The sequence below is a fragment of the Archocentrus centrarchus genome, chromosome 4, assembly GCF_007364275.1.
Source record: "Archocentrus centrarchus isolate MPI-CPG fArcCen1 chromosome 4, fArcCen1, whole genome shotgun sequence".
NCBI lineage: Eukaryota > Metazoa > Chordata > Actinopteri > Cichliformes > Cichlidae > Archocentrus > Archocentrus centrarchus.
In genome coordinates, this window is record NC_044349.1 from 21843919 (window position 1) to 22090471 (window position 246553).

The window sequence follows — 246553 nt, forward strand, 5'->3', positions numbered from 1 at the left end:
TTATTTTTTAAAAATCTGAGTCATTTCCACCTCTGAGTCATGTATGTGTGTGATCTCTAGTTTGCAGGCTGTTCAAAGCTCTGGCATGCCTCCCCTCTGACCTTTTAAGCCGCAGGGCTTGTGCTGCTCCAGACAGGGAAGTTATCTGCCATTCACACTCCCTTGTGCCTTCCCTCAGTCAAAGCAAACCCCAACCAGACATACAAACAAAGAAAAGGTGATATAAGGAGTCAGTCAGGCCCTCCCTGCTTTTAAGTCAGGTGGTGATATTGTGCAAATAGTGTCCTCCTGATGGAACAACTTATTTATAGCGGCACCTGTCATATTCAATGTTCGGGGTGTGAGTGAGGAAGGTAAGATCCAACAGCTGAACTAAGGAATGGCATGTAGATCAGAACCCCACAAACGTCCTCTACCGACTGCCACACAGCCTTCATCATACAAGTACGTGCTACTAGTGGCACAGATGCATTAGGAAACAGCTAGCTGAGCCCACTGCTGCTCGTGAAATCTAATGTACTGTACTTAACAAACCTATGCAGTGCTTGAACTTACTTAATATGCAGTGCTTTAAGCGTGGCAGTAAAGCTGAGCTTTGCAGCATGACCTGAACTCCAGCTTGAGTCTCACAAGCCAGCTGCGTGTCTTCGGTTAGAGCCGGACATGCGTAGCTGTATCTGTCTTTGTGTCTGTGGTTAGTGATTCTAACTCAAGAGTAGCACAAGTCTCCAGAGTTGCATTGTTCACTACCCTTCACAGAGCCCACCCCCTGCTGGTGGCTGCGTGCACTGGCATATTTCTTTGTGCTGCCATTTTGACTCACCGGTGTCAATGAATCCTGTTACCTCAAAGGAAAATTGGGTGGCAGCTTGATGCAGGAGGTGATTCAGAAGAATAAAACTGGAGATTTTATTTATTTTTTATTTTTTTGGATGGGGGTGTCTTGTTTTCAGTCTGCTGTACACTGTCGGACCCTCTTCTAACTGCCAAGAGTGCTCTGTTACACCCCCATTACCACCACCCAGCAGTATTTCCAATGAAACCCTGACTGTAATCGTGTTTCCGTTGTGTTTGAATACTTGCTTTTTTTTTTTTTTTTTTTTTTAAGATGTGCTGAAATGTGTGGCGAAGAAGTGCAAAATGGGAATGTACTGGGATAGGGTTTACCTTTTTAAGCATGAACAGGAGAATGTGGTTCTTCACTAGCATGTTGTTATGATGTGTTTGTGGTTTTAGACCTGCTATAAGGGTTGGGTTAATGTCCAAGGAAAAAGGTCCTTTTAACTCAGTTTTATCTAAAAGTGTTGCATTGTGATTAGGCTGAATGGGCTTCATTTTTGTGGGGGTGGGGGTGGGGTCTGTTTTCAGGTTATATCTTGATTTTTAAATTTGTGGTATAGGCTGCGATGTTTTCTATCTTACATGTATTGACTCGTTAAAGGCCCTCTGTTGTTCATTGAAGAATAGATAAAAATATGAACCAGTTATACAAATGTCAAACAGAAAAGTTAAACGAAGCCAAACTGACTCGGCACACCATTCAGTGATCATGACCTAGTCTTGTTTATCAATACTTTATAACTGATCAGAATTGATTATGTGGGTTATGAAAGATCCCCAGCCTCTCTGTTGCAATGATTTGTGAGAATGGGGTCCTTTTTTTTTTTTTTTTTTTTTCTTCTCCCTGTTGTCAAACTACTGTTTTTGTCTTCCCTCCCCACTTTCTAAGCTCTGGTTGGTGGCAGCCTCACTGAGGGGAAACCCAGCAGTTAACAAAACAAGAACCTCAGGAAAAAAAACAAACAAAACAACCACCAACAAACAAATCCTTTTCCGACAGAGTGACCCTGGGCACTCACTTTTGGCTTCAAAGGACTGTTTACAATCGCTACCTTGATATGCACATGTGGATATTTTGTTTTTATTTTCTTTTCTTTTTTTTCTTATGGTTTGTAAATCTATTTAAAATCTGAATAAAGCTCTTTATTAGATATTGGCTGACTTTTATTGATTGATTTAGTTTTGTTTTTCCTTTTGTGTGTGTGTGTGTGTCTGTCTTGGGGATTTTAAAGTTCTCATTGGGTTCTGTGTTTTCTGTGTTCTTTTGCAGACATTAAAATGATGCGAGTGAGTACCATTTGAAGGAAACTCAAGCTTACCTTAGAGGTAAGACATGTTTCCTTACAATAGTTCACAGTGAACTTCTATTTGCGTTGTAAGTATGAGGAAAGCTCGTGATGAGACGTGTACCCTGTAGTCACCCTGCTGCATGCAGGGTGGTGGAGACTTAAAGGATTTCCTGATGCTTTCTGTCTTTAATGTTACAAATGCAGGTTTGGGCTACATATTTTCTAAGTGGCGATATTTTCTTTTTATGTCTCCTTCTGTTTAGGACCTTTAAATCTTGGTCTAACTGAGGTAAGGGGCCATCAGTGTGCTCTGTGAATTCTGTTTTAATTTAGCTTTGTGTTGCATGAAATATTGAGACTGGATTTAAAGTTGAATACATTACATACGGGCAGGGATGGCAAAAGTATAGACAATCAGTAAAAATTGAAGTACTGATGCAACTTCTGAGTACATGCTCTGAAATGTACTCAGTGGATCAATACACATTCAACTTTATACATTTAAAAAAAAAAAAATCAAAGGAGCTACAATTATGTCTGAGGAGGAATGGACATTGATATGGATATTTCAGTGTTAATGCATCAACTCATAGAATTGGAGGGAGTTTAGTTGGAAGAATTTGATATTTGATTATTACATCCCTCAGAAATATTGCTACAATCTTGCGTCCACATTTTCTTCAGCAGACAGGGGTCTGTAGCACATGATTTCAGATGCAACATTTCACACAGCTCAAATGCAGTAATATCAGCAAAGACACAAACTATTTCTGACAGTTTGGCGCGTTATGTGTCTGTTAACCTTCGGGTAGCGATCAAGCACATCTGTAAAGAAAAGGTGATCTGTCCACCAGTGGTGAGTGATTAGAGCTTTTAAAAATTTTTTTTTTTTTTTTTTTTTTGCTATTAACAAGGAAACCCGACTCAGAAAACCACATGTACTCATTCACATAGATGGGAAGACACACATGCATGGCCCCATCTGCAAATTGACCATGATGTTCTAGGTATGGGTTCACATGTACAGGACGGACAACCGCACAAAAAGAGTGTGTGTATTGTATCTGTGTTAGAAATAATAACAACCACAACATATTTTTACAGACAACACCCCATGCATTGTGGAGTTACCTGAATCTCCCCCTTCCTACCCGTCCTCCATCTCCACATCCATGTGACTTGAAGACCTCATCAGGATCGTCAGAACTCTTGGTGGAGGGTGTGAGCAACATTAAAATTGCCACCCTCCATCTCCACTCACTATGATGAGCTAATGAAAGAATTGTGGACGGATCCCTGCTAGCCGTCTCTTTTTGTGGTCCTGCAGCCTGGGAGGGAGGCTTGCTCTGAATTCAGCTGTGCTGTAGATACTACTCTTTGTGAATGTAAACCATCATTAAACACTGCAAAAGCCATCGACGCGGCGTTCGTCTCCCTGCTAGATGACAGTGATTATGAGGTTGAACCAGCACTGCTTCACATGATTGAAATAAAATAAAAAGCTGTGTTAACACGTACAGCCTGCTCATTTGTGTCTCACTGTGATTATAGAAAACATATTGTGTAAAATATAAGGAGTCGTCAGGTGAGGGACGTGGATCCGTAAAACTTCAGGCAGAGGAACTGGCTTCTATAACTCCAAAGTCTGATGGTTCAGTATAATATCACACATTTCTCAACATCAAGCAAGATCAAGGCAGGGGTTGTTGAACGTTTTAACAGAAGTTTGAAGAGCCATATGTGAAAATACTTAACATCTGTTAACTCACAAAGCTATGTAAACGTTAAGTCTCATCATAGATCTGTCAAAATGGCTACCGCTGATATGAACAGAGATAATGAGAAATGTCTTTAACACACTGTACAAGGTGAGACCCTAGAAGATGATGGGTTTTTAAATTTAATGGGGATACGGTGAGAATAACAAAACTGCAAGGAATATTTAGAAAAGGGTATGAGCAGACTTATATAGATGAGATTTTTCACCATAAAACAAAGTCTAGGAAGAGACCCTTGTGTATACAGACTACACTGTAAAAAAAAACAAACAGAAAATGTCCTGGTAATTTTCTGGCAGGATATTTTCTGGGGTTTTTTTGTTTGTTTTTTTTTACAGAAAGTTTATGGAATTTTCCTTAAATGGTAAAATGGAAAATTCCAACAGGATTTTCCCAATTTACTATCAACGGACACTGTCAAAAGCAAATGGACAAGTAAGAACCAGGAATAAGAAATGCTAAAATCAATATAAACTAATGAGAATACTGTCACTCTCTGTGATTGGAATTATTATGGTAAGAACTATACTTGGGCATTCCCTTTTGACCATAGCGGTTATACTAATATTCTACTCAACTTGATAACATGCTAGCTTTTATGTTATTTGCCATGGAAATAATATTGAAAGCTGAGTTACTACAGTGACACATTTTATCCTTCCCAGAAGGGTTGTTTGTAAGTGAAACACCTTTTTGATGTGTTCTTTTTGTTTGTTTTTTACAGGGTGGTCATAAAATGAAAAGACAAATTACTAGTATATTAGCTGTGTGATATTCTACCTAAAACATGCTGCATGGTCTTCATCACCAAAGAATATTGAAGAAATGTTTTCAGGTTGAAAAACAATGAAGGTTCTTGGCATATGGGAGGCAACGTACAGTATATGATCAGTCTGTGTGCAATAACTGACACCGTGGTGCTTTATGGACTTTAAATCACCAGTGATATTGTGTGTGTTACTGTTTCTTTAATATTTTTTGTCAGGTGTTCAAGATTTTATCTATAAACTGTATGTTTATGTTTATTAGTGCATGTATGAACATACAAATTTACTATATTATCAAAAGTATCCACTCACTCATCCAAATCATTGAATTCAGGTGTTCCAATCACTTCCATGGCCACAGGTGTATAAACCAAGCACCTAGGCACGCAGACTGCTTCTACAAACATTTGTGAAAGAATGGGTCTCTCTCAGGAGCTCAGTGAATTCCAGCGTGTGATAGGATGCCACCTGTGCAACAAATCCAGTCGTGAAATTTCCACATTACTAAATATTCCAGTCAACTGTTAGTGGTATTATAACAAAGTGGAAGCAACCGAAAACAACAGCAACTCAACTAAGAAGCGGGCCGTGTAAAATGATAGAGCGGGGTCAGCAGATCCTGTGGTGGATAGTGTGTAGAGGTCTCCAACTTTCTCCAGAGTCAATTGCTACAGACCTCCACACTTCATGTGGCCTTCAGATCAAGTCAAGAACAGTGTGTAGAGAGCTTCATGGAATGGGTCTCCATGCTGATCCAAGCTTTACATCATCAAGCACAATACAAAGCGTCGGATACAGTGATGTAGAGCACGCTGCCACTGCACTCTAGAGCAGTGGAGACATGTTTTCTAGCGTGATGAATCATGCTTGTCCATCTGGCAATCCAATGGATGACTCTGGGTTTGGTGCTAACCAGGAGAAGAGTACTTGTCTGACTGCATTGTGCCAGGTGTGAAGTTTGGTGTCGGGTTGTTTTTCAGGATTTGGGCTTGGCCCCTTAGTTCCAGTGAAATGAACTCTTGATGCTTCAGCATATCGAGACATTTTGGACAAGTTCATGCTTCCACGAGCAAGTTCGGTGTGGAAGAACTTGATTGGCCTGCACAGAGTCCTGACCTCAACCCACCAGAACACCTTTGGGATGAATTAGGTTCAACATTTGTCTGACATCACAAATGCATTTCTGCGAGAATGGTCAAAAATTCCCATAAACACATTTCCAAACCTTTTTCAAAGCCTTTCCAGAAGAGTTGAAGCTGTTATAGCAAAGGGCAATTTGACATCATAGTAAACCCTGTGGATTAAGACTGGGATGTTACTCAAGTTCATGTGTGTGTGAAAGCTTTTGGTGTTTCAGACACCCTGGTCATAATTTTTTATTTGCAACTAAGTAACCTTCACAATCACTTGAAAACCCAGATTTTACACGTTGTGGCAGTCACAAATGAAGTCTATATGAAGGCTCTCTTAATCACAATGTATTCTTACCTGCATTTTCCTAACAGTATACATGACCAAATAGTGATTATACTTCATTACCTGTTATTTGTCAAAGGTCTATTCAAACACATCAACTCTCCTTATTTGTAATTGATAACAAATAATAGAAAAATAATGAAACATTTAAATCTATGCTCTGTCTAGACTCCAAACTGCAGCAATATTGACAGAACATTTCAGGCCATGTTCATGTAAAAGGCAAAAAAAAAAAAAAAAAAAATCATAAATTAAATCATAAGCGTGGACCACCCTTTAACACTTCTGCTATTAAATTGTACCCTGGCCTGAAAATCCAAACACTTACAGCAATCTGACAGCAGAAGGGTTTTTTTTTTTTTTTATCATTATGAAAATTCACTAAATGCAAATTGGGAAAAAGCTTTGAGTGTCATTTTGCCAAAAGACTGAAACAGTGGTGCTGTTATAGCTACATATTATACTGAGGCAGTGAGAAACCTTAAAAATAAAAAATGCATGAATTATATCAAGGTTGCCAAATTCCAAAGTGTCAGTAGATGCAGTGAATTTGTCAGTATGAGAAACCTATGATATCCTTACTGAGTAAATACACCTATGGCACAGTGACCTCCTTCTTGCATCTTGCATTCACAAGATGTTCAGTAAACTTGAGCTCTGACTTTGAGGTCAAGGTTGCTGAGATTCAAACTCAGCCGAGCTTTTTAGTAGCTGCACCTGTGGTATCAGTTTGAAAATCCTGCGTCGCCTCGTTCTTGAGTTATCGCCTTCACAACAATGGGCGTCTGATAATACCCCATCAGCCTTTTCAGGCTGAGGGGTAAAACGTTGTCAGAAAAATAAATACTCAATTACAGTACAGATAACCGAAAGTTCTACTTAGAGTAGTGAAGTATTTGTACTTCGTTATATCCCACCTCTGCATACAGGACTACACAAAATGAAAGCCTTACAACTAGTACAAAATACATTGTTTGATATTTTCTGATATCGAGCAAATGTGGCTTTTTTTGTTGTTGTTTATCTTCATTATTGGGAACATTTCTGTAATAGGTAGGACTTCTCTAGACACAACAAAAACTACTGATCACAGAAATTGTCTAATAACTATAAACTGATTCCATACTGTACTGGCAATCTTATGGCCCATATTGCTGAAAGTTGGCAGATTAATGGGGGGGACTTGTGTGTGCCGTCTCAACCAGTACTAGAGGAGCTTTGACATCATTTGTCAATTATGGTAGGTTTATAAGACGAGGACAGTTGAGCATATGAAAAAGCTGAAACTGACAGGATCAAAGTGAATTACAAATCAGACAGGAGATTTCACTTATAACAAAGGTTCATGTTTTTCTGGGGTTTCCTGTTCTAAAGTGCCTCATCTGCTCCCTTTTCACTTCTGATAATCCACGTCAGGTTATATAGATTATACATATTTTAGACTGATATTTTTTTCTGTGTGAAGATCAGTATAAAAGGCCAATAAATATTTAACAGCCAAAAATGTTTGCTGCATCTGTCTTTTTTTTTTTTTTTTAACAAAGACTTATTCAGTTTTAAGTTTATGCATCTTCCTATTTTTTTATGTTCCATTTTTTGTTTTTATTTGTTCTCTGTGCACACAGGGAAATGGGCTTCAGCACACTTCAATAAACCTTGAATGTTAGAACTCTTTGTCTCCTGCCTCCGTCTGCGGAGCTTCACAGAAGACAGAAAACGAGCTCTTGTGTGTTTCTGTGATACCAATGTTATTTGAAAACACAACAGTTTGACAGAAAATTGATAAAAATTCATCTCAGTGTGTGGGGGGGCTTTTTTTTTTTGCCTTGTGAGTGGATGAATGACCAATGAATTTGTTCTTGCAAGAAGCCTGACTCCATTGGTTTTCTGTCTTAGTTGCACATGTTCAAACTGAGTGAGGAGGATACAGAGTTGCACTTTCATCTGAACAAAACAAATTCAATTGGTTTCTCTTTCATACCTCTAGGGGGCAGCATCAGCTCGTTTCTTGGACACTTTGAGCCGTTTCAGTGGTCTGCACAAACCTGAGAAAGATAGTTTGTTTTTAAATAGTTGATTTTCTTTTCTCACATTTGTGTGACACGTGTTCTATCTTTGTTCAGAGCACTGTCCTATCCTAGCCTTGGAAGTAACCTTGTGTGATATTCACTATTTCATCCTCTTTATCAAAGTGTACATGCATCCTTTGGTCATTTTCACTTTTCTCATCACCCACTGCGCCTCTAGAAATGGACTGTATATCTGACATGCCTGTATAGCTGATGTACTCTACCCTTACATGCAGTTCCTGCACATAAGTTATGTGGTTTATTATCTCCATGTTATGCTTTCTGCTAGAGTTGACCCATCTTTGGCTGTCTGTAATCTGCTGCTTGAAAATGAAAATCATTAATCTGTGAAATGCTATGAGGGCTGACAAAAATGTAGATCAGTATCCAGTAGGGCACACTGGAGTCCAATTCTCATTCAGTGATGATTTTTTTTTTTGTTCCCTTTGATTTGTTAATGCTCTCCCATGCTCCTAGGTCATCCGGGTGTCCTCTGACGGCGATGTACCATCTTTTCTGCGGAGACCATCAGATTCGTTTCCTGTCGTGACGGGTATGACCTTTTACCCCGTGTGTGTCCAATCCAAATGCCAGTTCAGTGGACCAGAAAAAGCAAGACACTCAAATGTTCCTGGCATTTGCAGAATTGCTTCTCACTCTGTGGTTTCCTTCATGCTCTGGACATAACTTTGGTCTCAAAGGATTGCGCTGTGCTTAAACTGCAGTGCATAAAACCCGACTGCTGAACGGGAGCTGGATGTTATGAACAGTGGCACCGGTTTCACGCTGTGACTGTGAGCCACATCCGCGTTACTCAGTCCCTCTGCTCCAACTGGCAGGCATCTGAGATCAAGCCTTCTGTGACCTGCAGAAAGATGGACCAACTGGAGGAGGTGAAGAAATGTGAGATGACAGGAAGAGGAGCTGGTTATTGAGATGCATATGCCAGTGCAAAAGGCAGCAGAAGTTGTGTGTAGGGTGGGAAGAGGCTGGCAGGAGGGAAGAAAGATGGATGACGACAATAAAGAGTGGGCTGTTTAATCATATTTGTTATACAAGAGAGACCTGCGACCAGGAACAGTCACAAGAACGTAATATGCAGGAGGAAGAGCACAATAAATAAAGAATTATTAAAATCAATAAAAGGGATCATGAAAACAAGATCTTCAAGTGGAATGAATGACTCTGGAGTTTGGAGTTTAGTCTGAGTAGTGCACAGTATCTGAAAGTAGTTCTGCCAAGGTTAGCGCATGTTAAGAATCTGCTGGATGCAAATTTTAAGTTAAACGGTTTTCATGGGTTGAGTGATGTGAGGTGGCGCGGAAGCTTTAATAGTAGAGCTTTGTGAATGAATAGTATGACGCAACTTTCTGTGTACCAGCTCCAACTTCTACTTGCAGCCTTTCCAGTAAGTCAGCTGGGCATCAGCAGAGAGGATGTATCACAGTGTTGAAACACACACTTGGGTTTGTCCTTTAGTCAGTGCCTCTGCAGTGGTACATCTTACTATCCGCTGAAAGAACAAGCAAACGCAGCCACACTGACTCAGCTCTGTATCATTCAGTGAGGCAGGCCACTTTAGTACAATCAGGTTTGTAATAGCTTCAGTGTTCCTCACGTTTTCTGACAGACAGAGTTGTAGAGTTCAGCCCCTTAATGAGAGCAGAACAGACACATTAACCTTTTCTCAGCAGATTCTCCACCACTGGTGTATTGATCTCATTATTTTGTAGAGGAAGCTGTTCGCAGTGCGAGGCTGGAGTTGTTCACAGAGTAGTGCCACATTCAAATATTCACCAGAAGATGTAGTTTCAATTTTAATGAACTTTCATTTATATCAGATTTTTAAGGTAATATATTCACTCTTTAATTTATACTGTGGTGTCCAAACCTTGGTTGCCAGATTAGTCTGTGGACAGAAACTGTGATAATAGGTCAATCATTTAAGTAAACCCTGAAGCCAGATGGCTCAGACACCCACTGATTTTAGGTTCTTTGTGCATGTGCATGTGTGTGTGTGTTTCTCCATGTAGTTTGGTTTCTAAACAGACATGAAAGTTTAAATCAGGACAGTTTAAGGCACTGACGCATGAAAGTAATTGTCCCTTGCACACCTACGAAACTGATAGCCTTTCTCTATAAAGCATGCTTTGCTTAAAGAGTTTAAGAGGTCAAGTGTCTCTATGGTGATAAGTGAGCTCTGGCAGGCAGTGGATGAGGGTTCAGATGTGTCTCTGCAATCTATATGCTAAGTGGCCCCCCCCTTTTTTTTTTTTTTCACAGATTACATCAGTCATTGGCCCCTGGCTGGACTGCAGAAGACGAGATGTATAATTATGCCCACTCCGCTCCAGCGGATGGTTTATGAGCCACGGCCTTAAATGACATCATGTGGCAGGAAATCCTCCTTTGTGGCTTCACTTGCTCATGTGTAAACAGACGTCAACGGGTTTGCATGTGGTGAATAAATATATGGTATATACTCACACCTTATGTTGGAGCATCATGATTAGCACTACAAACTGCAAATACACTTTGCAGTGTGAATGCATTTATCCATTGCTGTATGCTCATCTTTATTATAATCCCTGTAAACGCTCTCTTCCCAAACATGCTCAATTTAACCCCCCCATGATTCCACATGAACACAGATTTCCAAAGCTGGGAAAGTCTGGTGGATCTCACCTGTGTTCTTGTATTAGCTTTAGTGAAGACGGACGGGCTCAGGTAGAAAAGGTTATATCTGCACAACCCTCTTTACATAAGTTTGATGAGTTTTTGAATGCTCACACAGAGATTAATGTACATCATCCACTACTCCACAACTATTTAATGTAACTGATGATGCCCTCCTGCTTTTCATCAGGTGCCAGCCAAAGGTTGCTTTTTTAAATTATTAGTATATTCAGTACTTTACTAAATTAATGATTCTCCGTCACTTTCAACCTACCTTTGCTATTTAAACCAGTAAAACATTACCTGAAATCTGAAGAAGAGCTCTGACAGGTAATTGGAGCCTTTTTTTTTATAAATATCTGCTAAACATTGGTTGCAAAGCCTTTATTGTCGTGTCGTCAGTGTCACCGTGTACTTGCTGATGTTTGGCTGCTTTTCCTCAGTACAACCAGAACAGACACGAGAAGAGATGTTTTTTTCTGAGTTTGTTATGGAGAAATAATTTATCTTTGACAGGCTACTAAGAGCTTTTTATGCGGTTTAACAGAGGGTAGAGTTCAAAATGGAGTTAAATATAGCCGCTTGTTTACTGTAGAGCGCCTGTTTTCCTCTGCCAGCTCCCAATTAGCTGCGACAAGAAGGGCACCACGACCCACAACAATCAAGCTCATTTTCCATCTGCGTGAGGCAGAGACAGGCAGCGATGCTGACACCTATTCAAAGTCTGCGCGCAATAAATGGTTGGTTAATCACCTGTTTGTAAAGCCGTTGTCACAGTCAACAGACACGGACACTCTCATCTGTACGTTTCTAAGTTGTCGAGTCAATGTAGTGCTGCTGCCGCTTCTTTACTGATCTCTGATAAAGCAGCGGCAACCCGTAGCACTCTCAGTCCTCGGGCTGCATGGCACTTGACTCAAAACCAGGCAATCTGGACAAATAAAGTGCCTTTTGTGCTGCAGATCAATGAAGTCAGTCCTATTTTAGACAAATGTATTTGTTGCCATAGCAAAGTTTCCACGGAGACCAATAGGTCCGGTTAAACTCGGAGAGAGACAGACAAAAAAGATGATTTAAAAAAAGGTCAGTCTGTAAAGTTAATTGGACGGCACAGCATACAGGTGCATATGCCCCAGGTTGCATTGTCTGTCTGTGCTTTTTTCTGGTCAAATAGCACCACTTGTATACATAGAGAGAACGATTTATTGGAGCACAAAAGCTCGGTGCTGTGCGCAAAAGTTAAAAATAAAAAAAAAGGCCCTCTTAATGGTTGCTGAGCTGACGAACAAATGTCACGACTCGGATTGAAAGGATGCTCAAGTTCTTTAAAAAAGAGAGAGTGTGTGTCACACTGGGTGATCAGGAGACATCAGAGTGGAAAATAAAACCACGTTTTATTGTGCTGAAATAAAAGAAATCAAGTAAAACTGCAGTGCCTTCATTTTATATCAGTTTTATATGGCAAAATACATTCTAGGCGTATTAAAAACGCCTGCAGTGACTCCCGGGGACTTATGTGAAGCCAACCTGTAAGATTCATTTTCCTCACAGAAGCAACCCGTGTGTTTCTAGCTGGTTCTGCTGTTAAACACGGAAAAGCACAGTTTGATCTTATTGGTCAGCAGCATCTGTGTGCCATCTATAAAACGCACCACAGGCGCTCCGGAGCCGAGACCGTCTGAGGGCGCAGAGCAGCGCCGCGGAGCGCACAGACTTACCCGAGGAGGAAAAAAAACGCACACCTGTTACTGAAGGAGCGAACGAAAAGTGCAAAAAGAGGACTGCTTCCTTCTCTGTAGTGCTGTAAGTATCATGAATTTATTACATAGCACTGATATCAGCAGTGTGCTGTGCCATATTTTAAAGCGACCTTAAATTTTTGAGATTTTGGCTGCAGACTGGTGCGTAATGGGAGGATGCATTCAGGCACCTGTTGAACTGTCTTTTCATTTCTAACTTTTTCGCTAAAAAAAAAAAATATATATATATATATATATATATATATATATATATATATATATATATATATATATATATATATATATATATATATATATATATATATATTAACGCGCTCTGTAAAGGTAGCAATATATGAAATATCTAGATATAGGGACATTGTTAATGCATTTGGCAAAAATAAGTGATCATTTCTGATCTTAAAATAGTCACCATCGCGCAGCCTTCCTGAAACTGAAAGTGAATTAGTTTAAAGCATAAATGGAAATCAAAAGTTTTCAATTATATCAAGGGATAAAGTTGCGCATATAAATAGCGCACTTTTAAAATTTTCTCATCAAAACACGACTGGATGATCGGAAATAAAGACGTAGACCCTTTGTTGTTGATATGTCCACAGACTGAACTGTGTGAGTCGGTAAAACCACCTTGTTATCTAAAAACAACAGGGATTTTATTTCATTTGTTGTAGATTTAATGTAGTTGAATTTTGCATTTGCAAATTCAAAGGGTTGTCTCCTATTGTTTGTAAGCCTGGTATGAGCTGTAGCTGAGATGTAGTTTTTTGAGAGGGTCTTCCTCTCTATATTCTGGACTAAACAGCTCTGAAAGTTAAGCTCAGGTTCAGTGTGATAGCGCTGTAATATTTCCTGTTTATTCAGTCTTAATCCTGTAAATGCTTGCGGTCTAATCACAGCGTTTCAGCGCTACAGCACTCAGGTGGTATTTTTATCCCTCTTCTCCCCTGTGGAGCGACGCTCTGATCATTTTAACCCCCGCCACCCCTCCCCTGCCCACCAATGTGTGTTTTTAATTGCAGACACACCTGACTGCACCTACTCCATACATCCCACTTTCCGGTGGGGACCATGTGGGTTCTGGATAAGATCCGCGGGTCGGTGGAGAGTGGCGTGCTGCGACAGGGGGAGAATGGGGACAAGAAAGGTGGCACCCCGGCCTACAGCAACGTCCTCACTCCCGACAAGATCCCAGATTTTTTCATTCCTCCGAAGTTGGTGAGCTGCCCCCCAGAGCCCGAAATTCCCGCTGTAAAGCCCAAAGAAGGCCTGCACCTGTCCGCTTCTGAGCACACCATCGGTAGTGGGAAGATCAGCAGCCCAAGAAGCCCACGTCTGGTAACGAAGATTGCAGGAGACACCAAGAACTTGCTGAGGGCAGCAAACCGCCACATTATACAGATAGAGAGTGCTGATGATATGGTGGCTGGAGATACAAACGCAGACCCCCAATCGCAGACAGCAATGTCTCTACCTTATGTCCCCAAGACTCAGACATCTTACGGCTTTGCAACCTTGAAGGAAAGCCCCCACACGCGCCGTAAAGAGTCGCTGTTCCACTGCGAGCTCACCAGTCCCATCACCTCCCCAAACACGCAGAGGAGGACTCCGGGCAGAAGCAGCGATGCAGGAAACCATCTGAATCCAGCCGACTTTAACACCTCTCACATGAATCCTTATCGATACTTCAGCGGCGGAGAGAGTGACACCTGCTCCTCAGCCGAGTCCTCCCCCTTCAGCTCCCCTCTGCTCTCCCGCTCCGCGTCCCTGCTCAAGATCTTCACTCATGAGACGCAGGCCAAAGTTGTGAAAGCCAAGCGGACTTTCGCCCGCCATAGCTCTCTCTCCACCGACGAGTGCAGCTCGGCCGAGCCCAGCCCCAACGTCCAGCGACGGCTCCACGTCCCCTCCTTTCACGGCGGCGCTGGGGCTTCAGACCACGGCCTCCACCAGGAGCACACCATCAACCTACACAAGGGTGGGACGGTGAGGATCAGCGTTAACTACGACTCCAGCACCTCCCGTCTTCTCATCCGCGTCCTGGCGGCGGAGAGTCTTTACGACAAGCACTGTGACATCAAAAGCATCAACTGCTGCGTGTCTGTCTACCTAAACCCCGGCAAGCTGCAGAAGCAAAGGAGCAACATCATCAAGAACAGCCGCAACCCGGTCTTCAACGAGGACTTCTTCTTCGACTCCATAAGCTCGACTCAGGTGAAGAGCCTCTCTGTGAAGTTCAAGGTGGTGAACAAAGGCACCAGCCTCAAGAGGGACACATTGCTGGGAGAGCGAGAGGTGCCTCTGGCTAAGTTGCTCTCAGGGGTTTAAAGGCCAGGAACTGGAGGTCAAAGGGGGGCAAAGAGCAAGGATACTGATTAAATTTAAACGAGATGTTTGCACTGGTTTCTATGTTCTACTTATCCTGACAGTGACCATAAAGATAAAGGGAGAAGACAGTGAAGGATTTCCAAGAAGGTAAAACAGTCCCAGAAAGAAGATAATCTTTAATTGGATCTGAATACACACTAAGGCCACAAAGAAAAAAGAAAAAAAGGATTTACTGTGGTTACCCTTTGCCTAGCTCCCTCTCCCAATTAATGAACACTAATTAAACCAACTGGGCTGAGCAGCAACAGCTGAATTTGACACATGAAAGGTTTTCTCTCTGGACATGTCTCCTAGCCAACTTCCTCAGCCAGCTCTGGTTCAAAGGTTGGAGGACACCTGTGCTTCACTGTCCTTCACTGTGCTCACGGTTTTATTATTATTGTAATGTGACAGAAATCCACAGCAGCACTGGATGCGATTCTCCGTCACACCACAGGCTGCACGGGCACAGAGATGCTTTTGTGAAACGGTGGGAGCTTTGAAGTGGCACTACATCCTGATGTGCAAATGACCCTTTGATCCCAGTTGCCAGAGCAGCCACATTTAAATGTGCATCAAGAAGTACGATTATAACGTGACTGATATTGTAAGAAAGACTGAAGTCTATGCTATAGTAATATAATTAAAGATAACTGAACACTACAGAATCTTTATATATGTGTGGAGAAAAAATGTCTGTAGAGCAACAAACCGAGTTCATCATCAGCTGTGTTAATCCTTGAGTTTTAGCCTACATTTTTAAGGCATTTACTACATCGTCAAACATTTTTAGAAAGCATTCTTCACCGCTGTCTTTTTGACACATTATTTAGTAGAACTGCGCAAAACCACCTGCATTCTCACAAGCATGCAAAATATAAAAAAACAGCATAGAGCCACTCGTGCAAACATTGCTCTATAACACTGGTAGAGCACAATCCACAGGCTACCTTTAAATTCTATTCAGACAATAAAAAAATCTGGAAAGTACAAATATTTGAAAGCAATGAAATCTTTTGTCATCCGTATTGATTGCAGAGGAACATTCAGACATTATCCAACTGAAAGTCCTCATGTTAGAAGCAGATTTATTCACTTTAAAATGTTCCTGGAGCTTCATTATAGACAGAAAATACTTGTTAAGATGAGATTGTCATTAGTGAGCAGTATGTTTTGGATTTTAATATCTTCAATAGCCCTCAGTGATGTCTGTAACAGCATAAAATGTAGCTCTGAGTGAATGAAAGTGGAGCAACAAGGAGAAACTGTTTGCAGTGCATTTGATATACAGATTTACTTGGTTGATGAAATCCCTGCACTGTAATGAAAGAGCAGCGTGGACACTCCAATTAATAACAGCCTGTCAACATGTAGTCAAGTCCAGTGTGAGCAACTTGATTAAATCCTGTGTAATTAAGCAACAGGCTCTCATTAGAGATCTGCATTACGACCTGTTGGTAAAACCTTATTCTGAAATACAAGATTGTAATGCAGGCGAATTCTCAAATGATCTTTTCTTCATTTAAAATTTCATTCCAATTTGCTTCACTCAGAGCCTCTGTTATTTACCAGGGGTGGCAGTGGCGCAGTGGGCAGGTGCTCACCTTGCAACTGGAGGGTTGCTGGTTTGAGTCACTGTCTGGGTGCTTGCTGTCATTGTGTCCCTGGGCAAGACACTTAACCCAAATTGCCTAAGTGTGAATGTGTTTGGTGGTGGTCGGAGGGGCCAAAGGTGCAAATTGGCAGCCATGCCTCCGTCAGACATTAGTAGCTTACCACCACCAGGTATGATTGAAGTGTGAATGAATAGTGCATGAAATTGTAAAGCATCTTTGAGTGTATAGAAAAGCGCTATATAAGACTAATGCATTATTATTTATTACCCCACATCTCACCAGATATGAAAAAAGTAAACATTTTAGATGTAGCAGCACCTAAAGGACATTTTATAGTCTCATTAAAACAAGTGAAGTGAGGTTCACACTGGACAAAGTGCTGATTAACTGTGCTTTCAGCAGGACAAGAAAGAAGGATTTTAAAAGTCACACCTTTTACCTTTTAGTTTAACAATTTATGCAACCACACAGTACCGTGCAAAGGTCACTCCACATTAATTTAGATTTTGCTAGAAAAATTGGAACTAGGTGCAATGATTTATTGAAACATGTGCAAACATACATGGAAAACACTATATAAGACAAAAAAAAAAAAAAGATTCTGCAGATGTGCAATTCTCATGAGCTTGAAAATGAATATTTAGTTTGGCAACCTTTATTTTACAACACAGCCTGAACTCTCTTGGGTAAGCTTTCTTGTAATTTCTTTCAGTGCTCTTCGTGAACAGTTCTACAGGTTTATAGAAGGACGTTCAAAGCTCTTCTTTGGATCTTGGCTTTCTTTTGTTCCATTCTCTCTAAACCTGACTTTTCGTTCATCAGCTGTAGATAGGTTTTGTTAATCTGTCACTGTCACTGTTAATCTGTAATTTTGTCCTCCGCTTGTCCAGTTTCTTCAGATTTTTTAAGGACACAGCTAACAGCTCTTTGGGAATCACCTTGTTGGTGCAAAAACCCTACAAAACCTTTCCTCTGAAAATGGTCAGGTTGAAGGACTGGACTCAAAATGAGTGAAAAAGCTGCCAATGTCCAAAGAAAAACTTTGAAAAACATTCAGAAAATCTGGAGAACTGTTGCTCAAGTCCACTTTAAGAAATTACAAGAAACCCTGACTCCTTGGAAGCAAAATGTAAAGAGATGAGGGGTGGCTCAAGACTTTTGCACTGTACTGTATATTTGCCTTACTGGCAGCAGAAAAACTATCATTGTGCATGTAAATTTATTAAGTGTCTCAAATGAGCAGATTAGAGCACTGGTGTCACAGCAAGTACCAGTTGCATGACGTGCTCAAAGATTTATGAAACCCTAAAGCCTTACTATGTATTTGTGTTTTGAGTAGACTGGTTTATTTTTTATTTATTTTTTGTGCAGAGTTGTTAATTTTCTAGGTAGTATTTTGTAAAATGAATGTTCTGAAATTACTCTTAGATGTATGTTGGATTTGTATTGTATATACAGTATAATTCAATTTGTCAGTGAAATGCTAATTATGCACCAGCGAGTGAGAAGTGCTGATCAGAGACAGTTCAGTTATGCTGCTTCAACTTTAATGAAGTCCAGGGGGAGGAAGCGGCAGCCACGTCAAGAAAGAAATACGGAAAACAAGAAACAGCAAGAAAACAATATTGTGTGCTTCAACATGAACAGCGGCCCTGTCTTCTGTCGGGCCTCTCTGCAGTCCTTCTGAAGAATTAGAAGAAATTGGAAGTGACTGCAGCCTCGAGTGCTCAGCAGAGGAGAGCGACTTCACAGAGACAATAAGTCAGAGACATCAGAGTGATGCAAACTGCTGAGGGTTCCTTACACGTCCACCCAAAGCTTCATTTAATTCTGTGAGGACTGCTCTCACCTGGTGTTTGTAGCTCACTTGTAGCACCATTATTGATGTGCTTTATATACAGTGACTCTGTTGGGTGGTTTGTTATGGCGTGAAAGTCTGTGATCTGCGATTCCTGCTGCATACTTGTGTGCAACATACAGTGCCTGCTTGTAGACTTTGTTGTGTTTTTTTACTCAAACTCCCAAATTGTTTGATTGTTGATGTTTCTTTTGCATGACTAAAATGTTCCAGTAGTTTCAGTATTAAATTTCAGTGGATTCTTGTTGTGTGGTTGTGGGTCTCCTTCTGCTATGGATGAGGATTTCCTGCAGACACTAATGTTTTCAAAAATGGGCCTAATATATGGGAGATGTGCTCTGCAGAGTGTTTGAGTGTGTCTTGTTTTCAGGTGGCTTATCTTTTAATAGAGTTGAAAACAATGCATTTATCTGACTATTTCTGCTTGGATGCTGTTCTCTGTTGATCTGGAATCGCATCACAGGTTCATATTCTGCAAATTGTGAAATAGACCCTCATCAGTACATATCTCTTGAGGCTGAGAGAAATTCTTGCAGTTAGTTTTTTTTTTTATCTTAATGAACATATACCAAAGTACAAAATGGAGTTTTAAAAGTTTTTCTTTAAGTTTGAGTACAATGACACAAATCCTTAAATAGTCACATCTTACTTGCTATATTTCTTTATCACCTTTTGAAGATACAAGGACTAGAGGAAGTGAAGGAGTGAAGAGGTAGTGAAAGTGGATGAGTTTAAATATCTGGGGTCAATCATCCAAAGTAATGGACAGTGCCAGAGGTGGCAGAGCTGAAGATTTTCATTAGGAGTGACCAGAATAGACAAGATTATAAATGAGTGTGTCAGAAGGACAGCATGGGTTGAGCGGTTTGGAGACAAAGTCAGAAACAATGGATGTTGACCTCAGAGAAGATACATGGATGTAGTGAAGGAAGACATGCAGAGGTGTTGGTGTGACAGAGGAGGATGCTAGGGATAGGGTGAGATGGAGGCAGATGATCTGCGGTGGTGGCCCCTAAAGGGAGCAGCCCAAAGAAGAGGATTATGAGCTGAGATTCAGCAGTTAGTTGCAGCTGAGGACTCCAGATATTCATTTTAATTTTAACATCCTGAAAAGTTAAAATGTCAAACATTTCTTTAAATTGTTCCTTGATATCATAACTTAGCTGTTAACCATGTGGAAAGATTTATCTGTTGGTGGGGCTTGATAAAATAATAGTAATAAGAAGTCATCCTCTTGGGTCCTTGAAAATACAATATGTACAGCTGTTATAACAGTTTAGCCAGCAACTGTGAGGGTATGCCACTACTGAACCTCTAGAGTCACTGCGCCTGTGCAGCTAACCTTTATTACATCAGCAGAGGAATTACCAGAATCAACTTGCTACAATTAACTTTCCCATTATCCAGCCTGCTCTTGTGGTGGAAATCAGTCTGTATATTTCAGCACTCAATAGCTGTTTAATTAGACACAGGCCAGATAGGCTTGACTGATGACATTTAAAATGAGAATTGAGAAAATTGTCAATACCTGTGTGTGTGTGTGTGTGTGTGTGTGTGTGTGTGTGAGAGAGAGAGAGAGAGAGAGAGAGTGAGAGAAAGAGATCATTGAATATTGTGCTAACAATGGCTTTAGTCACATTTCTTGCTAAGATTTGTTTTAAAATATACTATATATATATATATATATATATATATATATATATATATATATATATATATATATATATATATATACTGTGTTTCTCAAGTCTTCCTGTCTTGACAGGTTTGCTATGAAAATGCAGCAACAAAGTGCCGGTCCGTTACTTGATATCACATTCCTCCTTTTCTCTCCAGATAAACAGTGGAAGCTGGTTTCATGTGCTGTTACTGTTCTTGTGTTTCTGGACATGTGCAAGTATAAATTTTTATACTGTGACGCTTCAACCACTCACAGATGTTCTCCAGTTACTGTGTTAATGGGTGTGAAATACATGAATTAAAGGCAAAATTCAGTGAAATCTCATTCTTGTCTTGTTATTAATTTGATTTTAATGAGTGCTCTGATTTCAGGTGATATTTGACCATGGGCTGAGGATCTTGATCGATATATATAAATATACATTTATACAGATATATACATTTATTTGCAAGATGCACATGAGTGAGAGAATAAAAATATCCACCTGGTCCTGAAGTCTTCTTTCAGAGTAAATTCTTTGTCAGAAGGGCATGTTCCCAATTACCACACGCTCCCGTCTTTCCTCATTCTGGCTGCTCAGTAATGTACTCTTATTTACTTAAACTAACCTCAAGTTTTGTTATTATAATCCCATATCTCTGAATTCAAGCCTCCTTATTCGCAAGTCCCTGCCCCCTTTGCCTCTTCTGAATGATTCAGAATGAGAGACATATGTAGTATATATATATATATATATATATATATACAGAGAGAGAAAGAGAGAGAGACATTAAATCGCTTGTCTCTGACGTGTTGTCTGAAATTGGCAGGACAAAAATACTGCACAATCTTACCATCTTCATTATTCTCAGGGAGGCTTTGTCTGTTTGGAGAGGAAGTGCGTGGGAAGCACTGGGAGACATGAGCTGTTACATACGCCGATAATAAGTGATGCTAATGTCACATTTATATTCCTCTGCATGCATAGTCATTGCTTGTTGTGATGAACCCAAAGTGAAAGAGTCAACACACAAATCTGCAACTCCCCTCGGCTCCACAAACAGGATTTCCGGCATTTTTTTTTTTTTTTTTTTTTTGTGGGACAGTTTCAAAGCTTTGGTTCATCCCAACTGCTCTGATCCACAGCAGCGAGAAAGCGGCAAAAGTAAAGCAAAGGTTAAATTTTATGTGATGGAAAAAAGTGATGCCAGATCGAGGACATTTCATCAAAAATGCACCGAGAAGCTGGAGGAAAAGTCAGAGGATCACTAAAATGTGTGGGATTCATCCTCTGAGGACCATGAATGCTTGTACAAAATGTTCACGGTAATTCATTAAATAGTTTCAGAGATATTTCAGCAATAAGAATAATTATTCTAAACCAAAGTCACTGAAGGAAAGGGCACAGGTCATCTTTTACTACGGAGCGGTGAGAGCATGATTACTATAATGAAAAGTTTAAATTTAGTTCACTAAACTTAAATGATTTTAATAATGATGATCATTACTCAATTAATTTTATTGTCAAATAAAACGGTATTTCTGAGCATTTGTAAAGCGTGAATGAATGAATGAATCATTAAATAAATAGCTCAAGTATAAGGTAAACTGCCCAACATGGCAACCCTATGACACAATGACACTGGAATGGGGCTTAGGGGTAACATTGGCCAAGGCAACCTGCAAACAGTACAGGGTGGAGAAAAGTCACTAAAGGATTTTTTTTTTACAGTTAAATTCCTAATAATTGTAGGTGGTCATGCATTATAGAAATGCAATGACCTGCAGGATGGTTACCCATCCACCTCAGCCCAATTCATATTGGATGAGGGCAGAGATTACCTGCTGTTTGGTGAGGCAGATCATTTATTATTCTGAGATGCTGTGCTGCCATTAAAGGCAGGGCTCATCAGTGTTGGTGCTCAGTATCCTGTGATGGTCTTTTGTCATTGTTAACATGTTTGTGAAAAAAAAAAAAAAAAGCATTTCCAAAGCAAGTGTGCAAGATGAAAAAAAAGAAAAGAAAAAATCAAAAACGTATCCTTGGCCTTAGCTCTGAAATGCGCAGGCATCTCAGTTTTTTTCCAGGCTCTATTTTGAGCTGTTTGCCTACCTACCAAGGTGACACTATAGCTGTGGTTTGGTTGAAAAGTGTAACTTGACACTGGAGGTGGCAAGCAAATATTGTCATTTGAGGTGTTACCGCTGCACAGACAAATAAACTAAAGTTTGAATTATGGCAGCTATCTGCTTTCTAATATGTGGGCACAGTAGATGAAAATTTGCTTATCATCATTAGCTCTTTTTTTCTACCAAAATAAAGTATGTGACTGAAGTTCTCAAGTTTTTTCTCTGCTTTTAATTACTCTGGTAATACTGAAACTCCCACTCAGGTCACAGACCATACTGCTACAGCAGTTTGCTGTATCATTACAGGTCTGGACCACATATACTATAAAAGATTGATGTGGCCTATGTGACATCACCCATTGCTTACCAGCTTCTGCTGGTCATTAAAAAGATGCAGGTTTTTAAGGTGCATTTCTGCTTCACTTTTCAGACCCAGATGCTATTTCCCTCTTTTATACGTTTAATTGTTTGGACCAACTGACAACCTCCAAAAAAAATAAAGTCAACAGGAAACTGCTAAAAACTGAAGTTTCTCTGGTGGCCACTTGAGCCTGGCTCTGAAAGGAAGTCGATCGAAAACATAATGGTTCCAGTACGTGAAGTAATTAACAAAATATTAATAATAACAATTAAATTAGTAATGCTGCTGATAACTGAAGATTTACTTCTTATACTGATCTAGTATTAATAACATATATGGGCAATAAACATTATTAATAAAGTACGGCTTGCCTTAAGTTATTCCTATTTGCCTACACGGTTTTGGGTCCTCTCTCCTCCACGGTTGCATCCACAGACCATGACAAATGGATTAATTTATGCATGACTAACGGCCAGGTTTGTTTAAATTTCAATAGCTGTTCAACTGTTTCTTGCTAAGTATGTATGTATGTGTGTAATTATATTCGTGCATTTTTATGTTTGAATGTATCCATGCATGTCTGCGACCAGATATTCTTTTGCAATATTATTATATCATTACTCATTATTGTAGTATTATAATACTATTAAAACACAAGTTCCAATACAGTAACCATAATTGCTATTATAATATCACCCACCATAAGATTATATAGGCTCATAGCAGTGTAACACTAACTTAGCAAAGCACTGTTGATACATTTTTAATAATGGTTAGTAACTAAGTGATGTGTATATAATAAACAGGGTCTGGGGGTTGTTATTGGTGGTGGTCATGATCTGAGTCAGCTTCCTTCTGGGGACAGCTCAGAGCTGCCAGTCTTAAAAATAAACTGATGCCAAGCAATGATAATCTATAAAAACTTGGGAAGGCTTTAACTGATTTACATAAACCAGCGTAAATGCTGATGTATTTCGTTACCTTTCACGCTGCCCTGGAGTCTTCTGGGGCCATCACTCCACTTTTCCTTTTTTCTCACATTTGAAAATTTTCTCACCCATCCATTTACTTTATATACTTAAACATTTATGTAAATATATACATATAAATGTGTATTTATCTACTTTATATAATGTTTTGTATACTGTATTTGTGTAAGTGTATGTGTATGTATGTACATATGTTTCTATAGGAGGATGATGATTATTGTTATTTATTTTCCTTCTTCCTTATCTCATTTGACCACGATCAGGAGATGTTAAACACACTCATGCAGCTTTGAATGCAGCACACACCACACTTGGCAACCACAGTCACACATTTATCTAAGCTTATTGCTAAAAACTCACCATCATCTTCAACCGGGCTACCACTTCAGCAGTTGTTTCCACGGACCAGCTTCTAGACATATCTGGCAATCATATTACAGTATGAGTTCATATTTTTGACATATAAGTGCCAACAGTGTTTCACTACTTTACAAAAATATAAAGACCAATCAGCACTTCACCCTGTCATCCATATAAGGTGACTTCTGACCTCAAAAACAAACATGGTGGTGTCCAAAGTGCAAATGAATGATCTCATGGTGGCTACATCTATCTTTTATACTATGGCCAATCCCTTTATGGTTTGTACTGACAAACCATATAGGGTGTGGTGTTCATGTAACAGTGTGGCAGCACGTCTCAGTGGTCACAGGTGTGATTCTCTGAGACAGAAACCTCGCCTCACTCCTGAACTTGTTCAGCTTTTGAATGTTTGTTCATGATCTCAGATTCACAGGAGCCACAGCACACCAAGCACACATACAGATATCCACTCATGGAAGCTGGTGTCAGTGTGACTGATGGAGAATCACAAGTGTTAGCACTTTTTGTATCCTCTTCTCCACCACCACCTCATTCGGCAATTGAGTTATTGCAAACAGCTCTGCCAGCTATGACTGCACATTTCCACTATTTATTATTCAGAAATCCACACAAGCAGCAGACTCACGCTAACCCTTCTTCTCTCCTTATTATTCCCATCCTTCTCCTAATTCATTGCTCGTGCACACGCAAAAATACTATTAGGTTTCCCTTTGCCAGCTGCACACGAGATGGTAACATTGCATTCACCCGCAGACAGAGAGGGGAAAGAAAATGCTTTCCAATATGCTTCATCTGCCATTGTTCATTTCCATCGTCTGCCCAATGTCTCTCACAGCTTGTAAATTGATTTATAATGCTGTCCTCTCCTGAATAAGGAGGGGATGATGGCAGAGACACAGTGCGGGCCGAAGGTCTGGGAATGGGTGCAGGGTTCTGGGTGTGGCATGGCGTCAGAAATGAGAATCGCACTCTTGGGCACATTTGATTGGGGCAATTGTCATTTCTAGCTTTCTTCACTGGAAGCAGGAAAGAGTTAGGGCTGTTATTGGCTTTGGGATTACTATGGCAACCACAGAGGAGAGCGCTCTTCGAGTGAAGGAATGAGACGAAAAAGAGAGAGAGAGAGAGACGGGGGGGGGGGGGGGGGGTGTCTGGAGCTTTGCTGTTTTTCATTTCCGCATTAAAATGAATGATTTAGTGAAGCCTTAAATTTGTGATGCTGTGTGTTTGGTCACTTTTTTGTAGTTAGGGGTGCAATAACTTCGTTTAATACCGTGTTGTTGTCTTTTCAAAACAATGCTATTAGCTTTTTGGCATTTAGAAGATTGAAGTTTATTCATGTTTGCTCTTTTTTTTATTATTATTATTATATTTCTGTCATTCTGGATACAAACCAAATAGTAGAATTTATTTTGTAATAAATTCCCCCACATGCCACTATGACCTGTTTGCAAAATGTTTTAGTCTTTCTGCCAAACACAGTGAAACAGTGTCCCTTTTAGCTCCTATGCATTTGACCCTTTGTTAGACACTGGTTGGACCCCCTATTCTTAATTCTTCGTGGCATAGATTCAACAAGGTGCTGGAAACATTCCTCAGACATTTTGGCTCACGTTGACATGATAGCATCACACAGCACTGCAGATTTGTTGGCTGAACATCCATGATCAGAATCTCCTGTTATACCACATCCCAAAGGTGCTCTGCAAACATATTTGTCCCTCTGCTTTTTTCACTTCGTTCATTCCTTCACGTCTATTCAGATAGTTTCAGCAGTCTCCCTCCAGGAATTTGCTGACATTTGTGAGTCCTTCTATTGATGCTTACATTGCTATTCCTGATTGTTATTCTCTCATTGATAGATTTAAAAACTGTGGCAAAAAATAGCTGGAAATGCACAAAAGGACTCGACAGTGCTGAACAGCACAATCGCAGTCATTCTGGGCTGTGTGGACCCAACGTGTTGTTACATTTCTCGAGGGGTGCACATCAGGTTACGTCGTAAGTTCAGAGTTTCCGCAGCACATCACCTAAGTCAGTCCTACCTAGTGGGTCTGACTAATCTCACAGGTTCATCAATAAACTGTGTCTGAGCTGTTTCTCCATAGTTTATCTTCATTTTCTGTCACTTTCATTTTCTGTCCCTGCTGAATGATTGGATTAAAAAATCAAATGTAAAATTAGGATTCCAGCATCATTTAATGAACATTTAAGTTGGGTAAATGACAACCAGAGACAGTATAAAAATATTTTATATAGAAGTCTTATACCGCCTATGATGATGAGAGAGTGGACCAAATTGATTTAAATGACTCGTTTTTCCACTCCTGTTTTTTAAGATAAATGTTATGAGCACACACTCATATTCCTCAGTCCATTGGATTAACATGGAGGCTCTGCTCTTTATTTACCTGTTGCCATGGTGAATTGTGGTATTGGAGCACCACTGATGATGGCTTCAGCTCAGGGTGACTGTACTCAGAGCTGATTGAACTAACTCTGATTAGCCTTTCTGGAACCAAAAATTCAGACTCGCTCATTTCAGAGTTATTCCTCTCAGAGTTTAATGGTTAGAATTTGTTGAACCTGCTTGCTGGCTGGTCCCTGTTTGAGAGCCTGTATTTTCCCAGCATCACTTGTGCTCCATGTGTTTATTTTTGATCACTGTTTTGTGTTTCTTCTTTTGCTTTTTTATATTTGGATTTCTGAATTAGCCAAAATGAAAGGATAATTTTGTTTGTGTCCTCACTCCGACGACTCTGAATTACATACATTTTGCTATTAGAGGCTGAACATGAGGCTCGCTGATGAAATGCCCTCAGATTCTTGACACAGCAGCTATGTGCACCTCTTCCAGGCAGATTACAGTTAAACTTGAAAAAAGTATCATGGGAATGACAACTTGTCCTTGGTGTATAATCTTGTCCTGTGAATTTGTGATGTATGCAGATAAAATGACTCCTTTTTCATTCAGTTTCCAGCTGTAAAGTAAGATTTCAGTGGATATTCAGATCTCTGTGCAAGTCTACAAAAGTTACAAGAAACAGAACTACAAGAAATATAAAACTAAAGGCCACATAGCCGATGCTGTTGGCACTATATAACTACTGCTACTACTGGGGCGTGCAGGTCGGATCACAGCCGACCACTCTCACCCTGGGCACAGACTTTTTGACCCTCTCCCCTCAGGCAGGAGGCTACGGTCCATTCGGACCAGAACCTCCCGCCATAAGAACAGTTTCTTCCCCTCTGCTGTTGGACTCATGAGCAATAACCCTAAGACTGTTACCACCACCCTCCACAAAGGCCGATGACCCTATGTTTATGCACCTGTCTGTTTGCACTGATGTACATATTATAAAACTAGACTATAGTTTACATTCTTTTATCTTTTAATTATTCTCTGCACTGTATATTTTGTAATATTGTGTTATAGTTATAGTTCTAATACCTCTGTATATTTGTAATTTGTATTTTTGCAACATTGTCTTATAGTTTTTATACTTATTGTTTTTTATGTAAGCATGAAGTACCGCAGCAATTTCCTAATGCTGTGAACCTGTTCACCCATATGGCAATAAAACCTTCTGATTCTGATTCTGATTCTACTGCTATTTGAAGTGCTTTCTGAAGCTGCCGTGTTTGCTGTTAGAGATGTAATTTCATCAGTGAAGTAACAATAAGGTTAGAGTGTTTCCCTGAGAGCGTTTTAAAACATTTAGTTTGATTATTTTATTCTGCACAAAAGAAAATAGGCAGGTTTATGTCTTCTTCTGCCTTTGAACTGAAGTGAGGATTAAAACAATTAACACTTGTTTGGAAACCTTGTTGCAGGCTGACAAGTTGTCATCAACTAGCTTCCTGTTTCTGCTCTGTTACTGCTCCATGCTCTATGCAGCAGAACTCTAAGAATATGACCATATGCACAAATATGGGCAAAATGCATTAAGGGCTCTCAGTGCTCTGTGCTATTTATCTGATGGGGGGAAGTGTACGTTGGAAGTCAGGTAATAGCAATAGTCCACCACATCATGACTGGGGTCCAGGTAAAGAGGAAGAATTTTTTTTGAGAATTTGAGAAAGGCAGAAGAGAAATCAACTTTTTTTCTTTGTTTTTTTTTTTACTATTTTTTTCACCTCACACAAGTCTATAGTACTTAAGTGAGGTAAAGTGATCCATCCATCCATCCATTCGCTTATTCGACTTATCCTGTTCAGGGTCACGGGGGGGCTAGGCAGCAAAATTTGCAACTCATATTTTATGCAAAACCTGTCAATCAAGCACATATTCGAGGCTTTCCAAAAAGCTGCAGGGTTGCAGTATGGTCAAATTCTGATGTAGGAAAACACTGAGTTATTATCTCAATTGAGGGGGCATAAACCAATGCAGAATTTTCTGTTATTGTATAATTAAAGAGTAGAGGTTGAACAGGCTTAATAATACTGCCCTCAAAAATAGATAGATAGATAAATCCAGAAGGTCTTTGAGTTCCTGGGTGCAGCAGAGATGTCTACACCTCACTGTTCTCAGCTAATGCCTCCAGCTGCTTCTAGGAGTGATACGTGGGCAGTCCAAGTCCAGCTGAGAAGCCAATAAAGATAAACTTTTAAGAGAATAAATGCAGCAAAGCTTTAATAAAGGCTATGATTTACTGTGCACTTTTATAGCACGAGTCAAGTGCTGCCAGGATCCTAACACACTGGTAGGCAATTTAGTTTTTTCAGGGAAAGTTCTACAGAATGTTCCACACAGTTTTTCTGTTTTTTCACTACACATCCTATATTGTCTTATTCTTCTGATGCCTGTCATAAATGGTCATTGGGCAATGGTCAACAAAATATTGCAGACAGATTTTCGATGATTGATTTTTTAAAAAATATGTTCACAAATGTTCAAAATTTGTTTAAACAAGATGTACATTGGTGTTTAATGTCAGTCACTATGTGGTTATTTATTGGCAAATTCTGATGAAACTTGGTATGAGTATTTATTGGGCAAAGGCCTACAGAATGTTGCAGACAGAATTTCACTTTTTTATTTATTTATTTGTTTTACAAATTTTCAACATTTGGAAACAACAAAAAATTAAGTATCAGTTCAATGATGGTTGACCTAAAGCCAAATTAGTTTCCATGTAAATATATCAAATATTGTACAAGTAAAACATTTCACAGCTGAGCTTTATACTGTAGGCCAACAGTTCTTTTGTATACTATATGAAATCGTGCCGTGGCAGGAAGTCATCCCTCAGTCCATTTATCTCGTCACAGTTTACAAGGATTACTCCTCCTCCTACAGTATTCTCCAGAATTTAATTAAAGTTATGCATAATGATCATCTAGTGCTCAAGTTCAATGTTACAGGCACTTTCCTGTTTGTGCAGCACAACCTTCATATACACAACTTACAATTTAACCAAATTCTTTCTCCTAATGCACTGAGCAGCATTCAGTTCCAACCAGTTCGTTAACATGTGATTCTTAATGTTGATAAATTTTTCACGCACAAAATGATGAGGAAAGAACTCTGTGAAATACCAAATGATGTGATAGCTTGAAATATCACCTTGCCAAACATGTTGAATACCACTTATCCTGTTAGATGGTGCTGATCACAATCTTATTGACTGCAATGATGGAAAGAGTCATCCTGTTGCTTGACTCCAATATTAGAAAGGCATGTGACCCACTGCCACTGGGACACAAACTTCAATATAAGAGCAGGAAATTTAGGTCATAGTAAGAAGAAGAAGAAGAAAGAGCTTTATTTGTCACATACATATACATGCAGTGAAATTCATTCTCTGCATTTAACCCATCACACACATGGAGTATGTAGTACACACAGCACAGCATGGAGCAGGGGGCAGCCAAAGGGCGCCCGGGGAGCAACCTGGGGGGGGGGGTTTCTCAGGGACCCACAGTGATGCCAGCCCGAGGATTTGAACCAGGGTCCTCTCAGTGATGAACCCTCTTCTTCTCCCCTAGGCCACCACTCCAGAGTAATAAGTGTAATAAGTAATAAGTAATAAGCAATATCACAAACTAACCACCTCCTATTACCACTTTCAATTCACTTTTTATATAAATAAATACATTTATATAAATATATAACTATGAGTAATTTCAAATTGAATTTCTGTTATTACTGCGGCCTTCCTGCAGTACCTTCGCGGCCCACCAAGGGGCCACGGCCAACACTTTGGGAACCACTGCGCTACACTTTTGACTGTTTTGTACTTTTAATATACAGTCATGGCCAAAAGTTTTGCGAATGACAGGAGTATTGGTTTTCGTAAAGTTTGCTGTTTCAATTGTTAGGATGTCAATTTACATAAACTCCAGAATATTATGAAAAGTCATCAGATAAATTGCAAAGTCCCTCTTTGCCATAAAAATGAACTGAATCCCAAAAAATTAATTTCCACTGCATTTCAGCCCTGCCACAAAAGGACCTGCTAACATTATTTCAGTGATACTCTCGTTAACACAGGTGAGAGTTTTGATGAGGGTAAGGCTGGAGATTACTCTGTCATGCTGATTGAATTAGAATAGCAGACTGGATGCTTTAAAAGGAGGATAGTGCTTGAAATTATTGTTCCTTTCTCTGTTAACCATGGTTACCTGCAAGGAAATACATGCAGTCATCATTGCTTTGCAGAAAAAGGGCTTCACAGGCAACAATATTGCCACTACTAAGATTGCACCTAAATCAATCATTTATCAAATCATCAGAAACTTCAAGGAGAGAAGTTCAGTTGTTGTGAAGAAGGCTTCATGGCACCCAAAAAAAGTCCAGCAAGTACCAGGACTGTTTCCTAATGGTGGTTCAGCTGGGAGATTTGGGCACCACCAGGGCAGAGCTTGATCAGGAATGGCAGCAGGCAGGTGTGAGTACATCAGTACATGCAGTGATGAGAAGACTTTTTCAAGGATGGCCTGGTGTCAAGATGGGCAGCAAAGAAGCCACTTCTCTCCAGGAAAAGCATCAAGGACATAGTGATATTCTGCAAAAGGTTCAGGGATTGGACTGCTGAGGACTGGGGTAAAGTCATTTTTTCTGATGAAGCCCCTTTCCGATTGTTTGAGGCATCTGGAAAAAATTCTTGTCTGGAGAAGAAAAGCTGAATGCTACCATCAGTTCTCTGTCAAGCCAACAGTAAAGTATCCTGAGACCATTCACATGTGGGGTTGCTTCTAATCCAAGGGCGTGAGCTCACTCACAATTTTGCCTAAGAACAAAGCCACAAATGGTACCAAAGCAAGTTCGCCTAATCATTCAAGAAAGGTTTGGTGAAGAACAATGCCTTTTCTAGCATGATGGCGCACACTTGGGGCTGTAGGCTTTATGGTGATTACTTTGCTGCAACCTCTGTCTTCTTGTTTTCTAATTTTAGCAGGACCAATGGATGTTTTAAAAAAAAAAAAATTATTTATTGATTTGCATTTCTTACATATTCTTACATATTTGACCGCCATGTTGATCTACATTTCACTATAGTAGTAACCCCTCTTGAGGACTAGAATTAGTTTGTGGAATATAGCCAGCCAGTGACAAGAAAACATCTTGCTTTTTTTTCTCTACTTCATACATTAAAGTAATCTGTGAATTGTGGTGGATCGTGAGTTGGATGTTATGTAACATGTTCTGGTTTGGAAAAGCAAAAGTCAAAAACAACAGCCCACGTATGCAATTATAGCAATTTTAATAATGAAAAACATTATATTACTCTGGTGATTTTCTGCAGAATGTCAGTCTTGTTAAATTTCTGTATGGTTTCCCATTGCTGTGTCCTATTTTAAAATATTCAGAGTATAATTTAGTTCTCATTTCCTGTAAAATGCCCATTCATGTCTCAGCTGTTCCGAAAACCCTTCTTTTTTCACTATGTGTCAGGGGAGAGTTTACTTAACTCATCATGCTATAAAACTGCACCGTAAGTCACAGGCTTTATAAAGTCTTACTGACTGCTGCCCTGATTCTTTTAAAAGTTTACTTGATTGGGCTGTGTCTGAGCAGCTGCTGGCTACTGTATACACAATAAATCTGTCAAGTCCTGCTGCTAATGGCCTTAATGTTGCTCCTTTATTGTCTCTTAACCTGCTTAAATTCTTGGAAGCAAACACACCTCTAATCAACACAACCCAGACTTTTATTACAGAGCTACCAACACTACTGTAGGTGGAGCTGTAATAAAAGTCTGGGTTGTGTTGATTAGTTGCTTTCTTTCTAGGTGTGTGTGTGCACAGTTTTACTGATTCAAAGTAGATTTAAAAGACCAGTACAGCTACTGGCCAGTCACAGGCCTATGTGGTGCCAGGTCCTGCCAATCAAATGCAGTAATCATCAGCAAGTGTGACCATCGCTGTAACAGCAGACATTTTCTCAGTTTGACCAAAAAACTGACAACGTGCTCTTTGCTCAAAGAAAATTGAAGGAATAATTTTTAATCAGAGTTTAGCATCAAACCAGTTAAACTTTGAGGATATTAAACTGGCCAGTAAAGTAGCAGAGGGGGTTGTTAATCAGTTTCAGCTGCTTTGGTGTTACTGAAATTAACAGGTGCACTAGAGAGGCAACCCCTAAAATAGGAATGGTTTTACAGGTGGAGGCCACTGGCATTTTTTCACTCGTTTTACATTTGGCTAGGGTCAGTCTCATTAGCATGAGGCAATACCTGGACCCTAAAGAGGTTGCTCAAGTAGTCCAAGTCCTCCAGGATGGTACATGAATACGTGCTACATGCATTGCCAGAAGGTTTGCTGTGTCTCCCAGCACGGTCTCAAGAGCAAGGAGACAGGCAGCTACTCTAGGAGAGCTGGACAGGGTTGGACAAGGTCCTTAACTCATCAACAGGACCAGTATCTGCTCCTTTGTGCAAAGAGGAACCGAATGAGCACTGCCAGGGCCCTACAGAATGACCTCCAACAGGCCACTGGTGTGAATATCTCTGACCAAAAAACCAGAAACAAACTTCATGAAGGTGGCCTGAGGGCCTGACATCCTCTAGTGGACCCTGTGGTCATGGCCCGACACTATAGAGCCTGAATGGAATTTGCCACAGAATATCCGAGTTGGAAGGTCCCCCACTGGTGCCCTGTGCTTTTCACAGATGAGAGCAGGTTCACCGTGATCACATGTGACAGACATGAAAGGATCTGGAGAAGCCGTGGAACACAATATGCAGCCTGTAACATTGTTTGGCATGACTGTGGTGGGTCAGTGATGGTCTGGGGAGGCATAGTCATGGACAGATGCACTATAGGCCCGGCAACGACGCCTTCACTGCCATTAGGTATCGGCATGAAATCCTTGGAGCCATTGTCTGACTCTACACTGATGCAGTGGGTCCTGGATTCCTCCTGGTGCACAACAATTCCTGACCTCGTGTTGCGAGAGCATGCAGGCAGTTCCTGGAAGATGAAGGAATTGATACCACTGACTGGCCCCCATGCTCACCTGACCTAAATCCAATAGAGCACCTCTGGGACATTATGTTTCAGTTCATGTGACGCTGCCAGGTTGCATCTCACACTGTCCAGGAGCTCAGTGATGCCCTGATCCAGATCTGGGATGAAATCCTCCAGGACACCATCCGTTGTGTCATTAGGAACATGCCCCAACATTGTCAAGCATACATACAAGCACGTGGGGAACATACAAACTATTGAGTGCCAGTTTTAAATTTTAGTTGCTGCAATGAAAGTGTATGAAGTCAAAGGCAGAGTGTCCACGATGGGCGTTCTTGCTGTGTGTATCACCAAGCAGCCAGCAGCTTTAGTGATCAGCTGCAGCTCCTTTGTCGGAGTGGCCTCTGCTGACCTTGTCGGTGTACGTTCTCTGAACCAAACCAATGAGATGGAGTAGCCCGAACCAGCAGTGCTGTGGCTCAGCAGCTGTGAACTCAAGAGGCACTTTAGCTCGACACTCTGTTAGGGTGAAAACTGGAGAAAATGTGCTGTCAAACCATACCTACCGTGTCACTGTTTCCCCAGCAACACAGGGAGCATTTGTCACAGGTGAGGGGGAAATGAAGTTTTTTTTTTAAAAAACAAAACAAAAAAAAAAAACCCATCATGCGATCAGTGTTACAGAGCCACAAAGTCTGGATTGATTGAAACAAACAGGTTTGTGAGTAATTAGTTTGTAGCAGCAGGTTTGCATGTGGTAGCACAATGTGGCATCTACAAAAACAAGAATAAATCAGAATGATTAATAATCATTAAAATGGAAAAATGTCCATTACAAGTAATTAAAAATGAAAATATTGATGCTTGAGAAGCTGGAGACAATGAATTTGAACAATTTTTAAAAAAAATTTTAATGTTGATATTTAGATGCAGTCTCATAAAATTATGAAACTTAATAAGGTGCATGTTTGAAGTACAAAGACTGAAAAAGATGAGGCAGAGGGCCACGGCTTTTGACAAAGCACAATCAATATTCATTGTGTTACTCCTACACCCATCCCACTCCCGTATTTGCCAGCATCACTGTAGGGATAAGAGTGGCGCACTGATGAAAAAGAGTGTTTGCATTTGTCTTCTTTTATTTGTCATAAAAGACAGGAAATGCCCACCTCTTTGACAGACCATGCTGATTTTTATTAAGGAAACAAAATTGCCATAGCTTCCCTTTTCACTAAGAAAACACAATGAACTGGATTGAAGGAAATGAAGGCAGTTACATTAACTAGTCATCAACACCCTGTAGACAAGGCGAGGGCTATTTTCCTCCTTAATCTCTCATCATATTAGGATGATATCAAGGGAAGTACTGTAGCATTTGTTCACCCACAAAGCAGCACATGATTCATTTCTTCCCGACATGTCCGTATAAACAAAAGCACATGACACGGTTTCATCTGTGCCACCCTTGTTTCCCTGCCTCCATCTTTTACAACACGCCCTTATTGAAACCTCCATTTCTTCTCAGCACGGCTCTAGAACAACAGCTTTCTGATTAACACTTTGAGTCTGGACCAAAAGCTGAGATGAAAGAGGCTCTTCTTGCACATTTGATTACACAGAATATTCAAAGACAAAAGCTGCTGCACAGACAAAATTGTGCAATCCACATGTACGTTAGTTTTGTTGTTTTGTTTTGTTTTGTTTTTTTAATTTGTGTGATGGAGTCAGCAGGAGACCATCTGCTTGTTAAATCTGATGTAAAAGCTGTTGCTGGGTCCAAATGCTCCTTCAGACAGCAAGAGTTAACCCTGGCAGCACTGATGGTTAAAGATGCAGTGATTAGTTTAGCTTTTCTCCCCAGGTGTTATAAAAAAGCATAGCTTCTAGTAATCCAGGGAGGTTTTGTAGGGTTACTAAAGAACAGTTGACATAAAGTGACCTGCCTTCCTACGATTCACTGCAGGGATAATGTTGGGCAAACACAGCCAAGAAATATTTACCTTTGGATACACCCATTTCTTACCGCCACGGCTAGCTGAATTGGCCTCTCACGGCCTCTGTGCTGTTTATTTCCTCCTGTACGGATGTCCCTTAACCATCAAAGTACATATTAAAAAGCTTTAATTTCAAGCTGACGAAACAATATCAGTAGAGGCAGGCACGTTAAACACTGGAATAAATCTAGACAAAGCCCAAGAAAGGAAGTATTAATGATACTGAAAAAAGCCAGATAGTGAGGGCATGTAGGACACAGATAAAGCACAAAGTGGAGATGATGATCGGAGGGGAAACACGCAGAATAATATCTGGGTCACACCACCTACCTCTGTGTGTGTGTGTGTGTGTGTGTGTGTGTGTGTGTGTGGGGTGGTTAACCTGCTGAACTGCTGCATGCTTTTTTTTGTAGTGTCTGCACAGACAGTGTTGCTGCTGCAGAGGTTATACAGTTAGACCAGAGAAGATGGGAGCACAGAAAAATACTGCCCTTTGCTATGGACGAGAATTGATAAGATTTTCTTGATTCAGGTGTAGGTATAATTCTGCTTTTTGGTCCCTTTTTATATGGATTACTGATCAGTTTTCTTTATGGAAAAAACATGTCGAGAAATGCCAAGTTTTCAGCAAATAACATACTATTTTATGCCTGTAAAATTGTGTTTGGTATTTTTTGTAGATTCGGCTAAAGAAATGGGAACAAATTATGTGTTTTTGTGACAGGCTGCTAGTAACAATATGCCATTTAAAATAGTTTTTTTTTTTAATTGTCTGTTGAAATGGTGCAAGGACTGGATTGAAAATGAGTGAAAAAGCAGCCAATGTCCAAAGAAAAACTTTCTGACCTTCAGAAAACCTGGAGAACTTTTGCTCAAGACCACTTTAAAAATACCACAAAAGTCTGGCTCCTTGGAAGCAAAATATAAAGAAATGAAGGGTGGCTTAAGACTTTTGCACAGTACTGTATACACATTACTTCTGATCCATCTTTTTTTTTTTTTTTTGCTTAAAACCACTAGATTGGGACAGCAAATTGCAAACAATGCCCAACCCAGAAACAGCTATCGACTGCTGCAGACAGACTCCAAATCTCTCCAAGCATCTGCAAAGACAGTCTGCTGGGAATGCACACAAACACAAACAAGAGGAGATATGGGGAAGAGGTTAACACTAAACCCTGTTCACACAGGACTACTCTTATCTGTGGATCTCTAGTCCTTTAACACTTCACTTCTGTGATCTTAATCCCATGCCATCCTGGCATGTCTGTAATTTGTAAAGTTAAAATTCCACCATCAGTCATAGTTTGCCAAGTACAAAAGTCTTGTAATAATAATGTGATAATGGCAATGAGCAACCTTTGACTCTAACTCCACAAAATATAGCACGGTGGAACTTGTGGAGCACGTGGATAAATGTAGGTTTCTGTCTTATTGGTTTAAAATGTAAAATTTCATACTAAACCAAAATGCTCTGTCTGTGCCAAATGCTACAGACTGAGCTCATGTGCTGTTTCTCTCCCAGATGTAACAATATGCAGATATGCAGGAAACTTATTAATGAGACTGAGCACAGAGGGAAAGTAGAGCTGTTATAAAACACTGCAGACTATTGAGTGATGAAAGAGAGGGGCTGGTGTTTTGAGATGAACTGCAGACATGCAGTGAATGAACCCTGAATTCCTTTGAAGGTGCTAACATTGATCTGCCATCAGCAGGTTTTTAAGCTGCCTGTTCTGAGACTCTTAATGTTGATCTGCTGTTCGTGGCCTGAGTAAACATCCAGGAGAGTTAGGCAGCTGAGAGGCTTTACTGCTCTTTCAAGAACAAATCTTTATGGTTCATTTGCCATCCAGAATGCACTTTAAGATCTGACTTTTAACAGACAGCCTCAGTTTCCTGTTCTGGAGAAATCAGCAGCAGGTTGCCCACGCCGCCGCGAACATTGTTTGCTGTCTAGATTAATCAGTTCTGATAAGAGGTGGAGAATAAAACGATGCGTGTGTGTGTGTGTGTGTGTGTGTGTGTGTGTGTGTGTGTGTGTGTGTGTGTGTGTGTGTGTGTGTGTGTGTGTGTGTGTGTGTGTGTGTGTGTTACGGATTAGGCGGCATACTTTGAAGTTGCCATGGTGACTGGCAGGCAGCAGACACCTGTGAATTAACATTAGTGCTGCAGCACCAGGATCTTAATTAGAGACGCAGGGAAAGAGCAGGATGGCCGAGCGTTATCCCGGCGCTTTATCAACACGCTGCTTCCATAAAATCAAAGAGAATTAGCTTTCAAATGAACAGGTGTCAGGCACTGGAAGAGAGGGATGAGTGAGGGCGGATTTTTACATTTACAAAAAACTCTGATCAATTTAAACGTAATCTGGTCCTCGGGACATTCTATGTAGACGGGGAGGGTGAGGAGCTGCGAAACCAAATCGGATTTATTCATGTGTTTGAGTGAAAACGAGTGATGCCGGCGGAAAGCACCATGAGATGACTGTTCAGCTATAAAAGTCATATAAAAATATAAATAAAGATAAAGATAAATGCGCTCTTGCAGTGACTGCTGAAGACATTTGAATTTGTTATTGACACACCAGTTGCCTCATCCTTACTAATTACATTCATACTGAATTGGAATAAAAACGACAAAAGTATTTTAAGTTAAGATTTAAAAACATCTACATGGCACAGTCTGTGCAATAATAACCGAATAAAAATTTTGGCAAAGCTATGACATCACCACAGTGTGACTGGTTCATAGCAATGGAACACCAACATATCGATATGAGGTGCACCATTTCAGTGCACTGCTTTCAGGAAGTGTCATTTTCTTGTTAAAATAATAATCGTCTACTAGTTCTGTTTCCCCTGAACCTGGTCTTGACTTGCTTTTGTGATTATGATAATTTCAGATGATTTAATAATGTCTCATTTAATTGACTTGACTCCTGAGTAAAAGCATGTAGGGACAAAAAATGGAAAACAGGAACTGAAAATGTCTCATTTGTATCCATTTCATTCAGTTTTTGCACAGTGCCATTTTGTGAAATTTGTTTGGTTGTTTATCGTTCCCGTTTTCACTTATGACTCATGTCACGAGTAGCGGTTTTATTCATTTACTTCACGGTCTTGTTGATCCCTTTGTTGATCGCACAGCTTCACAAATTGTTCACACTCATCACTCTTACAAAAGCTCTCAATCTCTCAGAGAAAAAAAACAAGGCAAGTTACGATTGTCTCCTGTTTCTGTTATTTATTTATTTTTTTTTAACAACATTCAACACGAATGTGTCATCTCCCCTCGATAAAATAGCATTTAATGATCCTCATGACCTTCCTATCAGGTGGATTTGCCAGAGCATAACATCCTCTGAATCAGCGTTAGCTGGTCAGGTGAGCGATGTTGGCAGACAGAGTTGTTAAATCCTTAAACCCTCACTGCGCCTTCACTTAATGCAGATAAAGAATAAGAGCTAAAAGCAGTGAGAATGAAGCGAGCTACTGGAACCACTAATTGTCTTACACTTTTTCCATCATTTCCTTATTAATTACTTGTGATGCAGGAAATGTCATATTGGTGCCCCCTATTCTGCCTGTCACCTCTTTTAATGAGCCAGTAAGTTAGGGTTTTTAAATTGACATGAAAGCTCCCGCAGAGGGGGTTTTCATGGAAACTCAGAAGGGTGCTTATTAAGACACTCTGTTCTCCAGACAAAGTAGATAGCCTTGTTTTCCAAACAGGAAGATACAGGGGAATGTGTTCGTCTCTAAAATACTTTTGATTATAGCACTTTTTAAAGATATGCTTACAGTGTTTTTCTAGGAATCACTCACATAGTAGTGGTTTTCACAAAGCCCGGAAACTTTCTTTATGTGGTCTCTGCCTGTCGGTCTGTGTGTCATCTTGATGTATCATGATAAAGGTGCGTGAGTGCATCAGAAACACTTAATATACAAACCTTTTGTACTATAATCATCTTTTACTCAGGCAGGCCTATGAATCTCTGTAATTAGTGCACCTAAAATAGAAAATAACATTGCAATTATGTGGATTGTGTGAACAGAAATCCGCTGAATCAAAACTTTATTTGCCCCTCCCTTTATGTCAGTGTGTACTTACCAGTTCAATGATGTACATTCAAAGTGAGCAATCAAAGTAGAGAATGTAACCTTTTTTAAAGTAGACAAATAAAAATACAGACATCAGTTTTAGATGTTTTCACTTTACCCGTTAAAGTCACCTGTTATAAACAAGTAGCTATAGGTGCAGCATCCCTGTGCCAAAGAACATTTCATCAGTCTCATACTCAGTGCAGTGCACATCTAGTTTTCCGTCACATGCACAATTCGAATACAGCATCATGTTTGTCCTTTGTACGATATTCATTATTAGACTGCACAATCTATTTTCCCATTCCACAGTCGTCTGTCCACATACACTTCTGGGAAGCGCGCTATTGTTGATTTACTGTGTTTGCGTTAACTGTTCTGTGTGGTTGGCATGGCAGTGCAGGTTAGTGATGTTATCAGAGCTCAAATAAGGATAGGGACTATAGACACAAGCTAGTGGACAACAGGTAATCTGTTCACAGAGCAAAAATAAGAGACACAAAGCTTTGTGCATTTTGTGGATTGTGCTGCACGTACTGTAGAATTTAAATAACAGTGTTTAAAGAGAAGCGGCAGTCATGACTCACACTCAGTCGGTTTTCAAATGCATTAAATGCATTACTTTAGAAGGTAAGTCACAATGTGTGCTTTTAACCCCTAAAGACGCGCTCACTTATTGTCACCCTAAGCTGTTTCTATCACATTCAGTTAAGTTCACTACAGGTAAGATTGCAGAAAATCTGCTATGTTGCCATCAGCTGCAAATGATACACAGTGATACTCAGTGGTTAGCACTGCTCCTGCACAGTGACAGGATCCTGAGTTCAGGTAGGGCCCTTCTGCGTGTGGTTTCTCTCACCATTGGAAAAATGTGCAAGGTCATTGTTGCCTATGTCAGCTCAGGACACTCTCACAAGAGATTCTTAATCCCAAGAGTTTTACTTTTTAAATGTAAGGCTGCAGTCTATTATTTATGCTTGCATTGCCTGCTGGTGATGTCATCAATTGTTTTAATAAGCAAGTAATATTGGGCACATACACTGTATATAAAAGATGGACATAGCTTTTGAGTCTGAAAAGTACCTGAAAAGTGAATCTGCTGGTTGGAAAGAAATATCTGTATAGAAAACTATGGGAAAATGACCCTTCTCACCTGATGACGATGACATCAGTAAACATTTTAATGAGGCTATGGTCTGAGTTGCTAGTTTGACGTCTTACTGAATGTACCAGGATGCTCATTTTTAAAGAATTTTCAAATGTAGAGAAAAAGAGAGAATGAAGCAGGGCATGGTTTAGGTTGTGTCCAGTTTCCTCAGTTTCTCAGCTTTGCCCCTCCCACATGGCGTCTGGCTTAAACAAATCAAGATGGTGACAGCTAAAATGCTCTATTGGAGGCTTCGAAAGTTGTGACCCCCCACCCCCACCCCCCCAAAAAAAAAAAAACGTGATGGGAGACAGAAGCATGCTGAAAAGGATAAAGACGTGTTGTAACTAAATGAGGGTGAGTGATGATAAAGCTAAGCCCAGATGTCACGAGAGTGATTACCACAACAAAAATTACCATGACCCTAATGGAGGAGACAACACTGAACAGATTATTCAGAAAATCTGTGATAACACCATTGGCATAAATTATACACATGATGTATGACATAAACACAGGCATGTGGCATAGGCGGGTGCTGTAAACACACTAGGGGACAGAGTAAGGTGTTTAGTGGTAAAATTGTTTGCATTTTTTGTCCCACCCAGCATGACAGAAGCAAAGAGTGAACAAACCAGTTGAGACTCATTGTCAACCATTTCCTGGATGCTATGCATCACAAGCCTCCTCCCCCCTCATTGCATGTCATCTCTGAGCTGTTATAAGAAGGATGTAGACATCATCAGCTTAAACACACACCCACTTGTCTATTGACAGATGGGAGTTCCTTCCAAATGAAATTATCTCCATCAGGAGGACAGGTGGTTCAGTGTAACGCTAACATATTTACCTCCAGTGACAGTGAGCGTGGTATTGTTTTTACCTCCTGAATGTGTGTGTGTGATATCTTGGAAAGATGGTCTTCCTTACCGCTGACTACAACAACTGTCCATCTCTGCCAGCACTTCGCAGTAGTTGTTGCTACGTGCTACTCATGTAACTTCTTAAATTCTAAAGTAGCTCATGTCCCATAGTACAGGTTACCCACAAGGCCGCATTCCTTAAAGGCAACTAAGTAACAAGAGTATCACTCATCAGATTTCAGCTTCTCAGTCAACTATGAGCACAATGCTTGTGTAGCCCAGTCCATAAATGACTATGGCAAGTGAGTTTAAATTTTAGCTTAAAATTTTGTTTCTATGGACTTCAGAGTATTGTGCATGGTTCACTGAGTGTCAGACTGTCAGTTTTGACTTTTGCTTATGTGTATCGGTTGTCAGTGTATTTTTTGGATCAATCAAGGGATTGGAAGGGCGAGATGTGAAGCTGACCTCGTAGAGAGAAGCATGAGATGTAGAGTAGGGGTGTAAACTTGGTTCACTTTATGGACTCGGGTTAATCTGAGTCACTCAGTAATGTCATCCGGTTCACTTCAGTCACTTGAGTCATCAGCCCCCCCCCCCCCCCCCCCCCCCCCCCCCCCTACTACTACTACTACTAATAATAATAGTAATAATAATGACAAAAGCATGTGCATAAAACATAGCAAACGCCAATTTAAGTAAGTACTTACAGTATTTATTGGAATATTTAACTTATTATTTGCTTAAATCACTGGTTGGTGTGAAATCAACCAGTGCAGACTTACTTCCGGGGTGAACACTGGGGCGTTTTGGCTGCCGCTATCCTGGCTGCAATCTTTTTATGTTTTTATGTTTTGATCTTGTGTTCTGATCTCTGAACTCTCAACAATGTGGCTCAACAAGTCGTCTTTTTGGATTGTACTTTTCTGGATTATTCTTTCCCTGTTTTGGAAATCAGTGGCTCTGGAAATCCAATACTCGGCTGACGAACTCCTACAACTCCGGCTCCAGCTTGCGATGCCGCTTCCATCTGCACTGTATCTCCACCCGGAAATTATCTGGCATCCCCGCAGAAGGTATACTCTCCGAGGCTCTCGTCGCAAATACAGCGTTGATGACACCAAGCCGATCCGTACTTTGTGGTCGGTCTCTCCGTGACCTTCAAAGAAACCCGGACGGATTACGGACCGCAGTGCCCTAACTCCACTAGCCAGATCGGCTAATGCTGCCCCGATGACAAGCACCATCACCCTCGGCCTCCTGAATATTCACTCTCTCACCAATAAGGGACTTTTGCTGTTTGAATACATCCACGACAGTAAGTTCGACTTTATGTGTCTGACCGAGACATGGCAGCAAAATAATGACTTTTCCCAGTTAAATCAAGCTACGCCTCCTGGGTTTGTTTGCATGTCTCAGTCACGTGACACCGGTAGTGGTGGCGGTCTTGTGATTTTCTACCAGGAGAAATTGAAAGTTACATCTATCCCTGTACCTCATTTTCGCCTCCTTTGAATGTATCGCCCTACAGATAAAAGGAGCTATGCCCACGGTTTTAGCAGTTCTGTATCGCCCACCTAAAAGAAGCCCGGATTTTATAAATGAACTCTCTGCATGTCTGTCTTCGCTATGGACTATGTCACCATATTTTATCTTGCTGGGCGACTTCAATGTTCATATTGATAATCCTGCTGATCCTCTCACCAGGGACCTTATATCCTGCTTGGACAGTTTTGGTTTGCAGCAATGTGTTGCCTCTCCTACACATGTTAAAGGTCACATATTGGACTTGGTTTGCTGTTGCGGAATAACTCCCTTCAACTGCACTCTATCATATCTGACCATAAACTGGTATCCTTTAACCCCTTAACTGGCAGCAAAAAAATCACCTGACAAAAACTACATAACGCCTTCTGGTCATTATTGGCTCTGAACAACCCATTTCATAGCCTATTAATCGGCTGCGTCTGGTCCGCGGGCCGAATGAAGTGCATTTATATGGCAGGCTAGACCCGCCCATTTTGACTGACACCTCATTCGGCCAATCATGTTAAGAAATGGGTTTCCCAGAGCCAATAATACTCAGAGGGCGTCACGTAGCTTTGTCAGGTGATTTGGTGCAGCCAGTTACATGATTGGCCGAATGACGTGTCAATAAAAATGGGAGGGTCTAGCCTGCCATATAAAAGAGACTACAAACGGCCCGTCACCGGGCCCTTGCCAGTTAAGGGGTTAATATCAATATGCCGGTCACGAATATTAATTTACCTCACTCTATTTCCTTTAGAAATGTAAAAAATATTGATCATCTGACTTTGCTTGATAAACTTCATCTTCCAACTTTGGTTTCAGTCATACCTCTCCGGACGCACCCAATACGTTCAGCTCAAAACTACCAAGTCATCCATCACCCCAGTCTCCTCTGGTGTTCCTCAGGGCTCTGTCCACGGTTCTCTTCTCTTTGTTATCTACTTACTACCATTAGGACATATTTTTTAGGAAATACGGCATCCATTTTCATTGTTATGCTGATGACACCCAGCTCTATGTCTCTTTGAAACCAAATGCTCTTCTCCCCCCGTCCTCCCTTTCTGACTGTCTTTCTGAAATAAAATCATGGTTTTCTGACAATCTTCTCAAATTGAATAATGATAAAACAGAAATCCTGCTGATTGGTGCCAAATCTACCCTTGCAAAATCCAGTCACTTCACACTCACCATTGATAATTTCACTGTCCCCATTTCCTCCCGAGTTAAGAGTCTGGGTGTCATCCTCGATAGCACTCTTTCTTTTGAGGCTCATGTCAAAAACCTAACTCGGTCTGCTTATTTTCACTTACACAACATTAATCGTCTCCGTCCCTCTCTTACACCTGCCAGTACTGCAACTCTTGTCCACACTCTTGTCACTTCTTGTTTGGATTACTGCAATTCACTTCTTGCTGGTCTACCACTCAAACTTCTCCGTAAACTCCAGATGGTTCAAAACTCTGCTGCACGTATCATTACCCGAACCTCCTCTACTCAACACATTACTCCCATCCTTCAGGACCTACACTGGCTTCCAATAGACTACCGTATCAAATACAAGATTCTTCTTCTCACCTTCAAATCTCTCCATAACCTTGCTCCCCCCTACATTGCTGCTCTAATCCATTCCTATACTCCCTCACGCCCACTTCGTTCTTCTTCGTCACTGCTCCTCATTATACCTTCTGTCCGCTTAGCAACTATGGGGTCTAGAGCCTTTTGTCATACAGCACCCCATCTCTGGAACGCTCTACCGCAACCCCTAAAGGTCATAAATAGCTTACCTCTTTTTAAATCCCGTTTAAAAACCCATCTGTTCAAACAAGCTTTTGGCCTGTAACTGTGTGGGTTCTAGGATTTTACCTTGGTCTTAACTAGTTTGTTTTTTGTTTTGTTTTGTTTATTGTGTAATTGTGCTTTCTCTTTTGCTGTTTCCTCTTTGATTGTTTTTTACCTGTAAGGCGACCTTGAGTGCCCTGAAAGGCGCCCATAAATAAAATGTATTATTATTAATCATTTACCTAGTTCAGGTGAATCACTTGAATCAGCGATGTTTTCAGTAAGTCCACTACTCCGCTGTCCACTCTCACTCACTCACCTTTTGTACTTAGCAACAGGAGCTAGTTAGAGGACTTATATGATCCATGTTAATGGAGAACTCGGATTTGTGATTCATGATTCAACTCACTGACCCAGATGACCAGCCAGCACTAGTAGAGAGAAAGATCCAACAGACATGCAGCAAACCTTTAGGGTGACCACTGTTATGAATACTGAAGAAAAGGTGTGTAGTACTTTAGTGAATGAAGAATTTGCAACTCGATTAAGGACTTTGAAGGTACCTGGAGGCAAATACTTCTGTGAGATTTGTTTAAACTGTTTCTATCAGATTCGGTATGTCAAACTGCAGATCCTAATTGTGGATAGAATATTATCCTGCTAGCAATGTTAGCACATGTACAATGTTGTAGCTGTGTAAGTTACTATATTTAGTTAACTTACAATTTAGTTGTAAGTTACTAGACTTAAATGACAACATCTGTGTGATGTCATTTAAATCTGAATTGAAGTGATTAGTAGGCTTATAAAATGGACTAAGAGATGCTCACTAAAGTATGGGACCGAAGGGTTATCCTTTGACTTTTTGGTGGAGCATAGAGGAACCCACATGTCAGCTATCTCTCAGAGGGTATTCTGGAGGCTGCCAGCTGTGGCAGCCCCCCCAAATCATTCCCTGCATTTCTAGCTCACAATTGTTGTAAAATCCTGACTGGCAGGTAAACCCTTAAGCACATTGATGCTATTAAAACTGGACCTCCTCGTGTTACACCTGTACCATAAACAGCACTCCCACACTCATAAGGCAATAAGCTGTTTTCAGTCTGTATCCTAAAGTAAAGCCATCAGGGATTACCTGAACTGCTATTGTAACCTCACCTTATTTTTTTTTTCCTAAAGAGGAGCATGTGATCATCTCAGAGATCTGTGAGATGGTTTTCTGTGCATATGTGCTTATTTAAGAGCTTTGCCCTTTAGCTGTCAGCTCTTAAAACAACATAGGTGTAAAGTCCATGACGTCACCCAAAGATTTCCAAAGGGACTTTTTTAAGCTCCTCGCTCCTTTCAAGTTGAACAATGGGTACCTGTCAAGAGGATGAAAGAAAAAAAATTCCTCCTCCATATTCATCGTTGTTTCAGCCAGTAGGAGTCAATTACAATCACTGCTATGTGGGTGTTCCAGAGGTGTACATGTCATGGTAACTTCACAGGAAGCAGAGGAAGCTTCATCTTTTTCTTTGATACTACACAGCTTGAGCCGGATCCAGCAGCTAATAATCAGTGGTTGCTCAGAGAGTGAGATAGACTGTTCTGTATTGATCCATCCTAAAAGTTACATAACAGTGGACACTGAGGACACCTTTTTGTCTGGTTTATGCATGTTTTCAGCTCATTTCTCTGTGCTTTTGTTTTGAATAAACAAAAGCACAGAGAAATTAGAAATCTGGCTCCATAAAATGTAGCGTTTGACCTGTCTCTCTGTTGTTGTGTATATGAGAGACAAATACATGTGTAAAATTAGATTAATTGTGATTTGGTGCTTTCCTGCTTGTATTAGTTTTTCTTCATACATGAAATGAGAAATAAATTTTCCAGTTATCAGCAAAACTGTGTCTGCACAGAAAGCCCAATGGCAAGGCTCTTATCATTATGAAAATATAAATATATAATGCACTCTCATACAGGTATGCACGGAGGTCTAGATATCCAATTTAATTATCACTCTGAACACAAACACGGAAAAGACTGAAAGTCATTAATTATTTACTGAAAAAAGTACAAATACAAAGTTTAATTTCTGGCTTTGGCAAATTAGATAATGACATCTTTTATTAAGAGGAGAATCTATTAATGGGAAATTCTGGGCTGACTTTCAATCTTTTCCAATTTAAAAGAACATTTTGCCACTGATCTTTTGTTTATTTTGTTTATATGTTTCCCCCTTTGTGCAAAGAAAACAAAGAAATCATCCTAAAAATTTAAATGTCTTTGAGCACAGATTTGCTTGTACAAACCTTTGGTATAACCTTCTTTCTATTCTGTTTCAAAAACATGTCTATTTTAGCCTGCTATACAAGAAACAATGCAAAATGTTGCCAGTCAGAAATCAGTGTGACACAGCAGAAAAACATCAACCAATCCAAACAGTGAATCAACTTATTTGCTGACAGGCTTAAACCCTTTCAACTGCTCGTTAACACAAATATCTAATCTGCCAATCACGTGGCAACAACTCAGCGCATCTAGGCATGTAGACATGGTCAAGACGACCTGCTGAAGTTCAAATCGAGCATCAGAGTGGGGAAGAAAGTTGATTTAGGTGACTTTGAACATGGCATGGTTGTTGGTGACAGACAGGCTGGTCTGATTATTTTAGAAACTGTTGATTTGCTTGGATTTTCCCCATACAGCCATCTCTGGGGTTTACAGAGAATGGTATGAAAAAGAGAAAGTATCCAGTGAGCAGCAGTTCTCAGGGTGATGACAGAGGTCAAAGGAGAATGGCCAGACAGCTTTGAGGCAACAGTAACTCAAATAACCACTTGTTACAATCAAAGGCTGCAAAAGAGCATCTCTGAATGCACACATGTCTGACTTTGAACAGGTGGGCAGCAGCAGCAGAAGACCACACAATCCCATTTCTGTCAGCAATAAACAGGAAACTAAGGCTACATTTGAAATTGGCTCATCAAAATTGGACAACAGAAGATTAGAAAAATGTTGCCTGGTCTGATGAGTTTTGACTTCTGCTGAGTCATTTCCAGGCCAGAGAGAGAGAGAGAGAGACATAATCTCTCCTGTGTGTCCTGAGTTTGCCCAGGGGTCTCTTCCTGGTTGGAAATGCATGAAACACATGACCTGGGAGGTATCTACATAAAAGTCCAGGTAACATGGAGTGGATGGTTGTGAAAGGTGGAGGCGCTGGCAGTTCAATCCGTGGTTACTCAAACTAGATGAAATCAAATTCAGTGTTGTGTTTATAGTTGTTTATGTTCAGATCTAAAAATATTCTTTTTATTCTTCATCTTAAGTAGCATGTAGCTTAGAGTCCCCGTAATGAGCTGGGTCCCAGTAGACAGAGACAGATGGCTCCACCCTGTCTACCTCCAGCTGGGGCAATTTCATGACTTTCATCAGGAAAACAAGTAGCTGTCTTGCTCTGAGTATATTTGTTCATTCACATCGGGCTGAAGGCAGAGGAGCTTATATGTATTGATTGGTCACAGAGCTGTGAGAGGCACAGATAGGAATCAGACCTCCAGCTGCTTCTGGGGGTTGAATGTGATGGAGATGATAGTGAATGTCGCAAGCTCCCTGTTTCTAATTTCTCTCTTTTGATTACAATAGCATGACACTTTTTTATGTATTTTGATAAACTGCGTCTATTTTTATGATGCGCTCGCAGTCTGAGTCCAAGGTCTTTCCCTGCCTGTCCTCCATCAAGTAAATCACTTCACAGATGAATCACTGTTACTATTTCAGGTTTAGGATGTTTATTTCAGGCTTCAGTGGGTATTCTCTGGTCTAATTGTCTGTTATTGTTAGTATGTCATTTGCCTACATCACACTGGGCACTATAAAATTAACCTGAAGGAGAAAAGGAAGCACAGACACAAAGAATAGTTGGAAACTTTATACTCCCCTCAATGGCAAGTAAAAGACATAATTTGGTGCAGAACTAAAAAAGGAGAGGATTTTAATGTCCCCCAAAATTATGAACACATGCAGAGACAAATGGCTTCATATTCTGGGTTCATCTGTCAGATCAGACAAGTGTTCATCTGTGCCTGAAGAATGCCACAGTTGGTTTAGAAAGTGTTTTATTTATACAGTATATTGATTAGAGTGATATGGGAAGTTTATCCACTTGTGAGCAGCAAACTAAATGGGAGTGGAAGCAACATACAACTGGATGATGCTGGTCTTGTTAAGGATCTTTACCGTCAAGCACAATAATATGAAACACAAGATGACATACAAACAAATGAGATAAACTATAGACACAACAGGACCTGTGAGTGTTGTAAAATCAAAGAAAGGAACAAAACCAATGGTCTGTAGGATAACGCCTCAGTCACACAGGACTAGAGACCAGTTGGACACCCTCTGGTAACCATCTGTTGCTTGGGAAAAATGTACACTGCTCAAAAAAATAAAGGGAACACTTAAACAACACAATATAACTCCAAGTAAATCAAACTTCTGTGAAATCAAACTGTCCACTTAGGAAGCAACACTGATTGACAATCAATTTCACATGCTGTTGCGCAAATGGAATAGACAACAGGTGGAAATTATTGGCAATTAGCAAGACACACTCAATAAAGGAGTGGTTCTGCAGGTGGGGACCACAGACCACTTCTCAGTACCTATGCTTTCTGGCTGATGTTTTGGTCACTTTTGAATGATGGTGGTGTTTTCACACTCGAGGTAGCATGAGACAGACTCTACGACCCACACAAGTGGCTCAGGTAGTGCAGCTCATCCAGGATGGCACATCAATGCGAGCTGTGGCAAGAAGGTTTGCTGTGTCTGTCAGCGTAGTGTCCAGAGGCTGGAGGCGCTACCAGGAGACAGGCCAGTACACCAGCAGACGTGGAGGAGGCCGTAGAAGGGCAACAACCCAGCAGCAGGACCGCTACCTCCGCCTTTGTGCAAGTAGGAACAGGAGGAGCACTGCCAGAGCCCTGCAAAATGACCTCCAGCAGGCCACAAATGTTCATGTGTCTGCACAAACGGTTAGAAACCGACTCCATGAGGATGGTATGAGGGCCCGGCGTCCACAGATGGGGATTGTGTTCACAGCCCAACACCGGGCAGGACGCTTGGCATTTGCCAGAGAACACCAGGATTGGCAAATTCGCCACTGGCGCCCTGTGCTCTTCACAGATAAAAGCAGGCTCACACTGAGCACATGTGACAGACGTGACAGAGTCTGGAGACACCGTGGAGAGCAATCTGCTGCCTGCAACATCCTTCAGCATGACCAGTTTGGCAGTGGGTCAGTAATGGTGTGGAGTGGCATTTCTTTGGAGGGCCGCACAGCCCTCCATGTGCTCGCCAGAAGTAGCATGACTGCCATTAGGTACCGAGATGAGATCCTCAGACCCCTTGTGAGACCATATGCTGGTGCAGTTGGCCCTGGGTTCCTCCTAATGCAGGACAATGCTAGACCTCATGTGGCTGGAATGTGTCAGCAGTTCCTGCAAGATGAAGGTATTGAAGCTATGGACTGGCCCGCCCGTTCCCCAGACCTGAATCCGATTGAGCACATCTGGGACATCATGTCTCGCTCCATCCACCAACGTCACGTTGCACCACAGACCGTCCAGGAGTTGGTGGATGCTTTGGTCCAGGTCTGGAAGGAGATCCCTCAGAAGACCATCAGCCACCTCATCAGGAGCATGCCCAGACGTTGTAGGGAGGTCATACAGGCATGTGGAGGCTGCACACAATACTGAGCCTCATTTTGACTTGTTTTAAGGACATTACATCAAAGTTGGATCAGCCTGTAGTGTGTTTTTCCACTTTAATTTTGTGTGTGACTCCAAATCCAGGCCTCCGTTGGTTAATAAATTTGATTTCCATTGATGATTTTTGTGTGATTTTGTTGTCAGCACATTCAACTTTGTACAGAACAAAGTATGTATGTATGGAGGATGCTTACTTATCTGCAAAGACTTGCCAACTACCCAACCAGTGGTATAGAAACTGAAAAGTGCAATGCAGACCAGAAATGGAGACAGTTCAACCTTCAAAGTAAAAGTGTTGCCTTTTGAAACTTGTTGTTTCCAGTGGTAATGTACTTTAAACATTTACTTCGAAGGCAAACTTTCTCTGTTTCCAGTTGAACTTTTTCAAGTTTCACAACTGCTCAGTTTTTAGTTAGTGAGTGTTTGCAGGCAAGATGCCATCTTCCATGCAAACTGAGCATGACCGCATCAATCACAAGGAGGTTTTTCATGCAGTACCCTCTTTGTGACCAATTTCAGAGTGACAGTCAGCAACCTCCAACAACCCCTCACAACCATTTTTCTCTAGAGACTGGAGGTTGCCAGGGGATCACCAACTGGTCTCTAGACCCTAAATGTGCTGTAACCGCAAGCCTTTCTGAACGCTACGCTGTAAACTGATGCGCATTTCCCTAGAAGTGTAACAATAAATTGCAGTTAACGACACACAAATGTTGCTGGTAACAAACAATAGGTTTCTGATGGATGTCTGACATCAAAAAAGGAGATAAAGGCGTACACCTTGCAAAACAAAACAAAATCTTTGTTTTCCTTGTCCACACATAAATGCAAAAACCAAGTTTCTTTTGCTTATTTTTCTTTCTTTGTTTTAATGCATGCAATGTGCAAAGGTATAGAAATTATTATTTTTTACTGGAAGTTATGCATAAGGGTATTGCTTGGTAAAGTGTTCTGTCTTTTTGCTATGTTAAGTTATAAAAAAATGAGAGCAGCGTCAATCTTATCAAGCTTTCACTCTAGAAAGGGAAGTAATCTGTTAAAGCTAACATTTTGAGACCTATAAACAGACACCAGCACTTTCACGATGATATTACCTGCTGCACCCCCATTTTTTTGTCAACTCATCTCTACCCCACCTTTTCCATTACCTCCACATTTTTCTTCCTTTCCTCATTCCCCTCCCGTCCTCACCCTCTCTCCTCCAGCTGCGTCTGGTCATGGTCTCTGGGTGCAGATTTACCAGATTGATGAGAGGATTACCTTTAGATTTAGTTTGCTTCTACCCTGCAGGGCTGAGGGCCATGCGCTCCTATGAAGCCGACAGACGGAGGAGTACAGATTTCTTTTGCAACCTGGCTTAATAAATCTGCCACTTTTGCTCTGAATTAGCAGCCACACTACACCTAGCTACAGCAACTGTTTCAAATGCCTAAAGGTGATGCATAATCTCCAAGACAGTGCTGTGAAGCCACATTTAAAGGAAAAACAAAAACAGAAAACAATTTGCAGATCATTTAAAGCCGATATTTATTTAAAATTGTACAAAGACAACCAGACAATCAGATGCTGAAACTGAATATTGTTTTTAAAATAATATGTGCTCATGAAATTGATGCTAGCAACATACAAAAGTTGAGTGGTTCAATAAGAAAAAAATGTATGATTTAAAAAAAACCCACACAAATTATATAACTAGGACGTTTAATTAATAACATGATTGAGTGTAAAAAAGAGCATCCAAGAAAGGCTTTTTCTGCTATGGAGTTGAGTGGATCCTCATAAGCCCTGAAAAAGTGTGAGTTCATAGAGAGTTATTTAACACTGGAATTTAGAAACATAGCATTTACCTATGAGAACAAACTACATACAGTACAGAGCCTAATGGGTCAAAGCTAAGCCTGCAGTTTACTGTTAGCCTACCTTCTTACTCTCATGTCCATGTGTTTGCCACACTAATGATGATGCTGTTTATGTTAGTGCAGAATATTTGGGGGACAAATTTGGCCCACTTTGTAGACTAGGTGACCCAGTGGCCTTTCAATTCAGCCCCTGGCTCCTCTAGTCTGCATGCTGGACCATCCTCGGGGTGAAATACTGAATCTTCTTGTTGTGTTTTAATCCCTGAATATATTACCGCACTGTGTCTTAGCGTTTCAGATCAGTACTCCCTCAAAAAGCCAACTTTACACTCCTGCCTTAAATATTAATGAAACTTAATCACTTTATACAATCATATCAGTTTTCTAAAATGCCAAACTGAGGAAATATCAAATTGATACTTTACTATTGATATCTTTTTGGTCAATAGAGTAAGAACTTCATTTTTAATACCTCTGGGTTTTAGTTGCTTGACATTTCAGATAATGTCATCACATAACCTTTATGGACATAAACCTCTAGTCACATTGAAGTACAATGGTGACTGCACAATTTTAGATATCTGTGCACACTTTTTCTGCCATTTGCTCATCTTTCTGTTCCAGTTTACAAACAATTTTAATATAAGTACTGGCTTATTCTTAGGAAAAGTTAGGAGCCATCATAAAGACTCCTATTTCAGACCTGCTCATGTTGTGGCTGCGTTTTAGAAAGTATAGTGAACCATGTTGATGACCAGGTACTTTGAGCTGGTCCCTTATTTTTCAAGGAATCACCAGAGTGGATGGATTAACCTGTTTGATTTGACACAGATTTTTACATCAGATGCCCTTCCTGACACAATCCTCACATTTATCCAGGCTTGGGATCACCACTAGGAGTATACTAGCTTGTGAGTTGTGGGCTCAAAATGGGGAGTTTTGCCAGTAAGGCAAATTTGTTAACCTCTACACCATGGAGCCACTAGGGAAACGGATTGGTGATGGCAGATGATAATAATTGAGATAAGCATTCTATTAACATTATAGACGGTATTTTTCTTTATCTTGTGTGCAATATGGCAGTCCACAGTGGGAACGCACTACTACATGACACTCTTTGACAAAAGTACTTGATGAATATGCTGAATTTCTCCCACAAAAATGACCACAAATGCAACTTTCTCTACCCTCTCCCTGTTTCTGTGTTCCCTGCTTGTGTTGTTGCTTCTCTCTATCCTCTCACTCCCTAACTGATCAGAGCAGATGTGCCGACCCCCTTCCTGTTTCTCTCAGCTTTTTCTCCGCATGTGTGTCAGGCTCCTGATGGGCGAGGCAGGGCTGGTCAGGGCCCTGTGTTCTCAGACTATAAGGCTATTGCTGGCGCTTCATTCTGCCCTTTGCTCTTCTACCTGCCTGCCAGTGTGCTGTGCATCTCTTCAGTTTCTCTTTGGTTTCTCTGTGTTGTTTTCTGCACTTACAGCATTCACACACATCTCCACACTCATGAACACCCTACACCACTCATTCTAATGCTTCTTCAAGCACTCAAAGTCTCTTCTTTTAAAGGGAAGTTCTTCCTCCCCACTATTGCAAAGTGTTTGCTCACAGGGGATTCTCTAATGATTTGGGTTCTCTCTAATATTATAGGGTCTTCACTTCACAATATAAAGCATCTTGAGGGGACTGGACTTATATAAATAAATTGAATTGAATTACCTTAACCTCTAGCTTGGCTAGTGTGCTTTTTTCTGCTTGTGCTTCAACTGATGAGAAACACTGAGGTGATAATTTGTTGGTCCAAGTATTTGCGTCGAAGCTGAATGCCCATGCACCCTCGGTAAGACAGCTGATTTCATGTGGCGATGAATGAGAATCTCATACACAGAAGGCAGCAACACCCCCGTGTTATCACCAGCTAACGACCAGTCATCAATGCACTGCAGGGGGTAAGAGCTTTGTTTTTTGCGGGCCATGGGTCATTTCTGTTTATTTTGCTAGACTGATTACCATCTCACAGCTTCAGCAAACTCCCTGAACTGCACTCTCTTTGGTCTTCAGTTGTTTTCTGAAGCTGTTTTTCACTCCCTGTGATTCTCTTGAAAAATCTACCTCCTGCTGACATTTCTTCTTGTTTGGGTGTGTAACAGGGGTATTGTGTCAGACGTTCTGTGATAATGAGTGCAAGTGCATGAACAGCATGAACAACACTGGACTATTATCAGTGCATCACTGGCCAGTAGTGTGAATATTTGCTTGTAGCTGGACATGATTGCATCCCGTGGGAACAGGCTAAATAAATATAATAGCAAAGATCTTCTAAAAATGAGAACAAATAAATACAAAAATAAAATACAATTTCCTCTATGTATTTTTAGAACAGCCCTAGTCTCAGTTATTAAAGGTAGAAAAAAAGGGTGAACATACTTCACTCCTTGTTTACTGTCTGTCAAAGATAATAAAGGCCTTACTCAATATATTTGTGACCTCCATGGTATGTTTGATGCTCTATCTGCAGCACCAAATGAGAAACTCCCAGAACAAACAAGAACAAATAACACACCTGGGTGAGCTCATCACATGTCAAATGTAAAAAAAAAAAAAAAAAAAATCTTGGGCAAGAGTAGAAAAATTTACTTCAAAGGCAAATGTTGTCTCTCACACACACACAGGCACACACAATATTGTTGAACAGTGTTTAGTTCACAAATTTTGTCTATTTTTTCATCAAAGCAGAGTGCTACTCGCTTCCCCTCCACGTGGATTATGTGGATATAGGTTTGTGGTCTCTCTCATGTTCCTTTTTTTTTCTTTTATGCCTCTCTGTGTCTACTTCTGTTTGTGTGTCCATATCCTCTCTATTCAGTTCTTTCTTGTCTTATTTTGAAAGTTATTTTTCTTGTGAATCCTGTTTTGTTTCCAGCCTGCATCTTGTTTTCTAATGAACACTTCATGTATTTGTAGATATTTATAGTTTTGAGTGTTTTTGCTTTCCTTTATTGATTTTGCCTATTTAGCCTGTTTTTTTTTTTTTGTTTATTTAGGTTTTTTTTTGTAGTCTAAAAAAATGTTTAGACTGTTTTTCGCTGTGTTCCCCAGCCATCTTTGGTTATATTGAATTTTTTCCAGCCATTTTCTGTTACCTGCTAATATTGGTTAACTTCATTTGTTCATAGTGAAGCTTTAACTGCTCCTCGAACACACGTCACATAGGCAGTGTGGTCACTTTAACCTATTATCATGGGTGTCAAAATGAAAAGAGGTTTCTCACAGTGCTGTCCCACCTTATGACGCAGTCACACTAGAGTAAAAACAGGATGGCAACCCGTTGCGACTAAGAAAAATTGGTAGTTGCCCAGTGATTGCATTGACTTTATTATCTTTTTTTTTTTTTTTCACTGTTGGAGACTGATTGCTGGTAGTTGCAGTGACCTACTGCTCACCCAGAGATTGAGCGTGCAACACCCTCAACCTCAGGGTGACCACTTTTGATCATGAGGCAACTGCACACGTCACCTGCTGGGAGACAATCTGTCTCCAAACAATCGCTGTCTGACTTGGACTGACCCCAGTGACATCACACAGGCACAGACTGGCAAAGGTTTGTGGATAATTGCCATCTACTATATAAATGTAGACAGACTGCCAACACATTACAATCAGCTGGAGACACTCAGTGCTGATGATTGCAACCCATCTGCGACGCATCTCTTTGCAATAGGAGACTCAAGTATATATATGTATATTTAATGTGAATTTGGAACAGATGGCAACAGATTGTAATTGTAATTTTTGCTGTATTATCAGAAACAGATTGCATTACCAATTTGACCCTATTCAGTCCCAAACTGATAGTAGATTGTCTCCTTCTTGTTGCCATCTTGATGCACCAAAGTTGCTTTGAAGACAGTAACTGACTGCGATTGGTCACAGACCTGGATCCCGTTTCTCAAATAGCCATTTCAAAGGCAACAAGATTGCAAGTTCATTGCACACAGTTGCAGTCATTTTGGTCATGCTGCAGTCAACGCTGTTCTCCAAAGTGTGACTGCAACGTAAGATATACCTGTTGGCTGCTCCTATAAGCAGGTTTTCTATTCAACAGTTATTTCTGTAACACTTCATAATACGGCCCGCGACTAATTACATGTATTTTACAGGAATGTACCATGTAAGTAAATTTAAGTTCTGCATAATTTTCGGGGCTAAGGCCAAAAATACCATGCAATTATGTGTAAGTACACATATTTTAAAGGGGTATAACCTGTAAGTGAATTTAAGTTCTGTGTAATTTCCAGGTTATCTACCCAAAAACACATCAATGTTTCTATGATTGTACATCATAAGAACACTGTACTTTTCAGGGTGTAGTGGCTTACCCTAACTTATAGGGATAAGTTCTGTGCAATTTCTGTGAATCAGTTGTTTTGTCCCATGTGAAAAGGCCAAATCCAGCTCGTGCTTTAGTGTCAGTGGACTTCGTGTTGATCTTTGTTGACTTTAATTGGGAGTGAACCCAGAGAATGGGACCTCCAACTCCACAATAGAATTGCACTCTGCAGTCAAGAGGTTTTCATCACCTCAGACTGACCCCAACTAAACCATTGTGGGATAGAGAGAGAAGTAATTCAGCACAATTAGCAAAATAATGTGAGCCAAGGATGCTTCCCCCCCGCACACACACAACACACACACTTTATGACAAAGCCTGGGAAGGGTTGAAAAAAGACAAATAACAATAGTAATTGCAATATAGAACATTATGAATCATAAATAGGAAAGATGAACAAAAACATAGTAAAATATACTGAATGAAACACTGTGCCGTTAAATATACTGAATCGAAAAGGTAAAGCAGACCGCAAAATGTGCTATACAAGTGTAGGTATACAATAGCAAACACCAGGCTTCAGATTCAATTACAGGTCAACCCCATGTCCTAATAATTACATTCATATAGTACAAAATGTTTTCCCAGTGGCAGTGTAATTGTTTCCTGAATTACATTCAGAGGCAACATGTTTTCAAATGAAGTGCTACATTCATGTAAAGCAACAGGGAGGTACGAGGTAAACAGTCGACGTACATAAAGTTAGTGATGAAAGAAATGTTGTAGTTTGTTGCAAAACTTTTTACTGATCTGAATTCTAACTATAATGTTTACCAAGTAGCCTGGTGATTAATGAAAAGTAGGGCTGGGTTCTTAATTAAAAATAATCAGGATAAAATAATTATTCTTTTGCATTCATTTTTGCTATGAAGCTCTCTCTTTTTTCCAATTAAAAAAATCAAGTGCCTCCTTTTTCTTTACAGTTTTCTTTAGTGCAGCTCAAGGAACCATGAATAAAAGAGTCTGTGGTCAACAAGTTCTGTCTGAACAAAGTAAAACTTACAAGGTTTCACTAGGTGAACCTGTGGAAGGGTTATTAACAGCTCCCTGCAGCTGTTAGTGCTGGTAACTGTTCAGCTCGGCATTGCTTGCCCTGTGGCTACTGTGCAGGTCTAACAAGGCACAAGAGTCTGCTGCGCCCACAGAGTTGCCACAGGTGGAGAGAGGCAGGCAGGGACCGGTGGCAGGCCATGCAAGATAAGCTTTATTATAAAAAAACAGCCCTCAGGCAGTGTCTAACTCCCTATTGGACAATCCTTCATCCCCCACCACACTCATCTAATTTTTTTCTTTTTAAAATTTTTTTTCATGCATCAATCCATTCTTTCAGTTTTTAATGCTTATTCGGGTCAAGAAAGTGGGGCCAACGGGGAGTTACCGAAGCGCTCACCACCATACCTAGGAGATGTCCAGGAGGCATCCTACTCAGATGCCTGAACCACCTCCACCGGCTCCTTTCAGTGTGGAGATGCAGTGTCTACTCTCAGTCCCTCCTGAATGACTGAAAGATGCCATTCTTTGGGTCAGTACCCATAGACCAATGAACCGATAATCATACTGAGAAGTTATGGACCAATAAGTTCAGAGCTTCTTTTTTTTTTTCATGCTCAGCTTTCTCTTCTCTACAACAGACTGGTACAACATCAGCATCACTTCAGATGACGCATGAATTTGTTTGCCTTGCAGTTGGCCCACCTCCTGCAGGAGGTTCGGTGCTTTGTCAGGGGTGAAGCCCCAAGCAGTTATTTTATTTTTCGGTTGAATTATATTTAAAGTTGAAGGAAGTTTACAATATTGACAGAAATAAACAGAATTTTGAATTTTGCTATAATTTTGCTGAGCAGCCTTAATTGAAACATGTTCTTCTATATATAGTCTAACAGCAGCTTTAGTTTTATTACTTCAAATTCATTAGATTACCACAAAGTGCCTTACCTGCTCCACTGCAGGTGTTGTAAAAGGGTACTAACACACATTAATGGAACCCAACATTTAACATGACAGGTAGCTTATGCCTCAAATACACCAGTTTTGATCTTGCTTGAGAAATGATATTCCTACAGACACTTTGAATACCTGGAGGCGGATTTTTCATTAGAATCTAATACTCGTCGCTCCGCTAACTCGCTCCGCTAACTCGCTCCGCTGACTCGCTCTGCCTCTTTCCTCCACAGGTAGCTTTATCTGTCTGCTTTCTCAACCTTATCCTTCCTTTCCTTTTTTTTATTATTCTTCCCTATCACTCCATCTCTTCTTCCAATCTCCTTTTTAATTTCACCTGTAATCTGCTCTCACACACACACACACACACACACACACACACACACACACACACACACACACACACACACACACACACACACACACACACACACAGTATCTCCATCTCCTCGACAGGTAATGGCCGGAGGTTATCTGTATTATACTGAAATGACATCATACCTTCATTTGCCCACTGTTGACTGTTTCCATGGCAACATTGTGTTAAGCTTATAGCTAAACATAGTAACACCCCCTTTTTTTTTCACCCAAATCAAATCTGTTTAATAAAACATGAAGACCCATCCATCCATCCATTCTCTTCCACTGATCCTGTTCAGGGTTGCGGGCCCCGGAGCCTCTCCCAGTTAACATAGAGCGAGAGGCATGAAGATCTCGCCACAATAAAATAAAAGAAACTCTTGTTGATGGATTGGAGGGGAAACAAAGTAAAGAATATAAAGATGAAATTAACTTTGCTACATTTGTGCCACTTTATATCTTATAATTTTTGTCAGCATTACTAAATTTACTTTGGAACATCCATTTAAGACAACATGGATTCTGACTTAGCAACATGGGTCAATATTGTTTTGCAGTACAATCGCTGTCCTGCAGTCACTGCATAGCTATTATATTTCTGAATTTCTGTTTCAAATCTGAATGTCTTTTTCAGTCTCTGAATGTTAGTGTCATGCTTGGCAGTGTGCGGCAGGCAGAGTAGGACCAAAATACAGGTCTCAGGAGACTGACGTAAACTCAAAACACAACTTTATTGCTGGCAAATAAAGCAAACAAACCAAAACTTATGCAGAACAGAGCTGGCCAAAACAGCGACAGAGGATACAGCAAAAGACAAGAGACTAGCAAAACAAAACAGGAAACACGACAGAAACTCAAACTTGGCATGGAGTGCACGGAAACAAGGAATTCAAGCTTTCTTGTAATTTCTTTAAGTACTCTTCAGAAATAATTATCTAGGTTTCTTAAAGTACATTCAAAGCTCTGTGGATGTTGGCTGCCTTTTGTTGTGTTCTCTGTCAAGATGATCCCACACTGCTTCAATAATGTTGAGGTCTGGGCTCTGGAGGCCAGTCCATGACTACTAGTGTTTCATTGTGTGTTTTTCTATCCAGGTATGCTTTTACTGCATTGGCAGCACCTTTTGGATTATTGTCATGCTGAAAACGTCTGGCTTTTTGGAAGCAAAATATAAAGAAATTAAGGGTTGGCTTAAGACATTTGCACAGTATTGTCTATTACAAGTGTTGTTGCAAAAGCATATTTGACTTAAAGACCTGAGGTTCCTTATTTAACTCTTGTTATGAGATAATCTTGACGGTAGTGTTGTCTCACAGCGATGTGCGTCTGAAGTCTGTCCTTCACATTGATAACCTGAAATTGGCAAGACTTCTGAACTGTGATGATTGTTCATTTGCTCTGATTGTAGAGGTTTAATTAATGTATTTTAAATGTCTTCTGGCACATGAACAAGTTGTTGTTTAATTATGCAAAGTGCTGTGACCGCTTTCATCCACCAAGAGCAGTGATGATATTCAGCAAATGAGGCCCATCTTTATACAGAATCATCACGATGATGAGATTCATTTCCTCCAACTGAGCATGACTATTTCCTCCTTCACAGTAGGGCAGGTTGATAATATCTCTTTTTGGTTTCACCAACAGGTTGCAAAATTTAGTTTTACTCCATTATAGAAACTAGCAGCCAGAGGTATTCCTTCTCAGCTGCAGTGTCCATCCTTAGATCTTATGTAAATATTCATTATTACAGTCTGAAACCCTTAATTCTGTCATCCTCAGCTCTGTAGTCTCTTAAGTCTAGGTTTCCTACATTTCATGGCCTGAGCTCCTGTGCTGTTGACAAGCAGTGAAGCTTCCCCATGCTTCACTGCTTGTCTGATCAGTGAGAGGGAAAGTTAAACTGGCTGAGCCAGGGAGGACCAGAGAGGTAGAAAAAAGATGAGTGTAGGAGGAGAGACATTTTAAAGGAAAACAAAAGAGGAATACAGGGAGAATGGACAAGTCAAGCTGTCAGTGCCATTTAATGGGGGGGGTGGGGGGGGGGGGGTGGATGAGCTTTGAATGAGATGGGCAGCAGTAGGGAGGGAGGCCCACATTTGCTATTTTATTATCTGTTTTATTCGTCTGGACCGACTCATAACTTCCCTCCTCCTGTGAATTAAGAAGGGCATATCATCATCTGAATTCAGTGTCTCTCCTGGGTTCTCATGTCTCTCTCCTACTTTAAAAAGTTAAAATGATAAGTCTTTCAGGCATCTGAGTCAACAAAGGGTCAGTATTTGCATTCTTATGGCTCTTTTGATTAAGAAGGATGGGCCCGGAGCTGCTCTTCTCTCCATTACCTGTCTAATTATACCTCCGATGATGAAGGAGAGCAGGGGGAAACCTTGTTATCGCTAAAAGCCTAATGTCATTCTCATTTTGAGAAGCAGCTGCTGACTGTGAGGATAAGATCAGTCAAGTGTTGGTTTGCAGTGAAGCTATTTTAAACAAGATCAGTGCTGCAACATGCACAGAATAAAATTTACTGTAACATAATGATTCAGGTGCTAAATATTTAACATGTCACCAAATTGATCTGTTTTTTACGCACTGGTGGCATCTGTGACAAGAGGCATTATTGTGTTTTGTGTGTTGTTCTTCTTTTTATCCTGCCGTGGTGGTTATTTTTCCATTGAGAGTTGGATTCAGGGGTTAAAGTGTGATTTGGCAGGTGGGGGAAGCCTAAGATTGGGTGTAGCAGTGCAGTGTGGGGAAAATAATTACTTGGAAATAAGTCACATAACTTATTTTGTGAGGCTGTGATCAGCTGACATGTACTGCTATTCCATCTTCACTGCTTTGTGTGGGTTTAGCCAACTGAGTTAGCGGATGTTTCACGAGCTCTGTGGCTGATTTTACAACCCAGAGACTATAAAAAGTAGAGTCCAGTTGTGTCTGCACTAAACTTACCAAACTGCTCAGTAGGCCTGTAGTATTTTCATGCAAAGTTTGAATAACACAAAATTAGTGTACTTCAGTTTTTTTTTTGGAACAAACAAAAACATCATTTGCAGATGCAATATCGAATTTAAAAACTTTGACATGAATTAGGACAGTAAAATTTAAATTTCCAATTTAGCAAATGTCACTTGTTGAACAACAATCTCTACTCTCCTCTACTCTCCTCGTTACATTTTTCTCCATCTGTCAGTGAAATACAGCAACTGTACGTTTAGCTCCCAGACACATTTTCTTAGTTTCTCCGTCACCAGCAAACTCTTAGTATTGATGATGTTTGTGTGTGGATGAATGGTGAGTCACAAGCATGTAAGCTGAGGCAAACACTGCAGAGGAAATTGTGGTGGGGAAATTCTGTGACTGAGTTCATTCATCCAAAACTTTGCAGCTGCAGTGATTGCAGTCTTTTGACGACAAAAAACGCTCATCAACTCATGGAGTCAGCTGTTGTGCTAAAACTGCACACTCTCCACTATCATCATCAGCGAAACACTCCTTAAACATCGTGTCTCCCCAAGACGGTAACAGTTTCTCAGATCACAGCACTTAAGGAAAAAAAACAAGTATTTTTCGGATCTGTGTGGTTTGAATGAAACAAAACATTTTGAATTTGATATGAAATTAAAAATAAATGAACTAGAAATAGGGTCTCAGCATTTACACATATGCAACTCTATACAATTACAGAAATCTGGTATTATAGAGTATATAGAGTATTATAGTGATACAATCTGAAAAATGTACACATGAGTACATTTTGATGTGCTCGCTTCTTGTCACATTAAGGCTTAGTGATCCAATCACAGCCATGATATCTGCCTTAATTGGCCCGCAGAGGTTTGTTATAGTGCTGATATGAAGCATGACAGGAAACAGAGGAGCCTATCTGGTGCTCTGCTGCCAGGTAAACTTGGTAAGCCCTCCGCCTCTGGCAAAGTCAGAGCGAGGATGGTATCTGGACTGTGTAATGCATCAAGGTACCTCTGTGGCTGCTTGTGGATTTCACCCTTAACTCACTGCACTTAAGCTTTCAGTCTGTTTTTTTTTTTTTATTTTGCTTTTAACATCTGCTTTCACACACTTGCCTGGATTCATTTGCACAGTGCTTTAGGCTGGGATTTCTCTTTTTCCTGCGGAGAGGTTTAGCATTGCAGACGAGCTGACAGCTGAACCCCCAAAACACTAGCTATTCAGTGGCAGCAGAAACGTGACCTGAAGCTCATTATCCAGCATTTGTAGAATAAAGAGGATCCACTGTGTCATAATTTATCAACCAAGGGCCGGGGTTACGCTCAGTTAATTAAAATGCGCCGTTGTTATTTTGTCTGGTGGCACAGAGAAGGCATTAGAGGATGCAAAACGAGAAAGCAGAGACAGTTATAATAACAGAGTTATTTTATGAACATAATAATGAGACTGACACTGAAATATGTAATTTTCAATTAAGTGCAGGGTTAAAATTATTTCATTCAGTATTTAGATTTTACACAATGGCCCTTATTTGTTAATAGAGCACCCGTTTGTTTTGTTGTATGGTGGCAAATTTAAGATCACATAAAATGCATACAATTACACAACAAGGCGATGGCCACATCGCTGCAGGTCACCCAGAGCTGCCTGGAAAATGTTATTACAGTGTTGTTTGGCACAGGTAAGTGCTCCATAATGTCTTGTTGTGAAAGGTCGGGAGTGCATTTAGATACCCAACCCCCTTGAGCCACTGTTGGTCCCCACATCTCTCTCTCTCTCTTTACTCTCCATCCATTTCTATCTGCATGGCTTTTAATGCTTCTCTTCTGCTGGTTTAAACTGGAATTAATTTGTCCATCCAAAGGAGTGATGCCACTGTCCTCTTAAGTTAATCTAGCTTTTACTGAGGTAAACTTCTCAAAGGGGTAGTTCTATATCTTGGGAAATGTATAAATTAACCTTCTTGCTTAGTAAATATGTGTCTCTCATTATTTGCATTAATTTGCCCATTTTCCAGCTGTACATTTTTTTTAAGCACAGTTAGCTGGCAATGCACACTCACCGTCCCCTTTATTAGGTTCATCTGCTTGTTAACACAAATCACAAATCGGCCGAACACATGCCACCAACTCAGTACATTGAGACATGTAGACATGGTCAAGACAACCTGCTGAAGATCAAACTGAGCATCAGAATGTGCCAGACAGGCTTCTCTGAGCATTTAAGAAACTTTTGATCTACAGGGATTTTCCCCACACAGCCAGGGCCTCTAGGGTTTATGGAAAAGGGTCTGAAAAAGACAAAATATCCAGTGAGCGGCATTAAGCATCAGTTCTCTGCATGAAAATGCCGCGTTGATGTCAGATGTCAAGTAGACTGCTTCAAACTGATGGGAAGGCGGCAGTAACTCAGAAAACCACTTGTTACAACGATGGCATCCAGAAGAGCATCTCTGAATGCACAACACGTTGAACCTTGAAGCAGATGGGCTGCACCGGGTGCAACTCCTGTCAGTTAAGAACAGGAAGCTGTGGCTACAGTTCACACAGGTTCATCCAAATTGGACAATAGAATATTGGAAAAACATTTCCTGGTCTGGCGAGTCTCTGCTGTGACACTGAGATGGTAGGGTTAGAATTGGGCAGAAACAACATGAAAGCATAGATCCAGCCTGTCTTGATCAAACTGCTGTTTGTGGTGTAATGGCAGGGGAGGTATTTTTGTGGTACATGTTGGGCTCCTTAGTGCTAACTGAGCATCGTTCATCACCATCTTCTGCTGTTTGCTGCCATCAGGATAACGTGGCATGTCACAAAGCTCAAATCATCTCAAACTGGTTTCTTGAACCAGTTTGTGTGTAAGTGTGTGTGTCAGCTCAGCCTCTGAATAATAAACCTAATTTCTCACTAATATTTTCCTTCAGACTCTGTTCCTCTCATTCATAAATTGAAGCATTCCAGGCAAAACTCCTCAGATATGAAGAATTCAGGTCTGAGCAATAAAAATTGAACATAATCGAAGAGAATTTGGATCTTCTTTGCAAACTCACACCTTTAAATCTCACTAATTAGCATTTTTTATTTTGTTTATTGGCCCACCAACAGAAACGTAAGACTCAATTGGTGACTCCAAGTCACTGCGACCTGTGGCACAGTCACAGCACACAAGTCCCCATAAAAAAGCAAAAAACATATTTCTATCTTTGTGTTTATGTGTGAGCAAATGTCAATTAGTGAGGTTTAGGGAGTGTTCAGATAGAAACGTTTGAAATGTTTAATGCCACATAAGTGCATACAAAATTAATGTAATGTCACAAATAGATGCAAATTTGCTCTACACAGTGAAGACCGAGGCACAAACACATTCATGCAGACTGAAAGGGTTTCAACTTGAGTGAAAAAATTAGCAATTAACCAGAAACTTTATGAATCAATTTCATAAATGAACAGAGATGAAAAGAAGAAAGAGAAAGTGGTGGTAATGGTGAGGTCTGAATCCACCCACAGGCTGAGATGGAGACTGACACACACACTTACCACCAGTGGTTGACACCATTACTTGTTAGTTTGTATTCCTAATTACTCCCTGAGGTAAGTAATTTGTTGCACTATATGTTACATCACTTTTGCTCACACCCATTAACAATATAAACCTTAGGCTACAGCCTCATGCCTATGAGGAAACACCAAAGTGCTTTTTTCTTTTTTCTTTTTTTTTTAAAGTGTATGAACAGAAATCTAACAACAAAGTTGATAATCAGCTTGAAGTGCACTTTCTACTGTAGAACGAGTTACTGGTAGAAAAAAAAAAGGCTGCAGTGCTTATTGCTACTTTTGTTAGGCTTTGGCTGCTTGGCTGAGCTTGCTTACATTTAGCTTTAACACCCTTCTGGGTTCTTCAGTGCTCCCTTTGTGTTCTTGTCATAGCAGTTTTTTTTTCTGTCCTGAGCAGTTTACTGAAACAGTCATTTCCCTTTGTGCAATAAAAATAATGTCCACACTCTACTCCTCAAAAGTTGTAAACTGCCTCACGACTTTCTTTCTCCTCCCCACATGAAACGAAATCAGCTGATCAACCCATCATGCAGATAACTAAAAAAAACTGTGTAATGCAGTGACATAATTTTAAGTGTAATGCGATTACTGAATATAATTCAGTAATGCATGAAATTATTACATCAAGAAAGTTGTAATCTGATTAAATAAAAGGATACTTTGCACCACCCCAACACTGGTTAGCACACCAGTCACCAGTCACTTTATTAGGTGCATGTTGCTGGTATGTCTGTGTAGATTCTCAGTTATCCAGGTCATAGTAGTCTCTGGAGCTTGAAAAAGGCGACTGGACTTCTTTTTGTTTCTTGAAGACGTTTCACCTCTCATCCGAAAGGCTTCTTCAGTTCTCAACCAAATGGTGGAGAGACCCAGGTATTTAAACCCCTGTGGGCGTAGTCCCCTGGAGGTGGTTATGACCCTCTATTGATCATGTGCTTGAACACATGTGCCCAGGTGTGAAGGGGGCGTGGGTCATATTTAATCAGTGGTTTCAGTTGAAACCAATTTAGGACTCCGCTCCATTGTTTCCTGTGGCCTATTGAGGTCACTGGAACAAAGGTGTGAATGGGGGTTGAGACGTCTGGGAAGGGAGCTCAGGACAGCACTGTAAGCGGGGGAAAGTTGGTGACGTAATCCACCTCCTCTGTTCAATGATGGTTGTTCACAGTGGACATAGATGGCTTCTTTCACTCCTCTTTCAAACCATCTGTTTTCCCTGTCCAAAATGTGGACATTGGCATCCTCAAAAGAGTGCCCTTTTTCCTTCAGATGCAGATGTACTGCTGAATCTTGTCCTGTCGAGGTGGCTCTTCTATGTTGTGCCATTCGTTTGTGAAGAGGCTGTTTGGTTTCACCAATGTAGAGGTCCGAGCACTCTTCACTGCACTGAACAGCATACACTACATCGCTGATCTTGTGTTTGGCGGGTTTGTCCTTGGGATGCACCAGTTTTTGTCTTAGGGTGTGACTTGGTTTGAAGTATACTGAGATGTCATGCTTGGAGAAAATTCTTCTGAGTTTCTCTGACAAGCCTGACACATATGGGATGACAATGTTGTTCCTCTTGTCCTTCCCATTCTCTGTAGTTTGTGTTTGGCCTTCATTCCTGTGCATCTTAGCTGATTTGATGAAGGCCCAGTTGAAGGCCCAGTTGGGGTAACCGCATGTTTTGAGAGGTGAAACGTCTTCAAGAAACAAAAAGAAGTCCAGTCGCCTTTTTCAAGCTCCAGAGACATGTTGCTGGTACTTCTTGCCCCCCCCCCCCCAGATCAGCTGTTTCAGCAGTCACCTTTCTTCCCCTTTCTGATGCTTGGTTTGAACTTCAGAAGGTCGTCTTGACCATGTATACATGCCTAAATGCGTTAAAGCAGCTGGGGTAATGTACTGTAGAGAAAGTCATCTCCTAATTGGAAGGTTGGTGGTTCCATCCCTGGCTGCATGCCAACGTATCCTGACCAAGACACTGAACCCAGAGTCCTGATGAATCCATCACAGTGTGAATGTTTGATAGAAAGCACTTAAACATAAAAAAGGGCTTGTATGAATGTGTGCATGAATGAGTAAATGGTTTATTCATGTTGCATAAAGCACTTTGAGTGCTCAGGTGGAGTAGCAAAGTACTATATAAGAATCAGTCCATTTAGCTATTGACTGTAGTCCTCCTCCTCTGTTGGATCCTGGGTATTTGGGGGTTCTAAAAACACTACAGCAGTTGTATTTGCATCACTAATTTTGCTTTGTGTTTGCTGTGAACACATTACTATAGGTGTTAGCTTTTTTTTTTTTTTTTAACTCAGAGAAAAACTGACTGCTTTCCCCCGGTCTTACGCTTTGCTAAACTAACAGTCTATGTCCAGCTTTATGCTTAAAACACACACATCAGCATGTTTTGTTAGTGAAATTGTTTGAATTGTTTTGTGAGTTTAAGCCTTTGAAGTAAATGTATTTATATATCTGAATGAATTCATGGGTCGCAGCCTTTTCTCAGTGTGATAGCAGCCTCATTACAGCTCTCATACAAAAAGGAAAGGTCAGACTCATCAACCTCGTCTAATTAAACATCCATTAGTGAACGGTATGTAAATCGGCCATTCAACTCTGCATGTACGCTGATGCATTCAGGTTACAACCCATCTGTCACAACCCTTTAATTCAGCAGCGTACACACACTCTTCAGTAGGGCTCAGTTGCAGTGAACTTTCTCCAGTGGTAATATCACCTTTATCTTCATCTGTCTCTGTAATTATAGCCTTTGCAGCCACCCTGCATCATACCTCCAAGATGAGAACCACTGATTTAGTGAATCAAATGGTTGAAATTCTCCTCTGCAGGATCGTGATGCAAGAAAATACTGCTTCTCTATAAATTGCACAAGTACTTATTAATGCCAAACTTCTACATAATATGTTGATACAAGGTTGATAAGAGGGTCCTGGGTTCAAAGCCCAAAGGATACAAACACACAGGTCAAAGGAGCAAACGTCACTAAATGTTTCCACTATAACGATCAGGCGTCGACTGAAGGTCTTCATCCAGCATAAGCTGTGACCAGCAAATCAGGTGAATTCATCGCTCTCAGGTGTGCAAGACTTCAAGGGTGGGAAACAGAGGAAGGCTCGCCCCTGAAGCACAAGGTGTGGTTACAGTGGCTTGCAAAAGTATTCATACCCCTTGAACTTTTCCATATTTTGTCACATTACAACCGCAAACATAAATATATTTCACTGGAATTTAATGTGAAAGACCAACACAAAGTGGTATACAATTGTGAAGTGGAAAGAAAATTATACATGATTTAAAACATTTTTTACAGAGAGAGAGAGAGAGAGAGAGAGAGAGAGAGAGAGAGAGAGAGAGAGAGAGAGAGAGGAGAGAGAGAGAGAGAGAGAGAGAGAGAGAGAGGAGTGATAGAGATAAAAAGGGTGAGCCAGCACAGGAGGACTGGAGTCATAAATGGCAAAAACAGCAGTTTCTAAAGTGTTGTCTAAAAGTTTCCAGCACCATCTCAGCAACAAGAAACATGAACCAAACAATCCAGGCTCTCATTTTAGATACAACTTTGATTCATTTCCATCTCTCTTTATAGTTCTCTGCTTTATTTCTAAATTATAATGAAGCTTATTTGTAAGTTTAACAAGGAGGATCTGTAATCACCCATCTGCCTGATCTGACTGTTTGGCTGCTAGTCTATTCTTCCACTTTCCCACGCTGTCGGACTCAGTGCTGACATCATTGCGCTGGTCCAATAATTTTCTTGTCTGCTTTTTCCCAGCCAATCAGTCTCTATTCTGTATGCTTTATTTAAATTTCACTGCTCTTCTCTTGAATAAGAGCCTTTAAGACTCTCATGCATGGCGACCTGCTTCGCCTCCTCTCCATCTCCGCCTCACCATGGTCACTCAGAGCCCCATCCAAGCTTCTATGTTCATCTTCACCACCACCAGCCTCTAGACTCCAGGGGGGCCTGTCCTAATTCCCATCACTGCTGGGAGTCCATTCTGCTGTGATAGGTCACTGGAATCTAATCACCAAGCAAGTGAATATGAAAGTGATTATTGAAGTGATTTGGGGCTGCAGTTTGTTTTTTTGCAGTCACAGCTTTTCTTGCACTTTTATTAAAAGAACTGTTTGCTGATGACCTCCGGTGGTTTATCTTCTAATTTTAATGCAGTGATGTGCAGTTGTACTCCACAGCTATGAAGTTACTACTGGCTGTGGTCATAGCTGCAAGAAAGCACCTCAGTCAACCCGAGCTCTTCAAACCAAGCAGAAACAATGTGACGGGGCATATCCCTGTCACATTGTTTCTCAGCTGGTGTCAGCACTGTGTGTGTTTGAAATTAAGCTGTTAATGACAGTAAACAACAGCGAGGCGTGAGGGCAGTGAGATTTACATGCCTCGAAAAGTGATAAATGCAATAATACAAAAAAATTAAAATGTGTTTAAAGTAGTGAAAGTATGTGAAGTTCATGTTCAGTTGCATCAAATTCCATCCTTCTCATGATGTCTCTGGTTGCATCTCCCATGAAATCGGGTTTTGTAATTGCCTTTAAACTTTTTAGCTTTAAAAATAAACAGAATAAACAGAAATAGTAATAGCCACGATCCCAGAGAGAACCAAGAAAAAGCAGGTGGGCACTTATAGAAAATTGCACCATCAGAAAATCCAGTTCATTGCTCCGAGGGAAGCGCATTTAGGAGCAAAGCCACCGTGCATGTCGAAATTACAGTGAACATCTGTGCTGTTTACAAGATGACAACAACCACAGGACCAAAGGCCTGTGCAGATAACGATTAGTCTATTTAGAAGAGATATTTTTCTAAAGTGTGATGGTTAAAAGGACACTCTTAATACTTTGTTTGTTCTTGGGGGTCTTACATAATGAGAATGACACAAAAAAACATATTATTCTACGATTCCACTGTGATCATGGATGTAAAGATGCTTGAGCCCTAGTGACCAATAAACTTGCATCATAAACGTTAATAAAACGTTAACATAAAATCTATAGATTTATAGATCAGATGGGAAGGTGGGATGAACCAGCTTAAGGCTGAGCTCTGTTGACTTTTTCACCATCCACACAGGGTGGTTCACTGCTCTCTTTAAACATGAAGAGAGTGTAATATGGCTAATAAGTAACATTAACATAAACTGATAAGATGCATTCCTCACTTTGAATAAATGATGGAGATTTTTATGCATTTCACTTAGCACCCTCGCTTAAATCACAACTGGGTCTTTAAATAGTGCAAACAAACAAACTGAACTCTCTCGTTGTCCATTTGCACCATTAAAAAGTGTGAATTAATCTGTGTGCTCCAGTCCCTTCTGTCCTTTAAGCAAACAAACGTGTTAGTGTTGCATGTGAAATACAGGCCAACTACTAAAACTCTCTATGCTCTTACTTCTTTTTCAACAAAATCCATGGGTTATGATGTAGCATGTGCACACACATGCTACATCATATGTAGCATGCATAAAATAACATTATATTGAACTGCATAGGGTGGCTTAACAGATCAGCTCACTCCTGGCCCACTTGACTCGGTACATTAGATAATAATATTGTTACAACATTACCTGTCTTTATTACAGTACTTCCAATGAAAGCTTTTTTTAATGTTAAAAGCTTTGCACATCATTCAAACAATAATAGCGTTTATAATGTATAGTGTTATAATGTCATGGAGGGCTGTGCTGCAGGCAGGAATTGGACCCCGGAAGACATGACTGAATGTAAATGCAGCTTTATTGCTGGATTATGCAGGGAAAAATATATTAAATATGCACTGGGCTGGACAGGACCCAGAAAAACACTAACTAGGGAATTAGGAGGAAACTAGGAAACAACATGAGAAAACACGGGGGGGTACACACCAGGGACCACAGCTGAAACTAATCACTGAAGACAAAACAAGGGAAATAAAACTGACCAGAAAACACAAGAAATAAGAGACTATCAAAATAAGACAGGAAGTAACTAATACTTGAGACCAGGACTAAGACTTACAAACTTGAAACAGAGACAGAAGATAAACATGAAAAAGAGACTGATTAACAACAGGAGACACTAAGGACAAAACGCAAGAGACTAGGACTGAAGGAAAATACAAAAGGGAACAAACAACCAAACAACAAAAGCAGGCAGGGAACAAAAGGCACAGAAATCAAAGAGAGACACAACTGGATGGAAGACAAACTTGACAAAAAATAAATGGGGTGACCAGACAACCATAGGAAGAGGACACAGAGACGAGACACGGGGACACAGATATGGAGACAACAACCATACACAGAAACACAAGAGATTCAGGAACACACACTTAAGAAATGTAACATAAACAGCAGCCATGAGCAGAACTAAACAAGAACACAAATCCCTAGGAAAATAAATATAAAGAAACAAACCAAGAAATACAATAAAATACAGTGACACTGTATGCCAATTTAATGTTTATAAACTATAATATTTAGTCATATTTACAGCTGTGTTTCAGGATGGCTTTGAGGTGAAAACTCAGAGTGTTTAGAGGCATTTGTTGAACTCAGCACTGCTTTCTAGCCTTTGACTTGCCTTTGAATATGTATGCACCACACTGCGTAGGAGACCTGGCCAGTAAGAATTGAGTTTATTAATTGCCATTGTGCACATATTTCAACCCTCTCCCAGCAGTCGCAGGAGATAATCTGTGATTGGAAATGTTTTAATCCGCCTGAGTCTCCTGCACTCAGAAACATGTTTATTGTTCTTCACTGAATCTCATGGAAAAAGAGAAGCAGGGTTGGAAAGACAAAAAGAATGGCATAAACGGAGGACGAGCAGCAGAAAGATGGAGGAAGGGAGAACTGAGAGGGCGATAAACAGGTACTGAAAGGGGGAAGGGAGGGCAGGAAGGACACAAAGTGCCAGAGAGAGAAATGATTGACATAAAACACTGCTGCCATGCCGCCCGGGCCCAATTACAACGCCATTATGGAATCGCTATAATGACGCATCATTTAGTGTGCTGTACAGCTGCTCTGACTAGTGATGTTGCACCAGTCCAGAGCGCCATTATTCCCACTTCCTCCTGCGGCTGTGGACCCAGACAAAGGACAAGAACAAAGGCTGTGTGTGGGTCTTATTTTATTTAATTTTTTTCACTCTTACATTTCCAACCAGAACCTTTTACTTTTTGTAGTTTCTGAGCTATGTTAGATGAAAACAAAACAGCAGAAGTCACAACTTTACAAGCATAGAAACAAAACCGATAGAAAAACAGGCTGGGGTGAAGTTAAAGCAGAAAAGAATGTAACTAAATGGTAAAGGGACGTGTTAAACACTCCGGACAGCTGAATCTCATTAAAAATGAAAGTTCTCGGGTCTTCTTATATTATGCATGTGGTGTACATTTAGGAGACTTGAATAATCTATTTTAATTTAGACTGCAAAAGGAGCCAAGCGTTGTTCCTCGGCACAGTGCAATAATGTGATGCTTTAGGCAGATTGTTACCCAGGGATCCAAAGTGTGTGGCACTCAGGCTCTCTCCCAGGTGTTAGAATAGGCTGGTAGAAACATCGGCCACTGCATACACACCATCTGTCTCTGTAATACTCATTACTCCCCTCAGAAAGGAACCAAAGAACTCCTGCAAACTCCCAGCAGCTTCCAGGCTAAATAGGCAGTCACACACTGTGGCTGGCTCAGAGAAATAATACAGAGAATGAGAAACGGACTTACTGACTAATTCACTTGGTTCTTACTTTGCTGTTTTTGCCTTTTTTTTTATTTTGGCAGTTTGGCCTGCTGGTTATTTTGCCTAATATCTGATTCATATCATAAGCCTTCCCCTGGCAGAGGTGCAGATGAGAACATTCATTTTGCATGTAGTTATTAAATGGTCTTTAACCTGACAGAACCATAGTACAGAGTCTGTGTAATGTCTGATTTGCACTGATGTGAAAAAGGTAACAGTCCAGTGAATTCACAGCCAGCGAGTGGCGCTAAAAGCTCCAGACGGTTAAGTAATGTGAGGTGACAAATGAAGACTAGAGACCTGGTGTAACTCAGCAGTCTGGCTACATTTAACAGTGCAATCAAAAATGTGCTTTTTTTGATAGCTTAGTTTAATTAGTTAGGCCCTTTGCCCCTCTTGGAATATTGTCTGTCTTGAGTTGACTTTATCGCCCATCCCAGTCCTCGCTTTGATGTCTGCAACGAGAAGAGAAGATCTCTTCTTCCATGGGTCATTGCTCTGTCTGCTGCATAAACACAAGATCATGTTGCAAATTTTTTCTGCCCATCAGAGTGAGAAAAGTGGGCACTGGTTCACGTAAGTCTGGACTGCAGCTTTTGTAGTTCTCCATGTCTCTGCTCCATGCAGCATCAATGACTTGACGTTTAACTTGGTGTGTCGGCAGATCTGCCTGCAGCGCCAGGCTTTTGTCATAACGACAAATGCTGCTGCCTTGGTGATTCTGGTCTTCACATCACCATAGATTTTGTTTTTTGCTCATGCCAAAAGGTAAGTGCCACTCACTGCTCTAACCAGGTGACAGTAATGCCTTCTCTTTTCTGTGCTTGAAGTTTTTGCTGCTGAGCTTCCTTCCTCTGGTTTTCCATTTACATGCATGGAAGGACAAGGGGGCCCCAGTCAAATATTTATTATTGCACATAATAAAATATTCTTTTCATTACTGTATATTGGTCCTGACTGAACTACAGATTGTGATTTATAGAACGCTAAATGCCAGAATGATTTCATGACTTCATAGAATCTCTGCTCATTGCCTGGCACGCTTGGCCATGGCCGCAGGAAGTCACTGCATCAAGCCAAGAAACAGCAGCATTAACAACCGATTTAATTACCAGGCAGTAATCCACACTGTCAGATCACAACCTGGCAAATGTGGTTTGGTGCCCTTAGGTCAAATGAGGGACACTAAATTGGAACACAGTAAGGTGTAAAAGTTTAATCCTTCATATAGAGCCATTCTTTGTTCCTGCTCTTCCTCACAAATCTTACTTTTATATCCTCCACTTCCCCAAACCCTCTGAACCCAAGACTTGAGCTAAAAAAAAAAAAAAAAGCCATTTGATGGTGAGACTAACTGCACCCTCTTAGACACACTCTGAACTGCCTCATAACAACACTGTTATGCAATGAACTAATCATCGTAAGGGGTAACTTACTTGGAACACTGGGAAAAAGAAAGTCAAAGTAGATTAAAAGGCCATAAAGGGATGTTTTGAACTAAGAGCTCAGTGGCCACAAATTGGCATTAAAAATCACGGCACCAAAAGGATAGCAGGATATAGATGCTGTTTGAAACTTCACATCCCCCTCCAACGTAAAACTTTCAGCGAAATAAAAACATTTATCAGGTCGAATGCAGAAAATCTGAACATTTCAGAGAGCTTAATAAGATCTTTAAATTCTAAGAGAGCCCCTGGAGGAGGAGCTACTGTTAATGAGTCATAACGCTTCTGTTGTCCAGTATTTCAACACTAATTGTTTCCCAAATCAAAGCGGTATATTCCTATTTAGCTCTCAGTAAGAAAACAAATAACCTTATTTCCCAGAAAAATTTCTTTTGAACTTGTCAGGTTTCCTTTGGGAAATGGGAAACTCCTTTACTTTAAATGCCTGAAGATCTCTGAAAGTATGAGCATAATTCGATTTTTGAGGACACACAAGAAGAGAAGATTAGCAGTACATGCAAGTTGTGTGTTTGTGATAAATCTCCCTCATAAAAATGAATTAATTTTGAGGAGTACACATGAGACAAAACTATCTATTCAAGACAAAAAGAGCAGCTTGGCTCTTCTCATCAGGAGTGTGAGCTGTGGATCAAAATCCCAAAGCATATAAAAAAAAAATTTATTGTACTGGGTGCCTTTTAGGCTGGTAATAGAAGGATTTAAGCCTAATCAGCTGTTGGAACACATCATCAGCTAAAAGCCCCATGGTAGTGGCTTAATTGTGCTAATTACTACAAATGAGCATGATGCCATCTATCTACAAAGAGGATGCAAACTGTGTGGGTGCAAAATCATGAGTAATTATAAACACGTAAAGGTTTGAAAAGTAATTAGGTTATGAAAATACCAAAAGAAAAACACTACAGTGAAAGTAAAATGTGTAAATGTCAAGGTGATGGCTGCACAAGGCTTTACTTGAGCATGCATGCTTTTAAAATGCAGAAGCTTTATGTTAATAAGGTATGCATATAGAGGTGCAAAAAGCATCTGTGAAGAGTAAGCTTCAGTTTTTTCATTAAAGACTTCGCCCCCTCAAGAAGCGTCACGTTCTCCTCAACCAGTAATTGTCCAGCACAGAGAGTGAAAGCAGCGCTGTGAAGTCCTCCCTGAGAGCAGATGTTATCTGTGTTTTCTACATGCGCTGCTGAATGCAGTAATTACCTCTATCACATTTCAGGAGGCTGTACAGTACTCACACAACGAGAGGTTTCACGTCCCCTCAATGGCTTTGACATTCAATCACACACGTGTGTCAGATGTGGAAATGACACGAATGTATTTGCATAACTGCACACACAAGAACACGTGTATGGACACCTTATAACTCTGCAGATGTAAAGTAACTCTGCTGCCGTTCTGGTCCAACATCATCTGTGCTTCTGCGTCTTTTCACCATGTTTCCAAGCCGCTGGGCAGCTCACCCTGGGGGGGGCTGAAAAATGCCAAAAACTGCACTTCCTTGTGTAGACACTAGAGGCTGAGGCACGCTAATCCCAGCCCCCCTTTTATAACTCCCGTGTCTACTTGCTCCCATGTTGAAATTTTAATATTTTATCAGTGTGTTAGCTTAGCGCTGCACCCTTGCAACCCAGCTTGGTAAGTTCTTATCATTGCCCCTGGTTTCGGTCCTTGGGTTTCATATTTTCCTGTTTTGGATTAGTTATTAGACTAGTTATTATATTTGAGTCTGGTTCATTGGTGTTTGATTGTTATTCAAGTGTGAAAAGTTTAGATTTTTGTGTTTACTCTAGTTTTCGGATTCCTTTTTTGACTTCTTTATTATTATAGTTCTAGTCTTTTTCTGTTTTCTTTTACGGCTTCTGGTGAAGAGTTTTTGTGTTTCCATCTTGAGTTCATTATTCCTGCCTCCCCAGTATTCATTGTTATATTCTGTGTTTTACTTTGATAGTTGTCTTTTGTGTCTTACCCCTGTGATTGCTTTGATTACTTTCACCTGTGTCTCGTTTCCTTCTTGTTTCCAACCCCAGTTAGCCATTGTTGTGTAGATGGATCCTATCCTTTCCCTTAGTGTTTGCCGTCTCTGTACTAAGTTTGGCATACCCAGGATAGCTTTACATTATCTTGCTTCCCCCTAGCACTGACAATCAGACTAAATGGTCATACAAAGGTAGATATCAGCTCAGGAAGTTAACCCAGGGCTTATCGAGCTAGCTATGAACACATTGACATGAAAGGGTGCTGGTGCTGGTAGCATCTGAGCAATCACAAACATGGAGCAGCAGAGTGGCTGATTTTAGAAAGGGAGATGTTTAATGGTCTGAGAGTAAAAATTAAATATAAAAACTCCATTTAAACGAAGGCTTCAACTGCGTGAAATTCATTGTAAGGTCCATAAGTTCAAATGTATGTCCTGTTTAGGATCATATATTCACACTTAAAGAATAACAAAACTAACTAAAAATTGTTTGCAGCCAACAGGTAAAGGAACAAAGTTGCATCTCAGAATGTAATTTTAGTTGTGATGCTCATCAGGGGAAGACAAAGACTTTAGATGCTGTTAAAAAAAAAAAAAAAAACTTTACATCTGAGTGTTCTTCCAATGTTTTCTACAGAACTGACTGCTCAAAAGGCAGTGACTCCATACCTGCTGATCTCTAACCTAGAACATAACCTGGTCCAGAGCTGATTAAGTCTGCAGCATAACTTGTTAAGAAGTGAACTGCTCTTATAAATACTGGAAACCCAGGGTTAACCTGGATAAGCCCAAATTCTGCTCCATAGGCCTCTGATCTGCTATGTGTTTTCTCTGACTTCATTTTGGCTTTCTGCGTAATTCCCAATTTGACTTTGGCTACCAACCTAATTAAAGGTTCTCTTTTTGTTGTCTTGCCTGGAGTCCTGAATTTGGGTCCTACTCTAACGCTAACACTGAAAGTGAGATTCACAAAACAGCGGGCGATGTAACGATTACTGCTGCCATCTATGACAGACAATTTATGGGCTTACTTCATGGCAGTATAACATGAAAAATAACTGGCAAAGACTGCTTGAAATGGACACTTTGTGTGATTGATAAGCTGAAACCTCTGTTACTGCAGGGGAACACAAATAAAATTGATATTTTATTTAGGTCTGCTTTAGTCAACCGGCAGCTTCCATCCTGTAATGATGTGCTTTTGTACCTCTACATGAAAACAAAGGCCCAGTGTATGAAAAATAGCTTGAATGTTGATGATTAATCTGACACCGATATTGCAAAACACGTACTTGCAGCGTGAGATGGTGGGAGGTCTGAGGCGTAGCAACAGGGAAGTAAGGAACAGTGAGCACTCAGTTGTCTGGTGTTTTTTGGCAATAAACATGATGTCCTTTTGGGGAGATTTGAGGAGCTTTTGTTTATGTGCAATCTTGCAGTTCTAATGAGTTTGCAGATTAAATGGTCTGAGAATAAAATTACCTCCGCTAATGATAACACACATTTTCAAAAGCTCCTCGCCATTTCAGATAAACCGGGTTATGCGTTCAGATTACTACAACTGGGAGCTTTTAAAGCATTCTAGAGACAATGCATTCCCTCGGGGACAGGAGTGGGCCACGGAGACAAAAACCTCACCATTTAGAAGCGCCGAGCTGCTGACCTGATGTGGATCTCATATCTTGCCAGCGTCTCCCCTGGCCACAAATATATGTGTGTGTACTTTTCCATTTGATTTGGTGTCAGCGGTCAGGGACGATAATGGGGTAAACAGCGTATTGCTCACTGAGTGTCTGGCCAGCTGGAAAAGAAAAAGAAATTTCTGAAACTTTGCTGTTAGATATTTTCATTGGAGGAAAAGGAGGAGGCAAGGTAGGCTTTAGATACATTTCTATGTATACGTAATTGGTAATTTTGTGTGAGTGTGCGTGATGCTGTAAGATTAAGCCCCAGGGGAGATCAGAGCACGATCTGCAATCTCGCTCCCTTTTTTCTCTCCCTCCCTTTTGACTTGTGTTCCATTAGATGAAGTGATCAGAGTGGCACCCTGCAGAGTGACAAAAAAAGAAAGTAGAAAGCACACAATGCTCTTATGATTCACAAAGATATCACAGCAGCAGAACAGAGCTCTATTGTCTATTATATGAAAATACAGAGGAAATATCTGAGCTGTCAGGAACAACTGGCGGCTGACTGACAATGCTCTAATCACTTAAACATCAGATTATCATATCAAAGTCTCTGGTGTAAAATAGTGGTGAAAATTATTTTTCTGACATTTATTCTTGAGTGTTACTTTTCTGTTTTGCCTCTTCGGGCCTCTGAAAATGATTTAAATAAAACTGGAGCAATACCACTCTGATTTTTAATCACATTTTAATGAGTCACAAGCCAAAAAGGAATTACGTTTGGGATGTTTTAGCCCGGAATATGTTATGTTTAGGTCTCTGTTTGAAAGATTTTCAAGGTTCACTTCATGTCTGCTTTCAGCATATATCTACAGCAGTAGACGTAGAAGGGAAAAGAGATCAGCCTGTGTTCCTGTGTCACCTCGCTGCCATCATTTAAATGTCTAACCTTCTTGCCTCTCTGTATTAGGCTGTGTTTCAGCGGCCTGTCTGTTGTTGATTTACTTTATTAAATTGTGTTTCCTTTTTGGATCGAAGTGCTTTTTGTTTGTGTTCTCCAAATTGTTTGTGTTTTTGAAAATTATTATTCAGATCAGTTTTTGACAATGCAAAATGTATTTTTTGATGCTTTCATGGAGAATAAAGTTAGTTTTATTAAACCGTATCCATTTTTCTGTTTAAAGCACTTTGTGATGTCTGATAGAGAGAGGTGTTATATAAATGCTTCCCTTACCCGCAAATGCCTTTGCTCTCTCAGAATAAGGACATTCTATTTCATTCTTTTACATCTCACACCTCAGATAATAACTTCTTGTAAAGAATATATAATTTTATTTTATAAGGGACATATTCTGTTTTCTATACTTCTATCATATTCACAAATTCATTATTAACATGGCCAAAGTATCAGTGTACAGTGCTGGGCAAAAGTCTTGGGCTACCCCTGTTTTCTTCATATTTCACCAGGAAAATGGGAAATAGGTGCAGCGATTTATTGAAACATGCAAACATACACTATATTGCCAAAAAGTATTCACTCACCCATCCAAATCATTGAAGGCGTTCCAATCACTTCCGTGGCCGCAGGTGTGTAAAACTAAGCACCTAGGCATCAGGAGCTCAGTGAATTCCAGCAGGGTACTTTGATAGGATGCCACCTGTGCAACAGTCATGAAATTTCCTCACTTCTAAGTATTCCACAGTCAACTGTTAGTGGTATTATAACAAAGTAGAAGAGATTGAGAACAACAGCAACTCAACTAAGAAGTAGGCCACATAAAATGACAGAGCAGGGTCAGTGGATGCTGAGGTGCATAGTGCGCAGAGGTTGCCAACTTTCTGCGGAGTCAATCGCTACAGACCTCCAAACTTCATGATGTCTTCAGATAAGCTCAAGAACAGTGCGTAGAGAGCTTCATGGAACGGGTTTGCGAGGCGGTACTTGTCTGACTGCATTGTGCCAAGCGTAAAGTTTGGTGGAGGGGGGATTATGGTATGGGGTTGTTTTTCAGGAGTTGGGTGCTAAATCAGTGCTAAATCAGTGGAAGAAATGGTCAGAAATTCCCATAAACACACCTAAGAGGTCTCTATTTCTAAGCTAGCCCAAGGTTTTATGGGGCCGTAAGCAGAATTAGATTTGGGATCCCTGCCCCCAGCTAAACCCACCCAGGACCAACCACCCCCATCAGCACCACCAATATTAACTATATATTGTTCATGCTTGATCATTTGTGCATTATACATACATCTATCATGGCTTATGTGTTGGAAAGAAATCAAATAAACCAGCAGGCAACAAATTAACTGTTTTGATTATTTTTAAAATGTGCCTTTATTATTTCACTCATTTCCCTTGCTGTCTTCACTTCCATCATCCTCTATCACATCTTCTTGCTCACCATCAGCTCAGCTATACAGACAGATCTCTACAAGAATGATGCACACAACCTGCTGACCGCTTCATACTGTTTTCCACCTTTTTTGGTACTAAGACACATCAGGGATCAAAGATTATCAAGGCACACTATAACAATTGTAAAAAAACTGAATTGTATTGATAATTGTGAAAATTTAAATAAGTGCCCAAACTTACTTGTGTTTATGAAACTGATACTATAATTACCTTGATGTGTGGGCCTAATAGCAGTATTCAGTTAAATCAGGTTTATAAGAACAATGCTATGACACATAATAACCATTTTCAGTTTGTGTTCCTGTGATGTTGTCAAATACAAACATCAGAGATGTCATATACAGCACTTTAATGGTCTTAAAATAAACATTTTACAATGTTCATTTTATACCTTGTTTTTTAATGCCATGTTTATGATATATTTGATAGACATATATAATTGCATTTTAAATTGTAAAGAAATGTATTTCACCTCAAAATACAGCTCTTGTCTTCTATACTTGGCTGTAGGGACAAACACTCCTGTGATAATTGGAATTCTATATAAATGATTAAAAAACAAATGTCAAATTGATGGCTTTAGAAAGTGTACTTGTTCAAATAGCATTGTTTAGTTTAACAGAGAAACAAATTGTAATCTCAAAGTGTTTTTCAAATAAAACTTTGGATGAAGTAATAATCTTCGTCCAAAGTTCAGTTGGGGTAATGGAAAGAGAAAGCAAAAAAGGAGAGACAAAAAAGGGTGAGGGAGGGAAGGTGGAATGAAGGATGGATGAGGGTGAGAGTGGGAGTGGGAGAGATATAAAAAATATAATAAAGGGATGATGCATTTCATGTGCTCTTGGGGTCACCAAGCACCCATTTAGTCTGCTTATGTCTCAGGCCGGCTATCGGTACGACCACATTTATTCTTCAACACGACCTGAACTCTCTTTGGCAGCTTTCTTGCAATTTATTTTAGTAGTCTTCAGAAAAAAGTTCAGCCAACGATAAGATGATCCAACACTGCTTCAATAATGTTGAGGTCTAGGCTCTGGGGGGGGGGGGGCATCCATGACTGAAAGTGTTCCACTGTGTGTTTTTCTGCCCAGGTTTGCTTTTCCTATGTTGGCAGTGTGTTTGGGATCACTGTCATGCTGAAAAATGAAGCTGTCAGCAATCTGATGCTTTCCAGATGGTATTGCATTGTGGATCAAAATCTAATAGTACGTTTCTTTTTTTTTTTCTTTTTAAGCCTGTCATGTCTGGCAGATCTTGCAAGCAGAACTGTGATCTGAATGCACTGTTGTGCCAAACACATTTGCTCTTTCAAGATGAGCTCTATAGGTTCTCTATAGGCTCCTCTCGTTAGTGTTTGACCCTTTATTTCATTTATTTGAGTTATTTTTAACATACAGATATCTGTGCCAGAACTGACAGGCTGAGGAAAAAGAAAAGAGAAAAGAAAGAAAAGAAAAAGGGAGAGAGAAAGAGACAGAAAAAAAAGGAGAATAGGGAGAAAATAGAAAAAAGGGGAAGAGTAAATCAACCAAATAGTTCATCACTTGTTGAACATAAAAAATATTAACAATACTTGCAAAAATAAATTTGTGTGGAAAAAAAACAAAACAAACGAAGCATGGTTACGCAAACCAACAATTTTGTTGTGTCGTGATTGCGTGGGTGTTTGTGTGTGTGTCTGTGTCATGACATGTACTTACCAATGAAGGCAGAATGCCGCAGCTCCGCCCATCAGAAGCTAGAGGCTGGTAGAGAAAGCCCCAGGAAACCCAGGCCACCAGGAGCCTGTCAAGAGCCATGAAGACCCGTGGCCACTCATTCCAAAGACAACCGCACACCCACCCCAGCAGATGGGAGAGGGAGGTCCCAGATGGAGCCCTCCCAGTCGAGAAGCAAGGGCCCCAGAGAACCCGAGGCAATGAGAAGCCAGCCCCCTGGGGGGTTCCGACCCCCCCCAATGCCAAAGAGGCCACAGCAGCCCCGGGCCACAACCCCCAGGGAGCAGGTCAACACCCATGCCAGAACATCCAGCCCCGCCCAGGAACCCCAAGGCCCAGACCCAGGTCCAGCCATATGTACAAACACGCACACACACACACATACGCATATATGCACAGATACACACAAATGCACACACACTGACCCACACACATATATATGCACAGATACACACATACGCACACACTCACCCACCCAAATACACTCACAAAGACTGTGACAAATACACAAAGACACACATTCATCCATATCTACCCACCCTATGAAGTTGGGGCGAGTGGAAACCCCCCCAGGGCCAACAGCGACTCCGAGATGCCACCAGCCCAGTCCCCGAAGAACCACCCGACCCCCGCCCCGGGCGAGGTGTAAGAAATCGGGGTGTGGGATGACCCATCCACCCCTCCCCCTCCCCAACTTGTAAGTGTTTTGATAAGTGTATGTATTTATGTTTGTGAATGAATGAGGTGTACAGGATGCAGTTAAAATGTCAGTGTAAAATGGTACCTTTCTGCATTCACAATGCATTCTGCATTCAGTCAATTTTGACAATTTTCCCAACATCGCTGGCTAAAATGCAGCCCCAAACCACGGCAGAGAAACTCCACTTGTCTGGTTTCCTCATTTTTTTGGGAATCACCTTGTTGGTGCAAAAGTACTGTTTTATGCCTGTCAAACTGTGTTAGCATTAATCTTTTTGTAGATTCAACTGAAGAAATGGGAACAAATTCCATCTTTTTGCAACAGACTGCTAGTAACAAAGTGCCAAAAGAGCTGCTGTAGACACAACACTGGTCCATCCCTTGAGTTAGGTGCCTTTTATGCCTGAATGATTCATAGGTCAGTGTTAAGTGGCTTAACAAAAAAAAAAAAAAAAAATCCTCTGAAAATGGTCAGATACACAGACAGCCAATGTCCAAAGAAAAACTCTGAAGACCTTCAGAAGGCCTGAAGAACTATAAATAATAACAAACAACATTTAGCTTTCCTGAGCAGTTCTTGGAAATTACAGGGAGTTTGATCAGCGCAGAAGTGATTTTATCTGAGGGAGCAGATGGATACATGTGACCTATGAAAGGGCACACCTAGGGTACTATAGAGCATTACCCATGATCTGATATTTGGGGATTTTATCTTTATTTGTTTGTTTGTTTTTTGAATGTGGAACAGGATACTTCTTTGCTTCAAATCATCATTATGAAATAAATGTTAATTGCACATTGTAGTGCCTGTAGACTAGTGACACCATTAGTACTTAGATTGGTTGCCACTTTAACAGTGCAGTTCAGTCTATTACCAGGTAAAAAAATTTTAAAATGAAGGCTGGATGGTGGAACCAAAGCATGAAGAGGACAGTGGTTTTGTTTTCCCCAGTAGCTATTGGTAGCTTTGCCCAGGTATTTGAAATGGTGCACACAGAAACACCCGGGGTAGCTGTGGAAACGCTAGCTGCCAAAAGAGAAGCGGGAGATTAAGACTCGAGTTTAAGACTTCAAAAGGAATATTCAGTTGGTTCAAAAAATTGTATTATCTTAATACCAGAGTCTGCTTGTAAACGGAAAGCAATGAAGTCTTTGCTACAACAGCAAAATTGCTTTACAAAGTTGTTGCTCTTCTTCACTCCTCCGGTCACATGGAAATCTAAACAAAAAAATGACATTTCCTGAAAACTATGACACAGAATATTATTAAGACACTCCATATATTGAATTAAGCTTATTAAGTAAGTCAACAGCATCAAACCCTGATTACTTCAGATTCAATATTTCCTTCCTGTCAGTAAAGCTCTCAGAGAGGGATGTGATGTGTTCAGGCTACGTAGCCGTGGGACCAGAGCACCCTTTAGTGCCTAATGACCTGTCTGTATGGCAGAGATAGAAATGTAGAGCCACAACAGGCACCTGCTGCTGCAATTCATCTTCATTTTAATTGGGAACATTTTGTGTTGCTCTTTCCTCTACATTAATAAAACAGGAACCTGCAGCAGTTTCTTAGAAACTCATTAATGCACAAGAAGCAGTCCAATCCAGGTGCTCCTGAATGGAGGGCATATCAAGAAAGTCGTTTTCCTTCTTCGTTGTTTTAGTTGCTATCAGATTTCCTTTTCTCAGTCGGCAATGCCGTAATTTTTCTCATCGCTTCCATTTCTGAGGCTGCATTGTTAGCTGCACAGACATGTAAGGGGAGACAAATTACTTTGGATGTTATTACTGAGTAAAAAAAGTCTTATTAATGACTTCCAAGGAACAATCAAATACTTTTTAGAGCAGGTTAAGCTCTTGCAGGATTTATTGATACACAGTATTGACACAATAGTTTTCTCCCCCACAGCTGAGCAATGGGCGTGTGTGAAACGGCACACAGCGAGGGAGAAGCAGGCGACAAAGGGCCAGCTGCTGCTGCAAATGCTGGAGCTGTTTTGGGAAAGCGAGTGGTGATTCATGCTGGCAAATTGATTCATTTCTTGTGCTGATAAGCACCTTCTTTTCTTTATACCCTTATGCTGCAACAGCTTTGAAAAGAGCCGCTGAAAAACACGTCTCCCTCGCCGCAGCGACAAGGAACAGGGTGGGCACACAATGACAGCAACATCTTACAATGTGCAGCGGTGCAATCCAGGTCAACATCACAAACTAGAGCTCCAACAAGCGAGTGGTTAAAACTGATCCATTTCTGAAAATACCAAGGTTTGCTGCAGGGCTTTGTGTTGGACTTCTTTGTGTTCTACATGTGTTTACATTTTTGTTGCTATTTTTACTCTGGAATGTTGTTATTGCTGTGATTGCAGCTGCATGAGAATCTGCGTATGCACCTGTGTATGCGTAGCATGTGTTTGATAAGTGCGCAACAGGTGCGTTTCTGCTTTGAGGAAATGGAAGCTTTGACCAGCTCTTATCAGTACTGAGCAGTCCATAGCAACAAACCAGGCAGCAAAAATCCATCCCACAAAGCCAGCACAACACATCTCAGCTCTGCTTCTCCACAGGAGATCACCTGTGCTGGAAGCAGCTGGACTTCTCACCCACCGCTCAGCACCTGGGGGTAGGCAAGCACATGTCAGCCGACACAGGGAGTTTGATCAGCACAGCAGTGGCCTGTCTGAAGGGAGCAACTGAATACAGATATGGACAGGTGATATATTGAAGGGCAAACCCGAACCTTTGATCCCTACAGTGAGGGGAGCTCTGTTATGCAATGGGGCAAGGTTTGATTTCACTTCTCCCCCTCGAGGGAAAAAATGCCTGCAAATCAGTAAAAAGTTGTTCTGTTGTTTGCATATCCTATCACGAAGCATCCTAATGGGAGTGGTTTCTTCCAGGATGGCAATGCCCACATCTATAGGGCACGAGGGGTGACTGAATGGTTTGACATGTATGAAAATGATGCAAGTCATATCCTACAGCCTTTGCAGTCAGATGATCACAGCCAACAAGACAATTCACTCTTTGCCACATCAAAATTCTAAAAATGATGTTGCACCTCCAGGAGCTTTCCAGAAACAATCAATATCAAGAAGCACTTGTGATGGCACATAGTGGCCCAACACCTTACTAATATATTTAAGTTGATTGTTTTTTCTTTTGCCATTTGAGATTTACATACACAAATCCTTCATTATGAGCAAAGGGTGTAAGGTCCCGGCTTCCCACCTGTTGTTATAGCCTTCATTTCTGAGCAAGGCCAATTCTTGGAAGCTTTTCCCACACACACTCCCAAAGGAATCAGTTTTAAATGTCAGCCATGCAAAATTGGCTCTGTCCCAAAAACCGGAGCTCATTCTGTGAGCTCATGTGGTGGATTTAAGTCAGTCATTGCTGCTCCCATAAGGTAGGAATAAAATACAAAGGTAAAATAACTGCCTAAGACCAAAAGAAGCCTTTCTTTAAACCTCCTAAGTTGTAATGTTTACTGCACAGCTGCTGCAAAGTTATTATTCTGCTCACAGAGTGTAAAATGTGTGTGTATGTGGAGGATAAAAAAGAGCAGTGGAAGCATTCATGCCAGCCTCAGAGCTGTAATTTGCAGTAATAGATAATGTGTTTTCTGACAGCCACACCTGTCATTGGGCAAAGAGAATATTTGTACAAATTACTAAATTAATTTATAAAGCACATTTCTTGTCCATACTAACATGTCTGAAAATGCTCATCACATAACCAGTCACATATATTGGGCATCCCTTCTTCTGTGTGCTGGAGTTTTCAAACTACAACAGCTTAAACAAAAACTGAACAGCGATACTTACATGAGTGTTTTCTGTCACATTTATGTAAGTATAGCCTTTCTGTTAAATGGAGGATGGCTGTGGTTTTAGTCTCTCTTTTTTTTTTTTTTTTTTTTAGGTGTTAAAGGTCAATAGTGGCTTTTAATGTCCAGATTAGTGGTTATGAAATGAGCTTTCAATGGTCAGCTGACTGACCTGCTTCATATTGGGTTAAGGGTTTCATTTTCTCTTTATTCTTTTAATTTTTATGCTTACCTTATTGGTGGAAGACACAAATTTGTATGCGTAGGTCTCTGACCGATTGTTTTGGGAATGAACTGAATATAACATTTTCATTCCTAACACAACGGCAACGCACAGCTGTGCGTTCAACAGATCCTTTCACTGTAACCCTAACCCTAACCATCACAACTAAGTGTTTATGCCGCTTTAGCTTAATCCTAACCTCATTCTAGGTCCTCACACCTTCAAAATGGCCTCAAACTGGTTCTCATAAAGTGAGCTGGTCAGGTGCACAGGCTGTCTGCAGATATACTGACACACAGATGCACAACCACATGTACACCCACAGACATACCCCCCACCCCTGTCTCACACACGCACGCTTGAAAATGTCAAGCCGTCTGGATGAAACTGACAGTCACCTGAGCCACAGCACCAGTCTCTGCACCCACTTTTGGACATCCATTATCAGCCGTGTGTGTGAGGTTGCATGTGCATGCTCATTTGTGTGTATTACAATTAAATTTCTCTCAAATGTGTTCCATTGTATGCCTTTTTTGCAAAAGATTTATGTTGTGTGTACATTGTGCTTATGATGCCAGTGGAAAAGTGTGACTGAATGTTTGTGGAAGCAGGCTGTCACAGACCAATGAGGAGCTGCTTTGCTTATGCCAGTCCAGTAGACACATAAGGTGACTGTGATCCAACCACGTGAAGCCTGACCTAATGTCAGCTGTCAAATCTACATTTTCAAAAGGAAAACAGGTGAAAGTTTTGTGCTTTGTTGATGTGACACCAGTGCTCGCAGAGGAATTTTTGCAGTCTGCTCCTCGGACTCATACACATGCTGCTCTGTGGAAATGAGTGGTGTATGTGCCAAGTCAATGCAAATCCTACAGGTGTTTTTTTTTTTCTGTTTGCAAACAGCGGGTAACAGCCAACGTGTGATTGACGCCCGAGAGACCTTATTTGTCTTGGTGGCAGAGGCTCACAGTGCTGCAAGGAGAAAACACATCACACAGACAGACACGGCAACTCTCTCTTGCCATATCGATGATAATCGCTAGTTTTAAGATAAAGATAACCTTTATTGTCATTGTAAGTGCAAACATACAACAAAATTGGAAGCACTGCTAAATTTAGTGCATACAGACAAACCAATGGTCATACTATTAAAATCAAAGACTTATAAAACGATAAATAGGTAATAAGACTAATCCTTTAACACTGGCATAGGCACTGTAGGCAGCGGAATAGATGGATGCAATACAGGTAGATGGTATAATAGAGGTATTTTAATCAGTGCACTTTGCACTGAAGTAGATATTGCACAGGATCAGCAGCATTCAGTGACTGCTTAAAGTTTATTTTAGGTATTGAGTAGCCTGACGGCCACTGGGAAGAAGCTGTTTTTCAGTGTGTTGGTCTTGCTTTTTATGCTCCTGTACGTTCCTCCAGAAGGGAGCAGTCTAATGAGGTGGTGGCCAGGATGAGAATGGCCCTTGATGAGTCTCTTCGCTCTGGAGAGGCATCAGGAACTGGAAATGTCATTGAGAGAGGGAAGACAGCAGCCAATGATTTTTTCCTGCAGTGTTTACTACCCTTTGCAGCATGTGTTTATCAGCTGTAGAGCAGCTGGCATACCACATAGAGACTGAGTATGCTAACACACTCTCTGTGGTGGAGCGGTAGGATGTCAAGTTTTGTTGTGCTTCTCTGTGTTTCTAGTTTCTCAATTTACTCCTGTCTTCTGTGCCCCCCAGTCTCTGTTGTCATGCTAGTGTTAGTCTTCATGTAACTTGTCTTTTGGTAACTTCCTGTTTTATTTTGAAGGTTAGTTTTCTCGTGTCTTATTTTGATTTTTATTACACCTTTTTCATTTTTTTTTTTTTTCGGGCTTATGGTTTAACCACTTCTAATTGAGCCTTTGTGTCTGCATTTGGATCCTAAGTTATAGTTAAATCATATCTGGCTAAGAGAAAGAAACAAGCACAGGAATATGTGTTTAAAGCTTTTTTAATATTAACTAGAAAAAAAAGCCCGCTTCTTCCACCAGAATTTACACAAAATAATTCACTGTCACCAAATGAGAGGTTTCCCAATTCTGAAAAGTTACCTACCACACACACTAGCTCAAACTCTCTCTCTAGTCAGTTTATATACTGTTGGCCAACAATATTTAAAAAAAAAAAAAAAATACAGCAGTTACAAATAAATCAAACAGTAGTTTTCAGTAAATGTACAGTAAAATTACACCTTTTTTGTTGGAGAGCATCATAAAGATGTAAAAATATAGCTACCACATCTGAAAAGTGTAGCTGAGTCAAGATCAAAACACTTTTACATGCAGTCAACAAAAGAGCAGCCGGCACCACCACTGTGAGCTGATATTAGCTTCAAAGTCTGTTAAATTCATTATAACATCACTGGCACACACACGGAGCAGAACTCAAACATGCGATTAATATCATAAAAGGCTGGTTTAATATTCTTTTCCACACAGCTTGCCTCGTTTCCATGCAGCTTTATTTAGTGTCAGTAATTCCCGCACACTGTAGATAAAAGCCTTCTCTTATCTAGTGACATAGTGAGGTCATCCATTGGTTTCTGGACTTTGCATTTTGATGCCTCATTAGTGTTTTGGTCAGCATATTGCTTTTATTGCAGCCAGAAGTGACAATATTTTGAGCAGAGGGTGGAGAGCTAAGTTGGTAGCTAAAGCTAGCAAACTTGGTCAGCAAACTGCATCCATCCATAGATGGTACGCGTGCATCATACAGACCCAGATACCTGTTAATTATTGCTAGGAAACAGACAAATAAAATACAACAGTTTCACTAACCAAAACTGAAACTGCACAGACTTCTTGGATGGTCTTTATGGTCACACAGAAAGCTATACTTTTTGTACTGGAAAAATGTTTTTTAATAGAGCCCAGCTGATATTAGCTATTCACCAGTCTGTCAGTATCTGCATTTATAATGGCTGCGAAATGAAAATGTAAAATGAGGCAGAAGAAACACCCCTTAACCATGTTGTCAGTGTTGACGTTGTCCACCTGAGAGCACTATGCAACTTCCCTGTTGACAACAAGTGTTTGGAAACATAATCAGCTGATCTGAGCAGAGTCAAGCAGAGCATAAATGAGTAAATAAATAGCTGCACCTAACAATCTCCTGCACCTGCTAATCTCTCGTATCTGAAAGGAAAAAAAATATTGGCCGATATATCAGAATATTGGATTCTTGAATCAACAAATATCAGTAGCGGTCTCAAAAATCTTATATTGGTCGGGCTCGAGTTTTTAATGTTGCTGGGCATTTTAACATGAGAGGAGAGTTACTCACTTTTGGAGCCTCTACTGGCTGTTAGTGGAACTGTTGATTTAAGCATTTCCATGTTGGATAAATTATTTTGGTTCTGCAACTCTGTAAATTATACGGATTACAACCCAGCGGTGTCCAGCAAAAGAAAATGTTCGTCTTCATGGTAACTTTCAGCAGTTTTTCACCGTTCAGTGTTAAAGAATACAAACAGCACATTAATGCAACAACAGGACCATTAATGTATTATAAGAAATAAGTGCCTCCAATGACAACGACCTACGATATAGTGGTACTTTATTTTATAATTATATAAATTGACTGTTAATGTAGTAGTGCATGAATAGCCTGTTAGTTTGTTAGCTTTCCCAACTTAGCATAGCTTCTCCCAAATCCAAATTATTCAAAATATACAAGCCATAAAAAAACCCATAAATGTTGTGCTCATACAGCAACAAAGGAATCCATGCATTTCCAGTTGATTTGCCCTGACTTACACAGAGCTTTGCTGAAACGAGGCATTGCCGTTTACATAACAGAGCACATCATCACTTTAGTTTCTGCCATATTTAAATGCTTGAATTGCGTATTGACAGAAATACTGAGCAAGAAGAAACTGATGCTTGACAAATTCAAATACAGAAACCTGCTCTAGTCTGTTACAGTATACAAATTGGAAGTTTAAAAGTCAAATGCAGTAGGAGACTATCTCCAACATTTATAGTGGACATGACATTTATTTTTCAGGTCTCTCTTTACTCTGGTGCTCTCCTCCTCTCAGTGAGCCCACTCTGTTTTCTGGCCAGCTTCCAGAAAACAACAGTAGGATTTCGCATGTCGTTCTTTGCTCAAAATGTTAACTTCTTAAATACATTCATATGCCAAAAACCCAATGAGCGGTCTTAGCAACAAAGACCAGAGAAACGATGAATCTCTGTGGCCTTGTCTGAACAATCTGACGGCAAGTAGAGGTAATTTGTTGTCAGTGGCATCACAAAGCTTGAAGTACAAGATGTCCTCTTTAAGCACTTAAACCTGCTGCAACAGATTTTTTTAGACATTTTGGACATATTATTTATAAGGCAGACTTGTTAGCAAACAGTTGGATATTTTTGCATCATAAAAGCACAAGAGGAGCCAGTCAGGATTCAGGCTCCAACAGATGGATTCACTAATCACTCATGATAGCTGTCTCCTTAACCAAAGTGCAGCTGCTTTACAGAACACTTTAATTAGTGTTTGACTAAAAAAAATGCAAGTTTCTTTAATTAAAGGAGATGCGATTATTTAAGAAGCTGAAAAAAGTCAATCTAAGTAAACCTCAACACTTTTAAACTTTCTTTCATTTGTATTTCTTTGCTTGCTCTGCCTGTTGAACAGTTTATACAATTTTTACTTCAGTCCAGATTCACTAGAACATACAATCTGCATTTTCGTCCACACTTAAATATAAGAGTTGCATAATATACAATTTAAGAGCAAGTCACCGGGTCCCAACTCTCACGGTCACCAAAGGCGAGCCTGCTGCCATATATTACTGTCATGGCACTGTAAGATGACTCAACAGTTGGCAGCTGCAAAGATTTCTGCACATCAAATGATGGTGACAAATGTGTTGAATACAGATAACATGAAAGAAATACTGGCAGTGAAAGATAACTAAAATCAATAAGGATTTTGGCACACTGGCGGGGTTTCAGAAACAATGAAAGACATCATCACCGACATTCAGGGTATCTAATAATAAAGAGTGTAGTGGTTTGTAACCCATATTGCCCATACAGCTCATAACAGTAATGCTCTGTGTTTACAGTTTGTGTTGGCGTGTGCATTAGCTTCTACTGTACCTGAATGGAACTGCTGGATACACATAAAGCATTTAACATGTGTGGCAGTGATGGTGCATCCATGTGTGGCCCCATCTCCACTTGTAAAAGTCATTACTCTGACGGCACAGCACTTCATAGCATCTCTGCTCCCGCTTCAATTATGGATCACTTCAGTCATGGCGTGACCCAAACGCCTCTTCATCTTAAAAAAAAAAAGCGAACCATCAAATTGGGCAAAAAGCTGCAAACTGAGAGGAATGAGTGTTTACTAGCTCCTCATTATGTGTTTCAAATACTTCCTGAACAGAGGAAAAGGATGACAGTAAAGTTGTGATAGTGCTGGAGATGAGAGAAAAGTACTTTATATCATCACTTGCTTCTTTATTAAAATGAAGGAAGAGAGGAGGACTAGGAACAGAAACATTAAGCAAGGCTGATGGTTTGACTTCCACACTTTAGAAGGACTTTTATGTGAAAAAGAGAAATCACATTTTGGCCTTCACTCTTAGAAGTAAACAGTCCAAAAAGAGACGTGAACCATCTTTCCTCCTGGCTTTGATTGCTTGGTAAAAGTTCAGATAATCCCGTAGTCCCTGAGAGACTTGAGCAGCACCGTGTCCTTCACGTCACTGAAGACCTTGCGAATATTGTTGGTGTCTGTGGCACAGGTGAAGTGGGGGTACAGAGTCTTCCACTCCTCCCGGTTGTTGTGGTTGATTGCCTGCTGCTCGTACAACTTGCGGATGAACTTCATGGCCTCTTCGGGGTCTTGCCTCTTACCTATTAAAGAGGGGAGGTGGAGGATGGAGGTGGACAACAAACAGATGAATCTGGGTGGAATAAACTGACTGATGGAGGAGAAAGATAAAGACATCAGAAAATGTTACTAAGGGTGAGACTAGAAATTATATTAGACAGCATAATGAGGCATTTTGAATTTAGAGAGAACTTTCAGCATTTGTGCATCAGTAATCCAACATGAAAATGCTGTTAGCTTAGAAAAAGGTCTTTCTAAATTCCCAGCTGGTGTTTTTTGGCCAGTTAAACAGCAGCTCACATATGCAAAATGAATAAAAAGGTGATCACAGCCAGAAGCCATTTTTCTTATGTTTTCTATTTCAGTGAATACTACCTAGTCATTGTTTGATAACCATCTCTGTCAAGTCACCAGGCTGGTGTGACTGTAAAGCAATAAGAGCAATAAGCAAAAGTGGTAAAAATACCCTGATGGAAAACTTACACTAGCACAACATTGTCACAGTTCAAATAAGATCCCAAATTAATAATTATGTGAAATTATTACTTATTTTATCTTGATTAATGTTGTAATCCTTTCGCTAAGTTCTAAATCCCATTTAGCGTCAAACATAAATACCTTTAAAGGATCCCAGGACCCCTTATTAGTGGACTGTTCTTACAAAATGAATAAACCATCCTGCACTGAACCCCAAATCAACAGTGCTATTCCATCTTTTCAGATTTCAGTATTTAATGATTTTTGTTGTACATATGAAAGTAGCCTGTAACACTTCAGATTTTGTATTATTTTCTAAAGTCAGTCAGTTTAACTGGTATAACTTTGTTTTGTTACCTCACCATCCATCCTCATGCATATATCCATCTATTCATCCATTTTCTTCTGCTTATCCAGGGCCAGGTCGCTGGGCCAGCAGCCTAAGGAGAGAAGCCCAGGCCTCCCTCTCCCAGCCACCTCCATCAGCTCATCCAGGGGGACCCCAAAGCATTCCGAGGCCAGCTGAGAGATATAATCTCTCCAGGGTGTCCTGGGTCTGCCTCCTCCTGCTTGGACATACCTGGAACACCTCACCCAAGAGGCGCCCAGGAGGCATCCTAGTCAGATGCCTGAACTACCTCAAATGGCTCCTTTTGATGTGGTGGAGCAACTTTCAGCCCCTCCTGAATGGTTGTGGTCCTTAACCCTATCTCTAAGGGAGAGGCCAGCCACCCTTTGAAGGATGCTCATTTCTGATGCTTGTATTCGCAATCTTATTCTTTCAGTCACTACCCAGAGCTCACGACCATAGGTGAGGGTAGGGACGTAGATCGACCGGTAAATCGACAGCTTCGCTTTTACGCTCAGCTCCCCCTTCACCACGACAGATCAGTGCAGCATCCGCACTGATCTGTCATGCAGATGCAGCCCCGATCCGTCTGTTAATTTCCCGTTGGCTTCTCCTGTCACTTGTGAATAAGACCCAGAGATACTTGAACTCCTCCACCTTGGGCAGCAACTCATCCCTGAGCCAAAGTGGGCATTCTACCCTTTTCTGGCTGAGGACCATGGCCTCATGCCAGCTGCTTCACACTTGGCTGCGAACCGTTCCACTGCGAGCTAGAGGCCACTACCTGATGAAGCCAACAGGACTGCATCATCCGCAAAGAGCAGAGATGAGAGTCTGAGGCCACTTGGCTACCTAGAAATTTTGTCCATAAAAATTATGAACAGAATCGGTGACAAAGGGCAGCCCTGGCGAAGTCCAACACCCACAGGAAATGAGTCCGACTTATTGCCGGCAACATGGACCAAGCTCTCACTGCAGTTATACAGGGACTGAATGGCCCGCAACAACAGGCCACACACCCCATACTCCCGCAGCACCTCCCACAGGATACCCCGAGGGATGCGGTCAAATGCCTTCTCCAAGTCCACAAAAGACATGTAGACTGGATGGGCAACCTCCCACACACACTCGAATATCTTCGAGAGGATGAAGAGCTGGTTCAGCGTTCTGCCACATGACAAAAACCGCTCTTTGTCTGGCCCCTCATCCAAGACCAATTTGCCATTGGAGACCCTACCAGGGGGACAAGCCCCCAGACAACATAGCTCCTGGGATCATTGGGACACACAAACCCCTCCACCACGATAAAGTGGCGATTCGTGGAGGAGTCATCCATATATGGATGTATATTTGCTGGGTTGCAAAGCAGCTTGTGGGATGTCATGCAGACACAATGGACAGACACATAAAGAGAGGCAGAGGAGGAAGAGTGCATGTGGGAGGTGGCAGACGAGGAGGAAGGGGACGAGGACAACTGAGAACAGTTATCACCGATGAGATATGGGCAACCATTGTACACCATGTCTTCGTCCATGGGATGATATTTGACACACAGGATGCAACGCTGCAAGTACTGTGATGTTCATTACAATGCAATGTTCATTCCCCCTTTTCCAGAATTGAACAATGACCACATGTGGGTGGCAGGAGTGCCCTTTTCATGCAACATCAGGAAGCACTCATCGTTGACATGGCCCTACAGAACAATGCCACCCGTCTCTGTGAGATCCAGCAGAGAGTGATAGCAGACAAGGGCAGCTTTGATGGATTCAACAGTGTGTCACTGTCAACCATTGACCGGGTCCCCCAATGCAACAGACTCAGCATGAAACAGGTGTACAGAGTACCCTTTGAACGCAACTCTCCAAGAGTCATAGATCTACAATACCAGTATGTGCAAGTAAGTGTAGCCCACACACACACACACACACCCAGGACTGAATACCCAATACGATCCTATGCTCATCGGCCCACTGTCAACATGGGCCAGTAGTTGCAGTTGCTACTTCTACAGTACTGTAAACCATATTGTAACCCACATACTTCAGGAATGCACATGCTGTACATACACTGTTCCAGGTGTCTGTCCTTCCGTATCACCTACAGTAAACTACCTTTTATCCCAAATCTCTATTTTCCAGAGTGTTTGAACTGGATGCCATGGAAGGACCCATGAATATATCTACATGGACGAGGCAGGGTTCAATCTGGTGAAAAGGAGGCAGAGGGGCAGGAACATAATCGGTCACCGTGCCATTGTGGAAGTCCGTGGCCAGCAGGATGGCAATGTCACCCTCTGTGCAGCCATTGGTAACTGGGGGTCCTCCACCACCATGCTAACCATACAACACTGGACATCTCCTCACATTCCTGGATGGTCTACAGGATCACGTGGCTGTGCGTGAACAGCTGGATCAGCAAGCAGTGCCTCCTGTATACATCATAGTTTGGGACAATATGAACTTTCACCGTGCAGTCCAGATACACGAGTGGTTCACAAACAACCAGCACTTCATGAAAGTGTTCCATCCACTTTACAGACCCTTCCTCAATCCAGTAGGACCTTTTTCCACTGACCAGGTGCCGGTGCCAATGTTCAAACCGTTTTTTCCACCGCGAACACACCCAGTGCTCGGCCAAAAAATGGATTCAACTCCAGCACCGCAAGTTAGCTGGTCTAGAACCAAGAACGCATGATGCAAGCGTCAGAAGGGCGTGACTGTCATCTCGGCATAAAGTTTTCTACCGCTATTTCACTGCATGGTGTGTATTACATGAGAAAAGCGATGCGGTCGTGAATTAGGTTGGGCCCTAAGGCTGAACTTGCTGCTTTGCATCAGTTCATATCACAGATAAAAGAAAACAAAGTGCATACTTGTCGTCTTGCTCATAATCCCTGTCTGTGTTTACCTTGTGCTGCACACAGATGCTGCAGTAGTTTTGTTTAGACAGTGGAGTAGTATCAGAGGAGTTTTTTTCTGCGTGGAGGTGCAAGGTGTTTGACCGACAGCCCTACACCAGGGAGGATATATTGGAGGCAACGGAACACGCCTGTGACGACGTTACTGTTGAGTCCCGTCAAGGCTGGATTTGGTACACAAGGGGTTTTTTTCCCCCATTGCCTGGCTAGGGAATACATTACATGTGATGTGGATGGGGTCCTCCAGCTGGACCCCACACAGAGACATGATCGTGCAGACTGAATCTGTGTCTTGCTTTTTATTTTTATTTTTTGTTTGTCTACATTCAGCACTGTCATGTCACTCTGACTATGGCAGTGTTTCACTGTATGCACTTGGAAAAATCATTTCCTGTTGACTACATGCCCTGGATGCTGTGTCTTAGATTATTTGGTGCAGTGTCTACCATATGTTCTGCGGCAATTGTGTTCTTACTTGCTGTTTGTGTGTGATCTGCACACATTTTTGAGGTGATAGTTTGGTTTTGACAGAAAGGTATGGGGTTTTGTGAATGTAATTTGAGTTTTTGGATTTGTGTTTAAAGTTTTGAGAAAAGGGGTGGTGGATTCAGCAAACATGTTTTAGCAGTTCAGAAATACTGTAATTCCAGACCTACGCTGAGCTGAAAAAAAGCTGTAAATAAAATATCTGAAAAGCTGTAAATGGTGAATCATTGGAATCACTTCTTGATAATAATATTGTTTCCAGAGCAAGTTAAATTCAGTTTCAGTATAAGACTGTAGGGATTTTTAACAGGTATAACCTTCAAAAGTAGTCACCGTAGCAATAATAAGGACCACACTGTCTCTACACTGGAAAACAGCCACATTACCGGCAAATAGCAGCTTCTAGTACGAGCTCCTCACAGTTGTCCTTAAGATTAAATTGACATCAAAGAGCTTGACCCTGTGTGAGTCATTATTTTACCCTGCTAATGCTAGTGGTAAAAAGTGTATGCACTTCACATAAACACATGTGCAAATTTTTACTTTCAGTCCCTAATTTCCAGTCTTACACACACACACACACACACACACACACACACACACACATACACCTGGGGGTATTCAGGTGGGGGTGTGGGGCTTGCAGGATGCACTGTCTGTGGTTGCCATGGGTTACAGAGAGAGAGTGGAGGTGTGTGAGGGGTGAGGGGGGTGAGGGGGGCACCCTGCAGCGTCTCACACCAGCAGAGTTAAAGGCTGCAACCTCATCATTAAGCACACAGAGTACCTGAAGTGACTCATCTACAAGAAAGAAATAAAGAAGGAAACAAAGTAAGGAGAGATGGAAAAAGTAGGAAGAATGGGAAAAAAAATCAGAAGCAAGGACGCAATGATAGGAGGGAAGGAAGAGGGCAAAGATGATGAAAAATAAGAAAGGAAAGAAGAAGGTAAAAGATGGTGAGAAAGAAGGAAGCAAGGGAGAAAGTGGGCAAAGATAGTGAGAAAGAAGGAGAAAGGAAGAACAGAAGGAACATGATAAAGATGGCAAGAAAGAAGTAAGGAAGGTGGCAAAGATGGTACAAAGGAAGGAAAAAAGGAAAGAAGAAGGCAAAGATGGTGAGAAAGAAGGAAGGAATGCAAGAAAAAATTAAATAAAGGAAGGAAGGAAGGAAAACAAGAAGGATGAGCAAAAAATAACATTTGGTGGCCTTAGTGACAGCGATGGAGGGAGACACTTTCAAGTTTAGAATTAGGAAACATACTGCGGCTGAAATCACTTTGCAGATACGTTTTTGGAAATGGCACATTTTCCACCAGGTGTAGAAGGATGTGATCAAATTGCTGCATGCTCAAAGCAAATTGGCTGAAGCAAAATAGCATCACAGCCCTCATGTCACAGAAAAATGATTGTGTCCACGCTGCGATGAAAATGAAAGCTTGCAAACAATGAGCTGCACCTGTAATTGTTGACAGCGATGAAATCCAGCTGCTGACTGGGCTCAGCCTTGAATGCTGTTGTAATTTCTTATCTGAATGTCTGAAACTCCACTTTGAGGCAGAGCGTCAGACTGAGTCACAAATTTCAAACCCTTAGCACTGTCACTGCTCCTCACCAATACTACATTCACCACGACTGTCTGCACTCACAAAAGAAACACAACCACAGATTCTGCCCCAGCTATAGCACACTCGCTCACAAACATGCCACAGTGTGACCAACAATCCAAAAAAAAAACCAAAATGCAAATCTTCACTAATTGCTTTCAAATAAACTAAATTAAGTTCCTCTTTTTCCAACAAACTGTTTCATCAACCAAATCTCAGTTGTCCAATATTTGCTGGCACTATATATAACATCAATAAAAACAAACAGAAGACCAGCTGACCTATGAAATTGGGAAAGTATTTCTGCAGGTCTGAAGTTTTGATCTTATCAGCCAGGATGTCAGTCTTGTTGAGGAAGAGGATGATGGACGTGCTATGGAACCACTGGGAATGAATGGTGGTGTAGAACAGAGCCAGACTCTCTTGCATGCGGTTCTGAGGAAGAGAGAGAGAGTACCATCACGGAGGCAGCACATTTTGGTGAACATAAAAGAAATACAGTAATTTTTACTTGAAGTGAGAAACCAAAAGTTTAGATGGCTGAGGATGAAGCGTGGAGGAAGAGAGGAAATGGGTTGTTTATGGGCAGCATATGGACCGCTGTGGAGGTTAATAAATGTGATGGCAGACCAGAAAGTGTCTGGGTGAGATAAACGGATCAGTGACAGGATGGGAGGGAAGAAGAAGGCGGCAGGGGGCTGCAGAGGCTGAGAGGAGATAAGAGAGAGGCTTTCTTGTACAAGAGTGAGACCTGCTGGTGAAGCGATAGAATGACTGCATTGACAGACACATTTATGATTGCTTGTAATAATACACTACCTTTATATGACATAATCTGTTACAGTATTTATTATCTACTGAAAACATATCTATTCAAGCGTATGCCTCACCCAAAAATACAGTGCCTTACTTCAGTCTCACCCACTCAGATCTCCCAATTACTATCTGCACTAAGTCTGAAGAACATATCCAAAGCTGTTAGAATTAGCTGTACATACTTTACTAGTAATATTTTAAGTACATTTGTCTCTAACAATGTTGTACTTGAGCAGACAGAGCGGGTAAGTTATCTGCTAGATAAACTTTTGTGTTCATTTCATTTCTGATGCCCACAGACGCTCTTACAATCGTCTCTCTCTCCTCCAGGACTTGGTCGTACTCGCTGAGAGATGCCAGGAAGATGAGGGAGGTGACGTTTTCAAAGCAGTGGATCCACTTCCGCCGCTCCGACTTCTGACCACCGACATCTACAATCCTATCAGAGGAAGGAAGGGTGTAAAAAAAAAAAAAAAAGAAGAAGAATGTATGCATCAAGATAAACACAAAGAAGCAGGAGAAATATTCACAAAATGCCAAATGGCAGAGTCACTGAAACGCTGCTCATTAGATCAAGCAGGGCTCTCACTGAAGATGTGCTTAACAATAACACTGTAATGCCAAAAATGGTAGTGATCAAAAACAGTAAGACATCTGACAACTAGAAAAATGCAAAAACTATGACAGAATCTTGCATGAGATCACACAAAAAGGCATTCATTAACATACAGGTTTTCCTCTGCGTCTTCGCGCAACTGATACAAGCTAATTCCCTTTTTAATATGAAATTAATTAAGTACAAAAATTTGCAAATGAAGCAAATTAATGTATCAACTTTCCACATGTGAATGCACAAGTGACTGGGTGAAATATGGCATTCAATTTATTCAACAAAGCTGTTCACTGCATGAAATACTATTCATTATTACAGCATGTCTTAATGGATACTAATTTATTTAATTAGGCCTTTTTATAACTGGCCATTTTGTGTCCATGATCTCACCTTTTGAAAAAAACATCATACTTAACAATGGGGTCAGACACACCTCCTCACTGAGCTAAAGTTCCCTTCCTCTGAGCGTTTCCCAAACCATTCATAAGCTGTGACTCTACTAAGTTAGGTGAATAATTTCAGAAGGTTTCTGAAGAAGGCCCCAGAACTTTAGTCTGGTGCACAAATAATAATTTTGAGTTTAAGTTTGATTACTTTGTCAAAAAAGCCTTGAAATTGACTGTTTAACAAGTAGTTACTTTGACATCTGTGAAAATTTAGCTTGAAGATGTGATTGGATTGAATGTTCATGTAGCTTTTCTTATTTTTTTTTTGACTTTCTTTTATTATTTGAAACTACGTGTGGGAGTCATTCGGCATGTGTTTTCATCTGCCTCTTTTGGTCTTCTGTGCCCATGCAGGCTGGGAATAGTTGTACACAAAATGCACTAATAATTAAGAAACCCTTCATGAACTCTAATGTGCTGATGCACAAAGGCAAGAAAAACAAGCACTTTCCACTTTGCCAGTGCTTACATGCTGCCCTCACATCCATATATGTCGTTCACACAGCTGCAAATGAGTTGCAATATGAAGTGATGTCCTTTTCAGAATACGATGCACAAATATGCCTCATTCTCTTTCATTCACTCTTTTATTTTGCCATTAACTGATTCAGATATATTTTCTCTTCAGTTTAAATTGGACCTATTATGCTCAGTATCAGCTCCATGTTTGTATTCTTAGACTCTACCAGATAAGCTCTGCATGATTCACAGTTTAAAATAAACCTTATTTATCTTATACTGGGCCTTGGTGCAGCCGCTCAGTTCTAAAACAAGCTGTTTTAAACCCTCTGCCTTTAAGGCCGACCTCAATTTAAGCCAGTGTTCTTCTGATTGGCTGCCCCTCATAAGCACAAGATTTGAGCAGTGACGGTTAGGGCTGCTGTGCTCAAAGCCATATTCTCTGTGACACCATAAAGATCTGAATTAAGAAAAAAAATGTCTGAGACCAAGCGCTTGAGCTTTTGGCTCATAGGAATTACTTGTAAATATACAGTGAAACTTTAGCTATGTTTAATATAACCCCCCCGTAACAGTGTATATAAATGAAAGAAAATAAGAAAACGCCACTTACTAGATCAACTATCAATGTTTTTAAGAGCCTGTGTCATAATATGTAGGAACACAATGTCCTTTAGAAACAAACTTTGGATTTGTTGTCAAAGCTTAGTCTGAGTGCCTACACATTTTCAAAATAAAACCCACATGAGCTCTGTACAGAAGCAATCAGAAAAGTGATCCTATTGCGTCCAAACAGGCGTGCGCAGACAAAGCCTCTGCAAGACTCAATAGTATTTTTTTTCACAGTGCAGTGAATAGTGAAGGTATTGGATTTGTCCCTGTGAGAGGTTAGAAATCTGAGGATTGGTCACCTTAGTGTGATGGTATTAATGGTGAAGGAGTAGTCGTGGATGCCCGTGGTGGGGAATCGAACTCGCAGCACGTCTTGTTCTGTGGGGATATAGTCCGGGGCACCGATGCGATCCAGATTATTCATGTAGCTGAAGCAGAGACGCGAGGGGCCAAAAAGAAAAGAGAAACTTTACAACAACAACAACAAAAATCGGTTTCTCACGCTACAGGAGATTTCCACTAAAACATATTGCATCTGTTTACTTTGCATCCGGCAAAGACAGTAAAACAAACTGAAGTGACACAAGACTTATGATGAACCGGTGATGACAGGAAAAAAAAACTGATTAAAAACACAAGAAGGGAGTGGAGCGAGTCAACATCAGCCTCTGTACAGACCACAGCTTTATAGTTCATGTTGATACAAGCTGTCATTAGCTAATGTTGACTGCCTGTCCCTTATCAAGCCTGCACCACGATGATTGAACTGCCGGGTAAACACAGAACAGAACGACAGTATAAAGGAGAGAAAACAGAGGCAGGCTGAGCCCACGCTTTGTTCTGTGACACTTGAAATACTTTAAGCGTAAGGCTCACACCTACTGTGTGTTAAATCTTTTCCTGTATCCCAACAGATGTAGCTACAAAACCCAAAGACTCCTCCGTCAATGACAAGTACAAAGTACAAGTTCAGTGACAAATAAAGATGGAGCAAATGCAAAAATGCTTAAAAGAAAAGGCTGAAGGGGACCTAGAACATATCAAAAAATTGCCCCGTATTACAAACTGGATAAGTGATTCAGGATCAAAACTAACAACTGTTTTCATGAGTGTTTTATTTATTATTTTCTGAATAAATAGATTCATTGTTTGGTCAATAAACTATCCAAAAATGTCCATTATGATTTATTCAACCAACAGACATTCAAATGAATGTCAAATCAAATCAAATAATGATCTCAATAGAAGCACAAACCGAAAACACTGTTTTGTAAACAACTTTAACCTCTTCCTATCTGGATATGACCCATTCACTGCTAATAATATGACTAAAATGGATGAAGGATTTGTTGTGCTTCTCTGTTGTTGCATCAGATTTCGTGGTGGTGCATTTGTGTATATTTAGAACAGCTTTAATAGAATCAGTCCCACTGTCATGATCCTGGGCTGGTGGCCCAGTGTTTTGTGTCCTTAGGTTAAGTTTTGTTATTTTTCTGATAATGTTTATTAGTTTTCTTATCGTTTAGATTCTGTTTGTTTTAGTTTTGAGTTTAGCCTAGTCATTGTTTCCCGTTGTTCCTGTTTTACTGTGACGGTCTTATCTCTGTGCTTTATGGTTACCCTCTGTTCTCTTGTCAAGTTCTTGTGTCTTAGTCTGTGTTCCTGTTGCCGTCTAGTTGTTTCCTGTTGTATTTTGACAGTCGTCTTGTATCTGTGTGTTGTGTTCAGTTTGCTTCCCCTTGTCTTGTCAGTGTAATTTGGTTCACCTGTGTTCCCAGATGTGTCCACTTCCCTCATCAGCCCTATTGTACATTTAAGTCCTGAGTTTCCCCTGCTTGTTGCTGCATCCTCGTCATTGTTAAGGTTTCTGCCAATGTTGTTCATTTTGGACTTATAGCTTTGCAGTCATTACTGATTCAATGTGGGGAAATTTTTCACCCCAAACAATAGGCTAAGACAATTGATTAAAAGGATTTATTTTTTTCTCTGTGATTTGAGTGTCTAGTCAAACAAGTAACCTGAAAATGCCTTACCTTGGCTCTGGGAAATTTCTAAAAAATGAGCACACTGATAAATAATGATGATGACCTTTAGTTGCAGCACAAATCCAAATAGTTACATGGATAAAATTACTAGGCCACTTAAACATTACACCTATAGGAACTACTCGGCCATTGTAACCCATGCTATGAAGCTCCCGGCTCACAGTTTTTGTGCTGATGTTAAGGAGGTTTAGAGCTCTTCAGTTATTAAGTCAGCACAACACAAGTGACTTTTATGCACTGTTCACCTCAGGAGTCGGAGACCCTGGTCTGTAGCTCTACATGGCCTGCGACTTTGTGGCTAAGTTGCTGTGGTTCCTAAACACATCCAGTTTGCAAGAATTCCACTTACGGCTCTGATTGTGGAATTTGCAGGAAGGAAGAAACTTCACAAACTGCAGTGGTGGCATCCTAATACAATGCCACGCTTGATTTCAGTGAGCTTTTGAAACCAATCCATACTTTCACAAATGTTTGTAAAGGCAGACTGCAGGGCTAGGTGTTTGATTTTTATACACCTGTTGCAATGGGACTGAAAACACCTGAATCCAAAGATTTAAAGGAGAGGCATGTTCCAATACTTATTACACACACACACACTTTATAAATCCCAGCCCTAACGGCAGGTGTGGTGCAGTTTTGACTTCTAGCAAAGCACAGCTACTCACTACTCTGTAGAGTCCAGGAGCTGGTACTCGCAGCGGCGGCTGTAACAGACCCGTATTCCCGGGTCTGCCCAGAGGCGGCGGATTGCATCAACGTTACCCCGTTCCAGCTGGGTGACCTGTACTGTGTTTACGTCCTCCAGCTGCTTGGCATACATCTGGAGGACAGCAAGAGATTCTTAGTGCGAGGAGATTTCATGATGTATTGAATGTTCTGTGTAATTAATCCCTCAACAGATGCTTTGTACTAAGATTTGTGCATGTTTATAATAAAGTTGGCAGCTATTACAGAAGAGTGTCTGTGCCATGTGTTTGATGCTTCTGCTTCAGTGCGAGCGTAATCTCACGAATCCTGGGAATGCGCTTCTGCTCAGACACACGCATACCTGTGTTCGCATCTGTGTTTATGAATAAGCGTTCATGTGTAACTGGGTGCGCACATGTGTGTTTATGCTGCGTCTACCTCGTTCTGCGGGTTGGAGTAAGGGATTCTGAGTGTGGTCATGGCTCCTGTCATGGCCTGCATGGCAGTTAAGATATTCTGGTAGATGCACTTGGCGAAGGCCTTCCTCTCCTCCTCTGAGAAGCCTCGCCCGTGAATGATTCTCATCTGTCGGATGAAGGTGGTTTTTCCACTCTCCCCAGTTCCTGAGGCAACAAACAGGAGAGGTAATAAATTACAAAAATACTTAAAGTAGAAATAATTCATTTAACTCGACTGTGGCCTCTCTTTTTCTATAAGGTTTTCTACAAGTTTCCTCAGTCCAAAGATGAGATCAAATTACAAGAACTGGATTATAGTTTTTTAAACAGAAAAATAATGGTGCTTTAAAAATGGCCAGACGTGCAGTGCAGTGCATTCCCAGGAAAAAATGTGGATATTGTAATTATGGGGGAAGATTAAAGCATTTATCAGTCACAGGACAATGATGCTACCTGATGTAATTTAACATAATCAGGTTTGAGTATGATATCTATATCTATCTATAGATAGACAGATAAATAATTTCACTTATCATCATTTTAGTGATAATGAGATGTAGATCTTCTAATTTTTCAACCTTTCTAAAAAATATGAATTAATAAGTTAGAAATATGAATCTTTTATTTTTGTAAAGCAAAATTAAATCATCCATTCCCCAGAACATTTCACCACCTTTCAGGTCACTGCTTTGGTCTTAAAGAAAAAGATCTAAAAAAATTTCACCAGGCACATCGGCTCAGTAAAAGAAAAAAAAGACAAAGCTCGCAGATAGAATATCTTTGGTCTGCAGCTTTCTCATATATATGATTATGGATAATAATTTTCTTATTGCTAGAAATGTGACTCCAAATATATATATGTTTGTTTGTGACTACTGGATGTGCAGCTGTTTACTGTATGTTTATCACAGCACCTTTAAAAGGTGGTATATGCTGCTGTTTGCTGCCTATTCTGCTGTCCTCAAGCCCTGTCCACACATACACGGGTATTTTACAAAATGCTGCTTTTTATATGCATTTTGACCTTTTGTACACACATAAACTGTGTTTTAGGTCCCTGAAAACAGCTTCCACAGTGAAGATTTTCAGAGTAAAGAAGCTCTGCTGGGTTTCGGGCAGTTCACGAGCCCCTGGGGCCCTGAGGCTCTGTTCTCAGCTCATACCAGGATGACTGGCCTCTGGCAGGGTGGGCTGTCCCTTGCCTCTGTGTCTCTTACCCTTTGGACTTCAGGGCTCCATGTAGGGCCTCTCTCCTTCCTCTTATGGGGTGCGCACTTGGTTGCCATCGGGATGTGCCATTAATTTGCATGTGCAGCAGTTGATTAAGAACTTGTACTTTCTCTTATTTTCTCCCCCTTTTTTCTTTTTCTTTCTCTCTTTTTCTTCCTCCCTCTCAGCATTGGTATCACTGTATTGCACATGTATACATGCAAATAATAATAACAATGAATAAATAAATAAAAGAAAAAGCAAAACACTGACAGGAGGAGCCTATAGAGTTCATCAGGGAAAAGCAAATGTGTTTGGCTCAACAGTGCATTCAGATCATGATTTGGACTGTAAAAGCTGCCAAACAGGACGTGCTATTTAAAAACAATAACAATAATAAGCGGCTTTTATGCTGAGCTCTTTCACAACATTAAAAAAAGACAAAGATACTGAACAATAGCAAATGATCCAGAAACTAGGAATCAGCAGGAAACACAAAACTAAGAAACACACACCCACAAGGGAGCAGGCAACAACGGACAAGGGGAGACTGAGAAAATATATATACACACACACACACACACGTGATGACAAGGGAACAGGCAACAGGTGGGAGAGCAGCTGAAATTAATCACAGATAAAGAGACAAAGGAAGTAGAAATAAACTCAAGGCATGTGAGACAAGACACTATCAAAATAAGACAGCAAGAGAGCCGCAAGTGAACAGGGAGACAAGATTAACTTGGCAAAGCACAAAAGATGAACACAGTTGAGGACTAAATCAGGAAAACACAAGGGAAAATACAAACAATAACGCACAAACCAACCTGACACCAAGAACACAGCAAGACATGAAACCCAAACGTGAAAATGTAACAAGTTGTCTTGTCAAAAGAAAACATAAAGTAGCATGATAAGGAGACTATAAGCACCAAAACGAGCACTCACACTGAAACAGGGAAGACGTGATACAGACCTGATTATCAAATATAATTAAATCATTTTTACTGCTCTTAAATTGTGTATCCACTTATTAGCTTATCTCACTCATTAGCAAAAAAAAAAAAAAACCCATCACACCCTTACAGGAAATTACACAAACCACAGTAAAACTGCAAAGTGACTCAGGTGAAATTCAGGTCGCAGGTTTCCACTGTGCAGTTCATTACTGGGCTGTGAGTCAAATGGAAGTGAAGTACCTCTGTTGGAGAACCACTGAATGAGAAAAAAAAGTTGACGTATGTTCTGTTCCACCTCAGTTTGTTACATTTGTTATTTTAGTATTTTCTGTTTGCTTTCACTGTTGTTTTAGTGCCCTGTGTTTTTGATTACTGTTCGTACTGAGTTCTTGATTCCTATTTTCATTCATATGTGTTTGAGTGAGGTCTCTCTGCTCTGGTTTCCTCCCACAGTCCAAAGGCATGGAGTTAGGTGAACTGGTTCTTCAGAGACAGACTGGCGACCTGTTCAGGGTGCGCCCCTCCTCCTTGCGCCCTATGGCAGTCAGGATAAGTCAACTAATTGTCTTTCTGTCAACTAAACCATTTATAATGTAAATATTTCACCTATGATTTCAGCTCACTGTACTTTTTTAATCCAGCTTTTGAGCCCGTTCATATCCTCTCCCTGAAAGCTGAAATTACCTGAAAATCAGCCAGTCAGCAACTTGTTAAACTAGCTGTTAAAAAAAATGGAGCTGTAGGTTTCTGGGCTGTGTGTCTCAAGTAGTTTTCTGGGTGTATAACCAATCCCAACCTAGATCATTCGTCACATACTCACATGGTGACACATGCCTTACATAGTTTTGGCACTCATCTGCAGGCCACCAAACAGGTCAAACATCTTGATTTGTATGCAGAATGTACCCTCTGGTGTCTTATCAGATTTCAGTCTTAATTGTCTGACCTGTCCTCTTTTTTGCATGAACCAACAGCGGTGTGTGGCGCTCTACTGACCCAGCAAGAGGATTTTAATCTCTCTTCTCTCCTTCTTCTTCTGCTGCTTCAGGATCCTCTTGATTTCTTTGTCCACAGCTATGGTTTTCTTCTCGTCCTCTGACAGACAACACGCACAAGTGCGGTAGCACCACCGGCAACAGCCCGCCATGGCCAAAAACACTGAAATCAAACTGTTAGTGCATTATTAAGCAGCCAAAGACCCACAGTAGTAAACTCATTATTAAGCAGCTTAGTGTTTATTTAGTATATGAGTCACTAAAGCTGTCAGAATATATTTTAGACACGCCACTTCTCTTTATTTGTACGGACGCGCACCTTAAAGTTAACTTTAAAGGGTGTTTCATACTTGCAGTGTTGGACGCTCATTTAAAGACCTTCACCAGCCTTTATAAATCAGTAATCCCTACCAGCACCTTTGTCAATAAAAGTTTTGTTTGCTTCTTTTTTCAAGACAAACAAAATGAATCTCTTACCTCCAATCAGACTGTCACACTCCCTGAAGACGAGCAGGTACAGGTTCAGATTTCTTTCCCCGGGCCATTTTTTCTCCTCTGCACTGCACCTGCTGACAGCGGCTAACCGCTGCTGTAGCGCACCAGCAGCTTCATTAGCGCACACTCACACCGAATTTAAACGCCTTTTTTCCAGCCCACACGAAACAACGTTCACTTCAGGAAAGTCCACCGCGCCTACACAGGAATGTTCCGCGTCCGCGATCCGCTCGAAACGCCGTAACTGGAATGCGGTCCGAGCGAAGCTGCCGCAAGACAGCGGCAAACAACCGCAGCCGCACCGGAAGTTACAAGTTTGAGCCAACGAAATAAAAGCATGTCGTCACAATTTGTATTCAAATATAAAACAAACTGAAACATCAACCGTAAACTTATATTTTCCTGCTTTATGCATATTATTTAAGTGGTTACTATTTGCTTTTTAGATTTCTCTATCATCTATGGTTAATAACCTACAGTTATGGGGATATAAAACAGACCAAATAGACCACAGAAACATCCATCCATCCATCCATCCATTCATCCATCCATCTATCCAACCAATCCTTCTATTCTCTTTGGCTTATCCTGTCACATGAAACATATTTATGATTTTTTTCTTTAAATTCTAATCCCTAGTGTCAAAGAACTGTAAAAATACATATGTTAAATTGGAAACTTATTTAAAATATGCAGCCCATATTGATATGTTGCATGCAACATGCAGCTTCACAATGTTAAAATGTTGCTTGTGCATAAATTTATTAATGCTATCAATCACACTAATATTATACATAAAAATACAACTCAATTGAAGGTCAATTTATATGTATGTATTTTGAACATTTTCTACATTTAATGTACATTTTGCCTGCAAGATTTATGTCATTTTATGTATGTAATATTTTGAAAGGATAACTTGTATAAGGCATTTTTTGTACTGTTTAATTCATCTTCTGTCTGTTGGGTCTGTCTCTGGGTCTCAGTAATAACAGACATCCAAGTGTTCATGTATCTAGTAACTTCCTCCAAGAGTTCCCATATGTACATAGAAACTTCCTCCGACTCCATGTGGGGGATCCATAGCTGCTCACAGGCCAGTGAGGAGATGTACTGTCTCGTGTAAATTCTTGGCTGGCCCCTGAGCCAGCTGGCCTCTACTGATAAAAGAAGGATGCACAGAGCAGGTGTCTGAGCCACCTTAGTGTGTGGCATTCTTAGCTCCTCCAGGATTTCCAAATGTCTCACCTGATTGGTAAATCCAGCCACCCTACAAAGAGAACTTCTGGTGATTGCGCAAATTTCATAACCGTAGATGAGTGTAGGAATGCAGGCTGACTGGTAAATCAAGAGTTTTGCCTTTGGCCTGGCTCACTCTTCATGCCCATAGTATTGTACTGTGACCGGATCACTGCAGTAGCTGCATCCAACTTGCAAAGGATTTCATAGTTCCTTTGTTACTCATAAACAGCACAACGAGATACTTGATCACCTCCACCCGGGATAGGTTCTCCTTCACCTATGGGAAACATGCAGTTATTTTCCAGGAGAACAGGGTGAGCTCAGATTTACAGACGATTTGCTCGACATTCTTGTTGCATCCTACTCAGCAGCAAATCATTCACGTGAACTCTCCTTTGATGGAGCAAGAACAAAAAGGCCCACAAAAAAAAGCAGACCTCTGAATTGTCTGTGCTGAGTCATGCCTTCCTCAGCACAGTTAAACACAAAAGTATTGAAGGATAAGTTTCAAAATCAATTATGGACACACAAAGTAATAATCTGAGATTGAGATTGTGTGGGGGCAAAATACAGCACTTTTAAGCAGACAGTAACTCTGTAAGAATATCGCATCTGTCCACAGCACCTGCTGTTATGGTCACAACACTTAAACACTAAAGCTGCAACATAAGCTTAAGATGCTGAAACCATGCATGGCAAAGTAGTCAAACATTTCTGTATGTGTGTGTGTGTGTGTGTGTCTGCCTCCTACTTTACATGACTCATTGCTGATACTGACCACTCCTTGGGTATATTGTTCTAAAGTAAACAACCTGGTCATGAGTCTTACAGCTGGGCTCATGCGTGACATTTACACCTGACAGAGTACACAATATGAAAAGTGCTGCCAAAAACCACTGCATGTGTTAACAAAGTGTAATGTAAAAATGCATGCCTGTCATTGATTTACACCAGCTTTGGCTGTTTTAATGTTTGTTTGTTTTTTAATGTCTGCAAGTACTTTGCTTGCAAGAACTCATACTGATATAGAAAAAGCACAGCAAGTGATGGTTATTAATCATAAATAATTATATATGTTTTACTTCATTATTTTGTATAATGCTCCAGGAGGACCTGGTAAAACAAACAGTATTATTTTGAAAAGGCATCACCGGAAGTTTTCACTTCTTGTTTTTGTCTGTTTTGACAGTTTCACAGAGACCGCGGATAAAGTTTCAGATACCGCAGAGGCTCCCCCAGCTTCATGTTTCAGATGACCCGGTGGCAATCACTGAATCACAAACTTTTCTTTTCTTTTTTTCTTTTCCTCTTCTTTTTTAAATGAGTTGTTATATAATAAACGTTTTAATTTCACACGTTTACATTTCGAATTGATTTCGTGTCCTTAGTGCACTTTTTGATTTTTTTTTATTATCTATCATTCATTAAAATAAAATAAAATCCAAGCATTCTCTTTTATCCTATTGTAAAAAAAAAAAAAAAAAAAAACTAGAATAATAAATATATTAACAGCTGAATTATTACATGTAATTGTTGCAGATCTTGTTCAGTACAACAGAACACACCCAAAGTACTACAACCATATCATGAAACCCTGTAGGGCCCTGGAGTAATATCAGCGGTTTTTCACAGTGCAAACGTTTTTCAGAGCAAAGATGAAGAGGGCAGCAAGTATTTTGTCACTCCTTCTTCTTGGCTGCTGTTTGGATGTCAGTCTTTTGTCTCACCTGGCAGAACCGGTTTGTCCAGGCTTGCACAGTTTCATATAATGAGATCGCCTGAGCCCTACGTTGCCATGGCAACAAGGTGAGGCGAGAGTGAGGTGTGAATGGGGGGGGGGTTGTCTTCTTTTTTTGTTAGTGTTTTCAACTACAGAAAGTGACTAAAGCTTTAATATACACCAGCTATGGAATGCATTTTATTTGCTATTAATAGGTTGAACTTTTACAGAGATAAACAAAGCCGTGACATATTGTGATCTCTTTTGTGTATTGTGTGTTTGTGTTTTAGTTCTTCTGCTTTTCGTATTTTTGTTTCTGAAGATGATTATGGTGCAAATATTGTAGTTTGAAAAACGTGTTTGGTGTTTTGTTTTTTTCTCTCTCTCTCTCCTTTATTTTCTCTTCTTCTATATCATTTTTTTGTAAACTCTGTCGACAAAGATGTATTTAATGCCAATTTAGGAAAAACGGAGAGCGCAAAGAAGAGAGAGAATAGCAAGAAAAAAGAGAGCGAACCCATGAAGAGAGAAAAGAAGCAGAAAAAGGTAGAGCGGTGGGGAATCCTGTTGACTGACGGTAACGGGGGGAAAAAAAATCACCTTCCTCGTGCTTCCCGTTACAGGGAGTTAGTGTTCACCTGTTGGCAGAGATGGATCTGATTCTCTTAGTACAATGCAACACTTTGTGTAGAACCTGTATTATTTATGTGCTTGTTTGTTGATTTTACAGGCAGCGGCAGTAACAAAGACTTTATCCCCATGTCACCGGCTGCTGGGGGAAACACAAAATGATCAATTATTAATCAGACAGCATCTATCACACACTGTCACACACGGAAAACGATGGAGCGCAGCAGACAGCTTCTCATCAGGTTAACACACAAACAGGAGTCTGTCCAAACTCTTGTTCACACTTGTTCACACTGGTGAAAGGATCAGTAGAATCGGAGTTAATGCAGTCTACTACGTTTACTCAAGTACTTGTACTTTATTTAACTGTGTGTATGCTAAGCTGCTTTCCACAGTAATCAAGCTCCACTACATTTTGGATATTATTGCATTCATCACTCCAAACTATTTCTTTTAAAGCTATAGCTGCTTACTTCTGATTTTAAATGATGAACCTTCTAATATATTGTGCTGTTTTGTTATAGATCAAACTACCCAGATGAATAGGTTATTAAAATGATCTCCAGTCTGTCTCACAGTGATGCTGAAAAACAAGTGCACTATTGCAGTTCCTTATGATGAGGCCAGCCTGACAGCTCTCTGAAAAGCTTTCAGTTAATCCAAAATGCTGCATCGGGCGCACTAACAGAGACTACAGAGACAGATCATATTTCTCCCATATTAGCTTCACTTCATTGCCTCATATATTTTCAGTCAAACTTAAAGTCCTTCTCACATACAGAGTTTTGAGTAATCAAGCCCTGTCATATCTTACAGAACTCACAGGACTGTATTATTCCAACAGACCTCTTTTCTGTCAAACTGCTGGCTCACTGTAGTTCCTAAAGTTTCTAAAAGTAGAATAGGAGGCAGAGCCTTCAGCCATCAGACCCCTCTTCTGTGAAACCAGCTCCCGGTTTGGATTCAGGAAACAGACACCCTCTCTATTTTTAAGATTAGGCTTAAAACTTTCCTTTCTGATAAAGCTTATAGTTAGGGCTGGATCAGGTGACCCTGAACCATGCCATAGTTATGCTGGCATAGGCTCAGGCTTCCAGGGGAATTCCCATGTTGCACACTGACCACTTCTTTTCCACTCACTCCTATTCACTTTTGTCTTTATTTGCCACTACTGCCTGTCGTGGGGGATCGTCTGATTGTTGGGGTTTTTGCACTAATATTGTAGAGCTGTTACCTTGCAAAATAAAATACCTCAAGGTACTGAACCCTGATGCAGCCAGAGTGTGTGTGTGTGTGTGTGTGTGTGTGTGTGTGTGTGTGTGTGTGTGTGTGTGTGTGTGTGTGTGTGTGTGTGTGTGTGTGTGTGTGTGTGTGTGTGTGTGAGAATGTGCTTGGGCATGCATAAAAGTGCTGTATGAATGTGTGTGATTGGGTGAATAAGACTTGTTGTAAGAAAGTGCTTTGAATGTTCAGCTGAGTGGAACGACGCTATAGCACCAGTCCATTTACCATTTACAAGACTTATAAAGAAGCTATGCACATTAACATCGTGTGCACATTGACATTTCCTTAGATAGTTAAATTCCTGAACGTCCCTTTGAAGAAACAAGAAGCATAAAGGCACACCGATATGCAATAGTAATAATAAATCCAATAGACAAAAATATCTAAATGTATTTGTTATTTCAGGCAGAAATGGTGTAAGCATGGGCAACAGCTTATATGCACCTATCCCTCATAGGTAATGCATTGTTAAGCCAACCACAATCTGACGATGCCACACAAAACAGTATTTCATAAATATATATAAAGGTTACATAAATGTTTTTGAAAGTGAAATATTCCTCTTAATTCATAATTGGTTGTTCTCAAGTGGAACAAATCCTGGACATCTGCAGATAACAGGTGTGTGTGTGTGTGTGTGTGTGTGTGGGGGTGTTAATTCATAAAAGTTTAACGTATTCAACAGGATGAACAGCAGTGTGGTGGAATCATAATAATTTGCTCTGCATACTATTCTCATTGCTTCCTTTTGTAATAGAAATTTTGAGTCGTTGATTGTTTTATATGTATTTCCCCATACTTCCACACTGTGTGCATTACTAAAATGCTTATAGAGGTGTATTTTAATGAAAATGACACTGAATTGGTGAACTGCTATTTGAAAAGTTTTGCATGTTGACTGAGTTCATAGTGAATGAACAGGATTGTGAGTAACTTCAGTAGGTGGAGGATTTTGGCAGGTTTCCAGCCCATTAAAGATGTGGGCAGTCAGGTTGGGCTGTAACGATTTTCCTGTGAATACCAAGTCAGCTTAGATCAGCTCAGATTTGAACGCTGCAAGACGCAAACTGCAGTTAGTCACCTAAATTAGCGATGAGATCGCCTGTTTTTTCAAATATTTTATTTTGATCATTTAATTTGTAAGGGATAGTTACTCATCACAGCTTATCCAGTTCCGCTTATTTAAAAGTATGACTCAAGCTGTGTATGACTCAAGATTTCAGTCATCAGCCTCTTAATTTATTCTCTCTGTCAAAATCAGATTAAAGATATCCAGGTCTGAAGAGGTGAAACAGGACAAACACACAGAACGATTGCTACAGTCGGAAGCGCTGACAAACACTGCAGCATTTTATCAAATGAGTTTGAAAGAGTTTTACTTGTTTTTGTTCTGTTTTTTTAACATGACTCTCGCAAATACATCTAATGCCCACAAGATGTCACCTGTCTCCAGAACATTGTCTGCCAGTTCATCCGCTGAAGAGCTTAGACACAGTGGTTGCGGCTGAGAAGGTGATGACACTGAGCAGGGAAGGAATATTTTGTCTTTGCTTCTGTTATCATCACCATCACAGCGCTCCTCATCCCTGCATACTCAGAGATCCATGAAATATGAACAGAAACAGAAACAAGAAACCTTTAGAAAAAGCAGACTAAAAAGCTACCACAGGTGTTTCCCTTGGGATAGATTTATCAAAGTAAACTTTATTTTCACCCCTCTACTTACCCACAGTGTTTCTACTATATTATCCCATTTTGTGTCTCTACTCCATTACATTTTAGAGAAAAATATTGCACATTTCACTCAAGTATAGTACTTATCATATGTTTTATATTATTAAGAATAACAGAAACATTTGGCAAGCCTATATGTTGATTGATTATAGCAGCGCACAGAAGAAAACATGAGAATACAACCATTGAAAATGAGTGAAAATTTATATTTTGACTTTTGACTCTTTGATAATATTACTTTAATGTACTTAACGGTATTATTTTGACCCTGAATACTTTTTCCACCTCTCAGACTGATAAACTCAAGTATAAAAATTAAAGTATAAAACTTAACAAGTTACTAGCCTAAAGTTTGTAAGAGGCAAGAACGTGAAGAGAGTGTGTTGAGAGGATGGAAGGTGTACTTTGAGGAGCTGATGAATGTAGAAAGTGAGAGAGAGGAGGATGGATGGAAGACAGTGAATCAGGAAGTGCAGAGGGGGATGTGAGGGCAGCTACAAAGAGGATGAAGAGTGGAAAAGGAAGTTGGTCCAGATGACATACCTGTGGAGGTATGGAGATGCCAAAGAGAGAGGGCAGTGGAGGTTTTAGCCAGGTTGTTTAACAGAACCATGGAGAGTGAGAGGATACCTGAGGATCGGAGAAGTGTACTGGTACAGATTTTCAAGAACAAGGCTGAAGTGCTGCACTGTAGTAACTACAGAGGGATAAAGTTGATGAGCCATACCATGAAGACATGGGAAAGAGTTGTTGAAGTTGGTTGAGAAAAGAAGTGATGATCAGCAAGCAGCAGTATGGCTTCATGCCCATAAAGAGCACTAAGATCTGATGTTTGCTCTGAGAGTGTTGATGGAGAAGTATAGGGAAGGTCAAAAGGTATTGCACTGTGTCTTTGTGGATCTAGAGAAAGCATATGATAGAGTGCCAAGAGAGGAACTCTAGTACTAAATGAGGGAGTCAGGAGTGGCAGAAAAGATTGTGAGGGTGGTGCAGGACACGTATGAGGACAGTAAGTGGTGATGTGTGGGGGTGGGTATGGGATTGCATCAGAGATCGGCTCTGGGATTCTTCTTGTTTGCTATGGTGGTAAACAGGCTGACAGATGAGGTCAGGCAGGAGTCTATGTGGACTATCATCTTTACAGAGAATATTTTGATCTGTAGTGAGAGTAGGGAGCAAATGGATGCGATCCTGGAGAGGTGGAGATATGCACTGGAGAGAAGAGGAATAAAAGTCAGTAGAAGCAAGACAGAAAGTAGGTGTAACAGTGAAGCTGTAAGGAGTAGAGATAGGGAAGGTGGATGAGTTTAAATACCTGGGGTCAGCCATCCAAGAGAGATGAAGAAGAGAGTGCATGCAGGCTGGAGTGGGTGGAGATGAGTGTCAAGGGTGATTTCTAACAGAAAGATAGAAGCAAATGTGAAAGGGAACATTTACAAGATGTCAGTGAGACCTGCTTTGATGTATGGTTTGGAGATGGTGGCACTAACAAAATGACAGGAGCTGAAGCTGGAGGTGGCAGAGCTGAAGATGCTGAATATGGACCTGTCAGGCAGGAGGAAAAGAAAATGACCGCAGAGGAGGTTCATGGATGTTGTGAAGGAGGACATGAAGAGGGTTGGTGTGACAGAAGAGGATGCGAGGGATAGGGTGAGATGGAGGAAGGTGATCTGCTGTGGTGACCCCTAAAGGGAGCAGCAGAAAGAAGTACATATGTACTGTAAAGCATTTTTCCTAATTTAGGCACCTTTTGGGTATGATGTTTGTGCACACAGTGGAAGAAATGCTCTGATCCTTTGAGTAAAATACCTGTACTTCTGTAGACCCACTAAACTAAAAGTTCAAACATAAGATGAACTAAATATAATAAGGTTTCAAACTGAAAGGGGGATTGTTATACAGAATGTAAGTCACATGTATTACATCTTATTAGGTAGTTAGTACTGATGCAAACTGCTTTAAAAAGAAGGTAAGGAAAGTACAAGTAGCCCATCTTAAAACTGCACAACTCAGTTACAGTACTTAAGTAAATATAAAGGTGCTTAGTTTATTTCCACTGCCTGCAGCTCACTGTTTGAATAGTCTCATAAATGACCTGGTGAAACTCTTATAGTTGACTGCACACACAGGCAGCTCTGTATGTGTGTGTGCTGGTCTTTGACAGGAGATGGGCGTTGCCCATCCAGTCAAATATCAGTCGTTTCCTCCGACACGCCTCCAAACAGGATGACTTCTTCCTCTCAAGCAAACTTGGAAAATTAACCGTGAGGGAAAGACCCGCCTGAAACGCCCACACGCCCCGTTTTGATTCGCTTTTCCTCTTATCAATCACATATATCCCAAGTGACGAAATCGGCAGCGCCACACAGGAGCTGAGGAGTGGGTGATGAGGAGCGATCAGCACCACCAGGAAAAGGAAAAAAAAAAAAAAAAAAATTACCAGGAGCGATAAAATGCTCGGACGACAAGGGTTCGTTTGACTGCCAGTAAGACGTTTTGGCACTCTGGGGAGGGGAGCTTTTGGTGTTAGGGAGATTATTTGGGAGACGCTGGATTAATGCAGACGGGATTCTCTGGCTGTTTTTTAGGCTGCAATTCCAGGGATGGCTCTCTGAGCTAACCTAGCTAGCTAACAATTAGCCTTCCCATTTAGCTGCCTATCCTGGTCACTTGGTGCCTCAGCCTGCGAGACATACCTGCTCTGGGCTCACACTTTCACTGATTGGCACAGGTGCCTGTGGTTCGTGGAGGGCTCGAGGTAGTGAACCAGCCTATCTGGATGGACATACTGGGGCTCGTTGTCACTGCGCGGGCGTAACTTGGAGCGTTGATTTCAGGGCGGCTAGGTTTGCACTCGGCCGGGCAACCAGCAGAGGGATTGTACAAATGTGGTGGTCGCGACAGCCAGTTGTGTCCCGCTGTGTCTGGGACCGAAGTTAGTAGTTTTGTATAAAAAAATAAATAAAATTGACTAAGATAAGCAAGAATTCAAGTGCGCTGAAGATAAATCGTGTTAGCTTGGTTATAACATTAGCAACGTTTAGCTTTCAGGCTAGTTTACGGACTAATACCAGTCCATGAACAAAAAATGGTTATTCGCACCCTCGGTAGTCCCTCAGGATATTTGCATACATGTTTTATTGCTTTCTTTCTGACAAGCTCACAGTCCCTGTAGCCTGAGGTTTTACTCGAGATTTTGACTAACGTTAAGCTGTCAAATATTTAACACTTGACAGCAGTTTTACCATCAACAAGGGAGGCCAGAGTCTGCACCAAGCAATGAGACTGTCGAGCTCCATTATCAGTGTCTGGATATAACCTGTTGGACTCGGACTATTGCACAGTGGAGTGTTTTTTTTTTTTTTTTTTTTAAATCTGGTTCTTTGTGTGAGGTGTAAGCCCGGCACCCCTCGACAGACGGGCTTTTTTTCCCTGCTCATGCGGTGATGACTTTAGACTCCATGATGGCTTGTTGCCTGAGTGAGGAGGCGAAGGAGTCCAAACGAATCAACGCTGAGATCGAGAAGCAACTCCGACGAGACAAGAGAGACGCAAGAAGGGAGCTGAAGCTGCTCCTGCTGGGTAAGTGCAGGTTCCTCACTGTCTTACACTGGCTTGCTTGCTTCTGGATACACACAAACCAGATGGCTCGAAAAAACCACTGGTGTGATTGTGTTGTTGTTACAGCTTTCACATGCAAAACTGCGCCCACGATTGCTCAAGCTAAATTACCCAGATCACCACAGAATTTGCGTGTGATGTTATATGCAAAGCAAAATGAACTCATGTGGTTCAGGTTGTGTTTTCAGTCTAACGGGATAGCTTATAGCAGCCACTCACCCAGGAATTCAAACCAGGGACTGAATTAAAGTTCAATCTTTACTGCATTTCTTCAAAGCGTCTGTAGTCTTGCATCTTTGTCCGCAAAGATTAACGAGAAACAGCTCTTCTGCTCTTTTTCTTCACATTAGAAGACCACCCATAAGGGAGCAGATGGAGGAGACTGGCTAAGGTCAGTGGATGTAAGCAATCCTCAGAGGTTTTGGTTGTAGACGATGATGATGATGATGATGGGGGTTGTTTGAGAATTCATTTTGGCCAGTGAGTTTCTCTTTTGCTCTCTACACAGACTCTACCTGTATGCAGCTTGAACAGAAACCAGAATGCTTCCACTACTAAACATTTTGTCCCTCTGTAGATTCTGCTTTCTCTTTTGCACACACACCTGGCAGTCAAATGCGTGGCTTTAATGATGAGCAAGAGTTGGATTTTAATTAAGCCTAGAAAAGGCCTTCACTGAGGTGGCCTGCTGTGGGAAATGACTCCTCTCCAGAGAGCTAGAAGTGCCATTCAGACATTTTTATGTGTTAAAGGTAGATTAGCAGAGCCATTATTCCATTGAATGGCATTTGCTGTTTGTTTATTGCATTGTACACTGAAATAGAGTTTAAGTAAGCTTCACAGTAAGTGGCACAAATTAATTGGCATACCAAAGAATATTTGAGAGAGTGTGTAGTTTGTCACAGGTGACTGAATACTGAGTTCCTGATATTAAGGGTGCTCTCACAGACAGCTGTGTCAGCATCTAACACTAAAAATAAGCTGATTTAAAAAGTAACTGTCATCTTGTACTAACAATCCTGCTTTGTGATCAATATTTTTAAGAAAGATCCACAGAAACAGTGGAAGTTTTACACACACACACACACACACACACACACACACACACACACACACAAAAACCAAAGAGGGTGTTTGGTTCTCCCAAAGATAAGTCACCAAGACTGATTTGTAAGTGTAATTTACTCAAGTTTGGTAAACAAAAATGTATTTTAAATGTCCATGCAGTGCCCCATTTTGAACATAGAAAAACCCAGTTAGTGACTTTTTTTTTTTTTTTTTTTTTTAAACCCCTAAAAATCTCAAGGTTCCTAAAATTAAATGAGATTTCCAAATTTTAAAAAGCTAATATAGAAATGTGTACCTAGTGAATGCATGTCATAATAATAAAATATTGCGATGCAGCCCTACTAGAGCCAATGAATGAGGATAAAGTAAATAGAGGTTGGCTAAATTGAGGTGAGGATGTAGAAACTCAGAGGGGAAAAATGGATTGTGAAAAAGAGGTAATTAAAGTGGCATTAATGTGTATTATCTATTGCACAGATATTATGAAGTATCGTAGATGATTGGGTTGCAGTGTAAAGAGTGAATAAATGCCACATCTCTTAATGTAATAAACTGAACTGAGATAAAATAGCAGGCATTTTTGTGTGTCAGATGGTCAGAAGTAACATGAAAATGTGGAGATTTCTGTTAATTAGGGTAGTACAAACTCATTGCCTTTTACTGTACTCAGACTGACCATGCTTGCTGTTTATAAAGGCCTTTTCAGAACGAGAAATTACATGTTTACTTAAGCCTATGTGAAAAGGTCCCAAGCACGGTCTAGCTATAGCAGGAGTTTTAGCTCAGTTTGGTTGTCTCTCTTCATATGGAGCCTATTATGGCCCTCTTTCATCCCTTTTATAGATAGTCATGCCTAGTGTAGCTTTTATGTTTTTGACTGCATGTATAATAGGCCTTGGATCTTTTATCTGCACTGGCTTGTAACATCCTCGATTTTACGGTTAGATTTGAGTTTTTTGTGACTGGGGAAAAAAGAGTGAAAAAAGTAACACTTGGCATTTACTCAAAAGTGTTGCTACTAAAGCAGGAACATTGCAGCTGTAACCAAGGCTGAGTTTTAATTTTTGCTGAATTGGATACGAAGCTCAAAAGCAGTTAAACACTATGGTTATAGTTATCTGAAGTTTGGTTTGATGCACAATAAAATGGCTGTTACCTATTAGGAGCATTGGTGTTTTAAGGAAAGTCAATTATTCAAGCTTTTTACCAGCAACAGGCCTGCTTTCCTCTGTGGTGTGGTTAGCAAGTACATGGTGTAAAAGTCGGGGTCAGAGGGGTGCTCTGCTGCTTGCTCTGTAGCTAACGAAAGTCACAAGTAATTAAATGTGTAGGGTTTGTGGGCTATCTTTAGTAAAATACAACCTTTTTAAATATGGGACTGAGAGTTTTAGCGCAAATGCTTAAAAAATGCTTATGATTATTGTAAGTGATGTAAAGGTTGTGATAAGTTGGTTTCCTGAGCATTGGCAAGGCTTAGATGGATATTGGTAATGGGACAGGTCATCTCCCAATCTTAAATTTGAAAGTAAAAGATCGATGGCCTTACAGCTTCATGTGAATGTGATGTACTATTCTCAGAATTAGAAGGTGAAATGAATTCTGACCAGAGAGAGTTGTGTTGTGATGGGTTAAGAACAGTGTTAGGAAAAAATAAAAGCAGTTTATGATATGCATTACTGCAGTGTTCAAACAGTGACGGGAGACTGTGACTGTTGACTCAGCTAGCATGCCTCTTGGGCACCTCTTGGGTGAGGTGTTCCGGGCACGTCCTACCAGAAGGAGGCCCCGGGGTAGACCCAGGACACGCTGGAGAGATTATCTCTCGGCTGGCCTGGGAACGCCTTGGGGTCCCTTTGGATGAGCTGGTGGAGGTGGCTAAGAAGAGGAAAGTCTGGGCTTCTCTGCTTAGGCTGCTGCCACTGCAACCCGGACCCAGATGAGCAGAAGAGGATGGATGGATGGATAGATAGATAACTGTTGACTCAAGGTTACGTGAGTCATATGACTCAAAACATGCCTGTAAACCTACCTGTACCCTCATGCAATAATACTGCAGATGCGTTTAAAACAGGCAAAATGGGAATCACATTAATCACATTTTAAACTTACTGCTTGTTTCAGTTTTTATTCTTTGGTTTTGTACAGTATTAACACTGAACACCACATCATATTTTTAGTTTTTTCATTTAAATCATGGAATACTTTGCAGAAAGATTTAAAGTTCAATTCAAGAACACATAAGTGTATTTAAAGGCATTATAAGGTACACTAAAAAGTATTGGCTCGTCTGCCTTCACATACATTTGAACTGAGTGACATCTAGGGCTGCAACGATTCCTTGAGTAACTTGAATACTTCGATTTATAAAAAACACAAATTTGTTGCTTCGACGCTTTGTTTAAACTGTAGCTCTCAGGTGTCATCAGGTAAGCGCGAGCATTTCACCCACATTAGCACAAGTTCTCAGTCGCCGCAATGGATTTCCTCATTTGGAAAAACGACCCTTTAACACACGTGCAAAGAGGCGGAGCCTTTTCTGAGACAGTGAGCTCAGCTGGAGTGAAAAGAAACGTTTTTCTAGCGTCCAAAACAGCAGCGCTTGTTCCTGTAACACCATTAAAACCCTTACCAGCAAACAGCTGGAGGTCCTTCATAAAACCACCTGATCAACAAGTGTCAACATGTAGAAAAGAGAACTTTGTAGCTGCTCCATCTGCCGCTGTTTGTTTTACACAGTGAACAATTAAAAGTTAAAATAAAATATGCAGATGAACTGTTAACTTCATCTTTGGGGGTCTAAATGCTGTAGTTTAGGTTGTATGTATACCATATTATGTTTGACATTACTGTATTCATGATTGTTTATTTATTTTTTTATTTAAGAAAATGTTTTCTTTTAAAAAAAGATTGGCCTGTAAATAAAAGCTTTAGTTTTTTTGACAGATGCTGTTAAACTGTTAAACACTGCAACTTCTAAAATGGAAACAATGAACAGTTCATTTTAAAAGACCCGTTTTTTTTTTTTTTTTGTTTTTTTTTCTCCTGAATATTTATTATTACTCATTAATAAGACAAGTATTTCTAATCCAATTACTCGATTAGTCATAGAATACTCGATTACTAAAATAATCTATAGTGACTGACTCTGTAGAAAGTTGGCAACCTCTGCGCGCTATGCACCTCAGCATTCATTGACTGTCCTTCCCAATCGCTTCCGCTTTGTTATAATACCACTAACAGTTGACTGTGGAATATTTGGTAGCGAGGAAATTTCACGACTGGACTTGTTGCACAGGTGGCATCCTATCACAGTACCACGCTCAAATTCACTGAGCTCATTGTTTCACAAATGTTTGTAGAAGCAGTCTGCATGCCTAGGTGGTTGTTTTTTATACACCTGTGGCCATGGAAGTGATTGGAACACCTGAATTCAATGATTTGGCTGGTTGAGTGAATACTTCTGGCAGTATAGTGTATGTGCTGATGGAGATGGGGCAGTTTTTCCTGAGGCTGCTAGTGGTGTGTTTTTCTATATTACATATATTGTATTTGTTGCATTGTTAACATGTCATGAGTTTGTATGGCTGCTATATTGTCTGGGTTTCTCATGTAAGAGACTTGATCTCTTCCTGGTAAAATAGAGAGGGGAAAAAATACATCTGCTTAAAATTCTAAATTGGTGTAAAATGAAAATAAAACTCACTCAGCACCTGTTGCTCTGCTCACTCTCACACCCACCCACGCACACACGGATGATGTACCTGTGCACACTGAATCAATACATGATAATGTACAGCCGGAAGCACTGTTGTCAGCTCTTCTCTGAAGAGAAACTCAACAGCCAAATCCCCTTCAGTGCATTCAACTTCATTTCTGAGTTACAGCACTGATCAACCGAGACACACCTTCAAATAAGTTCCCAGTTAGTCCCCCTAAATGTTTGCTAATAATGTTAGTTGCTATGCAAAGCTGCTTAATGTTGATTCTTAAACTCTGTCACTGAATGTTTGCTCTCTCAATCCAGTTGAATATGCACCTGCACGCTCGACATCAGCTGTTTGTGTTTCGGGACTTGTTGGCGTAACCACCTCGCCTCTCTCTTCACTTTTCTTAAAAATAATCAGCTATAGATGCTAACAGCTAAATGGATTGTTTCATGTATCAGTGTGTGCACAGCGAACATGCAGGCGGACACAAACTGAGAGTTGGTGACAAGTATTGCTTTCAGCAGTCGTGGATAACACAGTAGCAACTTGTGCTGAAAGTGAACAAGCCTTAACATCTTTATGTGCTCTGATCAATACAACTACAGGATATTTTAACCAACATACTGAATTTTTTTTTTTCGTTTTTTGTTTCATGCAATATAAAAGCCTCCCATGTTGCTCTGGTGTATTGAAAGCTTATAGATGATTCACCTGATGGAATTATCAAAAATAACTATTCATCCACTATTTCCAGTCTTTTTGGTCTCCTTCAACTCCTGGATATCTCACTATTTAGCTGCTAAATGCTCTATTGCACTAGCATCAAACATAAGGCTTCCCAAATGGCCCAATCTGTTTGATTAGATGGCTCGGAAATTCTGAAAATTGCAGGGAATTCATTTATTATTACACAGGAGTGGAAATATGCAGGAAGTTAAAGGCATTTCTTGATCTTGACAACTTGTTTAATCATAAAGTTTATCTCCAAAATGTGTTTTTAAGAGCCACTGACCTGTAAACTGTAATGAGAACAGACTGACTTAATGTGAGACTCTTCAGGCTATCCATCTGTTTTGTTAATTGAACGGTTCATTAAACATTATCAGAAGGAACTTGAACTTCTTTACAACTTTAAAAAATAAAAATGAATTTTAATTTGTAGTTATGCAGTGGTTTTATTGGTCTAGCCCCCTTAAGATTAAATTTGGCTGTGTGTAGCAAGTGGACTTAAATGAATTTGAGACTCCTGCACTAGTATTATTGTGATTACTTGATGTGGTGGCTGCCTAAATATCTACGTACTAATACTGGAAAAAATACCACCGCAAAAACCCACAAACATAAGGAAACGTGGAAATGGATGCCAAAACATGGAACATAAAACTTCATTTTTTAAATTTATTTAAAATGAATATATTTCTCAGTTTGATAGCCTTAATAGGCTACAAACCACTTTCAGTTGCCTTGTCATTTTAAAATGTAATTTGACTAAATGGAAACCAAGGAAATGCACTCAGTAATGTGCAAACCTACACTGAGGAGTAGATGTATGATTATGAGGAAATTTGCGTTGTGTTGTAACCAGGATTTACATGGATTTCCACCAGTGTATTACAAGCCTGGTAGCCTGCTGATCATAAGCACTGGTATTTTTATTTGTATTTATTTTTTTCAATGACCGGCCACTATCAGGTTAATTTTGCATCTTAACATCTTACTCTTCAGTTCTCCAAAGAGTTGGTATAAACACTAAGGTTTTTGTTTGTCTCGTTCATAGGAACAGCAGCAGATCTGCTGTTCTGTCACACTTATAGCACATGAATAGTGCTATAAGGAACACCATTGAGTTGTACTGAATTAAACTTCTATTAATGCTCCTAATTACCTCAAAACTCCAGAAGTGAAAAGATTGCTCATCTCCACTATAAATCATACATGTTTGACTTTAAACCTGTAATTATTTTTGGTCTTTTGAACAGGCCAGTCTGAGATATTGTGCTAAGATTGTTCTCTTTGACTTCCTGGGTTTAAAATATAATTTACAGATGGGCTTTACAGTGATTTTGGTGGCGGCTCGATTACAGTTTGCTATATTCAAAGAGCAATAATTATTTCAGTTATTTTTTTTTGGCCAGTATTGTTCTCTTTATGAATAATCATGTTAAATATTAAACTTAAACATGAGGCTGTTATTGAGCTTAAGAAAAACTCTTTACAGGGTATTCTCTAACTTTAAATCAAATTAAGAGAGAAAGAGATGAAATGTGGTGGGCATGGTGGGGGACACGGGGTCATCGGGGTTTTTAAATTGTAAAGCTCTTCTTGAAAAGGAAATGCTTACCCACTATCAGCCTGTATCCTAAACCTGTGGGAAGTCTACAGACATAGATGGGGGGGCAAAAAGAAACCCAGGCAGCAGTAAACTTGCCCAGTAAACTTGTCTTGACACACCAATAGAGTAGCCACAGGGCGAGCAACAACACCATCAACCAACTGCTGCTCACCACAGACAGTGGCCCAAGTGAGAAACCCCGAGAGCTCATCAGACCAAAGCAGCTGCAGGCATCTGTTAGTGGTTCTTGTACCAGCTCACCTACTGAAAGCTTGTTTTCTTCCTTTAGATGGCTCGTGTTGGCCACAGGGTTCCTTTTAATCATGTTGGCTCAAGCGGCATAAACGGAAATTAAGTTTGAACTTTTAGGCGAAGGTGAAAACATGTTGCTGTAAAGAAAAGGGGTGTGCTTCATTTAGAATACAAGAAGGGGAGGGGGCAGTTCTTAGTAGCAATTAATAATTACAATTTTTTTTGCATTTGTCCATTTTATTTTGTCATTGCATTAAATTGCATCTGCTAGTCAGCTGTGTAAAGTTCTTACGTCTGCTTTGACAGCAACGGCAAATGTATTTAGAACCATTCCCGTTTTGTCGCTATCACAATGATTGTACTGCAACTCTCCTGCAAATGCACACTGCCCCGCTGTAGCACGTCAGCATAAATCATGGGAAATGCAAATCTCATTAAAAAATTGTGACTGGTATTATAAGAACATTCAGAGTATGGGATGAATTTTAAAGGCACGCTATCACATTTCTAGTCGTGGTACGCCCTGCAGTAAAATGCTCCATTTATGCTCGCCAGTTAGTCCATAGCAGTGTGTGTGGCTGCTGTTTGGTGTCGATCGTGTTCAGTGAAGCCTGGATTCAGAAGCACATTCTGTACACCTGAACGCTAAGGCCCCGAAGCAACGCAGGATATTTACCTGAATACTTACCTGAAATGGGATTCAGGGCACTTTACGTATGCATGTATGCATATACACTGAACACACAATTCATTTGTCAATGTGCACACTGCTCAAACAGGTCAGTAGTATCTGGGTTAATGAGTATTTGTTTTTTGGCAACACCCAAGGATGTTTTATGTATGCAGCCTACCTACGCCTATTATGGTTTCTCTTAGCAAGGCTTACATTAAGCCAAGGAGATAAGCCCTGTGTTCGCCATATTTATTTGTATCCCTGTTAGCTGCTGCCAAGGTAACGACTGGCATGGCTGGGTTTGGTAGAAATAACAAAACTGCAGACAGTACAGATGAACAACCCACACACAGAGACTAAAATGACCCAAAAGAGAGATCTGTGTATGTCTGTGTTTATACAGTAGCATTGTGGGCCATGGTAGGGATGCACTGGTTTACCAGCTATAGTCAAAGGCATAATAGAATTGCTGAAGGCAGCATTGCCTTCCTAGATCCTCAATACTGCAACTGTATGTCTAACAATGTTGAACGGTGGTTGATAACCATCGCCCTTATCAGCTCAGTTTCTGGAAATATGGCATGATGATGGCAACTACCAGCCATTCGTTACCTCTAAAATTCACCCACTTGGAATTCAGTTCTTTCAGTTCACTTGCACTTGGCTGTAAGCTGTGATTAAACCAGTTTCCCTGACAGCATGTCACACCTGTTAGTAGGATACAGAACAAGTTGTTGCATTGCTCAATAAATTACAGCGAGGACATCTGTGCAGAGCTGAGCACTCAATGACTTGTTTATTCAGTTTTGAGTTTTTCTTTAAATAGTGGAAATGTAAACAATAGCAGTGGCCACACTTCAGTTCACCTCATTGTTATCAACTTTGACTTTACATAAAGGTAACTGATTTTAATTAAAAATAAATTATTAGGGCTGCAACTCATAATTTTATTGATGAATTTGCAATTTCTTTTCACATTTAACCACTGAGAGTGAAATGTTAAATGTCTAAAAATGCCATTTACAGTCTCTTCTGGCCTGCAATGAAGTGATTTAATTTGCATGCTTTGTTTAAGCAGTAGTCCCAAACCCCAAGTGGCTTTTCCCAGTTTCACATTGTCATCTTTATCTGGCTCATATGGGCATTAACAGTGTGATCTAAATGCATAGCTGGCCTCTTGGATTTCAGGGCTCTTCCTTAGAATACATTAGACACTGGGTGAGGAGCTCGGTCATGCAGGGTTAGGGTTATGGAGGGGCTCTGAGTAGAGCTATTATAATGGTTTGGGCATTATGCTAAGATGACTCTGAGTCGAGGTGTTTTTGACATGTCTATCTGGGAAGACATCCTGGAGCAAACCCAGTGGCGATATTATGTCTCCATGAAAATTTGGTGCTGTCCAGTAGATGAGGTTAAATACTGTGTGCACTTAGGAGCCATTTGAAAATGTTTATCACATTCTTCAATAAATTTTAAATGTTGCTTGAATGTGTGACACTTTGCATACACTGTCAGATTTGTTTGCTGAGTGTTGGGAACGTTAACCTGCTCGTACTAGCACTGATAACGTCGACACTTACTCCGGACAAACTGTTATATTCCAGTTTACTCAGAAACAGCCAACATACAACTATTCTATTTTCTAGATTAAAAAAAATACAACATAATCCTGCAGATTTTCATTGCTGTCATCTGTCTTTCCACCTTGTTTCCACCTTGCCATCATAGACGTAGGGAGGGGTGCTCACATCTGTGGGGACTGCACCCTGAAGAATGGATGTGTAGCGTCATAGACGCAACGGTTAACTGGCACTGTGCATCAATAAAATTTGAATAATTCTTTTAACTAACTAGTGTTTCTAGGGCAGACCTTTGATAAGCAGTGTCTGTAGTCTGTCACAGACAACTGTAATAGACCCAATGATTCATGTGTGCTCTGCTGTAAAAGGATTTATTAGTCCACTTTGTGTCATGGGTGCAGCTATGCCTGTACTGCATCAGCCATCCTACTCATCTTTTTCAGAGGTGTGTGTATGTGCTCCTATACTCTTATAACTAGCAGAAGGAAAATTGAGTTTCACAGTGAGGTTTGAAGGCAAAACGGGTAGGTGTTTGTAGTTCTGCACTGTTTGTCTGGTGGCTCTGTTAGTTTAGCAAACTGATGTTGACACACCCAGAGTTTCAGCAGTGGCATTCAGGCATGTGAAAGACCGCCCAGTCCTTCTGTCGCTGCCTGCCTGCCTTATTGTTTCAAATGCACATAGCACCCCCCCCCCAAAAGAAAATAAATAAAATAAAATAAAAAATTTGAGATGCATAACAGACAAAATATTATTTTCAATAGAACGGATCATTGGTGGGTACAATTATGTATGGTTTGAATTTATCAGCAGCTGTGGCACCTACACAAAGAGCTAGTTTCAGTTTGCTGATGACTTGAAGTTAATGGCATGTGAATGACATAAATATCTGTTGGTAGCTGTTTTGTTTATAAATGCTCCCTTGTGTGCCTGTGCATGCACTCATACATTTAATTTGCTAGTGTAGCTACTTAAAAAGACAAAATGGGTTTTGAGTTCTTGTGTTGCTGTGTTAACATACAAATCAGCAGTGGGCAAGTTCCTGACCAAATTTTGGCCTGGGAAGAAGGAAGTGAAGTTGAAGACTAATCACAATTACTTGAGTGATTGAAAACTTGAAACCTTTGTCCAGTGGGAAGTACTGCTCTTCCAGTCCAAGTGTCTTGATTTAAATGGGGACCAAAATAGGCAAAATGATTAAATTGATATGTAAGTCCTTTAGAAGGAAAAGTATGCCAGGAATTTTCTCAAAACTGGAATACTGTGCTTGCTGCCCCCCTCCTTTCTGTGTCTCTCATTCTTTCTCTCAGCGAAGATCTTGATGTACTTTTACAGTCCACTTGTTTCATGCAGATACACTTCAAACCTACAGAGCACAGGAGAGACTTGGGTTCTTGTTCCTCTTACTCATTCCTTCCAGTCACCCTCTTATTTGGAAGGCATGTGAAAAATGACAGTCATTTGAACCAGCTTGGAATTACACATGTAGCTGTAAATTTATTAGCAGTCATAGGAATGGGCTGGCAGGTGTTGGGTATGTTTGCATTTTTTTTTTTTTAAACTAAGAAATGGGTGGATTTTAAAAGTTTAAAGTGAAATAAAGGGTTTTTTGGGGGGGGGCGGGCAGGTGTCATTAATGAGATGTGGCACACCAGAGGCAAAACAGATGCACACACCCAAACAACTGGTTTTCCTAGTTGGAGAAATGGGCAAAACTCCAAGTGCATCTCACAGTGCAGTGCTGCAGTCTAACATCATAGAACCACAAACTGTCACAGTGTGGAAATGTCAGCTTCTTTTAAAATGAAAATTAAACTGAACATAGCTTTAATACAAAATTGAGCTAAAATGAGCAGCATTGTAAAGTTCAGATAATTCCTTATTTATTTTTTATTTATTTATTTTTTTACTACTGGTCCTTGGTGCAGCCCCTCAGTTTATCCACTGTCTGAAATAAACCATTTTAGCGTCTTTCATTTATGGTCAACCTCCCTTTAAGCCAACTTCCTTCTGATTGGCTGTCTCTCGTAAACATGGGCATCTTGGCTTTGTATGACATCATCATACAAAGCCAAGAGTAGAAAAAACAGTTTGAAACTTAAATGTGTAGAGTTGTCTGAAGCCTGAGTGTTTGACAAAATGGGGATTACTTCCATATACCCCGACACCCCCCCAACTTATGAATATTGTGCAGGTTTCCTTGATTTCATGTCAGTCAGAAGTTCGTGTCTGTGGTTCGCTGTCAGTCACAAGGTAATTGGTGACTGTTTGCTTGAAGGCTGTTTTTTTTTTTTTTTTTTTTACAACTGTCACATATCTGTATCTCTGATCCCCCTTTTTTTTTTTCTTTTTTTTTTTTTCTTTTTAATATAAAAGATGTGTATTTACAGTGTATCATTGTCTCCTTTCCCATCCATTTCTGATGAAGGGTCCTGCTGTCCATCAGTAATTTTCTTTTATATCTCTCTTGTGGGATTGTCTCAGATGTCTTGTACCTGTACATGTAAGCAGTGGGAGGAGGACTTTAGGGATGGATGGGTTCAGTCTTATGAAGTGGGAAGAGAATATGAAATATTTTTTATCGTTCTTCCTCTCACACACTCTCCCAAACAGGCAGGAGTTACTATGCATAGCAGCTGTTCATTGTGTCATATGCCAGGTACTCTAGTGACCTCCAGTCAGCCAGTTAGGCCATGCACTAAATTGACGTTGGGTAAATGGTATTTCAATCTGCAAATTCTGAATCAGTGTTTCAGTTAAACCTATGTCTGTAACAAAGTATTCTCAGGATGTCAAAGTACATTTATATTGCCACCACAACTCAAGAATCACTATGCTTAAGCAAGTTAGACAATGAATGGATTAGCAGTGTCTTGGCTTCCTAGAGCATTTACACTGATCAAGCATAACACTGACAGGTGATAGTTTCTATTCATCCTGGCAACTGTTAGCAGGTGGGATATACAGTTGTGCTCAAACGTTTACATACCTTGGCCAAATTTATTTATTTATTTTTAACCATTTTTCAGAGAACCACTGGACAGTGACCAAGGCTCACTGACACACATGGGGAGTGATGGCTGACCCGAGTGGTCCAATCCAACAGATGAGCTACTGCAGCTCATATTGATGAAAAAGTTATTCTGTTTTTTTTTGTTTTTTAAAAAGGTATTAGAATACACAGTCCTTTGCAGTTTGTTGTGTATGGAGCTGCATTTCAAGTCAATTTCTATTTTATTTATATATTGCCAAATTCAGTTCAATTTTATTTATATAGTGCCAAATCATAAGTCGCCTTAAGGCGCTTAATATTGTAAGGTAAAGACCCTACAGGAATTACAGAGAAAATTCCAACAATCAGGCAACCCCTATGAGCAAGCACTAGGCGACAGTGGGAAGGAAAAACTCCCTTTTAACAGGAAGAAACCTCTGGCAGAACCAGGCTCAGGGAGGGGCAACCGTGCACCGTGACCGATGATGCACCCTGCTACAAAGTAAAAAATGTTGTGCTCCTCAAACCATTCCTGAACCAATGAGTTTGAGGCATTGAATCAATCAACCAATCAATCAAGCACCTTTTGGATGTGCTGGACAAACAAGTCTGATACATGGAGGCCCCACCTTGCAACTTACAAGACTTAAAGGATTTGTTGCTAACATCTTGGTGCCAGATACCACAGCACACCTTCAGGGGTCTAGTGGAGTCCATGCCTCAATGGGTCAGGGCTGTTTTGACAGCAAAATGGGGACCAACACAATATTAGGCAGGTGGTTATGTAATGCTTAATCTGTGTATTTTGTGCACCTATGAAGGCAAAGTACTTATTCACTTTAGAATCTACTTGACTGCATCAAGTCAGAAAAAATTATATGGAAACATCTGCATACTTGAGAAATTGCAAAGCAGATGCTGTCATACGCAGCACAAGGATCACTTAAATATTATCATGCACTATGAAAATAAAGCATGTATTATAGTCCTCAATCTGATATTAAAAGCAGTTACTAGAATAGTGTGTGCCATATTCAATAATATTTGATCATTATTGTAGGTTATGAATAGGAGCCCAGCTGGTATATTGCTTGTGCTATATTGATTGATGTTAGCCATTTGCCAATATAATCAGTATTTGCATTTATAATAACAGACAAATGGAAATTTTAAAGTAAAGAGATTGGGGGACTGGTCTACTAGAACATTGGGGGAGATTGGGCAACTCCTCCATACAGATGACAACTGTATTTTCATCTGTATGGAGGAGTCGGCCAGAATCCCTGCTGCAGCGTGTGCAAATTTGGTCAAGAACTACAGGAAACATCTGACCTCTGTAATTGCAAAGGTTTCTGTACCAAATATTAAGTTCTGTGTTTCTATTGTATCAAATACTTATTTCATGCAATAAAATGCAAATTAATTATTTAAAAATCATAGTGTGATTTTTCTGGATCTGTCTTTTAGATTCTGTCTCACAGTTGAAGTGTACCTACGATAAAAATTACAGACTTCTCAATTCTTTGTAGGTGGGAAAACTTGCAAAAAAGGCAGTGTATCAAATACTTATTTTCCCCAGTGTACATGTTTGAGGCTTTAACACTCAGCTTCAACGTCATGTGCTGCCCAACTAAATTGTGTATCCATTGTGTTGCTTCTGCTTCATAGTTCAAACACCCAATGCAGGAATTGGCCAGTCTCTAATTTTGCTTTATTCAAATGCTCCTGCTCATGGCTGATCACATGAAAATATCCTGTCTGTGCACATTGACATCAGAATGTAGAAGCTGATGACTGAGTAATCAGACTGTTTAGATAAGCAAAGTTGATCACAGGCATTGAGCTTGGCTAATACTAAATGCTAATCGAGTTGAGTGAGTGGATATTGTCTCTGACTGCGCCAGCAGATACCTGGCCACAGTCAAGCACTGAAGCAATGTCTGTTGAATCTTGCCAAAGAGGTATGAGATAACAAAATGGAAATTCTCAAGTAAATATTTAATATCCTCACTAAATAATATTAGTAGTTCTTGCTTTGTACTTTAATAAATGGTACTAACAACTTGTAGCAATTGTGAAGGTTTTTTATTATTATTATTATTATTATTATTATTATTATTATTATTAATTTGGACAGTGATGCTCAGAGTAGTGAACTTAACTCCACTGCCTTCTGGCCTGACAGCAGGTGGGGAAAAAGCCAAAACTAGGGTGCTGTCAAAATGCAGGTCAGGTTCTTAAAAATGCTTCTGGGGAAAAAGTTCCTTCAAGGTGAAAAGGGCCACTCAACAGTTACTCATTCAGTTCCTGTACAATAACTATAGCCTCCAGCATTTCAGGCTTTCCCAACTCTTAGCTGAAGTGGACACAGCTTCCTGTTTGATGTGCCTGGAGAAATGTTAAGGAATCATTTACTCAGAGCACTTTAACACTTGGCACCTCTTTCCTTTCCCTCTTGTCTTTTTGACTCTGTTCTGTAAAACTTTGCATTAAGGTATTACTGCATATGAAAACCATGACTATAATACATTATAGCAAAATAATTCACTCACCCATCCAAATGATTGAATTCAGGTGTTCCAATCACTTCCATGGCCACAGATGTATAAAATCAAGCACCTAGGCATGCAGACTGTTTCTGCAAAGCTTTGTGGAAAAAAATGGGTCGCTCTCAGGAGCTCAGTGAATTCCAGTGTGGTACCATGATAGGATGCCACCTGTGCAACAAGTCCCTCTTGAAAAAGTACATGGTAACTATCACAGCTGTGTTATTGGACGTTCCTCTGTTTGGTTTTGCTGTGTTAGGGGTTTGAAAATTGCTGAAGGTCACCAGTAAGACTGCAGTGGTTTGAATTTTATTTATTTTTGCGTACAAACCGCTTTGGCTACTTTTCATTCATGTCTGTGTGGACCTTATTGGAATATAGCCAATCACGTTTTGTGTTAAGTAGTAAATGCTCAGGCAGAACAGACCATCGCACGGAGCCAGACGGCAACAGACTCAACAGTTTTCCTGTTGAAGCCTACTTCTCTTCTAGCTTGCATAACTTGATCACTAAGGATGCACTGCTTATAAAACTGCTGATATAGCTACCATGTTTCTTTATTTTGTCATGAAAATAAGGAAATCTTCCCCATGAAAAAGCGCATAGTAAATCTTTCTTGTGTTAATTAGGCTATCTTTGGGCATGTAGCCTGTGTAAAATTGAAGTGGCATAACAGCCATCAATAATGTAGTTTTGTGTGTGTGTGTGTGTGTGTGTGTGTATAATTATTTTGTACTCTGCTTACTGGCATCATGTCTCTTTCAGTAAAGTCCGTTTCATTTGTGTTACCTGCCTTTGAGGAAACATGCTTTCCACACAGTCTGCAGTGTACGCTACTCTTTCTTTGTCAGACATTAAATGGCCAAAATGTGTCCATGCTGCTGAATTCCTCTGACCCTCCTTTTCAACAGCGTCCTCATCTTTTGAACCTTGGGCTATCTGATGGGGTGTCATGTTCAGTAACGTTGCTCAAGTTTTCATTAACATTTTGTGTTGTCATTTTGTCTTTTTATCTTGCTGACACTACTGATGTACTGGTGTATATATGATTGCAGTAGCCCAAACCGACTGTTCCTCCTACGCTCTTTGCGAGAACTTGATGTGGCTCAAACTCTATCCCAACCACATAATTGTGGTTCTGATTGCCAATGGCTTTTCATGCTGCTTGTCAAAACATGGACAGAATGAGTTCTGTCAACTTCATACAACCATGTCTCATATTACTATTGAGGAAAAGTTATTTTGCAATAATTAGCTTTATCATTTTATTGCCTGTCCCTAACTGTAAGATTAGGAAAATGTTTCAAAGTTGCATGTTCGACTGGGCTCTTTGAATACACACTGAAGCCTATCAGCTGGTGTTTTCAGCTGTGTATTTAGAGGTCCAGTGTAGGAGTTGCCATGGGAACTAGCATTACCCCTCAGGAGTAGCTCCAGCGAGTGTACAGTTGCTTGTCCGTGAGAAACGCTTAGGCTGGGTTTTCCAGTAAGGCATAAGAACAGTAGGATCTGTTCAGCTGATCATGCCTGCAAGACATACCTCTCCTCTGGATATTTGGGAAGGTCAAATACACTGGAATGCACACACACAGTTAGCAAGCAAATTTGTACCATATCTGCATATTTAATTTTATATTCTCTGAATTTTTAAACTTATCTCATTGACTTCAGCAACACAGTAAGAAAGGAAAATAAATCAATGTGTGCACAGTATTTTTCTTTCTTACTCTGTCCCTCACAACCCAGCAACACACCTCCCTTCTGTTCAGCTCTTCAGTCAATGAGAAAGTGAACTCTCCAGTGCTGTGTCTTAACAATTGCTATTTATGTCCCTCTCTCAAAGACATACTCTGTCTGAAGGGGAAACTCCAATGTTGCCTGACCTGTTTTCCACAGTGAAAGATCCTGTCTGGTTAGAGGGCAGGCAGCGCTCAGGGCACTCCTTCACTGTACACTCGACTGCGCTCTTCATTCAGCGAGAGCAAAACTTGTCTTTTGGCATCCTTGGAAGACATTTCAGTTATTGTGTCTTGGGAATATGAGCTGTGCTTTATAACACAAAGTGCTTTCCATTATCTAATCAGCCACTACAGTTATGATTCAACATTGTGGCTGTAAATACCAGTGTGGCCCTTTACACACAGCCTGTTTTTAGCCACTTGTGCTCAATGCATGGCCGTATAGTGTTTTTTTTTGTTTGTTTTTAAATGCTACTTTGACTCATATTGAAATATTTTAAAAGCTATGAAACCGACTTTGTCTATATGAGCTTGATATTTGTTTTCATAAACTGTTAATACTCCCCTACTTTGAAAATAAAATGCACCCTAAAGCCTGTTCTCCTGTTCGACTTAACAGAAATCTAAAGAAATTATTCTCATAAATGTGCAATTTATCTTAAAGCTGAAGTCCTTTGGGAAAGGTGGATGAAAGCAGACCGTGCAATATTTGTGTCAATCTGTTACTATGAATTTTTAAAATACCAAGCATTGCTGATGCAAATGCAGACTTGTGGCCATTGGTATGGTTCTGTGAACCTGTAATAGGAACTTTTAAATAAAATTTATAAGCCAGAGACTTGCCTGGTTAACACAACATGATCAGTTGCAGTCCTAGCTGAGATAAGTAGAGCAAAAATGAGACTGAAGGGTAGAGACCTGAGAGAATATGTGTAGCTGAAACTGCAGTGACTCAGACTTGACATTGAGAGAAGTGAGATGGAGAGATGAGTGGTGGAGCTCTCGATCAGGGTTGTAGAGGAAGAAAATAGATGGCGGAATGGGGGTGGAAGAGAGGATTGCTTTAGAGAGAGAGCTGCTGAGTTTGGGTTAGGCCACTAACTGCCTTGTCTTTTTAAATTTTCCTCTTTGGTTGATGTCCACAGAATACAAACCCTGATGCTTTCATTCTGACTCTAAGCCTGGAGTGGTAGTTTGCTCACAGAATATGTCCATATAAAGATACAGAACCTGCTGTGGACGGTCTTGTGGAGAAGTGTGTGTGTGTGTGTGTGTGTGTGTGTGTGTGTATGTGTGTGAGAGAGAGAGAGAGTGGGATCTGTGGGGTTATGTAGTTCCTTCTCTGCATGTGCAAGCAGGTTTTCTGTCTATGACTTGGGCTTTCTGTGTGTTTATGCACATGTGCATATGCACGATGACTGATACAAAATTGGAGAAGTGAACTCGATGTACCCAGCTCTTTGTTGAGTTGAGGTGAGCCATGCAGCCCTCGTGTGGTCAGTCGGGCCCCTTCGGTAACCACTGCCAAAACAACAATTTCAGTGCATTGTTACGTTGCACATTTCTGGACTGAGATAACGAGACAATAGCTTGACCAGCCCAGAAACATCCATATAGTTTTAAGCTTTCTGTTTAGAGTTCTAGAGTTATTTACACTGAGTTATATAACTCTCAGATTTCTCACCAGAACTGCATACACCCTGAATTGGTAAAGCAGAGAAGGGCTTGACATAGAGGTCTGGATTAGTGCCTGGGGTCATGATGGTGCACATTTCTTCTTGACCTCATGCATCAATACTAAGATGTAGGTGGACAGACGAGGCCAGCCTGTTGCACAGACAGACCAATTTGTTGCCACAGAAATGAGTTATATTAAAAAAGGCTACTTTTAAACTTGTTTCTGGTATGCTTGGTTGACCTGTTGAAAGCTGCTTTGTACCCAGAGGGTTGTTTTTTTTTTTTTTTTTTTTTTTAATTTTACTTCTTGCTTAGTTTGCTCTCAGAATGTTAAATATAAATAAATGGGTGTTGGTTGATAGATGCATTGTTCATTGAATGCTTGCTTCATTTGAGTCGATTTTTAATACAAAATGAAGACAACTTTATCTTAAGTGCATTTTTTTTTTTTCTTAAGTCAATACTGCACGCTGCTGTGACTTTTTGTTCCTATGTCACACAAAGCACAATGGGGGAAAAATAAGTTTTACACCAGTATGTATCGCTGCGTGACCGTTGCTTCAGTGGTTGGCTAACCAACACTATCTTCTGTGTCTTTCAGGTACTGGAGAGAGTGGAAAGAGCACTTTCATCAAGCAAATGAGAATAATCCATGGCTCAGGATACACAGATGAGGACAAGAAGGGCTTCACCAAACTGGTCTACCAGAACATCTTCACCTCAATGCAGGCTATGATCCGTGCAACTGAGACCCTCAAGATCCCCTACAAGTACGAACAGAACAAGGTGTGTACTGTTACGAGGCCAAAATGTTCAGTTACAGCAGCTGGATGTCCACATCCACTTGTACTGGCTGGTTTGCTGGGAACATGAGTTTCTCTTAATTTTTTGGAGATGACATGACCAAACAGTAAAGTGCTACCTTATCAAATAATGTTAGCTACCATTATTAGCAAGCTGCATCCATAAACTGTATTGCTGCATCACACACAAATCTGCTAAGAAGTAATGACTAAGAAAATACTAGATTTTCACTCAGGAAAACTGTAACACAGACTTCTTGGGTGGGGTTTTACCACACAGCAGGCCATATTATTTGGAAATGGAGTGTTCTGTAGTCTTACTGGCCACTCAGAGGGCTTTACAGTGCAAGCCACGTTTAGTCATACATTCCACGGCCAGTTTAGAATAACCAGTAAACCTAACATGTCTTTGAAGTGTGGGAAGAAGCCAGAATATGTAGAGGAAAGCCATGAAGGCGCAGTGAGAGTGGCTCCAGCCAACAATGCGATTTGAATCACGAACCTTCTTGCTGTGAAGCAAGATTGCTAACCACCCTGCTGCTAATATCAGAGCTAATTCCAACTTGCATTTATTTGTCAGATAATACTATTCAAATTTTTCCATAAGGCACCAATACCAGTAAGTGGAGAGGTCCAGTTCAGTGACTCTGATAAGCAGAGGTGAGGCTTAACAGACAGCTCAATTACAGTTGCATATGTCTAATAGGCCATGTTCCTAAATTTAATCCTTTATAAAAACCCAAATGGGGGACTTGTGAAACAGTTCTACCTCTGTAGAGCTCTTAGGAAAGGAGAAATATGCAGTTGAAACCAGAAGAGTTTTTGTACCAGGCCATAAACCTGCTAATGTCATTCTTAAAGTTGAGCATCGGAGTCTAGGGGGATTGACCCACTTTTGGTGCCAGTCTTAAGTGGCCATTTGAGGAACATCAGATTTAGCTGCTGTATTGGCTTAGTAGCTTTCCAGAGGTGGAAACTAAATGCACAGTATTCTTCTGGGCTCTTGAAGTGGGTTAATTCCATATGTGATTAGATACTTTAAATCATGAACTTCAGTATTAAATATTTTCTGTAAATGATAAATTGAAAACTATATAAATATTTGTTGTTGTTTTTTTTGTTTTTGTTTTTTTTGTTTTTTTTTGCTTTGTTTTGTGTTCTCCCAGAACAATGCCCTGCTGGTGCGTGAGGTGGACGTGGAGAAAGTTGCATCATTTGATCAGCCATACGTTAGCGCGATAAAGATGCTGTGGGCCGACCCTGGCATCCAGGAGGCGTACGATCGCAGGAGAGAGTACCAGCTCTCTGACTCAACCAAATAGTATGTCTGCCATCTAATCTAGAAAGACTGTTTTCTTTTTAAGTGGTGCAGCATGTTAGAATTTTTCTGTAGAAGTTTTCTGCAAATGTTTTATAAAATCTAGTCAGTTGCAGCAATGGAAGAGGGTTCAACACACGAGGCAAGGAACTGTTTGCAGGTTTATAAATGACAGTAAATTCAGAGCTAATTCCAACCTGCATTAATCAATTTCAGGCAAATATGACTCCTAAAACAGTTGAGTATTGGGGTGGAATCAAAGCTTATGTATGCTTATTGTATAATGTATTTAATTTTTTTTTTTTTTTTTTTTAAACTGCATTAAGAAAGTTGTCATAGCCTTTCAGGGTTTCCAGATTTTATGTTTGACTCATCTTAATATGGATTCTATTTATTTTTACCTATGAATCTACACAAAATGCTAAATGAGGACAAAGCAAAACATTTTATACACACAATAAAACAGAAATATCAGTTGGCATGAATACTCAGAGCATTTGCTTTGGCAGAGGGGCTATCAGTGGCTACTTCATTTCATGGGACATAATTATAAAAGGCAAACTCCTAACTATAAAAGGTCTGACGGTGTATTTGGGGATCTGTACGAATATATTAAAAAAAAAATTTTTTTGATAAATGGCAGGGTTAACTTACTGCATTTATATTGTGTTAGCCATGTTCATGTGTATACAGCACTTTGTATGCACTTTAAGCTCGTAATCTGTTACAACACATTAATGGATGCAGTGGGTCAAGTTGGGGTTCAGTATTTTGCCCGACACTTGAGCATGCCGGACGCTCCGCTCTGAATAACGAGGACCAACAACAATGATTGAATCCATTTTAAAATGAGTTCAGAAACTCGAAAGGGTCTGATAACAAAACATGATTGATGTGCATGTCGTCTTTTACACTTCAGACAGTTGTGTGTGCATATATGTGCGTCTGTCATATGTTCCCTCCCCCTTCGCAGTTACCTTAGAGATTTAGAACGAATAGCAACACCAGGGTATGTGCCCACTCAGCAAGATGTGCTGCGGGTTCGAGTGCCCACCACTGGCATCATTGAATACCCATTTGACCTGGAGAATATTATATTCAGGTACTGGTATCTAGTGTTCCTGCTGGTGTTACTGGTTGGCTAGCTGCGGAAAAGTTGGTCAGCCAGTTGGAAACCGCCGATGCCGCTATCGCCATCTACACTGTGTTGCACAGCAAGGCTCAGCACATCCCTGATGGTATGCTCTCAAAGACTGGCCTTCAGTTTAGGCCTTAAATGTCTGTCAAAACTACACACAGAGGCATTGGTTTTTCATTTGACTCTGGGCACTTAAGTGGATACTGTCAATCTTTTTTTTTTTTTTTTTTTTTTTTTTGTGTAGAGTTGAAAGCCCCCTCCCAAAAAAAAAAAAAAAACCCTGTTAACCCTCACATTAATTTTTGCCATGTCAAAGCGCTCAGAACTGGGGATTATGTCTTTTAGAGCTACCATCAAGGATATAGCTTAATTTCATTTGGAGGGTTGCTAGTGTGAAGTGCCCCCCATCCACTCCTAACTTTTGGAAATCTTTGGTTGCATATGGACTGATGCACTTGCTTTTGGATGGGATGTGCTTTATCTGCTGGTATGCTTCACTTTCTTTCCTCCCTCTCTTTGTTGTCCTGCCTATCTCTAGCTATCTAAGTGATCTGGATCGTATTGCTGACCCATCCTATCTACCAACCCAACAGGATGTGCTTAGGGTTCGAATCCCAACCACTGGGATCATAGAATACCCTTTCGACTTGCAAAGCATCATTTTCAGGTAGAAGATGGCCTACACTGTCTTGACTAACCCAAACTGTGTACCCCAGTTCCTCTGAAATCTATGTCAACATGCTTAGTGTTTTGTCTCCATTTGTATGTAAGAGCTCAGTGTTGGATTTAACCGCATTCTCCATCCTATTGTGCGTTTATCTTGATGCGATCAATCTGTAAATTGATGACTGTCAGTATTTATTCAGCTGACAATTTAAAGATTGAGTAGTTTGTTTTTGCAGCATCTGAGGTTATCATGGTAACTGCAGTGCAGTTTAGTACTGCAGCAAATGCTCACTAAGCTGCTACCTTTGTCAGAATTGACAGTAAGCAGGAGAATCAGTTTATGGCCAAACAACTTGTGCATACATTTAGTCTTAAGTCAATAACTGGACTTTTTCCATCATGCAGTGAGCATGGCAGCTGACTGTCATCTGCTTCGGGGTGCAGCCCTCCAGTGCTCCTGGAACATTTGGATTGCTCCCTTTTCTGACCAGTCTCACATGTGTATTTGGTATTTCACCATGGACCTTAGGCTTGTACTGAGAACAACACCAACTTTCTGTCACTGACCCAAACACGTCAAAGATAATCAAACATAATGAGAGCTTCAACTGACCCCGCTCGGCAGAGGACTCTGGCCTCTTCCTAAATATAAAATATATCTTTATTATTATTGTTATATAGTCTTTGTTTCTCTGTAGCTGAGAGATGCATCCTGCAGAACAGGTCATAGAAACTGAATGTCTTAGGATCAGCCACCAATACGTACAGGCGCTTCCCTTCCTCCTCCTCTTAAAAAAAGATGAGGAGATTGATGGACCCAGGAAACGCAAGTGATTACAGAAGAGTGCAAATCGATAGGAAGCCATCATGTCAGCCCCCTCCTACGCTTGGCAAGGCTAGAAATAACTCTGCTTGCAATGAGGCTGTGTTGAAGAGGTTCCCAGCAGCCCTGCTGCAGATAGCCAATAGGCTCTACTCTGCTTGGCTGTGCTGATGATGGTGAATCACTGCATGCTCTCAGTGACATCAGTTTTTTGCTATGAGACTGAAGAAGCATAGGGAAAAGAACACACAGAAAAAATGCATATGAAGTGCCAATGAAGATGAGGTTTTAATGGAAGAAGAGTGCAATGACAAATTGCTCATTTAGTGATTCTTGCAGTTAATCATGCAGCACACTTGATGCATAAAGACAAGTTCCCCAGCTCAGTATGTTGTAGATAGTTTTTGCATCTGTGAGTGTGTGTGGGTCTTCTTTTGTCAAAGTGATTAATTTTCTGATCAGTGGGTGAACAGGAAGCTCCTTGAAGATGCAGCACGCCCCCCTCAACATTACACTACAGCACAAAAACTAGACAGGTGGACTCCAAGCTCATTGGCGGGGGAATTGTAACAATCCATAGTGTCCACGTGTGCATCTGTATGCAACAATCACATGTAGGACTCCACAGTGTCTACTTGCAGCTAAAAGGACTGCTGCTGCAACAAGGGATCTTTTCATAGACGTCTTCATTAGGACTGTCCTTTTTTTTTTTTTTTTTTTTTTAAATTGGCTTTTGAAGTAACATCCAGCATAGGAGAGCTTATGGAACTAAGTAGGTCACTCATTCTTGCTAGAGGAAAACAAAGGAGGTCATTTGATATAACGGGAGTTTTATTTTAGGCTGGCTTCTGGAGGGCCCCATTTATCAATGCCGTCCCTTCTTCTGGCAGACTTACTCAGTTCACCTTTATCTCATCAAACTTTCACTCTGTCACATTATTTAAACGGCGCCAAGACTTAAGTTTCTGGTCCACTTTCATTCCTACAGTGCCACTCAAAAGTTTGAACACACATGCATGGGTAAGTGTGTCCAAACTTTTGAGTGGTACTGTATCTAGCACCAAAAAAGTTCTTCAGCGTGTTTAATTTTCATGGTCTGGAGAACACACAGCCAAACAAAAAAACTCCACGATCCAGGTCTGCTGTCCTCAGAATCAAAGCCAACATCATGAGCCTCGCAGTTTCTTTTTTTTAATATTTCCTCTCTTTCTACATTTTTGCTTCTTCCAAATAATTTGTTTCCTAATTTTGCATTCTTGTTGTCCTCCACCTTCTCATGTTCTTCTTGTATCCCTTCACATTTGGCACCTTATTGTACACACTGAAATATTTGAGACCTTTTTTTTTTTTTTTTTTTTTTTTCCCCCCCAGAGGAAAATGGCATTATTTGTTTGCACACATGCACTCATTTTGGTTCACCTTGGAACATTTACTCTGTTATTACACAGTACAAAGTCACATTTCTTTTTATACTGGGGTCTTTGGCTTGAACTACATTACTACAATACTATTTTGAAATGGGCTTCTGTAGTGACCACAGAGTCCTTGAAATGTATTGACTGGACACTGAAAACAACAAATTTAGAAGTCTTTTTGCACTGATACATTTTCTTAAATGTATTTATCCTGAAGTGGCTCAGATCCTTGTCTTGTTCTTGGCTGAATCACTTCAGGGTTTCCCCTCTTGCTCTCTTACAAAAATTAAGTAATTTGTTTTTATTTGTATTTATTTATAATGCATGAAACTAACCTTTTCTTTTTTTCATGACATGCGTAGCCTGACATTCTGGGGTTCATTCCATATTTGATTGACTCAAAGTAGTTCCAAAGATTTTACATTTATTAAATCTTTGAGGTGGGGATTGAAGTGCATGCTGAGTGTAACTTTTAATGAGTAAACATTACCCAGTGAGAACTAAGAGCTAATTGTAATCTCTTTTTCCTTTCCCCTCTGCCATCATGTTCCAATCAGGATGGTGGATGTTGGAGGTCAGAGGTCAGAGAGGAGGAAGTGGATCCACTGCTTTGAGAACGTCACCTCCATCATGTTTTTGGTGGCTCTCAGTGAATATGACCAGGTCCTGGTAGAGTCAGACAACGAGGTGAGACAGACTTGTGATTTCTTACGTTTTGATGCTGTGCTCATAGTACACTTTCACTGTTTGTGCTCTGATGTCAAGATATTTGCAGATTTTTGCTGCAGTCAGTTTATGAGCAAGTTCAAGTTTGTGAACTTAAATTACTTAAGGTGCTTAAATAAAGTATTAATTGTCCTACAGCTTGAATGGCAAATTTACAAGATTTTACATTAGTTTGGTTTACACAGGTATCATGTTTTGTTTTTTTTTCTTTTTGTAACTGAACAAATTAATGTTTAGTACAGAACTCGTGGCTGAAAGTGATAGTTCTGCAGAGCATTTTAGCATCTTTAAGTTGAATTGTTTTGATTTCACAGCTTGCAGCTTTAGCTTTAACTTTTTAATTTACTCCCACTGATCTTAACTTTTTCAAAAGCACGCTGTTGTTTTTTAGTAAAACACCAACGCATCTGCATGCTACATGTCCAACACCTTGTACTAACAGCAGCAGTTACACAGTGAAACTGCAAGTTAACGGTTTACTTGTTCAGTGATACTAATTGTGAATTGGAGAAAGTGCAGTAGGTTATGGCGTCATAATATGGTGATTACTGCCTAATGTGCGTAAGGTCCCCGTTCACAACAGGAAGGCGACACAAAGGGTTGCATCAGGAACCGCATCTGGCCTGTTTTTCTTTTTTCATTTGTTTTTGTTTTCCTTTTTTAAACATGAAAAAATAAGAATAAATTAAAAAAAAACAAACAAAAAAACAAAAAACGCTGTACCAAATCAAACATGCAGATTCATCTGCTGTGGCGAGGCCTTGTGAATATGGGAGCAGCCAAAAGAAGCTTTCGAGAAAGTACAGTAGGCAGGCCAGGCTAATGTACACATGACTGAGAAATGATTGCCAAACCTCACAAAAAACTGGATGCAGGTCCTCTGTTTATTTCAGGGATATTCAGCTTTGGCTGTTCGGATAGAATTATCGCTAATAAAGCTAATGTGATCAGCCTCTGTGTGCCCTCTGCTCCTCTCTGACAACAAACCCTTTCTCTGACCTGGTCACATGATGGCTGGGTTTTCATAAACCAGACCCAGCTGCTAGCTTGACTTGCTGCATCTGCTGTACTGATGTACAGCGTCATGGTCGAGGATCTCAGGGTCCAGACATTTGACTGCTGTCACTAGTTTAACTGCGTGGACAATGTGTGCCTGCACAGGTGTGGCACCTCATTGGACAGTCTGTGTACAGGACAGGAATATGGTTTTATTTTTACACATGCCCCCCCCTTCCCCCCCCCCTCGCCCCCCAAACCCCCATGTAATGTACAAGGACTAACAGGTGGCAGGCCACACCAGACACTCATTCTATTATTAAACTGGTTTAATGAATGGTTACCAGCTAAGACAAAGCTTGGCAGACTTTAGACTTCAGCATGCAGAGATTATCCTGATGCGATGACAGGCTCAAGATTGAGACTTTGACCCTTTGGACTAGTTTGAGTCTGATGGGAGTGTTTTTTGCATTTTGATTTCATCAGGTCTGTCCAGGATTGTATTATGATACAGTCATACAGTAAATGAGTGTGCATGAGTGGGAAGGAGTTTTGATCTGAGCGAGGCAGAAGATGAGATGGCAGCAATGTAAAATTTAGGAGTACTTTTCTAACTTTTAGTACTTTCTCCTTTTGTGCTTGCTCCCCCCCCCCCCCCCCCCCCCCCCCCCCCCCCCCCCCAGTTTTTTACAGCTTTGTTTGGAGAAGTAAATATTATATTTGGACTGTCTGCATCAATTAAAAAAATCTGTAGGGCTTAAAGTTGACCTGTTGTTCTTTTCCTTATTTTCTGTCTCATAAGTAGCATAAAAATAATGCCTAATGTTTGTTACTTTTTTTTTTTCTCTCCCCTACTCTCGGCTTGGAGGGGATTCCTTAAAATATTCAGCAGCTGCTGTTCAGACCTGTTTTACGATTGGCAGCCAATCAGAAGACAGTTGGTTTAAAGGGAAGGTGGCAGTGAATGAAGTAGTGGGCTGCACCAAGACCAAATATAAGAAAAATAAGGATTCCTTTGAACTGTGACTCACGCAAAGCTGCACTAGAGTCCAAAGATAAACACATGAAGCTTGAAATGGGGATGATGGGTCCACTTAAATGTCATTTTGTAGTGTTTTTAGTTTTGATTATTCCCTGACTGAAACCACAGTGCCCCGGCACATGATGCCACCACTACTATTAGCAAGCTAATATTTTTTTTTCAGAAAAGCACTTGCAAGCTAAACTGTCATGGTTATTGACCTCTATTTGAAAGTAACAAATGCCATGTAATTGCAGGTTTTGGATAAATGACCTGCTTTAACATTTGGTTTGGAATGATAAAAAGCTTGTTTAATAATTGCTTTCAGTGTTGTGTTCCGAATGCAGCTCTGTCAGACTCACTCATCACCTGATGTTTCTTTGCTTAGAATCGCATGGAGGAGAGTAAAGCTCTGTTCAGGACCATCATCACATATCCCTGGTTCCAGAACTCCTCTGTGATCCTGTTCCTTAACAAGAAGGACCTGCTGGAAGAGAAGATCATGTATTCTCACCTGGTTGACTACTTCCCAGAGTTTGATGGTAATTTAAAACCTTACGGGTCCTTAAGGATGAAACTATTTAACTGTTAGAAACAGTGTGTAAAGTGGCAGTATGTGCAAGCTTGTATGTTACAACTGCATATAGGATCTTTGCATTTGTAGTTTAAAAAAAAAAAATTACTGTAGACTGACACCTTATGGCTATGATGCTGTACTGCAATAAAAACTGATATGCCCATGTAAAATTAAGTCCCATCAATCACTTGAGTGACCTGCCACCCAAAAAGTACTTTTTCTTTGTGTAAGTATTAGAGAGGTTTTAGTGAATCCCTCCTTTCATGCTTCATGTTTGGATTAATAGGGAATACATTTAAATGACAATCTGCCTTCCTTCCAGGTCCTCAGCGGGATGCACAGGCAGGTCGGGAGTTCATCTTGAAGATGTTTGTGGACTTGAACCCAGATAGTGACAAGATAATCTACTCCCATTTCACGTGCGCCACCGACACGGAGAACATCCGTTTTGTCTTTGCGGCCGTCAAAGACACCATCCTGCAGCTCAACCTCAAAGAATACAACCTGGTGTGAAGGAGAATTGGAAAGACAGAGGGTTAGAAAGTGCAAGCAAGCCACCTACAGCCCCACACTCAGTGCAGTGTCCACATCTGCATGAAATGTACTCAAAGAGATGAGCATTGCTTTGTACTTTACCAGACCAATACTATCTGTATTTTGCCCCTTTTCTTCACTCAGATCCTTTTTTTTTGCTCAGTTTTTAAGGACTCTGTTCTGTGGTTTTATTAATTGCTCCTCTTGCACAATCACGCAATCACACATTCAAATATAACACTCCCTCTATATGTCCTCTCTTTGGAGGTTATTCGCTACCCCGGCACTCCCCTTTTGGCCCTTGCCGTGGCTCACATTTTTCTTTCTCTACACTACAGTCTTTCTTGTGCTCGTGTGTCCAAGGTGGGTAGAGGGCCATTTCTGGTTAGACTAACCTTTTACAGACAAAGGGCTCTCTCCCGTAGTTATTTAACCCATGCATGCTATACACTACATCCTGAGGGCTTGAGGCCAGGTGGCTCACACTGGACTCTGCTCATCTGCAGAGGGTGACGAAATATGATGATAGAAGCATATAATCAGTCAGTGCTGGGGTGCATGGAGGTACTTGGTTCCCCTGGGTTTTGAATTGTTTTAACTTTCTTTATTGGGGTGGGTGGGGTGTTACCTGCCCTAAATGAGAGCACAGGAGCTCTGTTGAATGTAAATAAAGATTTCATGCTGCTCACACAGAGTGAGGGTGACACAGAGATGCCTGTGTTCTCTTTTGACTTAAAATATTTTCATCTATATTAACTTCATTCTTATATTAATACTGCTCTTGTTCGCTAATTAAATTGATCAGAGGACTACTCAAAGGACTGAAACCCTTCAGAAATGATCACGTTGTGTTCCTTATGCAGTGCTCCTCATTTTACAGCAAGAAAACACTACCAGTATTTATGTACTGTACATCAGCTCCCCTGTAATTCTTTCACATTGCCAAATTAAAACCGCCTAAAATTTTCTGTAAATACAGCTACATTGCCAGTATAATTTTTAATCCCTTAAATGGTTCAGATACTAAGGAACATATTTGGGAGCTGATTTTTATTTTTTTTTTGCCAAAAAAAAAAATAAAAAAAATAAAGTGAAAGTTTTCTCTCATGTTGGCTCATTCAAGATGTTAACAGCATAACACCTTACTTTGTGTGGCATTTCTTTGTTGTCTCAATCACATGTGTAACAGTACTGTGATTTTTATTTTTGTGAGAATAACTTTCTTGTGCACAGTGTGTGAATGATGGCATCAGATTAATCTGGTGCAGTAGGCAGTCTTGGATGAAATAAAGCTTTTGCGCTGCCAGTTTGCTATAGTCACAACTTTGGTTATGATCGTCCAAATAGCTTTTTCCCCTCTCTCTGTAATCGCCTTCATTTTTGCCATATTCAGCCAACATTTGATAAAACGGTCACAGATCATAAGAGTAAATAGTGTTTTTTTTTTTTTTTTGTTTTTTTGATGTCTAATTTATCAATCAGATCTACTTGTTGATACAGTTAATGAGACTTCCTTCCTGGTTTCAACTCAGTTTGTTTTTTTTGTTCTCCAATGTCAAAGTTGGGAGGAGATTTTATACTGCTGTAAAATATCAAAACTATTTTATGGACAAGTGTTCTATGTTTCTAATGATACTGTTCTAATGAACTAATGAGATATATATATATATATATATATATATATATATATATATATATATATATAAAAAATAAATAAATATAGTTGCAGTTCTGTTTTGAAGTGCTTGACATAGGAATAAAAGGTTTCCGTGTCAGGTTTGTGCTTTATGCAAATAGGAAAATTTAAAACTGACAAAAATAGTTGGTGGTTAAATATTTACTGTTCAAAGATGCTTGTACTTTTTTGTAATCTTTAAGGATATACGTTTGCTCTTGGTACCAATCCCATATCGTGCGTCTTGCCTGATAGTTGTTTAAATATTCCATTAAGCTGAGAGTTGATATGGCTATTTTTTTTTTTTTTGTTTGTTTTTCACAATGTAATTCAGGTAATTTTTCATAACTTTCTCATCACAAGGGCTACTCCTAGCAGCTTTGGTAGAAATGAAAGGAATCTCTGAATAGTATAGAGCAAAAGGTGCAATTTATTAAGCTCAGGAGGGTGTCTGAATCAGGAGTATGTTGACATCCTTTTGAGAGCGGCAGTCTACAGAGGCCTACACAACAGTCCTGATAGACAGCTAGTTGCTGTTTGGCTCTTTGTCCACCCCCCCCCCCCCCCCCCACCCCTCTTTTTTTTTTTTTTTTTGCCTTCAGGAGAATGAGAAAAGGTTGGGTTTCTTAAGTTGCAATAGGATGTTTTCAGTGTCTTAGCTGTTCAACCTTATCACCCAGCAATATAAAGTTTTCCTCTGTGTGCTTTTACATATTTGCCTCTTCATTGGTAGTGTTTTCATGCTTGATTTTGACATTGGCTGTGTGGTGGTGGTGGGGAGAGTGTGCTAGGATACTTTGACCTTAAGTGCGCATTAAGAGGTGGCAGGGTCAGATTAAACATCAAAGAAATTAATACACATCCTGCTGGACTGTAATCTTGCTTTTTCAGATGGTAAATGATTAATCTTTGGTGCTTCAAGAAACATTTAAAGGCCTTTTTTTCCCTTTTTAAGCAGTTTGTCCCATGTCATGCTGACAGACAGTGGTTGGCCTTGTGGATGCCACAGTTGTGCTTTTTTTTTTTTTTTAAACGCACGAACAGATGAATTAGCTGGCAGGCTTAGTTTGGAAAGGCTTATTCAGGAACCACACTGTTCCCTCGAACTGTGGCCTACAACCTTGAGAAAACACTGTCCTGCAAACAGTGGCGTTCTGTGAGGATGGTAAATAAAACACAGGCTGCAACTGGTGTCCGTGGCATCAGTTTCCACCTGCTGACGATGTGGATTTTAATGCAGAGCAAACACAGTCACATGGTTACACTACCAATGACCAGAGCCATCAGAAAAGCTGGTTCGGTTATTTTAAAGTCCTTTCCTTTTGTTACCTACCTTGCTTTATTCTACACGCAATGCATTTTAAAGAAGGCTCATGTGACAATCCAGTACAAAACAGTGTGCCAAGCAAATTCTGTTAAGCGAAGACTTCAAAAACCTGTTATAACTTGACCCAGGTCTGTGCGGTGAAAGGTCTTGCAGCATTTAATTGATTCTTTCTTGTGGTTTTGGTTTGCAAATGAAGCTTGCGTGTTAAGCCTCTTTTTTTTTTAATTTTTTTTTTATTGTATTTATTGAAAAACTTGCCAAATGAAGGTACTGAAATGGCCATTGTGTTTTTGGTGGTTGAATATGCTGCGTGTTTACATCTGCCATTCTCTCTCTCTCTCTGTCTTTTATCTCCTTGATTTGATTGGACTTTGTATTCTTTCCCTGGGTCAAAAGCACTGAAAATGCACCGCTGCAATGGGCCTGCATTCATGCAACTTAGATGTCCATTCAAGCACGCTCGTTGGTACTCTGAGGTGTGTGCGTGTGTGTATGTGTGTGTACACTTTGATGGTTGTTGCTTATGCTTGAGATCCATTCTGGTTAGAGGGATGGACATAGTGATATTAAAAAGTTATCTTTGCATTAACCCCCCCCCCCCCCCCTCCTTTTGTAAGGTTGACACCATATTTAGGACCACTTAAGGACTTTTTTTTTTTTAAAGAGAGTTCAAATAAACTTTGTGTAGTGGTGTACAAATTTGAAAGTAATGTATTTTCTTTTCTTTTTTTTTTAAATATACCAAATGTAAATTCTGTATAATGTGTGCCAATCCCCTTTTCTTTGTAAAGCCAGACTCTTAACAAGTGCCAATGTTGTGGAAAAATCCGAGGACCTGTGGAGTTCATGGTCCAGTTTTTAAAACAAACACTAAGTGTGTGGTTAATTAGCAAAAAGGACAGTTTTATTCTATATTTAAGATTAATGATGAACTGCTGTTTTTAAAGATAAGTGTCATTTTAATTGCATGCGTTTTGTCAGGGTGGGGAGGGAGTGGGGGGTGAGATATTCTATTCATGCAACGCCCTCGAGAAAAGGGTCCTAATGGTTATTGATTTACAGTATTTTAGCCATATTTCTCTATTTGTATGTTTCATTTCAACCACTGTTGCCTGAACCTCATTCATACATGATGATTTTTACATAGCCTTCTCCTTTTAAATGTTTTAAATTGGAATAAAATATGTTCCTATACTCTCTTCTTGCATCCTTGTACATTTTTTTCAAGTGTTTTTTTTTTTTATTATTTTTTATTTTAATGCTATCATTTAAAGTCCTGTATAATTTATTTCTGAATGTGTTTTCCCCACATTGTTGAAGATGCTGACTGCTTGATTGGAAAATGGTTTTCTGGCTCTCTACATACACTATATTGCCAAGAAAATATTCACTCACCCATCCAGATCATTGAATTCAGGTGTTCCAATCACTTCCATGGCCACAGGTGTATAAAACCAAGCACCTAGCCACGCAGACTGCTTCTACAAACACTTGTGAAAGAATGGGTCACTCTCAGGGGCTCAGTGAATTTGAGCGTGGTACCACGATAGGATGCCACCTGTGCAACAAGTCCAGTCCTGAAATTTCCTCGTTACTAAATATTCCACAGTCAACTGTTAGTGGTATTATATTATGTATTATAACAAAGTTGAAGTGATTATAAATGGCAGCATTTTATGTAATAGGCCACATGGGGTCAGCGGATGCTGAGGTGCATCGTGCACAGAGGTCACCAACCTTTTCCAGAGTCAATTGCTACATACCTCCGAACTTCATGTGGCCTTCAGATTAGCATGCACAGAATTGAACCAGTGACCTCTGTCTGCAGTCTTTGAGTGGGATACTCCTGTTTAGTGAAAATGGATATTGATAGTTGTTCTCAAGTGACAGGGTAAAATTAATTTTTGACTGTTAAGTGATGGGAATCGTACACTACCTTATACAAAACTTTATATTTTGATAAACAGGACAATAAAACATACTTAAGTATCTCAGAGTTAGAATATTATTAAAGTTAATTTTTGTGTAATTAAATTCAAAAAGGTAAATTTTCATAGTCTGTATTCATTACAAGTGAAATTTTCAAGCCTTTTTTTTTTTGTTTTGGTTTTGATGATTATTGCTGTTACCTCTTTTAAAATCAGAAATCCAGTATCTCAGATTAGTAGAATATTTTCTAAGATCAATTTAAAGCAAAAAAAGTATTTAAAATACAGAAATCTCCAACTTCTGAAACATATTAATTTATATTGATAATATTAATATATTATTACTCAATACTTGGTTGGGGTTCTTTTTTCTATGAATTACTGCAGCAGTTTGTGGCTCTGCTGAGGTGTTACTGGAGCCCAGGTTGCTGTTTCTCATCTTCTCTGTGGGGTTAAGGTCAGGCAGGTGAGCTGGGCAATCAAGCACAGATAAATAACAGTCAGCAAACCACGTGGTAGTAGTTTGGGTGCTGTGTCCTACTGGAAAAAGAAATCAGCACCACCATAATGTTTGCCAGCAGATGGAAGGATAAAGTGCTCCAAAATCTCCTCATAGATGGCCGTGCTGACTTTGGACTTGTTAAAACACAGTGAACCGACCACCACCAGCACCAGCAGAAGACATGGCATCACAGACTGGAAGCTTCACACTGGACTTCGGACACCTGGATTCTGTTTCTCCCCAGTCTTCCTCCAGATGCTACGACTTTAATTTCCAAATATATACTAGATGTACTTCAATCTGAAGAGAGGACTTTGGCCCACTGAGCAACAGTTCTTGTTCTCCTTAGCCCAGGTAAGATACTTCTGATGCTGTCTCTGGTTCAGGTGTGGCTTGAGGTTAGGAATGTGCACGGTGGCTTTTGATGCTCTGAAACCAGCCTCAGTCCACTCCTTGTGAAGCTCTCCCAAGTTCTTTAACTTTTCTTTAAAATCCTGTCAAGACTGCGGCCATGGCCACTTCTTGTGCACGTTTTCCTACCCCAGTTTCCTTCCAGTCAGCTTTTCATTAACTTGCTTTGATACAGCACTCTGTACAGGCAGCTTTTACAGCAATGACCTTCTGTGCCTTACTCTCCTTGCAGAGGGTGTTGATTGCTGGAAGTACTACTGTCAAGTCAGCAGTCTTTCCCATGATTATGGTTGCATACACCAAACTAGACTGAGAGCTGCACAGCATTTATATTGTCTGAATAATAACTTGCTCAAAATTAAATGAACTTAGAAAAGAACCAATTTTAAATTGTATCTTGAGGCACTTTGTTACTTGCAGCCTGTTGCAAAAACAAATCATTTGCTCCCATTGCTTTAGTAACTCAACATTTTTCATAGATTCAACTAAAGTTTAGTTGAATCTATGAAAAATATTGAAGATAAAACAGTTTGACAAGCATAAAAAAAATAGTATTTATGCACCAACAAGGTGATTTCTAAAGTGTATTATCTCAACATGGTGTGCAGTGTGTCCTTAAAAAATCTGAGAAAAGTGGACAAGCGGAGGACAACAGAAGAAACCGCAGGCCTAAAAAGCCCTATCTACAGAAGATGAACAGTATCTGAAAGCCATGTCCTTAAGAAACTGCTGAAACTTCATCAGAAATGGTCTCAGTGGAAGGGTGGCTGTCAAGAAGCGAGAAAAGGCTGACATATGCCAACTTACAAAATAAATTGACAGAAAATCAGTGACAACAGGTCTTATGGAGTGATGAATCCAAATGTCTTTTTTTTTTTTTTTGGTTAAAACTGTCATCGTTGTGTATGGAAGAGGTCAGGAGAGAGGTAGAATAGTGAGTGTGTGCAGCCATCTGTAAAACATGGTGGAGGCTCTGTCATGGTTTGGGACTGCAATTCAACCAGTGGTGTTGGTAATCCCATCAAAAGTGATGAAATTATGAGCACAGAAAAATACCATCAGATTTTGATCCACCATGTAATAACATCTGGAAAGCATCTGATTGGCAACGGCTTCATTTTTTCAGCATGACAGTGATCCCAAACACACTGCCATAGATAGTGTTCTGTGGTCTGCTTGTCTATCAGTCATGGACTGACCTGTGCATTACTGAAGCAATGTGGGATCATCTTGAGGGAGAACAGAACAAAAGGCAGCCAACATCCAAAGAAGAGCTTTGAATGTCCTTCAAGAAGCCTGGAGACCACTTAATGAAATTACAAGGAAGCTTGCCTAAGAGAGCTGAGGCTGTGTTGAAGAATAAAGGCTGTCATACCAAATACTGACTTTCAGGCTCATTAGAATTGTACAAAATCTGTATCTTGCCTTATATACTATATTTCCCTGCCTGTTTGCACATGTTTCAATAAAACACTGCACCCATGTCTTATTTTCCAAGCAAAATATAAAGAAATGACAGCTGATTCAGAACTTTTGTAAAGTACTGTAACATTAAGGAAATTTCATTCACAACATTCACAGAAGTATATTAAATACTCATTGTCATAATGAAAAGTTCTATATCCATAACTGTAAAGTAACCATTTACTCCCAATAGAAGACAGCTTAAGACAATTGATTTCTTCAACTCAGCATTTTATAACTATTTTTTTTTTATATATATATATAAATCCCCACTATTCTTAGCGTTAAAATATAGCACTAAAACCTCCTGTTGTGACAGTGTGGGGAGCCTGTGTGTGCTGACCTGTCCACATGAGGCGCTGCTTGCTCAGACATTGGCCCGCCGCTGCTGTAGATCCGCGGGGTGTAGATCCGCTCTCCGCTCATCTATCCGCGGTGCTTCTGTGTGGGGGCGTTCAGCCCCGCAGCGTCGCGTCTGCCTACCCCTACCTACCTACCAGCTCCGGGAATGGACTGACTTTCTGGCTTCACCGCCGCCGCCAAAGCCGCTCTCGATTCTCCCGCACCCCTCCGTTCAAGAAGGGATAAACACTGAGAGTTTAAGTCAAGCCGGGGAGCGTTGCAGTTTCAGCGTCAGCAGAGATTTTTATTTTATTTTTACTTCCCACCACCTACCCCCACCTTACTCACGCGACTAATTTGTTGCCGTTGGACCAAACGGGATTGAACTTGAAACGAACCCGCAGACATTTTATTTCTGAGATTTCTTCCTCACTTTTTCATCAGCGTGCTGGCAGCTGACTTGCAGGGAGCGAGCTGAAACCTGCGAGGGGCCAACAGCACGGGGCGAAAAACAGATAGCGCTATCCTCCGCTCCGCTCCCGGGCTGCATCCGAGCGTTACTGCATGCACGGCGTCGTTAATTTACCTTCGCTGAGCTCGCGACGCTGCCGCTCGTGTGTTAAGGCGGAAAGCTCCCAACAGCGATGAATCATTTTGACTGACAGCTTTTGAAGAATTAGCTAGCTTTAGCCAGTGAGAAACCAGCACTGATGGTGCTTTCCTGCTCACGTTCGCAGTAAATACGGGGTCGGGACAACGCGTATAGCACACCGACTCTTTTACCTCTCTAACGGCCGCAAAGTGCATCACTTATAATCAGCGTAATTTCTTTCTTTTCTTTTTTTTTTTCTTTTCTTTCTTTTTGTATAAGGGGGTGGTGGGGGGGAGTCCCCTAGCTGCTGTTAGCTAGTCTTCCTGCTAACGCTGGACAGTTCCTGTGTAAGGCTGGGCTAGCTTTGGACAAAAGAAAGAGCAACGCAAGGGGAAATATAAACACCGTGTTTGGAAAGGAGAAGCAACAAACAAGGAACTGACATGATGTTTCCACAATCAAGGCACTCAGTAAGTGGCTTTTTCAGCTCATTTAACCAGTTGGGTTTACTAAGTGTTCACCCGTGCAGGTTAGTCAGATAGGAAGATTAGGCTTGTGACTCTTATTGGCTGCATGTTGCAATTACACAGGACTTGGATTTTTAATAATAATAATAACTGCAGTAGCAGTGTTGGTTTGTAACTGCACTGATAGTTCTGGTAGGTTCTGCAGAGGATGTACGGACTTGAGATGACAGTGTTTGTATGATTTGAACTGAAAGCAGTTAAACTTTTTTCCAGACGATTTCATTGAAATCATCCAAATCAAACACCTCTCTGGTGAATGCTGTCACATTTCATGACCGCATGCGGCTTTGCTCTCTTGTGTCATTTAGTTTCATTCTCCAATAATGCCAAAAGCAGGCATCTACTCAGATTGAGCTGTACACTGTTACGTGCAGGTGGTTGATTTTTTTTTTTTTTATTATTATTATTTTATTATGAGTGGAAAATGCACATCTGTGTTCCCTAAATCCCAAGTTTCCATGGTAACAGATACTCAAGTCCAGGGCATGCATTCATCAGTGAGGAGGACTCAAAGCCCGTTGGCAAACATTTATGTTTAGTGACTGGCAGAACTGTGTCACCTGTCACTGAAGTATCCAGTTGTGTCAGGGCGGCTTTAGAGCCGTGATTCTATTAGCTACAAGCTCAAATTAAATAGATGACTTTTTTTTTCCTCTCGGTAGATACTGAGGCTTAAAATGACACTGGAAACATTCTCCATTATGTTATGAGAAACCTTTTAGGTGGCCTCTAGTTTTTGACCCCTGCAAAGGTAATAGTAACAGAGAGGTAGATTCAGGTAAACACAACAAACAGCAAAAAAAGACTGTTTTGCTGTTATGAATCCTGCCCTCTGTTTTTCTCTGGCAACATTTTGTTGCCACCGCTAGTTCTCTTACTGTTGAAAGGGTAAGGGTTGTTTGCCGAAGCTGAAACCAGAATGTCTTCTGACACGAATGCTTTGCCCTTTGGCTGTCTGTGTGGCAGCCTGATTATACTGCACTGTGGTGCTGCTGCTGCTGCTGATGTGAGTCTTCAGAAGTAGGATGGAAGGATTTGGGAACCTCTGGTTGCAGTCTGGCTTGTCAGATCAGTGAAAACCCTGCATAAGCAGGCCCAAGAAACCTCAGCTAAATTATGTTATTTTCAGTGCCATCTACAAATACAAAAAACAGAAATCTCTGTTTTATCTTCGTGAAAATCCCCTACGGCAGTGTTTATCAGAGATATGACAGCAAGAAAAAAAACTGCATTTGTCTACAACCATTTTATTAGCATAATAACTGAGTTAGATACAATTACAGCCTCTTACATTTTGTTTGTCCTTGTGCTAATTAATATATTGCAGTTACAAACAGACCTTTCACTGTTGTTGAGATTTGTGTAGCTGCAGTGTGTAGTTACATTTCTGGGAAGGTGCATATCCAGCTACAGCGAAGCATATGGAGCTCTGCTGAAATCTACCCCGTAGATTTTACACAGTACTATAAATCAAGCATTAGGCAGGCCACGAGGTGGTCATCCGTCATTCTTTATCTGTACTTAAAATTGATGAATTTCATGTGAGAGAAAGCAGACGTGAATTATTGGTGTGCAAACTGTGCTGCAGTTCAAGGTGGATCCTCTGATGTTGGAACCCTTTTTTTTTTCCTTTTTTCCCCCAGTAGTCAGTTCCCAAACCCCGCATTTATTGCCAGGTGTTGTACTGAATTAAACCCTAATGTAATCTCCCATTGTTTACACCCCTTCTCAGCAGCAGAGCAATCCAGCTTGAGCAGTTACGCAACTTTATAGCCAATACTTGCATCAAATTGGAAAACTGTTAGCTGCTTTGAGGCTCTATGGATTCAGATTCAGTATAGCACTGCTCCTGTTCTGACAAGATGTTTTGACCTTGCTCCTCATAACGTGCACTATCAAGCAGCAAGAAGTCATTGACATTAAAGTTCTGCCTGCATACGAGGATTCCCTCAGGTCACAGCGTGGCAGCCTACTTGACATCAGTTCTGGCTTGCTTTAAATGTGTTCACTGAACTGATCGTGGTGATTTCATCTTTATCCTCACCCCCACAGTTCTAAATTAAACCCATCAAGCAGGTCAGTTAAATCTGTCAGGAATGCTAAATCCAAAAGCCACTGGCAGTCCTCTACCTGTGCATAGTTTTAAGCTTCAGGAAATCTTTGATTTCAAGCAACATCTGGCCAAGAATTTCCCACTACTTAGACATTTAACATCTGCGGGAAGCAGTGAGTCTGTCTTTCATGTCAGCATAGAATAATCTACTCTGTAGACTCCTGGCCTGAACCTTTAAAAAAATCTCCACCACAATATCTGTCACTTATTTTGTGTTTTCAAAAATTCTCACACAGGCTTGCTGGTAATTGATGCAATGATAATTAAGGAAGCTTGGAAAAATATCAACTGTACTTGAACAGTTCTTGTTTTTTTTTTAAGAACATAATTGAAGCGATAAGATGCTACCATTGCAGCCTTGCCTGTGTTGTTGGGCCTGGTAAAAACTGACTGCTGTATTAATTCAGTTACGGTAACTCTTTTGAGGCGCGTTAGTGCTCATACCTCATAGCATTTCTTCAGTGCGGACAAACTGATTTAGAATTTGACACCTTCTGGTACTTTTTAACTTTGCACACAATTCCTTTTGTGCTAAAACACTGTTTGGTATTTGCTTATTGTGTTTTGCTCATACAAAACAGTGGGGCTGTGTATCTGCACTTCAGTACACAGGGAAGCTTATTTTATTTCCCATGTTCAGCATGAAGAGAGGGTAACATATATAAACCAGCGGGAAGGCACAGGATGAGATTTATCCTCTTTTACAGATACAGGTGAATGATTGAGTCTACCTTGATTAGAGGACAGAAGTGTCAGCACAATAAGTGCAGTATTGTTATAACATGTAATTGTATTTTTATACCATTTTTTTTTTTTTTTTTTTAGGCATTTGTTCTGTGGGGAAAAAAAACTGTTAATGGGATCCATTAGCTTACCTAATTTTTGTTGTGGCTGTCAAAAAGAAAATCGGGATCCGATGGGGGGATCTTTCACCTGTCAGGTGAATATGTAAACCACTACACTATGGAGTCACTGCACTAATGCAGCTGCTGCTGGCACCTTGATTCAGTAGATTCACAAATTCAGTAATCTGTCACGGATGACATGAGCTCATTTAAAAAGGATGGAAATGCACTTCATTTACTTAAACTTATTGGAAGCATCAATAAAATGTTCCTTTTTTTTTTCTTCTTATATTGTCAGAAATATCATTATTGCTAATTTTCTTGAAATCTCGTGATATAATTTTGAGGCTATATCGCCCACCCCTAATTGCAGTTGTGGATGTGGAGGAGAAATTTATTATTATAGCTTTTGTCTTTGCCTTTGCCAAAGTGCTGGTTAGCACAACAACATGTATATTCTCCCAGAGTTACAGACTGTTATTAAATACTCCTAACATTCAGTGAAGGACAACTTGCACGCTTTGTTTGCCTCTGGTGGATCTCTGAAGATACTAATTAAGAGATCCCTTGTCAGAGAGTACAGTAAAGGTACAGTTTTGGGAAAATCAAAAACTTGTCAGATGTTGTTGTTATATTAATAATATTAAAAGTTACCTGCATGTCACATTGGGCAATTACTGGGATGCGATGCCATCTTCAGCTTTCCTTATCTCTGGTTGAAGTTGTAAAGCAGTCACCTCTTGATGGGGTGAGCCCTCATTCACCTTTTCAAAGGTGAGAGCAGCTGGCCCACTCCACTCCTCCCTGTCTACTTATCTTGGAGGTTATTTTTCTAATCCAATTGAGTGCTCTTATGCCTTATTGGAGTATTAAGACCCAACTCGCAGGATTAAAAATGGGGTTTGGGAATTTAACATCTTTTCACTGGAGCTACAGCTGGTTCAGTCTTAACTGACTACAGTCAGTCACACTTAACCTTTCACATATACACCACCCTCCACTGTGGGTTTGCATATACATAAATTGTACATACACGCACACGTGTTTCCTCTTCAAATCCTGCCCGTCTTCAGATGCTGCTGCTGTCATAAGTGTTCAGGGATGGCAAGTATGTGTGACACCCACATAGATATGACTGTCACAGATAAGGTGCCAGTGGATGAGAGAAGCAGTGCTGCAATATAGCAAAGTGATGGGCCTTTCAAACGAACTCAGTTACTTACACATTCAACAATCCTCTCATGTCAGATTTGGCTAATTTACAACAAAAAAGGATTTTCTGGGGAAGTTGTTATTCGTGGAGATGGTTATTAAAATATTAAGGCATTTCCTGTTTTGAATTTTTAAAGCTGTTGACTTTACTGACACACTTGGGACATTTTATTTCCTCAATGCAGGGTTTTAGCTAGCGGTTAATTGCCCGGCTCTGCATCGGGCTGAGAATTTCAGTGGTTTGCCATCGGAACTGTTCACTATCACCGCAATTAGCAAGTGGGCGCAGCTATTAGCACTAGGAAGCGGTTGTCTGATGGCCACCCCCCCCCCCCCCCCCCCCCCCCCCACACACACACACACACACACACATACACACAAATTCGCTATTTGGATGGTTACTTCTGTTTTTTCACAGATGGCTGATATGGATCCATGGGTTCAGATAAATCAATATCAATAGAATTTTATCAAATATTTAAGTGTCATTTATTGTCTTTGTACCTATCATATCATCTGACCCTGGGTAACTGGGTAACAATGGGTAACTGGGTCTTGGACGTAGTTTTATTCCATCCTTCACACAGCTTCAAATCACACTGGGAGCATTTCATAAGCACTGTTAAGTCTGTAGTCAGGGTCAGAAAATTGTCACTTTTTGTGTGGAGAACTGCTTTGGGAATGCTTCTGAAACGTCTGCTGCAATTTCAAGCATTGTCTTGGGTGAGAAAAAAATGTGATCTTGACCTTGACAACGATGACAAAGAAGAAACTGCTAAGCTGCTTTCAAAGGGCTCGCCGCAGCGGGCAGCTCCGCATGTTTGATTTGGCAGTTTTTACTCCGGATGCCCTTCCTGATGGAACCACAAAGGGATTTGTGTCTCCTCCTGGGATCAATCTGGGGATCCTTCGCTTGTTAGGCAAATGTATAAACACTGAGTTTGGGTGAACGCCCATTAGGTGATTAGTAGTATTTTAGGAGGAATAGTGATTCTTGTGAATTGTGGAAGGTGGATGCTTACCTCGACATGGCATGAGCTCACTGGATGATTAGCCATTTAAGCTAGTCATACACGATTTTTGTTCAGTAGGCCTAAGGAGGGCCCAGCCTGTGGCCTGTTGCTTTGTCGCAGACAGTTGATTGCTAGTAGACACGGTTGCCTGGGTAACCCTATAATTTATACTAATACTAATGTATTTACCACCCGCTCACATGTCAGTCAAAGATCTCTTGAAGTGGCTGGTCTAAAATGTCTTCCAGTGGCTCATTTCATTATCACATATCAGCTAGGCACTCAAATATTTTGCCCTTGCAGATAGAAAAAGTAAATTTCAAAGTATTCTCTGTGCACTGAAACATTTATAACTTTTTAAATATCTGGTACAGTGCACATTGCTTTGGTTCCTAAGCTTCTTGATGCCTGAGTTTACAGTACATAGTAGGACATTTCAGCTCGTACTATAACTTACAAATGGTGTACCGCGGTGTTAAAAGTAAATGTACCCAGTTAACTTTAACATCTTATTAGTGAAATTAGTTGGTGCAATGCTTTATAGCATCAGAAATAATTGTTTCCCGTAAAAGGGTTAGAATAAATTCGGGGAAAGTTGAAGGTGCACCAAGCATGCTGCATGATGATGTTGGAGGAGGATGTCCAGCCCAAAGAGCTGCAGCATGGCTCTGACTCAGCTGTTAGAACCACTGGGAGAGTCTGGCACAACCTAACTGTGGACAATAACTCAGATCCCATTTGCGCTAGCTTCAGAGCAGAGAATTCAGGTCTTGTCAAAACCACGCGGCTTAGCTGGCTTATTCAGCGTCTGTGTAAAATATTGCTGCTGTGGACGAGAGTAGAGTTGACTGCTGTAAGTCAAACATGTTGTAGTGCTAGCTCAGCAGTCGTTGGAATATTCAACATGTTTGAGGGGAGTTGACTTGATATTTTTTTGCTTGCAGTTCTTTTCATGTTGTTGCTGGTGATCTTTATTTGGGGCTGGAAGGGCAGCATATTTTCTCCATGCAGGAAAAACCCCTCATGTCTGAGTGTCAGAATCCTTTAACATATTGATAAAGCCAGTGATGTTGCATATCCCACATCTGAAAAGGGCTTTAGAAACAAAGAAGACTAAAGTTTCCAAGGTTAAATGGGGATTCACTTGTCATTTTATGTCAGTGGGCACGTTTTAATCGCCCATTGCAGGTTACAGGCACAGTTCATTGGTTTAAGAGGGAAAAGCCTCATTTGATCGTGGCACAGTGCCTGACCCAGTTGACAGCATTTGCCATATTGTTTGGGTGTTGATTAATCCTAATGCAGCTTCAACAAAGCTGGCTGTGGCGTGAAAGTGGAGCAACAGAAAGGCCTGGTGCCAAATCCAGAGAGTAGGGCAAGTAATATGGAGGCGAAATCTCAGAAGTCCCCAGAGCCCATGTTTGACGGTAGAGATGGCCACAGGTTACACACACACACACACACACACACACACACACACACACACACACACACACACACACACTTCCTCCTCCTCTTGCCTGTCTCCCTTTATCATGTGTTTCCTCCCAGATCTAATGTAGTGGTGGGAGGGTCAGGGGCAGAGGGTGCACAGGCATTATTAAGCCCACTTGAATTAACAGAACAGCCCCCAGCCTTTCCTCTAAAGCCTCCAGCTGGGGGGAGCTTAATCCCCATGGTCCCCTGTCTCGCCCATTAAACAAACTCCCCCCGCCCCCTGCTCCATCACTCTGCTGCGCACACACACAGACACAAGTTACACTGTGTGTCTGTGTGTGTGTCTGTGTGTGTGTGTGTGTGTGTGTGTGTGTGTGTGTGTGTGTGTGTGTGTGTGTGTGTGAGAGAGAGAGAGAGAGAGAGAGCGAGAGCGCAACAAGCCTAACTGTGTGTGTCTGATGATTGGGGGGTACTGGACATAGTGAGTGCACACTAATCCACACAGACGCGAGCATGAGAACGCACAAACATACACGTCTGCTTTCTTTTCTGGTAATTATTGCTCTAGTACTTGCATAGAAATAAAAGGATTTTTCCCTTTCAACATCAACAAGTAGAATATACACACACGCATGCACGCACGCACACACACACACACACACACACACACACACACACACACACACACACACACACGGACATTCTTACCAGCCTCAAGGGTCTTATCTGCTTTTTTGTATCTGGGGAACAAATTGAATGTGGGGCTTGACACACGCAGGCCAGCAGATGTCTGGGTCATTGAGGTTAGGCCAGCTGATTAGCATGACAAACACAGCCCTGCATGTGCTCCCCACCCACAAACCCACCCAAACATCACCAACCTGCAGGAGGCCCCTCATTTAAGTGGCCGAGTTGAGGCCATGGGTCACAGGTGATGTTGATTTTAGTGAAGGGCCACAGTGGATGATTGTCAGAGTGCTTTGGGGTTGGTTGAAATGGAGGGGTGTAGACTGGTGCAGCCTTTCTCTTGTTGAGCACACACACATACTGACTTAGACTCAAGTAGGCAGAAAAGATGTGAATACAGATTCAAACACTGACTTATACCTCCTGCTGGAGACTGTCTTCCCAAACTCTGCAAATGCACATTGGGGCCCAGCTAGCTGGGACAGTTCTTTTTTTTTTTCCCATTTCCTAAATATAGGAAAAGTGCAGTGCCAGCATATTTGTCATGTGTTCTTCTTTTGTGTGTTTGCTTGTAGAGGTTTATACATTGATTGTGATATGCAATCTCTGTTCACCCTCTGAATAGTTTATATGTGGGAGCATGCAGTTTTGGGGCAGACCTGTAGACAGTTAAAACATGGATGTATCCACAGCCACAACCACTGGACTCATTATTTTTGGATTCTGCACATTCGTATTTTGGCTCCTTCCATGTTTTTTTTTTGGGAGCACTGAATTGAGTGAAGACTAGGGCTGCAACTAAAGATTATTTTGGTAGGCAAATAATCTGTCAATTATTTTATCGATTAGTCGATTAGTCAATGATTATTTCAATCTTACCTCACCTGTTCAAGCCTGCCCACCTGTTAATATCACCTTGTTGTCTCTTCTCACAATTAAAATAATGACCCATAAAATAAGAGTTTGAAACTAATCAGATGTATTTTTAACATTAATGTGACCATCAAAATAAATATCAAATAAACAATGCATATTAAAGTAAATGCAGTTTTTATTTTTAAATGATAATGTAATGTGCAAATAAATAAAAATGGCCTCTGTCCACAAAACAACTGAAAAATTTAGACGATTCAGTTCATGAAGAGGTTTACGATTCAGAATGAACGCTAATATTAATGTGAGAAAAAAAAATAGGCGCCAACGTAGCTGCTCCTATTGTCTTTCACTCGTTAGCTAACATAACTCAAATGGTGGCGCTTAGCAAGCATTATCCATGAGAGCTTGTTTCCAACAGGTAACGTAACAGAAACCTTAGTGTACAAAGATTAAAAGGTATCAGCGACGCACTAACGTACCCATCCAGAGCTGACGTCACAGCTCCGGGGTGCAGCATCACTGCAACGCTCAGCATTGCAGTGATGCTGCCATGGAATGAAAACTCGCGTTGCACAGTCTGCATTCAGCTTTATTTTTGTTTTCTGTAAAATGCTCCCACACCTTTGACAGTCTGTCTCCATTTTTCTTTTTCTCCAGCCTCCTCTCTGTTCCACCAGCGTTATGTTGTGCATGTTATGTTCTTCTTCCTTGGTATTGTTGTTATTTGCAGACAATGGAGGCAATACTATCCCCATTTCTCCCTGTGGTGCATTGCAGCTACAAAATCTTATGATAAGTGCAACAAAATAGATGGATGGGTTTTAAAATACGACACTTCGAAGATGAAATTCCACATCGACTAATTTTAGTAATCGACGTCATCGATTACGTAAACTGCCATGGGAAACTGGAAAAACATTCGTAAGCACAAATCTAATGAGACAGGGAAGTTAACAAAGGAAAATGGCTGTAACTAAAGCTGTCCAGTGCTCAGAGCCAGCCACAAGCCAGCAGCCTCGTGAAGAGCAAAGGATCAAAGCAGTTATGAGGAAAATTATAGAGACGAGTGAAAAAGAGAAAAAGATCAATGCCCTGTTTTCTGGTGAAGCTATAAACATATAGGAAAACTGTGGAAGTACCTGATATTTGTATTGTTGTATATACAGGATTCTAGTCAGAAAAAAATTTCAACCCGCCGCATGTGTGTTGGAGGGGCGGTAGCATTAGCAAGTTAATGCTAATTAGGTTCCTAATACTATGGTAAATGGTGAATGGTGCGCCCGTTTGCAAATTGCAGTGATAGCAAAGAGTTCCGATAACGAACGGGTGAAATTCTCAGCTCGGCGCAAGACGACCTCAGCATGGCACAGGATCGGGCGATCAACCGCTGGCTAGAACCCTGACATATCTGCACCAGCAACTCATTTTCAGTCATTTATGTGTACATTCCTCCCAGAGGACTTTATTTTCAGTTGTTTAAGTGAGAGAAGATCCTGTAACTTACTTCAGTTTGGGGAAATTTCTTTTATTCTGAAAATAATGTTTTACATTGAAGAAAAGTTGATTTCAGATTTAGTTCTTAGAGAGAAAATCTGTCTGCAAATCTGCTAGAGCTCACTTGGGTCTGAGTGACATAAACTTTGTCGTCACACTGTGAGTGTGAGGCTCCTTGCAGATGTCTGCATGGCTGCAACTTTTATATGGCCATGCGGGCTGAGAAACTGCACTACATTGTATCAATTATGCACATGGACCCTTCAGGCAGACTTCCAGCAGAATTCCCAGAAGTATAATAAGAAAGGCGATCGGTCCATGGTGTTTGCACTGCCGCGGGCACAATGCACAGGCACATCTAATTAATCTAATTAGTAACAGACATACTAGAATTTCACTTAGCAAAACTTCTTGGATGAACTGTACACAACAAGCCATATTATTAGTTAGATAATAACAGCACAAACACAGTCAACAGACCCAGTTCAGTGACTCAAGTTAATGGAGGTGAGACTTAGCAGGCACCAATAGGCTACAGCTAATTGTGTCAGCACATCGATCAACCACACCCATAGCTCCAGTATCCTGTTGGATGGGTTATAAAAAAATTCACTTACTGTAGAATTGCTATGAAGGCAGAAACTATTCATATAGGCCAAACACACGTTTTTAATGCTGTAAAGTTGTTTTAAATGGGAGTCTCTGGGGATTGACTATTTTTGGGGGCAACCTCAAGGGCCCATTAAAGGAACTACACTAAAACAATTTTGAACTCTCTTGCTTCATTTTTCAGATCTGGAGGTTGCTGCTTAGCCGGGCTGGTTTGGCATGGATGGAAAAGGGAGAATATGAAGTGAAACTAAGCTGAATAAATACATTTTTTTTTGTAGGGGGAAATAAAAATATATGATTTTTCATATTGAAATTCAAACTGTATTTTTTTTTTTTTTTATTGTTAGTGATTGAAGGGGTGGGTGTAAGGCCTGAAGTGGGGTTTGACAGAACAATTTCGACAACCACTGGCCTTATACAGAAAACCTATGTGATACATGTGCATTATAATTTGGGTTGGCCTTGATGATAGCATCGGGGTAATTTAGGTTCTGTGGTTCATGATTGCAATTTTAAACCAAAAGCTTTGCAGTTCCCCACATGTATGCTTTTTTTTTGGTGTTTGACTCCATACATAAGTTGTTTTTTGCATGTCTTCAGTTGACAAGTTTCTATACAAGTATGACCACGTTTTTGTGAAATTGCAGATTAATGAACACTTAATTTCAGTGCTGCTATGCAAATATTAGGAGTTGAGTGCATTGAGATCAACTGAAACCCAAAAAGATGACATTATAAACAATGTAGTAATGGACTAGCATTTATATAGGGCTTTTCTAGACTTACTGAGCACTTTAGTCTTCAAGCCACATTTAACCACACATTCACGCAATGATTTATTCTATACATTTAAAGCACTTTGTCTACCATTCATCAGTGGCCAATTTAGAATCTCAAGTTAATCTAACAGGCATGTCTTTGGGCTGTGGTAGTAAACCTGAATATCCAGAGGAAACCCATGCTGGGACACGGAGAACGTGCAAGACCCCAGCTAGGGTCAAAAGTAGGCATCTTCTTGGTGTGAGGTGACAATGCTAAAAATCACATCACTTCAGTTGAGCAGAAGTTGTAATATTCACATAAATCATCAACATCATGATTTATGTTCTGAGTTGGTTTCTGTCACACTTTGCTTTTTCAGTACTCTGTTTCCACCACAGTTGTGGCAAAGCTATAGCATACTGTAGATTAGTTTAGACTTTTTACAATTTTTTTTGGCATTTCCACACTGATTATTTTAATATAATACAGGATTTATATGACTCCAATGAGGAATATGCCTAATAACACAAGCACAAGCACCATCCTCTTGAAGTTTATAGCGCCCTATAGAAGCATCTGGCTTGAACGAAGTACTGAATCAAGGTGATGGAAAACATGTCCCTGCTGTATAAATGATGCACTTTCCTGCTGGGCTAATCAGTTACAAAGCTCTCACCTTGTGGTGATTTTATAGAGGAAAAAAATGAATAAAAATTAACATGAGTTGTTTGAAAATCCAAGATTCTGAGAAAAGAAATAAACAATGACATATTTACAAGGTACCAGGTAACATTTGAGACAAGTCATAAATGCTGATTATGTACTGTATATGTCACAATTACCATGAAATCTACAATTAAGATGCTGCCAGTTATAATATTAAAAATAAAAACAAAATTTGCTGTATTGTAAATCAATGTTTTAGCAGATAAACTAGTGGAAGAATCATAGGAATTTTAACTTTTAATGAATTGTCATATTTTGGCATGAATTTTTAATCTTTAGCTTGTCTAGCCAAGCACCCATGAACTTCTGTGGTGGCGAGGCGTCCATTCTTCATCCATTTGTCCACCCTTCCATCCACAATTAAAAAGAATCATCATTCCTCCTAGAGTATTGGTCAGATTTTCAGTCTTCTTGACTTCTCAGTGGATTGATGGATCATGAACCAGATAAACTACTGAGACAGAAACTAAAGATTTCACCGAAACATAAGAATTGCAAGTTGAGTTGTCTGTGCATCGCTTTGTCAGCTCGGCTGCTTTGCCTTACACAAAATACCACAGCAAATTTACCAGAAAGAATGTGAATATAAATAAAAACAGATGTCATGTTTTTGGTTTTGCTCAAGTCTGCTGAAGCTACTGGCGTGCGTGTGTGTGTGTGTGTGTGTGTGTGTGTGTGTGTGTGTGTGTGTGTGTGTGTGTATTTCTGCTGCATTGCGTTTATGGATGAGGCCTGCATGTCAATGTTACAAATTCACAAGTAATAGATGGCTTTGTTCATGTGGCGTGGCCTTTTGTTGTCTGTATACATTATTTTCTTTTAGCATGTGTACAGGTTGTATGTGTGTGTTCGTGTTTCCACACAGAAAAAAAAAAACTGCAGTAATGACTCTGTGCTTGTGTGTCTTTGCATGCATGTTCACAAGTTCCTCTGGAAGTGTATGTGTGTTTTTGTGTGGGAGTTAATTTTGGGGTGGGGGGGTGGGGGGGTAAGGAACTGCATCAGTATTCAGCAGTTGCTTCCTAGGAGGAGAGTGTGGGAGGTGGGAAGAAAGGAGGGTGGTGGTGGGTGGAGTAAACCTTCCCCAGAGCAGAACGGTGCGATGGGCTGGAACAAAGCGGCTCGACGGGAGGCGGCTTGATTGCCCCTGCCTGGCCACGGCCCGCAGATCTGCCAAAATGCAAAGGAGAATTAGCTGTTCTGTTTGTGTGCCTAACAGCAGTAAGGCCATGACTGAAACAATATGTTACCATGTCCCCACTAACAGCCCTTTCAGAGACCATTCACAGCAAGGCAGTGAGATTCTCCTTTGCTCAGTCAGTCCTAGGCCCATTATTAAAAACTAATTTGGATACTGTGACATACTGTTAGTTTAAACATGACCAAACACATACTGGCATTTATAATTTTCCAGCATGATATAAAGAGTACTCATTAGCATTCACTTGAAATTACAATACTAGGAATCAGGGGGAAAAAATATATGCAAAACAACTTTGAGTTCCCCGGTGTCACACATGTTAGTTCTCCAGCTTTCTGCTTTCATTGTTCGCTTACTTGTTGCAAACTTTGGGACTAATCTTCCCTTCTTCGTTCCCAGTCTTTCCTTCTTATCTGGCTGTTGTAAGTAATAACCTTGGTTTTTACAAGCAGGCATCAATCATCTACACAGCCGTACTGGGTGTAATCTTAAAGCCCCCCTTCTGTGAGTCTGGCTTTAATCTCAGCCATGGTTTCCAAACCCACAGTACTGTCGGCCTCACCACTTTCCCCACTTTTGACAAATTGCCCATTTCCCTTGGCTTTGCAATCTCTGCACTCTTTTCCTGTGTGTGTGTGTGTGTGTGTGTGTGTGTGTGTGTGTGTGTGTGTGTGTGTGCGCGTGTGTGTGTGTGTGTGTGTTACAGTATGCCTCCCCCACCTTATGTTAGCTGTTTTTGTGAACAAGCCTCTGTGTGTGTGCGTGCGTGTGTGTGTGTGTGTGTGTGTGTGTGTGTTTGGGTATAGTGTACTATATTTTTGTACACAGGTGCATCTGTGTTTGCAGGGCAGATTGCCGTAAGTATCATGTTTGTGTGTGTTTGTATTGTGTACTTGGCTGGCCTTGCGCAGGGGGGGTCAAGATGGTTCAGAATGGGGAGGGAAGGGAAGGTAAGACATGCCAAGCCTATGTTTGCAAGGGCACTTCACTCGAAGTGATAAAAGTAGAATAATCCCCTTTAAAGCGTCTTAACGAGGTCAAATCTATTGGGCTGCAAGAGGGAGGTGTGTGTGTGTATGTGTGTGTGTTGTAGGGATAACGCTGCAGAAATGGGGGTAAGCCTCTGCTTGGTTTGTGAGAGATAATAATCAAAATCAAATTCCTGGCCGAAACAGGATTAGGCTCTCCCCGTGCTCTAAAGCCCCTGTCCAGAGCGGCTGAAGACACAATCCTATTCCTCAGCCTCTCCTCTCTGATACACATACACACACTCAGCAGCTAACATAGCAAGGCTTCCTTTTGGCCCAGACAGTGTTGGCTGGGGGGTGAGCTTGGATGTGGGCCAGTTAGCCCTGTCCCTCTCTCAGATCACTGGGCTCATATGCTTTAGTCCAAACACTAATCCGGGATATTTAGATGGAATTGTTTGGTTGGAGCTATTCTTAGATGGAGGATGTGATCTTGTTTGCTGCTCATGTATTAGCAAAAAGCTTAAGCCCTCAAAGGCTCTGTGAATCATGTCAGGGTGGATTTTTGCTGAAGGGTTTGCCCAAATAAACGCGTACACCATGTGTTCTTGTCACCAATACAAAGAGACAAGATGATGGGGGCCAATGCTGCATGTGGAAACCTATAATGAACAAAAGAAGCTGAGAATATGAGCATTTCTTGGGTCACCTCCTATTGCAGTATTTATTACTCAAAAAGGTAACTATTCATGATTGTGTTGGTGCATCCATGATTGATGCATCAATACTAGTATAAAGTATTGGATCAGATGAATGAGGAGAAATAGGAAGTACAACGAAGCTCAAACTGCTCTGCTAAATTGTCAAAAGCTGTAAAATTCAGTTACTTTAACGCAAGGACATTTTGACAAAACACTTAATTATGGCTCAGTCACGCTAGAATGATGACAGTCTCCTTGCCACTAGGAAAGGCCGGTGGTTGCCTGGTGATTGCATTGAATTCTTTCACCAGCAGCCACTGATTGCAAGTAGTTGCAGTGACCAGAGGTTGAAGGTGTTGCATGCTCAATCTCTGGACAGCTATTTTCAACTGTAAGGCAATTACACAGGTGACCTGGTGGGAGGGAACAACCTGGACTGACTGCAATCACTCTCAGACAGATTGGCGAAGGCTTGCATGTAATTGCCTTCTAAATGCATAAATGCAGACAGATTTCCAACATCAGTCTGAGTCAGTCTGTGCCGATGAGTTCGACTCATCTGTGATGAGTCTGTTTGCAGTAAGGTGAGATGATTGCTTACTGGTTATACACCTATATAAAAGCAAGGTTGCTGAGTTCATGTGTAATTTTGCTGTTAAATCGCTGTCTTGCAGCAACTGATTGTGGAGGAATTTCTGACTTACTGTTTCAGTTCTATGAGGTTCTGGCTGGACTAACGGTTAATCTGCACATTATCACAAACAAATTTCATGTAATTGCCAAATTGACCCCATTCAGTTGTAAACTGATGGCAGACTGACTCCATCTTATTGTGGTTTTATTGCTGTCTTGAAGCACCAGAGTCACTTTAAAGACGGAAACTGACTGTGAGTGGTTGTCGACCTGGTCCCGTCTTTGAAACAGCTATTTCAAAGACAGTGAGATTGCAAGTTCATTGCACGTGATCGCGATAATTTTGCCGTGCTGTAGTCTCCAGCTGTTACTTTTCCTGGTGTGACTGTAGAATTATATAACGCAGAGCTCAAGGAGTGTTACTAATTGGAGAAATGAAACACAGCAACACTTTTTCTGCACACATAGCAAGCATAAGTGTTTGAAACGTTCTCTAAACTATGTTTAATTTCAGTGGCATAAGACACTGCATGTATAAAATCACCAATCAGAGCTGATAAAAAATGTTTAAAAGACTTTGACCCCACACACCCTTCCTGCTGGAACATGTGCTGAAACGGAAGCTGCTAAAAAGATGCTTTTGCTGTGCATTTAATGCAGCCACAGGCTGTGAGTGCAGTAACTACATCATGTCGTCTCATCTGCTGCAGGACTGCTGAACCTACTGATTCTCAACTAGTATTTGGATCATAAATGAGAAAAAAAAAACATCTTACCAATCAAGCTAAAGCGTGTCTTCACTATCACTGGATTTTTGTGGTGCTTTTAACTTTTATGGTTGAAAATCTGCATTATTATTGAGTACTTGGTATTGGCAAATGCCCAAATGTACCCACTTGTACTTGATGTAAAAGTAAGTTGCACTAGGGCAGGGGTCGGCAACCCGCGGCTCATTCAGGCTTAATCTGCAGCTCTGTGCGGCTCGCGGAAGTAAATTATAAGTATCCAATTAAAGTGCATTTTATTTTTGTCAGTTTGGTTCTTGTTGTAGTTGGAACAAAAATTGGAACATTATTGTGATCATGAAATATTAAAATAAAATCATTTTATTTATTTATTTATTTTAGTTTCTCAATATATGCGTCACTCGCGGTAGCCGCTACCGGCTTCCGCTAGTATTTGCGGCTCTCACTGTTTTGTTTTCCGTGGAAACCGGGTTCAAATGGCTCTTTCCGTATTACAGGTTGCCGACCCCTGCACTAGGGCATCACCCACATACATACTGCCAGTAATAAATTACCCTAAAATTTATAATCTCACCTTCAGACTCAGCTAAAAAAAAAAAGATTAAATTTTATTTTTTTTGCTTTCAGCAGAAAAAAAAATCAGATGGAAATATCCTTTATTTTCAGTCACATAGGAAAAGCTTTATGCTTGAATAATAAAAATGTGTCTATACACTACACTAAGATGGGCAGTGGGAATCTGTGATGGACAGAAGAGCCGGATGGCTCAAATGGCATCGCTGAGACTGTTGCTATGGAGCAAACAACCTGGCATTGAAAAATAGGCCAACTGTTCGTCAGTGTGTATCTTCTGCATTCATTTAAAAGTGGGAGTGAGATAACATCCAGTCATTAGTGAGTGATTACAATGCCAAGGTTTCATCCCTGCCCCCAGCACACACACACACACACACACACACACACACACACACACACACACACACACACACACACACACACACACACACACACAGAGAAATGCACTCCGGCTGAGATGTAAACAGTTAGGCAGTGCTCCAGGAAATACAATCCCCACACTGCTGCTACCCTCAGGCAGGATTTATACTGAGGAGGATGTTTTCCAATGTATCCTGCTGTTATTTTGTGTGTGTGTGTATGTGTATGTGTATGTGTGTGTGTGTGTGTGTGTGTAAAGCTGAGCGCCCTCTGTAATCTCTATCCCTTGCCATCACTTTTGTCGACTGATCTGTGGAGCAGAAACGGCCTTAGCCTGATTCTTATTTAAAATAGACATTATGGTTCACAGTAGATTTCACATGGATTGGACCAGATGATGAGGCCAGGAAGGGTGGGTGCTTGGGGAGGGCGGGGTGGGGTGGGGGTGGGGGTGGGCGATGAGTGTGCTTAGGGTTGGTGGGTGGGGGATGGAGGTGGGGCAGCAATTTCCTGAAACGATGAATCCCATTTATTCGCTGAAGACTGTCTCAATTGCCTCACCAGCGCACAAAGCTTTTTAATGCTTTAATTACGTCTCAAAGGAGCAGGGCAGAATCAAATTAGAGACTGTCCTACATTTAGGTGCTGTGTGCACACGTTTGTGTGTGTATTATGCAAATTTTACATGTGAGTGTGAGTGTCTGTGTATGTGTGTATGTGTGTGGGCTGTTGTATCCTTGTGTATGATTCATGGCAGAGAATATTTGTTCCTCTGGCAGCCAAGCATCATACATAGAGGCTTATCACACCCCACACACAGATGTGAACACACACTTACACACACACATCCTCTCAACCGTTTACGCTGTCTAGGCTATTCCTCTGCAACACAAACAAAATCATACACACACACACACTAGCCTAGTGGACAAACACACACTCACTCACGCAGCATGCAGACACCTTTTTTTGTCACCGCAGATGGCATGTGTCACAATATTATGGCAGTATTTCATTAACATTATGGGCATCCATCTGTTGTGTGCTCTCAGGTCCCCATAGAGCACCTTGTTTTGGTCACTGACAGAGAAAAAGATAATAAACATTGTTAACAGTGTATGTTTCACAGGGCTTGGATAGCCTTACATACTCTGGTTGTAGAGTGGCAAAAATATCTGGCCAGCACTGTGAGAATTGTGCTTCGGACTCTTGTACTTTGCTGGATGTCTTATCAGAAAATGGATTGATTTTGCTATAGAGTTTTGAAATGGCTCTAAAAACCGTGAAACTTTTTTTTTTTTTTTTGATAAGTTATATTGACTTATGCAGCCACTTGTGGGCAGCTGCCAACCACTTTCTTTGGTTATTTGGTCTGGTAGCTCTCATTGAAAATACTATATATATATATATATATATATATATATATATATATATATATATATATATATATATATATATATATATATATATATATATTGTGCCTCTTGAGTTTTATATATATATATATATATATATATATATATATATATATATATATATATATATAAAACTCAAGAGGCACAATTACCAATCGGCAATAATGGCAAGATGTGAAAATATCATCAATGATTTGGAGTCAAAGTTGGGCTAATAAGCAGCAGGTACACAGTGGGCAACACATCTATGACCAGTTTTAATAATCATTTCAGGTTCTTGCAGGCTGCAGATACATTTCTAGATCTCAGTGTGGAGGAGTCATATTTGTCAAACACAGTTTGCCTGTTTAGTGAAGCTGAGCCACTTGTTCTTATTCTTTTTATACTTTTTATCATGTAACATTTTCATTATCTTGCTTGATGATCATCTCTCAGGTCTATCATCACTGTTACTTTACTGAGTTTATTTTCTTAATTGAAATATTTTAACTATAGCACCCAAAGGCTGATTTGTTATTTAAGGCTGGTAGGGAGTTATATAATATGAATTTCTTGCTGCCACATCCAACATTTCTGACCTGTTTCACAAGACAGTGATGGGGGAGGTTACACAGAAAAGATATCAGTGTCATAAGGGTCCTGATCTGGCCCTCATGAGCCTTGGTATTTGGTTTCATGGTGTTACTTTTGAAATTCTTGCTCATTTTCTTGCTTGCAGGGAGGAAATCGGATCTTGAGCAACAGCTCTACCCTCTGGCACAGGGGGCAACCTGTACATAGACACACAAACATGGACACACAGTGCAGCGTGAGCTCCACGGCTGCCTCTAGCCAAGTGCCTTGTGTTGACACAGGCTCTGTGTGGCACAGGCCCATATAGCTGAGCTGTTTGCTGAGTTTGGTCCACGCCGTACTGGCTAGAGAGATAATGGAAAAGGTTATTCTTCTTTACAGTCGAAGCCTCTGTCTCTGAGCAGCAGCTTGGTTTGTTTGGGACTGGGGGTTTTTTGTGTCTGTAGGCAGAATGATAATGTCAGGGCTTCTCGTAACATTTGAAAGTGTAATGGCTGAGGTCACTGTCACAGTTTTGCTGGACTGCATGTTTTTTGTTTTTCTAAATAAATCTCTAAGTGACCGCGCCCCTTCCAACCTTAAAGATTCTGATTTTCCCAAATGTTTCGTGACCATAATATGAAATACATTAAATACAAGTATGTGTACAGATACTATAATATGTTTTTACCTTGAGAGAATTCCCTCCCTACTCTTAACTGTGTTGGAGCCAAGTACTGTCTACTGAGCCATAAAGCAAAAAAAGGTTCTTCAGCATTTGAAGGAAGAAGATCTGATCTTACAACCCTGAAGCTATCTTGTTGCTTTGCATAGTCTCAGTCTATTGTTCTGTGAATGCAAAGGAGGTGATTAGTAGTTAAAAATGAGACTAAGTGGCATGTCGTGGGGAGCAGGGTAAAAGTGACAGGTCATTCTTAACAGTCAGACTAGCTTCCTGTAAGTGCTGCAATCAGAATTCTGATGGTTTTTTGAACCTGCTCTATCATACTGGGAAAATGTCTTTTTTTTTTTTTTTCCTCTCTCTCTCCCCAACCTGACCCATTATGCAGCCTGCTGAGAAATAATGAGATTTTGTCCCTATTTGGGTTTGATGCTCGCTGTGCTCCAACACACAACCAATGCATCCACTGCTGCCTGGGGAATGTAGTGTTGAGAGAATTACAATAAGGGCTAATAGCAGCATCTAGGCTAGGCAAATGAACGATGATGATGTTTGTTAAAAGGCCCAAAGCCTCTTTGACATGACATGGGTGCCATTTGGTGCACAGTATATCCAAAGTGCTCTTATTTTCTTTTTCAGTATGGCAGGCTTATTTTGAATGCACTTTGGGCGTTATAACAGTGTTGTGAGTTAAAACAGTTTAAGATAACAGTTTTTTTTTTAAATTGGTAGTCCTACTTTCTTTAATTGTCTTTTCCCAGTGAAACAAATGAGCAACCCATGTAACTTTGACTTGCACTATACCATGCCACGCATTTACTGAGACAGCTGCAATAGCATGCCCTCGTGTAAACACCAACTAGAATTTTTCTATTTTTTACTCCAGATATTTGTATATTTTTATCTTGCGTCCCATGATGTGTGAATTTCATATTTAATTTTTATTTATGTATTTCTAAAATGTGTGAATTATTTTTTGTTCTTATTTATATATTTTTACCACTTAGTATCGGCTGCAGGTACAAAATACATTTCTCTGTGTATAACTGTGCATGTGGCAAATAAAAGTTTATGTGATGGGAGGCAAAAGTTGTAAGATAAAGTTTAAGATCTTTTTTAAGGCGTCAGTGGGCACCACTATAGTTCACCAAGCTGAGCCAATATGCTGAAGGCTACTGCAGGGCCCTGGGTTTGAGTCCGTCCCTGACCATTTCCTGTGTGCCACCCCCTCCCCCCCTTTCCTGTCTGCTCTCTGTGCTTTCCTATCAATAAAGGCAAAATGCCAGAAATAAATCTTAAAAAAAAAAAAAAAAAGAGAGAGAAAAAATCAGTGGAACACAGAGAATGATCCTCATCAATACAAACAATGTTTTTGTTTGTATTGATACAGCAAACAATGTTTTTGTTTGTATTGATGAGGGAGAAAAACCTGAACTTGTCTGGTATTTAAAGAGATCCTCCAAATTAGCCCCAAATGGACAATCTCATTGTGTTATTTTATGTATACCAATTTGGCATTTGACTTTCATGGATCAGCCACAACATTAAGAACAATGACTGAAGTAAATTCAGATTTAGTCATCTGCAGTGGGTCCTGGGTACCTTGAAACCTACCACCCACCAAAACAGCCTGCACCAGCAAGACAGTGCTCCCAGCCACAATGCTCAGGAATGGCTTGGATCACAGCAAGAGTTAAAGGCATTGACTGAGATCCCAACATCATTGAGCATCCAAAGTAGGCCTTTCCATGGAAGCTGATCCGTGGAAGCCCCACCCACAACACTCAAAGGATCCGCTTCCAGCATCCCTTTTCCAAGATAACACGGGAACTTCCCAGACATCCTGTGTCTGTGCCCCGTTAGGTCATACCTTGTTTTTGTTGGCACAAGGGTAACCTACACAATATTCAGTGTAGTTATACATATAGTGATGCTGTCTTTGCTGCCTATTTCTACTTCACACATGCTTTGCAGAAACTGCTAGTACTGTTGCAGTGTGGCAGAGAGATAACATCAGCGTGGGAATTGAAGTTTCCCATAACAGTGCTTTAAAAATGTATAATTATTTATACAAGAAGCAGGCCTGTAGGTTTAGCCATTGCCACTCAGAGTGAATGACAATGAATAACAAAAACAAATATTAAAATAATTATTACACACTTTCTATTACAATTTTGCCTCATGCTTCATCAATCAAAAGGATGTTATGGCTCACAGCATGTGCTGTTTTTTATCACAGCCCTGGCTAATAACTCATACGGTTTCTTCAGCAGTGTAAAAAAAAAAAAAAGCTGCATGTGCCAAACCAAGGACAGACTGAGTCTGTGTTATGTCTATTGAAGGTTAAATAGGGGTGTGTTTTAATCTATTTATGGCTAATTATGGCTGTGTGTGGGTCAGGCTTGGGTGCTGGTGTGTAACAGAACGGTTCGTTTGCAGGAGTTTAAAAACTGGCAGGAACATTAGGTTTACGTGTGCCTTTTGATGTGCATACACACAGTTTTAGGGTTTTTCATTTGGCCCGTCGCGTGTGGAAACATACTTGGCAAACAATTTCTTAGTAATGCTTTACTCGTTGGAGTGTGGCAAATTGAAAACTGTTTGATTTCATGTTCGTGTTTTTAATTATTTCTCCCACATTGCTCTCTTGCTTCTCTTTCTTTCACTCCTCATCTCATCTTCTTTCAACGTGGTTCTTAGTGTTTTTTCTCTAATGTGTTTCTCTCTTTTTTTGCAGGCCTCATCGCAGCAGCTGAAATTCACGACTTCTGACTCCTGTGACAGAATCAAGGATGAGTTCCAGTTTCTTCAAGCACAGTACCACAGGTGAACACACTGGTGCACACAAATGCACACAAAAACAAAATGGAAATGCTTTACATATGACAGCCTATTAAGTTCAACTCTTTATAATAAGGAGTATATCCCCGGGCTGTACATGTATTTCTTAGCATTTCTGTTTATTAAACATACTGTATTTTTGTAGCAGTAGCTGCATTGTTAAACAAATGAACTGAGCTGCATTATGGCAGCAAAAACCTACTATTTCTTGGTCATGAATGGCTTTTAATGTAAATGTATGTCTTTTTTTAACACTTCGTTTTACATCATGCAATCACATACAGTTACACTTGGAAACTGCCTGAGTCTGCAGCTAGCTAATACTCAGAATCAGTGAAGTAGATTATATTTGTTGAGTATATTCAGAGAACATTTACTGTCTTAATATTAAATAAATTCAAACAGGAGAATGATAATTCATTTTATAGGAATTGGAAAGAACTAGCAAACAGAGGGTTTGAAGATGGTACACATCCTCTTAATTAATTTTAATCAAATACAAAGAACAAAATATGATAACAGTTCCAGAATTGCATATGTATTTAATTTAAAAAATAAGGAACGATAAACATTGTTTGCAGGAAACCTTCAAGAAATGATCTGAAAATTGTTAGAAAAAATAGACTTTTAAAATGAATGTTTGCAGCCAAACACAGTCTGAACTTGACGAGGACCCCTCTGTGGTAAGAAAAAATCGAGATGTGTGCCTTTGTTTCAGTTGGATCTCAGCTCTACCATCATACTGCTCACTCAGGAAACCTTTATTGACTCATACCTAAATCAATCTCGTTTACCCTCGGTTATTGATCTTCCTTTACTGCTTAAATACCACTACAACTCCAGAAGTCTGAGGTACTTCCAAATTCCGACCTTCACCGATCTGTTTGATAGCTGTTGTAAAGAGGAGGGATGCCACGGGGTCTGCATCAAAAAAATCTGCTCTTTGTGAGAATGGAGTCTTTGAAGGCTGTCTTCCTTCCTGAGGAGGTTGGTTTGTTCCTCTGTACCTGTACTCCCAGAACCTTCCAGAGGCTTGCCTCAGCCGGTTACAGACACAGGCAAAGGCAGATGAAAGAGTAACATTTTGTGTGTAAAATCCTTGCTCTGGTCTGATCACTGTTGTTTGTAGGGGATTCTAAAGCTGCAGTAATGCCCTGTGTGTCTTTTTCCTCGGCTTTGGTTTTTGTAATTCCCACAACAGCGAGCAGCACCGTTTAACCCCCTTCAGAGAGTCACAGCGCAGTTGAAAGAATACCGTTTTTGTCTGAGCATACAGAACATGCATACAGTTCCTATTGACTCAGGAGGGGGGCTAGGATTGGGCGGGGGGGGGCTTGGGAGCCATAGACAAGGCTTTGTAGTACTGTGCTGAGCTGCGTGTGTCTGTTGCTGAAGATTTTAAAAAGGCAAATGTACCGCAGGCGTTCCCCCGGGTATAGTACCGAGCATTGTAGCTGTCGCTGTCTTCTTCTCCCCACCCACCATCCCACCCTCCTTCCCCCGTCTCTTCTCCCCTCCCCTCGTTCACATGCATAAATAGATCAGGGAATACATAAATCAAAATAAAGATGACAGCAGGAGCGATTTAGAGACGGAAGGATCGGCAATAAAACTCCATCAAAGTGTCGTTTGAGAACAGTGGCGCAGGCCCGGGGGCTGCTGAGCACCAATCAGAGGAGGCACGGAGCCAATCCCAGGTAGGCTGGCAGCGGGGACGCCTGTTGTCATGACAACCCACCACACAGCCTACGCATGTACACAGGGATAGCAGTAAGGGTTTTATGTAAGTGGGAAGGGGAACATTTTGGGTGAGTGGAGGCTGCTCATACAAACACAGGATTAAGGAACAATAAAATCCACCAGCCAAAAAAGTATCCTTCCCACATGTCGGTGTTATCAGGTTGGACATCTGTTGCATACCATGGTGTGAGCAATCCTAATCAGATATCCTCAATTTGGACCAAACAGCAAGTGCCTGTTACCTGCACATCTTTTTTGGATGCAGCTGTTCTCCGTTTCTTCCTGTCGATAAAAAGAGACAAAAAAGTGCGATTGTTCCAAAGTGGATTTTTTTTTTTTTTTTTTTTTTTTTTTTTTTAGTGGGTCACTATTTCGTTACATGTTTTGTTTGTACAAAACAAACTATGTATTTTTAAGAAACATTGTCATGCAAAAAGACGATGTCCTTGTTTTCAGGGACAAAAAAAAAAGTCCAACAAATGTCAAATAAAAGTTATTAAATGGAAGAAAAAAAGCATGGAGATGTGGAGAGAGACAAAGGCAGTAACCCAGACAGGAAAACAGCCAAGAAATTCAGATGAACTGACAAGTAATGGAGGAAGAGACTGTTTATAAATACACAGAGAGGACTAATTGGGAAAGAAGACTCAGGTGAAACTAATGAGGGCAGAGCAGACAAGTTGGTTTGACAGTAAGTCAAACCAACAGAGACACACAAGGTGACTTATTAACAAAAAAAGGCAAACAGGAAGTAACGGGGTTACAGAGTTGTTAAGTTCAGTGATATAAAATACACACATAAAATGAAGGGAGACAGAAAAGGAAGCACAGGAGACAGACAGGGGAACTGCTGGGCTATTATCATTTACACTAGAAAGAGTTGTGTTGTGAGAGTGCCATGAAAACTGCGATAAGACAGGAAAGGGTGTTTCCATCTAGTTACAAACAGATATCTCATCATTAATTACAATAGTGGGTAAATGTTTAGTTTCTTAATTTATAAAGGTAAACTTTAATATATTCTTTGTTTTGATTTTGATGATTATTGTCTTATAGCTCATGAAAATCAGAAATCCAGTAACTCAAATTATAAAAATATTTTTAAAAATCTAATCCAAAAAAGAATTACAGCACAGTGATGCCCAGTTTCTAGAAAGTGTTTTCATTTATACACTCTTGTATACTAGTACTTGGCTGGGGCTTCTTTACCACAAATCAGCTTGTGGTACTGCTGAGGTGTTATAGAAGGCCTTCAGCTCATCTGTTGAGTCAAGTGTTTCTTATCTTCCCCTTGACACTAGATTATTTGTGTGTTTCAGGTTAGGAATAGTTGGCTAGCCCAACCAGCCAAAACTACTACTAAATAATGTTTGCTGACCAGTAATACAATATTAAGTAAACATTTTGGTAGTAGTTTTGGCACTGTGGGCTGGTGCTTTGACACACTGATGCAAAGGATCCTGCAGAGGGCTGCAGACAAGCAACCGCAAGCCGTCCGCAGAAATTTATGGCGGATGGGTAATCGGTAGACAACTGATAGCGTGCAGATTGCGTGCACTGCGCAACCTGATGGCATGTGACACGTGCAGCTCATGTGTGCAAGACAGAAAAGGTGGCGGACAGTTGATGTGCTGAACTCATGCGTTGCGGATGGCGACGGATCGCTGTGTTGGTAGGACGTTTTGACAGCGGATGTGGCAGAGTGAACACGCTGCTCATCCATGCCAAACGGTATTTTCACCATTTTTTCTGAAGTTTGCATTATTCGCCACCGTCAGCCTGACTGCGGATTGATAGCGGACTGAATACATGCATTACAGAGCCTGTGCAGAGCATGTGCATTGCGGAATAATTGCGAACTCAATATGTGCTGCAGAAAAAATAAGCCAGCACCTAAGTTTTGAAAATTCGTTCTGCAGACACGGTGGATATCTGCAGAGTATTGTGCACAATTTCTGTGTTTTCTCTGCGTGCGGCTGCAGACCGTCACCCACAGCCCTCCGCTGATGATTTTGTATCTCCGGTGTCTTCGTAAAGTTTGTCAACAGATGGAAGCATGAAGTACTGTGAAATCTCCTGGTAGTTACGTTGACTTGGAACCTGATAAAAACACTGTGGACCAATCACCACCAGCACCAACAGATTACATGGTATCGCAAATCATCACAGACTGTGGAAACTTCACACTGGACTTCAAACACTGAGGGGCTTGATATTAGGAATGTGACAGTTGTAATTCCTTTCTTGAACATGTCTGTGTGTGGGAGGACTCATAATGCACTGACACCAGCCTCAGCTATTCCTTGTGAAACTCTCACAAGTTCTTGAATTTACTTTTCCTGACTGTCCTCTCAAGGCTGCAGCCATCCCTGTTGCTTGTGCAGATTCTCCTACCACGCTTTTCCCTTCCAGTCAGTTCCCCATCAATAGGCTTCAATACACCACTCTGCGAACAGCAGGCCTTTTCAGTTATGACCTTCAGGATAGCTATGGTGTTCAGGATCGTCATCGTCAATTCAACAGTTTTCCCCATGATTGTGGTTGTGTGTACTGAACTCGACCAAGAGGGCCAGTTCCTGTGCTACTTTTATCAGAACCTCTGTGCTTTCCTTCAGCCTGGCCTTTTGTACCGTTTATCTTTTATCTGCCAACGATTACCCTCACCTTTGGATCAACTTTGGTCTTCTATGTATTACTGCTTCTTCTCCTGCCTGAGGCATTCTCATGCTTAACAACACTCACCCCAGGGGGGCATCTTACTATTCATGACTGCTCCACATTTCCTGGCATAGACACTCACGAATCTTTGTTTTCATAGGACTCTGCAGTTCTGTGAAAAACTAAGTACACCTATGATTCTATTAACTTGTAGAACCACATTCAACAGCAAGAACTTGAAGTAATCATTTTCTGTTTAACTTTATTAGTCTCACACACGTATAGAGGAATTACAGCATTGCTTCACTCCATCGAGACCTGTCTTAAGGTCCCACCACAGCATTTTAGTTGGGTTGAGGTCTGGACTTTGACTGAGCCATTACAACACCTTGATTCTTTTCTTTTTCAGTCATTCTGTTATAGATTTGTTGGTCTGCTCAGGACCTGTGGTGGCAAAACAAGCCCAAATCATCAACCTTCCACTACCGTGCTTGACAACTGGTATGAGGCCTACAGTGTTCAGTTTTCAGGAAATGTGGCACTGTGCATTATGGCCAAATGTCTCATCGGTCCAAAGGACATTGTTCCAGAAATCTTGTGATTTGTTCAGATGTAACGTTGCAAACCTGAGCTGTACTGTTGTGTTCTTGTAGAGAGAAGAGGCTTTTTCCTGGCAACTCATCCAAACAAGCCGTACTTATTCACTCTTTTTCTAATTGTACTGTTATGACCTTTAACATTTAACATGCTAGCTGAGGCCTGCAGAGTCTGAGATGTAGCTGTTGGGTTTTTTTGCAGTTTCTCTGACCATTGCATGATCCGACCTTTGGATAAATTTGCTGGAACGTCCACTCCCAGGAAATTTGTGGCATTGTGTTAACACACTCCTGAATGCTCCAGAAATTATCCGAATTTCTGCTTTTATAGAGGTGGTCACACTTAATGATGATCAGTTAATCAAGTGCATTTTATTAACAGTACTTGGCTGTTACTTACCCTCTTAATTCCTATGGAAGCAGTAAGGGCGTATTTTATTTTTTTCACAGGCCTGCATAGAGTCCTGTGAAAACTTGACTGTATATCAAATAAGACACATATTTTTTTTGTTATTGTGTCTGTCAATAACAAATCTTTAAGTCATGTCAAAGATGGAGACTCAGCCAAAAGCTGAAGTTCCAGCCTACACTGCAGTAGCTGCAGTAAGTATAGAAGAAGCAGCACAATTCTGTATGTATGAGTAAGCTTACATTATTTGCTGTGTGTAACACAGTGTTCAGTCTGCCAGTTAAGACTAACAGCAGCAAAGACTGAGCCATCGCTTGCTGTAATCGAGCTGTCATTCCTGCAGACAGCTGAGAAGAACATCCCTGCATAAATATACACACACCATAAAGCAGGTTACAGACTTATCCTAAATCTGAACCTATCTACCATGTGCGTCTGCATATTTTGATGAGTCTTAGCCACGCTTCACATCGGATGATGCTGTCTGTGACTGACATGTTATAAAAGGCTGCCTCAATCAAAATCACAGAGGGGCTCTTTTTTTTTCCACCTCTGTCGTTTTTATTTGACAATCAGGCTGACTTGTTGATGCATCCTCCTTTGTCCTGTCGCTGCGTGTGACATCAGCGTTGACATGATTACAGCTAATGGCTGTCGCAGGGAATGGGTCACAGAGAACGCGTCAACACTATATTTAGACTTTTTGCTTCACTGCCTCTTCTTTGATTTAGTGAGCAGACATTTTGGCTCGGCTCGTCTCTGGAGTTCAGAGCGAGTTTGACCTCCTGTCAATCGACACCTGTCAAGTGTGGTGAAAGCACTGCCACTGACTAATAAAGGCGGGCGAGGATGGTGATGGTGCTAATGATGATGATGCAGTTGGCAGTGATGGTATAGATGGAAATGGTAGCGGGGGATGATGAAAACGGAGGTGGTGTTGATGATGATGATGATGATGATGATGAAGAAGGTAGCGGTTGAAGCAATGATGAAAGTGATGACAGTGCTGCTGGTGAAAGTGGAGGTAATGATGATGAAGGGGTTAGAAGTCACCTGGTGTCAGCACTTTTAGAAGGAAGACTGTCGAGCTGAATAACAAGGTCTGACTCTGCCCTCCCCTCCCCTCCCTCTTTTTCCAGTTTGAAGCTTGAGTGTGACAAGTTGGCCAGTGAGAAGTCAGAGATGCAGCGCCATTATATCATGGTGAGTTAAGCTGTGTGTGTGTGTGCGTGTGCGTGCGTGCGTGTGCGTGCGTGCGTGCGTGTGTGTGTGTGTGTGTGTGTGTGCGCTGTGCATCACAGATGATGGTTTTTGTATTGTTAAATGTTGTCATATCTCTGTGTATAAACAATGTAGATTTTGATTGTTGTGTAATTTCTTTGTCTTGTTTTTTTTTTTTTTTTTTTTTTTATAAATCTTGATTTGTTTATAAAATAGCAAAGAGTTTTTTACTCTTTACTATTTTTTACACCTCCCCTCCTTCCCCTGCGCCATCTTCACTTTGCACAGAAAGTCATTTTTTATGAGTTTTCTTAAAATTGCTTTCCTGAATTCTTGTTTGTTACATATCGCAGTTGACTTGGATCTTTTTTTTTTTTTTTTTTTTTTTTGCAAAGAGCAGCCGTGTGGGCTTGCTTGTTGTTATGCTTCCCTTGAAAAAACGTTTTCTTTGCTTGCAAACCTAATAATTGCATTATTAATTTCCAGAACCCATCTAAATAATTTTGTAACTCGATGATGTGGTAGGAGCTCTTAATGAGATTCTTCTTCCAAGAAAATTGACAGCATCAGTTGTTTCAGCAAATTCCCTGAAATAGCATGTGTTTATGTTCAAACATATCACTTTAGTGGTTGTTGGAACAAAGACTGTTGTCCATCAGCGAACAAAGAAGGAAGCTGGGTGATGTTAGCGCAGAGCCATAAAGTCTGCAGTAGGAGGAGGTAGGGACTAAGTGAGCAAAAAAAACTTTTGTAATGCTAATGGATCATAAAACATTTTTTTTTTTCCAGCTGTGATTCAAGCAGTTTTGGCACAGATAAATAATGCCATCCTCCAAGTGAGAATGTCATATCTGGAAAATCAACATTTTTCTTTTGTTTAATTTGAAGGACATGTTGGTGAAACCCTGAACAGCGCAGTGCAATCAAATCCGGTTGTTTGACTGGTGTTGATTGTTGCCCTGTTAGACTTGTTTTTAGCGCTCAAAAATCTCAACACTTAACCTGATTGAAATGACGGCATCACGACGGCTTAAAAACAAAACCAGAATTGAAATAAACCAGGATTTTTCCTCTGTTGTTCAATTCCTTTTTTGCTTCTGTAGTTACTGTATGTTTTATTTATCTCTCCCCAACCCCTCCTTTCATTTCCTCTTTTTTTTCCCCCCATCTCTCTCTCTCTGTCTCTGTCCACACATACAGTACACATTTGCACACAAACACACACACGTGCACACACACACACACAGAGATGTGCTTGCCTGCTCTCTGCTCCACCTCGGGGCTAATCTCATTGTTGCTGGCCGTAGCTGTGTAGCCGTCTGATGTTTTGCCTCTAATTGATCCTCTGACTGGCTTTAATCTCATCTCATCTGCGCTACCGCACTGCTCTCTCCACCATCAGCAGGGCAGCAGACACATACAAACACACAATTCCTCTGTGTCTCTTTCAGGCAGACGTGAATGCACACACACATACTTGGACATTCTCATCCTTTTGCACATAAGCACACAGACATAATGAAAAACTGATGACAATCTTTTGAGAATAATAGAAATTCTTACTGAAGTGTGTTGTAGAGCCCAGCATATTCTGTTTTGTATTTCTTTCCAAGTGTAATTGCAGTAAATTATCCAGACTATATGTAATAGTTGTTTTAAGCATTTAAATGGTTTGAAGAAATGCAGCTGCACAAATTAATAAGGAACTTGATTGCTTTGATGGCCAGAAAAATGTTCTGCTGAATGTTTAGTACCCCGCAGGCTGATATCATCGACACAAAGTTTTCATTAGTCTTTGGTATTTTTCTGATCAGTTTGTAAGGCACTGTACATGCAGTGAGTAATTGAAAAGCTAATGGAACAGTTTGAGTGTTCTGTGTAGGATTTATCCCCTTAAATGTTGTGGTGCTGCCTTTAAATGACTAAGAGAGAGGTTATTATTTCTTAGGACTATTTCTTAAAAGTCCCATATTATATTTAAGTCTTTAACGTCCCGGGAATGTGTCTTTTTCTAAAACGTTACAGTTCAAAATAGAGATGGGAGATTCTGCTATAGTAAGTAGCTTTAAATACAGTTACCTGCCCATTCGCCTTGCTTCCTGAACCAGAGTCAGTTTTGGTACAAATTAGCAGCTTGGTACCACACTACACAAAGCACATTGTTTTTCATGCAGTCACATTAGCATTTTCAAAATGCAAAATTGCAATAGTGACCTTTTATTTATCACATGCTTACCAGAAAAGCCAGCTGACTTTAGGTTGCACTAAAGCATAAAAGGCAAAATGAAAACTGACACTCGGCGTGACAAACTCTAAACCCTAGTTTAAGATAATGGGCATCACAGCAGTGGTTCTCAGCTTTTATTATTAGGCCATGCTTTCTCTTTCAGGCTCTGTCTGCAGTCCCATAAAAGGGACAGTTTGATGCATTTTTTTGATTCTTCTGCACAAAACGGACTGATTTGAGGGCTGCCTACAATTTTCAAGAAGAACAGGTCACATCGATGCTATGAGCTACATTGAATATTAGAAAATATTACAGAAGAAGGGAACACTGCTGCAAGAGAGAGGAATTCTGGCAGAAAATTTAACTTGCATTTCATTATTTCTGATGTAATAGCTGCATATTGGACATCTTAAACCTTAAAAGTGAAATATTTAAACATGATACTAAGAGGTACATTAAGTTCTGACTGTGCAATAACAAAGAAGACATTGGAAGTAATGCAATATTTCAAATTTAAATAGATATTTTTTTCTCCTAGGAGTATGAAAATGACCAGCAAATTAGGTCCAGTTATAAAAAGATAAATCCTTTTGCGCCATCAACTTCAGAGACTGTGAGACTGTAATGCTTTTGGAGCAATACAGCAGTGGCCAGATTGAAAACACAAATGTATAAGCGGGTCGGTCTTTACCTCCATTTCAATGATATATCAGTGCAGGAGCTCAGAGATTCCCAGATTATACAGCAGGAGATCTTGTAACAGTTTGAAAAGGTGAGATGTTCCGAAGAAAACTTTCACAAGAACTCCGGGATCACTTTGGTTCCCATTTCTACATCGTCTGCTTTTACTGCTCAGATGCACCTATAATTCAGAACAATACTGCACGCAGTAGCTATATAAACTGGGCTGGAGCCAGTAACAGCAGACACTGGGCAAGAGGCAGGGTCCACCCTGGAAAGGCTGCCAATTCATCACAGGACTAACACAGAGACACAAACAACCATTCACGCTCCCATTCTCATGTGTGGCCAATTTAGATTCAGCAGTTAACCTTACATAACTGTCTTTGGACTATGGGAAGAAACCCGAGTACCCAGAAAGGCCCCTTGCTGATTGGCAGGTTTGAACCCAGAGCCTTCTTGCTGTGCTAACCATGACAACACCATGCCACCATTGTGTCAAAGCTAATAGTAACATTAGCCACAGCAGCTGCCCAACATGCTAAGGATTTCCTGGAGTTAGGGCACAGTACTATCAAAATCAATAGAAATCCAAAGGGGCTTCGGTTCCATAGATGGCAGGAGTGTGCAAAGATTCTTGTTCACTCTTGCAGCCAACAAAGTGCTTAATTTCTTGAAAATGAGACATCAGAGTTATTTAAACAAAGCTACTAAAACTGGCCAAACTTTGATTTGATTTGTGCTTTTCCCATTTTGATGTTTCTCTATTCCGTGGGTCTAATTCTGTTCAAAAACACTGGAGACGTTGATTTTTGCAAAGTATATCCACTTAAAAACTTTGCAATGATGTGATGTGATACTGTTTAAAAACTGGGGAGAACAGAGCACGTTTTTTAGACAGTCTTTCCAGGGAAACATTGGGTTGTGTACATGAAAAATAGAACACATAGCTGAGTAACATGAAAATGGAGAAAAACAGATCCCTGACTTCTCTCTCACCTCCGCGCAGCGTGAAGTGGGTGTGAATATCGGATTTAGAACATTACAGATAGTGGGTGTGTGTGTCACCCACTATCGAATGTCAGGAAGATGCGGGTGAAAGGGGTTTCTAACGCTATCTGACCATCAGACATGCAGTTCAAACAGAGCGTAAATCCTGCTTAACTGCATGTGTGGAACTTTTACTGAAAAGGAGAATATGAGGTGATTTTTTTTTTTTTTTTCTTTTTTTCCTTCAGTCTGCCTCTTGAAAACACTGACACAGGATATGTGCAATTGAATGAAACATGGGACACTTTTAAGAGAAAATGCTGGAGAAATCACACTTTGCACTGTTCCCAGAGCCTGCTGAGGAGTTGTGATTCTTTGGGTAGGTGCACATCATGCACACTTTTGTTAAACGTGACTAGGTCGCTTGCTTTTTATTTAAAATTCAGACTTCATATATCAAATGTGCTGGGTAAAAGTGAAATCTTCTTGTATCTGACCAGTTTAAGCCAGTATATAACTGTGAACAGGCCAGTTGTTTTCTTAACATGTAGGTGGAAGAAACTGCTAAGCCATTCTTGATATAAAATCAAGACATCAAACTATCCAACAAGGTTTGAGGGAATTAAAGAAGGAAATACAAAACATAAATATCTGTCAACAAAAGAAGGAAAAAAAGTAGTTGGTAAATAAATAATGATTATTTTATTTTACTTCCAACCCTGTCACAGATTTTAAAAAAAATCATAAAATGTTGGCTAGAGATGTGACAAATTAAAGGAAAAACTGTCAGTATTGAGGGTAGTGGGTAGGTTACAAAGTCAAACTTAGCTACAAGCCCACATCAGCTGATGGCTCAGCTCACACCATTCTACAGATTCAGTTGGCTACCTCAGATACGGAGCACTATTTAGGCTGCTACCCAGCTCCACCTCAGCTCCTTCTTTGCTGTATCTGAGTTAATCAGTATCGTGTTCTCTCTGTTTGGTATAAGGGGGCTGGTGCTCCTGGTCTTATGAATAGAGAACAGAACCAGAATCTAAATTACAGCAGATTAAATTATCACTCTGCTCAGTATAGTGGACCTGACTGTGGGTTACAGACATTATGACCCTGAGTATTTTTAGCTATTATGAGATAGGCAAATGTCTGACTTGAGATGCAAATGTCTGACGTGACCCTGCCAGGTCCACTGTACAATGTCCAAAGTCTGATTGTGCCAATTTGCACCAATGTGAGAATAATGCAGATAACTGTTCAGTGTATTTACAGCTAGTGAGGGTTCATCCTATGTCCTTTTTCCAGCACGGTCCACTCAGGCAGCAGCCTCGCCTAAACCAGAGTATCTCCAGAAGTGAGAACGCGGCTGACTTGAACTATCTCCACCTGTTGCTAATGGGCTGACATTTACATTTTGCTTTTCATGTCTTACTGACCACTCAAAGCACTTTAGACTACCAGCCACATTTAATCATATATTTGTATTTTACTCACACTTTAAGCACTTTATCACTCATCAGTGGCCACTTTAAAATCACCCATTAAACTAACATGCATGTCTTTGGACTGTGGGAGGAAGCCCATGCAGAGTTTGCCTGCAAATTTCACACAGGATAGCAAGATGGATTGCAAGATGGTACAGATGATGCCCTGACTGGATTCTGCCAAAGTTTTTGGAGTTTTTGTGTGAAAACAGCTTTAGTAATGAGTGGAACTACCTCGCGCTGCCAGAACAGCTTTGGAGTGTCTTAGCATTTATTTCGCAAGCCTCTGGATCTTGACTGGAGGGAAGTAATCATGTTTTTCTAAACGAGTTTTATGATTTTTTTTTTTTTATTACACAAAGTATTCTTTACACCTTGTACTTTTTAAATGAAGAATTGCCATCACTTGTCAAGATAGCAGTCCCATCAGTATTGAAATTGGTCATTATAGGATAAATGTGATCACTCAGAAAAGCTTTGTATTGATTTGCAGTCACTCTCTCCTCTAAGGGGACACGTGGACCCTAACCACTGCATAAAAAACTACTGGATCCACTCATTGTAGGGGTCAAGTGTTCAGATATTTCTTTCACTTTGTCACCAGTCTGTAGATGCATTTTTTGGAATTAATTGAGATAAATTAGATGCTACCATTTGCTTAAAATGTCTTTTTTTTTTTTTTTTTTTTTTTTTAAATATGTCCACAGCCCTTATTGGGTATATGCTGATGAAACTGTGCAACCATCTTCAGATTTAGCTGAAATAAAATCCTGTAAAATTGAATTGTGAATGCAGTATTGCCGAAACACCCTCCCTCCCTCACGTTGTCTCAAACGCACACCCAGTCATCCATGCGCATGCACACACATACATGCGTGCACTTCAATCGCACTTCCACTCCATCAGTGGCAGGCCGAGTCTTGTATCCCCACTACGACCTCCCCACTCCTCCTCTAATAGCATATCAGGTTGCCCCACTCCCCCAGCCAGCGGCAGCACCTCCATTTCCCCAGCGCTGTAATTACTTTAGGGAGCTTCTGCGTGGGCACAAGCTGCTATGGAGCTATGTTTTTGTGCGCGCACACGTGTGTATGTGTGCATGCACGTGCATTCACTTACAAGATACAGTCACTGTGAGATTGAACAGAAACAACAACAGTGTTGCATGCGTGTGTGTGTGTGTGCGTGCGTGTGTGTGTGTGAGAAAGATTGACAACAAGTGAGACATAAGTGTGTGCCTGCGTGTGTGTGTGTGTGTGAGAGAGAAAGAGAGTTCTCTGTGTTGTTTGTTTTCCAGTGACAGAGCCAGTCCCCCTGCAGACAGAGTAGGTGATTAACAGGGTTGACGCCTAGAAGGTGGCCCTCTCATTAACACTGAACACACACACACACACACACACACGTTTCAGCTGTTTCTCTGCTCTCTCCTTTTCTCTCAGTTTCTTTTCCTCTTTGTGTCTTCTCGTTGTGTTTGTGCATGTTCTTGAACATGCCTAAGAAGTAAGTAAAGGGACTGTTACCAATCACATCCACTTGTCTGGATAATTAATAATTCAAAATAATAAATGAGGCAACATCTCTTGTTCCACACGCATAAGTACGCACGGCACAGATGTGGATCCTGCTGCTGTGTGATGATTACAGAGATTAATGAAACTCATCCTGCACACAAACAGCTGTAAGCAGCAACCAGAACTTCAGTGGGCCCTTTAAATTTCCAGAACAGCTCTGTGTTTATATTCAGTGGCAGTTCATACATGCACATTTTATTTCTATGAGCGAGCTGGTGTGTACATGAGAAGGAGGATAAAATGACAAACCGGCAGATTAATTATGCAAATCAGTTGATCGGTTCATTCTTGTGTGCTGTCATAATTTCAGTTTCAGCAGTCTTGTCATTTTACATCAAATGATGTCACACAAAGAACGCTGGAGTTTGTTACTTAAAACCTAAAGTAAAAATAGAAACACAAATAAAATCTCTTGTAGTGCTTCAGGATTGCCTTATCCCTCATGAATTCATGTTCCTATTAATCTGCGATGTAATGATGCCTTTCGGGAACCACCTCTTAGAATTAAGAATGCTTGTATTGTGGATTGTATGATCATCTTAGCATTTGTTGCTAAGATGTTGTTGTTCAGGGCCCAAACTGAAGATGCTCCAAGTATACCAGCTGAGAAACAGAATTTTTGTGTGATTTCCAATTACAGTGCAATCAAAATGCACATTAGCTTCAAACACGATTTGTCACACACATTCAGTGGAGCGTAATAAATTGTTAGCATGGAGCTCCTGCACAGAAGATTTTTTTGGCAACAGTTTGGTGGCTTTGTTGTTATAGCTTTTTTTTTCTTCTTCTTCTTTTTGTCTTTCTCTCCGTCTTTGTAGTACTACGAGATGTCCTACGGGCTCAACATTGAGATGCACAAACAGGTAAGTCTGTATTTAGTCTCCTTAAAGATAGCTCTTCTATTCCCGTCACATAGGATGTGAAACTGTTGTATGATCATAAACAGAAGATTGCTTGTGTGAAGAAAATTGAAACACAGGAGGATGCCTTTTCTGCCTGCAGGATGTGATGGATTCAAACTGAGGGGCATGCATGTTTATGAAGTTTGTGTTGTACCTTCTGTGTGTTATGTTGGTTATGGCTTCCTTTCTGAAAGGTTTCTACAAACTACAACCCTACAAAGGGTTATACATCTAATTTTTATGTTATTGCTTTTAGCAGTATTTTAAATTTATATCTTGTTGTCAGTTTGCTATGACATATTGATATAAATACTACAGTAAAGAAGCCAAATCCATGAGTGAAACATTGTTTTTTATGTGCTGACAGCAGGAATTCAATACTTTCCTCTGCATAATTAAATTCTTTTATAAACCTGTCTACCAGCTGTCTGTCAGCCAGTACTCTCTTTTTACATCTTATGTATAAACCTGCAAGAGCCACAAATAAAAGTTGGAGTAATTTTGAAGCAATTTGTTGTAATATTCACAAATAAATCATCCGTTCACCAATAATCTAGCATCATTTTATACTCCATAATTGAAAAATGTCTCAAGGACCCCCTGTCCACCCTGTGGTTGCTTGTTGTTCATACTGATAATTCAGCTGGGATAATTTCCTTGACTGTGAGGTGCCAGTTAGTTAACCTCATCCATGCAGATAAAAAGACTTTTAATACTCCCTGAACTTTGAATCGCACACTTCATTAGGGGCTAAGTCTACTAAAGTGTTTTGGTGTTGTTTTTTTCCCTGGTTGAGATGCCTTGGTTGCCAGGATAGGGAATATTATGTGTTATGTGTAGCATGTGCCTGATTGATTGGCAACAAGAAACGCTGTAGTTCCCATTGCCAGGCCACAAATTGGCGTTGTGGTTACAGGAGTTGCAACCATAAGTGCGCATGTGCCAGTGCCCCTGTTTTCAAAAAGTAGTGTTTTCACCCGTTTACAAGGAAATGGAGACCAGAGCATTTTAAAAACGCTCCGTTCGGGAGCCTGTTTTCAAAAAGTATTGATTTCACACCGTTCTCGTGTAACCTGGAGGCCAAAACGCAACAAAATTTTACCGTTTTCTTCTGAAAACATTCTCGTGCAAATGGGGCCTTAGAGAGCAGCAGTGTTTTTGTATATTTTTTATTTACCCACTTTGACGGGACAGCCGAGTAAAAAGTAACAGTGATCGATGCAGAGTTTTACTATAGACGGTATAAAAGATGGACTTAGCTCCAGCGTCTGAAAAGTGAAGCTAATGTGGAAGTACCTTAAACCTGCGTTCTTTTTAATGGCCAGCAGAGGGCGACTTCTTTTGCTAGATAAGGACTTCTGGTGGTATAGGAGTCGGAGTTGGAGTTCAGTATCTTGCCCACGGATACTTTGGCACGCAGACTGAAGCAGCCAGGCATCGAACCACCAACCTTCCGATTACTATGTGGTCTGTGCTACCTCCTGAGCTACAGCCACCCCCAGATGAGGAGCTTGGTCATTTGGGAGAGGCTTGGAGTAGAGCCGCTACTCCTCCTCCACATCGTTAGGACCCAGTTGAGGTGGTTCAGGCATCTGAGTAGGAAGAGCTGGAGGAGGTGGCTGGGGATTGGGAGGTCTGGGGCATTTCTGCTTAGACTGCTGCCTCCAGGACCCAGACCTGGTTAAGCAGCAGATGCTCATTAGCTAACTTGTCAATCATAAATCATTGGCATGTGTTGTCCTCAAATTCACGGTGAGATTCTTGTGTGTAGTTTCGAAACACCAAGATGGTGATGCAGAAAACGCCCCGATCGAAGCTTCATCGCAAGATTTCAGTAACCAATATGTGGCAACACTGTAACATCCTCCATCTTCTATACTGTCTATCTGTTCTATCTGAATTTGAAAACATCCCAAATTCTCAGTACAGAGAAGATTCTTAGGACCTTCTGCTGCAGAGTGCACCAGAATCATAATAGACAAACAACTTTTATGACCTTTGATGATTTTTTTTGTTTTCCACGCTTCTTCCCCTTTGTGGTTATCTGCTGCTGTCACTCCCTTTCCTGTTCAAGCCCATTTTTCAACCAGTCACTGTTCCACCTACGCATCACCGTCAGGCTACGCGCTGTTTGGTTTTTTTTTTTTTTGGAGGGCTGCACGCAAGTCTGTCTGTGTAGGTTGCACACCCATAATCCTTCACTCAATATACCGAGATACCTACGCAAACAGGCACAAATGCGGTGCAGTGAATTCAGCTTTACTCTCTTAATGCAGACGACGCTGTGCATTCCTCACGGTGCACCCAAAGCTCACTGATCAGCTGGTGTGATTATTAAACCCACTCGTTTCACTTTGGGGGAATGATCATGTGTGTAAATGCAGGTGCTGAGGAGTTAACGTGTTTGTAATAGTTTTACTAGTTTTACGCAGTCATTTCATGTAGATGTAGGTGTTGTCAGAATGGCTTTATATCTGTTTGACAATCATGTAATTTCTGCAATAGTGCATATTTTGTCTAAATTCAGAGAAGAGGGTGCAGTTAGAACTAGTAGGGTATTTTGAAACAGAGAAGAAAAAAAGGCCCTCAATCAGGCAGGGTGGGTGAGGGAGGGGTCCATACATCAGTTTGTGTTGCTGAAGCAGGGGGAGTAATTTATGCTCAGCCTGTAGGAGGAGAGAGCGATGGGCCTCCGAGGGACCAACCCTTATCGATGACCTCGTCTGGTGGTGCCCATCCACACTCTCAAACACAAACACAAACACACACACTTATGATTGACGGCGCACACTGACAGCCATATTGAAAGCAGGGAGTATGCTTTGACGAATGGACACACACACACACACAAAAGTGTAGCAGGTTCCATGATTTAAAGACCTTCACTTATATGCACCCGCACAAACTCTGAAGTTGGAAGCACAAGACGGGCACTGCGATGCATGCTGAGCAAACACGCACACCTTTTTTCCTTTATCTCATAGGGATTAAATTCACAGGCACAAATGGAGTTGTGTGTTTGTGTGTGTACCCAGCAATCTTTGTACGTGCACGTGTGTACATTAGCTCATGTACTTTCCCATTGGCTGTCTGCAATTTTTTAGAAATGTCAGTGTGTGGGTTGAGCCAGCGTGAGCTTTGGTGTGTGCACACGCGTGCCCCTTCAAACACTCCATCACTTCATATGCCTGCGCTTTTGTGTGTGCGCGTGTATGTTGCCAGCACATGTTCATAAACGTTTGTGTCTTTTTGCTCATGTGCGCTGCAGTTACTGTGTGTGTGTGTGTGTGTGTGTGTGTGTGTGTGTGTGTGTGTGTGTGTGTGTGTGTGTGTGTGTGTGTGTGTGCGCGCGCGCGCGCACGCCCATCCTTTGTGCACAGTGTGAGTGGGTGCCGAGAATCGCTAGTTCCATTAGAGAGTTGAAATTGAAGGGGATGTGTGGAAACGAGTGTCGAGGAGCATTCATGTCTGGGCCTATTGTGCGGAGCCACACTCCCCTCTCTCCTCCTCCTCATCTTCCTCCTCCTCCTTTGCTCCTCCTCCTCCTCTGTCTCTATTTCCCCTTTTTTTCTTTCTTTCTCTCTCACACTCACACATTCAATTGCTCCCTCTTGATCACTCTGTCCTACTCAATTCAAAAAATGCCTCTCCACTCTGTGCAGTCTGTCTCTTGTCTCTGGTCTCTTCTCGTGCTGTATCTCTGTTTTGGCTTGGTGAGGAAAAGCAAGGTTGAGTTGTGGATCGATCTGGGAGTATGTTGAATGAAGCTGTATTGTTTTTCTTGTTTTCTTTTTTTTTTTCCCCTTTCCTTACAGCATACTTGTGCTTTGTTTGTGGTGTATATAATATAGAGGTTCATTGTGTGGACAAGCAATAATCATCACATGAACTGAACAATGAAGGCAGTTCTGAGTATATTCATCTATATATGTGAGGTGAACTGCACTCGTAGGAGTAGTTTTTCGTCTTAGGCATGGTGGAAACCCTTTGTTAAGCAGTAGTAATGCAGAAAAGGCTGTGATTCAGGGATTCAGTCCACAGAAAAATGGCAACTGTATTCATAATCTAGTTTTAGAGAATTTTGAAACAAAAATGCCAAATATTTTTCCAGTTTTTTAGACTTTCTTTTGTGAGCATTGCTTCTTTTATTCTTATGTGATAACAAACTGTATATTTATGGGAATTTGACCGCAATTCTTTGGGATTTCTCATGTAACTGGTCACAAAACTGTAACAGTTTTAGGAATTAAAAACTACTCCGTAAGGTTTTGGGAGTCAGTCCTACTCAGTTAGCTTTAGACAATTCAGACTACTCGCTTAGGTTTGGACAATCAAAACTACTACAACAGGTTTTGATTTTTTTTTTTTTTTAAACTACTTCGTAGGTCTAGACAGTTAAAACTTAAATTTAAAATAAAACTAAAATTTAGGCATTAAAACAGTTTGGCTAGGTTCAGACAAAGGTCATGGTTTAGTTGAAATACAACAGTTGGCATTTTTATCAGAGCTCTGGTTACTTGGCCAGCATATATGCTGCAGGCAGAGAAACTATTACTCTTCCTCTTCCTGTTGAAATACGTTTCAAAGTCATGCTTACAAAAAACAGGACAGCTCGTGTTCATAATCAAGAACAAAAAAGGACGCTTTCATATTTTGCCTTGAGACCAGGCTGAATCTAGTGAAGTCCATGCAGTAGCAAAACCAGGACACTCTAAGGAAGTCTGTGTAATGTTAGGTTTGTTTACGCTGCCTTCCATACATCCTGGAAACACATTTGAAGTCAGCTCAAACAGATTTTTGTCTCTTTTTGGTCTTCATTTCCAGTTGCAAAAGATAAACCTGTTTAAAATTGACAAAAGGCAGCACAGGCATCTCCAACAGTGTATTTTGTCTGTAGCCACTCTTGCTATATTGACCTGGTCTCCAAGTGCAGTTTTATATTGTATAGGTTTTATTAGTGCTTTTGTCAGTGAAAAGTGCTCCAGTAGCACTTTAGGAAGGCCAGAAAAAAAGCGGAGTGAAATGTAAAGAGAGAACACGAGAGGAGACTGCATTCAGAGAGAAAAATCTGAGGGAGAGACAGAAGAGAAGATGATGGAGAGCAGGGATAACAGAATAGACAAAAGCTGGGTTGGAAAAAAAAAAAAACCAAGATAGACAGAATAAAGGGCACTGAAAAAGAGGAAGAGCCATAGTTAGCGTGGAGCCAGTCCCGCAGAGACATTTTAGAGATGTCAGGGAGATTGTATGTGTAATGATGAGCAGATAGGAGTGAAGCGCTTGATGGGAACTGTGCTCTGCATGCCTAATGTCTGTTAGAAGAGCCTCTCTCTCCTCATCACGCCTTGAATTAGGCTCTAACACAATTACTGCTGCTTTGCATATCTCTTATGGATTGGATGATTACCAACCAAATGTGATAATAGACCTGCATGTGAGAAAGATGGTGAATGTGCATGATGTGAAAGAGAACACGGTGTATGTGTGCGTGCATCAGGGATTATTACTTTGTGTGTGTGTGTGTGTATATGTGTATATAATTGCCTATGTGTCCGAGAGTTTTTAGAAGAGTATTAAGTACAAGCAACTTAATTAATGAGGTGAATAAAGGGGTTCTGACACATCTGATATATGTGCATGTGTTTGAGATATAGATGCTCCAGTTTGGGAAGGTCATAGCAGATGTTTCCCATACTGATTAGTGTGGTTGAAATCACTGAATGACAATTTACATTTAATGAGGGTTTAAAGGATAAGTGTGGTGATACTCTTTATTTTTACTTGTCATTAAATCCCATGAAAAGATTAAAGTTTTGTCTGTATAACCTGAGTCGACTACACGATATTCTTCTGTGCCATAGACTACTGTTGTTGTCCAAATCCTACTCCTCCCTGCTTACCGGTGCAGGTGCTTTTAAAGATTGTAATAGGACTTCTATAGAGTACTCTGTGGGCTGCAGTTACATTTTTTTTTTTTTTTTTTTTTTTTTTACATTGATCAAGTTCACGTCTAGGTGTTTGCTCAGATGCCTGCACCCTCCCTTTAATGTTCTGAAGGTGCCCTTCAGCCTTAGAATGAGCGCTCTGTTAGTGTGTCTCGTCATGACCCAGCTGTGTGGAAATGGGCGGGATCTGTGTGGTATTGCTGTGTCAGAAATTTGACTTAATCTAATAGAAGAGTAAGCATATCCTACTCCTCCACCCCGTGGAGCAGTAATCGTGACCATAGGCAGTATAAATATGGATGGAGCCTCCGAGTCTGAGGCTAACACAGAAGAGCCTTAAACCTGCAGTGTCTTTAATGGGCACCAGGGGGCGATACCTGTGGTTGCCAAAAAAAAAGAAAGAAAGAAAGAAAAATGCCAGTCCTATGGAAGTCTGTGGCAAAACTGACCTCAGACTTGACATCTGTAAGCACTAAAACTTTGGGTTCATGGTGTAGTGGTGCAGTCACAAGCTACTTTACTCCTAATGTCGGTTCCAAGTTTGGATGAATGGGAGGGTTGCATCACGAAGTTCATCCAGCATAAAATCTGTGCCCAAAACATGCGGCTCCGTGTGCCGTGGCGACCCCCACAGATGAACGTCCATTTTGTTCATTTTGGATCATTCTAAGTTTCAGAAAGGAGGATTATCCAGTGTATTTTCACAGTCAGATCCACCCCTTGAACTCAATGACATAATACTTACTTTATTTTCAGTTACTCATAAATGGGCCAATCTGTTACTATGAATGCTCACAAAACCACTAAATGTATAATCATTTATTACAGCACCCAGCAGTATTTAGGAAACAGTGTAAACTTCGTCATATATTTGTGACTATTTTTTAAGATTAACATTATTGAGGGATGATGCAGACAGGCATACACAATTGATTTAAACACTGTTTTTCATGGGGTTTGTTGGCAGTGATTAAAAACCTGGAATACCAAAACAAAATACTCTCCTTTCACAGGCTGAGATAGTCAAGAGATTGAATGGGATCTGCGCACAGGTCCTCCCCTACCTGTCTCAGGAGGTAAACACACACACACACACACACTCTGGCACAGAGACGTCAATAACCCTCTGACCCTCAGCACTATTCCTTACATTCTGGAATGAGATCACCCTCATTCCCACCTCATTACCTCTCCACCTCTGTGACCTCTCACTCAGCATCCCTCTCCTCTCCTTCCATCATTCATCATCACTTGCTTCCTGTGTTTCTTTGCACCTCAATTTCCATTTCACCCTGCCCCCACCTTGATTCTCCTCTGCCATATTCAATCTGTCCCTTCCTCATGGTTATCCCTTCCCCCTCCCCTTTTGACCTCTTCCTCCACTCCCTTCTTCCCCTCCATCTCTCCATTCTTTGCCTCCTCCTCCATCTCACTCTTCTCTTCCTTTTATACATATGTGTGTGTTTGTGTCAGTGTAATAAATGGCTGTGTGATTCAGATAAGCCATGCTCTTATCTGCCCACCAGGGGGTTGACCTCCACCCATTACAGCACACCAGCCAACCATCCATTCCTGGGTGCCCCACAAGGCGCGTGTGTGCGTGTGCGTGTGCGTGTGTGTGCGTGTGTGTGTGCGTGTGTGTGTGCGTGTGCGTGTGTGTGTGTGTGTGTGTAAGTAACTGGATGAATAGCAAAATGGTCAGAGGGGGAGGCGCAACACCCAGAGAGGGTTGTCGGGTTTCTGTTGGGACTATTGATATTGATCTAACCTCTCCACCCCCCCAACTCTCCTCCCCATGTTTCTGTCTCGCATTTATTGTCTCTCTCACTTTCCTCCTCTTGTCTTTATCCCCCCACCCCACCATCTCCAGCACCAGCAGCAGGTCCTGGCAGCCATAGAGAGGGCCAAACAGGTCACCCCTCCAGAGATGAACTCCATCATAAGGGTACGTTGTTGCAGCCCCAACCCTACCTCGAAAAGTGCAAATATTGATCAGCACCATTAATTCTATTGTTTTCTTTTATGGCCTATATTTATTGGCTTATAGTTTGTGAGGGGGGAAAATAACCCTGCCTGTGTGTTATCGCAGGATTTTCCCACACACTTAAAATGCACTTCTCATTTTTTTAATGTATTTAATATCATGTGAAATGGGGAAAAAAAGCCCTAAACCTCAAAGGTCTCCTCCTCCAGTCTGCTTCTTTCTAAACAGAGGAATATAAAAATAAATAAAGCTTTTATTAGCTTCAATTGCTAATGAAAAATGTAAAAATGACCCATAAATCATGATTATATTCAAGCATTTAGTGCGCAGGATAAATCAGCCTGGTAATAAATGCCTGCATGGCAAAACAAACATTTATAATTGTTCCCACTGTTTGGTTTAACCAATTCTGGGAACAATTAATTTTTAAAGGGTTTCTTTAGAGCTATTGGAGTCCAGTAAAGGGGGAAAACTTTCAAGGCACACATTAAAAAAAACAAAGTATTAAAACTGATGCATTAGAAGTTGGAATATTATGAATTAATGTAAGCAGTTAAGCACCAAAGAAATGCTGGATCTGCATTTTCTGTTAGAATCCCCATGCCTTCATTTTTTGTCCAGGTTTCATTTAAAATTTGTAGTTTAAGTTGAGCTAACACGATGCTGTCCTTATTTAAGTAGAGTTAACTTCTCTTCCAGACTCTGGTTTCCTAGGAGTGACCAGTACTCTTCATCACAAGTAAAGTGGTTTTTATGTGTAAAATCAGTACTGCCCCTTTAAATGCCTGTTTTTTTGCATTTTTTTTAGATTACTGTGGTATCATCCCATCAAGGAGATGAATGTGATTATGCCCTCCACCATCCAATCTACTGAAACAGTTACAGAGCAGTTATCTCACTAGCTAAAATACAAATCAGGCCAACTCATTAGCCTGCTATCTGCAGATATTCTTTCTATCTGTGGCTTTAATGTTAGCCAGCTACACTTCATCATTATCAGCCTTGTGTTAGCTAGCCTAGCCACTCCATCATTTCACTATTGTGTAGTGTTAGCTAGCCTAGCCACTCCATCACTGTGATGGATGATTCACGGCGGTGCCTTGCTTTTGTCTTTGTGTCTGCAACTTGTGATAAAGAAGATGGCACTCTGTATGGGCGTGTGTGGTAGGGCTTTCTATTGTCGGTGAATCTTTACCCCGCCCCTGGAGGGTGGGGGGTGAGGGGGGATGTTTTTGGCATGTTTGTCTGTTTGTTAAAAATATTACAGTAAAACTACCAGTCCAATTCATACCAAATTAGCACAAAAGATGGCCGGTGACCCCTAGATCACCTGATTAAAGTTGAATGGCCTGATTATTGTGTTGCCAACACCACTTGTTTCCGTTGATGTTGGTCACATTCTGTAAAACATTAAAGGATTAGCGGGGGCAGTTGTATATTAATTATAAGAGGTCAGTGAGGACTGCCATAAAAAAAATCTACCCACTGATGTGTCATCATTTTGAGTGTGTGTACAAGAGAGGCATGGCAATGACAATTTGACTTTCTGTAAATTAAAATCAAATGCATTTCTAGCCCATAATATTGTTTTGTATTTGATACATTTTGTCCCAGTTCTGTACTCGGATGCCTCTCTGCCTGCACTTGTTTTCTTAGGCTTTTATACATCTTAAAAATTGCATCTATTTAAATAAGTAATGTGTATCTCCTACTGAGCACGTGTTTTAGCTATGATATGTGCATTCCACCTATGCTATTGTCTCTAAGCTGTTAGCGCTGGGCCTCTTAGGTTATATATTAAACATAACATAAGCAGTGTTTTGAATCTATCCAGCTGTTTCTAAGTTGCGTCTTCTGATTCTCTTCCATGCAGCAGCAGCTCCAGGCTCACCAGCTGTCTCAGCTTCAGGGCCTGGCCCTGCCCATGACCCCCCTACCGCTGGGTCTGAGCCAGCCAACCCTCCCCACCGTCACCACCTCCTCTGGTCTCTTCTCCCTCTCTTCCCTGTTGGCCTCCCAAGCCCAGCTGGCCAAGGAGGAGAAAGCATCACGGGATGGAGTCGACAGCCACCGCGAGGAGGATGGAGACAAGTCTGATTAGATGGTGTCCCTATTCAGCTCTGTTTTTATCCAGAGACCTGAATCCCACTTGGCCTACAGCCTTTTCCCCTGGTCTCCGTCTCTTTGAACCTACCTATCATGGGCTTCAATTTCATCTCTTCAGACCCCTAGCCAATCCCATCATTGGGACATCTTTGGCACATACCACCTTCTCTCTTGGTATTCACTGTACTTGGGTTGTTTTTTTTTTTAACCATGAGATTGTCTCTCTGTTATAGATCTTGTATCTTCTCTTCAAACGCTCTTTTCTTTTTTCTTTTTTCTTTTTTTTTTTTTGCATGTGATTAAGCCACATTTTTCCTTTTTTTTTTTTTTGGGACTACTTTCTATTTCTGTTTCTTCCTGTCTTCCTCTTGCTTTTTCACTCACTTTTGATTCCTGTTCAGCTTCTGTTTTTTTTTTTTTTCTCCATGCCGCTCTCTCTCTCTTCCTCCCTGTCTTCCTCCCACCTCTTGCCTCTGTTCTTCGTAAGTCCTTGTTAAGACAGGACTGATCCATCAGACTGAATGCACTGTTCTGTAGGTGTTAAAACAGGCAAACTGTTAAACACAGGGATTCACTGGCAAGCTGTAAAACTTGCCAGACACAACACAGGATTCCTAAAAACGTCATTTTCCTAACATAAAGGTCTCTCAGAGATCAGCAGTGTTGATATTTCATGGTATTTCATCTTGCATGTTTTCATTTTAAGCGAAAAGTTGGCTGTGAGTTTAAATGCTGGATTGATAAAAGATCAGAGAAATGTTTAAATAACACCCTCATGCCCTGGCTAAAGACAGGAGCATAGCTAAAGCTATTTTCACTTTCTAGCCAAAAACCTCTGCCTTTAGAAGAGGATCATCGTTATGAGAAGACATATCCAGTCGACAAATTTGAGCTTTTGCAAGTAATCCTAATTTTATATAAAGTAAAAGCTTGTTCTTAGATCAGACTTAATGCTGAGAGTCGTCAGATTAGATAACAGACCCACCTCCGCAAGTAATCCCCCTGACGTTTGATCCCCGCCTGACCCTGTGAGGTACGTTGGATAAATCCACCCGCCACCTTAACTGAAAGGCATTATTAAATGGAGCTGAGGTAACACAACATGCAACAAAGAGAAATAATGCCACTTCACTTCTGCGCCCTCCCACCATCGTTTTCATCTTTAATGTGCACTAATATCTGAGCAGACACTGAGGGGAGAAAGAGTGCATGTTGTGCGTTTGACAGCAGAGGGCAGCGTGCGTCTTTGAAGAATCCTCCTTGCTTGGTTCAGGCGTGTGCAAAACAAGGACAAGACAATGACAGAGTGCAGAGTGTGTCACAAAGGGAATGGCTTATTTATCCAGCCTGAGTGTACAAACTTCACACACAGACACTAGACTGGTGGCATTAATTACTGCAGTCGCTGCAGTGATCCAGTTCTCGAGAAGTGGTCTGCTTTAGTTTATTTTGGTCTCTAAATGGAACAGCTCCATCCTAGCATGAAACAAAAGCACGGCCTCTGTAAATTCACTTTTGAATATGCTACACAATGATTCACTGCACATAAAGATCTTTCACATATCAGATTAATCCTACATTATACAGTTGATTTAACGTCTACACGGGGCACTGACTATGATTGAATATAGTTATATTACTGTAATTCACACAGATGAAGCACAAGTGGATTCCACAGCTGCTACTTTGAATAGAAGAAAAAAAAACCAACTAAACAAAAATACCCCTTTCAAACAGAAATAGTCCTGTATACTCTCACGGTTGTTGTCAGATCAGACCTCTGGTCTGCTGGAAGCTGGTTGAAACTATACCAGTCAGCCACAGCGTCGATCATCTCATTGCAATTCAAAATTCAGCTGGGAAACCTTCTGGTTTGGCATTCCTTTAGATGTTATTAAAAGCAGCAGCAGTCCCCGACAGCACCCCTGCAAAAACTGGTTTGGAGTCTTAACCATAAACTCTGAGATCAGCGACTCTTAGTTGGTAGAATTTTAGTTAAACCTGCTTCTTGGGATGGGGCTGTGGTCTGAGCAGAGCATAAACGAGTAAACAAATAACTACACCTAACAAATGTCAGGAAAGCCTGTTTATGATTCATGTGTTTGAAAGAAAAACGCTCAAATTTTATCGGCCCATATAGTGTAATGTTGGAAGTTCAAATCGCCAAATATTATCTGTGTTGCTCTAAAAATCCAGTATCGGTTGATTTCTATTAAATAGTGTCTCTTGCACTTATTATGATTTCAAATAATTGGTCATTAAAACAAATAAAAATGAATCTGCAGCTTTTTGATAAGCTCTTCAGTTTGTTTTTCAAACCAGCATGGCAAAAACTCATTTTCTCAGTAAACAGATTAATCAGATTGCCTTTAGCTGCATTGCAAAATCCTATGTTGCATTTAATTGATAAAAAAAAAAAGCATAGTGATAGCCATTACAGACCAAATTCTCAGTTACATAGAGTATAGATCATTGTTTGTAAAGTAATATAAAGCCGTTTTGATAATAGCTTCTACGGTATTTTTTGTTTGGTGGTTTTCACTTTGGGCATTTCGACATGTCACAGTAGTGCGAGGTGTAAATAGTAAAATGAATGACTTCCATTGAGCTGCCGTCGTGTCCCAGTACTGTTCATGCTGTCATACTGTCATTGTTTAGTGGTACATTTCAATTGGACAGAGCTATAATTTACATCAGTAACACACATATTCTTCCTGTTATTACAAGTCAAAATCTCTGCTGTGAAAAGGCTCGATACAACTGATAAATAGTGGAAGCAGTCCAAACCAGATGCTGTGGCCACTGCGTAATGTGCGTGATTGAAATGGGAAAGAGTCCCATCTTTACATCCTGTTTTGATGTCACCAGAAAATGCAGAATATGATTGAGCATCACTTTCTTCATCATTATAGGCTTTAATTTGTTTGCTTTTGGAGTATATTGGAGCTTTTTTCTTACTGTCCTGAGGTCTTATCAGGCAACAGAAGTCTGTGTGTGCGTTACGGACAAAATTTCTGCTTTCTGAAAGATTACATGCAATTTAAGAAGTACCACGTATACTCTGAAAACGTCAAACCACACTTAACATGCACGTACGCCTGTGTTGACCACCTGTCTTTTTCATCACTGAATGGCTTCACTCGGTGTAGCTGTTCCAGTCTTTAAAAAAAACAACAAAAAATGCTCCTTTCATTTGGGGGAAAACTAATCTCTGAAAGGCCTCCGGCTTGATGATAAAGCACATTTCATTGCAGAAGAAACCTTCAAAGAGATCCACGTGCAAGTTTGATGTCCAACAGTGAAAATCCATATGAGGGACATTCAGAATAAAACCCTCTGTGTTCTAACAGTTCAGATGATGAACTGTTGACGGCATTGGCTGAAGGACTCTTTCAATGATCCCCATTGTTGTGTATGTATGTGAATACATTAAACAAGGTGTATAAACAGTTGTATAGATCCAGTAGTCGATGCTAAACGAGATGAAATGCGTTGCTGTTCTTACAACTAAAGCTAACATGCTACCTTGCTTGTGAATTAAGCTCGCAGCACGTCGTCCTCCCATCTAGCTACATACTGTATGTATCTAGTTACATACATACTGTACTTGTTGTAGTGAAATGCAGAGCGTGTAGACAAAGCAGAACACACAACACACACATCAATGCATGTCTGCTGGGGAGCTGAGATTGATTTCTTTCTAGTGGAGACTTATTTTCCTTTCTTTTTTTTTTCTTTTTTTTAAAGAATGTTTGATCCAAACTTTCTGTGATCGATGCACTTGTTCCTTTTCTCCCCCTTTTCTCCATTTCTAAATATTAATCGATATGAGCTAGAGGGAGATTTGCAAGGCTGATGTTTTAGACATACAAATGAAATTCTATGTATTTGTTGAAGTAGTTGGAGGTGCTTGCCTCTGTATACAGTTATACATAGAAAGCTTTATGTGTATATGGCTGCATCTTCTCTTGTCTGTCCTGGATGATTCTTGTGCTATTGTGTTACAAAACTGATGTGACACCGCGGGGGGGGGGGACTGCAGTACGTTGACCTTTTTACCCTTTGATCCCTTTCCTTTTTCTCAGACCCCCCACCCTCCCTCCCATTCCCCCGACTCCCGTGCCACCTACCCACCTCTTTGCCCTCATAGCGTGAAGCATTGTAAGCGTTTCGAGCTTTGTAAAGGTCTTTTTTTAAATACTTATTTTGTGTATAATGTAAAACCTAAAAGTGTGTACTTTGGCAAAAAAAAAAAAAAAAAAATGTTTTGTGTCTGAAATCATAGCTTCATTTAAACAAACAAAAAGAAACTATAAAAAAAAAAAAAGTACAGCAAACATTTACTATAAATAATATGAAATGTTCTGCAGTAAGGAAGGACTTCTGGTGCCTTACAAATAAAGTCAATCAAATCATGAAAAAAAGTTTTCCTCGTCTTTGACTTGATGCGCACTGTCTCCTGATTGGGATGAGAGGCTTTCAGGGCCTTTGCTATGACTCACATTGGACTCCACTAGCACTTTATTGTCATTTTGAATTAAGAGACGCTCTTGTTTTACTCTGGTTACTGCTGGCAGGATGGAAAACTCAGCGCCCGTGTCGATTTTATTCTTTGCTTCATGGTTGTCTCGGGGTATGAACATGAACTTGCAGACTGAAAACTTGGCTCAGGCAGGTGATCTGTCACAATCAACATTTCTCACCCTTAGGTTAAGAATGCATTTGGAACCATTTTATTTTTACTTATGATAACCGATCCCTAGCTTGGCTGCCTGCTGCACCGATGTCATGCCCTGAAAGTGATAAAAAGAAATGTTCTGAGTGCTTTTTTTTTTTTTTTTTTTTAAGTTATTGCAGGGCAAAAGTTGAAACAGGAAAATATATAATTAAAAACCTTTCTTTGGTGCAATAAATTAATCAAGCTAAAAAGCATAAAGATAACTCCAAAAATAAACCTGGAAACTTTAAAAAAAAAAAAGATGTGTGAAAGCTTGTGAACTCTGTAGGTTTTAGTGGCATTAATTGGTATAGGATGCCTCTTAAGGTATGTTCTACTGGGTTGAGATCCTAGGCCGACCCAGGACATATTATTGGAGAGATTACATCTTTTGAGTGGCCTGGGAATACCTTAGTATCCCCCCAAAAGAGCTGGAAGTGGTGGCCTGGGACAGGGAGTTCTGGGCATCTCTACTCAGATTGATGTCCAAGTGACCCAGATAAGGATAAATAGATGGATGGATGGATGAATTGATTATTGGCAAAAATGCACATTGTAATCAGCTGAATATCCTTCTCTTCACCTTTGCTTTTCAAGTGTAGGTGTACCAGCAGTAGCTGCTAAAAATCAGAATAATCCACCCCACCCCACACCCCCAATTCACTGTTTGGTTGAGTGTCGTTTCCATTTTGTGCCACTATGGCGGTGCAAAATGACTCATTTATTGTGAGGTAACAGAAACCCAATAATTTTTAATTTCAGCTGAGTATACACTAATAAGATTTTGATTATGAATCCTATATCCCATTCCTGCCAATAGATCCCACTCGATCCTACACACTAGAGCTTTAAAATGATTTAAAACTTTAATTTCAGCTTATGCCTGTGAAGCATACTTCATAAAGTAACATATTATTTGGAAAGGGGGCAATTTTTTTTAAATTGATGGGATGAAAGATGCAGAGCTGGTGACATATTTCAAAATCAATTTCACTTCATGATACTGAAGTGCTCTTTTGCCACATTCAGAGAGGCCAAATTAAAAACCCAGATTCACAGAGAAACACTGGCGAGGCTGATTAATGTGTGGATTAATCAAATCTCTCTCGAGGGTTTTAGCTTAAACTTGAGCTTGTGTGTCTCTGAGAAGCTGTTATTCATCATGCCAGCGCAGATGTTCTTTATAGTTGCAGTAAAAACTCAACACATGAATCACCCATCTTTTAAATTTTTAGGGTCTAACGCCAAAGTCTAGATAATAGAGCACTCAGTGTTTTAAGATCAGTGATGTTTGAGATTTTTTCCAGGCACAGAGTGATTAATTTAAACATGTCCTGATGTCTTCTGACCGCCGGAGGGTGCATGTAGTTCCCATCAGATCCACCAGGAGGAAGTGTTGATTTACGTTTACCAGCCCTTTTCCCCGCTGAGGCGAACCCAGCAGGTAATTGCTCTGAGGTATTCTCACATGTGCTCCCAGTGTTTGTGTGTCACATTTGAGGGGACGCTTCCTGTTCTCAAGGCTGCATTGATGAGATTTTATCTATTCTGCACTGCGTGCGTCCAGAATTGATGTTACATTTCAGAGGCAGTGGATCACGACCCGCTTGGCACCTGTACAATATCCCCATTTGATGCTCTGTTTATCAGTTTTGAGCCATAACTTGGTTTACTGCATTCACCACTCCTTGTTCATTCAGGTGGATGCACATCCAGTGGATATTTTTTCTTTGTGCAAAATTACATTGGTTTTTTTCTCATTTCCTCCTCTGTCTGTTTTCTCTTTTTCTTCCCTGTCACTGTCTCCCTCTGGTTGCCTTCCTCTGTGCGTCCATGCAGCCAGATGTGTGTGTGTGCTTGCATTTGTGTTTGTGTGTGTGTGTTCAGAGATGAGGGGAGAGGAAGGCTCGTGAGCCCACTGAGTTCCTGTGGTTGCAGCCCTTCCTCCCTTCCTCTCTTATTCTGTATCCCTGCAGACGGCTCTGGATCTGACACTTAAATAAATATGAAAGTGCCCTATTTTTTCCTCTTTCTGTCTGAGGATTCACACATTCCTCACAAGAAGCTACACAGGCAACAGAGGAGGCACGCATCTCTCTCATCCAGTGTTTTTTTTTTCTTCTTTTTTTCTATAAACCCCAGTGGAGAAAAGTGCCACATTCACACTTAGGTTGTCTAATTAGTGGCACCTTAAAGATATAGCTGGTGTCATAATATATGAACAAATCCCATGAAAAGATCCCTATTGTAGCATATTCCTCAGTGCCATTTCAGGCCAATAAAAAAAAAAAAAACAACCTTTCAGATAAAGCAAACCATAGTGGAGAAAGTCAGCCTTCGGTTCCTTATAGCTCCTCTCCTCACTAACAAACATAAAAGACTCAGCGCTAGGACAGCAATATGCTGCTATTTGTTGTTAATGGTGCTTGGCGATGCAGGCCAGTGCCGACCGCTGAGCTACATTTATTTAAAGGTGCCCAGCAATGCATCGAGGGAAAAGTTGTGAAAGATTGGTGCAAATGACACAGCATAAACAGCTACCAGACAAGAGCCAATCACAGTTGTTGTGATGCAGACATAAACGGAAATGCAGTTGTTTATTACTCTGCTGGGATTGTTTCCAGGTGTCTTTTTTTTAATTTAAATTAAAGGCATACCTATCATACTTGTACTTCATTTCTGTCATATATATATATATATATATATATATATATATATATATATATATATATATATATATATATATAGATATATATATATAGATATATATATAGATAGATAGATAGATAGATAGATATATAGATATATATATATATATAGATATATAGATATAGAGCAGACTGCTCTAAACACAGCTCTGTACAATGTTAGAGCATATTTACTTAATATAGTTTTCTCAGGCACACATCTCCACCCACTTCCTGTTCATATCTTTTGCCTGCAAGAGGAAGCCAATCAGAGGGAAGTTGACTTGAACATGTAACAAAGTGCTGCACCAAGGCCCAGTAAAAGACAAATAAGGATTCTTTTGACCTGTGAGGTATACAAAGCAACTGTAGTAGAGTCCAGCAATACAAACATGGAGCTGGAAATGAGCCCAACAGGCTCTCATTATTTTTTTTTTTTTTTTCAAAAATGCCTTTTAAAAACTGTTAAAACCTGACACAATGTTCTCATTGCTGCATAAACAAATGCACCGCTTTTATTACTGCGGTGTGCTTAGAGCCCTCAGTGCTCTGCTTACTCTTTTCCCACCGTGCGCTTCTCACCATTCAGCTGAGAGCTGTGTTTCTATCTGCAGGTCCAAAAGTTTGGACACACCTTCTCATTCAAGGGCAAAAAAATTCAAGAAACGAACTCTTGACAAGGCACAGCTGTTAACTGAAAGCCATTCCGGATGATAAAGCTGACCGAGGAAAATGCCAAGATGTGCAAAGCTGTCATCTAAGCAAGAGGTGCCTACTTTGAAGACCCTAAAGACGGGTGCTGTGTGCAGCTGCTGCTCCTCATATAGCATAAATGTAAGTTCGTTTGGTCGCTGCCCACTTGCTGCTGTGCTGAGCTCGATGCTGACACAGCCAGAGAGGAAATCTCAAATCTGCGGATCAGCTGCATTAATATTTGAATCCATTTCGTGTGAGTAACCGAGTTTTGATTTAAGGCTTCACAAGCCAACAAGTTTGGGATGCGCACGTTTGAAGACGCTGGCTGTACGTGGGCCTGCAGACTGAACGAATGCACCAACTCTGTATGTGTACGCAGACTTGATGGGAATGCACAGGGCCTGCACTGGAAAACAAGCATCTCTGTGTGTGTGTGAGAGAGTGAGTGTGTATGATGATGATGATGATGATGAGTGCGAGCAAAGAAAAAAAAAAAGAGGGAGAGAGTGGCGGAGAGCAAGAAGCGTCTTGATTAATCATGATTGACTCATTCAGAGCCCACTCGTCTTTTCCCCCTCGCTCCCTCGCTCCCTCGCTCCAGCTCTCCTTTATGGCTTGATTACGGAGACGTACTCTATCTCTCATTACCTCCCCTCCTCCGTCTCTCACTCCTTTTCTTCATCTTTCTTTTCTCTCACGCCCTCCCTCCCCGCCACCACCCCCGACGCCTACCCCACTGCGCCACTTTATTCATCCCTCCCCGGGAAAGGAGGTTGTCAATCTCCACGTCTGCCGTGCCTCCATCCTCTAACCCGCCGCCGCACTATCCCTCCATCCATTCATCTTTCGCCCATCCATCACAGTCATTTCCAGCTCCTTCCTTTCTTTCTCCCTGCCTCACTCATTCCTGCCACTTTGTGACTCTTTTATATATTAAATTTCCCCTCTTTCTCTGTTCAAAGCCTTCCTCTATTTACGCCCCCCCCCCAAAAAAAAAAAAAAAAAACTGCATTCAGTCATTCCCTGCGTGTCTGTCAGGCATACTCCGAAATGGAAAGAAGCAAACACACAAAGCAAAAACACAACTCTTACTGTCTCACTCTGAGTCTTTCTCCCCGTCTCTTCCTTTCTCTCGGAAGCCTCAGCTGGAGCTGTGAGTGTTGACACAGCCTGGTCTAATACAGATGCTTCCAGAGATGCACCCTGGGAAAGCGTCTCTTGGCCTGCTTTTCTAATCTTGTCTTCTCTCTATACAGTTCGCGATTACACACACACACACACACACACACACACACACACACACACACACTCTGTTTATGCATGTTTGCATGTGTGTGCCGCATCTGATCTTTTGTGCATTGGTGTGTATGTGTGTGTGTGCGGCTGGTTTTCTAATGCAGAAAGAGAGATGAGAGACTATTCAAACTTTAATGGACTCGTATGAGATACAAACGACCTTTCTCTTACTTATTCACACTCTGCCCCCTCCTTTACTGACCTTCCTCATCTCTACTTTCTTTTTCTGTCTTTCTTCTCTTTGATATTTTCATCTTTTTTTAAAAAAAAGAATCACTCTAACCTTTTGTTTCTCCTCTCTGTTCTCTTCTCTCTTTGCTCGTCTCCTCTTTCCTCCTTGCTCATTCTCCATTCTCTTCATCATCTCGCCCCATTTCATTCACTTCTCTTTTTTTAGTTTTGTCTTTCATCTCCCACCCCGTCTTCTTGTTTGACTCATAACCACTCTCGTCTTATCTCTATTACTCAGCATCTATCTCTGTTGCTTTTTTAATGTCTGAGTCTCTCTTGTTCTGCTGCCTAACGGCTGCTGTCTTCAACCAAGGCCTTACTTCTTTTTTTTTTTTTTTTTTTTTTTTTTATCCCTTGGACATTTTTCAAATCTTTGTTGATAAAATTCTCAACACTGTCTCCTTTCTTAACAATTGTTGAACTGCTGGGAAAGGAACCTGAGAAATATAATTTTTTGATCTCTTTATGATATGATTACAAGTTTTATGCCACTCTGTAATTGTGCCTTAGGTGTGCAGCAGGGGGTCAGGAACCGTTCAGACTTCAGAAACTGGAGCTTTACATAAAGGGGGAGAAATGTCGAGGCTGGCTCCGCGCATCTGACGAACTACTGTTTATCCATTTGAGCAACACTTCTGTGCCCTGTACCTGATTTAAGAGCTGTTGTGTTTCTGTACAGACAGGGCGTTTCCAGAAAAATGCCAGGATTAGTCACTGCACGCAGATGTTGCTCATCAATGTTGGGTCTAGGATGTAACCTGCCTAAATTCACTTTTCATCATGTTTACATCGGACTGCATGTCTATCATGCTTATTTACTAATTAAAGCGCTTTGCAGCCCAAGCCACATTTGCAGATCGACACATTCTTATGACAGCTTTTATACGTGCAGCATTATTGGTGGTTCACCATCTTGCCCAAGGACATATGAAAAATATTATTGTACTTAAATGAGTAATTTGAGGTGCAAACTGTTAATAAGAACTTCAGCATTCACAGTTATGTACGTAATGTATTTAAAATAACATGGCAATAAGAAAAAAATGACTTGTTTCAGCCCGTGGCTTTCTCTCGGCGTGCCTGATACACATGTAACACTCGATAAAGCCCCACCTGGGCCTAACTCTTGATGGATACAGGCGGCAACAATCACTCATCCTTAATCATTTATTAATAAATCAACATACAAAGATGACCAAAGTATTTGCATACAAACATAACATCATATAAATAGCTGTATATAAAGCCAAATCTGACAACAACAAAAAAATGTAAATTCAATGACGTATTCTTTCTATATGATATTTGGCTTTGGTTATCTTGGTCATCTTTGTATGTAGACAAAACACATCATTAATTTTGTTAATGCTGGTGTATTAATGATTGTATCCATCAGGGATTAGGCCCAGGTGGGGCTTTATTGCATGCTACGTTTAGTTGAGCACGCCATTTTTTTATTGTTATTATTTTTTTTAGTCTAATATAGTTTGAGATACATTTAGGTCCATAAGTATTTGGGCAATGGTGCAGTGTTCCTAACTCTGCCTCTGTACACTATCACATTGGCTCTTAAATCAAACAGTTGGATTGAAGTGCAGCCTTTCAGCTCTAATTCAAGGATCCTAATTAATTGCATTAACTGCTTCTCAGGGCAAAAAAAAAAAAAAAAAAGGGATATTCTTCAATGGCCAACTCAGTCACCAGATCTCAAGCCAATAGAGCATGCTTTTCAGTTACTGAAGACAAAACCGAAGGCAGAGAGACCCACAAATGAGCAGCAGCTGAAGGTGGCTGCAGTAAAGGCCTGGCAGAGCATCTCAAGGGAGGAAATGCAGCATTTTGCTGATGCCCATGGGTTCAGACTTCAGGCAGTCATCGACTGACTGGTATGCCTGGTTATGTCCAATGTTGGAAACCTTGCACCCTGCTGTGTTAGGCTCCATCTGCCGCTTCTTCATCCATTTACTCCTCTGTGCGTTCCTTCTATCCCTCCATCCATCTCCCACCCCTCCCCATTACTCTTTTTCCTTTCTTTCTTATCTCTGTTTCACTTATTCCTGAAGTTTCGTCTCTCCTGCCTTTACATGCTCATTTCTGTGTTTGTTTTTCATTCTTTGCTACGCATTGACTATCACTGAAACAACCTCAAGCCATTAGAGAGAATGAAAATCCCACCATCACTCATCAAAACATTGATCCAGAGAGCTGCTGGGGGGGTCAAAGACTCCACATGGTATCTTTAACAGACACGTGCCACTGATGTCTATCTTTCCATCTAATTCTTGGAAATAAAGCAAATAAGCCCCCGAAACAGCTGTTCCATAAAAAGAAGAGAAATGAATAAATTAAAACAAAAACACTTTTTTTTTTTTTTTTTACTCCTCTGTCCTCTTTCCATTTGATTTTCTTCTCTGCCCCCCAAAACCTCCCCACATCTCCCTCTGTAGTCTCCACTGGTTATGTTGTTCAGTGTGGAGCCCTCCCCTGTGTGGTTAGTGGGCTGTTACCCAGCTGCCTCTGATACTTCCTGCCTGTCACTTCCAATCCTTGTGACAGTGTGCCTAAAACACGCACACACGCACACACACAAACGCTCACACACGCTCCTCGGCTTTTTCTGACACACCATAGTTTAGGAACATTATTTAGCTGCCTGTCCAAAAGATATGCATAAACACGCACACTAATGTTTTTTCGCACACAAATCTGCAGAACAATTTGTGTATTAAGATGCACAGAGACAGCCATGCAGAGACACACACACACACACACACACACACACACACACACACACACACACACACACACAGAGAAACCATTGCTGGCAGTCATACATGTGTTTATATGAGGATATGAACATACAAGCACATGTGCCTACACACACACACACACACACACACACACACACACACACACACACAGGCACACACATTACTGGCGCAGCAGTGGAGTAGACTCCCCATCGCTGAAAGCCAAATTCATTTAGCAAGTGCCCTCTCTCTCCTCTCCCTCTCTCCAGCTCTATTTGCAGCCTGCCACGCTGCTCCTCCTCCTCCTCCTCTTTGTCTCCTGGCTGCCAGAGGAGAAACCAGGTCTTCTTTTTCTCTTCCTCTACCTTCTGTCTTCCCATCTTTTTTTTCTGCTTTCCACATTTGTCAGTGACTCCCTCTCCTTCTGTTTTTATATTTGCTTCGAGCCTTTGTCTGTCTGTATTTCTCACAGTTTTAACAGAACAACACTTGCTTTACACACAGACTACGTTCACAAACTCTGCGTGTAAATAGATGCATACATTTACGTAGTTTACATAAGGCTCATAAGTAGCTTGAGAAAAAGGAAGCCAGTTAGGGATGCCGTGCAGACATTGTGAAGCGTTTCAAACACTTTTAACATCGTAAGCCCGGTGTTGACGTTACAGTTCTAACGGCAGGTCCTGGCGCCAGTTTTCCACCTGTGAGCGCAGTTCATTTTGGTGGAAATGCTCAGAATGGTTAGGAATCAGCTTCAGTAAAGTGAATTGGACTGTTTCTGTGTATCATGGAGATGTATGCATGCAGGTTACCTGTGGCATTTAAGTAAACTCAAGAGTCACATCCCACTGGGTCAAATGCTGCCATTCTGTCAAAAACCTCTGGTATGTCCCCATCACTCACAAGTTGTCCCCTTGTGCACCGGCCATGGCAGTGCGGTATTGAACCACATTAGCAGGTTGTGGTTTGCACCTTCGTGTTTACACTCACTCTTTACATGTCTTTTTTGGTTTTAATATGCCTCTTCCCAGCAGTAACTCTACATATTGAATGATGCTTACTCCATGCATTTATTTGAACTTCAGTCCCAGTGGGCTCTATAAAACCATTGGGGGTCACACAAGCACACAAAAGGACAGGTTAAATGCACGAATGTGACACGTTCAGTGAGTTTGATAAAACAGTATTAAAACATCAACAGGCTGGATGAATTGTACACTCCCTGATTATAATGAATGATGAGGTCTTGGCAGAGCACTATCTGTTTCCTTATGCACTATATTGCCAAAAGCATTTGCTCGTCTGCCTTCACACGCCTATGAACTTGAGTGACACCCCATTCTTAATCCATAGGTGTTAATATGTCAGTCTACCCTTTGCAGTTATAACAGCTTCAGTTCTTCTGGGAAGGCTTTCCACAAGGTTTAGGAGTGTGTTTATGGGAATTTTTGACCATTCTTCCAGAGGCGCATTTGTGAGGTCAGACGCTGATGAGAAGGCCTGTCTCGCAGGCTCTGCTCTGACTCATCCCAAAGGTCTCCTACTGGTTTGAGGTCAGGACTCTGTGCAGACCAGTCAAGTTCTTCCACACCAAACTCTCTCATCCATGTCTTTATGGTCCTTGCTTTGTGCACTGGTGCGCGATTATGTTAGAACAGGAAGGGACCATCCCCAAACTGTTCCCACAAAGTTGGGAGTATGAAATTGTCCAAAATGTCTTGGTATGCTGAAGCATTAAGAGTTCCTCTCACTGGAACTAAGGGGCTGAGCCCAACTCCTGAAAAACAACCCCACACCATAATCCCCCCTCCACCAAACTTTACACTTGGCACAATGCAGTCAGACAAGTACCATCCTCCTGGCACCCACCAACCCCAGACTCGTCCATCGGTTTGCCAGACAGAGAAACCAATCAGGATCCAGAATTATCTGTGCGTGTGTTCATATTCTTGCATTTATTTATTTGTTAAAATGCACATCTTACTTTTCATATTTCCTTTGGTTAGGTCTGTTGACCTAAAGCTGTTGTTTTGAAGTTTAGGTTGAGACACACAGTGACCCTGAATATTATAACTCATGTCTTTTTAATGTACTTAATACAAACTGTAAAGGGGTTTAATATGCATCTCTCTCAGTGCTTCCTGTTACTACATATAAGGCAGCATGCATGCCACAATGCTGGATTCATGTATAGAACACAAATTATTTGTAATTATTCATTTATTTTTCATTTGAATTCACAGTGTTTTATTCTTTGAATTAAGCTCCTTGTTCCTGCACTGGCCAAATATAATCACAAATATTTCTGCCGTCCTTTTTTTGTGATGTTTGCAGATATCAGGCCAAGTTTAGACAACATAAATTTACATATTTAATGTCTCTAGTGTGACTTGCCGTGAGATTTGAGAGGACGCTTTGTTTCATTTGTTTTAGATGTAAACCGAAGACATTAGGCTGTTTTAATCATAATGGAGAACAAGGTAAAAGACCCTATTTAGCATATGGATACAAATCTAATGCAGCTGAGGGGAATAAACATGTTTACGCAGGCTATAGATTCAACACATTGTGACCCAAAGTGCACACATTTTAATAAAAGACCTTAAAAGACAGGATTTTTGACAACTGTGCCTTTAGCGTATAAAATTTGCCTGACATTACTGAAAATATCTATTAATAGTTTCATGTAAACTGGAGTGATTTTTGGACATATGAGCTCTGTTTGGTCATTGGTTGGCTGGAGTTTGGAACAACTTGCTCGAGGACCTTAGTTTGAGTAAATGAAATCGCTCCTGAAACTCTTTTTGTTTGCACTGCTTCTATATTCCTCGTGTTTCTTCCTTTTCTTCTGCGTTCACTGTTGTTTTTTTCTTTAATCTTCAAAGGAGGGCTGTTAAACTGCAGTGCGTCTAATTTATCAAAGCCCAGCTGATTTCTCAGCTTGTTTTATTTACTGTTAATTGTTGCAAAATGCCAGATTCGAGCTGCGAACTTTGGAGGAAAATCTTTGAGCAGATGAGAAAAGAAAAACTATCAAAACCCTGAATGCACTCGAATGAGATAACACTCACACTGACAGGTCTGCAGATTGCACTGAAGCTTTGTTGGCATGTGAGATACGTGTTGACAGTTCATGGGTTCGTGGCCAGCCCGTCCCGTCTATCACTCCAGCCTCACACCCTGGGCTTACCTGTCCCATGTGTCCCGGCTCTGTCTGGTCAGGCCTGTTGTTTCTGGAAAGCACTTTCATCCCGATCCTCATCACTAATTCATCCGCTTACGACCTCCATCCATCAGTGCTAGCTCAAGTATGAAAACACCTCAGGCTAACTCACTACAATAGCAGCCTGGCTTCCTCCTTGCACCGTGAAACCTTCTCTGCTTCTTTTCCTTTTCTATCTGGAAAGAAAAAAAATCCATCTCCCAGTTTGGCTTTTCTTCTTCAATTTCTCTTCTGTCTGTTTGTAACTGTACAAGTTTTTTATTTTGTGCCTCTTACAGTCTCTGTTTATTCTGTTCTTTAGCCATTTATTTCCCCCCTCTCTCTGTATTTCATTTCTTACTGCATTTATCCCCTAAAAGCAAGCACTGCAGTGAGTGCCACTGACAAGATAATGGCCTTCTTCTAGTTAGTCTTCTCAACACAGTAATGCTAATGTTAGATCCTCTCAGCACCTTTGTGTGCTTCACAAATATATTCCTGATACCACACACTTTGTGCTAATTTAGCCGGTTTTCTATTCTTTTTCTTTTGTGGATTTTTAAAAAAAAATTCTGTAAAGATTTATGTGACTCGTCTGCAGCACCTGTGCACAGAGATCAAGGTTGCAGACTTTTATTTTAAACTGTGTTTTTTTTTTTTTTCTCCAGCTCTGGTCTGTGGCAGCCTTTTAGAGTCTTTTGTGTGACTTAAAAAAATACATGTTTGTCGGGCTGTGAAATGTTAGGTTTGCTCAGTTGCTGGAATGTTGATTCGTCAGTGACTGAAGTGTTTCCAGCTGTCATCTATGATAGGATACCCAGTGTTAGTTTGCCAGCCGGCTTCCCAATAGTTAGAAAACCATTCAAGTCTGTCCACAAAAGTTTTTATTCACACTGGTAACAAGAATGTAGCGAGATCACTGTTCAGCTTTTGGTCATTTGGTCCGACGCTTGGAATTTTTCAGCTCACTGATTTAGTGGATTGATGTGACTCTTTGTGCAAAATATTAATGGTCCTCTGCAAGTAGTCCAATCAGACACAACAATAAACCCACCTGCTGGTCACTCCATGTCAATTCATCAAATGCTTCCCATCTGGCCATCACGGATTAAAAAAAAATCCAGGGAAATTTTTAATTGAAATTATGCTAAATTTAGGTCTCTACTGCTATTAAAAATAAGATGTTGTTCACATCTTTCTCAGAGAAGAAGCCTTACGGATGAGAGGTGAAACGTCTTCAAGAATCTTAATGATTTTGTTTTTTCCATCCATCCTTTTTTTAAGGGTAAATATCTGGTGTTAAAACGCTATGAATATGAACTCAGGAGTGCAGCTCAAGTTAACACTGAGCAGCAGATGCTAAAAGTCTCCCAACAGCAGATTTTGGAGGTCAATAGAAATCACAATTTTGCAGGTGCAGGAATGATGTTTTATTTACAGCTTCTCATATACAAGGTGCATAATATTCTGTAAAACTATCCAAATCAGGTGAATTGTTTCACAGATATTAAAGCTCAAATATGGAGGAATAAAAAAGCACAGAGTAATATTGCCTTTATATGATACTATGCACCAAATCCAATTGAAATTATTTAGAGAAATTTAAGATTTATTTAAGCGAAAGCTTATGTTAATATTATACCCAACGTGTTTGATGGTGTTCTCTCTGTTTCCCAGAATGATGCTAGAAAAATATGTCAAAACACCCCTTCCTCCATTCTTTTAAAAACTGTGTTTATTTAAGAAATCTAATGACAGTAGGGACCTGAAATTTTCCATAATTCCTATCAGGAAGTGTATCTTTCCCCTGGAGGTTTTCCAACAAAATCTGTGAAGGTCAGGTTGGACGTTTTTCAAACATTTGATGAACTGAGATGGAATAAAGTTACGTAGGACACTTTTGTTGGTATTTTCAAAGGCGGGCATCCTTTTTGCTGTGCAGGACTCCCTTTTTTGGGCAGAGTTCAAGAAAACATGTGTCAGCAAAGCAAATATGAGGTAACACCACGAGGGCAGGAATACGGGAGCTGTCTTTAGAGGCTCCATTCATTTGGTAAAATGTGCTCACATTTTACACACCAATTATGATTGTTTTTTTAGTTTGCATTTGCAAGTCGACCACATATTATCATCAAACAAGGAAAGCCTTTCAGTGCTGGAAAATCCACAGTATTTTCCTTCTGAAATCGGAAAAAGGCTCTAACACAACTGTGCAAAGGAATTCATGATATCAACTCAAGGAAACATCTGCAGCCTCTAGATATCCCTTCTGCTCTACTGGACACGTTAAGACATTTGATATAAGAGTAATCAAAAAGAAACCAAATGTATTCAATTCAATTGCTTTGACAAATTAATTAAAATAGTTAAATTTCTCATAACAAGCGAAAGATCACTGATTTGATCCCAGGAGGAGGCGCAAATCCCTTTGGAGTTGCATCAGGAAGCATCCAGTGTTTAAAAAAAATCTGCCAAATCAAACATGCAGCACTACCCACTGTGGCGACACCTGCAGCTGAAAGTAGCTTATTTCTGGTAAATTTGTCATTACTTTTATTAGACAGTATCTAAGATAACAAATGTATCCAATTACCAAAGTAAATAAAAAAGTAAAAGTTTCCAAAAGTAATCTTACCAGCTTGCCCTTAGGTGCCTGCACAGGGGACATCTGGGAATCTGGCACTGAGTGGTTGTCAGTGGGGATTTTTTAGTGATTTACAATGTCACAAATGTCAGTGTGACTTTGATTTAGATTTCTCTTTTTTTTTTAATAGCTGCAGATGCACAGCAGAGAGTGGTGGAAGAAGGCTAATTCAAACCACCCATTTTGTATTTTTCAGCATCTCTATCTCTGCAAAACTGAACTTTCAATGTGAGACCGAATCTGAAAGGCAGCATCAGTGTACTGCCAGGTAACAGGCCCCTGTAGCTTACTCTCTCAAGTTACCTGTGCAATATAACGTTAAAGATTGCATGTACGTGGCTATTGAGGAAAATTGTTTACTCGGTTGTCATGGGAGGCTGTACGCAGACAGGATGAAGACGGAAAATTGCTCAAACTGGCTTCTCGGTCTGTATAAACGTCTCCCTCCTTCGTCTCTGTGTTTCTGCTCTTCTTTCCTCTTTTTTTTCTCACCTGACAGCCTGTTCTTGCCTTCTTAACAGCACTTCATCCCTCTTGCCAGCTCTCCTTCTGTTGTCCTTCTTCCCTTACTTTTATTCCTTCCCTTCCAACTCCACTTTTCTTCCTTCATCCTTTGACACTGCCATCACACCTGTCCTTCCTGCCATCACTTCTGCAGTCTCTTCCTCGGTTTTATATATGACCCCCCCCCCCCCCCCCCCCCCCCCCCCCCTTGCTTTGCTGCTTTCCCTCCCTCCTCCTTCCTCCCAGCAGACAGCCATATGCAGCTCTGTAAATGGCAGGATGCTGTGTGGTTGTGATGTGGTCTGGCTGTGGTCTGTTTGCACTGCCACTGTGGTTCATTCTGCTTACCAGCCTGCTGCTTCACCCTGTCTGGACCCGGCCGGCTGCCTGGCTGGATTGCCGGCCGGATGGTTGACTGACTGCTGCATAATTGAGGCGGTAGAGCAAATGCATGCGCACACATAGATACTACCACCACCGCAAGGCTGTCACAAACTGTTATAAACTATCCTGTCGCTACCGAGGCGCAGACCTACCATCAGAGTCACGTTTACTGCTCTGTTTTCGACTTAATGCCCCGTTGTCTAAATTCTCTGACAATACCGCCAAATACCATTTATCATCCAGTAATAACAGCCTGCTGAAAACTGGTCAGTTAAAATGATTAACGTGATGACTCATGGTCTGTGTTAGCCCACCTGATGGGAGCTGTGATATATTATGTGGAGCAGAGGATACAGTCTGTATCTGAACGTGGAGGGAAAAGTGTGTACTGTCTGCATATTTTGGCATGTGGATGCACATACAGTTACATTAAACAGTTACATCCAGGGAGACATAAATTGAAAAGGTGACCATTTTGGGGTGGTAAGTGCAGTAATAAGGTAATGTGGTAAAAGGACACTTTCCATATGTGTGTTTCACTGTCTGTGCGAGAGAGAAACTGACTCAGACAGAGAGCAGACAGAGAGGGAGAGAGAGGAAGAGGAAACAGGAGGAGGGTTGCTGCCAGAGGGTGAATGTTGGAACATAGAGCATGCTGTGTTGATTTGATTAAATTCAGTTCTGTTCTATTTGCAGTAGGCCTAGTTATTCAGCTATATTTGTACAGTGCTGTCTGCAGAGTTTTAACAACACTGACACAGATCTGTGTGAGAGCGGGAGGCCTGGGATTAGACTGTAAAATACACTTTTGAGAAGGATACAGCAAGTTTTGGGGGAGATTAGCCCCGTTTGTCATTTGTACGGTTTATTTAAATTAAACCGCGTGTCCCCTGTTTGGACCTGCGCACAGTTTGACAGTTTATTGTAAAAAGATGGCTAGAGGACTAGCATTGTCACAATTTCTTTCTTTCTTCTTTTTTTTTTTAAGACCTTGAAGCTGTGCTATAAATAAACACTCACCAGTGTTGTGTACAGTATTTCTTTATTTTGAATATCAAAGACTATAATTGCATCTGCATGGCTAAACATTGGCATTTATTCATTTATTCATTCTATTGTTATTTGTTTTTTTTAAAGTGTCCCTTGTAGTGGATGTTTGACATCAGATGAGGAAAAATTAAATCACCCCTAATTTACAGTTTTCTTGTTTGAATGTCAAACAAGATACCACCCAGGTTTTCTGCTGGGCGCTTCACATTTCCAGGGACAATGACTGACTTTATATCACACTGGGGGCATCTAACATACATGATTGGTTGTTAAAATGTTGTCTGTAGTGACCCAGATGAATGATGCAACCGGTCAGGTGTTACAGTTCTTTTTACCACAGGTGGTGCTGGAGCTTTATGGCTCAGTCACACTAGAGTAGAAATAGGACAGCAGCCTCCTTGTAGCTAAGTTGCCCGGTGATTGTATGGATTTTTTTTTGCTCTCAGTGGGAGAAACTTTCAGTTTCTCTTGAACAGATAGCAAGAGATGGCAACTGACTACGAGTGGTCGCAGAGCTGGCCCCCGTCTGCAAAGCAACCATTTCAAAGGCAACAAGATCACAAGTTTATTGCACATGGTCACAATAATTTTGGACATGCCGCGGTCTCAGTCCACGGTTTTCCTTCATGTGACTGCAGCACTAACCTCTTCAGACTTCATGTTCCTTCTCCATGCACCTTGGAAGTAGGTGAAGTTGTGACAGAGAACATTGCCATCCAAAGATGAAATATGAAAAACCTGAAGTAACTAAAGGTTAAAACCTAGAACTAACCGTGTATGTTAATTATTAGCATGTTGGGCTACATGCAAATTATTTTCCTGGGAAAAATGACGAGCCTCAAAATTTGACAACGAAGCATGTGATTGAGAAGCGGCAATACAAAATGCTTACAGCTAATATTTGAAAGGTGTTGGTTTAGTGGATGGTGGGTTTTTTTGTTGGTAACTGTCAATTTTGTACTAGTTTATGGTTTTAAACCAGGGGTGGGACTTGATTAAAAAAATTAATCAAATTAATTAGAAGCTTTGTAATTAATTAATCGAAATTAATCGCATTTTAATCACATTTAAATATTTAACATGAGAAATATTAATTTAAGTTTGGTTGATGAATGAATCAATATACATAAGCTTAAACTTCAAAATTTTATTTCCCACCAGTCTACTACACAGAGCAACGAAGGGTGGAAGTGCTCCTGTAATAAGCAAACTCCTGAAATTAAGCATCATAACTGGATAGTTTTATTCAACATTAATGTCTCACTTAATATAGTTGGAAATTAATCATTCGCTCAGCTGTATTCCTTGATGTTGAAATGTGTCATACTTGTTTTAACAGCTTATTTTCAATTAAAGACTTAAAATTAAACCACAAAAAAAGAAAAAGAAAAAGTTCGTTCTCCGTTTAACCAGCTGCTTTTACACAGCTGTGCACTCTCGGCTGCTTGTCGACTTGAGCTACGCAGAGGTGAGGGCAGGCGACGCTGATATGAAGGCTAGCCGCCCACTTCTGGCCTTTGCGGTCTTCGTGGGCTGCGAATGACGTGGGCCGGGTCCTTCGAACAATGCGGCCCCTGAATTTTTGACATCGTGCGTCGATATAATCTGTATGCCTGGAACTCGTGCACTGAGAAACGTTCCACGGTGCAAAGTGCGATTAAAATGCGTTAAAAATTTTAATTCGTTACTTTCCCCGTAATTAATTAATCGAAATTAACGCGTTAAAGTCCCACCCCTATTTTAAACCATCAGCTTGATGGTATTCCGTGATAGCAGCTGTATTTGATTTGTATTTGTATTTGGCTCAGTTTGCTCTGAAGGTCGAAACAAAGAATTTTTGTGGAGGGAAAGGCTCCCCTGGTCTTGTTTTGCTCTGCTCCAGCACTTTGAGGATCCTGAGGATTTCGATGACTTTTAGAACAGCCATTCAAATGACAACCTACCCAAAACACTGAGTGATGTTTATGATTTTCCTTTAATTAAGATAAATCATCTTGATGAGGGTTTGGGAGAAAGAGCTGTGTACATAAACAGTATTTATATAAGACTGTAAGTCTTTGGCTCCAGTGCCTCCTTTGTATTTTTTACTGCATGATTATTACTACAGTTATTACTTTTGCACTCATTGGCTAAGTGGCTGTGACCTTTGACAGGCTGATATATAATGTGTTATATGGCTGCTCAGTCTAGACTAACTGGACTTGTTTTGTGCTGATCCTTTATGCAATTTAGTGCCAGTAAAACAAATACAAGCAGAAAACTATGTATCAGCAACCAAACCTCTGCAAACAAATCAGGTATTCAACCTTTTATTTAAATATTTTATATATATATATATATATATATATATATATATATATTTTTTTTTTTTTTTTTTTTTTCTTTTCTTTTTTTGAGCAAATTTTAGATCTACCACAAAATGTCACTGGGGTAAGTTACCATCTCTTCCTCCTGCTTTTCCCCTCACCCACCCACTAGCATGTACTGGAAAATCCTCTTCTCAACAGCATCCAGGGTATGCTGTCAGATGTTCTGCCTTCTTTTAAATCATTAAAGCCTTTTGTTGTCCTAACAGAATATGACGTTCCTTTCACCCTCAACTTTTCTGTGTCTAACAGTCGCTTGAAGTTTCCAAAACTGTCGGTGTTCAATCAGAAAAGCTTTTTTCAAGCAGGCAGATTGATACGGCCAGAAAGAGGGTCGGGTGCACTTCTTCCTTTTGGACACTGTTGGACAAAATGGGCAAAATTAGGTTGTTTCGGGCACTTTAAATCCGCAGACAATCCATGAAGCTTTCTGTATAAAGTCACAGTTACTCTTAGATTTGGTAGCCACACGTAGTGGGGGAGAAAAGGGTTGGTAGTACAGTTAGCAGCCAGTTCAGCAGAGCAGGCGGGAAACAGCAGTGATGCAGTGGTCTGAATGCACAGTGCTGCTAGTGAAATCATTGAAGCCTTAATGGGACCAAATGCATCCTGATAGAGAGTTCAATAAGCAAATATTTCCTGAAAACAAATCCAATTCCAGGTGTAACAAAAAAAAGAGATTTTAAAAATAATGATTTTCAGTGGGAAGCTGAAACCAGTTTCATTAGGATCAGCGTGGAATTCACAGCTTTTCCGAGTGCGTTTTTGAATTTGATGGATGGATCGAGTCGATGTGTCGATGGTGAGTGTGTAGCCGCCTGAGTCGATGTCTGGTGACAGCTTGGGAACAGTCAGTCAGCCAGCTCCAGTCCCAGGGGACACTCGGAGTAGGTCGCACACACACACACACACAGAAGGCCCAGACTGTGTTGATGCTCACTCAATGTCACTCTGACATTTACTCTCTGAGGGAACGCTGCTGTCACTGAGGACGATGTGTCATGAAATGGAGGCAAATTTTTTTTTACAGCCTTACTCTGCAGTATACATGTACAGTAATAATACAGGCTGGGGATTTTTTATCTGAGCATCGATAATGATTACAAGAGTGATTTTTTTGGTTTGTTTGTTTGATTTTTTGGAACTGAAATCCTGAGTTTACGTCTCTTTTGGGATCCATTTTAATGAAATAATTTCCCTTTTCAGAGCTCGATGCCAAACATGCTGCAGGTTTTTGTTGTTGCTCCACTACTGCTGCATGAAACCCATCGGCTTTACTCTATGTTAAACACACACACACACACATACACACACAATGTACTTTACATAAACTCTATTGCTTTCTCTCCCTCTGGTCTCCATGTACTCTTGCATACATGCCTCTGCAGCTCAATTTTTAGTACAGACACACCCAAACTCTCTCTCTCTCTCACACACACACACACACACACACACACACACACACACACACACACACACACACACACACACACACACACACACACACACACACACACTCCCTGGTTGATCATGATGTCCCAGCTTCCTGCCAGATGGTGTCATTTGGCCAGACAAGGTTGCTCTGTCCCAGTTGCTGACAAAAATGTCAACCTTAGCAAATCATTTAAAGGGTCACTTCACTTCACCTTATATATTCTCTATAAAGATATAAAATAAGCTTTCCCACTTATCATTAGTGATGTCTAACCATATTAAGGTTTTAAGGTTTTTTTTTTCCTCTGACACGCTTCTCTATCCCTACATGATGGACACGAAGGGAGGATCGTTTCTGGTTCTCGGAGCTGCGGAAAAATATGATTTGAAAACTGAACAGTCAGACACCTTTCCACAAACAATGTCACCGTCAGTCTGGATAATCCGCAGACCTCACCGCCAACAGTTAACTTGGCCTTAAGACTGAATGCGCAACTCAGTGTTTCCTTCCAATTCTCTGACATCTTTTGGCTCCTGCGATTTCCTTCACACTCTTTCCCTGCCCTTACTGCATCCTCATCTCCTCTCTCACCTCAGACGACCTCCTCGCTCTTCTATCTTGTGTTCATGTGCTTTCAGTTTTTATCTGTCAGCTCCCAAAGATGCCATTTCCTTGTTTCAGTTCGCCCCGTCACTGATACAGTTTCCACCTCGAACAAAAATGCTGCAGCTGAGGTGTGTGCGTGAGGCGCGGCAGGGTGGGGTTTTGATGGCAGTGGAAAATGGGTTAATTTGACGGCGGTTGCTTGGGAGTAAGTTTGCATGCTCGGGCTCTGTCTCATCTTCTTAATATTACTCTTCTTGAATGGTGTGCGAGGCTATGCAAGCGTGTGTATTTTGCTCTCACTTCAGGATAGGGTTCATATTGTGGATTGCTGGTAGAGTCTGACCTTAATTAGCATGATATGACCCAGGCACTGTGCCAAGTTCTGTGTGCAACAATGAACTGTGTGCTTATGTCTGCATGCGTGCACATGGCTGTGCTTCCATTTCTAAAAATATCTTGCAATAATTTGTGTGTGTAGGTATGATCACGTTAGCATATGTGAATGAGGTTGTGTGTACATGTGTGGATCCTTTATGCGTTTTTGTGTGCAGACATGCTTGAAATGCAATGGCTGTAGCTGCCACAAAGCAGAAACAATATTTCACATGTTCATCTGTGCTTGTATTTAGTTAAAATAAGGAGGTAGTTTAGCCTCACTGCTCAAAATCGTGACTTTTTTTTTCTTTTACAGACCACGTAGACTCTATTGAAGAAAGACTCGATTGGTTCTTTAACTTTGCAAGAAAGAGCGCTATGTGCACATTAGCTGAAAGGTCATTTGATTTGATGTAATTGTGTCTTTTAGGAGGACACTGCTTGCTGCACTAACTGTTAAAAGGGACTCTCTTCCTGTGACAACAAGGAGAATGAGTGAAGAAGATCAATAAGAGTGAAAGAAAGAGGACATTTTTTTTATTCTATGCCTACACCAAACAAGTGAGTGAGCACTCCTGCCTCTATTTTCCAAGACAAAGCATTATCATTAAGTTGGTCTCTTTTTTTTAATATATTGATTCATATGAGAAAAATCTCTCCTGTACAATCCCTGGTGTATATTTTTGAATAACAGAGGCAATATTAATAAACCGTAAAGCTAGGAAAACAATAGTGAAACCCCCACTGAGATTCACGATTAAGAAATCAAGACAAATAAGATTATATTATTGAAGTCAGTATTATTGAATCATGTTGATTTGATGACTCTTTCTAAACACAAAACAGTGGTGATTGACTTTTTTTTTTTTAAAAAAAGGATAACTAGAGAAAATGTGGCTGTAATGAGAACACTGACTTATATTCAGCTCTGTGTGAGGCTCTGGGTTGGTCATGCCGGTCGCTGCCAGTTTCCATTACCTAGTGCAGAGTCCGAACCCACTCCACTTGGGCTTGGAGTGCTCTGTTTGCTCAAATGATCTTGGCACGCTAATGCCTCGAACACCTCACTCAACAAACACTGTGTCAAGGGAGCGGCCATGAAGTAACGTGTGTAATGGGCAGTTTGTTGTTCACTGGTGGGAAAAGCATGTCTTGTTTCCTCCTATCTTCCCTCATTCTTTATCGCTAACTCGCCCTGTTTTTCTCCTTCATGCAAAAATCACATGGTGGAAAAGACGGGTTTGCGGTTGCACACAACGAAATATCATAAGAAGTTGCTCAAAGTGGCCAAGTTTCTGTATTATGCAAGATTGTATTACTTCCTTCTGTTTTAGCTACTTTTGTTTGTTTGCTGCTTTTTAGTCATGTATGTAGTGGAATGATTGTTGTTCAGTCTGGACTGAAATAGCACAACTCAAACCCCTTCACCACACACACACACACACACACACACACACACAGCAGCTGAATCAGTCTCGTCACACTGCAGAGGTAAGTGGCACACACACCTTAGTCTGGTTCCAGCTGTATGGTGATGTTCTTGCATCTGTCATTTTTGCACAGAAGATATCACCTCATCCAAATCATTCTGCATTTTTCTTCTGAATAGGCCCAAATCACAGCGCATTTAAGATTGAAATCACAAGCACGTCCTTTTCCCAAAATCCAATTTCAAAGTATAAATCATTTCCACTGCAGGCCAGATACACCATAGACTGTAAAGATGGACACAGCTTCCAGATCTAAATAGTGAAGCTAATTTAATATTAAATATATGTCATTGCTATTGTCAGTTCCATGCATACTTAAAATTAAACCTAGATTAGTTGAAAGATCAAGAGTTCTCCAGTGCCGGTAGTTTTTAGACTTTACTTTTTGACTTGCTGGGGACGGAGTTTGTTTGAAATCTGAATATATTTGTCAGAACTGTACTCATACTTTATTGTTGTGCAAATTTTGTGAAAAAGATAAATAGGTCTTGCAACTTTGTCTGACAAAGAAAGCCCCGAGGGACAGATGAAAAAGAAAACCAGAGAGAAGAAAAAGCAAAATACCAAAAAGATCTTTCTTTTCTAAGTTTCTGTATCTCAGTTTCTCCATATGTTTCTTACTTCTAACTCTTTCTTTGATCCCGTGTCTTTGAGTAGACACGCACGCAATGTACAGGTCCGGTGTGTATTGCGTGTTGTGTATTGTGTGTGAGTGAGTGTGCCGTGCATGCCTGCTCTGTAAGGCCAGTTGAACAACAAGATATCCCCCAGGAATCTCCAAACATGGCATCATGAATTTTTCAATGCTGACATTCGCCATCTGCACCTCGACCAACACACACACACACACACACGCGTGCGCGCGCACACTCACAGATGCACACGTGGACACACACACATGCAAGCACACACATCCCAATCCAGAATTCTTCACACGCATACGTGCATCTGCTCTCTTTCAGTCCATCTCACCTCTCTCTCTCTCTCTCTTCCTCTGTGTGTTTTTGAACACTCTGCATCTGGTCGGAAGAACCCCTGCCAGTACATTTCACACTTACATAATGCGTCCTACTGTCAGAATCTTTAAGAAGAGAGAGAGAGAGGCGGGGGATGAGGAAAAGAAAGAGAATAGAGCAGAGCGAGGGAGAGAGATATTGATATTCCTGTTTGATTAGCATTATCGATAATGTAACAAACCATTTTTCCAGTCCAATGAGGCACAACGCAGAACTCGAGAGAGAGCTGGGAGTCAGATGAGGAGAGCAGGAATCAAGGGAAAGCTTTGGTATGCAGGACGTACAGAGCAGCACGCAGAGATGGAAAACAAAACACGGCAATTGTGTTGTGCTGCTGCTGCTGCTGCTGGATAAATGACCAACTATCACAAAGTAAAGAGCTGCATGCTTTATTTTCCTGGTGTCAGTAGAAATGATCAAGAAAAGAAAAATGCAGAGGCACAAATGAAATACACAAGGCCTCTCATGCATACACACCCATTTATACAAACACACACAGAATCTGCTGGAAGTGTTAGCTCAGCGGGGCGACTGTTTTATGCACTTGACTTTAAAATTACATACGTGCCTTTATTAAACATGAAAAAAAAAAGTTAATCTATTATGTGTGTTTGTTCAAGTGTTTGATTTAGACTGTGTATAGCGAGTCTACATTCATGCCGGCAGCCTTGTGAAGCTGTGATTTGGCTCAGTTGTGAACATAGTCGGCATGCTAACATGGTGATGGTGTTGAAGGGGTTCCAATGCTGCATTTACAATATTAAAAGGCTCATTAGGTAATCACCAAGAGACATAAAGGCGACAGGTTTGACATTTGTTTTGAGAGTAACCAAAAAAAAAGAGGGGTGGGGGGTATTGAATGAATTGAAGCTGTAACAGGAACTTGAGAACAGATTTCATGGCAATCCATCAAATAGTTGCAAATTTGTAGAGCAATTTCAGTCCAAGCCACGAATGTCAGCTTTTGAGGAGAAGTCTGGGCATCACCAAAGGCAGAGGGCTTCATCTCCGGGGACCTCAAGTATGAAAATTCGATGATGATCCACCCACGGTAGATTTTTCAGTCTGGACAAAACTGGCCGAGAGAGCTGACAGAGCTGACAGAGCAGTGTTGCCATTCATAGAGCCAAGCTGCCAGCTTGGCTAAAAAAAGTAAGAGTAAATATTGTTATATGCATTCAGGAGAGACACGAGCAGGACTGAGTGTGAGATGATGACAATAATGATGGAAGGGGCGAAGGTATTTTATTTGCTGGAGTCTGCCTCAGTCCAAATTAGTCACAGAATTGGCTTACGCAAAGCAGCCTGATCCCAGGACAGTCTACTACAGCCTGGAGGGTGTGAACACACACACACACACAGACACACACACACACTTAGCTGTACAAACACAAGCATGTACAGTTGAGTCCAGACGTTTTTGGACAAACATTTTTTGTAATTTTGCCTCAGTTCAATCAAGACGTGATTGAAGTGCAGACTTCAAATTTTGCATGATCTGTAATGGGAACTGCAACCATTTTTATTCATGGTTCCCCATTTTCAAAGGCTCAAAAGTAATAATTTTAAATACAGGGCTGGTTTGTGACGCTTGAATAAGAATCCTTTGCTGGCAATGACCACATGAAGTCTAGAAGTCATGGACATCACCGGATGCTCTGCCAGGTCCTTGCTGCTTGTTTGTGGGTCTTTCTGCTTTCAGATTTGTCCTCGGTAACTGAAAAGCTGCTCTATATCAAATGACCGACTTGACCACTGAAGAATGTCCCATTCCTTTGCCTGGAGAAACTCTTGGGTCCGTTTTGCAGAATGCTTTGGTTCATTATCCATTTGCACGGTGAAGCCCAGTCCCATCAGTTTTGTAGCATTTGGCTGAATCTGAGCAGAGAATATAGCGCTGCACACTTCACAATTTATCCTGTTATTTCTATCAGCAGTCACAGCAATAATAAACTCTAATAACCCGGTTTCACTGGCAGCCATACATGCCCATACCAAAACATCATCTCCACCATATTTGACAAATGATGGTGTGTTTCAGCTCATAAGATCATGGGCTGTTTCTCTCCTCCATACGTTTCTCTTCCCATCATTCTGGTGCAAGTTCATCTTGGTTTCATCTGCTAAAGGATTGTTTCCAGAATTGTGCAGGCTCTTTAAGATAGCAAATTCAAATCCAGCCTTCCTGTTCTTCAGTGCAACCAGTGGTTTGCACCTTGTTGTAAACCCTCTGTATTTCCACTCATGGAGACATCTCTTGAGTGTACATCTCCACAAAAAAAAAAGAAAAAAAAAAGACATTTTAAGAAAGTTTGACCTCTTTTGACCTTGAAGAGGTCAGATGTCCAAAGTAATGTAATATTTAGAACCCCTACACATAATTCCCTATATGCCTATTTGTCATCAATACAAACAATAGCAGTAAGAAACATACTTTTAAGTAGCTCTAATAGCATTATTATCACTTTGACCTTCAGATCCATCTATTGACCTTGATGGAGAGGTCAGAGGTCAAATGTGATATAATTTTTTAAATCTTTATGCGGTAATTTCTATATGTTGACAATAACACAGCACACTTGTACGAATCATAGTTTATAAATTATAAGACTTTTTGTCAATTTTTGACCAATAAATCAAACCAAAAGCATAAACGTCCTTGGTGAAGGTAACCGTACAGATGCACTGATGCACTCTGTACATAGAAATGTTGTCAGTCTCCCTTCTTTTGAGATATACAAGTGCAGAGTCCTTTCTTCCCTTTCTGTCCTGTCACATGACAGGACACTGATCATCATCATCTGGATATTTGCCTCATTTCCTGCTGAGCTGATCTTCGGGTGCAACAGTTCATTAAGGGACACAAGGACTTCTGAGTTACTGAAAAATTAACCAGACAAATTAACAGTAGCACAAGATATTGCATGGAGGAAGTGCATTGTTGCAATGACCTCTGAGGTCTGTTGTGTTTGCCGGATGACCACACCCAGCTTTGCAGCCACAGTGGTGATGATCAGCTGCAGTTACCACAAGATTATCTCCTGGGTGCAGCCATGCTTTTATTTATTTATTTTTTTTAAGTTTTCTTGCCACAGTAAGACTTCCTGACCAATCAAGCTTCATATTCCTGGGGAATTATGCCAATGTTGGAGAACTTTGAACCTCAGAATTCAATACAAGTGTGCAGTGGAGGGCACAGGAAGCGGTGCATCCGGCTTTCCTGCAAGAGACCAAAGCTTGCCTCCCATTACAGATCTGAAAAATGTTTGATGTGAAAATCTGTGATATTATTAGAGGAAGACATGGCACTCAAGGAACAGTAAAGATGGTGGCAGAAACAAACAGATTTGACTGGTGATTCTATACATGCTGTTTTCATGTCTAGGTGATTATTGAATATGAAGTTAGTTTACACAGTTCTTCAAAATAACTGCCCAAATAAGTGGCTGGACGTGTTTCAACATGAGTGCCAGGTTGGTAGACTTGCATCTAGAAGGACTTTGATTAAACTATTTTCAGTCCTCTTTGTTTCTTTTAAGATCTAATGTGCCTGATCCCTGTGCCTGAATGCAGACCCAACACAAAATTATGTCACTTTCCACACAGACACGCACACACATGCATGCACATACACGCATACATAAGTGACACAGTTCTTTTCCTGCAGCAAGGAGCAGGAAATAAGTTGGATGAAGCTAATTATGGCACAGAGTGTTGCTGCACATATCCCACACAACCAGCCAGGAAGTCACACTGATCTTGCAGAAACATACACAGTCACACCCAAACACGTCAATGCACGCATAAGCACACACACCCACAGCAAAGCAAAAGACACAAAGGCACACACAGACACACACAGACACAGGTCTTTACGCAGTATAGCCAAATGTTTGCACTACAAGGTCAGGGGATCACATGTGTTTGCAGGCACTCAGGGACCTGTAACACACCACAGATATATATACATGGCAGATTTATTCACTGTATGTGTGTGTGTGTGTGTGTGTGTGTGTGTGTGTGTGTGTGTGTGTGTGTGTGTGTGTGTGTGTGTGTGTGGCGGGGTTTGCTGGTAATGCATGTGGGTGCATGCCCCTGTTTGTGTGTGCCAGTGTGTGAATAGGCGTCTATTTATCCTGCATCAGCCACACCAGAGTTTCTCCAGACTCCCACATCACAGGGATAGGGTTTCTCCTTGTGCCGTTTCCTATTACTGAATAGATTAGTCAGTGCAGATCTGCAGATCACTTCCCTGACTGACAGCTGTGTGTGTGTGTGTCCATGTGGATGTGTGTGAAATCCTTTAAATAGAGCAGAAAACATCAGATTTGAACAGTACATTCAGGGAAATGAACTCAAAGTCCACTGGTTAACTTATTCCCGGAGCCTTCAGCTGCACCTCATAGTCTACATCCGCTGGTAAAGTTCTCTTCCTCCCGATCTTCCTCCGCCATCTCCTTGGCAACAATTGGGTTCAGTCTGCAACTGAAGACAGCGAGACACGTCTGAAAGACCCAGCCTCCTACCCAACAAAACAAAGCAACTGACTTAAGAAATTAGTGAAGATTCACATTCATATGAACAGAATAAGGCAGGAAATAACAGAGTTGAATTCAAGAGAATATACTTTAAATTAAGCTACAAGAAATGTTAAACTTCTGAAATGGTACATCAGTGAGCTTTTTTTGAAAAAAAGAAGAAGTAATGAGTTCAGATGAGCCATTTGGTCAATTTGGTTAATTTTTCTGGTCAGACTTTGACATAGGGGTGGCCTGGTTATGCAGTCACAGTAAGAAGGTTCCTGTTTCAAACTTTTGGCGGGGGGGGGGGGGGTTTATGTTCCTGTGTTCCCTCTGCTTCCACCCAGTCCAGAGATTTAGTCCTTTTTCTACTTCTTTTCTTTTTTTTTTCAGCTGCTTCCTTTAGGGGTTGCCACAGCAGATGATCTACCTCCATTTCACCCTTTCCTAGCCACACCACGCCTCTGCATGTCCTCCTTCATTACATCCACGAATCTTCTCTGTGGTCTTCCTCTTTTCCTCTTGCCCGACAGTTTCATATTCAACATCCTTTCTCCAAGATTTGTGAGTTTGGTTACCCAGTGATTCTAGGTGTGGATGTATCTCTGTATTTGCCCTGTGATGGACTAGCAGCCTGTGCAGGGCGCGCCCCTTCTCCGGCCACATGTCAGCACGACTTCGACCCTAAATTGGTTAATCGGTTTAGAAGACTGATGGATGTTTATATTAAATGACTCATTTCAAAGAAAACAACAACAAAAGAACTTTCATCAAAGCTACAAAGGAGTTTGATTTCCATTTCACTTCTAATCATCTGAAACAGCAATGATAAATGTCATGGTTATGGTGCTTGACCTTTATAAAGAGCAAGTGATTGTTTCCAGACAAACAATCTGGGGATAAACCTACTGCAGAAGGAGCAGAGATGTGGCTTTCTCTATTGACGCTCTACAGCCAGCGTGCAGGTGATGCAGCCACACGTGTGCTCCGAGCCGAAAAGGATTTGCATTTAAAGAAAATGTACTGCGGCAATGGAGTGCAGTTCCTCTAAACATCACTGTCTTTGGTGACCTCTCGGTTCTCCAGCATCCGTGTTCCTTTTAATAAGTAGGTACAGTCAGACCCTTTTACTGCATTTCACTGCCACACATTGACAGTATCCTCTGTAGCCTGTCCATAAAGCTTTATGCTGCCTTCCACACACCTAAAGACAAGACAGTGAGTACAATGGCAGTCAGCAGCTTTTTATTTTTACCCTGCAGTGCAGAGTTGTATAAATGTGGTCCGTGAAGGGAGTCATCATGCCGAAGTGTGTTTTGTTGAGACACACCAAATTTGCACAGTATCACTCTAAGAAGGGTGTGTGTGTGTGTGTGTGTGTGCGTGTGCATGCACTGCACACAGAAACATATAGAAAGTACCACAGACAGCAGTAACTAAACACTGGTGTGTTAGTTTATACACTATGTGTGCAACTTGCATCTTTAAAAGATATAGAAATACATTTACTGTTATACACAAAGCAAGATAGAAAGAGCTGGAAAAACACATCAGGCATGAAAGCCCGACACTGCAGGTTGTTTGTCATATCTGACTCGTTTTATGTGTGTAGGTTATGGTTGTTCCACATGAATGTTTACTTATTTTAATTTTTAAGTGTTTGAAGTGGAATAAAGAAAGCTGGCAAGAAAAAAAACGTCTTTAATTTCGTGCTGGACTTAACTGCATGTGAGGTGTTTACCCAGTGTGTGTGTGTGTGTGTGTGTGTGTGTGTGTGTGTGTGTACATTATCCTGTGCGCGTGTGTGTGCTGTAGAAATAGCGGGATTGAAATTAACGGCAGAATTTACTGAGCATTTATGTAGCGTGACTGACAGCGTGCGTGCGTGTGTGCGTGTGTGCGCGCTCAGAATAATTGGAACTTCAATGCCCACAATCCCCACAGACTCGTCGGCACCCCCCTTCCCCCCATCGTCGCCGCCGCCGCCCACACTCATTCAGCGGCCGAGATGGACCACGATTGGCCTGCTGTACTCATGACACCAGGACCCAACGTGGGGTTCCCTGAAGGCGATTGGTTAGAACAGGGCAACCCTCCCTCCAATCAGAACGCGGAGAGAGCCTTCAGTCAGACCTGAATTTTTAAGGTGGAACCGAAGGGTTGGCGAGGGGGGAATATCCTTTTCTAGTGTCTAAATTGAGATGTGTAAGCATGAAAGTCGAGTTTCTCTCACCTTTCCGGCTTGTTTTTGAAAGACAAAAAAACAAAACAAAAAACAAGCCGGAAAGGTGAGGTAACGCGTGGCAGTTACCTTTTAGTTAGTTTGAATGTAAATTACAGCGTCTTCAATTACTGTACATTTCTGGTTTAAATGGTCGTGTAAAAACGCTGCCTCGTTGGCCGAACCTGTTAATATTTTATCAGTTAGCTGCTTTACCTGCCATTGTTAAATTGGTTAGACTAAGTAAGTTAGCTAACTCCATAATAGGCTACTGTGGTGATTCTTAGTGAGACCCATTTTGGGAAATGTAGTTTATATTTCTGTTGAACGCTAATTGTTTAGCCAAATAAGGCGCGGAAGCATTTATATTTTTTTATTTGTTTCATTGTGTGGTCAGCATCTAAGGAGATTTAACCCTAATTGTCTTCAATTGTAACGCTGGTTCTTTTCAATTATTGTCAACCTAAAGAGGGCCATGTTTATCCTATGCGTGGCCTGACCTTACCCTGCTAGAAATGATTACTACACATATAAACAAAATATGTCATCTGGTGCTTCTAATTAGGTCTTTGGGAGCTGAAGTCCTAGTATCTCGTCATGTGATTTTCATTATGTGCTGTAGACCCAGATCAAGATGTCTTACTATCAGTCTAAAGGTGCTGGCTCAAAGGCAGAGGTCAGTCAACACTCTTACCCATGCATTTGATATCTGTAGAGAAATTGCATACTCTAGCAGTTTCTGTAGGGTTTCACTGCCACAGGATTTTTTTTTTTTGCTTGACTGCTTAGAAGACATTCAAAGTTTTAACATGAGATAGCAGACTGAAGACAAACTGCGGTGGCTCTCTGCGTATCCTAAATAATATCTGCCCTTTACCTCACAGCTGAAATCTGTGTTGTTTTGCACCTTCAGATTACATCAATTACTGGACATCCAGTGCTGTGCATCAAGGGATTATACATCTATGAAATCTAAAAAAAAAAAAAATGGCACTGACCTGGTACTGTGATGTGGCATCATTTTGGGCTCATTCAGCCTCGTAAAACCCACTCATCACACACTGTGTTGTGTTTAAGTCAAATCAGTACTATAAATGATTGTGGTAAATGCACCTACAAGCTTCGAGCCTATCTGTACTTATGTCTGCATCCGTCTGTGTGTTTGTATGCTTACCCATCTGTCTCTCTTAAACCCAGTGTGAGGAGTCGGGGGAATAATTACCTGCATAATCCATTCGAGAAAATTAGATAATGTTGATTAGTACAATGGGCTACATGGGGAATAGTGGTGGGCATCACTGAATGACAGTGTGTGTCTGTGTTTGTGTGAAAGAGAGAGCTGAGAAAGAGATTTAGAAAGAGATGAGACAAGGCGACAAACACACAGCCATCCTCTGCAGACAAATGTTTCCTCACTAAATTATGCCTAAAGTAGACTTTAATGTTTCTTTTGTGCCTCTCTCTCTGAAGTTTACTCTGGTGACCTGTTCACCTCCAGTCCCGCATGGACGTGAAAAGGATAAATTGTTTGGATGTGAATAATTTGGATGCATGGATATTTACAAGTGACAAACTTCGCAAGAAGGTGATGCCCTTTTTTCTTAACCTTTGGACTGCTGTTGCCTGATTTCCTTCATGTGTCAAATGCTGCTCGATGCTCCAGGTGTAAATTTATGGAGGCTGCACAGAGAGAGTGAGGACGGTTTCAAATGCTGAAAATATTGCTAGCCAATACGAGTTTCTGTAACTTCTCTGTCCATCCATCCATTTTCTTAAGTGCTTATCCAATTCAGGGTTCTGGGAGCTAGAGCCTATCCCTGCTGTCAAAAGACAAGAGGCAGAGTGCACCCTGGACAGGTCGCCAGTCCATCACAGAGGTTTATGTTTAATGTGATAAAATTTTCCATTATTTTCTGTTGGTTAGGTAAATAATGGTAAGTGGAACGGGGTCATGTTCAAATTTTAAGCCCTCCAGTATTTTAGTGCAGAAATACTTTTCAAAATAAAAGCCCTGATTTTTTTTTTTTTTAAACGGTATACCATATTGAGGTTTTACAGACATGTGACTGCAAACCATGTGACATATTGGCCATTATGGCCATGTCACAGTTATGTGAAAATGTAGGATGAAGAAAATGAGGCCCCAGTCACAGTCCTAGAGACTGGTCCATGACTATGCGGCAGCCATTGAAAATGAGTATTCCCTGACTGGGTGTGAATGGTTCATGGCTGTCACTGGTAAAGTGACTGCTAAAGCTCCAGTCACACAGGCCTACAGACCAGTCAGAGACCCTCAACTGGTTGGCAAAGACCTCCTTGCGATTGCTTTGGTTGCCCATAGCTTGCATGGAAGTGACTGTGCAGTAGTCTACAAACACTGTCTCTGAGATGTTAACTGAAAAGTGTGACACAAACACAAATGGAGACCGTTCACCTTCAAATTAAAAGTTGTGCCTTTTGAAACATTTGGCTGCAGTTCTGAGGCACAGCTTTTACTCTGAAGGCGAACCTTCTCTACTTCTGGTTTGTGCTGCACTTTTTGAAGATGCATTACCACTTGGCTAGTACTTGTGGAGTAATTGCAGACAAACATAGAAAAATTACAGATAACAGTGGCGATCTGTTATTAACCAGTGCAATCACTAGGAGGTTTTTTCTACAGCACCTTCTTTGCAACCAGTTTCACATCAGCGAGAATCAGCAACCTCCAGGAACCACTGCCAACCAGTCGGGGAATACATATTTTTCCCTACTGACCATGCTCCCAACCATTATCCTGGCATTTAAGTGACTACTAGTTAAAGTGTAGAGTGGCAGAAGCACAAGTAGAGAGGAAAGTGTTTTATTGCTTTTGAATTTAAACAGTTAACATCAAATTATTTGCCCCTTTTCAAGTTTGATAGCCCTACTTTATATTTAAGTTTGGTAGAATTAAATAACATGAGGAGTTAAAATGAATGAAAGACAAAACACATGAAATGTTCTATTTCTTCTTTCATCTTTAAGTAAAAATCACTTACCTTGGAAAGCGTTCTTACATCAGTTCCAGTAAGATAACAGTTGAAATGATTCATTTATTAAAGCAGCAGATTATGGTTAGTGTAACATCTAGGCTCAGCGCTCTCACTTCCCACAAATATGCTTCATATAAAATTGGGGGCGTGATGAGTAAACATCCCCGTGGAGTATACAGGTAGATGCTGGGGTGATGGAAAGGGCAGCTGTCACACGAGCATTTTGGAGGGAGAGATGGGAAATTTTGCAGCTTAAATAGATAACTAGCCAAATTTGTATGTTTGGTCTGTGATTTGAGGTGACAGGCTTGTAAGTGTGTATGACGCATTGCAGCTTGCCTGAACTAGCCTGCAGGCTTCTCACCATTAATCAACAGATTATAATTAACAACAGAAAGGCCTCCGCCCCATCGCGACCATATTCAGCCCAACATAAATATATAGTTCTGCTGAACTTTTGAGTCTTAGTTTCACTGATGGCATGCAGAATATTAACACATTTGGATATGTTTAACAAATCAAACATTTAAACAAATGTAGAACAATACATTTCAGAGCAGACTGACAGCAGAATACACTAAGATCTATAGTGTGTGGTTATAGGCTGCATTGGATAATAGGATGTCTGTATGTTGCCCTAATTGAAGCTCTGGAGCTGCCCTCTGGCTAACCCACTAGTTATCCAATGCAGTTTCTGTCTTATTGGAAACCCTCCACGGATGCCAAGACTGACTGTGTCCGATTCTGCAGTGTCGGATTAATGGCTGTTTGATCAAGTTCAAAGGCAGAGCTGCCCTGGATAAACTCATTATAAACTGCGCCAAAAGACGGTTTGGCCAGACTGTTGTACTGTACATGGAAAGGCTTTAAATACCAGGTCTTAGTTTGTCCAGGTCCATTCTGAGCAGTCCTGTAAATAACAGGTGCGCTGGAGCCAAGAATCAAAAGTAGGCAGGGAGGCATTTTTATCTTGCTGTAGCTTGGCTATTTCTGGCGTGTTACGCTGGTAATCCTCCAGATACTCGATGTATTGATTTAGATGACATCTTTGTAGGGAAGTGGACGTAACTGTGGTGTTCCTGCCCCAAAGTTTTAACAAACGTGGCCATAATTATCTTTTTTTTTTCATTATCATTATTCAGAAATGTAGTTTCTGTTAGATAAAGTTTCTGCAGGTGGCACATCTTTTATTTTTCTTTTATAGATTCCAGACGAATGTTCTTAATACATCACCCAAAACCACAGATGTACAGGGGTTGGACAATAATAAACACAATAATTTATTAGTATGGTGTAGGGCCTCCTTTTGCGGCCAATACAGCGTCAATTCATTTTGGGAATGACATATACAAGTCCTGCACAGTGGTCAGAGGGATTTTAAGCCATTCTTCTTGCAGGATAGTGGCCAGGTCATGACGTGATGCTGGTGGAGGAAAACTTTTCCTGACTCGCTCCTCCAAAACACCCCAAAGTGGCTCAATAATATTTAGATCTGATGACTGTGCAGGCCATGGGAGATGTTCAACTTCACTTTCATGTTCATCAAACCAATCTTTCACCAGTCTTGCTGTGTGTATTGGTGCATTGTCATCCTGATACACGGCACCGCCTTCAGGATACAATGTTTGAACCATTGGATGCACATGGTCCTCCAGAATGGTTCAGTAGTCCTTGGCAGTGACGCGCCCATCTAGCACAAGTATTGGGCCAAGGGAATGCCATGATATGGCAGACCAAACCATCACTGATCCACCCCCATGCTTCACTCTGGGCATGCAACAGTCTGGGTGGTACGCTTCTTTGGGGCTTCTCCACACCGTAACTCTCCCAGATGTGGGGAAAACAGTAAAGGTGGACTCATCAGAGAACAATACATGTTTCACATTGTCCACAGCCCAAGATTTGCGCTCCTTGCACCATTGAAACCGACGTTTGGCATTGGCACGAGTGACCAAAGGTTTGGCTATAGCAGCCCGGCTGTGTATATTGACCCTGTGGAGCTCCCGAAGGACAGTTTTGGTGGTAACAAGAGCGTTGAGGTGCACATTTAATTCTGCTGTGATTTGGGCAGCCGTGGTTTTATGTTTTTTGGATACAATCCAGGTTAGCACCCGAACATCCCTTTCAGACAGCTTCCTCTTTCGTCCACAGTTAATCCTGTTGGATGTGGTTCGTTCTTCTTGGTGGTATGCTGACATTACTCTGGATACCGTGGCTCTTGATACATCACAAAGACTTGCTGTCTTGGTCACAGATGCGCCAGCAAGACGTGCACCAACAATTTGTCCTCTTTTGAACTCTGGTATGTCACCCATAATGTTGTGTGCATTGCAATATTTTGAGCAAAACTGTGCTCTTACTCTGCTAATTGAACCTTCATACTCTGCTCTTACTGGTGCAATGTGCAATTAATGAAGATTGGCCACCAGGCTGGTCCAATTTAGCCATGAAACCTCCCACACTAAAATGACAGGTGTTTCAGTTTCATTGTCCAACCCCTGTATCTCTATAATGCTAAATTTGTGTAAGCTTAGAAATAAGTCTATTTTTCTTTAAATAAAATCTTTATGCCAGTGTGTTTTTTAAACCATCAGCTGGGAGCTTCTGTTTAAGGTCTGTTTTTGAACATGAGCATTGGCCTGTTGAGGTTATTTTTGGTCTGAGCACACACCTGAATTTAATCCTTTGGTGTGGTAGCTCTAGAAGACTTAAATTTCATCATTATGGGGTGCACACAAAGCCCTGTGCATACCATCGAATTTGTTGTGACGGCATGGTCACCAACTATGCACCCTTCCTCCAGGGAAACTAGGAAGTAATATAAGAAAAATTACCCATACCTGGGTTGTAGCCTTAGATCCCAGCCGTGTGATACCTGTGGTTTCATATTTAATCATTACTGTAAACACACACACACACACACACACACACACACACACACACACACACACACACACACACACACAGTCTTCAGACATAAACATGATTAACGTAGCGTTATACTGAGTACATCTGCGACACTCTTCTGATGACACTGTGTTTGAGAGGATTTGGGAGTGGATGCATGTGGTTTGAACTCCTGTATGCGGTGCTTCTCAGACCTTTCTCATGACGGGATGCAAAAAATCACATCGGTAGCAATCTTCGGTGCACCCTGGGTGTGTTTACACCTGGATGTGTGTGCGATTAGGCATGATTGGGTTGCTGCTGCATCATCCATGTCACATTTTAATGCGAGGTGTAAACTGGCTAATAAACTTATCACTGTAACTAGTGTGTGTGTGTGTGTGTGTGTGTGTGTGTGTGTGTGTGTGTGTGTGTGTGTGTGTGTTTGTGCTGCATATCGACTGTGTCCACATAGCTGTCATGAATTTGTGTCGGAGCGTTGTGTGTGTTTGAATCTTGATTCATATCAGTTTGAGCCTGAGTCTTTGTGCATGACTGATTGCTTTGTGTGTCTGACCACAATTGAAAAGAGATCTATCTCTCGCCTCTCTCTCTTCCTCTCTCGCTCCCCCTCTGTGTGCGACTGGGTGTCTCTATCTACTCAGTTCCACCTTAAGAGGAGCTTTAGCAGCCTGTCGTGTTTGTGTTGAAGCCAACAGGCACAATATATTACAGTCTAGGGCTTGCTGCTGAAAAGCCCGCTGGATCCTCCACTGACCTGCTGTTCTTTCCTGCTTTCCTCTTGCATTTTTTTTCCACATTTAGATTAAAAACAAAGCTCTCACTCTCTCTCTCTCTCTCACTCTCACTCCCTTCTCCCTTCCCCTCCTCCTCCTCTTTCTTCTTCTTCTTATCCTCCTTCTTCTTTTCTGCGGCAGCAGTCAAGGCAGAGGCTTCAGTGTGTCAGAGAGAGGGTGAAGAGGAGGGAAAAGAAGAGAAGAAGACTATTTGATCGAGCTGAGTGTTTGTTTATGTTTGTATGTTTCACCATTGGACGGCTGGGTGAAGGGGCAGGAGGAGAAGAGGGGAGAAGAGTAGGAGAAGTGGAAGAGGGGAGCTTGTCTGGATAAAATTCTGTGTGTCATGTCACTACGTGTGGACCCTGACTGATCACAGGGTGAGGAAAAGGCTGAGAGACACTGAGGAGGAGAAACTGAGACTTTCACTGTGGAAAGAACAAGAAAGAAGAGGAGAAGGTAAAGTCTGGTGCTCCGTTTTGTCAGGATATTGTTGGACGAAGGAATTGACAGACTTCTTCAGTTGTGCGTCAAGAGGAATTTTCAATAAAAGATAGAGAGGGAGCAAAGAGGGAAGAGTAAAGACTGCTGCGTTCAACCCTGCTAAGGAGCAGGAACTGGACTTACTGACTGGTGAGAGTGTGGGGGTTTGTGTGTGCGTGTGTGTGTGGCTGTGTAACCGGTGGAGGGCAGAGGAGTGGAGGGCCAGGGGACTAACCTGGCCATCAAACGGACTGGCAGCCTCTCCTCTCCTGGGATCATGTACCCTCAGGGCAGGCATCCGGTATGTACCTTCTGATGTCTTTTTTTTTTTTTAACCTGTCTGCCTGACTTTTTCTGTCTCTCAGTCTGTCTCTAACTCCAATCTGTCTGTCCCTTTGTGTGTCTCTGATTGCCTTGTCACCACTATCTCCCTTAGTCTTTTTCCCCCTCTTCTTCTATATGTCTCTTACGTTGTCTGTCTTTTTATTTCCTGGTGATGGGTCTTTATGTCTCTCCTCTTCTCAACTCTCACCTTGTTTATGTGTCTGTGTCCTTCTGTCTGTCTTTTCTAGTCTGCCTCTCCTCAGTTATAGGGACTGTACTGTAACATGAGCAGTGAGACATAATGGGAGGGGAGTGGGATATTTGGGCTAAGAGATTCCCTGTTATGTACACTCACACTCTCTCTCTCTGAGACACACACACACACACACACACACACACACACCACTTCCCCTCTCTGTCATCTGCAACCAGGTGCCTTTGAGATCTTGTTGATAGCTGGCAGTGTAGGTGGCACACCACTAAATCTGCACCTTTCTCTGTGTGTGCGCGTGTGTGCATTTTTGTCCATCTGTGTGTGTGTGTGTTTGTGTGCGTAGCATTATGTGTGTGAGAATAGATCTGGCTCTGCATTAATGTGTGTGAAAGACCATCAACTGTCCATTTGCTCTTTTCTGTTGCTAAGCAAACACACACACACACACACACACACACACACAGGCCATTTAATTGATAGTTAAAGTCTACTTAATTCATTTCCATTAGCACTAAGAAAGGCCATGAGTGCACAAGTACTTCCCCTTTAATACCTCTTTAAAGTCCCTCCTTCAGTTTCTCCCTCCACCACCAGTAAGAATTTGTCATTAATTTACCTGCTGGGGTAAAATAAAGGTTAAATACATAGACTAAAAAGCACAGAAGGATGAATGACAGCTTAGGCTCAGTCTGGCTTAGGCCATTCGTTTCACAAGGGCCCTGGTCTGGTTGCTATAATCAGATTTGGTTGTCAGTCTCTTTGTAGCTGCTACAAATGGGTCAGTGGCCACTTTGCCTTACAGTCAGCCAGCAAGTCAGCCAGCCATTCAGCCTACTAGCCAGCCAGCTATCACACAGAATTATGAATGACATTTTCACAAAAGGAAGGCATGAGGAATCAATTATACGTACAGAGAGAATGTTAATAAGGCAGCAGCTGGAAAAGAAAGGAGAAAAAGATGCTGGGAGAAACAGAAGAGTAAACACAAATGAAGAAAGTGAAAGATGGAGCCAAGAAAGAGAGTGGAAAAAAATACAAACACAGAAAAGGCTAGAAAGAATTCTTTAAAAAGGCACGGCTGGGGGTGGACAGAGAAATGAAAATGAATGAGAGATGCGAAGGAAGAAGAGAGCGCGAACATTCCTCTGTTCTCTCCTTTAAAGACGAATCAGAGAGCTTCCTGCTGCGATGCTCTGCGTTTCTGATAAAGTTCAATGCCAGATTGA

The 246553-nt window shown here is 40.8% G+C and overlaps 5 protein-coding genes across 9 annotated transcripts in view; 4 read left to right on the forward strand and 1 right to left on the reverse strand.

Annotated features, from left to right (window-relative positions):
* Positions 1 to 13723: 13723 nt before the first annotated feature.
* On the forward strand, positions 13724 to 14980 carry LOC115778982 (C2 calcium-dependent domain-containing protein 4C). The gene has a single exon (XM_030727388.1). It carries the CDS (start codon positions 13724 to 13726, stop codon positions 14978 to 14980), a length of 1257 nt encoding a protein of 418 aa, XP_030583248.1.
* Positions 14981 to 89334: 74354 nt separating this feature from the next.
* On the reverse strand, positions 89335 to 109176 carry LOC115778617 (guanine nucleotide-binding protein subunit alpha-11-like). 2 transcript variants are annotated; one of them, XM_030726764.1, is made up of 8 exons: positions 108857 to 109176; positions 108381 to 108542; positions 105197 to 105381; positions 104737 to 104891; positions 102326 to 102454; positions 100206 to 100335; positions 99362 to 99515; positions 89335 to 93266 (listed from the first exon to the last, which is right to left on the reverse strand). In XM_030726764.1, the coding sequence occupies exons 2-8, from the start codon at positions 108529 to 108531 to the stop codon at positions 93061 to 93063; spliced, it is 1110 nt and encodes a 369-aa protein (XP_030582624.1). In that variant the 5' UTR covers positions 108532 to 108542; positions 108857 to 109176; the 3' UTR covers positions 89335 to 93060. The 2 variants fall into 2 exon arrangements, with proteins under 2 accessions (XP_030582624.1, XP_030582623.1); XM_030726763.1 differs by having other exon boundaries at positions 108381 to 108553.
* A 9709-nt stretch (positions 109177 to 118885) lies between these two features.
* Positions 118886 to 149286, forward strand: LOC115778654 (guanine nucleotide-binding protein subunit alpha-11). Of its 2 annotated transcripts, none has more exons than XM_030726846.1 (7): positions 118886 to 119066; positions 138273 to 138457; positions 139641 to 139795; positions 140766 to 140894; positions 144392 to 144521; positions 146966 to 147119; positions 147477 to 149286. In XM_030726846.1, the coding sequence occupies exons 1-7, from the start codon at positions 118931 to 118933 to the stop codon at positions 147665 to 147667; spliced, it is 1080 nt and encodes a 359-aa protein (XP_030582706.1). In that variant the 5' UTR covers positions 118886 to 118930; the 3' UTR covers positions 147668 to 149286. The 2 variants fall into 2 exon arrangements, with proteins under 2 accessions (XP_030582706.1, XP_030582705.1); XM_030726845.1 differs by lacking the exon at positions 140766 to 140894 and adding an exon at positions 141469 to 141597 and having other exon boundaries at positions 118931 to 119066; positions 147477 to 149285.
* Positions 149287 to 155509: 6223 nt separating this feature from the next.
* Positions 155510 to 203682, forward strand: tle5 (TLE family member 5, transcriptional modulator). 2 transcript variants are annotated; one of them, XM_030727812.1, is made up of 7 exons: positions 155510 to 156399; positions 178805 to 178893; positions 185451 to 185514; positions 193301 to 193345; positions 200343 to 200405; positions 201200 to 201274; positions 203187 to 203682. In XM_030727812.1, the coding sequence occupies exons 1-7, from the start codon at positions 156373 to 156375 to the stop codon at positions 203412 to 203414; spliced, it is 591 nt and encodes a 196-aa protein (XP_030583672.1). In that variant the 5' UTR covers positions 155510 to 156372; the 3' UTR covers positions 203415 to 203682. The 2 variants fall into 2 exon arrangements, with proteins under 2 accessions (XP_030583672.1, XP_030583674.1); XM_030727814.1 differs by having other exon boundaries at positions 203190 to 203682.
* Positions 203683 to 244262: 40580 nt separating this feature from the next.
* The window catches only part of tle2b (TLE family member 2, transcriptional corepressor b), a 77691-nt gene continuing 75400 nt past the window's right edge, over positions 244263 to 246553 (forward strand). For both annotated transcript variants that reach the window (XM_030728183.1, XM_030728184.1), the window contains exon 1: positions 244263 to 245090. In XM_030728183.1, coding sequence (XP_030584043.1) covers positions 245067 to 245090 — 24 coding nt within the window. In that variant the 5' untranslated portion in view covers positions 244263 to 245066. The remainder of the gene's footprint in view (positions 245091 to 246553) is intronic.

Excerpts from the sequence above, each read along its gene's own strand:
- LOC115778617 (XM_030726764.1), bottom strand. The coding sequence starts at position 108,531 with ATGGCGGGCTGTTGCCGGTGGTGCTACCGCACTTGTGCGTGTTGTCTG. Across the intron at positions 104,892-105,196 it reads ACTCCAACCCGCAGAACGAG|ATGTATGCCAAGCAGCTGGA; the intron begins GTAGACGCAGCA and ends GCTGTCCTCCAG. Across the intron at positions 102,455-104,736 it reads CTCCTGGACTCTACAGAGTA|CTACATGAATAATCTGGATC; the intron begins GTGAGTAGCTGT and ends TCTCTGCTTCAG.
- LOC115778654 (XM_030726846.1), top strand. The coding sequence starts at position 118,931 with ATGACTTTAGACTCCATGATGGCTTGTTGCCTGAGTGAGGAGGCGAAG. Across the intron at positions 138,458-139,640 it reads ACAAGTACGAACAGAACAAG|AACAATGCCCTGCTGGTGCG; the intron begins GTGTGTACTGTT and ends GTGTTCTCCCAG. Across the intron at positions 147,120-147,476 it reads CTACTTCCCAGAGTTTGATG|GTCCTCAGCGGGATGCACAG; the intron begins GTAATTTAAAAC and ends CCTTCCTTCCAG.
- LOC115778982 (XM_030727388.1), top strand. The coding sequence starts at position 13,724 with ATGTGGGTTCTGGATAAGATCCGCGGGTCGGTGGAGAGTGGCGTGCTG.
- tle5 (XM_030727812.1), top strand. The coding sequence starts at position 156,373 with ATGATGTTTCCACAATCAAGGCACTCA. Across the intron at positions 156,400-178,804 it reads TTCCACAATCAAGGCACTCA|GCCTCATCGCAGCAGCTGAA; the intron begins GTAAGTGGCTTT and ends CTTTTTTTGCAG. Across the intron at positions 193,346-200,342 it reads ACATTGAGATGCACAAACAG|GCTGAGATAGTCAAGAGATT; the intron begins GTAAGTCTGTAT and ends CTCCTTTCACAG.